The sequence below is a fragment of the Zootoca vivipara genome, chromosome Z, assembly GCF_963506605.1.
Source record: "Zootoca vivipara chromosome Z, rZooViv1.1, whole genome shotgun sequence".
NCBI lineage: Eukaryota > Metazoa > Chordata > Lepidosauria > Squamata > Lacertidae > Zootoca > Zootoca vivipara.
In genome coordinates this window covers 24,602,271-24,811,909 of record NC_083294.1, presented here as the reverse complement: position 1 = coordinate 24,811,909, position 209,639 = coordinate 24,602,271, and the positions used below count along the sequence as shown (strand labels likewise).

Here is a 209,639-nt window from a genome sequence, read left to right as displayed (position 1 = left end):
TCTTTCAGCGCTCAGAATCATGGCAAGTGAACATATCAACTGTTCAAAGATTATTCTAGACTAAGATGTCAATGATTCAAAGGCGGTTTGCAGACAGCCTGTTTCTTCAGTGTTCACCTTTATCTTTATGCAGGGTAAGATTAGATATTTCTGGTAGTTTAATGAACATTCATTCTTATTTGTTTACAAATGATACTGCATCAAAGCAATCAAACCCACACTTCCCAGTGAATTTTCCCATCACTTTCCGTATCGCAAAAAAGCCTGAACTTTTCGGGAATCAGGTTTGTTACACAAGGTATCCCAATCAACTACAATTGAATTGATAGCATGTGATTGAATCTTGCCTGAAAGTAATGATAGACTGGAATTTTCCAAAGGCAGGCACTGACAATCCAAAGGCTGATTCACTGCCCTCCTCCTCTATCTTCCTGTGCCCCCACCCCAATGCTTCTATGCTTTTTAGTTTGTTATTTTAGCAAGTCCATTTATTCATTTCAACATTCATTCATTCATTCATTCCTTAGATTTTTATAATGATTATTCAGGGATAACGGAGAGAGGGGTTTTTGATGGCACCAATGCCAACCAATCTGTACTGTACATAGCTTGCTCCTGCTGCAAACTCAAACTTTTTTTTTTGCCTGAGCTCAAGCTTGAGAAGTGAAATAATTTCTTCTGAGCAAAATGCAGCAAATTAACTTTCAAAGCACCCCTGCCACCCAGTTACTGTATGCTTTCCATGTCTCATAAATTGCACAGAAATCACCATAGAGATCACAATCAATCACACTGAGATGGGAAACTTTGTGTAGCTCATAGCCCAGCACGACTCAAGCTGGTTGCTCTAAGAAACAGCTTTTTCTACTTAAGGTGATGTTGCTTAGCTGTACGGTTGTAATTTGTTAACAGAATTAGACCCAAAGTGCCTGGTTCATTTCCAGCTGGCAGTTCCTCCCTCAAATGATAAACTACTTTAATACAACAGGTAGGCCTTTGAAACAAGAGTTGTTTATAACGATGTATGACAAAGAGTTCCAAGAAACTAGGGTCTCAAGCTGTGTGCACATTACCATTTACTCTGACTCTAATGTGCTCCCACCACAGGTGTGTGGAGACAATTGCACATGACGTTAGCAACCATCCATATGTATCCTTTGGTTTCTTGGCAAATACTGGTTAGATGTGTTTTTCCACAGGCCAGCTGTCAAGTGATTTGAAAGTGTTGACTGTGGTTCAGCTGAGGTGGTGTGCATTTGAGACAGTTGTTGCACATGTGCAAACAACAGCTTCATTAAGGGCTTTTCTTTTTTTTTAAAAAAAAAAATATTTTTATTAATTTTCCAATTAAAACCAATTATATCACATTTCAATATTTCAAATTATACACATATATATATCAATCAAACCGAATGTTATGCCAAATCATCTAAATAATTTATTTTTGGGTTCCCATGCTTCAAGAAATTGGGAATTCCTCGCAACTGTCCACTGCCGTCTTATTTCTAAAGTTCAAATCGTCCTCCAAGCTCATAATATTCCAAATCTTCCCCTTACAGTCACCTAGATGTTTTCCACTTTCATCCGATTGTTCCTTCATTAAGGGCTTTTCGCCACAGAGCTTTCCCCGCAGAAACCCGGTCTTTAGAGCTGAAGTGCAACAAACGGCAATTTGGGTTTTCTGCAGATTCAGTGGTAAAAAGCAGGTTTTCACAGAGAACGCTCCAGAGCAGAGAGAGAGAGAGCGCTCGGACACAGAGCTCTAAAATGTGGACCATGCCTGGAAATTGCAGAGGAAAGATAAATGCAGATAAGCCCTGAATAGGAGTTTAGGGGGTTGCAGGCACAAGGGAGTCAAACTGGTGATATGCATTGACTGATGACATCCTCACCTCCTCTCTGGTGTGTACAGCAAAGTGTATATGAGACTTGAATCATGAAGGGGGTGGGGAAACAACATCCCTGTGTTTTAAGCCTCTAATGCATACAGACATGCCCACTTGAACTGATCATAGCTTTTATTACACCATGTGGTGGTTTTCATAAAATGCCAAGGATCAGCTTTCACGATTGCTTGCTTCTTAATTAAATTTCTGGCACTCAGAGAACAAAGGAAGGCTGGGGGTGGGGTGGGGTGGGAACTGCAGTTTCTAAGTGATCAGAAAACATGGGAGGATGCATAGTGTTTCAGTGCATGAAATAAATGCAAAGAATTATTTAAATCGGAAACAACTTGTCATGCAATTAGCAAAGTGTTAGGATGCACATACTGAATTCAGACCCCAAAGTTTTGCCTTTATATAAGCCTGTGTACAGTAATTTATAGACTTGTGGACTCCCATTTCCTTGGGTTCCCCAGGGGTGGCTGCTTTTCTGACCAAATAAAGTCACCTCAAACATCACAATGGGTGTGTATATTGAAGGAATTCACTACCTGCCCACTCCTGACATCACATGACAACAGGTACGGAGGAGGTGCAAACACTGCCGCAAAGCCATGATTGGGAGCCTCTGGGCAAGATCCAATGAAGCAGCTCCACCAACACAGGGACTTTTGACTGTGCAATGGAACTTGCCCCCTCTTTCTTCTGCCTGCACAACCCATGCCCTCCTAAATTTGTTCTAGGTTTCCCCCCACAGCCCTCTGGAGCAAATCTGAGGAGAGCATGGGGGCAAAAGGAGGAGAGGGAGAGGAAGTTATACGATGCAAGTACAAAGATTTTCATTAGTTGCATACCACAATTAAAAAAACACCTCTGTATAGTCCTTGGCAAGGGAGGCACATAGCAAGCCTTGCCGGGATCTGCTGCATTATAGAGTTCCTGGTCAAAAGCTAAACCCTGCCAAAAGCCAGGCTGCCCACTAGGCAGGGCCAGCCTGGGACATTTTGCCACTGAGATAATGGGTGGCCCAAGCTCACCCAATGGACTCTAAGGCTCAGTCCTGGCATGGTACTCTAACCCAGGAATAGCCAATATGTTGCCCTTCAGGTGAATTCTACACCACAAATTCCATCAATCCTGACCATGCTGGCTGATTGGAGTTGGAGTACAGCAACATACCATGCGGGTTACCACTGTCCTAACCACTACACCACATGGAAGGTCTTCTTACTCAGGCAACTGAGAATGCAACCATGGGGATTGTACTCCTGGATCTGCATTCATTTTGAAATTGGCTATTTTATTTAAGCAGAGGGACCTGACAGAGGGGGGAATTGAAGGAAAAACAGGGTCATGCCTGAGGATTTGAATCAATGCCACCTCCAAGTATGTAGAACTTTCCAGGGTCATTGTTGGCCTGTAAATACTCATCTCAAATCCTGTTGGCCTGTAATTGTTGGCCTGTAAATACTCATCTCAAATCATCTCTCACATTGTCTTTTACTTATCTTATCGAGGTGAAGATAATGCATTATTTATTCTTTTATGAGGTGTTGTCCTAGTCAAGCCTTAAAGTCCCTATGAGTATCTTCTATATTTGTGACCAACCAGATGGCAAGATATCTACCGTAAATGCTGTAATATCTTTTAGACCTGCTATGACTCCTTAGCTTGTCAACTTTAATACAATGATCAGTTCTACTCAGGTCATGATTTCTGCTGCTTAATGGTTAGTTGAATGTAATCTACATTTGACATACTGAGCAATTGATTGATTGATTGAAGTATGCAGAAATGTAATATATCCTGGTTTTCCTCCCCCCGCCCCTGTATGCAAAAATCCTTCTGCCCCAGCCCAGAAGAGGTAACTGCTAAATCTCCCAGTGCCTTAGATAGCAAAATCCATAATGAGATCATGTAATGAGATTTAACTATTGCCACTTAATCTTTAGATCTCTAATTCATGTAAGAGTGATCTGCTGAACTCTGTCTTATCAATTCTATAATCATGGTTAAATGCTGACACATAAATTTACAGGGCATGGCATGGCACTGAACAAACCTTCCTGGATATAGTTCAGATGGTACTTTTTACCTTTGTGTAAATGTTTTAAAATGTGTAGTGTTTTAAAATGATAATTTCTTATGTACTGTTTAAGTGTTCTCGTGATCATATGTAGAAACAACAACAACAAGTGGCTTACGATCTAAAGAAAGGCAAATTCCTAATGGGCCGAAAGTTCTTAAGGACTAGGTTCTTGAATTTAAAGTAAAATGTTTGTTTGTGTTCCCAAATGGCCACAGAAGACCTAAACAGCTTTGGGTGTGGGGTAGGTGGGTGTGTTTACTCTTTCTTCCTTACAGCTTTCATTGGACCAAACTGCAGTTATAATTACCCTGTACGATCTTGCGTGCTAGCTGCTGGAGGGGTAGGCCCAGCTCGAGCGAGCGAGCGGAGAGGGCACCTCCAGGGCCGTCCCTAGGCCTGGGCTGGGTGGCGCAAGGCGCCAGGGTGCCTGGCCATCAGGGGCACGGAAGGGGCGCAGAACTCAGCCTGGGGTCGCCTCCACTGAACAGCTGAGAGGCACGGCGGCCCCAGGCTTGCGCTCCCTGCACGTCTCCGGAGAGTGATCTGAAGCCGCTCAACAGCTGAGAGGCGCGGGGGAGGCAGCCCCAGGCTCGTGCTCCCCGTGCACCTCCGGAGCTTCGCACGGGGAGCGGGAGCCTGGGGCCGCCTCCGCTGAACAGCTGAGAGGCGCGGCGAGATGGCCCCAGCCTCACGCTCCCTGCCCGCCTCCGGAGCTTCACACAGGAAGTGGGAGCCTGGGGCCGCCTCCACTGTGCCTCTCAGCTGTTGAGCGGCTACAGCGGAGGCGGCCCCAGGCTTGCGCTCCCCGCGTGCCTCCGGATAGCGGCCTGAAGCCACTCAACAGCTGAGAGGTGCAGTGGAGGCAGCCCCAGGCAGCACCGGCGGGCGGCAGCGGGGGGGTGGACAGAATAGCCACGCCCCCTCCATTTTGGCGCCCTAGGCAGCTGCCTAGTTCGCCTTAATGGACGTGCCAGCCCTAAGTAGGGCTAAACTGCTTTATTAAAGGTTATAGACAAAGTCCAAAACTCTGCCACGCAGCTCATAAACTCAGAGCTGTTCATCTTTGCTTCCAGCCAGAACGAAAGCTAAAAGTGAAAGGGAAGAATAGAATACAAAAACATCACATGGTAAAGAAATATAACATACACTTCTTTTCCCAGACTGTGTGTGTGAAAACCAACAGACACATTACATGATGCTTCTTGCTGGAGCAGCAGAGGACATATACAAATCCTAACAGGAGGTAGACGATATATTGATTTCAAAAACAAACAAGCAGCAAATCTACAAGCACATAAAACATCTCTAAGGAGATAAAAACATCAGAATTAAAATTTGAAAACAGGTATTAAAAATATTAAAAGTAAAATCAATTTAATTTTAAAACTAATCTAATTTAATTTAACCAACACTAATGTTTCAAGCATGAGCTGAAATATGGCTTATAAAGAGCCTTATAGATGCCTCAGATAGATGGACCAGTGGTCAATCTCAGCATTGCCTACCTAATACTGGATAAAGGTTTCCAAACAAAATGGTAACACAGTCCTTTGCCTACAGGATTACAATCTACATTTTTATTTACCAGCCATTTTTAATGGTTATGTTTAATCTGCATTAAAGTTCTAGTCTGCAGTCCTATGCCCATTTACTTGGGAGTGAATTGAATGGTGAATTGAATGGTGAGGTATAGAGGCTGTGCTGTTGAAGGTTTATTGCTCGTTTTGCTAATTTGTTGTGGACATTGGTTTTGTTGTTTTATTTGTATCTGGTATGAATATTTTTTAGTATTTTTACCTATCTCGCAGTTCAACGTGCAGCACAGCCTTCTCAAATAAATTCAGCCATAAAAGTGGCCAGCAGAGTGGTTTGTGTCTTACTCAGCCCAGCGCCATTGAACTGCATGCTATTCCTATCTTGAGTGGGCAGTGCGTGGTTTAGTCACTCAATTATTATTAATTCTTCACCGGGCATAGTTGCCAGTCTCAGCCTCTGCTTTGCTCTCCGTGCCTCTTGATTCTCCGGAGCTGATCTCTTAGCAAATTGGTGGGGTTATATATATATATATATATATATATATATAGAGAGAGAGAGAGAGAGAGAGAGAGAGAGAGAGAGAGAGGGAGGGAGAGAGAGAGAGAGATCTTCTTTGTTGGGAGAGGTTGTCTGGGTTTATTTTTAAGGGCGCTTCACTTCTAAACAATGTGGTAATGGCAAAACCAACAATATCCTGCAGGCTCCTCTCTTCTGGACAGTACAGTAAGCTGCTGATGCCAATGATGAGTCAGACTGTTTGGTGCTGATGCTGCTGCCATTTCATCAGTTCTGTGATCTCGCCTGCATCTCTCCCCTTCGCTGCCCCTCCATCTTTGAAGCGCTGGGTATCTTTTTTTTCCGGGGGGGGGGGGCAGAACGCAAAGGAAGGTGGATGTTCTCTACTCTCTTGGAGGCAAACCAAATCCACCTGGTGCTAACCAGATGTCCTTGAGAAGCAACCCTCCTTCCTCCTGACATATTTCCGACGGAAAGCTTCAAGGTAACTGTCCTTCGCTCCCCTCTGCCTCGTAAAGAAGGCCCGGACGAGCTTGGAGCATCCGGCCTGCCTTAGGTGGAGGATGGAGCATCGTTTCAGGACAATATTCCTAAAAGCCTCCCTGCTGCAGCTCAAGGACCAGTTGCCTGGCGGATTACTGGGGGGGTGCTGAGACAGCAGCCGGGAGGTCGTCTTGATGACATCCTTTTGTGGGGGTTTGGGGTAAAAACAAAAAACCAAGAACTAAACAAGAACAGCAACCCACCACCACAGAAACCAAGGGCTTGAGAAAGAGGGGAGGAGGGGCGCGCGCGCGTGTTTTCTGTCATTGCAAACGGCAAGACCCCTTCCTTGGCAAAAACGAGAGGGGCGGCTCTTCGGCTGAGCGGTGTGACGGGCTGACGTTCAGAAAGGATGCGTTGTTACTGTCTTGCTTAAAAAGAAATGTGCTGCTTTGGGTCGAGGGAAGGGGAGAGAAGGCGCTAAAGTGAGGAGTCTCAGACCCCCTGACCTTTCCGTCCACTTTCAGCGGGAACATTTGTGAAGAGTGTGTGTGTGTGTGTGTGTGTGTGTGTAAGTGTGACACAGGTAACACCAGCCTAGTAGTCTACTCCACGTTCTGGAGGGTGCGACGCGTAGGACCTGCCCCACTTCCTCCTCCTCCAGAGAAGATCAACTGCGACAAGGACCGCGTCGCTTCCCCCTTTTTCTTCCCTGCTCGCTCGCTCTCCCAGGAGACGAGAAGAAGCCGCAAAAGGGGACGGAAGAGGAACGCCGCCCAGTGGCCGGTGCGTGCGCGCCGGCGCGCTCCTCAACTAGTCCTTGCTCTCCAACGCGGCGCCCCATCCGCCTTGCGGGCCGCCGGGAGCGCAGCCTCGAGTTGCTAGCGGTGGCGGGAGACCCTCTTCGGTCGGGTATGGAAGGCTTGCATTAGGCTCGCTCCTGCTTCCCTGCGCCAGGCTTGTGTTGTGCTCCTCGAAGGAAGACGCTGCGCCTCCGGCATCCGCGTGGTTGGTCTCTCCGGGGGCGAAGACGCAGCGGCGGCGGCACCGACACCACCACCACCAAGCGCCGGCTCCGGAGCTACCCAGTCTGGGGAAGGTGGAGCATGGAGGCCATTTGGCTCTACCAGTTCCGCCTGATCGTCATCGGGGACTCCACCGTGGGCAAATCCTGCCTCATCCGCCGCTTCACCGAAGGGCGCTTCGCCCAAGTCTCCGACCCCACCGTGGGCGTGGATTTCTTCTCCCGCCTGGTGGAGATCGAGCCAGGCAAAAGAATCAAGCTGCAGATCTGGGACACCGCCGGACAGGAGAGATTCAGGTGAGGAGGAGCCACTTTTGAGGATGGGGCTTGGGAGCCGGGGGGGGGGCATGTCGTGTGCGGACGGAGGGCGAGTGGCAGGTCGGCGCGGCGGAGGCTTCAACTGCGCCCCGAGTTCTTTCCCTTTTACCCGCCGCCACCGCCACCATCATAAAACATCTTTGCTCTTCTGCAAAACAGCCTTGATTGTGAAGTATGGTGGAAGACTCGGACGGTTGGGTGGCGATTCGATTTTGCTTTGTCGTTGAAGATGGAGGAGTCAGAGTAGGAGGGAAGAAGAGACCTTGGGGTGGGGTCCGGGTTCCAAGTGGGATCTCACAGCAGGTCACACACACAACAACACCCAGCTTCCTCCCCTCCCTCACCCCTATCCTCCTAACAGCTGTTCATTGAATTCTGAAGGGAGCCAGAAGCACAACAAAGGCTGCTGAGGAGTGCCCCTCCTCTCAAAGAAACATAAGAAGCAGCCTTCTACCGAGCCAGAATATTGGTCCATTTGGCTCCATGTTGTCCACACTGACTGGCAGTGGTTCTCCATGGTTTCAGGCAGGGGTCTCTCCCAGCTCTACCTGCAGAGCTTGGGGTCTTCTGGTAGCTCTGCTGCTGAGCTCCAGCCCTTCCCTTCCCTTCCCTCTCCATCCTCCGCGTCTGGGCTGATACTGCAGAGGTTTTGTACTAGATTTCTTCAAGAAAACTTTCCCACAGTGCAGATTTGTAGGCCACAAGCAACCATCTTGGACAGGAAGAAAGAGACACTGGCCTTAACAGTTTCTCAGGATCTGGCCTCCCTGTCCCACCTGCCTAAGTAAGGGTCTCCTAATATAAAGAGAGAGGAAAACCAGGCCACTGTGGATCTCATATGCAGGCTTTCCACATGCGTCAAGGAGCTTTGATGCAGTGGTGCCTTCAAACAGAAGATTTCCTTCTCTGTGTGCCTTCCCAAGTGGTACAGCCCCATCTCTTGAGAGTACTGTACCACATGCCTCTAAAAACATCTAGGTCCATTCTTAATAGACACCAGGTTTGGGGAACATCTGGCTTTCCAGCTGCCACTGGACTACAGCTCCCGCCAGCCAGTGGATGGGGGTGATGGGACTTGTAGTTCAGCAAGTCCTGGAGGGCCAAAGGTTTCCCCACACCTGATATGCACATACATGAGCTACTCATTGAACAAGGCCTTGAAGGTGTAACGACTTCAGAAATTGTGTCACCTGGAGGACTTTGTGGATTGTGGTCACTTTCCTCCCCACAACACCCTTGCTAAACTACTTGAGTATCAGAGCTATGTCAAGAGCAGGCAGCCAAACACCGAACTGGCTTGAGGGAGCAACATGTGATTTGCAGACTAAATGTTGCCCAGTCAGCAGATACCCCTCCTGTCCTTTTTCCTGCCCCATGATTGAAAAATGTGTTTATGAGGGACAAAGCAACCCTCTCTCACTAAAATAGCACTTCTCCACCCATTTCTGACCCTACATGAAGGAAGGAAGGAAACTCTGCACCATCTCGTTTTTCCATGCCCCCTCCCCAATAAACCTGGGTATGGATGTATAATTGCTTTTGTATACGTGGTGTCTCCATTCCCTTAGGTGAAAGCAAGCTACTGTATTTTTCTGTGATAATAACATGCCCCTGTGTATAAGGCACCCTTTATTTTGGGGGACACAAAATTAAGAAAATGGGGGGAGATTGTCCTTGTGTATAAGACTACCCCCCCCTTTTAAACATTTTTAGTAAAAACAAACAAACCCAAAAAACACCTAGTCTTATACACGGAAAAGTTCAGTAATTCTTTATTACATTTGTTTCCCACATTTCCTCCAAGGAGTTCTAAGCCAGTTCTGTCCTCTCATCCATTTAATCCACCCAGCAACCCAACAAGGTAGGCTAGCCTGAGAAAATGATTAGCCCAAAGTTACGCAATGAGTTTCATGGCTGTGTGGGGATTTGAACAGCACATTGGCCTCCAGGGTCGGGTTTTTAGTGCCTACAAAACTAATAAACCTTCAGTTTAATATATCTTGTGACTTTGTAACACTGCTGCATTCAGACATTGTGATAAGCTATTTATTATGCTGGGAACGAGTCTCTCACAGGCTTGCGTGCTTCCCCTCCATTCCTGGCATGGCCTTGAGGAGGAATTTAGGAATTTTGCTTGCTCTCTACACATGAGCTACATTTGGACAAGGATGAAGCCAATCTCCAGTTGCTACATGAGAAAGAATGGTTTTGTTTGACCAGAGATTCAGCTGCAGGATGCTTAATTAGACTGTTTCCATTTAGAATCACCAAGGGTTCAATTCCTTTTTAAAAAAATTAAAAAAACAAGTCCCATTCTTCCAATTCACTTTAGTTATGGAAACAGATGGAAATTCAAGAAAATGAGTTCAGAAATATATTTTTATTTTGTTTGGTTCATTCATCATTCATTTCTGTTGGGATCATGGGAGCCAACTCCTAGGGTCCAAGGTCCCTTCACACACACCCCAATGAAATATTTAAGGGTGCTGGCGCTTCCCAAAGATGGTGGGCATTGCCATTCAAATGGTGTGTGTGTGCCGTGTCATGTGATCAATTAAGTGGGGTGGCACTTACCTGCCCTCCATATTTTATTCAAGTTGGCCCCCCTGGTTAGGATGAAATATAGAAAACAGCCTGGGGGGGGAATAGTACAGGTCAGAGAAAGGTTATAGAGAAGGATGGGGACAGAGAGCGGGGAAACGGAAAGATATATATATTAGCAAATCTGATGCTTAAGGTGGGTGAGGTGAAGGGGTGCCAGAATGCCTGAAAATTGCATGACATTAGGATGAAAAACGCAGAAGTAAGAAGCAGCAGAAGACCAACTAGGTCTCCCATTGAAATAAATGAGGGGGGGGAATAGAAAAGCAGAAAAGTAGTGCAATTGAACTGAATGCTGAAAAACATAAAGGATAAAGAATAAAAATGTTGTTTCCCTGCTCCCCCAGAAACCACATGACATGTTTTGACCATTTCAGCTGTGCTGCTGGTCTTAAAGATGTTCTCTTGAGTCACCTTCCTCTTGGACCCTGATTTCCAGTCTTGGGCTGTCCCATTATTATTTGATTTAAATCTCGTGGTTTCCAGTTGCAGTGCATAGCTCTCTAGTGTACTTAGTCTGGATCATATCAAAGGCCTATCCAGTCCAGCTTCCTGGTTCCTATGGCAGCCAACCAGATGCATCTGGGAAGCCTCCAAGCACAGACTGAAGGCAAGCACCCAGTATCCCCAGTAGACAACACTAAGTGCCATAGTGCTGGGAACCTGGAAGTTGTAAAGAGCCATCTTGGCTATACTTATCGTTCATCGACTTATCTAACCCACTTAATGCAGAGGTTTTCAACATTTTTCAGTCCAAAGCTCCCTTGACCAGCTACATTCTTTCTGTGGCACCCCTGTGGGGCTCAGGAGCCTGGTTATGTCACCCCTTGCCCACAGAGCTGGCAGCTTCTCACCCTTTTTGGAACACCCTCCCTTGTGGAGTGTTCTCTCAGCCTCTCTCCTCTCCCATCTCCTTGGGAGTCCCCCGGGAAGCTGCTGTTGCCCCTCCCTGCCCCAAAGAGAGGTGCCTCCTCACACTGTCCCACAGGGGCTTGGGACATGTCTGTCCATTCCCAACAGCAAGGTTTGGTGGACTGGCTGGCTGGGCTCCCTCACCCACTTGCTTGCTTACTCTGAGGCTACCTCAGATCCTGGCAACCAGCACCCCCGGGCCAGCCTCAGAGGCACCATTCACCTGGGGAGCTTGTAGCCAAGGCTGCTGCAACCAACAGCTGTGCAAGCCTTTGGGCTGTACAAGCAGAGACACGAAAGGGTATTATTATTATTATTATTATTATTATTATTATTATTATTATTATTATACCACTCTATACCCATAGGTCTCAGGGTGGTTAACAGAACAAAATCAACATAAAATGCATAATATATACAGTATAATCAAAATAAAATCAACAACCCAATAACACCCCTCCCCCCAAAAAGAGCCACATGTTAAAAGGGCATAGGATGTCAATCAGATCAACCAAAGGCCTAGTTAAAAGGGAATGTTTTTGCCTGGCACCTAAAGGTGTATAATGAAGGTGAACTTCCCTGGGGAGAGCATTCCACAGATGGGGAGCAACTGCAGAAAAGGCCTGTTCTCATGTTGCCACCCTCCGGACCTCTCAAGGATGATCTCAGGGTCCAGGTAGGTTAATATAAAAAGAGAGAGTCCTTGAGGTATTGAGGTCCTGAGCCACTTAAGGCTTTATAGGTCAAACCCAACACTTTTAATTGGGCCCATGAAACTAATGGGTAGCCAGGGCAGCCGGACCAGGATCGGCGTAATATGTTCAAACTGTCCTGCTCCGGTGAGCAACCTGGCTGCTGAATTCTGCACTAGCTGAAGATTCTGATTCATCTTCAGCTGCAGCCCTACACATAACACATAGCAGTAATCTAACCATGAGGTTATCAGAGCATGGACAACAGTAGTTAGGATATCTCTGTCCAGATAGGGGTGTAGCTGAGCCACCAGCTGAAGCTGGTGGAAAGCACTCTGGGCCACTGAGGCCACTTGAGCCTTGAGCGACAGCAAAGGATCCAGGAGGACCCCCCCCCCAAGCTACAAACCTGCTCCTTCAGAGGAAGTGTAACCCCATCAAGAGCAGGCGACTTCCCACCCATCTGATCTAGGGAACCACCCATAAACAGTGCCTCAGTCTTCTCTGGATTGAGCTTCAGTTTGTTGGCTCTCATCCAGTCCATTTTTGAGGCAAGACACTGGTCCAGCACTTCCACTGCATCACCAGCAGTTGTAAAGGAGAAATAGAGCTGAGTGTCATCAGCATACTGCTGACAATGTACTCCGAACCTCCAGATAACCTCACCCAGCAGTTTCATGTAGAATTTATACAACGCTGGGGATACGGTAGGACTGAGCCCTGCGGAACCCCACATTGAAGGTTCCACTGGGCTTAAAAGGAACACCCTCCGGGAACGACCACCCAAGTAGGACTGGAACCACCCCAAAGTGGTGCCACCCACCCCTAGTTTGGACAATTGCTCCAGAAGGATACTATGGTCAATGGTATCAAAAGCCACTGAGAGGTCAAGAAGAATTAACAAGGACATGTTTCCCTTGTCTCTCTCAACAGAGGTCATCATACAGGTGACCAAGGCAGTTTCTGTGCCAAAACTGGGCCTAAACTCCGATTGAAATGGATCCAGAAAATCAGCTTCTTCCAAAAGCACCTGGATCTAGTCTGTGATCACTCGCTCTAGAACCTACCCAGGAAAGGGAGGTTAGCAACTGACTGGTAGTTAGTTAGGCATCAGAGGGAAGGAAAGAAGGTCTGAGGCCAGTTTTGCCTGGGGGACCCCTGACCATCATTCAAGGCACCCCACGGCACACTGGTTGAAAACCATTGCCTTGCTTAAAGCCATCACTCCATCATGTGGCAGCAGGTTTCACAAACTACTTGTGTACTAAATGAAAAAAATAAGAACATAAGGAGCATTCTGCTCCAGCCCCTCCCCCCCCCCAGTGCACTCCGAGCACTGTTGGAACTACAGCTCCCATCATCACTCAGCATTGGCCATGATGGCTGGGGCTATTGGGAGCTGAAGTGCAGCAACATCCAGAGAGCTCTAGATAATTGAAGGCTCATGAAAAGCAATGTTTCCCTGACCAGAATACAATTTCTGCATGCAAAAGGGCACCTTTGGATGTCTCCTTAGATTCATAGAGATGTGTGGAACCTAGGAGTCTATTGAGTGTTCTATATACACCCTTCACTTGCCAATTCCTAAAACCTAGCCAACCTCTGTACACCACATGCAGTGAGGGGGGTGGAGGGGTATGCATTGTCAAGAGTTTTGCTTTACAAATACCTCCAAATGACTCTGGTCTCTCCATATATTTTGAGGATGACTTGAACTAGCAGACTCTTGGCCCATCAGTTTAGTGGAAGCAGAACCAAGACTTTGTTGCCCTGTTTAGGCCTATGGCAGAATCTAGTGACAAAGGTATGTGCATCTCATGCAGAAGGTCCCAGGTTCAATCTCTAGGTAGGGCTGGAGAAAGACTCTTGCTTGAAACCTTCAAGAGACACTGCTACTCAGTGTGAACTACCGGTATACTGAGGCAGGTGGACTGGTGGTCAGCCATGATATAATGCAGCAGCTTCTGGAGCACCAGGCTTCCCATCTCCACTCACTGGGTCACCTTGAGTCTGTCACGGTCTCCTAGCCTAACTTACCTCACAAGGTTGTTAATGAGGATAAAGAAGAGGGCAAGATTCATTTTTTTTCTGCTCCTTAGAGGGTGGGTGGAATGTAAATGCAGTTAACACCATTGCACCCCCAACACAAGTAAATAAAAGCAAGAAGATCCCTCACATGTAGAAATCTAGTATGTCAGGGAAAAGGGAAATATTATATGGGGTGGGCACTGAGTAATTAGACCTTTCGCTAGTTAAACAATCTCTGGCATTTTAAACCATAACAGGGACAGCTTCATACCTGCAACTTGGAGTGTCATAGCCCAGACAGAATTACCATGTGATTCTGCAAACACATATAAATTGCATCTGTACAGCCATTCCTTCTCTTCCCTCCAGCCCAATACACACATTGTATGTTACAGCCCACATGTTACCCAAGCAAATGGTCCAATTTCTGTAGTGAGGGTATACTCCCCAATTGTACACCCTATTTGGGGCGTTGCTGGTTTGAAATTGATCACCAATTACTGGTCCTCTTTCTCTTCACCTGTTCAGCTGAGATTTCATAAATGAGGAATGCTACTTAGGAAAATCTGGGGTATTTTTTACTTTGCAAAATAGTAGATGTGGCCTGCACAGGGGAGGCTTGGGACAGATGAAAAGTAAAACAAAAAAAGTGGTTATAGAGGGAATGAAACAGTCACATTTTCCAATGTCTTATGGAAACAGTGACATTGGAATGGAATCCAGCCACTTTCTAGAATAAAATTTCTAGACTGTCCATTGAATGATAAAAGTACTAGCCACCGCAAACCCAGTGTTGCTCTTGATTTTTTATTTTTTATTTTTACAAAAAATCAGTACAGTTCTGAAAGGTTCAGTAAGCCTTCTTGATTCTATATTGTATTCAAACATAGACGAAAACCTTAGTCTTAGCAACCACCATGTAACTTTTGGACATGATTTCTTAAGAGGTGTCCAGATTCATAATGCACAAACAACTTTCCAGATGGTGTAAGAGAAAAAGATGGTGGGGCAGAGAATCTTTGTGTTGTCTTGTACAAACCCCCTTTATTTTGCTGTGTAGCACAAAAGGGCAGTGTTCTGGGTGGATTTGCACCTAACTGGCTATTTCAGATGCACAAAACTAGCCTTTGCCACCAGCGTTTAACTCTTGAAAATGATTCTCATTTCCTTCCTTGGGCTGCTGCTCTCTTCCAGATCAATTACCAAAGCCTACTACAGGAACTCAGTTGGCGGTCTGCTCCTCTTTGACATTACAAACCGCAGGTCCTTCCAGAATGTTCACGAGTGGCTAGAGGAGACCAAAGCGCACGTCCAGCCTTACCAGATTGTGTTCGTTTTGGTGGGCCACAAATGCGACCTAGACACTCAGCGGCAAGTCACCCGGCACGAAGCTGAAAAACTGGCCCTTGCTTATGGCATGAAGTACATTGAAACCTCTGCCCGGGATGCCATTAATGTGGAGAAAGCTTTCACCGACCTGACTCGAGACATATATGAGCTTGTTAAGAGAGGCGAAATTACTATCCAGGAGGGCTGGGAAGGGGTGAAGAGTGGGTTTGTCCCAAACGTAGTCCACTCCTCGGAAGAGGTGGTGAAATCAGACAGGAGATGTCTGTGCTAATTGCTTAATGAAAGCAAGGAAAGATTATTGCTGAACTTTACTAACCAAAACATACCCTGCTATACAAACTTGTCGTGTGACAGAAGAGAATGTGACAGTAGTATGGCAAGTACCAATGCCTGGTGCTTTGAACCTCTGAAGAATAGAATCGTGAAGGGCTGTAACCCCCCGTTATGTAGGAATGAACCCAGATGCATGCTTATATTGTAGGAGATGGGGTAATGTTAAGAGCAGAAAAGATCCGATAGGGGTAGTAAATATCAGGGAAATTTACAAACCCTGTTTTAAATAAATCTGTCATTCAGTGCTTTGTGTTGAAGCCTATTAATATGAAACATATTCAGAGGAGGAGGAGAGACAGAAATCTTGGCTTATTATTCTATATTTTTAGGAAGATTAAAACATAACATGGTTGCCATTCTTTTTACGAGAACTTGATGGTTAACACAAAGAGGAAAGCATATTTTGCAGAAGGGGCAAATGCTTTCATGCCTATAATATTGCTGCAGTATAATCCAACTCTCTTTAAAAGGAAAGGGTTAGATCACTCTTGTTAAAATGCAGTGCAGTGAATAGAACTGTTAAAATGTGGTGCAATGAATAGAACACAGACTGGTGTTTTCCTGATCAAGTCAGACTTGGTGGTTCCAATTCCAGTAATTTGACAGACCAAACGTTTGTGCTACTTCTTCAGTTATTGAACTGGAAATGCTCCCCATTTCTGAATTGGCTGTAAAATCTGTTATCAGCAATGGTGAAATTCTCAGCCATATGCAATCATTAAATGGGAAATTATTTTATCCTAATTCAGGGGGGGATGCAGCCCTCCCACCAGTAGCAAGCTGCAGTGGGCAATTTTGGGTCATTTTAAATACAAACTTCTTGCAAATAAGGCTGGGGAGAAGCAGGACTCATCAAAATGGAGAGCACAGACTTTTCCCAAAGAGCAGGAAGTGGGGGTGTTCTTTGTTTTGTTTTGTGGGGTGAATTTTTTTTGGAAAACAAGTTCAAAAGGACTATCTGAAGCTGAAGAGGTGAACAGCAGGAGAGAGAGAACTAAGGAAGAGGGTGTGTGGGTAGGAAACCCACAGGAAAGCGGTCAGAAGCGCAAGAAGGAACGTTTTTTACTTTGAAAGTAGGACTGGATAAAATGCTGGCCTACAACGCTTCAAGTGGGCCTTTGTTTCAGGGTAAACTTCTTGAGTTCTGAATTAAGAAAGCAAGCAGTCCAAATGAATTAAGGTAAGCAATAACAGCCACCCTGAATACCTAGGAAGAAATTAATGTGTTGGCAAGATACACAGTGATATTCATATGTGCAAAGAAAGGATGCTTAATGTGTATAATGGTCTAGATAGATATTAAGATGGAACAAGCCTGGAAGCAGGAAGGGGGAGAGAGTGGGGGAGGAGAGAGAGAGAGAGAGAACATCTGGAGAGCACCAGGTTGGGGAAGAATGTGGTATAACAATTATTTTGAATGAAGTTAATCTATACCTTCACATGCATTTCCACACTTGATCATAGCTTTCAACTTTTCCCTTTTCTCGTGAGGAATCCTATTCGGAATAAGGGAATTTCCCTTAAAAAAAGGGGGAAAGTTGACAGCTATGCACTTTATACTTACAGAAGATCCTTTTAAGAGAACTGCCCACATCATTACTTTGTAAAGATGCAGGCAGAACTATATTAGGTGAGTTTGAACTGGAAACAGAATTTTAAGTTTGGCACAACAAAGGTCATATTAGGGGTAATGCTAATATTGGTGTCTTTATTTTCAATAATTAATTGGGTAACTAGCCTTGTAATAAACACCACTAATATCCACCTTGAGACAGGGAGAAAAAGTGGGCGAGGGGCAGTTTGAAAAAGCCCCCCCCCCAACAAAAATCAAGAGTGTGTGTATAGGTGTGTCTGTATACATGCACACATATTTTCAGAGGGGTGATGTTTTTCAAACTAGCCCTCATCTACTTTTATATACATTGGCCCATATAATATTTTGCTTCTCATCAAGTGGTAATAATAATTACACAAATAGTCACATGACATTCACTGCCAGCCAGGCTTTTGCACACTTGCAACAGCAATGGGATATGAACAGCATTTAATCTTGAGCCAAAAATATATAGCTAAAAACAACCCCCAATTAATCTAGTCCATCCTGACTTCCACTTTCATTGGAGTTAAGGAGAAATGTTTTGCCCAACCCATACAGATATTACAAAGCAAGAATGCAATAGGTGAGGGAAGGGAGCCCCAGACAATATCAAAGGAAAATTCTTATATTTTTCTGGGCTTGACATTAGGGTTGAACCCAGGTATCAAAAGAGTTTCGAAGTTAACACCCTAGCAAACTCTGGCTCAAATTCAGCTGCATTGGGATTAGAGAGACATACAGGCTCGGAGTGGGGGGCAAGATGGAAGAAAACTGGGGCTGTCACCCAATTAAAGTTGTTTTAGTCAATTTTATGAATTTTCATTGCATGGATTTCCAGAGATGCCTTGCTTAAATGCTGTTACTGCAAAAAAAGCAGTGTATCTTGTGACACCTTATAGAATGATTGAATGAAGGTATGTCACTTTTTAAAGTGTCACAGAACTCTGTGCTGTTTCAATTACAAGTTTCTAAAGTTTTCTAAAGAAAAAAGCATATTCTTTTTAGATTGGGGTGGCCCTCCGCATGCTGTTGGACTTCAAATCTCATTAGATCAGCCAGCATGGCCAATGATTATGGATGATGATCTAAACTTACAACTGACCCTTATAGTGAATGGGAGAAACTGAGCTCAGTGAATGTACCATAAATGCTTTAGACTAGAGCAGGGATGAGGGACCTATGGCCCTCCACATATTGGTCATGGATGATGGGAGTTGTGGTCCAACAACATCTGGAAGCCCAAAGATGCCAATATCCTTGTTTTAGATATAATGCACAGTAGTTTTAGAGAATGGACAGCAGGCATCATGGTTCTTCTGAAATGGTACTTTCCATCTATAAAAGAGCTTGCATTAGAAATTATTATAAGATTAAATGACTACGCAATTAATTAGGGGCTCCTTTTTAGTTGATCAAAAAGCTTTTATAATCAATTAATCTAAGCAGTTGACTTAACTGTTGCAGCCCTCTAGAAAAAACCAGTATCAGTTACCGGTAATACTGAAGTTATATCATAAACATTGTAACCAAGTCTAATTAAAAACTTCCAATTTTCTGTCCTACCATAACTGAATTGAATATATTCCATGTTTTATTTTAGATTGCTAAATTGACATGTTCATTTCATTCCAGGCATGTTCATTTTCAAACTTTTCATCTTAAAACACAAGTTTTCCTTTTCTGTATGATAATATTGTGGTCTTTCATACTATTTATAACCCAAATAAGATACTGTTACTGCTTCTTCTTGTTTAACCAAAGTCTTGGTGGTTCCTATTTTCAATTCTAAAAAAACCCAAATATACCTAACATCTTAAGAGTGCAGCACCTTGCAACTTTTATCGCTTACCTTGACTATATCTTTGTGATTATTTCTTTTAGTACAGCAAAACAATTTATACTTTTTAACTTCATAAATATGCTGCACAGAACTAATTCATATGATAGCTTTTAAAACCTTGGATGAATCAGGAAAGGGAAAAGATAGTACATCTTCAACCCAGCGCATAGTTAAAACTATGAAATTCGTTCTCACAAGACGTCGTAGTGGCCACTCTTTGGAAGGCTTCTAAAGGGGAGAAGACTATCAATGGCTACTAGCTATGGCTACTAGCTATGACAGTTGTGTTCTGCCCCAGCATACGAGTTGCTGGGAGTCAAAAGTGGGCTCAGTGCTGTTGCACACGAGTGCTGCTTGTGGAATTCCCATTGTGGCCCTTTTCTTGCTACTGAGAGAACAGGATGTTAGACTAGATGGGGCCATAGGCCTGATCCAACAGGGCTCTCCTTACATTCTTATGTAAATTCTACACAACATACTTAATGCAAATATATTGGCTCAAATCCAAAGAAAGTTAGCCATGATACTCAAGGACTGGTTTAAATTAACAAGGCATAAATTAGTCACAACGGCACTTGTCCTGTTGAGTTCAGAGCAGCACATTTAACTTCCTCTGGATTTGGGTCATTCGGACTCATTCCATTGAATCCATTATGATGACAACATGTTTATTTGAATTGGTACCAGCTTTCTGAAGTTGCAGAAAGAGGGCTCTCCTAACATCCCTTTAACCGGAGAAAAGTAAGAGCATAAGGGCTTCTGTATGCCAAGAATGACCTCTCCCCTTCACGTACTGATGGTACAAACCTAAGTGTGGCTACTAAGAAGCAAGGCCAATTGCATTCTTAGGGACTCTCTCCCTGGTGTGTTTAGGACTGCAACCTTAATGTATTAAAATTTAGGTTTCATAAGCAAATCAGCATTGGATACATTTCAGTTCTACTCAACCTTCAAAAAGCATTCAAATACTATTACCCTTCATGGCTTCAAACCTTTTAAGACATTTTGTATCTCTGTAAGGGACATGATAAAAAAATCTTACTCATCAATTAATCTTCTAATTAATCTTACTCTTTATTTATCCAAAGTCATTCTAGTGTAGTGAGAAAATATTTTTAACAGCAAATAAATACCCCAGGAAAAGCTATAGATTTACTTCTGCATTGTCATTAATTTACCAAGCATTGTTCTTTACCCCAGATTCAGGTATTCAGTTGGCTTTAAAAATGAATTCAGGATTAAACATTCTGCATAATAACCAATATTGCTCACAACGAACCCATTGAAATTAAGGGACCTGCTCTGAGTAGGACCAACATTTGCTACAATTCTCTATTTATAAAACATTTATATGCTGATTTTTGGCTCTAAACTTTTTTGGACTGCCCTCTTAACTGCAAAAATACAATTGAATCCAAAAGAAAGCAACTAGCATGAAGAATTCCAGCATCATTTTACGTCAGGATCCATAGACTAGCATACTGGCAAATTTCATTTCCCCTCAGTGCATTTACTGGTGTTTTTTTTACCAAAATAGATATAGTTCAACTGCTGCCTGCCTCAATAAATACATTTTAAATACATAGAGGGAATAAAGTTTGGTCATATTTGGACTCTTTGATTTATAATGTATACTGCATTAGAGTTACAAAAGAAAGTAAAATGTATAGGAAATTTGACTGAAGACCTTTAAACGTAAAATAATTCTGATCGAAACTCATGATGTAATCTCTTTCTAATGCCGTATATTTTTAGGCAACTTATATAAATGATCATCTGGGGAGGGGGACTTCCTCCTATACAAATAAAAGTGGGGTTTGACTTTGTAAAATGAAAAACCTCATCTTTTTCTTGACTTGTTTTAGCATTTTGACTACTGCAAGATACACTGGAGGGTAATACTTTTTTAAAAAAAAGGCATTTTCTTTCATTTTCATTCTCTGGCAAAGACACACAAAATAAAAACAAGCCTGTTGGTAAACTCACAATCTCAGTCTGCATGCTGGATTAAAAGGAAAAAAAAACTCTCAGTACCTCCAGATTAAAATTATACTGTACACTTTCCCTAGCTTTCTGTTATATGCACTGTAATGAAATGTGACAAAAAAAACCTGCTGTATTTAGCTGTGTGTGAATGAAAACTATGCTTGTATCTAGCAAAATGGTTAATGTGATTATGTGACATTCAAAACTTGTAAAGGAAAATCCGTGTTTTTATTCCCTCTGCTGTTCCCCACCCCACCCCATCAAACATCTGTATACAGCAACCATGGTGGTAAAAACCCAGTACGGAGTAGATTAATAATAAACATACACACTGTTTTAACAGAATCCACTGGTGTTTTTAAGGTGCAGATATGAACAAGGTCTGTCTCCCACTATCCTGGGCATTTTCAAACTTGTATTCTTGTACAAATCCACAATGAACAGTTTATTCTATAGAGCCAGGATGGGAAATAGTCCATTTGAATCATTGCCAAGGCAATGTATTGTGAACTACAGGGAAATCGCTAATTCCTGTATTGCACACAGCTGACATTTTAACTGAAATCAAGCAAATTATGACCTAGGAATTGCTGGTAGATTGGACTGCTGCTCTTCTGCATTGTCATTTGTGCAAGCTGCAGTTAAACTTTTGAAAATCCAGCCATGGAAAACATTTGCTGACAAATGTACATCCTGCCGGAAAAACATCCAGCATCCACATCCATGCATCCTTGCAGTGCCTGTTGCCACACTCTAGCTGCCCCCCTTCCATTAAAAAAAGGCTTCTTGCTTTTAACGCCCAACTGACACAGGAACACTAATGGGCCCTGTGGGAAATAAAGCTAGAGTAGGCAGTGGCAGGGTGGAGGCAGGATCTTCCTAGCTTTCCACAATGTCTCAGAGCAATGATGTATTGAGAGAACTGCAGGACAAATGGTGGTTAGACTCAGTAGGCCTGGTACAGCTCAGAGCAGAAACACAATTGGATAAAAGGAACCAGAAGGCACTTTGCACACAGACCCTTTAATCCTGGCCGTGGTCACAGCTGGTGAAGGTGAGGATTAAAGATAACGTTCTATAGCGTGGTGTTTCTAGGAACCAAAAAAGTGTCCATCTGCTCAGCAATGCTGCCAACTGGATGGTGGATGGTGGACGGACATTGGTCATGTTCCAGTCTTAGCCTGATATATCCCTGCAAGATCATGGATTTAAAACAGAGGCAGTCAACTATGATGCTCTTCAGATGTTGCTTGACTCAAACTTCCAGCAACCGCAGCTAGTAAGGGCATTGGCCAGGGAGTGATGGGAGTTGTAGTCCACCAAAAAGACAAGAGTTGTCACCTGATTATAGAATCTTGAGTCAATTAGTTATATTTGTATGTAGGAGAAAATAGTTCTTGAAGCAATAAACATATTTTCTGTTCTTATGGTTATGTACATGTATCCTCTTGAGAATACATTGCTTCCTATGAGAAGGATCAGGAAATGGCAACTAAAATGATCGAGGCATGGAAGTACGTAAATATGAGGAAATGTTCCAACAGTTGGAGCTGTTTGCTTTAGAAAAAAGGAGAGTAAATTGAGGGATGGAGAATGATGAATGTTTATAGAATTATTCAGGGCTAGAGGGAACATTGCTGTCGTGTAATAGTGGAAGATTCAAGACAGTGCATGGCTGGAAGTGTTGAGTTTGCACCCATGATGTGTAGTAATGGCCACTAACTTGTATGACTTTAAAAATTGTTCTAATAAAAATTCATGAAGGATATCTGGTTACTAGGCATGTAGGGGACCCCTGTGAGCATTGGATGCTGGACTAGGTAGGCCTTTGGCATGAGCCAGCAACTCTTCTCTTATGATGAAACTTCAGAAAGGATGTCACATCATTTGCCACAAGATCTTGTGCTGGGATGACCATGTGTGCATGACTGAATTTGTAAGCACCTAACGGTAAAGGGATGGTACGCAGGTGGTGCTGTGGGTTAAACCACAGAGCCTAGGGCTTGCCGATCAGAAGGTTGGCGGTTCGAATCCCTGCAACGGAGTGAGCTCCCGTTGCTCGGTCCGAGCTCCTGCCAACCTAGCAGTTCGAAAGCACATCAGGGGTCCCTTTAAGGGGTCCCTTTACGTGACCGACTCGGATTGTGGCACTCATCTCGCACTATTGGCCGAGGGAGCCGGCGTACAGCTTCCAGGTCATGTGGCCAGCATGACAAAGCCGCTTCTGGTGAACCAGAGCAGCGCACGGAAACGCCGTTTACCTTCCTGCTGGAGCGGTACCTATTTATCTACTTGCACTTTGACGTGCTTTCAAACTGCTAGGTTGGCAGGAGCTGGGACCAAGCAACGGGAGCTCACCCCGTCACAGGGATTTGAACCGCCAACCTTCTGATCGGCAAGCCCTAGGCTCTGTGGTTTAACCTACCTCTTCCTTTAAACTGCAGGGATTTGAGCCCCAGAATTATTGCAGTCCTGGGGCAATGCACTGGAAGTTTGGTGTTACAGCAACTTGCTGAAGCACAGTCTTAGAAAAGGAATTTCTTCTCTGGACTATTATCGCCTAAGAGGGTGCTTGCCACACACACACACAAATATATATACAGTACCAACTTTATTTTGTGGAGCTCAAGATAGGCTATGTGAGGGGATTTCCCATCCAGGAAGTGACCAGCTCTCAGACTGTCTTTACTCAGACCCATTCTGAAGCATTTTAACAGTGGGCTTTCAACTGGCTGAGGTGTATAGTGAGGTGGGATTGCTGCTACCATACAGCCGTTCTGGCTACAAATCATGCCTAGGATAGCAAAGGGCTCTCAGCTCTTTCAAAGACACCACAGCTCTTCTCAGTCCCTCATGCTGCATCATGGCTAGACACAATCAAGAGTTCTTGAGTTCACTGAGTAGCAGTGTTAGGCCACCGTGGAATACCCAGAAACTGCAGGTTTGGGGAAATAAAGGGAGACATTCACAGGCAGAGATCCATAGAATTACTTTAAGCCATCCCCAAGTTGTGCACATGCATAGGAAGCACACTTTTAAAACTCTCCTAAAACCATAGAATTGTATTTGGAAGGGGTTTCAGTGGTCATCTAGCCCAATCATTTGCAATGCAAAACTAAAAAAATCTGACAGATGTCCATCTGGCCTGTTTAAAAGCCTCCAATGAAAGTGTGCCACAAAACAAGAGGACAGTGACTGCTCAAGCAAGTCCAAACACCCTTTGGGTGTATAGAAGTGGCCTTGTAATTCTTTTGATTGTTCCCATTGCATTCAAGAGGCACCAATGCTCTGTGGCAACATGACTATTAAAGATGCTTGGATAGCCATTTCACCCTCCCATCTTTTAGAAGTGTGGGATGCATGCAAAACATGATTTTAGGGCTCCAAGATTAGCTGACCTCAATTGTGCAGCAGTAGAACCATTTCAGGATCCACTATCCTTCGTCATTATTTCTGCACTGTGTTCAGACAGTTCCATAAGCAGTTTTGGTGTTTGTTCATGCCTTTTTCCATTTATGTTGCCATGTACACTAGCATATATGGACACAATGATTAAAGCACAGTGCAACAAGGCAAGACTAAATGAAAAGTATGAATGTGCTAACTCATGAACTGTAGCAATTCTCTAGTTAAGATAGGTGAGCAACAAACACAAGAGAAACATGCTCATCCCTAAAGTTTTAAGATGCCAACCTACAACCCCCCTAACAGCTCAGGCTAGAATTGCCTTACATATCTAGGAGATCCAATGTCCATATGGAACTTTTAGCTGAAGCACTCTTAGCCTTACTCAGCATCTATAATAAACACTACAGCTTGAACACACATAATTTTATTCAAGCCATCAACTCAAATTCTCACAAGAGCACCATCTTGTCTCATAGTAAGGCAAAACCAACTTCTTGGAGGAGGGGGAAATCTATGGCTTGAAGAGATGAAACTATATACAAAAATTCTGTAATCGAAAAGGGAAAATGAGAAAGATGAGAAACATTTTCTTTCATAATCTATGTTAGTTGCATTATTTGGATGTTAAATTCTGAATTTTTATTCACCAGAAATATTGTTGTCTTCTGTTTCTGTTGCTTCTGAATCTAAATAAAATAATGTCCTTTTATTTTACCATAGTATCTTAGATTTGTCTTTTAAACGTGCATTTATTTTCTACAGGTTCAAAATTATGCTTTGGGATCTTAAGGTATAGCACATGGGTAGGCAAACTAAGGCCCGGATCCGACCCAATCGCCTTCTAAATCTGGCCCACAGACGGTCCAGGAATCAGCGTGTTTTTACATTAGTAGAATGTGTCCTTTTATTTAAAATGCATCTCTGGGTTATTTGTGGGACCTGCCTGGTGTTTTTACATGAGTAGAATGTGTGCTTGTATTTAAAATCCATCTCTGGGTTATTTGTAGAGCATAGGAATTAGTTCACCCCCCCCAATATAGTCCGGCCCCCCACAAGGTCTGAGGGACAGTGGACCGGCCCCCTGCTGAAAAAGTTTGCTGATCCCTGGTATAGCACTTTGGGATGGGTATAGCACCTCCAACACTGGGTAAACTTGAAAGCTCTCCATCATTTTAAGAACTAAAACAATCTCTATTTACCATTCCACCATCACCCGTCAATAATTACATTACCAAATATTTCAAAAGTTTTGGTGCCCATCTGCTAAAAGGAACAGGTGCTAGAGGTTTCTGCTATAAGTCTTTCAAGTTTCACTGTTATAACAACAACAAGTAGTAGTAGTAGTAGTAGTAGTAGTGTTAGGTTGGGTGGCTTCCCCAAAATATAGAAATACATATAATGAAATAAAAGTACAAAAGCTTTACAAGTGTTGTTCATTAGAAGAAATCAAAACACAGTTAACATTTGCTTTTCATTTTATTTGACCTTAAGATGTGCATCATGGTTTTTAAAAAAAGGAAGATGCCAAGGCAACACTTTAGCAAAGCTTCATATGAAGTAAAAAGGGAGTAACATTAAACCAACTGAAGCTGGGCTCAAATACACCATCCATGTTTAAATGCAGGTTCCACCAAGAATCTTTGCAAGCATCTGAATTAGAACAGATGGCAAATGCACTGATTGTTTATAGTAGGTCATTTGCTCCTGGATCCCTACAGTTTTACAGACTTGGGATGAGATATTTATGTGAATATAGAACTAAGTGAGATCACATACAGATTGCACTGTGTATTAAATTATTTGTTTCCTCAAGGGCTAAACATGAGTTCATGTGTGTGAAGTGTTTAGAGGATAGCTAAAGCAGATAGAAGCAGGATTACAATGGACTGTGTTCCCCATATTGCTACCATACCTTCCCCACACCAAATTTTGATGTACCTCAATACTCATATATACAAACAACCCTTTGCAAAACACAATTCCTATAATGCACTTCAGATTTTCAGTAAAGTTTTGTAACCAACATTTTCCTATGATAGATTATGTGGAAAGAGCCAAAATCCTTTATGGCTCATTTCCCAAAGCAGCAATAATGGAACATGCACAGAACCAAACAGGGCTTGCAAACCATTTTTTACAAAGATGTCTGCTAACTAAGATTCAAATTAAGAACACATTTAATATAAGAGAACTAATGAATACTATTAATAACTAAGCTTTGCTTTTGGAAGGGTCATCCTTGTTTCTTCGCTTTACATCCCAATTATAAACTCTAGCCATATCTGGAAACACAGTTAAGGAAATTATTGTGCTGTAAGGTGAAAGCAGATGCTCCTCTCCCTGGATTTTATCTGCTTCCCATAATTAGCACAAGCAGTTTGATTCCCGAATACTAGACACTGCTGTTCTCATAAACAATTTCTAATCTGTTAATCTGAAATATTTAAGTCGGTGCTCTGAAAATAGATCACAAGTAACACTGTGCAGGGCCAGCAGGAAAAAGCTCTACAGTTTCCTTAGCACAGTGGTTCCCAACAGGTGGTCCGGGGACCCCCAGGGGTCCGCGAGCTATGCCAGAGGGGTCCGCAAGATGCTATTAGAATAAAAAATATATTAAATATATTTCGTATGATAACATATTTTTTGTTTTGGCCGCTTCCTGCATGAGCAGAGTCTAGCGCAAAACTAGAATTAGATTTGCGCTAATAGTAGTTCTGCTGTATGCCGTTAGGTGGCGCTTTACAAACACTACTGTTTTGCAAAGAGGCAGCGTGCGCATTCTACTAACACTCACCTCCCCAAGATGCTTTGTCGGCTTCATTTGTGCGCTACTGCGCAGGTACCCTGTCTTCTCTATTCCCCTCCCTCCACCCTAGCGCACGCTGCCTCTTTGCAAAACAGTAGTGTTTGTAAACAAAGCGTTGTTTTTCGCGGAAGCTACAGTTTGCGTAGTTAAAAATGGACCGTTGGTTAAAAAGTGGTTCGTTAAAACGACAAAGGCCTACAGATGAAGAGGAAGAACTGTAAAAAACGTATAAATATAAAATATAAAAAGACCCTTAATTTGGCTCTCACTTTTTAATTTTAGGATTAGGAATTAATGGGGGTCCTTGTCACAATAGCGGCTCGATGAGGGGTCCTCAAGAAAATTTTGTTGGGAACCCCTGCCTTAGCATAAGCTTGATCATCAAAGTTTTTATTCCTGAATACCTGCAACAATACTAGCTTTCTCAAATTGCCAATAACGTGCCCTGCACACACTCTTGTGACACCTGGGTGGACAACAGGCAGCGTTTTCCATGATCAGAACTCCATTTTCAAACCATGGAAAATGACTGCAGCCAGCTCATTAACAGCACATCTTTACTTGCTTAAGAACCTGAGCACATGCTTGTGGAAAGAATAAGATGGCTCTCAACGACTAGTCTGTATTTACCTGCAGATAACCAGAACACTTAATCAACTTGTAATTTTGGAAAGGCTGGCAAATAACACTTGCCTATGTTTTTTTCAAGTGGTTAATTTTTTTATTACTCTCTGCTTCTCTGGTTTTTCTGACTTGATGCAGATGTGTGGTTAAAACTCTCTCTGCTGCATGGTAGACAAACAGCTTATCACAATTTGGATGAGAACTATCCTGTCCTAACTTAAAAGCTAGATAAACCTTTGGTTTTAACAACAGTGTGACAAGTTTAAGGGAGAACAAAGGCAGGAAAAGGTGCTAACAAATGTACTGAATAATCCAGTGCATTTTAGACTTCCAGAAATCATCTATAAATGAAAATCTTAAGAAAGTTTGTTCTTTTTTCAGGTTTTCTTTTCCGAAGAGCCTAAATCAGGCATCCCCAAACTTCGACCCTCCAGATGTTTTGGACTACAATTCCCATCTTCCCCGACCACTGGTCCTGTTAGCTAGGGATCATGGGAGTTGTAGGCCAAAACATCTGGAGGGCCACAGTTTGGGGATGCCTGGCCTAAATGAATTTGATTACTCAGGAGTATTGCTCACCTCTAGCTCCTTCTCTGCTCTTCCTCTGGAGCAGGAGCCTTGAGTCAACATTCAGCCCCCAAAGCCTCACCCCAAAATTTGATTCCCCCCCTCAAAACATTTTTTAGACAGTGCAAATCCTTTTTCTACTACTCTATGTCTTCCACTGTGGTGTCATGTTTTTGAGCCCTCCAAAGCCCCCTCCCAAATGTTTATATTTTTAAAAAAACTATTTAAAAAAGTTTAAGGAATGCTGACAGGTTCCTCACTATGATGCTAAACAATTTTCTTTTGTGACCCTCCAAGATCACCTGCTTTTGAAAAAAGTCAATTAAAAAATATTTTTTAAAGTATTTTCTTATTTATTAACCACTGCCATGGGTGGCTCCTGTGATCCTAAAAATCTTTTGTGACCCTAACCACCCTGCTTTGTCCTTTTAAAAAAAGTCCACCTTTACACTTTGGTCACCAGAGGGGTCAATGAGGCCCACAGCATGAAAAAAGTTTTGTAATGGAGGGAAGAGCCTTGAACCTCAACTGCCCTGGAGCCACTGCTCACAGTGACTGTTGTATATCAGTGATAACTGAGGATATTGTATCTTTTCACAGCAAGTGGTATCTAGACTGAACAAACTGGACAAATGCAATAAACACCTGCATCTGCTACTGGATTCACTATTCCTTGACCTGAATTGTTTCCACAAGCAGATTTGTTCAAAGAAAGTGGATGAAAACTAAGAAATAGAGGGCATATCATTGTGAAACAGGAATTCAATTCTCTTTTTAAAAGGATACTGACTTCTGTAGTAGTGAACTGATCCCTAAGAAAATCCAGATCTTCCTCCAGAGACTCAAGGTTTCTTGTGGCTGTGAAGAGATTCTTTTCTAGCAATGCTTGGGCTTCATCAATGTCATATTCCAGCATTACGTTGGCCTAAGAACAACATTTATGTTGAGAAACCTTCAATGGCTTTTGAAATTAAGTACTTTTAAAATGAATGACTGACTACAAATTTAATATTCAAGAGCCTAAGTTGGTTTTACCCTTTCTTATAGAGACCATTACCTTAAAACACATTGAAAACAGTAAGTTAAGCACAACCCGTGATACATTATAGTTAAAAGACTGATCTTGGACATTGAATTTGGAAGTTAAATATAGAAGCATTAGCCAAGATAGATAGATAGAAAGATAGATAGATAGATAGGCAGGCATAGATATGTAGATATAAATATTGCAGGTAGTACTGTTTGCAACGAGTTCAAAAACAGTATGTGAGCCATCTGCTGCATTTGTTGCCCATTTAAGAGGTGTGGAGAGACACTTTTGGATCTCCTGAAAAGCCTGGTGTCATTCAAAAACTTTGCTCACTCGCTGCTCACCTCCAACTGCAAATAATTTAAAACAACTTAAATAGTACTGGTCTGGCAAAAGATCATTGTGAGAACTCAATTTTACAAAAAGCAGATAAAATTAACCAATCAGAAACTGTTGCAATTTAAACATTTTTGTAAATATTCTGCTGCAGGAGTGCCAGACATTCCCTGCCAATTTCATCTGGGATTATGTGCCCCTTTGTTGGATGTTTCAGTTTTGGGGTAAAGCAACGTGTCTAGTAGACTCCATGTTTCTTATTTAATCCAGGCAAGCAATTAATCACTTGTTATTTTACTGTTAAGTACAGTTCAGAAAACCATTTAAATTATTGTTAAGGTCAGAAATGAGGAGCCTCTGGCCTGCAGATGTTGTTGGGACTCCCTTCAGACCCAGCCAATATGGTCAATGGTTAGAGATACTGGGAACACTGTAGTCCATTAGCATCTGGCATGTCACAGCTTTTCCAGACCCAGTTTGAGTTATCGAGAAAAACTCATGTGGAGCCTTAGGCTCACATGCTAACTTTAAACACATGCAACTTAAAGCACCACCTGTAGCAATGCACAATGACCGAATTCAGAGGCGCCTTCAATTCATGCAAGTATAAGCCAAAGCCTATACTGTATTTGGACAGCACAGTAAATGATGGCTAATATTGAACAGAAAATATGAAATGGATCATTAGAGCAAAGGAAGAGGGGAACCCAGTTCATTTCTATAGTCTGAAGGGTCAGCAGAACTGGGCCCATTGTTGCACCTTTCAAGATCTGGGCCGAAATGTATTCTTTTTTCAATGTTGTTAAGAGGCTTTTGTCCCTGCTGTTCCAAAGAAATCCAGAGATTGGAAATGGGTAATGATGACAATTGGGGGGGGGGGTCATATTGGGGGTGGGCACTGAGATCCAGCACCAAGGGCCTTCTGGCGGTTCCCTCATTGCGAGAAGTGAGGTTACAGGGAACCAGACAGAGGGCCTTCTCGGTTGTGGCACCCGCCCTGTGGAACAGGGCGCCCTCCCAGAAGATGTCAAGGCAATAAATAACTATTCTACTTTCAGAAGACAATTGAAGGCGGCCCTGTTTAGGGAAGTTTTTAATGTTTGATGCTGTACTGTTTTTAATATTCGGTTGGAAGCCGCCCAGAGTGGCTGGGGAAACTTATTATATTATTATTATTATTATTATTATTATTATTATTATATACCAAGCTGCGTGACCAAATAGCATCATGAAATGTTAACATAATATTCAGAACTCATGTTGCCTTTCAGCCATGTTTGTGGCTGAAAATAGATGCTTAGTAAGTGTGAACATGTTTTTACTTACCCCCAACCAAAGACAAACTTTATCTGTAGGAGGAACAGAAGCTTTACAGTAGAGGTTATCTGCCAATAAAAATCTGGTTTCCATCAGTTTTGTGGATTCCTACCGAAAGGAGAGATGACAAATGAACATGGCTAGAGCACTTGTGTTCAAATTAGTCATTATTAATAATTTTCTGCAGCCAAATAAAGATTGATTTGTGGTAACTATTGATGTAGCATTGTACACAAGATAAATACCCACCACACAGTAAAAGGTATTTACCTTTTTCTTCTGCATGTGTTTTAAGATTTCTAATGTCTGCTTAATTTCAGGAATTTGATTTTTTAACCTGTGAATAAAACAGATGTAAAATTTTATGTCTGCTACACTTACTAAACAATCTAATCTGCTTGATATATAATTGGGGTTTGGAGGGCAGAAACACTCAGTCCAGCATATGAGGTTGTTCTACAGCTATTTCCATATAAGGGACACTTTCCTTACTGGGAGTCAGCCTACATTTGAACTTACGCCTGAGTTGTGATGTTGGAAATATTGAATTAAAATCAATCAAGGGGCTCTTTAACGATGGATGTTGCAAGACAACTCTTCTAACTTTCAGCACCCGTAGAATTCCAGCTATAATCATGAAAAAGAAGGCTCATTTAGCCAGGAAATGAGTCTTCCCTTATCAGCATTTTGAAGACACATCACCTAAGCCACTGTTTGTACCTAAAAGAGTGATCAGGAGGAACAAGGTCACCTCAACTAAAGCTGACATTTGTCCTATTGCTGAAGAAGATCACAGTCTCCAGAGATTATGCAAGGAAAATTCAAGAGGTCTACTCAATCTACTGTAGTTCCGAATAAAAATTACCCTCCAGATTCAGCAGACTGGACAGTCCCAGAAAAAGAGGATTTGCTAAGTAATTTTATTAACCTACCAAATAAAGAGCAAAGTGGCATTCTCATCAAACTAGCTAAGTTTCATTCAAGGTTGACCCAAATACAACAGCATGGACAACAAAACATTGGTGAAACAACTGACAATCAAACCTTTTGCCCACAAACTGTTTCTCCAAAATGTATAGTTAAAAAGAGGACTACCAGAGAAACTTTTAAGTGTATAGATGCAGAGCTGCAAACTCAACCCCCCTTGGAATATGATATGGTGAGGGACAATTCTGATGGGGTGACTACAAATTCCTGGCTGAGCTATTGGAAATTAGCTCCAAATGAAATGGGTACTGGTAGTCCTCTCCCAAGAATCAAAAAGTATACTAACACCATTGAATGGGTTCCCACTGATAAGAGGAATGGAAGCATTTTAAGAGATGGAATTGGGTACCTGGACAAAGTGGAAGCAACAAGCACAGAGGTTTAAAGGAGCCGGGGCTAAAACTGATGTCATGGAACATAGCAGGCTGGCATTCAAAGCAGAATAATAGACAGCTGATGAACTATTTTGTGCAATTTGATATTATTCTCCTTCAAGAAACATGGCACAATGACTCTATAACGCTTAACGGAAACAAATGTCACTCATTGACAGCCACTCCCTCAATGAAAGGTGGTAGGGTCAGTGGGAGTCTAGCATGTTTCATCTCCACAAAGTTGAATGCAACTACAACAGCCATGACTCCATGTAACCCGTTTGCTGTCTTGGTTACAGTTTTGAAAGTATATTTAATGCTGATTAATGTCTACATACCGCCTTGTAAAAAAAAACAACCACTACTGTAAATACTATCTGGACAGATCTAGAGAATTACATAGAATCCACGGAAACCCTATATCCTACCGCAGTGTTTATCATTGCAGGGGATTTTAACCTACATATGGGAGTCAACAATGTAAATTTGTACACCAATTACATTCAGATTCTGGAACCAGATATTTACTTAGCCAGAGGTACCTCCCATCTGTTTAATTACATCATAGATGTAATTATTCAGAGCTCTGTTTAGCCCAAGCTGTAAGACAGAGGGACTTGTTAATATTGAACAGTATGACAGAGAGAGATCAGCCCAGAGAATATACCCACTTTACAAAGCATGGAGGCAGTGTGATATTGCGATCTCACGATTTGCATATAAGTTTGTCATGGAGTTAGAGCTGGGCAATAATATTGAAAGTGATCATTTACCTCTAACAATGGTACTAGTAGCCGCAGTATTTAACAATTCTTCCCCAAAAACTCAATTTATCTCTAATGCAAACTTAGGTGTGACTGCAGGCAATAGAATTAAGTGGACACCAGTACACTTAATACTTAATTCATTCCGGGGGTCCTTATGTACCCCAAAAAGTCCGCAACATGAGGCGCCACTTCTGCGCATGCGTGGCGAAACCCGTAAGCATACAATGTGATTGTACATGCAATAGCATATGGAAACTTGACCCTATTCTTTTGAATGAACACTTCTGTTGATTAATGTAAACATGTGATTGCTTTTTTTTCTATTCCAGTAATAATTATTGCCATCAAAACTAGTTCGGTGGTATGGCCAGGCTCATTGTCTAATTTTTCACCTGGATTTACTTTAACTCCTAGTCAAGCAAAATAATGTATGACAAAAAGCAACAGTGGGTGCAGATACCTAATTATTTAATACAATGGCCCCATCATTACTGTAAAAAACAGCTTATTTACGTCATGATATAAAGCAGAAAAATATTAACTGCAAACATGTCAAATACTCTAAATGTGCCTTTCAGACATTCCTCACAAGTTGGACCACAGTCCTAGCATTGCAAGTTGTTTTAGTATCCTACCAGTACATCAGCTTGTAGCAATTACTGTCTAGCTTCTTAAAGGGTAGTAGCTTATTAAATTTTAGCCAAAGAACAGTCTGCATGATGACATGGGGAGTAGCATTCTAACTTTGGAATAATCCTTATAAAGGACACCACAGAAAATACCTACCTTCTTTTCTTCTGGGCAAGGTTAAGCTCCATAAATTTATATTTCTGATACTGTTCATCCAATTTCTTGAGTACGGTGTCTGCTGTCTCATTTCCTGGCTGTTTCATATAGGAATCTACATCTTCCTTATAGTAGAAACACATTACACATCAGTAACTCCAAAACCTTCAATTCATGCAGCCATGTGAATAGTTGGTTGGCCAAAGCCTGGCCTGCTCTGACTTCTTCCAGGGCTGGCATTGGGGACAGGAATGGCCAAGCACCAGCCAAAGACCCTGCTCCAGTATGAGACCCACTACTGAGAGTCCCCTGACCCTCCTCACCATTTCTAACCACTTGCTTGCCTACCCTTTTTTGCTTTTAAATAACAGTAATTCTGCTTACTCTTCTACATTCAAAAGCATAAACAGCATAGTCAAGCAGTATAATATTTGAGAAACGAGCCCAAAGTTAGTTTCTCCTTTTAGTATCAATTCCATTCAATTCAATTCAGGTTGCCTGAAAAGAAGGAATAGCAGCCATGCAGCCAGCTCCTCTCCCCCCCCCCCCCAAAGCAGACATATCTAGCTGGCCACTCAAAGCAAACAAAGGCCTGTCTAGAAAGATGTTCAATCTGATCCAGCAGGACTCTTATTCTTCATAATGATTTAGATTAATAAGATAGGCAAACTTAAAGACTACAAGGGAGCAATAGCAAGGGAAGATTACTGCTTTCTGTGTAATAATTGGCTACTCAACTACTGGTAGCAAAATGTTATCATATGGCCTAATAAACCAGTCTCTGTTGCATCACAGTGGCACTCATAGAAGCATAAGGAACTGCCTTATACTGAGCCAGTCCATCAAGCTCAGAACTGACTACAGTACACTATTTCATTCCCTCTCCTAGTTTACAGCATAAAAGCCCCCCTTCCTGGTCACTTGGAAGCAATTCTTACTTGATCTGAGCCAGTTGGGCTCTTCTTATAGAAGACAAATCCATGGTACACAGATATTACCCATGACATTATAGCAGTTATAGTTCGCCCACAACAGAGACCTGGTTTCCCAACCAACCGTGAAGCTTGTTGGGACCAGGCAGTATCTCTCCAGCTAGCTTCCCTTGCAGTGTTGCTATAAGGATAATAGGGGTGAGGGGGGAAGAGCAATGGGCAGCGTCTTAGGCTCTCTGGGAGGAAAGGCGGGATGCAATAAGTAAGTTACAAGCCACGGAACCTCCGCATTAAAAGGCAATCACTCTTGAAATCCGAAGTGGGTGGGGCGCAAAAAGCAGAAGAGGCTGGATTTATTTCCCCAGAAGGGTGACACCTAACCTGCCTCTGAATACCAGCGGAGCCCTCGCATTCCTGCCTCGCTTGCTGGTAGTCTTTTCCCAAACTAAAACCAAGCTGCTGTCTTGGGCTGATCTGGCAGGGCTTCCTGCCCGTTCCTAATAATAATAATAATAATAATAATAATAATAATAATAATAATAATAATAGGCTACCTTAAAGCGCCAGTTACTGCAGGGAAGGCTGCCGCCGCCGCCACGTGAAGGGATCAGGGTCTCCTTACTAATAGGCAGTCTACCCCTAAATGCCCAGGTGCCGCAGAGCCTCCGCGCTCCTGCCCCGCGGGGAGGGCGCCGGGCGGAAAAGAGGGTCTTTGGGGCTCACAGCCTCCCCTACATCATTCTGGAGCAGCCCCCCACCCCACCCCGCTCCCTGTCAAAAGTGAAGCGCATGCGCAACAAGCACACCACGCAGGACACCCCCCCCACACACACGTTCACTTCATTCTTGCCCCCTCCGTGTGGGTCCCGATTTCCCACCCAACCCGCGCCCACATTCCTGTTTTGCTTACTACGAAGATGGCCTCGGGGATGCCCAGGTGCGCCCGTTTCCCGCCCGTTGGTCCGTCGCCGCAAACTGCCTCGCCGACGGTGACCGCCGCCATCTTCATGAAGGGAGAAAAAGCATTGGGAGGGGGAGGGGAACAGAGCCCGACGTGCTTTTTCTCTCTCGCGCATGCGGAGTGGCATCGAAGCTGAGCTAACCGTAGCCAGGACGTCGCTCGCTCGCGCACGGGGGAGGGGAGGGGCTCCGTATTGCTTGATAGGTCTTGATTGACTGCCCGAGAGTAAGAGAGGAGCGTGCCCCCGCCATTCTTGTTTTTGGTATGAAGGTTGTATTGTTGGGGCGGTGATAATGTGCAGCTACCCCCCTAAGAAAGCCCCTTTGTGATTTACCAGATTGGATTGGTAAATAGGATTGGATTGGTAAATAGGATTGGATATTACTATTACTACTACTACTACATCATAGAAGCAAGGCTGTGTACACACTGGGTCGTTAAAGCATATTGCTTCACCCCTCAAAGAATCCTGGGAACTGCAGTTACAGGATTGCCATGAAGAATGCCAGAATATTTGTTACTTTTATATCAGACGTTTCCTTCCAAGAGCTCACTCAGTATGATGTATGTATTGTTATAGAGTCCCAGAAGAGCTGGAAGGGACCACGAGGATCAAATAATCTCATCCCCTGCGCTGCCATTGCAGGAATCTTTCGCCGAAAGTGGAGTTTAAACCCCCGACGCCAAGACTAGGGGTCTCACGCTCTTCGGTTTTCCCACTCCACGTTTTATCCGCGCAATAACCCTGTGTGGTAGATTAGGTTGACTGTTAGAGGCGCAACACAGTGAGCCGGTGGGGATTTGAATCCTAGTTTCCACTAAATCAAATTAGCGGTGGCAAATGTCCCTTGATTATGGTAGGGAGGAAAGGGAGGCAGGGCAACAAGAGGTGGAGCCAGAGTCAAAGACAGGTAGAACCGATTGATTCTGGTTTTGCCCTATCCACCTCCCTGCTGAATTCTACAAGGGCAGCGCTGACTCTGAGACTGAAAAAGAGGAACGTAACAACTAGTTCCACCACCTCCTGGGTTGGTTGTAAGAAGGAAAGGAAACTGAGGTTGGCGGAGTAGTGCCCCTAACCCTTATGAACCAACTTCTAATATATCACACTGGTAGGTTTCATAGAAAAACTTCCTTATACCAAGTCAGACCATTGGTCCGTTTAGCTCAGTATTGTCCACACTGACTGGCAGCGGCTCTCCAAGTTTCCAGCTGGTGACATTGCCAGCCCTGCCTGGAGATGCCATGATTTGAACCTGAGAACCTAGTGCTCTACCACTGAGCCATGGCCCTTCCCCTTTACACATAGATGTAGAAGATATTTTTATACGGCTTTTCAGGTGAATCTCACATAGTAATATTAAACTATACTGTAAATGTAAAAATAGCAAATACAAGCTACAAGAGGGGGAGAATTTTGGAAAAAAAACACAGATCTCTATTGTTAGAAAGAAAAACACCTAGATGACTTAAACCATTGGAGGCCAAGCCCAATAACAAATTAAATATGGATATTAATTGGTTAAAATACCGTGATTTGCTGGTGGAAGAGGAAAATAAATTTAAGCTGAAATCCTATGAACATCTTAAAGATAAACTGAATGATTGGTTACAATACCATCAGATTAATGAGATATTCAGGACTGATAACAAAAACACTGGTTTTCAAGCTCAGAAATCCAAACTGGAAACCGAATTGATAGATGTAAAGATGAAAAATTTATCTAGAATGTATAATTTGTTACTGGAGTGGCATGCGAAAGACGAGCAAGTAAAATCTGTTATGATAGATTGGGCCAAGGATATGGGGCACACCATAATGTTGAATGACTGGGAGAAAATGTGGGGGGGGGGACCTTAAATTTACGGCATGTACTGTTTTGAAAGAAAATAAGATGAAAATGATGTATAGATTGGTATTTAACACCTGTTAAATTATCAAAGATGTATCGTACTTCTGATAAGTGTTGGAAATGTAAAGAAAAATAAGGGACCTTTTACCACATGTGGTGGACATGCCCCAAAGTAAAAGACTTCTGGGAAAAGATTTATAATGAATTTTTTAAAAAGTGTTGAAAAACACTTTTTTAAAAAAGCCAGAAGCCTTTTTACTTGGAATAGTAGGGGGAGAAATCCTCAAGAAAGGTATTACATTCTTTTTGTATGCCACAACAGCTGCCAGAATATTACTTGCCAAAAATTGGAAGACACAAGAGATACCCATGATAGATGAATGGCAAATGAAGATGATGGACTTTATGAAATGACTGGGAGACTACGCTACCAGAAGGAGGAGACTGTGGAAGATTGGGAAAAATTATATTATATTTGAAAAAGTATTGCAATATATAGAAATTATTTCCCTTAGTGAAGATAATATAGGCTATAAGCGTTAAAATTAAGATTCTGATGTTGAATTAGCAAATGTATAATATAATTTTTTTGGTTAATAGATAAAGGAGCAATTTAATTAATATTTGGTTAACAGACGATGGCGAATAAACTGCTAAAGATGTATTATAATGAAATTCAGAAGGAAGGGATTGTGGGAAGTCATATGATGATCATGAAAATAAGGTTTATATAAGAAATGTTTGTATGTGTTTTTGTTTTTATATTTGTATGTTTAGTTTGTATTGTTGTAGTTTGTATTTTTTGCTGTTTTTTATAAAATGAATAAATATTATAAAAAAGAAAAACAGATCTCTATTTTTAATAGATATGTCTAGTCAGAAGTAAGCTTGATTGAGTTCAATGGGACTTAGGTTCAGGTAATTGCATATGGAGTTTCAACCTAAGGCTTCTTATCCTTCATCCTCTACTGTGTGTTTAACTCAGGCATAGGCAAACTCAGCCCTCCAGAGATGTTTTGGGACTACAACTCCCATCATCCCTAGCTAACAGGACCAGTGGTCAGGGATGATGGGAATTGTAGTCCCAAAACATCTGGAGGGCCAAGTTTGCCTATGCCTGGTTTAACTCTTTATCATGTTCCCCCTTTTGTTACATCAAAGTTACTTAGTTATTTTTTATCATGTGTTATCATATGACATCCTGTGCCCTTTCAAAATATGGGTTGGGGGGTTATTGGGTTGTTGTTTTTATTTTGATTATGTATTTTGCGGTTTATATTTTGATTTTATTCTGTGAATTGCCCTGAGACTGCCAGGTATAGAACTGTATATAAATTCAATCAATATCAGTTGTCTCATTCTACATGATTTACTATATAAATGAAAGGAAAAATAGTATCAAACAATGTGATACACAGTTGTTAAGTGGTTTAGTGACATTACAGTGGTACCTCGGGTTAAGAACTGAATTTGTTCGAGGTCTGTTCTTAACCTGAGGCGTGCTTTCGCTAATGGGGCCTCTCACTGCCGCTGCGCTGCTGGCACGCGATTTTCGTACTTATCCTGGTGTAAAGTTCTTAACCTGGAGCAACCACTTCCTGGTTAGCAGAGTTTGTAACCAGAAGTGTCTGTAACCCGAGGTACCACTGTATTTTGCAAATTCCAGCAAGCAAACCTTAGCCTGAGATCATAAGCCACTGCTAACTCCAGGCTTAGATGGAGCATTGGTCTGAAGACTCCTCAGAGACTTAGAAAGGGGTCTCTAGCCAACCAAAGCCCTGTACCAGTGATTTCCAAACTTGAAAATTGCTGAGTATGTTGGTGGTCCACTTAAAAGTTTTTTCTGCCTGTTGCGGCAATTGTAACACATTTGTGTTAGATGTCATATGCTTTTTAATTTTAATTTTATTGCTTCTATTTTGATACGTTTGCTTCCTCTCACTTGGTTTCCTGGCTCCTAATCTTCTCCACTCCTTTTAAGTCTCTCCCTCCTGCTCTTCTGTATTCTTAATCCTCCCCACTCCTTTTAAATAATTTCCTCTTGCTTAAACTCCCAATCCTCTTCATTTCTTTCAAGTCCCTTCCCCTTGCCAGAGGATTGCTGGGTTTCCAGAATGAGCAGCTGCTGCACCCACTGTTCTTCACAGCCATGCTGTGGACCACCTGAGTGATGCTCATAGAGCAGATTGGGAACTCTTGCACTCAACTCTTATTGTTTATGATGTCCCATCTGAATACTCTGGGCTGTTGTGAGAATATGTCTCCCAGCCCCAGCTGCTCAGGACTGACAAGGGCCCTACTACTCTGATGTAAGCCTGCCAGAGCTCTCATGCACATGGAAATAGGGGACATGAGGTTATTTCGTTAATGGCCTCCCTCAAATCTAGAACCAGCCCTGCTAAGATCAGCCAGTTTGCACCACGGAGTCCACTTCCTCTTTTTAGCACCTCGATGCCCAGCAGTCTCCTCACCCAAGCTGGCATTGAGGACTCCCAAACTGTTGTTTCTGGGCAACTTCAACATCCATGCCAAGGTGATCTGCTCATTTGTGAATGCTCTCTATACAGAGTATCACCTTCATTTCATATCTTTAGATGCCAGGAACGTATATCTCAACTAGGTATTTTCTCTTCAACCATGGCTTTTCAAATGGTTTTTTTGGGGGGGGGGCTATTGGTTTGTTTTTCATGTATTATGTATTTTGAATTCAAATTTTGTATTTTTATGTTGCGAACCGCCTTGTGACCTTTGGATGAAAGGCAGTATACTGACTAAATAAATAAATAAGACAAGGAGGAAGCAGAAGATGGGGAGTGTATCATGCTCAAGAACATGTACTATAACCAGCTACCCACAGATACCGGTATGTGGTTTGCAAGTTTGCTACCTCTCTTCCCTCACACATCCATTTTTGTTCCATAGGAATTCCAAGTCTATATACATTTGATGTATACACAATTTGCTTACCATATCATTGATGCTAAAAAATACTAGTAACTTTTACTGCTAACTTCACAGCTTGGGCCCTGCTTTGGGTGCTCCACGAAACCAAGTGAAGTGGGAGATGGCATTTTCAGCAGTGACAGCACCCAGTTATGGACTAGCCTTCGCAGACAGATTTACTTGGCACCATCACTGTGGTCTTTTCAGATTCAGGTGAAGATCTTTCTGATAGCCTAAATTATCTAAAAGCCCTAGGTAATCTGGGGCTTTTAGATAACCCCCCCCCCACACACACACAGAGAGAGAGAGAGAGAGAGAGTTTTTTCTGGGGATATGTAGGGGTACGCATACCCCTAAACATTTTGTGAATCTTTGTACTTTTGTCCATTTAATGTATTTTTCCTGATTTGAACTATAAAATGGTGATTTTCTTGAGTCAAAATGAGAGTACCATTTCAATTATTATTATTTTTGGACATTTATTGTTATGTTGCCCAGAGAACTGTGTTGTTGGGCCACACACAAACACAATAAAAATAGTTTCTGTACTGTGAAACTGATTCCGGTAGGAATGTAATTATGAATGGGGCATAATTTGAGGCTTTTAATGGCAAAATAAATGAGCGATGAGATAGTTAAAACCCTAGGCCTTTGTTTATATCCATTTTTCTGCCTAATGCCCTCATTTCATTTATGGATATGTGGTCCGTGAATAGCTTTGTACATGGGAATAGCTTCCAGTAGACAAAAGCTAAACGTAGAAAGCACACACTAATATAGTACAAATTTCCAGTTGGTTCCAAGGCAAACAATGCAGGTATAAGCTCTAAATTTTACTTTAACATAAAATTAGAATTCACAACCAGAGTGTTATAGGCCAAGAAAATATGAAGTTGGGCAATGTGGTGGGGAAGGTGTGTTCACTCACCTGCTTGCATTGAGAGAGGTTGGACATGTACTTTGGTTTTTGATAGCTAGGTTCATTATATGTATGGAAAACTTGAAGTACAACTTCCTAGCTTTCATGTCATTCTGTAACAGCCTGTAAATATGCACATATACCTGAAACAACCATGTAGTGCATCCTTTTATACTGCCTATGCCATTTCTGCTGTAACAAATTTTGGATTGAGTCAGGGACGTGTCCTATTGTGATCTGAAAGGAACCAGTCACTGGTGGAGCTATATAAATAATAATTAAAAGGGTAAGGCAGCTCTTAAATTGAAGAAAAAATGTAAGTAATTTACCAGAATCACCAACCATAAACATTGACACAACAACTTAATTCTAAAAGTGACAGTACAACAATAGATTTGATAGGTTCAACTGAAAGATCACACAGACTTTCAGCCCATTCACTACTTGGTAGCTTCTTAGCTGGTCCTACTCAAAAGGATTAAATCTACTGATTTTGGGGAACATTTTATTCTATTGGTTTGACATGGCTATCTGAACCATTAATGAAAAAGTGTATCCCTTTCGGAAAAGCCCTTTGGTTCATTAGCCATAGCTGATCATGCTTAAACACCCAATGCCAATGGCATCAAATAAAACAATAAATGCTTTTAAATGTTGCTGGTTGACCCGCACCATTGGCTGAAATGAAACACTGCTTTTAAAAAAGATATTAAAACACACACCCAAGACACTTTGTGCCAGTTTATTTTCCAAAACCTGTTTCATTAACAAAATGGAGGACTCTCAACCACCTCCAGTTTTACATACTGTCAAGGATCATTAAAACGTTAACATAGCAAGCCCTGTGCTTCAGCAAAGTAAGTGTTGGGGACGGGGAGAAGAGGCAGAATTTTATTTACTTTTTTGATGGCTAGATGCACCATGTTCTCACAGTGCAACTTTGTAAAGGGAAAGCAGATCTTAATCAATCTAAGTAAGAACAAGCAGAGCCGGGCAAAATACATTTTTTGAGTAGTTTAAATAAAAAACACAATACACTCCATTAAGCTATATTTCAAATATGAAATAAACTGAGAAACGTTTGAAATACAAAATATGAGAACATTTGCAGAAACCCTGTTTTCAAAATAAATTGCAAAACGCATTTATTCAGTAATATCTTACCAATGCTTGTACAACCTGCTATTTTTAATTGTACTTGTGTTTTTAATTGTTTTACAGATAAGTAAATATGCTATTTGTTATATCAGTTGAGGGGAAATTATTGAATCCGCTTTGATAAACTGAAGTCTAGCATCATTTTGGTGTTTAGTGGCCTTCATCACAACAAAACTATTGGTTGATTAATCACAGCGGTACATTAAAAGAAATTTCCTGCAGGTACTTGTATTTTATTACCTAAACAAAATTTGGCCTACTATGTATTCATGCAGCATTCAAACATTTTGCTGTTTGTCATTCAATTAATGTAGCAGGTATTACTATAATGTTCTCAAAACAAAACAAAAATTCACAAAACGACTTCCTCTTTTTCTAAAATAAGAAGTCAACTCTGTAGCTGCATTCAACATTATTTTTCTGAATATAGTCTGTCACTATCACAGCCAGGCAGCAGGAACCACAGCTTCACATCTAGCCTTTAAGCTGTGGTTCCTGCTGCCTAGCCGTGATAGAGACAGATGCAGCAAAGAGGCCACTGAATTGAGGGTTCGGCTCATAATGCAATATAATGCTCACCAATACCATTTCCCAGAGAATAAGGTGTAGTAGACTTTTAAAAACTGACTCATAGTTAATATCATTGTTAACACCACAGTGACAATCAAATGCTTTGTCTCAGAAAGTTTATCCTGTTGTTTCCACCAATAGCTGGTAAATGGCACTAGTGTGTCACAAACTCCCCATGTTTGCTGAGATTCTCCTTGCCTGCACTAGCACTATTGATGTAAGCCAGGCATCCCCAAACTGCGGCCCTCCAGATGTTTTGGCCTACAACTCCCATGATCCCCAGCTAACAGGACCAGTGGTCAGGGATGATGGGAATTGTAGTCCAAAACATCTGGAGGGCCGGAGTTTGGGGATGCCTGATGTAAGACTCAGTTAGCAGCTCCTTCCCTTCAACTGACCTCTTGGGGCCATGTTAGACAATGCAAGAAATGAGTAACCCAATTTCATGTGTCTTAAAACAACAAACATAGGCTGATCCCAGACTGAGGCAGTTCTCATAGACTAAGGCAGTAATCAAGTTATTACTAACTTGTCCCATTAATTACAATGGGAGCTATGTGCTACTAACTATCTGGATCCAACGCTGCATGTCGTTTAGTGAGCACACAGGACCTAAAATCTGCTTGATAACCCAACTAAACTTCCAACCTTCTCCAACAATGAGGTTTTCCTTGCTCGTTCTACCTACAGAGTAGAAAAAGATCAAAAACCACAGAAACCCCCCCCAATACATTTTCTATATCAGATACAATATGCAATTTAAATCATATTTGAAATACAAATATATGGATTATCAATACTGCCCTGCTGTGACAAAAATTATACAAGAATTTTAAAGTCATCCTGCAAACAGGAAGCACCTGTCAAATTAATATATATATATATAAAGGCACATACCTATTGCATTGGGATGGGGCAAAGAAGAGAATATTGGGGGAAATGAGTTGAAATTATCAATTAGAAAACCAAACCCAGAACAACATACACATTTAACACTCCCCCCCTGCTTCCAAAATTCCAAGAAAATTCCAGCCAACTATTTTATAAAGGAATACAATTGCATCAAATTATTTACCAAACTGGTAGGGGAGGGGGAGAAGAAGAAAGACTGCATTGGTTATTACAATATTTTAAAATAAATGCTATCATCAGAAAGCTGGGGGTATGAGGTACAGAATACATACTAAAGCAGTACATGGGACAGCCAAGAAGTCAAATTACAAATTCAAAAGCAACATTTCTAAGTAATTTCTAGAAACTGTAGCGATAGCATGTACAGTTCCCCATTACTCAAAAATATAATCTTTAAAATGGAAATAAGTGACTGGTATACAGCACATGTCAATATTATTCTCAAAATGCAGGCTACTTAAAAAGAAAAGAAGTTTTCCCTTTTATGTACAAATAAAAGCACTGATCCACAGTGCATTCTACTCTAAAATTGTAGTCCACCCTTACCACACATCAATAAATCCCAAACAGATCCAGGTACACCCTGTATTTAATTTTAAAGTCAAAGACAACATTTTACAAAAAAACCCAAAAAGTATACTTGCGTTCTTTTTAAGCTCTACACATTCTTATCAGAGACTGAAAATGTCTTTATTACATTTTTTAAAAATGAATGTATATCTAGGAAAAGGAGCAACAGCTTTAGAAGAGACATTTTCAAGTATGACAATATTACCCATTAATATCACATTTCTATTCTTATGGCCAACTAAATGTGACCATAGCAGCCATGTTTATTTATTCCTGGGTCTCATATAAAGTGGGGTAAGGTGGAGGCTGGCTTTAACTGCAACAGGTTTGCAACCAACAATAAAGGGGACAGACTCTTTCCAGTCCATGGCATTAACTACATGTGGCTCATTGCCCATTATTTACTCCCAGCTCATTTCATTTCCAGTGTAGAAGCAGAGCTGGAGGAACACATGTGGGCAATGGACTAGGGGAGGGAAGGGGCTCAGATTTCCATGCCTGTCCATGCATTCTAATATTAAGCTCAGACGCCACCTTCCATTCTATATGAAAATGAGGCAGAGATGTGAACAAAAAAAGCACAGCCACTATCATTACGTCTAATCTGGCCTTTAGAGAGAGCACTCTCTGTACAAGGGCACCTATCACCCTTCAGAATCTCACACACTCTCCTAGAAGCCACATGATGAAACTGTCATCGCTCTCATCGTTTTAAGAATGTACGAAATCATAATATTATAATCGAACTGTCCATGCTTCCCAAAGTTTTCAAGATAGAATTCTTGCCATTTTAATAAGCTATACAGTATGCCTTTTTTTAAAGCAAAAATGAATCTCCAATGAGGGAAATGCAGAAAATGGAGTTGACACAGAAATCCGTGTGTGTGTGTGTGTGTGTGTGTGTGTGTGTGTGTGTGTTTCTTTCTCCTCAGCTTCATGCATTTTCTCTCTCTGAATACCTGTGGGAATTACAACCCTGACCTACCAGTCCAATTATCAAACTATAAAAGTATCAAACACAACTAAAGCCAGGACACACCAATCTTAAGATTTAAGCTGTGACCCTAAATACAATGGAAACAATGGAACAAAAACAAAAACAGATGAAATAAATCAGCCTTGGTATTGTAGCTTTTAAAATGGCAGCCTTGTAGCATTGCCTTAAGGATAATCTTGACAAGACCACCACCACATTGCTTCACCTGCAAATATTTCAGGACCACAAACACATATTTGCAGTCAACCTGTTAATGACCAAAACACTATGGCAACCTTCCACAGCTTGGCGCCCTCCAGATGTTTTGGACTACAACTACCATCAGCCGCAGTCAGCATGGGAAGGTTGCCCTAAAATAATGAATAGAAATGATACCAATATGTTCATAAGGAAGGAGTTGTTCTCTAAAGTCAGTATCTTTGAGAAGGCAGTAGGTTGGTCAGCATCTTTCTCTCACAATAAATTTACACAACGATGTCATATGCAGTGCAATGCTGTCCTGAGTTTAGCTGAGTTGCTATTTTTATAGTTAGCTTTAACCTGCTAATATATCTAATAGGGAAGCAGCAAATGTCAAGTATGTATGATGGACATCTTATTGGCTTTTAAAAACCTTTAAAAACATATAATCTAACATTAATCAGACAGTTCAATTATAAACACCACTAATACCACTGTAAACAACCTTTCACCAACTGGAAGTTGAAAGTAGTACAGCTACCTGTACTTTTAGCATTTCTGGCAAGACGAATAAAAGTGTAATTCTGGCCACAGCAACCCCAAATGCAGTTTCAATAATGTTAACAATGACCACCATCTAACTGCTAGGGTCAGCTATTAAAAAGGTGCCTTGCAATCTTTCAGCAAGGAAATGAGTGATAAACCCACCTCCACAGAGATACGAGAGTTCCAATTCTCCAGATTTGGCACAGAAAGTGGTGCTAGCAGTTGTGACCAAACTGTTATTTTGGTTTTCCATAAGGACAGACAATTCCCTAAAGACAAAGTGTGGCTGCAGGAATAGCCCACTAGCCTAGGTACGCCCCAGGTGCCACCCTGACATGGGGTGACAAAATGGCGAGCGGCACTCATCACCACGGGGCCTGCAGCACGCACAAGCCACGTGTCTCGGCGCCTGCAGGTTCTGCGCTGTCCGCCTTCCTCCCCCTCCCAAGCTGTAGGGCGGCTGAGGCCCCAGTGCACGCCCCGCCCCTATGAGCGGTTTGCCCCACCCCTATGGGAAGTTCACCCCTCCCCAGGTGCCTGAAAGGCTTCCTCCGCTGCTGGACTAGCCATGGCTGTATTCTGCTCTTTCCCCAATTTATTTTGATCTCACACCTTGCCACTGTTCTCAATTGCAGCAACCTAAATATGAAGCAAAGACAGCACTCTAATGATACTCAAGAACCACCCTACCAATTGCACATTAAAGACCTGATAAACGAGGGAGATTTTTATATATAAGTTAAAGAACTACAGACTAAGTATTACCTACAAAGGTTCAATGCTAATATTGACAGCCAAAATACAGCTACTGACATTTATTTACTTTTTTGGACAATACAGTGGTACCTCTACTTACGAATTTAATGCGTTCCGAACACACATTCGTAAGTCGAAAAAAATTGTAAGTCAAATCCCATAGGAATGCATTGGGAGAAAAAAATTGTAAGTAGAAGCAAGCCTATCTAAAAATTCATAAGTAGAAAAAATCCTATCTAAACTGCATCCAAGATGGCGGACGGAGCTCCATTCGTAAGTAGAGTTATTTGTAAGTAGAGGTATCACTGCCATTGGTTTATTGAACTACCGGTAATACATAATCACTTATTGTCTAGAAAGCTCATTTATTATAAAATCAAAGTCCTTGGTTATAGGATAAAAGCACAACCTCCAAGTTTAGGCTTATTGGAGACAGAATGAAAAACTGAATTTGACAAAAATTACACCAGTATAGTGGGCAACAATTCTTAAAAAGAATTCCTCAAATAATCACTACAGGTTAAGAGTAATGCCATTACTAGGGTTTACAGGTTACCTTCATGTATGAGCATGGGGAAATCCCACACATTTGTTGTAGGGAAAATGTTAAATTAGGTTGTGCAACACTGCTTACAAAGATTGCAAGCATGAGAAGATGCACATACAAATTTGAGTTCAGGTCACTGAACTGGCAAGTTAGATACGAAAAGAAAAATTACAGAATCCGGTCTTCCTTAATGAATTAAATTGCATATGAATAGAAGCAAGAATGTGTAAAGTATTAGGGGCTTATGCTACCTTGGGACTATTGTGATTATTATTATGCTTTGAATCTGATTTTAACGGATACATCAATGATTACTGTATAATGTTGTAGAAAGTACATAAAACAACATACGGTACATAAACCCATTCATTTGGAGAGTTGAAGCTGCCCTCTCTCTGGGGAGGTGGGTATTGCATGAAGTTCCTTGCTGTAAGACTGCGGCCAGTAAATGCAATAAATTAAACACAGTTAAACTGAATTATTAGAAAATAATATCTGGGGGATAAAAAAGGTTGCTGCCTATTTTACAGCCCCAAACTTTACATGGGTCACAGCCTCTGAGATTTTAGCTAGTTATTATAAAATATGTGTAATTTAAATACATGTACTGGTCCAAACTGGATTAAAAGACAGAAAATTGGTTAGAAGCATGATTTATAATCCTAAATGAGGATCATTTGAATTAACTCACTAGAATATCAACTAAAACAAGGCCTTTAAGTAAGCTGCTCCAGCTTGTATAGGGCTACAATAAATATTGGTTTTGGACAAACCAGGAGAGTACATTAAAGCCCAAAGCCCTTGAAAATTCACTTTCGACATTTAATTACTGTACATGCATCCAGTTTATGTCTTTGCCAGTACATGTCCAAGATATGGTCTAAAACATTTTTTTCCACCTTGCAACATTTAATCCATACAAAGTTAGTGGTTACAAATTGCAAACACACATATAAAAAATGATTCTTTTTTTAAAAAATCATGTTTAGTTTGACAAAACAAGTATATCTTTCTTGAAGCAAGCATATATATATATATTTACATTATTGGCACAATATTAACAAACACAAAAGACACTTACAGGGAAAAGACTGGTTTTCTAGAATTTGACACAGCCTGAGCCACAAAAGTACTTTTTGTTTCTGCAAATCCCTTCCCACGGAACAAGGGCCAATAACTTGGCAAAAACACTTGGAAGATCAAGCTCAAGTGCTGCAAAATATTTTAAATGAAAAAAGGGGCAAGCTTAATGAAAGAAAGCCACATTGACATTTAAGAGAGAACCTTTTTGCTGTTATTGCTACCGCAATGAGCTCAAGACAAGAAAATTATCACAGCCGTGATAGAAAGGAAAGAACCAGTTTTCACTCTTTCTTCAATTAAAATGTTCTTTTAAAAATAAATAATAATAATAATATTTTTTTGCTTGCCATCTCCCCTCATAGGTACGCCCTGGACTCCATCTGACAAATTAAAAAATAATGTTTAAGGTAATCCTTTCATTATTTTGGGGCATTGTGTTTGAAAATCATGGACCATCTTACATTCTCCTACACTGCAATAATATCTTAATTATCTTGAAGGATAATGGTTTGAACTTTTCAATACAAAAGAAATTTGAGCTAAATGTCTTAAAGCATTTTGAATGTGTTACAAAGAAGAAAAGATTATGCAGCACTAGATTTTTTTTGTACTTCAGGGTTTACAAATATTTACACTCCCTCCCCCCCCCAAAAAAGTTTGTTTTATGTAGTGACTGGCCCTTTAAATGTTTTTATTTTGCTCCTTTACCCACAACATGGGTCGTAAGTATAGAGGGATAGAGGAGCTCAGGAACACAATTTTCCAGTTCTTAAAGTGCAGCACTGTAAATGATGAATGACTAAGAAAATGCTGGTGCCCTACGTCTTAAATTAAGAGGCAAAAAGCTTCCCAGACTCACAGCAGCTGGCCACCTGCAGACTTTCTTCTGGGACATGAAGGCAACTCTAGCTAAAGTCTGAAATGATGCTGCTATCTGTACATAATAGCTGCACTTCCTTATGCAGCCTCTTGCCATCCATGCCAGGACTGCACACACTCTACTTTGTAACATACTATTTTCTTCAGAATAGGTCAGGTGCCCAAGTCTCTGCCAAAGCATAGCTCTATCACTTGGCAAGGCAACACTCTGCTGAAATGCCAATTGACTATAGTTTTCTGTTAATGGCCTACATTTAGTTAAAAGTTGATTCACAGCATTTAAAACTCACAGTACAAAATTTGTGAATTAGAAGAAGCTAGTCTAGCATGAGAAAAAGCAGTCAATATTGGCATTTCTGATAATGCAAGATTCTTCTCAGAGTCTTATTGTATCAGGTACTGCTTAAGAGTATCTGAAAGGTTTATTGCTCAACTTCATTAAGTGGTGCCATGGTAACAACGTTCGCAGAATTCTGGGAGAAAATAAATAGAATAATTATACCCTCCACTAGCTTACTAGAGGCAAGCTGTTACATGGAAATGCTGCAAAGTTTCCAAGTAAGCTCTTATTTAAAAAGGGAAAGTCAGGATTCTCCTTACATACTTTGCTGACCTTCAGATTCAGAATATTTCAGCTTTCCACTGAAAACAGTCTTATGCTATCCAAAACCAAACATGATTTCATACCATAGTGACTGTTATAACAATAATCTCTAAAGCACAGCAATTCAAAGTAACTGATATTGTATGGGAAGCAGGTTATGTGCCCTAGTGAGGACCGCAGTTCAAAAGTTTTGTCTTCTTTCTACCAATATTTGGTTGTCAAAGTGTCTTGCTGCTTTGGCGGGTCTACATAAATTGTATCTGCAACATATATAAAGAAAACCAAGCTGAATTAAAGTCATTAAGGCAACATATTTATTCATAAAAATACTTGTAAACTAAAACAAAATTCTGGCACACAACAATTCTTTTGTACATACACACACTAAACGCCATGTAAAAATTTAAAATCACAGATCACCTTCCATCTGCTTAATAATATCCCTGGAATATCTCTAAAAAGTTGTGCTGATCAATCAGAGGCTTGGGTGAAGCCCTGCTTCTTAAAGTTGAACTACAAGGTATCAAGTCTTAACTTTTGAACATTCATCACAAAAAAAGTTCCACTACTCTACTAACTACAATAAAATACATCTTAGCTGCAAATTCTGCAAACGTTTTTTTTTTGGGGGGGGGGTCTGTTTTCAACTAAAAACAAAATAAGAAGATACAAAAGATACAAAGAACTGGTTTGTTTCCTGCTAGCAACATCCAGGCACAATCAGTTGCTGACAGACCCATTGCTGAAGGGCCCATGACTGCTTTTTAAAAAGAACATTTTAAATAAATGTGTATTTGATTCATTCTGTAACTCTTTGAGTGGAGCTGATCAAGCTCTATTTGAAAGTCTTAGCCTGCTTAACTTTTAATAGGAGGGGATCTCAGTGCTGTGAGGCAAGTACTTTAGGATCTGAGATGGTAAAAGAACATACTACTATCCTTTCAAGCTCACGGATAGTTGAATAATAGTTGAATAATAATAATAATAATAATTTATTATTTATACCCTGTCCCAGTCACTCTGGGCGGCTTCCAACAGAATATTAAATACAATAATCTATTAAATATTAAAAGCTTCCCTAAACAGGGCTGCCTTCAGTCTGGTAGTTGTTTTTCTCTTTGACACCTGGTGGGAGGGTGTTCCACAGGGCGGGCGCCACTACCAAGAAAGCCCTCTGCCTGGTTCCCTGTAACTTGGCTTCTCGCAACGAGGGAACCGCCAGAAGGCCCTCGGTACTGGACCTCAGTGACTGGGCGGAACGATAGGGGTGGAGACGTTCCTTCAGGTATACTGGACCGAGGCCGTTAAGGGCTTTAAAGGTCAGCACCAACACTTTGAATTGTGCTCAGAAACGTACTGGGAGCCAATGTAGGTCTTTCAAGACCGGTGTTATGTGGTCTCGGCGGCCACTCCCAGTCACCAGTCTAGCTGCCACATTCTGGATTAGTTGTAGTTTCCAGGTCACCTTCAAAGGTAGCCCCACATAGAGCGAAATGCAGTAGTCCAAGCGAGAGATAACTACTAGACAGTCCGCGGGTAGGTAGGGTCTCAGCCTGCATACCAGATGGAGCTGAGAGACAGCTGCCCTGGACACAGAATTGACCTGCGCCTCCATGGACAGCTGTGAGTTCAAAATAACTCCCAGGCTGTGCACCTGGTCCTTCAGGGGCACAATTACCCCATTCAGGACCAGGGAGTCCTCCACACCTGCCCGCCTCCTGTCTCCCACAAACAGTACTTCTGTCTTGTTAGGATTCAACCTCAATCTGTTAGCTGCCATCCATTCTCCAACTGCCTCCAGGCACTCACACAGGACCTTCACTGTCTTCACTGGTTCTGATTTGAAAGAGAGGTAGAGCTGGGTATCATCCGCATACTGATGAACGCCCAGCCCAAACCCCCTGATGATCTCTCCCAGCAGCTGCATGTACATGTTAAAAAGCATGGGGGAGAGGACAGAACCCTGAGGCACCCAACAAGTGAGAGCCCAGGGGTCTGAACACTCACCCCCCACCACCACTTTCTGAACACGGCCCAGGAGGAAGGAGTGGAACCACTGTATGACAGTGTCCCCGGCTCCCAGCCCCTCTAGACGGTCCAGAAGGATGTTATGGTCGATGGTGTCAAAAGCCGCTGAGAGATCCAACAGAACTAGGAAACAGCTCTCACCTTTGTCCCTAGCCTACCGGAGATCATCGACCAGTGCAACCAAGGCAGTTTGAGTCCCATGATGAGGCCTGAATCCCAACCGGAAGGGATCCAAATGGTCCACTTCTTCCAGGCGTGCCTGGAGTTGTTCAGCAACCACTCGCTCAATCACTTTGCCCAAGAATGGAAGTTTTGAGACTGGGTGATAGTTGGCCATATTGGCTGCATCTAAAGATGGTTTTTAAAGAAGCGGTTTAATAACTGCCTCTTTCAGCGGGTCTGGGAAGGCTCTCTCACAGAGAGAAGCATTCACCAACCCGTGAAGCCCATCGCTCAGCACTTCCCGGCTAGCTTTTATAAGCCAGGATGGGCGAGGTTCAAGGAGGCAAATGGTTGGTTTCACTCGTCCAAGTAGCCTGTCCACATCCTTGGAGGTAACAGTGATGGTGATGATGTTTTGAGCAGATTTGACCAATCAGGGGAGGTATATAAATATTTTAAAGTGGCAAGTGTGGATACCAGTCTACAGGAATCATGAAGAATTTCATCTTTATGCTAAGGAATACACTAACCTGTGTTCCAGAGATAGGTGCAAAAGGATTTGTTGGCCTTAGGCTGGTTTGGGTATATATCATAGGCTGGGGTGCCATAATAGGAGTAGCTCCAATCTGAGCAGGTACCTAAATGTCAGACAGAAACAGGATAAAGTCATTTATTGATCCTCTGAGCTTGAACATGGTTGCTCTATGTGTGTGTGTGTGTGTGTGTGTGTGTGTGTGTGTGTGTGTATATATATATATATATATATATATATATATACATACATACACACACATATATATATATATCTGAACAAATTCTAGTTCCCTTTCAGCAACTTAACACCAAAGCTCTCAAGGCTAGGGGGTGCAGAAGCTGCTTATGCATGAACACAGTACTCTTACTGCTGAAGCGGCCAGTTTCTGCACTCTTCAGAAAGTGGTTTCATGTAGTCTTCAACAGTCAGACCACTAATCCATCTAGCCCAGTGACATCTATTCTTACAGGAAGCTTCCAATGACTCTGGCAGAGAAGATAATTTTCCCTGCCTGAAATCTGAGGGAGATGGAGGACTGAATTTGCTTGCAAAGCTGGTGCTCTACCAAGGAACTGAAATGCCTCTGAAGTGTGTTGACCAGATAATTCCACCCACCTGTAATGGCCAGCTTCTATAATAAATTGCCATAGAGCAACATGAGCATAAGTATGAATGCAGGAATTCAGAGACAGCCAAAGCATTTCTTTGGAATTTGTACATACATGGTGGGGGTGGATTCAGCTACAACTTGAATACACTTTCAATCAGTGTTTACAAAGTTTACATATCATTCTAAATAATAAACACCACCAAACGAATGGAATTAGTTACTTAAAATAGGACTAAAACTCTGTTTTAGACTCAGATTTCCATACCTAAGCTATTGTGGACATGATTCTCAAAAACATAGTGGAAACAGAATATTTGTGTCTGTTTCAAGAAAGGGATGACGAGGCTAAGATAACTTCCTGGGTGAGGGGCAAATAAGTGAAAAGATCTTGCTCTAAGGGGATGCTAAAATTGTATCCATTAAAAGATGCAAAGACCACACTGGCAGATCTTAAAACTTGGTGTGGGGATAATATAAAAGACATTTCTTAGGACATCCAGGTAAAACAGTGGGGGAAACTTCATATTATACTTTGATTAAAATGTTGGTAAGTACTGGGAAGCAAGATAAAAAAATACTTCAATGACTTCCTTTGTGCACGCAGAAGCTTTTCAGACTACATTATAATGCAACAGAATAATCAAAGAATTAGTATTTATTTGAGATTTCAGGCTCATTAGACTGCTGCAAATCATGATGAATGACATTCAAAATAGAACATCTTCTCAATGTATTATATAAAGAGTGAATATTCTTACCATTCCATACACAGGCACTTGAGGTGTATTCAGTGGGTAGGTTACAGGAGCAGGTACCTTTGACAGTGGTGGGGGAGAAAAGATTGCATATAAAATTTGGCTACAAATTACACTGCTAACACTGAAGAAACTGTATAAAATGCATCTTATTTTGCAGGATAGGCACTTGCATATTCAAGATAAGATACTCCATTCTAGCATAGCAAAAGGAGGAAGGATAGAAAATTATTGGGAGTGACAGGATACCAAAACTAGAATGACTTTTGCTAGAAACAAGACAAGCTAGTTATGAAGTTAGTTATGCTCAGTCTTGCACACCATATAACTGTACATTCAAAAAGAATTAAAGCAATGTGGCTGAATGAAATGATGGGGCAGCTATATTATTTGACTGCTCTTTTGTACAGAGAAAGTTCTCTTTCCATATAAGGAAGGAATAGCTAAGGAGAATATTTTCATTAATTTGATTCATGCTTTTCAGCTCAAATTTGAAGCAACCAGGAAGCATAATAGATATCTAAGAAAGAGCTACCATTTATACACATAAGTGCAATTCACACCAAAACAGTAAAGCTGCAATCTGCAGTAGGAAATAAGACTTCATGTCAATATGTTACAACCAGCCATACCAGTTTAAGACTAAAAAAGGGAGACTGAACCTCTTCATTAAAGGCAATCCTTAAAAAAAAATGTTTTTAGAGCCTGCCTAAAGGCATCATGGAGTAGTGTTTCTGCCCTCAAGTTATTCTAAAAAAGGCCTAGGTATAAGTAAAACACTGGGAGTCTTGAAAATAAGCTTACAAGAATCATTAGCTTCTGACTCCTAAGAGGGGAAAGAGGAAAGGACCGAACCTATTTTGTCCCAGTATGTGGTTTAATACAAGCCTGCACCTCCCCCGCTTTTTCCTCCTTTCAAACATTTCTTCACAACAACATATGACTTACATATATCCCCTACAACAGAATTAAAAAATCACATTTTGATCGTGGTTTACAGTTCTGATGAGGAGAGCGTGTGCAAACCATAATGTGCCCGGTCAGATGTAATGGCGGACTATGGTTTGCCTGACCAAAGAAATAAGTGGATTAAGGATGCAAGGGGAAGAGGATGCATGTGAACCTGAGCCTCACTCACGTAATGCCAACTATTAAGTGGTTCCACCTTAATTAAACTTTTACAAAATGCATCAAATATAAATATAATGCTTTAAAAGTATGTAATATATGACGTACAATGTATTAAAAAAATGTAAAAAACACATAACTTTAAAAAGCTGGGTGTTTTTTTGTTTCTGTTTTTTTTTTACATTGACACCTCTGGCCCTGTCTATTTTGCCCCACTCCTGTCCACCATATTTCAAGATTTTTCCTAAAAATCCATAACATAGGATTTGTAGTTTTCACTGTCACTGCATAGTAAGTTGATGCTTTCCATGAGATATACATCACAATTCCAAGATCTATTTCTTGGAGGGGAGTCTCAAAACCAGTTTATGATGGCTGTGAAGTGCTCAGAGAAAAACAAGGCAACAATTCCACTAGGGTAGCATCAGCCTAGTGTGGAATTAAGTAGTTCTTTGGATTCTGGCCAATATTTTTATCATAAAATACTTTTAAAAATACAGAGAATCACATCTAGAAGGTACTAAAGAATACATGTTATACAAGATGCATTGTAACCTCCAATTTATTTTATGTCCAAATCTTCTCCCTTGGGATTCTAAAATTTAATGTCAAAGCCTTATTGGTAAATTCCTCTCAAAATTTTGACAATAATGCTTTGTGAAATACAGGGGAAAGGCAAACACACAAACAATTTAAAGTCTGAAAATACTGGAAGTATTACCATCTGTGGAGCAGGAGGAATAGGGACAGTATTCCATGTAGTTGAGGTGCTTGTTTTCGCTTGCCAATTGGTTCCACCAGTAAGTTTCTTCTCTGTAGGCTGATTCCACTGCATATCAGATCTAAAAAACGAATTGAAAGCTGAGCAGTTACATATGGAGAACAGCTGAAATGATACTGCAATATACGGAACTGTTCTGTTAATCACTAATTTCTTTTAGCTGCCACTATAATCATACTTCATGGCCCCTGGATCATAGCATTTGGTATATGTAACTTTTTAAACACCACATCTACTTTTTATCAAATTCATAACTGCACAATAAATTACTTCCTCCATTTGTTTCAAGGTGTGCTTACTTCAGAAAGAGCCTGGCGAGTATGAGAGCCAAATTTCCATAAAACTTCGTGAGTTACACTGGTGCTACGGTTACTGCTAAGGTAGCAGATAACTCAGCTGGCTTTATACATCGGAAACTGCTATCACAAAGCAGTTCCCAGAGGTTTAGGCAAATTTTAAATCATACCAACCAGCCCACCACCTGGTCAAAACAATATTTTTATTAGCAATGTTAAAAATTCACCTGCACAAGGAACCTCCCATACCTTCTGCCTTATTGATTGGAGCCCTACACCCAAGGTGTGAAGCAGGCCTCAGAGCACATGGTGGCAAGTTTGATGTCACTGCACTTACAGGCAAATTCTATTTGTGATTTGTTTTATAGTCAATTAAATTATACTTTTAACATCGTTTACTCTGGGACTTCTTCTTTACCAGCTTCAGTTATTGATTATAGCAAGATATATATGTTAATTTTTGAATGCTTAGAATTCAAAGCTGGGATTAAAACATTTGGAATATATTTCCTCTAGTCAGAAGAGACTGGCAGGATGGTGAAAGTTTTACAAACCTTTCTTTTCCAATACTTGAACAATAGTGCTATTCATGAAATTGCGTCATATATTTTTGGAGTGGGATTTGTGCCCCAACCCTGGCCCGGAAATGACTGCCAGAATAGCCAGATGCTACATAGGGAGATTGGGTTTGTTTTTAATATTTGCTTAATTTTGTATTTTTAGCTGGATGTTAAAACTGGATGTTTTCATAAATTATATGGAAAAAATAGGTTCCCAAGATTTTGCTTGGCTTAGTGTAGATTAAAATCCCACTGGCAATTAGAATGCTCTCCACAGACTTATCAACTGAATACATAATAAATTATTAGGAACCGTTTAAGGGAGGCAGGAAGTCAAGTTACAAATAAGGGAGACGACTTGTATATACAAAGATGTATAACTGAAAATGTTCGAGTTTTTCTTCTTGTGTTCTTCTCTGTTTTTCTTTTTATTCTTTTTCTATTTTTCTGTATGTACGGTATATGTATTTGTAATATGTAACCAAAATGATACACACACACACAAACACACAAAACCTGGATGTTTTACTATCTATATCATGCACTACCTTGAACCTCTGGGCTTGTACGAAGGCAGGCTATAAATCTTCTTAATAACTCAAAACAATCTTAAATAGTTATTGCTGAATGTCTCCTTTTGAAGGTTAAGGTCTGTTCTGTTAGGCAATATTTGTTCTCACAGAATGATTGTATTGGCACAACACTGAATATTAGAAAATTCTGTGATAGCTCAGCAATGCAAACACAAGTCAAGGACATTTTTATCAATATATAATTAGAAATTGTGAAATTTAGAGCGGAGGACAAGTACAAGTAGATTCAGAGCTGATGAAGCGGCTGGGCCAAAGCCGAAAGGACGCTCAGTTGTGGATATGCCTGGAAGCGAAAGGAAAGTCCGATGCTGTAAAGAAAAATATTGCATAGGAACCTGGAATGTAAGAACCATGAATAGAGGTAAGCTGGATGTGGTCAAAAATGAGATGACAAGAATAAATATCGACATCCTGGGCATCAGTGAACTAAAATGGAAGGGAATGGGTGAATTCAGTTCGGGTGACTATCATATCTACTACTGTGGGCAAGAATCCTGTAGAAGAAATGGAGTGGCCCTCATAGTCAACAAAAGAGTGGCAAAAGCTGTAATGGGATGCAATCTCAAAAATGACAGAATGATCTCGATACGAATCCAAGGCAGACCTTTTAACATCACAGTAATCCAAGTTTATGCACCAACTACCGGTGCTGAAGAAAGTGAAATTGACCAATTCTATGAAGACCTACAAGACCTTCTAGAAATGACACCAAAGAAGGATGTTCTTCTCATTACAGGGGATTGGAATGCTAAAGTAGGGAATCAAGAGATAAAAGGAACAACTGGCAAGTTTGGCCTTGGAGTTCAAAATGAAGCAGGGCAAAGGCTAATAGAGTTCTGTCAAGAGAACAAGCTGGTCATCACAAACACTCTCTTCCAACAACACAAGAGACGACTCTACACATGGATATCACCAAATGGGCAGCATCGAAATCAGATTGATTATATTCTCTGCAGCCAAAGATGGAGAAGCTCTATACAATCAGCAAAAACAAGACCTGGAGCTGACTGTAACTCAGATCATCAGCTTCTTATAGCAAAATTCCAGCTTAAACTGAAGAAAGTAGGAAAAACCACTGGGCCAGTAAGATACAATCTGAATCAAATCCCTTATGAATACACAGTGGAAGTGAGGAACAGGTTTAAGGATTTAGATTTGGTGGACAGAGTGCCTGAAGAACTATGGATGGAGGCTCGTAACATTATACAGGAGGCAGCAACGAAAACCATCCCAAGGAAAAGGAAATGCAAGAAGGCAAAATGGCTGTCCAACGAGGCCTTACGAATAGCGGAGGAGAGGAGGCAAGCAAAATGCAAGGGAGATAGGGAAAGATACAGGAAACTGAATGCAGATTTCCAAAAAACAGCAAGGAGAGATAAGAGGGTCTTCTTAAATGAGCAATGCAAAGAAATAGAGGAAAACAATAGAATGGGGAAAACCAGAGATCTGTTCAAGAAAATTGGAGATATGAAAGGAACATTTCGTACAAAGATTACCATAATCAAGGACAAAAGTGGTAAGGACCTAACAGAAGCAGAAGACATCAAGAAGAGGTGGCAAGAATACACAGAGGAATTATACCAGAAAGATATGGAGGTCTCGTACACCCCAGGTAGTGTGTTTGCTGACCTTGAGCCAGACATCTTGGAGAGTGAAGTCAAATGGGCCTTAGAAAGCACTGCTAATAACAAAGCCAGTGGAAGTGATGATATTCCAGCTGAACTATTTAAAATTTTAAAAGATGATGCTGTTAAGGTGCTACACCCAATATGCCAGCAAGTTTGGAAAACTCAGCAATGGCCAGAGGATTGGAGAAGATCAGTCTACGTCCCAATTCCAAAGAAGGGCAGTGCCAAAGAATGCTCCAACTACCGCACAATTGCGCTCATTTCACACGCTAGCAAGGTCATGCTTAAAATTCTACAAGGCAGGCTTAGGCAGTATGTGGACCGAGAACTCCCAGAAGTGCAAGCTGGATTTCGAAAGGGCAGAGGAACCAGAGACCAAATAGCAAACATGCGCTGGATTATGGAGAAAGCTAGAGAGTTCCAGAAAAACGTCTACTTCTGCTTCATTGACTATGCAAAAGCCTTTGACTGTGTCGACCACAGCAAACTATGGCAAGTTCTTAAAGAAATGGGAGTGCCTGATCACCTCATCTGTCTCCTGAGAAATCTCTATGTGGGACAAGAAGCTACAGTTAGAACTGGATATGGAACAACTGATTGGTTCAAAATTGGGAAAGGAGTACGACAAGGTTGTATATTGTCTCCCTGCTTATTTAACTTATATGCAGAATTCATCATGCGAAAGGCTGGACTAGATGAATCCCGAGCAGGAATTAAGATTGCCGGAAGAAATATCAACAACCTCAGATATGCAGATGACACAACCTTGATGGCAGAAAGTGAGGAGGAATTAAAGAACCTTTTAATGAGGGTGAAAGAGGAGAGCGCAAAATATGGTCTGAAGCTCAACATCAAAAAAACCAAGATCATGGCCACTGGTCCCATCACCTCCTGGCAAATAGAAGGGGAAGAAATGGAGGCAGTGAGAGATTTTACTTTCTTGGGCTCCTTGATCACTGCAGATGGTGACAGCAGTCACGAAATTAAAAGACGCCTGCTTCTTGGGAGAAAAGCAATGACAAACCTAGACAGCATCTTAAAAAGCAGAGACATCACCTTGCCGACGAAGGTCCGTATAGTTAAAGCTATGGTTTTCCCAGTAGTGATGTATGGAAGTGAGAGCTGGACCATAAAGAAGGCTGATCGCCGAAGAATTGATGCTTTTGAATTATGGTGCTGGAGGAGACTCTTGAGAGTCCCATGGACTGCTAGAAGATCAAACCTATCAATTCTTAAGGAAATCAGCCCTGAGTGCTCCCTGGAAGGACAGATCGTGAAGCTGAGGCTCCAATACTTTGGCCACCTCATGAGAAGAGAAGAATCCTTGGAAAAGACCCTGATGTTGGGAAAGATTGAGGGCACTAGGAGAAGGGGACGACAGAGGACAAGATGGTTGGACAGTGTTCTCGAAGCTACGAACATGAGTTTGACCAAGCTACGGGAGGCAGTGCAAGACAGGAGTGCCTGGCGTGCTATGGTCCATGGGGTCACGAAGAGTCGGACACGACTAAACGACTAAACAACAACAACAACAATTAGAAATTGTGAAATTTAGAAATATATGTCTCACTTTTTTGATGGTGTTCCTCCAAAGCCAAGATCTGTAATAAAATACCCAAAAACATTTAATTAAGATTTAGAATTCCTTTCATAATAAACAAAGGGAAACCTTTTCTAAAAAATGAAAGTGTTAAACTTACTTCCAACCAGATTAGCAAGTGAAGAATCAAGGTCATTGGCCAAAATCTTCCCACTGTGCTGACCAATTAAAGCTACTCTCTGATTTTGAGCTTGTACTGTTGGTTGCAATACATCATCTGTAAATTAAAGACTGGGTACAAAGGAGATAATCTTTTTTAAAAAGAGTATTATTGGTTTGCAGCTAACATTTCAACTGGTAACAGAAGGCAATAAAAGGGTACCACCACCCAGAAATCTCCTTCTCCCAATAAAATGCCACCACCCTTTTCGCCTAGTTAAATTAGTTGTATATGCAATAATCTGCTTACATCCACAGATGTAGGAATAAGAGCTACATGTATACTGTGATACTCACTGAAATGTCAGAATGTATATTTTGATGAAGCTGGGATGTGCATACCCACCTAAGCAGACTATTTACCGAGCAATGGAAACTGAATTCTAGCCAGCATTAGCTTTTATGTACAGTTTCCATTTCAAAAGAGCTTAAGGATTAGACAAGATATAGGTTAAACTCCACATTATTCCTGGGGAAAAAATGATTCTAGACAAAATTCTAATACGCTGCTGGAATGTAAGATTTACACTTCAAAGATTTAAAAAGGAATTCTTAAACCCTGGATTTTCAAGCAGTCTTGAAAGTGTACAAAATATTTTAATGCACACAAAGATAACTGCAGTTTCTCCTATGTTTATAGTGGTTTGACAATTGCACTTTCTTAGAGATGTAAAATTAGAAAGCACAAACCCAAACCCCCACACAACCATCAGTGCAGGAAATGGACTTGCCTAAGCAGCACCAAAAAGAGGAAATTTACAAAAAAGGGGGGGTGGGTATAGATGGGGAGGTCACAATGTTTATTTTATCAGAATAATCAGTTAAAAGAAATTAGATAGCAATGTTTCGATTCTAGCCTTACAGCAACCTAATCAGTCACTATGCTTCCTGGGTGATCTTAAGCCACTCATCATCTCTCAGACTAACCAACCTCAAAGGGGGGAGTGCCATGTACATTGGCCTGAGTTCCCCAGAAGAGGGGAATGATAAAGATTAATAAAAGTTTTTTAATCCAAGGATCATGTTCTTAGAATTAGGCAAATATAACAGCTAAGAACTGCAGGCATGTTAAAACATTACAATGTAATGGTCCTTACCACAAGGCAGCCCTGTTTAGGGAAGCTTTTAATGTTTGATTTCTGTATTTTAATGTTTAGTTGGAAGCCGCCCAGAGTGGCTGGGGGAACCCGGCCAGATGGGCGGGGTATAAATTATTATTATTATTATTATTATTATTATTATTATTATTAGACTGGCTGTTTGCCTTTCCCTGGCAATGTTTGTCTTGAAAGTGGTGGTTCTTATAGAGAAGTATTCAGTGTTGGAAGCAGTTGCTGGGGAGCAAGAATGGGCAGTGTGTTCTTGCACTCTGGTCAGCCACTGTGAGAACAGGATGGTAGACCAGCGTTTCTCAACCGCTGTTCCGCGGCACACTAGTGTGCCGCAAGACGGTGGCTGGTGTGCCGCGACGTGTGGCGACGAGAAGGGCGATTTGCATTGTCACGTGCCTGGCGGCCGCCAATATTCAACACTGACCCGCCGGAAAGGAAGCCGGCCGGGTCACGACGCGGGGCAAGCGCAGCTCTCAACAGCCACCACCACGGGAGGGTGGTTTTAGACAAACTTAAAGAAGCTGGCTGGATGAGCTCAACCTGAAACTTGCTGAGCAAAGGATTCTGCTGGCAGAGAAATCAGCGGCTTGTGAAGCCTTATTACAGGAGATTGCAACCAACACAGCAATTGGCAAGTGTTTCTTACAGTCATAATTATATAGTCAATATAGGGCGGCACAGAGTTAATTTTTTAAAACTTTTTTAATGGTGGTGTGCCTCGTGATTTTTTTCATGGAACAAGTGTGCCTTGGCCCAAAAAAGGTTGAGAAACACTGTGGTAGACTATTACTATTACCCATCCTTTACCCTCAAGGCAGATTTCAACAATTAAAGCAAAATGTTAAAAACAAGCAACTTAAAATCACAGAAATAAGTTGGGAACTAAATATATATTTAACTCAGGTGTCAAAAGTCAGGGTAAAGAGATGTATGTCTTCAACATATCATGAAGATACCAGACACATCTCTATGGGGAGCAAGTTCCACAATTTAGGGTCTGTCACAGAGAATTCACTCTCCCAGGCACTCCACCCCAAGCTTCTGGGGGCAGTGGAATAGAATCAGCAGGGCCCCTCTGCCAATCTTAACACCTGACAGGGCTGTAGAGAAGAATGCAGTCTTTCAATTATTCAGGGCCTGAGTGTTTTAGGGCTTTACTCATTAATTGTGAGCACCTGGGAACAAACTAGCAACCAGTGCAGCCGTTTTAAAACAGGAGTTATGTGAGATCTAAACAGAATCTGGCTGCTGCATTTGGGACCAGTTGAAGTTTTAGAGTTGCCTTCAAGGCCAGCCCCACATAGACCACATCACAGTAATTGAATCTGGAAGTTACAAGAGCATAAAGTGCAGTGGCCAAGTCATTTCTGTCTAAACAGGGCCATTGCTGGCAGAACACCCAGAGCTGGAAAAAGGGGTTCTGGCCACAGAAGTCACCTGAGCTTCCAGTGACAGTGTTGAATCTAGGAGCAGGCCCAAGCTGTGGATGTGCTACTTCCGAGGAAGTGCAACCCCATCCTGAATGCCTGCCTGGGTTTTCTGATCTGGGTCTCTAAATAGGTCTCTGATCTGATTAAACAGGGCTCATCTTATGTTCCAGTATGCTTTAAGACAGGCATCCCCAGACTGTGGCCCTCCAGATGTTTTCGCCTACAACTCCCATGACCCCTAGCTAACAGGACTAGTGGTCGGGGAAGATGGGAATTGTAGTCCAAAACATCTGGAGGGCCGAAGTTTGGGGATGCCTGCTTAAAGACAATGCATTCCTATAGTCGCAGGAGTTGAGTTTTGTCCTCTGCAATCTAACATAGCTCTACATCCATTTCAATTGAGGGTTCTGATCTGGGCATGTATTCTTTTACAATCAAATTCATTCCCTCCCTTGCACTTGAACACAATACTGAGTGCCCAGAAAACTCTGGAAGCACGTGCATTTGAAGAAGGTAAGAGAAGCATTTTTGGCCTGTACAACAATCAGACTAATCTCTGCACGAACGCCTTTACAGGTGCTCATTGAGGAGCAGTTTCCTGCTCACAACCTATAAATTCCCAGGTGGCCTTTCTATGTAAAATCATTGCTATGAGTAAGAAGCTGCCTTTCAGAGAACCCTAAAGCCCTGGATTCTACTTCCTGGGTTACGCTTAAGGGCAGAGACCAGGGGCAGCACAAACTTATTCATGTTTACAGAGAACAGAATCCTGTGCTATTCAATGGGGCTCACTCCCAGGTTAAGCATGCATGGGATTGCAGCCTTAAACTTACAATCACTTTATAAACTTACCCATTGAAATCCATGATCCGGAACGCCACATTGAAATATACCAGAAAAAGAAAAGGACAATCACAATGGGTATTAGAGTAGCGGAAACAGAACTAAGCACTTGTAGTTTGGGGCAGGTAACTTTTTTCTAAAAGACAATTTAATCAGAAACATTCTAAGGAGCTTAGAATTTTTAAATTTAAATTATTTAAGTCCATCAGTTTAAAAAGACAGGCACCCTCCAGTGAATAAAACCATTTGACACACTATTTAAGCAAAATTAAAGTATGACTTCATCTCAAAGATTAGGCAGCATGGTGAGTCAGCAAGTGACTAACTAGCAAGTAGAAAAGAGCAAAGACTATTCTCCCCTCCTCTTGTGGCTGAGCTTTAATGTCTAATACAACAGTGGGCATTCCTGCTGCCCTCCAATTGTTTTTGGATTCCAATGCCCATCAATCCCAGCCAGAATGGCCAATGGTCAGGGACAATGGAAGATGTAGATCAGCAATATCTTGAGGGCCACAGGTCTCCCCAGCCTAATGGAAATGCCAACAACATTTAGCAGCCCAGGACTCTGAGGAAAAGCTATTCATGCATGTTCAAGGAAAGGAAACATACAGATAAAAGTTATGGCTGAGCAGTAAATGACAAGGAGGAAATTTGCCAGGCAGGTTTATTCATTTGCTCCCCACTCCTTAGCTACTAGCTGTCCATACATGTGAAGTATTGGTGCTCTGCCTTCCATGCATTCTGGAAAGCAGTGTTTTACAGACTGACATTATATAAAATAATTATCTGATAAAAAGGCAAATATTGAATCCAATGACCTATATAACTAGACAAATAAAGATAGCTGCTGGCTTTATAAAATGCAGAAATTTGAAACACATTAAATAGCTTTACCTGTTGCAGTTCTAAATTCTTGTACTGCTGATTTGCCACCAAATACAGCATCAAAATCCACACTGACTGTTGAAGAGGCAGTATTCTGTGGCACCGAATTAAGGGAATATCCTACAAATGATAATAAAAAATATTGGTACTGTTGTCATTAAATAGTTCTGCTATTCTAAGAGGCTGATGTTATGTAACCATTTATAAGAAAAGTACAGGGTAGTATAGAGAAAGAAAGGAACAAAGCAGACACCAGATTTAAGAAGGGGCATCTAGTGAATTATAGAACTTTGGAAACCCAATCTCATACATACATACATACATACATATATATATATATATATATACACACATACACACACACACACACACACACACACATACTTTTTTTAAAAAAATAAAAAAGTTATGGTCATGAACATGTCAAAAGTAACACATGCAATTTTGCATATTTAAAGTGCACAATTTTGATTCTTAATTAAAATTGTCACAGTTATATGACTAATAATTAGCAGTTGTAATGTAGTTTTGAGTTGAAACTAAGAAAATTAAGGTAGAAACTAAGAATTAATACAATTAGAAATATTAGAATCATTATAATAATGTATATTTGGGGGGGGGAATAGAGGATGTTTTACCACTAAACAGTTCCACTGTTTGTTTGGATGTAAAGGTGGATGTCACAAAAGGGGTGGTACTTTTTACAGCTTCTTCAACTGGCTTCATATCAAAGAGGTCCAGGTGGGGTGGAGACCCAACACAACCATTTGTGGATGAGAAAGTTCCTTTCAGATACAGCATTAGGTTGAAAGAAAGGGAAAGAAGTAAAACTAGAACACAAGTAGTACTCAAGAGAGAAGACACACTGAACAACATGGGGTGTTCACAGAAGCAGGATGGTAAGTACTTAACACGGTTTTGTGTAAGGCTGTTTCTCATTGGTCTGCTCACCCAAATGAATGAAATTCATACCAGTTTTGTCTTTCATACAAAAGGGCACAATCATTTGGGAGCAGGAAACATATATTACACCAGAATACACTTCCAGGTCTTTAAACCAAGCAGTTGCTATTTCTACTTGAGCCTCACTGACTTGCTCACAAAATAGTTATGTCCTCAACATATAGAAAATTCGGTTATGGCACAGATACAGTCCAAACTGGTTGTTGAGAAGCTACTTCCCACCCTCAACTATAGGCACAGTAAGATCATGTCACAGACTTGTGCTCACAGATATCCTCTCTTGTGCATCATACACCTCTGAGCCAGAGGTTTGGGGAAGGAAAATGTAGTGCCAGAAAACCCTACAGGTCACTCTGCTTATGAGAAAAGTTAACAAGTGGACAGCTTAACCACCTGCCCCCAGAAGCAAGGAACATGTTGGCCAGAAAGGCAACTCCATGAAGACCAAACTTCCTACCTCAAGTTGACAGCAGCTAAGGTTTTGGATGTAGAACTCAGAAATGCAAAGTGGAACGGTTACAAATACCCACAGACCACAAACGTTCTGTTATGTTCTCTGCTCCTATTACATGTTTCATTTACTATGGAAAACTGGTTCACAATGACCTAACAGTTCAGAACACACACCAGGAGATACAGAGAAGATGTTACACCAGGCCCATGTGGCAGTGGGGGGGGGGAACAGCCGGGTGCACCTGCCCTAGGCCTCGGGGGGCTCTGCCAGGGAATAACTGCTTTTTTTTGTTTGACTTTAAAACTTTATTCTAACAACGCTCCTATCCTTGGCTTTAGACAAGCTCTGCATGGGCCTGTGTTACACCCTATGTAATGTACCCTCAGCAGACAAAATTTGCAGATGCTTATGTATCTAATAAAACTGGAAAGAAAACAAAGATAAACTGACACATTCCTTGAAAGAAAAAAACAGCAATAATTTTGGAGTACAATAATAGCTGCTGTTATCATTACATGTTTCTATTCCACAGCTATTAATAAAGGTAACTAGTTTACATGGCAACATAAGATTAGCTGTGCATTCAGGAATGTATGACAATCTGAAAGGGTAAAGACAATTAATTCCAAGGACTGTAAATGTTTTGTTTAACCACAGCAGTAAACTTACCTCCCCAGGCATTGCCTGCTGATGTTGCTATGGCTGGAGTACTCTGTACCGTTGGAACAAATGCAGGTTGGAGATCAAAGAGATCAGTAGAAAGGTTGGGCATGCTGAAAGTTCCAAGAAGGTTGTCAGCTATAAATGACATACTTAAGCAAGAAATGCTTGCATATACATCCACTGACATGAGAGAAATAACTTGAAATTTTACTTTACAACACAAATTTGATTTGATGAGATCCTCCAAGAATCTTACTCTCCAAGATAGATTTTGTTTACAACAGTAAAACAAGTATTAAACCCACTGCCACCCCAACAATACTGTCAATGCCAGGCTTGTGCTGCAGAAGATTCTGTAGGCTTGTTTGGACTCCTCTTTATAGGCCTTCCAATAAATGGTGAAGGAAGGCCTTCAGCATCTGGCCTGGTTTTATTTGACTATTTTAATCTTCAATTGGTTTTAATGTTTGTTCTCCTGCTGCTGGTTTGTAACACTTTAAGGTGGAAATTTTATGTGGCTTTTATATTGGTTTTATTTATTGTTCTTGTGGCTGTTGATTGTCAACTGCTTGGAACTGCAGGATAAGCATGATATGACTGCTAAATTGGAAAAAGTCTACAATCCAGTTATTGACTGGGTGGGGTCATTATTAATGCACGGAGGAATGCCATATTAATTTAAGGCTAGAGGTTTGGACAGCACTATGTTCAACCTTTGATTCCTGATCTCATACATTCATTTCTCATTGCAAAGTCAGATTTGAGCAACTTCTTGTACATTTTTTTCTTGCTGGCTTCACTTCTATGTTATATATCTAAAAATGACTGTATAAATCTTGACGTTCAGTATTCAATCCTAATGTTTCTTGACGTTCAGTATTCAATCCTAATGTTTCAATTAATTGCTTACAAAGATTATTGTAAAAGGGAAGGAGAAAGGTTACAATTCCTTTTTTAACAAAGGAACTTAGTCAAGTTTCTCTTCAGTAAAACAATGAATGAGAGTCTAAAACCTTTATGCAAAAGTGCCTGTTCTCTTCAATTCCCACAAAGCATTCTGAGTTTCCACTTGGGAATGTGTTCCAGTAACATAATATGAATAATTAAAGTTCTGACTCTAGATTATTTGTACCCGATATTGAAATATTCCTCACCTATTGGTGGTTGGAGCAGGTGTTGCAAATAGGTCAACAGGTGCAGAGTTGGTGTTTACACTCTTCCCTGATAAAGTGCTTGGAGAGGCAGATGTAGAAGTTGAATTTGACACCACAGAAATCTCTCTCAATCGCTGTTCCTAAAAGAGTTGTGCAAGATAATTCAAATTTTACATTATGTGAGTTTTTCAGAATGCAAGTACACCAACAATGAAACTTAACTATCTTGCGAAGTTAATCCACGTCACCATTCTACAGAGTGTTATGATGTAATCCAACCATACTCCACTGTCATGAAAATCAGTGAGACTGTCCTGTTCATGAGTTAAGGCCATGATCCAGCCAAAGCTAATCACTTTTAAATCACATTGATTTCATGAAGAATTTGGTTGGCTCTTTCCACATCAAGCTCAGTGAGACATGGAAGTGCTCAGCTTTGGCTTGATCTGTGAATCCAAGATTTACAGATTTTTAAAAATAGGTCACAGATTTGATGCTGTGATCAAGATGAAGCTAAGGCTGCAGCATATGGCCATTCCAAAAACACTCAAAGCACTCTTTCACACACACACACACACACACACACACACACACACACACACACACACACCCCTACCTCACTTTAACAAGACACAGAGCCAAGTTACTTTTTACAAGGGTTTGTGAAGTGCAGCTGCCAAACTAGCTTACACATTTTCTGACTCTGCATGTCCAACAAAACCAGAAGCAGTACCTTCAGTGCTTGAAGTCTAGCTTGCTCCTCCTCCAATGCCTGCTGTTTCTCTCTTTCGTCCATTTTAGTGAAGGACATTCCTGTGTTGGCAAGTGTAGAAACGGCACTGGATAGGGTGCTTGCTCTGAAAATTTAAAGGAAAAGGACCACATATTTAACATCTTTGAACTTGAAGGAAGCTTCAAGCATCACCTAGATAGTTCACGAGGAAGGGGGAAACAGGACAGAATTCAGAACACTACAACATTAGTCTTCTCCAAATTAACCTGGCAAAGAATGATAAAAGGGCATAACATCTGGGATCCTATGGGAAGAAATCTCACTTAACTGAGAGGGACTTAAATCCAAGTAAATGAGTGGGAAACATGATATCTCAAAGTATCCATGTTTACCATGCTTTTTTATGCACTTGAACTGGATTACAAAATACAACAAATTACAATAAAATAAGCACAACATATTACAATTGTTACAAATGGCAGAAAAATTATTAGATAATCCACTGAGCCCATCAGCATTCTCAAGTGGTCCATGGTCGTTTGGGTACCGCTGTTTAGAGTATACTTCGCAATGAAAAATGATCTAGTTTGTCTGATAATCCAAAGTAAATCCAAATAAAGATTTTTAGAGTGCTTGCAAGAGATAAGACAGATCTCAAAGGGAGGGGAATTCCACATGTGTGAGACAGCTACCAAGATGGCCATATGCATGTAGACAGTACTAAGTCATTTAGGTGGAGAACTGAGGAATTCACTAGGTTCTTTTTGTGTGTTTTTTCAGGGAGTGTGGGAAAAATGAATTATTTTTCCCATTTCACCCCATAATTCCATCCACCCATTCTTAAAGGCAGGTGATAGCAGGAGATGCTTTGGGATAGTTCTACAATTCAATAAATCTTCTGTGCAACTTAACAGCCTGCTTTGCATTATTGCTTTGGTGTTATCACCCACTTTTGCCCTTACTATTTGAGAAGAAACAATTCTGCTACATTACATTGAAGTCATAAAAAACAAGACTATAAAAGAGATGAGAACATACTATACTTCAACACTCCAATATACCAATAATCAATGCTCTGGTTGCAGTCCGCCTGCCTATTTACCTGCTAGCAGCTGAAACCTCCTTTGTCTTCTTCCCTTCCAGTGAAGCCAGATGCTGCTCCAAAGCTTCAAGCAGACTGCTGGGAGCCTAAAGTGAAAATTCTTATCAAATGTATGCAGGAATGCAAACTACTACTTCTTCTTTACATTTTTCCACTCCAAATACAAAAGAAATTACTTTTATGTATGGTACATACATAGAGAGGAAGGACAATGGCCTCAAAGCCTCCACATCTACTTTCCACCATAATCTCATAACTGAGCGAAATGAACAGTGGCTGCCTTACATCAGGTCAGACAACTTGCCAATAAGACCCAACACTGCTGATTCTGACTGGCAACAGCTTGCCAGGACCAAAGGCAGAAATCTTTCCCATTATCTCCTATACGGTCCTTTTTATTTTGAGCTTCCAGGGTACTTCTGCAGGCAAAACATTGCTCTCTCTGTGAGCATGGAACCCTCTCCTGGTTGTTGTTTTTTAAAATTTAGGCAGGAGGCTTGTTATAACATTTCTGTCACCATCTTCCAGATGAGTTGTTTTCAGGAACTATTCCAGAGAACTGTAGGAACACCTCAGCAATACCAGTTCTCGAGGTGAAATCTGTTAGCCCTGACAATTCCACAGTAAAGTTTTCAGTTTATTATAAGATAAGATAAGATAAGATAAGATATCTTTATTGTCATTGTCCCCTTGCGGGAACAACGAAATTACTCGGTTGCTACATCCACTCAGATAAAGCATTCCGCATAATCCAAAATTACAAAAAGCTAATTAAAAACAGTAAATATACTACAAAATAACAAGTAAAATAAGATGACTTCAAAGTCTGGGCTTTCCATTTAAGGCCAAAATTGCTCTAGAGAAGAAACTGTTCCTGAGACGGCTCGTTCTTGCCTGCATTGTTCTATATCTCCGTCCCGATGGCAGGAGCTGAAAGAAATGGTGACCAGGGTGCGTTGGATCTCTTGATATATCTAGTGCTTTTCTATGGCACCTGGGGGTGTAAATTTGTTCTAAGGTGGTGAGTGAGCAGCCAATAATGCTCTCTGCTGTTTTAATTATGTTGGTATGCTGGAGTCTACACCGGAGTGAAACGTTCCTTACATTTACTTGTAATAAAGATTCACCAGCACACAGCTCATTAACTTCTACAGTAGACAAAATGATCAGAAACAAGAGCACATGATGTGCACAACTGAAGAATGCTGAATTCATTTTAAAACGGCTCAGCTCCATAAGCTCCATAAGCTGTCATTTTGTTTTACTGGATGCTCACACACAGGTAAATGGAGTGGATTGCTTTTCTCCAAAACATGACTGATATTTACAGAAAAAAAATTGGCTGTTCTGCAAGGGCTCAAACTAAGCCTCCCAAAGTCAAAGAAAACAACTATTATGCCAAGGTAATAGTTCTAAAGAGCAAACTTGCAAAAGTTGTTCCAAAGGATTAGACAATGTATTAATGAAGATTCCTGTATTGTGCACCACTTTAGCTTTGATTCACAAGGGGTGTCATGTTAACTGCTTGAAAGAGAGTCGGTAAATCAATTCAACATCTCCTGGATGCATACTAAGGCTGGATGCACACTAAGGTGGTTGCACTTCATTCCCACTGAAATAAATTAGTGAAGTTTGCCCAAAGAGTGGGGTGTATCTGCATTGATTTCACGGTGTCTGCTCTTAACATTGGATATCACCCATTGTTTTTCTTTGTCCATGTTTGCATTAAAAACAAAAAAACAAAGCCCTCTCCACGCTTCTATAGCCTGCATTATTCAGCAGGGCTCCACACAAACACAATAGTCCTAGTTTTGCTCCCAGTTTGTCAGATTAAGATTCAACTACAGAAGTCTGAAGCCATTACTTCAGTGGGGTATTAATGGTGTGACGCCCCCAAAATGTGGGACACACACACACACACACACACAACATTTTAAAGAAGGGACCCACTTCAGGGGCATGCCGTCAAAAGGAGTACCTTGCCTTTACTAGGCACCCTAGTCATTAGAACAGTCAAGAAGTCAGAAGGGCTGACAAGGCAATTGACACATTGTGGGGGCTGTCCCATTGGATTGGGAAGACAGAAACAGACAGGAGTTAAGCAACTGTAAAGGCAACAATAAAAATAAGGGGACAGATGGGTGACATGCGCAAGTAGGTACAAAAGGCAATGCCTATTTGGGACAAGAAAAGAAACAGAAGCACATGGCATGGCGCCAGCAAATGGAAAGATCCATGAACATTAAGAGGGATCTATGGAACCATTTGGTGCAATGTTGTAACATCGGCAGCATGTGAACTATCAGATCCTGAGCTGGCTAGCAAGAATTTTTCACTTTGTGGAGCTGTCCTACATGAATTAATTCTGTACACACACACCCCGTTATGTGAACACGTGGCGCTATTTTACATTGAATCAGACCGTTGTTTTGTGTAGTCCAGTGTTATAGCTCTCTAAACTCTTTAAGTTAAATTCTTGCCTAGCTTTCTTAACTGTATCCTATAACTAGAGATCCTGGAGATTGAATCTTGGGCCATTTTCAGATAAAGTTTGCTCTGCCACTGAGCTATAGGCCTCATCAAGTCTTTGTAGCTGTGGCTGCAACTTCTGAATAATATGCCTGGTGTATGAGCACCAGCAAACCTCATAGAAGAAACTATATAGTTTCCATAACCAGGAGTTCATACCGGTACCTATGTCAGCACCAAAGGACAACTTTAGAGGCCTCCATTTTCTACTTTTTATTTGAGCGGCCAACTCCCTCCCTGGCTGTCCATTACATTTTTAAAAAATCTCTGAAACACACAGGAACATAGGAAGCTGCTTTATACTAAGTCAGACTATTTGACTATGTTGCCCAGTATTGTCTACTCTGATGAGCACAAATCTCTCCAGAGAGATTTTACTCTCTGCCTTAAAAAAAAACAAAAGGATCTTGAGCCAAGCACAAGCTGAAAAGCTGAGAAAAGCTGTTTAGCAAGTGAAGTAACAATACTGCCCCACTTGCTCAATTTGTGGAAATTGCTGATTAAAACAAAGCACCAGGTTTAGGTATCCTACCCCAAGTGTTTTAAGGGTGGTGGTGGTGTTTTTAAATAAACCCTCAAAATTTCTAGTAATAATATTCTCCAAAACAGCACAGGAAAAACAAAAGCATTACCATACTTTTTACTGAGCACATTACCTATATGAAGCAAAACAGGTTACAGGAAAAATGGCATGTATTTCCATATATAATATATATGGAAGAAAATGAATTCTCAGAATGTATAGAATGGAACACTAACTATTAAAATCACAAAAGGACACAGGACTTGGGGGTTAAATTAATATGAAATGTACACTGACCTGAGTAAGATCTGGAATGTCACCCTGATCAATTCCAACTTGCTGGGTTCACAAAAAAGGGAAAAAAATGTACATTACTACATGCAGTGGCAATGAAAAGAAAGAACTGTGGATCTGAATGTCTACATAAAAGCTAAGGGAACAGGGAGGACATGGAGAGCTTTCTGAACTGGTACAACTCTAAATGCGACTTCTAAACTAAATTTCATATGGAGATCCTGAAAGGTATTTCTTAAGATTTTATGTATTTCAGTTACCATAAATAGTAATAAATAGCTTGTCAGAACTTTGGAGAAAATATATTCAATAGATAGATTTTTAAAAACCACAACCTTTGTTCAACGGGCATTTCTTAGTTGATAAAAATAGAAACAGCTTTCAAAATATACCCTTAAATGTACATAGTTTAAGTGATGTTTACATTCAGCAACATATATAACTTGCATGAAATTGTGATCATAAGCACTTATTACTGTACCAGTCCAGAGAGCTAAATGAAATACTACTAATGCTACTGGATTTATTTACCTCTGCCACTTTGAGGAATTCTGACAATTTGGTCATTCTGGCTAAGAATTTTTTGTAAATATCCAGACCTTCTTTGCACTGGTTCTTCTTCATATCAAAATACTTTTCTGAAGCATGAAATTCAAAGAAAAAATTGGGTGTAAATAAAAGAAGAGTAACATAATATTATTAATAATAAAGTGGTATGTTAGACTTAAAAAGGCTAGGTTTGATGCTTTACTATTTGAAGATGTCACTAATTGATTTCAACTTTATTTAACAGCAGTTTTAGCCAAGACCATAAAATGAATACACCAATAACAGTTAAGTTTATTCTACAAGTGCCCTTCACAAGAACTTCACTGACAGAAGCAGGGATTGTAAAGCCCGAAGAACTGAAGGTCAGCTGAAAAGATATATCTGCAGCTGTAGATGAATACACTGATCAAAATCTATTGCTAGTCTGAGTCTCGGAAGAGGCCTACAATCTTCTGGTTTACTGCACACACATTAAATTTGTTTAGGAACCTATTTAGTAAGCCAATCATATTCAAACACTGACAAACAAGCTTCCATATCTTCCAAACAATCAAAACATCAATCAAAGCCTTAACTGCTCTGAAAATAATAAAAACATATCTAAAGTACTTTCTGAGCATAAGCATGCACTCTTGCTGTCATCACACCCAATAACTTTTACATATTACCATGGCCATCATTGGAGCATAAAATGAGAGCACACACACACACAAAAGCTTTAAGTGCTTTGCCAAGTTACTCCAGCCACCACTACCCTTTAAAATCAGATAAACACAACAAAAGAAAAGACAATAGAGACCAGCTATTGAATTCTGCAGGGTGAAATGAGTCTTCCCTAGACATTGGCTTAGCACTGAAGTGTTAAGCTATGCCTATGAACACTTCAGCTGCCTAGTAGTTTAAAAATAAAATAAATTTCTGGCCCACTAGAATTATGTGTACTGTTATGTGAAGGAGTGCAATAGAAGAGATAATAGGCAGGACTATTAAGGTGTTGGTCATCCGTTAGCTACCGGTATGTGCACGTGTTTAAGAGAAACTATTTGAACATGGTGTAAGTATAAAAGTAGTGAATGGGCTGGCCTGCATGTCTTGGTAAGCCACAGCAAGAAATTAACCATGGATTGTTGCAAATGAGCAACATTGCTCAATTGCTCACACTTCACTCTGCCCTGCCTGGAGCCAGGAGAAATAAACAAGGAGATTTGGCTTACTATGATGTGTGAATCAGCAAAATTTAGGATTAATATGTGCAAGTTCAATGAGGGGGGAAGGGAAGAGAGAGAGAAACACATGGGAAAGAACACAAGGGAGTGAAGGGAGAAATTAACATGGAAGGTATTACAAACAAAACCACATCTGCATATTTATACAGGTCTCCACTGGTAAATGTTTAAACAATTGTTGTGTGTTGTTTCACATACCTAACAAGTTAATGATCCCCTCATTATAGGCTGCAAAAAGTCTAATGGAATCCTTAAAGAGGAGCATGAAAGCAGCATTTATTACACCATTCGTTAGTTCATTTGGGTTTGCCTGCGTAGAAAGCAAAGAGATTTTATAAGTCAAATCACCAGAAAGTGAATTCACAACACATTTTTCACCCTCCATAAAGTTTATCATGGATTGTAGTAATAAATAAGCTACAGTGCTTACATCAAAATCGAGAAGTGCATCTAGTTGATTCTGAATAATTGGGAGTGTTTTCAGAAGTTTTTCAGTATTCATTGTTCTCATCACACCATCAATCCTTCAAAATAAAACAGAAAATAAAGCAGACAGATACAATCATAGAACACACTATTATGGCACCCGATGTCAGCACTACAGATTATATCAAACAAAGGACTCTACTGCTGCCCACTGAAATCAATGGGACTTTTGAGTAACATACATAGAACAGTATTTTTCAAAGTTCTGCATCAAATCATTCCATATAAAATACTTTAAGGAATATTCTGACCTCCCAAAAGGTTCAAACTGATACCTAAAGGTTTATGTAAGCTGTTGCAACAGCAACAATGCCACTGACCATTTTATGTACTGTCAGATTCAATACTCCAAAAGTTGAATTTTTCCACCACTGCATATTTCAAATTTCACATCAGAACATGATTTTTTGCACAAATTTCCAAACTCTGTTTTGACAATTTTGTTTTCTCAAACACTTTGACGCCCATCCAGTCACTAGAAGAGCATAAAAATAAATGGAATTCTTACCCTCTTTTCATTTTGGTGAAATCAACTGCTACAAGTCTGTAAGAAAGTGCTTTTTCATTCAAGTATCTGCTGTATCGTCTGATGAAGGTAGACATATCATAGCCTGGAAATGAAATGCTATTCCATTAGACTTTTCATTATTTTAGTACTCTTATCACTTTTTACTCAGTGTGAATTACGCTCCAAAAGTTTTTTCACACACATTTGAAACCACAGTCATACCTTGGGTTAAGTATGCTTCAGTTTGAGTACTTTCAGTTTAAGTACTCTGCAGACCCAGAAGTGTTTACTTCTGGGTTCCGCCACGCGCACATGAGCAGAAGCAATCTGTGCGCTTTGCGCATGCACAGAAGCGCTCTATTAGCGCTTCGCACATGCACGCTATCGCCACTAGGATTAAGTACTTTTCGGGGTGCGAATGGTACCCTGGAACCAATTAAGTACTTAACCCAAGGTACCACTGTAGTAGTATAGTGATCATGCTCCCAGCACTGATAAGTTGGTATAGTTTCTCTGAATACTGCCTCATGAAATTAATAAAAACCAACACATTTTGAACCAGTGAAACTCTCTAACAGCCTTCATTGAAAAATAAGTTTATGTGTGGTTAACACAAGTTTATGTGGTTCACACAAGATTTTATAAAAGTTTTGTATTTCACCAATAAACTAATATTTTAACAATCTGCACTATCAGAAAGCCATTTTACCAGGGTTGATAAAAATTAATTTTTAAATTTAGATTCTTTGTTTCTGAGGTAGACTATGATTGAAATTGAAACAACAACAAAAACTGGTTTAAAAGGAAATCTAAATTATATACATGTTGAAGTCTGCAGTTAATGAACATCTATCAAAAAGAAACATAATTCATGTAAAAGAACCAGGGGGAAGGTTATCTAGCATCGGGGGGGGGGGGACACCATTATTTTCCTTTGGTTCTCTCTTCCAAAGACACATAAATCGCATACTGTTCTGATTCAGTTTAGAGGCTTCAAAAGTCATGGGTATGGTGCCAGAAGTGAGTGCCAGGGCCAAGATGCAAAGGATCTACTAAGCTTGCATCAAGTCCCACTACATTCAAAATAGGCAATTCTGGCCACATGTTGGTTTGAAAACCAAGTTGAGATCATAACCCATGGTTTATGAAGCCTCAAACAACTGTCTACTCTAGACCAGGTTGCTATATCCCAGTGGGTGTTCTGCCCCTGGGACAAACAAGAGCTGCCATGATCCAGGAGTGGGCAATTCTATGTATCATAAGGATGACAGAATCCCCCATAAATAACCTTGAAGTCAAACAACAAACAACACAAGTTCTGCAGTGTGTTTATTTCTCATGTTTTGAATATTTAGAACTCTACTAAGCAGCCAAAAATATGGTAGATTTACATTTTAACTAATGGAGAAACAACAGTGATACCTGCATGCAACACTAAGCCATGACTATTTCAGCTATGACCATCCATGTGTGCATGGTTTCCATCTCCCAACAGCCCCAAGCAATATGGCCAATAGTCAGGGGTAATTGGATGTGCAGTCCAACAACACCTGGAGAGCCAGAGGTGTTTAACTAATTGTGGTCTGTCTGAATATCCAACCCATCCTGAGAACTAATGATGTTTTGCTTGTTTCTGACAAGCTAGGGTTTGAATGCCAATGTGTGCTAACTGTAGTTTCTTGTTGTTTCAAAACCTGGCATCCCGACTAACTACTAGTTTGTTTTAGTGCTGAATTCTGGCCACTTACTTGGCAACAGAGGTGCAAGGCAAGGGTGGCTGTAAAAGGAAACTGCTCCCAAGACTAAGCAACTCTCAGCTGCCACTTTCCAAAACCTACCCTCTATTCACACACTTTGCATGGCAGGAGGTTTCCTCCCTGTCCTGTTCCTTCCCAACAAGTTTCCCCTTTCATGCCTGCCTATTTTGCTTTGAAGTAACTTCATATTTCAATTTCACACCTTTCTCCTTGAGCACATGTTATAAACACAGCTTAGAATTGGCAGCTAACACACATCAATGGTGAATGTCTCCTTTTGCCTCCTTCCTTCCCTAAAAGTTTGGAAATTCATGGAGACAAGAGAGAAAGGTGTTTGAGGATAAATTCCCTAGAGCAGTTCATTGTGCCATGGGATAAGTATTCACATGTCCCTTATCTAATAAGGCACATTTCCTGGAGCTTAATAAAATAATAATAAGGGAGAGGGGTTGCAGGGTTAAGAAAAGGTGAATGCACTGTGGAAGGGAGGGAAACTTCGTGGTGCACTGAGAGCAATCCAAGAACTGAGAGGAGAGTTCCTCTGTCCTGCTGCTGATGTTGGTTAGTGATATCGTAAGGCTGTAACACTTTATAGCACCATCGAGTCATGTAGGATATCAAGCTGTGTTGGCTGCAATACAAATCGTGGCTAATGCAACAAATCATGGTTTAGTGCAAACAAGGCCAATATTTTACCCAGTAAAATATTGCTTTCTGGAAAATCCTGGATGCTTACAAAACTGATCCTATCCATGTTTACTTGGAAGTAAGTCCAACCTTGCTCCAACAAGACTTACAGATAAATAAATATACTTGGATAATAGCCTCAACCTTCAGATAAGTTATCTTACTTAGTAACCATGAAGATGTACAGAGAGCCAATCAGAAATATGCATCTTATCCCTAAGCAGATATAATTCTGAGGTGAATGTCAGGTTTATGATGAAACTTTATGCAATTGTAGCTAGTATAAATGCTCATATTAATTTATTTGTTTCCCAATACAAAACATATCACAAATATTCTATGGCTACACTCCTAGATACTTACTCTGTTGTGAAGTTAACTAAAGTCAGTGGGACTTCCATACTTACAAATCCTGGACTGAACTACTGGTCTACTAGAGCCAATGAATGAAACTGCAGAATACAGCTGGATGCAAACGTAAATAAATAAAATAGCATGCCTCTCCAACACAATTTGGATACATTAACGGGTTCATTTAAGATGAGTGAATTTCTAACATTCCTTTGCCCATAGAAGTTACTGTGCAAATTGCAACCTGCCTCAGAATAGAAAAGTAAAAAATTCTTACCCTGCATGGCACTTTTATCCAGATAGTTGTTGAGATTAAACAGGGTATTTCGAGATGCCAAGTATTGGATAAAACGCTGTTTGAGAAAGAATTAAGATTCCAGATTACTTCATTTATTTCCCCCCCCCAATAGACATAACCGTGTTAAAGAAACTAGTTTCTAAGCAGCTGTATAAGGAATATCTAAAAGCGGGAGGGAAATCTAATACTAAGACAAGCAAATTAGATCTACTATCAAGCCTGATTTTTTCAATCACTGCTCAGGAGAGCCAGAATTGGAACAGAGTTATGCAACAAGGGCCAATGTGTAACACAATTGACAGCCACCATGTTGTGCAAACTCTGATGTGAAGAAAGGATAACGGCAGCAGAACTTGTTACACATTACACCTTTGCATAAAATTCATTTATGTGTGGCCCACATCACAGCAGGGTTATGAAAAGATACAAACACGGTTCTGAGGCTATTCTTTAGTGACACACATGCAAACTCTCCACCTACATGGAATAAGGAAATGAAGGTAGTATAAACTACAGACAAATACATTCTCCTCCTCCCCCATTGCCAACACCTTCAACGCTCATCACATTTACAGCAAGATGACATGACTAAGGAACTATTCACTCATTCACTCATTGTCCCTTGGGATTGTTCCAGCCGTGAGATAGAGAATGCACCCTGCTCCCTCTTACCACTGACAGGAGTTATCAACCATACTTGGGAGGTCTGTGCTTATTTGATTGCTGCATCTGCCCAATCCCATGAGACTGAATCCACTAGAAAGCAAGTTATACCCTGTAATTTCAAGGAAATTCGGTTTTTCAAATTGAAGTGGGATCTACTCATGCACTTCTTATTTTATTGCGAGAAGAAATTTAGGGGAGTTGATTGGAGCAAATGAGACCAAGGCCAGCTCCTGATTCCACCATGAATAGAATTTCAAGGGCTAAGTAATGAATGAAAAAGCTCCAAGCTTATTCTCCAAAAACAGTTCCTATACAATTCTGTGAAGAGTGAGATGGTTGTAGAAAAGCTTATTGTTCAAATTCACCCCAATGTGTGTAGGTATATATGTGGTTAAAATAAGATGTGTATTAAATTCATTTCTGATTCAGACTTCTGTAGGAATATTTCTAATCTAGCCAAATGCAACCTGACACATAGTTTCCACAACTGCTAGATACAGAACAGAGTTCCTGCACCTTTGAGTATATGTATAAATTTCTCCCACAGAAATGAAAAGCTATACCAATATTGACAATTCATTCATTTAATACACTCACTAATTTACCAATTTGAGTATTTTAAAGGCGGGGGGGAGGGGTATTGCTAAGCTCAGGCTTTTATTACTTTCTTACTTACAGATGAGGGGACAGGATAGACAATTCCAATTTGTATTTTTTAATTGTTCTCTCTCACCATCATTTCAGAGATCACCAGCACTTTACATCTGAATGTTTTCCTACCATTAAACACATTTTTCTATGGCAAATTGACTACTGTCTTACCTCATTTCCATACATCATGAGGTGGTGTGTTGTAATTAGAGCTTTGAACACTACTACCCAGCTACTGTTTGCTGTCCTCTCAAAAAGTGTGTCTGCCAGCTGTGGAATATTCACATTCATCTCATTTGTGCACTGAATAAGATCTAAAATATAAGAAAACAAGATAATTTACTTAAAACAAATATGGAGAAATGTGACAAAAACAGCAGGGCAAATGTTTTTATTTAGTGCCTGAAGTATTTTGCAGGTGTTATACGTAAGTGGGAAATATGCTTATGAAGCCTCTCATTAGGAATCTGGCCTGCAAGCAATCTGGTTGCCAGTCCATTCTTTCCTCATTCCCTAACCTCACCTTCTTCAGGTTTCAGCCACCTATGGACTCCAGGGGTACAGGGGGAGAGAGACAAACAGCCTTAAACAAATCCCAAATGCTGCTTTCCTTTGCATATCTTTCAGTATTAAGTTGCTCTCTTTTCTCTTTTTCATTAATTCCCTGAACTGGTAAAGACAATACTTCAAGCTTTCCAAAACCAGTCTCTAAATTAAGCTCTGTGCCTTTCCGACACCCATCCTTTGGTTAAAAATAGTCTCACAGAGCCACAGCATGCAAGCAGGTGCTGAAAAGAGTGTGCTGCCAACTCAAGAAATAAAAATAAAGTTTATTATCTTGAAATAAATAAGTGCTTTCTTTCCAAGAGGAGGAATAAGAGATGTGAGCATTGACTACAGGCTATTATTATTATTATTATTATTAAAATTTAATTAATTAATTAATTATATCATTCATTAGAGGATCACAGAGTATTTTAGGAAAAAGGTAAATGACCCCTGGACAGTTAAGTCCTGTCAAAGGTGACTATGGGGTACTGTGCTCATTTTGCTTCAGGCCGAGGAAGCTGGTGTTTGTCCACAGACAGCTTTCTGGGTCATGTGACCAGCACGAGTAAACTGAAGCCAGAGCGCACAGAAACGCTGTTTCCCTTCCCTCCGCAGCGGTACCTATTTATCTACAGTGGTTCCTCGGGTTACAAACACTTCGGGTTACAAACACCTCGGGTTACATACTCCACTAACCCGGAAGTAGTACCTTGGATTGAGAACTTTCCTCCAGGATGAGAACAGAAATCATGTGCTGGCGGCGCGGCGGGCTGCATTAACTAAAGTGGTACCTCAGGTTAAGAATGGTTTCATGTTAAGAACGGACTTCCAGAACGAATTAAGTTAGTAACCAGAGGTACCAATGTACTTGCACTAGTGTGCTTTTCAAACTGCTAGGTTGGCAGAAGCTGGGACAGAGCAACGGGAGCACACCCCATCGTGTGGATTCGAACCACTGACCTTCTGATCAGCGAGCCCAAGAGCCTCAGTGATTTAGACCACAGCACCACCCGCTCCCATTCTACAGGGTAGTTTACAATATAAAAATACAAAAATACACAACATTGCAACAAACAAAAATAGTAACTCCCCACATTACAGTGATACCTCAGTTTTCGAACGTTTCTATTGACGAACGTTTTGGTTTTCAAACACTGTAAACCCAAAAGTAAATGCTTTGGTTTTTGAACAAACCTCGGAAGTTGAACATGCCACACGGCTTCCGTATTGAGGCTTCTGTTTTGAGTTTTCGGTTTTTGAACATTTCAGAACTCGAACAGTCTTCAAAAACCCAGGTACCACTGTATTATTATTATTATTATTATTTATTACATTTCTATTAGAAGAAGCCATCTAAACCAAAGCAGGAATCTAAGACCAACACATTTGGCAAAGAGCCAATGCAAAAGAGGTTTGCCCCTTCCAACATTTCAAAGCGAGGATAAAAGCTTTATAGTTTCTCTGGAGACCTTACAACACACAGCGGGCAGGGGGAGGGCCAGATATGGGAAGCATTTGCACAGGCTGGAAAGAATTGGACAGTGAAATGGCACTACCCCGATGCTCTGGCAATAAGCAAAGCTAAACTGTCTATATTCACTGAGATTATTTTCACTTTACAAAGAAACATTTATGCTTAGAAATGTGAAGGCCTGGGAAAAACTGGAGCCCCCCCCCATTTTGGGGGGGCCTTCACATCTCCATTTATGATGCAATTAATCATTTACTCTGGAGTAATCCAAACTTCCTTCAGTAGAGTACCTTACAGCAAAACAGGAGACATCTGGTTTAAGTCCTCCAATAGAAAACAAAATGGGGGAAAGAGTCTCTGCAAGCACCGGGTGACCAACTGGGAAAAACCATAGAAAATGAGTTAAGGGCAATTCCCAGGGCCAGGCTATACTGGTGCTACACTACAGGGATCCCCACCCTGCAAATATCAACCAATGAAGCAAAGGAGGGAACTTGTAGCAGGGTGGCAATAATGGTAAATAGCTATTACTGTATATCTAGCCTGCTTTTCTACTCAGAGCATCTAGCAGCACAAGTAAAACTGTAATCATGAAATACAAATAATCAAAACAAGCTATTTACTAAAAGCAATGAGAGATAGCAATTTGCCTATCACAATTAAAAAACATGCATTCTTTATAGAAACAGTAGGGTATGCATTACTTGGCTCTCTGTAAAATTTACACACACACACACACACACACACACACACACACACACACACGGCCCCAAACTGGACAAAGTAAATGCCACAACTTAAATTCACAGGAAGCTGCCTGAATTTCCCCAATTCCTATCTGCTCATTCAAATTATCCAGGTTTTTATTATTATTTCCAGATATATGGTATTAATTGCCTAGTTACATATTAGCCTTCAAATGATCTCCTGCCTAAGCTTTAGAGTTACGAAATGTGAGTAAACGTCCAAGGGTAGGTGGAAGAAAACTTCTTACAACTACAGTATTCTTACTCTTTTACAGTAGTTTTTTAAAAGCCTCAAGTCCCCAAAAGTGGTCATCCTAGCCACAGCCCACACAAAGTACTGAACTATCTTCAGAACTTGCAAGGCAACTATGGCCTTAGAAGGGCAAAGGGCAATTCCCCAAGGACTGCTACAGCTTGCCACATTATCAGGCTCTCCTTTTGCCTGCCTTCTTTTAACTCATGCATTCCAAACAGCAGGGATCAATTTATAAATGTGAGCATGTGCCAAAAAATCCTGCAATGCTCCCCCGCCCAGTGTTCTTCACATTTTTTTGAACTCAGGCCCCTTTTAAAAACCTATTTTACCCTTCTGGGGCCTCTAACCCAGCACAAATACCAGTAGTCTGTGAATCTGCAGTGATCTTTGTGTGCAGTGGTATGTAGTTACTACCACTACTAAAGGTAAAGGATAAAGGTTAATATCTACAGACAGAAAAACTTATCCCAATGCCAGCACTAAAACAGAAAATGAGCAGGACATCTCTGGTCTCCTTTCCAAAAAGCAGCAATTCTATCCGAACCCCGTTCTCAAATCACAGAGAAGATGGGAGAGGGAGGGTGCAGGTACTATCACCCTCAGGAACACAGTGCGGATAAACAAGGGTCCTCTGCCAGGTCAGCATACAAGTTTCCTTTCTGCATATTTGCAAAATATTGTGGAAAATTGGAGTGCATACATTATTGCAGTGCACTCTATGCGTGGCTACCCTTGAGATTGATCCAGAGGCTGCCGCTAGTACAGAATTCAGAGGCTAGGTTGCTTGTGGGAGCAAAATATCACCAACACATTCTGCAAATTGTCTGCAGGATTTACACTGACTGGCAATCTGCTGCTGGGCCAAGTTCAAGGTTTTAGTATGAATATATAAGACCCTATACCATTCTGGACCACTTTACTTTAGAGACCACCTCATCCCTTATATACCCAGTAGGCAATTGTATTCTGAAGAAGAGTTTTTCCTCTGAGTCCCTAAAATATCAGATGCCTGTTCACAGCAACTGGGCTTTCAGTGTGGATGTTCCTGTTTTGTGGAACAACATTCCTACTGAGATATGACTATTTCCATAAATAACTGAAGATGCTGTGCATTAGCTTTCCACCACTGTGTGGCATGTGCTGCTGTCTAGAAGAACTGAGCTTTTAATGAAGTGATACACAAGATCAATTAACTGCTGCTCATCTTGACAATTAGAAGAAAAGCATTAGACCTGGAAGACTAAGAATCAACCTCAGGGAATAATATCTAATTTACTCCACCAATACCTTGTTTCTCACAACTACTGGATCTCTGTTGTCAGGGAAATGCTTTCTGCCACACCCATTATTCCAATTGTGCACACGTAATGATTCACATCTGAGGTCTGTTTGTACTGCTACAATTGCATTTAGTACCAGGTGTAAACCCAATTGCTATATTCTACATATTCTTTTCAAAAATGTAGTAGGATTATTATTGTTAGTAGCCTTGAACAATATTGGAGGGAAAGGAGAGAAATGAATGTAAATAATATAAAGATTAAAAATAAATAAATAGCCAGCTCCTGGCTGCTGAGGGGGATGAAAAAGGCATCTATTGCTTGTCATTTCCTAGAATTCTGAGCCCTTTACCAGGTGCCCCCACAAAGGGGGAAGAGCTGCCCCATAGCTTGAGAACTAAGTATTTATTTAAAATGGACACCTCAAATTGGAGGACAAAGCTATACAACCTTAACTGCAAATACTTTTTCAATTTATGAAAACCAAAGAGCTGGTCTGTAAGAAAAATACTTCCAAATCCAGAGTTGGGCAAATGACTGGAACCAACCCAAAATGTAACAAAAATTTTCAGGAAACTTGTTACATTAAGCAGTGGGCAGGGTGGGGTGGGGACAAGGAGAAATAGCTTAAATGTTATGAAGATTTACAGTTCAATATTCCTTCAACTTTCCCCTTGGATTATGGAACCAACCATCCACTATATGAATACGTATGTGAAAGATCCAATTATTTAAAGGTATCTATGGATTTCCTAGTAAATCACACTGATTTGTACACAAGCTTCTTGAATTTTTCAAGAGATATAAACAGCGCAAGTTGCAGTTCAGAAGAAAATATAGTTTTTCTATTGTAATAATGAGCAGAACAATTCAATGTTTGCCTCAGATTCTAATCATCATATTTTTTCCCTAGGATCACAAGGATCATATCCAGCCTCATGCAAGTTGCGTCAAAACATTATTCCCCAAGAAATGTCTATTGCCAACAGTTTTAAAAACACTGAAAGGGAGCCCCAAGTTTTATTAGAAAGCAGACTATTGCTGCTTGTGAGGAGTATGCCTTAATCTCTAGTTTGGTTTTCCTGCGTGCTTCCCACACACAAACCTTCTGCAACCACATAATCTCTAGTCTTGGGAAGGCTCACAATAAAAAGAATCCACATTTTGGACTAAAATGAAAGCAACCTTCTTTACTACAGTACTAGCTAAGGCAAGACGCAATAGTGAATGTTTAGTGAAGAATGAGATCTGTGGATGTGTTTGCTGGATGATTCTCAATAAAAATTAACAAATATATTTCCACATTTCATTACTCTGACAAGCTACTCTGAGGAATGCGAATGTACGGAAGGGTAGGTTATAAATCTCTTGAACAAACAAATGCATACATAGACCTATTGCTGGACAGTGACATTAATATAATTGCAATATGGTGTATATATAAATCTGTATCAGAAGTTAAATGTAAGCATCCCTTCCACTAATAGATCACATAAGCCACTTTTTGGGCCAGTTCAGATAAAGATTTTCTCTTCCTGGCTGTTTCCAAACACCCTTGGGTATAAAATGCAATATGAGATGTGCATCAATCTATTCAGCAAGCAATTTAAATGATTGTGGCAGTACCTTATGGCGCCCCCACCACTGCTTGCTTATTCAGATGTTGTGTTTCTCCCTATGCACAATGGAATAGCCAAGAGCAATTATGTGGAGAAAAGCACCAAGGAAGATGCATGTATGAAGCAAGTGAAGACCCATTATCCAGCTGGGGAAAACCTGTCAGATCAAAAGTATATTAAATTGTTTCCAAAAAGTGCAGATAGTGGGCACCTGTCACATCTCAACAGGAATGCTATTCCACAGTGGGCTTCTGAGATCTTTGGAACTTGCATCAGAAACTCTCCCACAGACTGCAACAATCTACTGGATGTATAAAGGGTAAGGCAGTCTCTTATAACTTGGTCCTAAGCTTCATAGAGATTTATATGTCAGTAATAACACTTTGGGGATGCGGGTGGCGCTGTGGTCTAAATCATTGAGCCTCTTGGGCTCGGCAGAAGGTTGGCAGTTCGAATCCCCGTGACGGGGTGAGTAAGAAATGCCTTGGGACTCGGGTGGCACTGTGGGTTAAACCACAGAGCCTAGGGCTTGCCGATCAGAAGGTCGGCGGTTCAAATCCCCGTGATGGGGTGAGCTCCCGTTATTTGGTCCCAGCTCCTGCCAACCTAGCAGTTCGAAAGCACGCCAAAAAGTGCAAGTAGATAAATAAGTACCGCTTCGGCAGGAAAGTAAACGGTGTTTCTGTGTGCTGCTCTGGTTTCAGCAGAAGCGGCTTAGTCATGCTGGCCGCGTGACCCGGAAAAACTGTCTGCGGACAAACGCCAGCTCCCTTGGCCTGTAAAGCGAGATGAGCACCGCAACCCCAGAGTCGTCTGTGACTGGACTTAACTGTCAGGGGTCCTTTACCTTTTTAATAACACTTTGAATTTTGCCCAGTAGCAAACTGGCAGTCAATGCAAATCCTGAAAGCAAGGTGTTATAAGCCAACAGAAATAAAGATTATGAAGTATTAAAACCACAATGGGCATCTGTAACTTTCAAATGCATCATTTCCCCATCAGTGCTGCTTAACTACATATTGTTGTTGGCATCCATCTGTCTCAAGAGACAATGAAGGAGTGCGCCCTTGGGGGTGAAACCAAACTACTGGAAGTTTGACCAATATGAGAGAGTTTTGTTGCAGCTGGGGCAGATTAAGGCATCCAGTTGTGCTACTACAGATGTACCATGGCATTTCTTCTCACTGTGCTCTTCTCAGTGGTCATTCTTCCTCTGGTAACTGCTGTGGATACACGACCTGACTGTCTGTCTCTAGGCACTGTGGTTGTCTGCAAGGGTTTTCCACATGGCAGGGTTAATGTTGCCAGCCTTCAGGTTCGCAGGCATCTTTGTAAACCAGAATTGGTCTGCCAACAGGCCTAGTGCCTTAAGCCAGGCTCCCCATGGAGCATGCCATTGGGGGTCCTGTTATCTTCCATTCTGTGGACATGACCAAGCCAGTGTAGATGTCACTGAGACATAAATGTGAGCATGCTGGGAGCATGGGCTTGGGAAATCTCATCAGTGTTTGAGACTGTCCTGCCATGTGATGCCCAAAATCTTCCTGACGCAGCTCATGTGGAAGGTGCTGAGCCATCGCTCCTGGCAGGTACAAGTTGCCCATGTCTCACTATCACAAAGCAATGTGCTCATCTTGGTACTGGATGTTAGCATCACATTCTCCTATATTCTTTTGGAGAGGCAAGCCATTGCCGTAGCTATTTTGCCAATACCGCATCAGCATCAATGGATGCTGATGCATCCATCAATGGTCCAGCTCAGCATCAATGGATAGGTTGATGGTTATGGTGGAACCCAGGTAAACAAAATTGTCTACCACCTCAACTACATATAAAGTATTGGTATAAACTGTGTAGATGGATGATTTTCTCAGACCTTCAGATCTACTTGAGACCACATAGACTGAAGCTAGTGCACATGAATACAACGCAGGGTTTTAGTGAATGAAGTGAAGGAAAAATTGTGTTTCAATATCAAACATTATTATGAAATCTCATGAAAATTCAATAGTAACAAAATCCAAGATAACAATTCACTACAAATATGAACATCTGGCTTAATGAAGATTAATTTACTGATTCTGAGAATTCTGAAACAATGGCCAAGTCGAGTTGTATATTGGTCTTTTATAACAAAACTTCAGAATTTCAGTGACACACAACTTCCATGGAGAGAAAGCATTATGATACTGAATACTGCCTTTTCTTCTCCTGACAGGTTCCTACTCTTCTCTTTGCATATGTGCAGACCATGTGCACAGAAAGCAGCACAGGAATTGTTTACCAACATTTACACCCAACGGCAACTGTGGGGGCAACGTTCAACTCTTCCTTGAGGCTTCCCTCTTTCACTTGCAGTCATTTAAAAAGCTCTGCTCTTGCTGCTTCGCAGAAATGACCAGGAGAAAAAGGATGGAAATAGCAGCCCTGTCCCATTTCTGTGGATCAAGATGACTACATTGAAGCTAAGTGGCCTTGATCCTCAGAAATGGAACAGGGCTGCTCTTTCCATCCTCTTTGAAGAGGAATAAGCCTTTACATTACACTAGAAAGAAATGGGCACTAGGATAAGGGGACGACAGAGGACGAGATGATTGGACAGTGTTCTCGAAGCTACGAACATGAGTTTGACCAAACTGCGGGAGGCAGTGCAAGACAGGAGTGCCTGGCGTGCTATGGTCCATGGGGTCACGAAGAGTTGGACATGACTAAACGACTAAACAACAACAACAGAAAGAAATGGAGACTATAGGTGATGGCTCAGAGGATGAGGTACAAAAAACCCAGATCCATCCCCACAAATGCCAGCAAATGATTATCTGAAAAGCTGCTGGTTCATATGCTTGTTTTGGAAATTTTATTCATCTGAGTTCTATTATAATTATTATTACTACTACTACAACATCATCATCATCACTGTGCATGGGGTTTTAAGAGTAACTTAACCAAAGTTAACGTGGGTGGCGCTGTGGGTTAAACCACTGAGCCTAGGGCTTGCCTATCAGAAGGTTGGCTTCTCAAATCCCCGTGACGGGGTGAGCTCCCGTTGCTTGATCCCTGCTTCTGCCAACCTAGCATTTCGAAAGCACATCAAAGTGCAAATAGATAAATAGGTACCGCTCCGGCGGGAAGGTAAACAGTGTTTCCGTGCACTGCTCTGGTTCGCCAGAAGCTGCTTAGTCATGCTGGCCACATGACCCAGAAGCTGTACGCCGGCTCCCTTGGCCAGTAAAGCGAGTTGAGCGCCGCAACCCCAGAGTCATCCGCAACTGGACCTAATGGTCAGGGGTCCCTTTACCTTTTAACCAAAGTACAGGTCCCTGCCTTGAAGATCTTAAGGTCTATAAATTTCCAGAGTTTGGAGACCAACACAGAGGAGAAAAGGGAAAGGTGCAGGTAACAAGAAGCAAACATGAGGATTTGTGGTTACAGAGGCCCTCAGTCTATTTAACATTTACATGAAACCACTGGAAGCTAACCCAATTTGGTTTCTATTGTTTTGCACTCATGAGCTCTGCATAATTATTCTCCAGCTTTATTACTATAAGGAGTACTGTACTTCTTCTAGCCTACATCTTCCTTACAAAAGAACTTTGTATTACAGTATCTGCTAGAGATCATCATAAACTTACAACTGTTTTCTGTATTTCCAAAAAAAGGAGCTCCTTAGGGTGTTTCTTGTCACAGCATGCCTCTGAGACTAACAAGTTCTGATTTCCTCCATTACCATACAAGGATCCAATTCAGAACTCTGTTGTGCCATGCAGTGCTGTAGGCTACTGTATTCTAAATCCCTGGCATTCTTTACCCTGGCAAACCCCAGGCATATCTTGTGTTCAGACTGCATGGTTCAGCTGCTGTGCAGCAGCCAAAGAGGTGTTATTGTAACTAATCCTCAGAACAGTACCTACTAAGCAGCTACAACTCCCCTGAGCCCGATCCACAATGGCTGGGAAGTGCTGCAGCTGTGCCAACTAGCTGCAGAAGTCTGATGGGTGTTCTACAGCTGCCTGCCTGTGTCATTCCCAACCCGTGGTATGCCTGGGATTTGATCATCCCCACCCCACCCCCACCCCCGTTTCCCTCTCAGAAACCCCTAAATTGGAGCAAACATCAATCTCTATCAGTTTTTCTGTGGATTGACATTTGTTCCGATTCAGTGGTAAACAGTGGGTTTTCCAGGGGAAATGGTTAGGATAAATGAAATACTGCTTGGACCCATGCCTAGAAAACACAGGGCAAGTGGAAATCCTCTCAGACCTGTGTTTCTAGGCACAGGACAAGTGGAATTGTGAACAGCCCCAAAGTCTATGGTTATGGGCAGCTGAGCAATGAAATATTGAATGTGTTAACTTAAGAAAGCAAGAGACAGGAAGTCACCCTCTTGAGCCCTGAACAGTTTATAGTATCCTGGAAATAAGCATTAGGAGGAGGGGAGAGAAAGAATATTTATGCCATAAATTTGAAGAAAACCACAAACTGTTATCCCTAAGCAACACTCCACCTCATCCCCACCTCCCTGCAGTAATAAAACTGGTTCAGGACTGACAGCTAGTCCCAGTTCTGGACCCTTAGTGTATATATACTAGTGGTTTCCATAGCTAAGTATTATGGAGCCCCTGTTTTTCAAAAGCCAAGCCCCCTACTTCTGAAAATTCTAACCACCAGTTGGGAATCACTGGTATACAAAATAATGGGAAAGAAAAGAGGTGTTTTCTATGAGCCCCAAGCAGCAATCCAAGGTTCCTGTTCCATGCTGGGTGGAGCCTAGAATTTAGGTTGATTTTTTATTCATAAATTTTCACAAATAAAATACAATTGATCAAACAATTGATCAAACATTCACTTTAAAAGTTGAATTCCTTCCACTGCCACTTCCATGGTTTTCTCACGATTATCTTTTGCTGCTGCATACTATAACTAATCTATACCTTCTTTTCTCAGCTTTATTCTCAAAGTAACTTTTAGTGATGATTTACTCCAAACCTGCTAGTGTGCTAACATATTTACAATAATTTTCCAAAATTTAGGTTCTGAGGCAACATTGCAATATTTTGTTGTGGGTCACCATTTATAGCTTCCTTTAGGAGTTTGGATTTGATATCCCGCTTTATCACTGCCATAAGGAGTCTCAAAGCGGCTAACATTCTCCTTTCCCTTCCTCCCCCACAACAAACAATCTTTGAGGTGAGTGAGGCTGAAAGTCTTCAGAGAAGTGTGACTAGCCCAAGGTCACCCAGCAGCAGCAGCATGTGAAGGAGCGGGAGACGGGAACCCGGTTCCCCAGATTAGCAGATTATGAGTCTACCGCTCTTAACCACTACACCACACCAATTCAGTAGAAAAACTGGAGCTCTCCTCGTAGAATTATCATGAAAGGATACACTAAAATGGCAGTACAAGTCAATGCATAGAAACCTGCCTCCTCAAAAGATAACAAAAAAGAAGTGGAACAGAAAGGGGGCTCTCAAGTTTCTCCAATATCCGTACAGTGGCTTTCTCTGGACAATGAAGATGAAAACACATAAATAGGCTGAAGATTCAGCTGTAAAGTGTATAAATGTGAATGTACATAAACTGCCTTAGCTTTAATATCTGTGCAGCACTTAGAACATGTTATGCACTTTATAAGTGCTAAATATACTATTATATCTTTGCAGTGTATAATTTCTTGCAGACATTTGCCTGGTAGGGTCCCTCAGATCACCCAATTTTAAGTTAATTCTGCATCTCTTCACATTGAAATGTGTATTATATGGGCACAGGTTTTGAAACTACATCTGCATCCCTCGACTGATTCCTTCAAAACACTCAAGGCAGCGTGCATCCTATTATTTAATTCTTATAACAACCTTAGGCTGAGACAAAGTGGCCTCATTTGCCTGCCACTTTAAGTCACAATTAAGGTTAACTATGATTTGTGCTGGTAAACAGGGCTAAATCACTGCTGTTTTGCTTCTTCTCTGCCATGCCAGCAAGATCTAAGCTATGATTTGTTTTAGAGTTACAAACAAACCTGACTCCAAACAAATCACAAACAATAACCAAGGTTTGTTAGCCCCATGCATCAGCACTTTCACCTTTAAACCATAGTTAAGATTAAGTGTGCGAACCAACTCAGTGACTGGGCCCAAACTTCTAAAATTGCCTTTAATTCAGGTTCAATGTTCTGTCCACTGCATTGGCAAACAATACCTTGGTGTCCATTACTATCTCTCTACTACATCTGGAAAGTACCATCACTGCCAGTGCTCTTTGCTCAGCAAGATACAAATACCAGATTGTATCAGAATGAATTATTCTCTCAAGTGTGTCCAGCAGTTGAAAAATAAATAAATCACAGTGCCAGGATAACCCACTCACAATCAGAAACCAGATTGCTATCAGATACCATGTTTGGACAGAGAGGGCTGACTGAGAGAAAGATTACAGTATAGTTATCCTAAAGCAGGGATAGGGATGCTGTTGGCCTACATTATCCCTGACTATTGGTCATGCTAGCTAGGACTTATGTAGGATGGATTCCAACAATATCTGGAGGGCCATAGGCTTCCCATCCACGTTTCAAAGTTTTCAAAACCAAACAAACCTCCATTGAACTATGAAGGGATAAACAGTTGGGAAACAAAGTATACCAAGCTGCCACAAAGAGAGGATACATGAATAAACAAACAAAAGCATCTTTTATGTTATTTGATATGCAGGTGATCTGTTCTGATGTACAAATTTTGTAACCAGAGGGTATGATTGTCAATGGATCATCTCTCCTATGTAGATTACAGTAACTTACAAAAACAATCCTTTGAAAACATGAAGTGCAGGAATCTTGGCATGTTTGAAGTATCAATTATGATGCATGGTGTGAAAGTTTCATGATATGCCAAATGGCAGTCTAAGCTGGAGAGCATTCACAGTTTGTGAAAGACCACATCAGGTTGCTGATGGGACCCAAATTTTCACTTATTGCCTAAGATGCAGTTCTAGTTTCATTTTTACTGCAATTGGTATACTTCTTCTTTGAAAGTGTTAAAGAGATGACCATACATTCTTGTAAGTGCTATGTGAAGAAAGAAGACAAGAGGAAAGCTTTGAGTAAGTGCATACCAGTTATCTACCTTACATATCTTTTCTTACCCACATCCACCCCGTACTAACAATCCTAAAAAACAGATTATTCTGCTTCTATAAAGAAAACCAGCACAGCAGTGCTTGATAAACTCTTCAATACAAACACCCCAATGGCTCCCAGCTTCAGATAATTCCAAACCACCAACTTTTCCTTACACAGTCAGCATTAAATAAAAGCCATTTTTCAAACAAAGGAAACTACAGTAGTAGAATAAGCAGAACATATTTTTCCACAACCTAAAAAAAAATTAAAAGAATGCTTGATGTACAAGTCATAACCTAAGCACTTCACAGCTCTTCTTGAACTTCATGATAATGGCATGTTGTATAAATAATTATTAGCACTTAATTTTTCCAGTGGAGTGAGATTTGCATTATAGACTTATTTTAACAAATGGGCAAAAAGTACACACACACACACACACACACACACACACACACACACAGAGCTTTCAAAATAACTTCTTCAATAACATAGTGCCAACACCTCTTAATTTCCTGATGCGTCTCCACCCCCATTGACCTGAAGGAGCGTCTCCACCCCCATTGTTCTGCCCGGACACTGAGGTCCAGTACCGAGGGCCTTCTGGTGGTTCCCTCATTGCGAGAAGCCAAGTTGCAGGGAACCAGGCAGAAGGCCTTCTCGGTGGTGGCGCCCGCCCTGTGGAACGCCCTCCCATCAGATGTCAAAGAGAAAAGCAGCTACCAGATTTTTAGAAGACATCTGAAGGCAGCCCTGTTTAGGAAGGTTTTTAATGTTTAATGGATTATTTTATTTTATTTTATTTCTGTTGGAAGCCGCCCAGAGTGGCTGGGGAAACCCAGCCAGATGGGCGGGGTATAAATAATAAATTATTATTATTATTATTATTATTATTATTATTATTATTATTATTATTATGCAAAATAGTACAAAAAGCAGTTACATATAAAAATAAAATATTACATTAATACAATGTTACTACTGGAATATATATAAATCAATATCAATTATTCCTCAATTATTGATTTCAACTTTGCATCTGAACTTCAACCTTTCACAGGAAACAGAATCCACAATAAAGTATTATTCTGATTTTATAGACAGTGTATTGGAGCTATGGTTACCGAAGATTCGATCCCCAAACTAATCTTAAATACACAAGCATCAATAAGTAAGTTTAGTCCTTAAAGTGTCAAAACACTCTTTGTTGTTTGCTGCAACAGCTGCACATATTAACCTTCTGGGATCAAGAACTTCGGATGTTACAATTAATTTATACTTCCTTTCATTCTGAAAACTATCATTCTTCAAAAGCACATATGAAGGTTACATTATGACCTAGGCCTAGGGTGACTTCACAACTGCAGAAGATAGAGAAATGATCCACAGAATGTTGTGTTATACGTACAGGATTCTAAGAGTAATCTCATGCTAGCATATCAATGATGACAACAGGGACTACATAATTATTCAGACTTCAGAATATTATTGCTTTTGAAAGATTCAGCATTTGAGCACAAATAGTCCCAATAATCTTTTGGGATAGAATGGGATTAAACACACAATGGGCTAGTAGCCAGAAATGCTGCTGCAGAAGGTGGAGGACACCAAGGATACCTGATGGGGGCTATCACAAGTCAAGTTAAACATTAAAATAAACGCTTAAATTCTTATCAGTAACCACAGTGCCTTTGCAATCACTGGGCAGAACACTGTAAGCAACTAATGCTTCTTATTGAACTAAGTAAAATAGTGCCTGTCTCTTATGTATCGCTTTGTAAAGGGAGTCTAGATACTGGCTTTTTAAATAAAATTCGAAAATACAGGAAGGGCTCAAAAGGGGGTAGCTTTTGCCCTGCAAAACAGAGTTTATATATTTGCAGAAACAGGATCGAAGAGTACATCATAAACAAATCAGTATTCACAAAGAAATATTTAATCACAGAGTAAGACGTGGGAATTGCACATTGTTACTGTACCACATAGTAGCTGGAGCCCCTGGTAAATCAGAGGGAGTTGTCCCTGAAAGTAATAGGAAACACACTCACACCAAGCAACAGTCGGATTCAATATATGTTTTGCAATACGCAGCAGAGTAACTACATTTCATGTCAACACAGTTTCTCCACATCAAAGGGTAACAAGTAGATTTCTAGGTAGACAGTGTTTTATGCATACTGTTGAATATACGGTATTATGAAACATACGGCACTAATGAAACAGCATTACTGAACATGTATAAAACACTTTAGAGTGTTCAAAGTACTTCAGATACATTATCTCAGAAATCCTTGCAACACCCACATAAAATAGCCTGGTATTAGTCCCATACTGCAGATCAAGATTGAGGCCAAGAGATAGTGACTTTTCCCAGCAAACTTATGACTGAGGTGAGACAAACTGGGCAATTTCTCAACTAGCTTGCTATTCTAACTTCAGGATGAAAACTTTCATCTTCCAGGACGGCAGTTTTTAACCATACATGTAAAACAACGCTGCTAAACTCCAAGTAAGCAGAACACAATATCTTATCTGGTCAAAGTGTTAACAGAAGACTTCAGACCTTTGAGGCATCAGGTTAAGAATGTTCTTTATTTGGAGGCAGATTCCATTGTGATGAGAGTCACTTGACAATATTCATTCACTGACCTCTTAGGGAACAGATATTTTAATTTCAATTACCTCACATCACCTGAAATTCTCTCTTCTACACAACTGTAAGAAACCCTGCTGTCCTCCTCTGCACCTGCTCTTCCGAGAAAAAAAAATATCAAAGCACTAGAAGCTGACTTATACCACAGAATTTCTACTCTAGCAATGATCTTCTAGGGTCGAAGACGGGGATCTTTCTCATCACTTGATAACTGATTCCACCCAGCACCACCTTTCTATTTTAGCAAGAAATGCCAGTGATTGAACCTAGGACCTTCTATGAGCAAATAAGCACTACTACTGAACTTTGGATCTCTCCCCAAGCCCAAGTCACGAACACATATACAAGACCTGGGTACAGGTTGAAATTAAAAGGTGAGTTTTCAGTCTAGTAAGAGGCTCTGAAAAAGCAAGTCTTTAATCTGCAAAAGAAAGGGACTGTCAACATTTCACTCCAAGTCCCCACCCCCACTAAATTTTGACAACTGTTGCAATACTGGCAGAATCTCATTCCTACTGCAAATGTCCCATAAACGACCAACTACCAAAGTAATCACAACCAGAAAGTCTGGTGCTGTAATATCAAAAGTGATGGAGAAGCTGAGATAACAAAGGCCACATAACCCCAAGAATACAACAATCTAGCTCAACAATCAAGGAGTCAATGTGTCACTGGAAATGATCGCCATCATTATCAAGTCCTGGGATTAAGAGAGAGGAGGAAATAAAACTAAGGGAAAAACAAAACTTTCCTGCTTTAATATCCTTCCCCCACACCCTGCCAAGAATCTATCTTGTCCAATATCAACCACAAAACAACCCTATTCTGCCCAGCTGGTAATGTCTCTTTCAAGCCTCCTAAATGAATTTCTCCTGTCTGTCTTGACAACCCTGAACTAGTACTAGTAGTTTAACACACACACCCCTGCCAATTTGAGAGTTATGTTTTAACACCAAAAGTTAAACATACATTGCACTCAGCAAGCCATGTGTGTTTGAATAGCCCAATCCTAAAACCCTACCTCATCAAAAATAAAGTTAAACGGGACTTCCTTCCAGGTATGCAAGCACCAAACTGCAACCTTAACCTCCAGAAACAAACCCTATCAAACCTAGTCTGTTAGTTGTGCTGCAACCTCTCCCCCCGCGCGCTTTGCTTGCTTTCCTTGCCAGTAGTGGCATTGCGCTCAGCCCCTTCAAAACTGAACCTATACTCACCAAGTCTGACGGTTTCGCTCTGACCCGCAAACGGGGCAAGGTTAAAAGTCAGTCAGCCCCACTCCTCGTGTGCTTTTTGCATTGAAATCCTAAAGCACACGCACATATACTGTATACACACACCCAACTAGCAGAGAGCATTTCCCCTTTGAACGCGTAGCGGGGCTTGACATCTGGACAGCCATGCTCAGGGCTGCGCTGTCAAGCCCCGCGGCGGCGGCGACCCTTCCCTCCTCGGCAGGTCATTCCCGCGGGAGCTGGAAAGGCCGGCAGGGAAAGCCCCATCCGAGGGGTTCCCCAGCTGGGGCTAGCCGCCACCATCACCACCCGCCCGCCCACCCAGGCTCAGTCAAGCCCTTCGCCTGGCGGGCCCGGCGACGGCGACGCTACTCACAGTCGAGGTGCTTCTTTTTGGGGCCCATGACTTCGTGGGTCGTGGCCTTGCAGACGGCTTTGGCGACGGCCGAGCCGGTGACACTGTGCTGCGCCGCCGTGATCCGGTCCGTGATCGACTGGCCCGACATGTCGACGACGACGAGGAGGAGGAGGAGGAGGAGGAGGAGGAGGAGGAGGAGGAGGAGGAAGGTGGTAGTCGCGGGGCCTTGAGGCTCTTTTTTTCCAGCTCGGCTTTGGCCCCCAAAATGAAGCGGCGGCGGCGGCGGCGGCAGGGCGAGGAATTCCCTGGCGCCCAAATCCCCTCAGCAGCGGCGGCGGCAGCCCAGAGAGTAGAAGGAGGAGGGCCGAGAGGGCAACGGGGCGGCAGGGAGGAGGAGGAGGGCCGGCCACCGCCCCACCAAGGAGAAGCCCAGCCCAGTGCACCGGCCTTGTTGGAGCCTCCTCCTGCTGCTGCCGCTGAGGGGTTCAACCGAGGCCAGGCGGACGAAGGCTCCCTCCTTCCCTCAGAGGACTCCGGCTCGCTCTGGCGGGCGGCTCTGCCTCTGCCTCAGACAAATCCTCTCCTTCTCGCCCGTCCGTCCGTCCGTCTGCCTGCCTGCTTGTCCGCCCTCTCAGCTGGGACCCCCGTCCCCTTTCTACCTCCTCCTCCTACACCACGCCTCCCTCCCTCCTCCTCCTCCTCGCCGATCTCTTTCCCCCTTTCGCGTTCCCACTCCCAGACAAAATGGCGGCGGAGCTGCGGCGGCGTCAGGTGACGGCCACCATGGCTCGCCTGTCGCGCTCCCCTCCACGCCTCAGCCCTCTCGCTGGCCCTGGGGAGATTCCGCCCAACAGAATGCCTGCCTGCGGGCGGGCGTGCTGGTGGTGCACGCACACGCTCCTTCTCTTAAAAGCACAAGCACGTACATTCGCAAGTGCACACACGCACCAGGCTCACTTCACCATCCATGCCTCACCCTGTCATACACACTCGTCCCATCCTTCAGTGTCGCTCCATCTCTCTCACACACACCTGCACACATTCGGTCCATTTTTCCCTCCCTCACTCCAGCCCTCTTTTTCTGTCTTTCTCAAACACATTAGCTCCATCACTCTCACATATTCACTCCAACTCTCACCCAAACTCATTTCTCTCACACACATAATAACACATATAGCACACATTCCCTAGACTGGATTGATGACAGGTCGCCTGCTCTTGATGGGATTACATTCCCTCTGAAGGAGGAGGTATGTCGATTGGGGTTTCTTCTAGATCCTTTGTTGAGACTCAGGTGGCCTCAGCAGCTTTGGCTGGTGGCCCAGTTGTACACCTATCTGGACTTCTGTCACCTATGCTCTGGACTCTGGTAACCTCCAGGTTAATTACTGCAATGTGTTGTAGGTGGGGCTGCCTCGCTCTGAAGATAGTTCAGAAACTTCAGCTGGTGCAGAATTTGGTGACCTGGTTGTTGACTGGGGCAAGAGTTTGAGCATATTACACCGATCTTGGCCCGATTACACTGGCTGCCAATTACCGGTAGTTTCCGGACCCAATTCAAAGTGCTGGCTTCAACCTATAAAGCCTTAAACGGCTCAGGATCACAATACCTCAAGGACCGCCTGATCCCATATGAACCAACCTGGATCCTGCCATGTGAGACCCATCACTGTGTGCTTCCTCCATGAGAGGTCTGGAGGGTGACAACATGAGAATGGGCCTTTTCTGCAGTGGCTGCCTGTTTGTGGAATGCTCTCCCCAGGTAGGCTGTCCTGGTCCCTTTGTTATACACTTCTTTTTTACCAGGCAAAAAGGTTTCTCTTCAACCAGGTGTTTGGCTGATTAACATTCTAATGTGTTAGGGCAGAGTTATTGGTCTCTTTGTTTTATTATGCATTTTGTCTTCTCATTTTGCATTTTATGCTGTGAACTTCCCTGTGATAGCTGAAGTGCAGTCTACAAATTTAATAAACAATCATCATTCTACATATTGATCTCTCTTAGTACGGTACACACACCTCATCACTATCTCCAACACACACACACTTGCTTCCCTCTCACACACATGCTCCCTGCTCACTCTGTTTCACACACAAAAACATTCTATCCATCTCTCACTGTCCGCCCACCTCTCTCTTGCACACAAACGCAAACAGTTCCATCTCTCTCACATGCATGCCCTCCGTATCTCACTCATGCTCACATACATACTGTTTCTCCCACACACACATAGACATGTGCACACACCGTCTCTCTAACAGACATACAGTCATTACATCTCTGTCTCATACCCTCGTTTTATCCATCTCTCCATCTCACACACATACATACATGTAGCCTTGATGGGTCAGATCAAAGATCCTGTGCCTAGTGTACTTCAGCATCCTGTTTCCCACAGTGGCAAGCCAGATGTCTCTGAGAAGCTCACAAGCACATCATCATAATCACTGATATATTGCTTCCCCTCTCATTGGGACTCATGAGGGCAATAGCAACACTTTCCTGCTATTTTCCCCCCTCTCCCCAACCAAGCAACTGCTTTTCATAATATGGAGGATTTGACTGAACAAACATTAAGCTAACCTGTAGTTTCCTGGGTCTCTTCAGAAAGTGTAAAAAAAAAATGTCATTACACGGACCACTTTCCAGTTCTTGGGTAAAGAAGCCATTCTTGGGGATCCAGTGGCTTGATTTCATTTAATTTGCCCATATGTCCTAGAGTTAATACCATTACTGTTTTTGTCTTCATTTCTCTCACTCCTTTCTTTAGAAAGTTTAGCCACAAAGATCTAACCTACGTCTTCTGTAGTATATATAGATGCAAATAATTTATTCAGCCTCTCTGAAATCTCCTTTTCCTCCCTTATGCAGCCTCCCTTTCCTCCAAAGGTCCAACCACTACCCTAGCCTGTTTCCTGCTTATAATCTATTTTAATAAGTTGTTGATTATGATGATTTTAAATTGTTTTTTTTGGGGGGGGGGGCAACATGCCTTTTTGCCTCCAATAGATTAACTATGTGTGTGAACCATGCTGGCAGCTTCTCGGCCTTGGTGGTACCTTTGCTGAACTAGGGTATATTCCAACTCAGCTTCTGGCAAGAGTGTCCCTTCAGATGGCAGTAATGCAGCAGCACTGGAGAAGCATTGCAAACAACTAATAAAGCAGAGCGATGTTTGGATGGTCCAGTACAAATCCACTATTAATATGTTATTATTGCATCAATGGCATGTTGCAGAATACACCTACAGAAATCCTCCCACTGTTCTGGAGGGCTCCTTGACCCTTTTCCATGTACAAAGCGACACCACCTTCAGTATGCCCTTCTCCAAAACAGTGCCCCCAGAAGCTGAAAATGTGTTGTTGTAGTTGTTAGGTAAAGGGACCCCTGACCTTTAGGTCCAGTCGCGGATGACTCTGAGGTTGTGGTGCTCATCTCGCTTTACTGGCCAAGGGAGCCAGCGTACAGCTTCCAGGTCATGTGGCCAGCATGACTAAGCCACTTCGGGTGAACCAGAGCAGCACACGGAAACGCCGTTTACCTTCCTGCCAGAGTGGTACCTATTTATCTACTTGCACTGCGTGCTTTTGAACTGCTAGGTTGGCAGGAGCAGGGACCGAACAACGGGAGCTCACGCCTTTGTGGGGATTCGAACCACCGACCTTCTGATCGGCAAGCCCTAGGCTCTGTGCTTTAACCAACAGTGCCACCCGCGTCCCTTGTTGTTGTTTAAATAAGACTAAATCCCACGTGGGTTGAAAAGTCACTGGGGAAGGGGGAGGATGTGTTGAAGTCACTGGGGAAGGGGGAGGATGTGTTGAATCATGAAATCAGGTTGTGAATCTGCAGGTGTCCTTCTCAATCGCTGTAAAATTCTGTACCCTGTTTGAGGTCTCATAAGTAACTGGGCAGGAGGTTTAATTCACTGTGTTACTAACTGTATTACTAGCAGATAAAATATTGGAGGAAGAGTATTGAGAGGCACAAAAGAAGCATTAAAGTGCCAAATTATGCAATGCTCCTATAGGAGTTCATCTGCATGACATTCATTCAGAGCAACCATTTGCACACTTCAGTTCCCTTTTTGACAGGAAATTTTGCAATTTTCACAAAACATAGCCTTGAAATTGAGACTGTTGACAAAGACAGGTTTTGCTCCCATTTAACCATGTTTGTTGTAATTACTAGCTAATGTAAATGTAGGCAAGCTGATTTCAGAATTCTTTTCAACTAGAGGAGTGGCATAAATTTAGCAACTACACTTCTCTGAGACTGTTAAAATCATAGTGCATAGCACATACCCTATAACCACAGTACATACTCCTTCACATCATTATGAAAATGAAAATTTGTATGTTAAAACATGAAAAATTGAAAGCCCTGGTGGTTTCCATTGTTACTACTCTAATTAATGAAATGTTGTAAATAAATCATGGGACTGAAACTGCCTTGGTTGATGATCTCCGGCGGGCTAGGGACAAAGATGAGAGCTGTTTCCTAGTTCTGCTGGATCTCTCAGTGGCTTTTGATACCATCGACCATAACACCCTTCTGGACAGTCTGGAGGGGTTGGGAGCTAGGGGCACTGTTATGCAGTGGTTCTGGTCCTGAGGGCCGGCCCTAAGGCAAGGCTGGGTGGCACAATGCGCCAGGGCGCTGGGCTGCTGGGGGCGCTGGGTTGCTGCGCCCGCCAGACAGCCCGACCGCCCTCCCACTCGCCTTACTCCTTGCCTCCCGCCCGCCCGCCGCGGGTTCGAGTCCCGGCCTCAGCCTGGCGGGTCGGGTCGGGTCGGGGGCATGAGCAGAGGCCTCCGCGCAGGAGGAGGTGGTGCCAGCGCCCCGGAGGACAACCAGGCAGCCCGTCCCACCCGCTGTGGCGCCCCTGAGCCCGGCCCGCCCTCAGCGCCCGGCCTGCCCATGCCATCTCCCTCCTCTGCGTCCGTGGTGAGTTGGGGGGGTGGCAGCGGGGGGACCTTTGTGCCATGGCGCTCGATGTGGTTAAGACGGGCCTGCTGCTCCTTCCTCCTGGGCCATGTTCAGAACGTGGTGGTGGGGGATGAGTGTTCAGACCCCTGGGCTCTCACTTGTGGGTTCTGTCCTCTCCCCCACTTTTTAACATGTACATGCAGCCGCTGGGAGAGATCATCAGGGGGTTTGGGCTGGGTGTTCATCAGTATGCGGATGATACCCAGCTCTACCTCTCTTTCAAATCAGAACCAGTGAAGGCGGTGAAGGTCTTGTGTGAGTGCCTGGAGGCGGTTGGAGGATGGATGGCGGCTAACAGATTGAGGTTGAATCCTGACAAGACAGAAGTACTGTTTGTGGGGGACAGGAGGCGGGCAGGTGTGGAGGACTCCCTGGTCCTGAATGGGGTAACTGTGCCCCTGAAGGACCAGGTGCGCAGCCTGGGGGTCATTTTGGACTCACAGCTGTCCATGGAGGTGTAGGCCAATTCTGTGTCCAGGGCAGCTGTCTATCAGCTTCATGTGGTACACAGGCTGAGACCCTACCCGCTTGGACTACTGCAATGCGCTCTACGTGGGGCTAACTTTGAAGGCGATCAGGAAACTACAACCAATCCAGAATGCGGCAGCTAGACTGGTGACTGGGAGCGGCCGCCGAGACCACATAACACCGGTCTTGAAAGATCTACATTGGCTCCCAGTACGTTTCCGAGCACAATTCAAAGTGTTGGTGCTGACCTTTAAAGCCCTAAATGGCCTCGGACCAGTATACCTGAAGGAGCGTCTCCACCCCCATCATTCTGCCCGGACACTGAGGTCCAGTACCAAGGGCCTTCTGGCAGTTCCCTCGTTGCGAGAAGCCAAGTTGCAGGGAACCAGGCAGAGGGCCTTCTCGGTAGTGGAATGCCCTCACATCAGATGTCAAAGAGAAAAGCAGCTACCAGATTTTTAGAAGACATTTGAAGGCAGCCCTGTTTAGGGAGGCTTTTAATGTTTAATTGATTATTTTATTTTTCTGTTGGAAGCCGCCCAGAGTGGGAGTTCCAAAGTATAAGTGCTTGCACACTAAACAATCACCCACATTGCTAGTGGGCAAGTGTGGCTACACACACCCCATATCTGGTTTTGCCTACATCTGTTTTCAAATGAACAAATTGGGGTAATGCAGAATCAATCTGCAATAAGCTATTTTCTGAATGAAACTAGTGTTTGAATAAGTGCTTTCCAGGGGTAAAAAATATTCTGTAGCTCTAGACTGTGTGCTGACTGTGTAGAAAAAACAAGTAGACAGTCTCCATTGATTCTGTGATATGTCATGTACAGAGCCACAGTTGTAGCCAGACTGTCAAGCACTTTGCCAGGATACTCCATCCTGTTTTCTCTCCTCCCCCCCCCCAAGTAAGTCAGCATTATATAACCACTGAGCATATTCAGGGTGTCTCCAAACTGCATACCCAAACTTTAGGTTTATGCAATTAAAATGGATTAAAGCACCAGAAATCCACTTTAAAAAAGAACTGGACTTTTTGCAGTTCAGAAAGTGGCATAAAAATGCAATGGAAAATGTGGAATTAACAAATGCCTAACAGGAAAACATATAACTGCCCCACAGACAAATTGGAATGAGTGCAGAACAAATCCTCAGTGTCTTATAGATACCCCTTTAACAAACCAGTACCAATGCTCAATAAATAATGGATATCATCCACATTCCATGTAAGCTTTGTACAAGCTAATCAGGATGAATGCTCAATAAATAGGTCATCTGGAGGATCCCTCAGTCCTTATTGGGTAGTTTTGGAAATGATTTCGGCAGGGGGGTTGCTTTGAACTTCCATGAACACATCTGGTGCCATTTGAGCGAGATAAGGTTCTGTTCTTGGATAATGAGTTTGGTTTTAGTAAAACAAACAAACAAACAAATTGCAGGGGGGGGGGGCTGAAATCAGATGGATAGCCTCTTCCAAGGCCAACAGGGAGTGAGTAAGAGGCTGTGGCAAGGCTGGTCTGGGCCAAAGTGGAGAGGAAACATTCACATAAGAAAAGGGAATAAAAAGCTGCAGCATCCAGGCTCAGCTGAGGAGTTTGCATGTGGTGACAGCTTTGTCCTGACCCATCTGATGTGGCCTTGTGACCCACTTGTGGTTCCTGAACTATTATCTAATGCACTCTGGACATGGTCAAAAGTGGCCACATTGGTGGCAATCTTAAAGTTTAGAAGAAAGTGATTGTCAGAGGCAGGTGAAGAAGAGTCCTGCTTAACCAAGGGGCATGCCCACAATAATTTAGTTTGCTAATGTGATATCAGTCGGTCACGGCTGGACCTAATGGTCAGGGGTCCCTTTACCTTTACCCAATGTGATATCACACCTTTAGGTCTTCTGGCACTGCCCTGCCATTCTTCACTATGAGGATAGCTTTGATATGAAGATAACCAGTTCTGTAGTTCACTATGGAAAGAAAAAAAACACTTGAATGCACGCAATACATTCAGTAGCTAAATAAATAAATGCTGAGTTGCCCTGAGAGAAGAAACAGCTGCAATCAAGCGTGATGGTGGTCTTGTGATAGGGACATCTGTCCATTAGCACCTGGACTGTGACCAACAACAGGCCATCAAACAATTACAAATCAGATGGAAATTATATTTGGTGGCAACAAAACTGGATCTTAGCAGTCTGTCTAGAAATGATAAGCTCTCCAGTGCATGACTGGTCTAGAAATAAGCTGCTGTCACACATTATCAGGTTCTATTGTAGACATAATAGCCTGGATAGCAACTCATAAAATTATATCCTTCCTGCAACTCATTGGGAATGCAAAGAATGTAACTTGCAAATGGCATATTTTTCATCCCCCTTCCCCCCCTTTTATCATGCTTCTCTTAGCCTACCTTTCCTTAAGTCAGAGATAGCCAATATAGTGCTCTGCAGATGTGGTTGGACCACTGGCCATATTGTCTGGGGCTAATAGGAGCTGGATTCCAATGACATCTGGAGAGCACCACATTGACTTTGTTTGCCCTAAGTATAGAACCATTACATCTAAGTTCCCTTTACAACAGAAGCAATACCCTATTGGGGTATTAATGCTTTGAGCCCCTCCATTCAGTTCAGCAATGTTAAGGTCCTGAATGAATCCTTTAAAGTGTATCTCATTGCTTAGTATCTTACAATTCAGCTTTCAGATGTGGAGGAATCTGATGTTGTTCACAACTCAAGATTCACTTTGCACAAAGTCCATCACTGCGTCTCAAAGTCAAACCTGATGCTGTTAAATAATGAAAAAGATAACATTTTGTGCAGCGTGAGCTTATGCATATTTAGCCAGAAGCACGTGGCACGCTATTTGATGCAGCTTATTCCTAGGTGCTGTGCTTTCAGCTCCACCATTGTGTATCATTGTGAGGTTGCTCTTGTGGGACGCCAAGACTTTATCATAGAGTCAAAGAATCATAGAATTGTAGAGCTGGAATGCCAGTACAGCTAAGAAGCATTCTTCTGAACGAGAAGCCACTCCCAACTGTTATCTCCTTTAAACACTCAAACTCTACCATGGGTGTTCTAGCAAGTTTTAACCTCCACCCTTTACTGACACTGAGTTCATCAAACAGAGGCATCCCTTTTGTTTGCTTCAAGCTTTGGGAACCTAGGAAGATGCACAGAAAATTGCTTCATATTGAGTCAAACCTTTGGTCCATCTAGCGGAGTATTTTCTACTTTTTCAGGCAATAGCTCTCCAGATTTTCACACAGGGGCCTCTCACAGCTCTGCCTAGAGATGCCAGGAACTTCTGCATGCAAAGCAGATGCTTTACCAATATACTGCCCTTCAGATGTTTTCAACTACAACCCCCATCAGCTCCAGCTTCCACTTCCTGCTTGCAGCACATCTGATTCTGCCGACTTCGCCACTGTCTGCTGTGCCACTCTGTTGGACTCCTGGGCTCTGCCCCTTCCCCTCTCTCACATATGCTCAGGAGCAGAGAAGGCTGGTGCCCTTTGGAACTGGAAGGGCAAAAGGCAGGGAGACCAACAATATATAAAGCCAGAACAAATTGCTGGTGGAGCAGAGACAGCTTATCCTAGTTTTGTTCCCATCCTTCTGCAGTTCAACAAAGGCAGCACTGCAACTAAGGAGGAAGACCCTGACAGCCAGTGCCACCCCCTGGGATGCAAGTAAACAAGGAGGTAGGCAGGTGCAGGGCTGGCTAAGGTTGGTGGGGTATTCTCAATTATCCTGATGGACCAGCCTCCACTTCTCAGGAGTATCCTCATTTGTGATACACATGGCAAGATTAGCTGGTTCAGACCCATCTAGTCCTTAATCCTGTTCTTAGAGTGGCCAACCAGATGCCCGTGGGAAGCCCGCAAGCAGAACCTGAGCGCAACAGTACGCTGCTCACTCCAGTGGCATGTGGTTATTGGACTAAGGGGAATAGGCTAGTCCCCTAAATTTTCTCCTGGTGCCTCCTTCCCAAAGCCCAGAAATCTTCTGCCCAGCTTAGGGAGGTAGGTGTGAGGCTCTGATGGGTCCAAGATCCGTCCTGCCATCTTCCGAAAGTCCACCCGGCTTTTGGAAGGAAGCAGGAGGACTCCAGCATCCTGTCAGAGCCCTGGCACCTCCTTTGCAAAGCCTGGGAAGCTTCTGGCCAGCTTAGGGAGGGAGGTGTGATGCTCACGTGCACAATGTCAGGACATCACAATGTCACATGCATGACATCGGGGCTTCTGGCCCTAACTGTTCCCCTATTAAAATTTTTGCCGCATGCCACTGGCTTACTCATGATTTCCAGCAACTAGTCTTCAGAGGCATGTTGCCTCTCCTACTGGAGGCAATTTATACAGTAGGTCCTGACTAGTAGCAACTGATAACCCTACCCACAAATTTATCTAAGCCACCTTTAAAGTTGTCGAAGCTGGGGGCCATCAGTATATCTTGTAGTAGTAATTGCAGAGGTGGGGGGCGCTTCACTGCAGGGAAACCAGTGCAATTCACTGCCCAGTCGCTTTGACTCTGTTTCCAAAGATGCGCAATTGGTGACAGCTGTAAAGACACACACACACACACACACACACACACACACACACACACGTATTGAGATGACAATGGAGGCTTTGAAAAGGTTTCCAAAGTCACATTGCATCTGGAATGGGTTGCTTGGCAGAGGATCATTACAGTGAAAACAGGATCTTTCTCCTTGTTGGGCTCATTAGGCTCCTTAGCATTAAAACAAACAAATAAAGAACACAGCCACGAATGCTGGAGATAATCCAACGGACATGTTACACACAAAAAATACATAAAAATGCACTGCTTGAAACACAGATCTTTACAGCAGGGAGCATGTAATTAAACTGTAGATTTAGAAGCAAAAGCATCATTGCGAATATAAATGTACTGCTCATATGATGGATGGATGCCAGCCTATTTCCATTTAGAGATCTACACAGAAGCTAGTAGAGTCTGGCTCCCATTTATTTTCTTTTTAAAAAATCTCATTGGTAGTGACAGCTCTGAAGAAAAAAGTCTGCGCTTATATCATCTGTTACAGACTCAAAATCATTATGGAATGCTGGGAAGCAGCCTCATTTGATTTGAAAATAAACAAAATATTTATTTATTCAATGCATTTATATCTCACCTTTTTCTCATAGCTCAAAGTGCTGTACTGTACATGGTTCTCCCTTTTCTCGTTTAATCCCCATAACAACCCTGTGAGGTAGGTTAGGCTGAGAGGCAGTGACTGCCCCAGGGTAACCCAGCGTGCTTCATGGCCAAGTTGCGATTCGAACCTTGGTCTCCCAGGTCCTAAGTTTGACACCCTAACCCAGGGGTCGGCAAGGTTTACCTCACCTGGGACAGTTCAATCCAGCGGAGATCCCTCCATGGGCCGGATCGTGCCCTCACCCGCGATTTCCAGCGTCTGCGTCTGCACAGACACGATTTCCTATGTCTGTGCAGATGCGATTTCCGGCGCCATGGAAGTGAGTCCCCCACACCGCACTGCACTGTTTAGTGCAGCAGGTGGGGACTTGCCAAGCGGGCGGCTCAGTTCGGGGGTGGCTTGTGGGCCAGTTAAACGACCCCTGTGGGCTGCTTGTGGCCCATGGGCCTTAGGTTGCCGACGCCTGCAACCTAACCACTACACTACTACTACTACTAACCACTACTGCACTGGTTCTTGATAGATATAGATTCTGAAATCTACACTCATTCTTTTTTTTTAACTGTATTATAAAGAAAACCAAATTTCAATATATAAAGAATTCTGTGGACTTATACAGTGCGACTTGTGTCATTAGGTCTGAAAAGCTCTCTTAGGCTTTCTTTCTTTTTTTTTGAAAAAAAACTTTATTGAATAAAACAAATAAAAAGACATCTGCGCAAAAATACATCTACTCAATTTGCACATACATATCCATATAATAAAAAGGTACAGATTGTTCTTCTTTCTTCCTTCCTTCCTTCCTTCCTTCCTTCCTTCCTTCCTTCCTTCCTTCCTTCCTTTCCTTTCCTTTCCTTTCCTTTCCTTTCCTTTCCTTTCCTTTCCTTTCCTTTCCTTTCTCTTCTTTCTCTTTTCTTCTTTCCATTTACTTTCTCTTACTAATATTTTCCTATTATTCTCTTTCAACTTCTCTTAATATCAACTTTTGCCACGCGATCTGTATCTGCACTCATTCTTACCTGCCCTTTGACATAAGGTCCCAAGGTGGGTTGCAACTATATAAAAATACAATATTAAAACCAGTTTTTAAAAATTACAACCAGAAGTTTAGGGTGGGTCTAAATGATGATATTATGATGATATTTTATTCTCTTGTTCACTATGTTGTTTTAAATGTGCATTTTATATTTGACTTCACTTAGCAATGTTTTCTTTTGTAATGTTTAAGATTGTTTGTTTGTTTACTTTGTGTTAAATATGTATTCTGCAGTTGACCTCCTTTGTAATGTTTTATTTTGAAATCCTTAAGATAATATTTTAGTTTCCTGTTAATTATGTTGCTTTGACTGTATACTTTATATTTGACTTCCTTCAGAAATGTTTGATTCTGGATTGCTTTTTAATGATGTTTAATATGCTGTAAACCGCTTTGAGGTTTTTCTTAAAAGTCTAAAGCGATATAGAAATGAACAACAACAACAACAACAACAACAACAACAACTGTACTGTAGTTTATCCTTCATAGAGCTATAATTCCCAGCAAGTTTAGCAGGAGTCTTTGGGGAAAGTTTCCAAGAGTCATTGGACGAAATAATGTGCTTTAACTTTAAATGTATGATGTGTATGCAGATCTCAGGTGTCAAAGGCCAAGGTAAATACAGTAGGTATAATACTTCCTTCCTTGGGCTTATTGCCTTTTCCAAATTCACAAAACTGAAACTTGTGTTAATGTTGCTCTCAGCTGGAGATATTTCATTCAATCTGGTCCAACCACCCCAGATTCTTCTGATTATGCTCTATGATATCCCTCAGGAAGGGACATTTGTTATTCCTTTCCTTCTGAGTCCAAAGCATTACAGGCCCAATAGTAAAAAGCAGTTCAAAGTGACTCTTGTTGAAGGTTACAGTACAGCATGGGCAGAAGGTAGATTGGAAAGGGTTTCTCCCAGTTGTTTTAGGAATGGCAGCAAATACCATTTTGAGCTCTTTGGAGGTTGCTGAAGATCTTTTTAGCTAAACGTCAGCTACCAAAAATGACTGAAGTTCAGAGTAGTTCTTTTTGTCCCCTGTGAGCAGTTCATGTCATTTGCAGGTGGGATTCCTCATCCTTTTGCTGTACATAATTAGCACCCACAAAGCAAACTGCATTTCTTTCCTCAAAAGCAAGTGTGAAATATCCTCCTATCCACTCTACATTTTACATTGCAATGCTACACTTAAAACACTTTCTCTCTCTCTCCAGCTTCTGCAGACGCGGCATATGGAAAAAGAAAACAGGAAATAAATCGTCAGTTTATATGGACAGGCAGCAGCACTAAGAAAGAAAGAAATGAAAATCACATTGCTGTAAGGCAGCCTTTGACACCTGGTGCCTTTCAGATGTTTCGGACTAGTACTCCTTTTAGCCCCAGAGGTTAGTGAAAGTTGCTGTAAAGCCTTCTTTTAAAATCAATGCATATTCTGGCCTCTTTTAATTTTGTGTCATGCTCCCCTCATTCACATGCAGGCAGCTGGGTCTTTTTCTTACACCCAAGTTGAAAGGTGCTGGGAATTGTAGCTCTGTGAGGGATAGACTACAGTTCCCAGGATTCTCTGGGGGTGACAGGTGCTTTAACTGTATGATGTAAATGTGACCAGCTTTTGAACTCAGAATAGAGGGTTTTTGGTACTCATTAATATCTGCATTTGCTGCTATCAAAGCTCAGAGAAGCAGGGTAGCAGCAAAATATGTCTCAGCTTGGGACAAAAAAGCAAAGCAAAACTGCTTCATGCAAACAATGTTTCAGGACAGGAGCCAATACATCAGCCAAACCAAGATGTTTTCAGCTGACTTCTGCTCCAGTTACAGATTTAGTAATACAATTGCTCCACCACTTCCTGATCTGATATTCACTTCCTTTTTCCTGCTACATAAAAAAAAAGCAGCTTAACTATTTGGCATGTCCGTGAGAGTTAAACTTGGAGAGCATAGCAAAATGCTTCTGAAAGGGCAAGCACATAAATTCCTTAGACTAGATTTATATGACTTATGGCATAAGCACATACAGTACATTTCTAGCCCAAAGAAAGTTCCACTGAGTTCAATAAGGCTGCCACATAGACTCATAGAATTGTATACTGTAGTTGAAAGAGGGTCATCTAGTCCAAGCCCCATAGCTGCTAAGTCTTCCCTTTTCTCGCGAGGAAGCCTATTCAGCATAAGGGAAAATACCTTAAAAAAAGGGATAACTTGGCAGCTATGCCAAGCCCCTGCAATGCAGGAATCCTGCCCTCAGCCAATCCCTTGGTGGGCACAAACCACCAGCCTTCTGGTTAACAGTCACATGCACAGACTCATTGCACCACAGGAGGTATAGGACTGAAGCCCTGAGCTTCCACAGCTGCCACTCAACACGAACCACCATTGGCAGGAACAGCAGCGGGTATCTTCTGTGCTTATGATACTCCTTCATTCTCTTGTTAATTATGTTGTTTTAAATGTGCATTTTATATTTGACTCCCTTTATTAAATGTTTTCTTTTTAAATGTGTTATTTTTGTTTACTGTGCTAAATGCACATTCTATAATGAACCTCCTTCATAATAAAAAAAATTCCTTCAGTAGCACCTTAAAGACCAACTAAGTTTTTATTTTGGTATGAGCTTTCGTGTGCATGCACACTTCGTCAGATACTTCATAGGAATTTTTTTAATTTGCTTCGACTCAGACCAACACGGCTACCTACCTGTAACTCCTTCATAAATGTTTTATTTTGAAATCTTTAGGATAATATTTTAGCTTTCTACTAATTATGTTGCTTTGAATGCATGGTTTATGTTGGACTTTCTTCAGTAATGTTTTATTCTGGATTATTTGTTTTTTTAACATGTTGTAAACCACTTTGAGATTTTTTCTTAAAAATACAAAGTGGAATAGAAACAAAATGAATACTACTAATAACAATGTTATTGTCTGTGGATGGTCCCATGGTAATGTAAATGAAGGCGCTCACAACCTGAGCATGGTAAATAGGGGAAAAATGATGCTATTATGTTCAGTTTACCTGTTCTGGGATTTGATTTGTTAATCTGGCATTGTGGGCAGAGAGACCAGAGGAGCTGTAAAGTCATTTGTTATTGTCTCCTGGCTTAGACCAGCCTGATTTTGTTAGAAACAGCTCCACTGTATATTTGCTCACAGCAGTAGCATCTTTAGGAATGAAGTCAAACAGGCTTTGTTTTGTAATGTACAGGGAAATTAAATTCTTAAAATGTCCTGTTTTCCCTGCCCACGCAACAAAACAGAGCACAAAGCCAGTTGACCTGAAGATTAGAGATGGGCCAATCTGTCAATTTCAGTTTCTCTGTTTTTAATTTTTCCAGTCTGAAGTTCTCCACATTTCCACACCAGCCCCTGTAGCATTTCCTCACTTCCCTTTATCAACACTTTCTCCTCTTATCTTCAGATAGATCATTGATTTTCTGTACCTTGTGACAATTTTGTTAGATTTATTTCCTCAGCTTTGCTGAAAGACCAGCTCTATCAGGAGCCTCCTTCACCCGAACTGTTTCTATGCTAGCTAGAAAGCTATAAGAAGTACCATTTGAGAACAGGTGCCTGAGTTTGCTTCCACCCATTTCCCTCCCTGTCCCCTTGTGTGTCATTTTTTAAAAAAGGGACTGTCTTGTTTAAATTGATTGTATGTCAGTCACTATGACAGCCTTCATAGCTGAAGAGCAGGGTAGGCATCATTCATGCCAATCTTCTTTGCAACCTTCTGATTGTAGCATATGTACCACAAAAGCCATCAGAATATATACTAATAATGATGGAATATTTATAACTGAGTTAGCACTTCATTTTGTGGATGTGTGTGTGTTACTGTATATGCACAAACATCATGGCTACATATCAGGGATCCTGAGAAACAAAAAAGAGGAATTGGCATGCTAGCAGGAACTACAAGGTTTGCAGAAATAGAAACAATTACTTGGGAGTGGGGATTTAAGGGGGCATGGAAATCTCCCAAGCAGCCCAACGAGGACTATGCATGCTTTCGCACCTACAAAATGCTAAATGTCTGCTTCGGATTGGAAATTAGTGGTGGGGAAATGTAATGGAGTGTCCTGGAAAATGGTTATGACTAGACGGCTGGCACACTGTACTGGAGCTCTCCACACTGCACCATTCCATTACAGGTCCCACTTGTAAGGCTAAATATCTATATAAGGTTTTCAGTTAGAAAATGTTACAGTGAATACTTATTGAATTTTTTTGTCTGTGGCTCATTGATCAAAATGTATGGTATTGGTTCCAAAAAGCGCTCTCTCTCTCTTTTGGGTGCATATGCATCAACCCACAGGGAGGAAAATGTAACAGAGTCCACTGAAAGAAGACATGGTTGGTTGGCTGGAACTCTGGACAGGAGCACCCCACACTGCAATATTTATTCACATGCCCCACTTGTAAGAACACAAGAGCAACCCTGCTGGACCAGACCAAGGCTCCACCTTGTCCAGCAGTTTCCAGCAGTGGTTTGATAGATGCCTCTACAGACGAGACATAAAGGCAACAGCCTTCTCCCACCAATTTTCCCCCCAGTAAACCCATCAAACTTAGCACCAGTCCAGGTGGTGACCCTGGTGATCAGCTGCCTCCACCTCATTGGTTTCTGTTCTGCCTTTGTAGAACTTGTCAGGATGCAAGAACATTAAGAAGAGCCTACTGGATTGGGCCAGTGGCCTATCTACTCCAGCATCCTGTTCTCACACTAGCTGACCAGATGCCTGTGGGGAGCCTGCAAACAGGACACAAGCACAACAGCACTCTCCTCACCTGCAATTCCCAGCAATTGGTATGAAGAGGCATGCTGCCTCTGGAATTGGAGGTAAAACATAACCATTGTAGTCAGAAGCAAGGAGGACGAAGAAGAAACTGGAATTAGTTGGTTCTGTTTGTCATTGGCTCTGGCTCCAGCTACAGTTGGACTCACTGCTTTCCACCCTGCCAGTCCCAATGAGCACCATCCACCACCAAGTGACATGCTACATCTGAACTAGGTGGTCTATATAAAAAGAAATGGAACATACAACTCTTGCTGGTATAAATGATCCATCTAGTCCAGGTATGAAAAAGCTTTTGCACTCCAGGTTATTTTTGAGACTTCAGTTCCCATCAGCCCCAGAGACGATGGCCAACTGTCAGGTCCAGTGGGAGTTGAATCCAACAAAATATGGAGGGACACAGTTTTCCTTCCCTGATCTAGTCGGTCAATGCAATAGAAAGGCCAAAGCTCAGTAGGGGAGCAGTTGCTTAGCATGCAAAAGGTCCCAGGTTCAACCCCCAGAATTTCCATGTAGGTTTGGGCATGTTCTGTCTGAAATCCTGGAGAGTTGCTGCCAAATCAGTGTCAATAATACTGAACTAGATAGACTCCGTATAAGGCAGCTTCCTATGTCCCTACAACTGCAGCTCTGCAACATACTCTACCTAATGGTACAGAAAAATCCAGTTGATCAACTGGATGTTATGTTGATCAACATTCCAACTGTAACACTCATGTTATGTAATAATTTCATGGCTTGAAATGACAAAACTTGTCAACCACCTATGTCATGTAGGGCTGTGTGACTGCTCTGGACAAATCCCAAACTGAAGCAGGCCTGAAACATGTCAAGGCATCTCTCAAGCCAGTCGCAACAAAAATCCCTAAAACAGACAGCTTGTCCTCAAAATGTTGCAAATCGGTGCCATGCAAGGGGAGTTCATTAATATCCAATCACAGTGCTGGAGAGTGGTGAACTGTTAGAGGTGTCTCTCGGAGACATTTACTGTTTTGCAAGTTCTCTGAAAGTCAGCACAAATCTGGAGGGTTTTATTCAGCTTGTATTTTGCTAGCCAGCACTCTTTCTTGCATACCTGCTTGTTTTACAATGCTTTCCCAATCACAATCTTATTCTAAAAAAATGAAAACCATGTTTATTGTCTGTATCTTTAGTGTTTGTTACTTAGGCAGTGTCATTTCCCTTATGCCATTCCCCAAAATGACACTAGTTTTTTAGTTAGGTTTGCATTACAGATGTGTGATTTTCTGCATTTGTAGGTGTCAGTCTTCTGAATACACCATACACCTACAGTGAAAAAGCAGCACACTTCCACAGGGCAGCTGTGGTGCCACCAGAGGCAGAGGGGCCAGAGATGTTGGCAGCAACCACTGGTAGCAGGTGCAAGCCTAGTCCCACAGCCATGCAATCATTTGAGTATGGAGTAGGCACTGGTAGCAGCAGTCTGGCAGGGGCTTCCCCTTTGGTAACAGAAGGGAGTGAGTCCAGCCCATTGGTAGACATCAGCATCTCTAAAGGTGTCTGTGTCTGAGGTTCTCAGGTGGATTGAGGAGGATTTCTTCCATTTGGAATGCTGAGGGTGGTGAGCAGCAACAGATATACTTTCCAGTGCCATCAGGAAATGCTTACTGGTGCCCTCACTGTTCCTGTGGTGGTGTTGATACCTTCAGGCTGAAGGCAATCTGTGGTACTATTCTGACGTGGGGCTGGATCCCACCACTGCTCTCTGCCATTGCTGCAGATGGGCAATGAACAGGGGGAAAGTAACGTTCAAATCCAAATTTATTAACCAAGGCAACCACATACCAGGTGTCTTCAAGCTCCATGCACTTATATGCAAAAACAACAAAGTTATGACCATTTTACTTTTGAAATACTTTATTGGGGAGGGAGGACAAACTTTAACAGTGGCTAGCACATAAACCCCTGGATCTACCTATCTGAAACCCCCTCTGGAGGAGCTACCATGTATTCAAACGTCATGCATCTATGGGGAGGATTGTGGTCATTTTGGCTTCCCAATGCATGCCCCTCTGAGGATTGAAGATTCAGATCTCCAAATTTTGATTTGGATGTTGGGTGTGAATTGATCCAAACTGAATTGTGTCTTGAACTGAAACAGGGACAGGGAGCTTGCACAGTGCTAACATCAGAGATGGGGAATCTGAGACCCTCCAGATGTTGCTGGACCTCCAGCTCCCATCCACTTCAACCAGCATGAATGCTAGGAGTTCTGGTCCATGACTATCTAGAGCATGCATGTCAAACCATCCACTTCAACCAGCATGAGTTCTGGTCCATGACTATCTAGAGCATGCATGTCAAACCTGCGGCCCTCCAGATGTTTTGGCTTACAACTCCCATGATCCCTAGCTAGCAGGACCAGTGGTTGGGGAAGATGGGAATTGTAGTCCAAAACATCTGGAGGGCCGCAGGTTTGACATGCCTGATCTAGAGGGTGACAACATGTTGCCCCTACCAACATCCAAGCAACTCATTGAAATGAACCTGTTGGCAAGACCTAATTATTGGCAATTACCCTTTTCTTTACTGGCAGAGTGTCTGTACAAGCAGCAGTGTTGTAGCTAGCCCCAAGAGATATCCAACCAGCACAGCTTTCTTATGTATGCAGGAACAGTGATAACTGAAAGCTTCATTGGTTCAATTTCAGCCTTTTAATGAAAGAAGAAGTAGCTTTGCTGCTTCCATTGATTTCTTTCAGAAAGGTTCAGTTAAGTGAGAGGATGCACAGGAGGGCTTGTGCTACGTTGGAAGCAACTCCTTGCAGCACAGGTCATAACAGAAGGAAAAGGAAACCCCCAAATGCACTGTGAGCTCATCAGATGGAAAGGTGGCCACGAAAGTAGGGCAAGATTAACTGTGGTGGGTGCAAGTTTTCCATGATGAGCACAAGAGGGGAACAATTATTTCCATTGTCAACAGTGCAAAGTTCTATTTACATTCTTCAATAAATGAATGACAGTTAAACATATTATACTAAGGGAAATCCTCAACTCCCACTCCCCCTACCCCTGAAAAAAAGTTTGTTTTTAAATTGTTTCCAATGTTTAGCCCTTATTCTCAAACACCTGTCAGTACCAGACACTACAGTAGATGCAGCATCTGTTAAATAGGCAGGAATATATACATTTATATACATATATCTAAAACAGAAATAAGTAATTGCAGTGTTTCATGTGACATTGCAAGGCTTTTGTTCCCATTAAGTGTTTACAGAGGACCAAATTCAGGTGTTAAAATGGTACCACAGGTCCTTACTGGAAGGAGGGATTGAGAAGATGACAGTGACTGTGTGATTTGGACATAGTACAACTCGATCCTCTCTCACTGATGTGCTCCTTCCACCCCCAAAAGATGTAGCTTCTGAAGAAAGCGGCTGACCATCACTCTATCTCACACTGCCGGAGACTTCTGCTTTGCACTGCCACTACTGAATCATCCAAACTTCCTGGATTTTAATGTGCAAATTCAAGCTAGTCAACACTTCTCTCTTTAAACTTTGGATTGCCTTTCATCTGTCCATTCCTGCTTAGTGTTCTGGAGAGCTTGAGTTCTCTGCTCATCTACTTGGACATAATCCACTCTTTGTTCTTCAGAGAGGAAAGGTTTCTGCCAAGGTGAAGGAAATGAAACAAACAAACAAACAAACATGAGGACATGTGAAAAACATGTACAGAGCTACAGTTGGGCTTCTGTCAATTCCCCTCCTCCTCTCCAACCTTAGCTGGCATTTCTTTTTTCACCTTGAAGCCGGGGGTGACATCATTATGCTACTGGTTTCAGACATAATTCCTCATCTGCTACCCTGTCACACAGCCCAGAACAGGCCTGGCAAACGCAGGAAAGTGCAGTACAGTGATATGTTCACCTTGAGATGAAGGGAAAATGGTTTTCCTCCAAGTTAAAGCTCTTGATCAGGCAAGACTGGAGTGGGTTTCGAACCCATAGAATTGCCTCTGATGCAAGGGTGGGGAATGTTTTTCAGCTCAAGGGGAGCATACCCTTTGGGTGACTTTCTGGGGACCACATGCCAGTGGCAAGCAGGGTCAGAGGCAAAAGCTGGTAGAGCAAGGGATGTGAATTTTATGTTCATATTCGCACCCCTCTTCAACTTCCATGGAGGCAAGCAAGAGGCACTATCCGAGTTCGTGGAAACATTCCAGCCAGGCAAAAACATTGCATGAAGCATAGCCAGTGAGGAGTATGTTCCGGGGAGAGTTCCAAGGGCTAGGAACAAAGGCCTGGAGGGCCACACTCAACTCCTGGGCCCAAGATTCCCCACCCTTGATTTAAAGAACTACTAACAATATTCTGCTCACTTGTGAAGAAAAGGAAGCAGGTATTGGATATTACACACCACCATTTAATTTTTATTACTGATGACAGGGAGCTGCAGTAGAAGTTGCTGTGAGCAAGGCCTACCTTTTGTACAGGAGACGGAGAAGCGGAATTAAAATCCAGTGCTAAATAATCAAGGCTGAAGTTCTTTGGCCATTGGAATGCTCCATTGCATGGAGATGTTGCTTGCTCCTGTTGAGAATGAACCATGACCATAAGAAAATGAAGAAATAGGTATGTTCAAAACAAATTTAAAAGTGTGTGTGTGTGTGTGTGTGTGTGTGTGTGTGTGTCTGTCTGTCTGTCTGTCTGTCTGTCTGTCTCTCTGTGTAAGTGTTGCCTATATAGACTCTCTTCCTTTCCCTTTTGTTCTACAGCAGGGGCAGGAAGCCTCCAGCCCACAAAACATATTGGCTCATCAGGTTTTCCAATTTCGTTTACTAGGGCTGATGGGCAGGCTTGATCGCTGCAGAAAGTAGATTACCCACTAACTGATGGGTGAGGGGGGATTCAAGCTTGCTCAGTTTGGCTGTCCATGGCAAATTCCTTAAGGGGTTGATTGCTGAAGCAAGGACTGAGCCCTCAACCCATCAGCTGATGCACAAATTGTTCAATCCTGCTTAGTCACTACCTCCCACCACCCCCAATGGCCAACTTTGACAGGTGGGTGGTTCCATCCACTTGTCACAGGTGTCTTGTGCAGGTGGGAATGAAAGAACTGGCCCATTGGGCGAAAAAGGTTATCCACCCCTGCACTACAACCTTGATCATGCTTTAGCAAGAGAGGCAGCTGCCATATTTTTTCAACATCTCTATGGCCCCCAATCCTTCTCGTCCCCTGCTCTCACCAGGCCATTTAATGCAGCCTCTGTTGTTCAAGGGAAACAGACGGCAGTCTTGGTCAACCTGGTGCTCCCCAGAAGTTTTGGATTATGGGGTTCTGCTAGGAGGTATGCCCCCTGCAAACATCTGGAGGGTGCCAGGCTGGGGAAGGCTAACCTTGTGCAATGCAAAAAACAACGAAATGTTAGGAACATAGGAAGCTGCCTTATACAGAGTCAGATCACTGGCCCTTGTAGTTCAGGGTTTCCTACATTAAGGGTAGCCAATGTGCTGTCCTCCAGATACTGTCAGGATGCAACTCCCATCAGCCACAGCCAGCATGGTCAATTGTCAGGGATAATGGGAGTTGTAGTCCAGCAACATCTGGAGGGCATTACATTAGCTACCCATTTTGCCCTCAATGGCAGTGGCTTTACAGGGTTTCTGGTACAGTCTTTCCCAACCCTGCTTGGAGATGCTAAGGACTGAATGTAAAGCTGCATGTAAAGCTGTTACTTTTATTACTGTGCTACAATCCTTCCTTGTAGTGTTTGGGCTCAGAACATACCATATACAGAGACAGACCACTGATCTATCTAGTTTAGTATTGTCTGCACCACTCTTCCCCGACCTGGTCCGCTAGTCAGACTACAGCTCCCACCATACTTTACGATTAGCCATGCAGGAGCCGTAGTCCAAATAATCTGGGTGGCACCAGGTTGGGGAAAGGTTATCTACACTTACTGGCAATGACTTTCCAGGGTTTCAGGTAGCATCTCTTTTCCAGCCCTAGCTGGGAATACAGGAATAAGACATGGGGTTTTTTTGTACATAAAATGCTACCTCAACCATCAAGCTATAATCTTTCCCCAATATATCTCCCTGGAGTTTTGTGCGCTCTTAAGGGGTTCCATAAAGGCTCTTGTCTGAAAATGGTAGAGAAAAAAATTGAGGTTCTCTCTCTGCCTCCAGCAAATCACCATGTGTATGTTTGAGATTGCTTGGAGATGTGCCACCAACACTTGTGGGAACAACAGAGATCTGTAGGAATGGGAAAAAGGCTTCCCTTATCAATGCGTCAATTGGCCCTTGTGTGCCTGCACTAAATTTCAGTAGGGCAAAGGGGAGCCCCTGCCACATGTTTGGCTGAAAAATTTGACTTCTCTGAGCCTTTCCGCTCACATGATTTGTCAAAGGAGAGTTGCATGAAAATGATTACCATTTGAATGTAACTTTCTTCTTCCTCTCCGGAAACTGAACTGGCAAATACTCTCGCTGAATTAATGCAGTCTCTTTCTGGAGAGATAAAGCTTGTTCGATTGCTAGTGCAGGAGGAGGGGGAGGGTGGGGGAAACGCAAAACACAAACAAAAGAGAAGTCAAAGAAGAGTTTTCACAGATGCTCTGAAACCAAGCCAAAACCTGACGTTGCCCAGTGTGAGGAATAAGCCCGCCCAAAACCCAGTAACACTACAGAGGTTAAGTTAGCTAACAAAGGAGGTTACAATCTCATCAGTGTCCTCTTGGGAAATTAGTCATTTCTGCAATCGAATCTGACAGTAAAAATGGCTGCCATGGCATTAGGGGGAAGCTGCAGCTATCAAAGAATGGTCAAGGAAGGAGCATAAAAAGAGGCAAATGTCCATCACATCACAGGCCTAAGCACTTGTCTTGCTGTAAGGCTAGCAACACTTTTGCAGGCAGGAACAAATTAATGAGCTACTGCAACTATATGCAGAGGAACTGCAACCACCATGAATCATCTGCAAAAAAAGATATGTTAATTGAACATGGGAATGTCTGCTACTCAATCCTCTTACAAAGTAAAAAAAAAATGCTGCCAAATCCATTGCCAGATATGTTTGTGTAATGTTTTTCAAACCAACCACAAGTTCTCAATACATCATCTTAAGAGGAAAGCTGGCCAGCTAGATATTTCCAGTGTTCAATGAACTTTATCCTTTTCTTCACTGTCCATCTTTTTACCAACTTCAGGGGCAAGCACCCCCTGGTTTTATCAGGTAAATGCAAATGGAAGCATCTTACAAAGCTAGTTCAGGGCTCTAGCACAGATCTTCAACTCTGCAAATGTAGTGCTTTCTTACGTATCTTTAGGCATCTAACAAAAACATTCCTCTTCTCCTATGCCTTTCATTAAACAAGCTATGGCCTTTTAAACTGGGTGGGTGTGGTATTATTGTTAATATTATGGTGTATATTTTTGTGCTTTTATATTGCAAACTGCCCTCTCATCCTCAGACAGAAATAACAGTATAGAAACAACAACAACGCTTTCCTAGTTTGGACTACAACATTCACACACAACCAGTAGCCTGAGCCCCTCTGAAATTTCTAAGATGTGTGATGCTGCTGAACTACAGCTCCCATCATCCCTAACAATTGACCACGGTGGCTGGAGGTGATGGACTTTGTATTACAAAAACACCTGAAGGGCACCACACTGGTTACCCCTCCTCTAAGAGGAAAGGCTAATAGAACTGTGGTAGACCAGTAGTAGGTACTGAGGAGCAGTGGATATGATGTTACAATATCAGTATGATGTGACACCATCCACAACTAGCTACTGTGGTCAAGAAAGAAGGGGTGAAGAGAGATGGTGCATACTCACAAGCAGAACTGGAGCCATCTCAGGGTAAACTAGACCAGCCCTCCAGACATTCTGGACTACAACTCCCATCAGCACTTGCATGAACAGCCAATGGTCAGAGATGATGAGAACTGTAGCCCAACATTTCTGGATGGTAACAGGTTGGAGAAGGCTGAACATCCCAAAAGGAGATGGTAAAAAGTCTATGGGGGACTTGATTTTTTAATTGAAAAGCAGGTGCCATGAAGAATCAGTTGGAGCACAGGTATAGCAGAGGGGAGGGGATTCTTAACGCTTTCCCCTCCCACGTTCTGTTCGTCTATAATTATGTTCCTGATATTGCTTCTTTCCCCTGTATTTTGCCCCATGGTATGAAAGCAGAACATTTCTCAGAAAGCTAATGTCCGAGAAATTTAGGCTGAGTTAATACTGATATAAATATATATTCCTGTGTTTTACACACACACACACACACACACACACACACACTTTATGTGTATGTATGTATGTACATACATGTATGTATGTATGTACGTACGTGGGTGGCGCTGTGGGTTAAACCACAGAACCTAGGGCTTGCTGCTCAGAAGGTCGGTGGTTCGAATTCCTGCGGCAGGTTGAGCTCCCCTTGTTCGATCCCAGCTCCTGCCAACCCAGCAGTTCGAAAGCACGTCAAAGTGCAAGTAGATAAATAGGTACTGCTACAGCAGGAAGGTAAACAGTGTTTCCGTGTGCTGCTCTGGTTCGCCAGAAGCGGCTTTGTCATGCTGGTCACATGACCTGGAAGCTGTACGCCAGCTCCGTTGGCCAATAACGCGAGATGAGCACCGCAACCCCAGAGTTGGTCATGACTGGACCTAATGGTCAGGGGTCCCTTTACATATGTATGTATGTATGTATGTATGTATGTATGTATGTATGTATGTAATGTATGTATGTATGTAAGGTTGGGGAGAAGAAGTGGAAGGAACAGGTAACAAGCTCACTGCTTCTTCCAACAATATTGAAATATACTGAATTAACTCTATAGCTGCAAACAAAATTCTCAAATGGCTGCTGAAACAAGCAAGGCCTCTTTTACTATATAGGCCTCTCCCATTGTGGGCAGAGCTAACCACCCTGGCTGAGATAAACCTTCGCTTAAATACTCAGTTAAGAGTTATCTGTTGCTGAAGCAACATTCACAATGGATGCCGGTTACTGCTGTTGCATTCAGGTCCTGCTTGTGGGCTTCCCATAACATCCTGTAAGAACAGAATGTTGAACTCTGGCCTGACCTCTTTGCACGCTCTAATACAATTTGCTCTAGCTCAGGGGTCCCCAGACTATGGCCCGTGGGCCGGATGCGGCCCAATTGGCCTCCCAATCCGGCCCGCGACGACCCCCACCGCCCGCTGCCGCTCTTGCGGCGCGCTGCGGCGCACTTCCAGATCTGAAAAAAATCGCTGAAAATCATTTCTGTGCATGCGTATGGGCCTCTCCCGACCCAGAAGAGGTCATTTCCGGTGCACTTCCGGGTCGGGGAGGTGCACTTCTGGGTCGGGGGAGGCCCATACGCATGCGCACAAACAATTTCCGGTGATTTTTCCGGCCTGCAAGCGCGCCACCGCGCCAGTAAATGGGTATGCGCATGCGCACTGGAGCACACTCCCCCACCCTCCGGCCCACTGCGCGCGCACTCCCCCGCCCTCCGGCGGGTACGTCTGGGGACCCCTGCTCTAGCTGGAGTTTCACATGGAGCCATACATCCCAATCTTGCATTGTCTCAACTAACCCTACTTGCAGGAACCTGACCTCTTTTTCCATTATCCCCCTACTTTAGCAAGAATGCTCTTTCTGTTGGAGTCATCACTTGGAGCAGAACAGATGTGAAGATAGAATAACTACATATCCACCTAATCTGGTTTACTAAAGAAACTCCACGGGGTGCCAGGAGAAAGGCAGGAACCCCTCAAGGCAGGGATAGGCCAATGTAGTAATCACCAGATATTAAGAATATAGGAAACTACCTTATACCAAATTTGACTGTTGGTCCATCTAGTTCAGGCATCCCCAAACTTCGGCCCTCCAGATGTTTTGGACTAATATTCCCATCTTCCCCGACCATTGGTCCTGTTAGCTAGGGATCATGGGAGTTGTAGGCCAAAACATCTGGAGGGCCGCAGTTTGGGGATGCCTGATCTAGTTCAATACTGTCTACACCACGGGTGTCAAACACAAGGCCCGGGGGCCTAATCCGGCCCGCCAGACCTCGTCATGTGGCCCGCGTAGCCGCCGCCGACACTAGCCACTGACAGTAGTTCTGGAGCCTGCGATTGGCCAAGGGTCAAAACCGGGGGCGGGGCTGCAGGCGGAGGCCGGGGCGCTGGAGCCGCGCTGACGGCCTTGGCCAGGGAATTTCAATTTCGAATGAGGCTGAGGGAGGCGGTGGCACAGCGGCCAGACGGGGAAGTGAGATGCAGGAGGAGGAGGAGGAAGCCCGCCGAGGAGGTAGGAAAGCCCTACAGGCGCCGCCGGCAAAGTTGTTGCCGGGACGAAGCAGCGCTGGATTTTTTTTTTGGCAGGCTTTGCTGTTGTCTCCGAGAGCGAGTGAGGCGGCACTGGGGAGCCGCCGCCCGCCGCTTCCCTTCCTCTCCTCAGCTGCATCCGGGAGGTGGGCAAGCGAGCGGGCGAAAGGGACGCGGAGTGAGCCTGAGGGGAAAGTAGGCGAAGCGCAACAGCCGCTCTCTTGATGGAGCCGGGTTTCTCTTCCCTCTTCCCCCGTTTTCTCCTCATAGACACTCGGGAGGGTGCCTGGCTTTTGCTCTGTCCCCCACCCCCGAGCCGCCCTTTGGCTTCTCAGTTCCGGCGGAGCTGCTCCCCAGGGGGCGGCCGGGAGGGAGGCGGCGGCGGCACGGGTTCCTGCTCTTCCCGCTCTGCCGCCGCCTCCTCTCAGCCCCTCGTGATGTAGGGCTCCAGATGGAGTCGCCTCGCGGTTTGAGTAGGTGGGAGGGGGATTTTTTTTTTGGGGGGGGGAGGTTTTCAAGCCTCCTCTGCCTGCAGTCCCGGTAGGGAGAGGCGGCGGCGAAGACGACAACAGCGCGGGTGGGGGGAAGAGCAGCTCTGAGGCGAAGATGCACGTCCGCTGGGGCTGCCGCCGCCTTCCTCCTCGGGAAATCCGCTGCCCTCCCTCAGCGCGAGGGGAAGGGACTCTGGCGCTGAGGAGGGAGGATGCAAAAGCAAAGCAGGGAGTTGGCGCTGCACCGCATGTTCCTGCCCCTCTCCAAAGCATGGGGTGGGTTGCAGCGTGTGGCATCCTGCCTAGCGGGGTTTGGGTGTGCGCAGGGCGGGAGAGGGAAGCCCTCTTTCCATCTGCAGGTTTTTAATCCCAGCAGTGGCTTTCTCCCTCCTGCCGAAGGTTTAGTTGAGCCCCCCCCCCCCGGAAGCCATCAACCCCCACCTTTTGTTCAAATTTCCCTCGTTTACATCCCCTCCCACACACGCGCCACGATGCAGGAATGTGATCCGCGTGGGGGCGGGAATGAGCTTACATTATTACAAAAAACAGTAATAATTGAATGCAGTGACAATAATTTATGATAATAAAGAGTGGACACATAGTCCTACAGACACAACCGGCCCTTTGAGGGTGACCAAACTGCTGATGCGGCCCCCGATGAATTTGAGTTTGACACCCCTGGTCTACACTGACGGACAGGATTCTGTCCTAGTCCTACCTGGAGCTTCCAGGTTTTGAAACAGAGACCTTCTGCATGCAAAGTAGATGCTCTAAAACTGAGCTATGGCCCTCTCCCAATTTTGTTGTATTCAAACTCCCTTTAGTCTAAGTCAGCATGGCCAAAGGTCCAGGGTGAAGGGAGCTGCAGTGCAACATTATCTGGAGGGCACTGTGTTGGTTATAGCTGCTCCCAAGATCACCATGAGCTTGCAGAGACATGTGCTGTCTTAAAGCAAGAAAGATGCAAATCTCTGTGTTTAATTGAAGCCAATTTAATTTTGGGAGGGGAAAAAACATTTTCTTGTCTTCTTAAAAGGCAGGGATGAGATCCACAGAATTTAAAGGCAGGGATGAGAACCACAGAATTTGTATTGAAAGTTTGTTTAGAAACTTTGCTTACAGACTCCCTGTGGAATGAGACAATATATAAATAATTTTCCTGTAAGGAATGCTAATGTTTAAAAGAAACATCATTAAAACTAAACAAGGTTAGATCAACACTACATGTAAAACACAATTTATTTGCCCATAACTCACAGAAACAGTGCAACTGAATAAGTGTATCAAATGATGTTTGCTTTGGGCTGATGTTTGTTCAACATTCACAGCTATACTGCACTTGATCTTAGAAATGTCATCTTCAAGCAATAGTCAAGTCAGCTTCCTATTTATTTTTTATTTTGCTATCCTTAGCATAAAATGCAAAAAGTGCAAATTTTCAGAGCAAGAAGGATTGATTTTTCTAAAAACTGAAATTATAAAATAGATTTTAAGAATCTATATAGATTTTAAATATCAAGTTCCTCTAAGCCTTAAACAAACCTGATTTAAAATGTTATCTGAATGTAATACAAACATATTAAAATTTACACACATAATCATGGTCCTTCATCAAACATAGTCTGCTTTTCTATGCAAAAAATGCTCTATTCAAAAAACATTCTATGAACCAAGAGCAAAAATAGGTAGTTTCTGACTTGAGGTTGATCATTATAATGACACAATAGGCCATATATTTAATATGTTGCTGTGTACATCATGAATATTTGGTGTCTGTCCACTAAACAGCATGCAAATTACTTTCCATGTCACAGGGAAACACCTTTCTTCCCAACTCTATCATCCTTTCTTTCTAGAAAGTTTATCTTCAAGTGAATTATCTTATACCTGTGCCTTACACAGGTTTAGAAACAGAAATGATTGTTTGAGTTGCTGCCCTAAGCAGATGTGTGCAACAGGCACACAGACTAGGGACTCAGCTGCATTGGTAAAGAAGCAGTGCTTTAGATGCCTTCTCAGTAGTGGCACCCGCCCTGTGGAATGTTCTTCCATCAAATGTCAAGGAAATGAGCAGCTATCCTATTTTTAAAGGACATCTGAAGGCAGCCCTGTTTAGGGAAGCTTTTAATATTTAATGCTGTACCATTTTAATACTTGATTGGGAGCTGCCCAGAGTGGCTGGGGAGACTCAGCCAGATGGGTGGGATACAAATAATAAATTGTTGTTGTTGTTGTTGTTGTTGTTGTTGTTGTTGTTGTTGTTGTTGTTGTTATGCATTCTAACACTGTGACACCAGATGGCGCTGTGGAGTTCCATTTTTGCCAACCCAATTTCTCATACAAAATTTGCAACTCGTTTAACTGAAATGCTTCTTTGATGCGTCTAGATCTAGCCTAGGTGGAATTTATGCTGCAGGATTGTATACTTACTCTATTTAGTTGCAAATAATACATGCTGTGTTTGTTATATTATGGATGTTTGTGGAGGCAGTATGTTAGAAATATAAAAGTCATATAAACATTGGCAGTTTAAACTTGCTCTCCTTATCTGCAAGTAAAACCATAGCTTAAGTGAATTATATTAACGCTGTTTGGGTATAAATCAGGTGTGGTGATGTCCTTTCTGGCCTCAAGGCCAAAACTTAATGAATGTCAGATATGATGTGGCAGAAGAAAAAATGTTTTCTTTTCTTTTTTAGTACATTATTCTGAAATAGTAGCTGAATAATAACAATGTCGTATGGCAGTATGCAACAAAAAAACAGAAAACCGAAGGGAGCAACTATGCCACCAGAAAAAAGTGTGAAAAACCCTATATGCCCTTTGACTTGGTATTATAACATTATAATTAAAAAACGTATTCTGTGTGTACTTATTTTGACACTTACCTCTGCTTTGTGATGTGTGTATTAGGCATGAGTGTATGTGTGAGGCCTGGTTGGCGAAAGAGCAGTAAGTTGTTCATTCATGAACCATACAGCTCAGCAAGATACTAGGTAAACGCCCCACACACTAAGATCCAGGGGTACGATTTTAATAGTTCCCCCAACCATCTGCCAAGACCAATCACCTAAAACAGTTTGTTGGGTCAGGTTTCACACCCACTTACTAAGGCACAGTCCACGTCCTGGTTAAGGCAGCATGTTCTCGGATGGTGGAAAGGTTTCGCAGGTCCAGCGGAGGTGGTCGGACTGAAGATTTAAAGAGAGAGAAGACTTCTTACTGCCACAGAGCTGGCCAAGAATAGGGACAGATCTGGCTGTAAACTCTGCTGTCTGGGTAGCTGGCTACTTAACAGCAGGCACCCCCAAACTGCGGCCCTCCGGATGTTTTGGCCTACAACTCCCATGATCCCTAGCTAACAGGACCAGTGGTTGGGGAAGATGGGAATTGTAGTCCAAAACATCTGGAGGGCCGAAGTTTGGGGATGCCTGCTTAACAGGATGGAAGCAGTTCCAAGAAAGGAAGTTTATGACACCAGGTGGTTCATACTGTGGACTCACGTAGCAGAGCTTCCTTAATTTCTTTAGAGAGCCACAGTGGTGTAGTGGATAGATGGTTGGACCAGGACCTTGGAGGCCAGGGTTCAAATCCCCACTTGCCAGTAAGCTCACTGGGTGATCAATCACTGCCACTAAGACTAACCTACCCCACAGGGTTGTTGTAGGGATTAAGGAGGGCGAGAACTATTTTCTCCTTCAAAGAAAAGGTGGGATATAAGGTGGGATATAAATGCAATAAAATAAATATTCTTGCTACTCCAAGGTAGCTCACAGGCTGCAGGAGTTACTGGTCTGATCTTTCCTGGGTAACAGCGCCAACTGTTTAATGGTAAGGGAAGGTACTGCAATCTCAGGTCTGGTGATTTGAGGTGACCAATGGGGACCTGGTTGGCTCTAGGCTTGGTTCCTTAGTCTGAGCATCTTGTTCCACAAAGTAGCAATGAAGCCCCTCCATCTCTTCCCATCTGCAACCTCACCAACAGCCCACCCACAACCACATCTCCTGCCTCTGGGCCTTTTCCTCAACCATCTCATCTACCTCTGCATATTTTTTTAAAACATTGTTCTGGCCTGCACTCCCGCAGGCCAGATTTTGTACAGTTCCAATACTAGTTTAGTTCCTCTGGAAAGCCAGACCAACCTCCTGGCTTTCCAACTCCGCTACTAAGACTGCAGTCCCAAAGACACATACTTCTTGAGTGACTTCTGAGAATAGAAATGTGGGTGCGGTTTGGCTGAAAAAGCTTCACAAACCCAATGGAAAGGCCCGGCAGGCCTAATTCGGCCTGTGGGCCAGAGGTTGCCCACCACTGGCTTACTTGATGGCAGAATTGGAAGCAAGAGTGCCAGTGAAGGCCCTGTGGAAAACTAAAATGGGAGCTTGCAGACCTAGCCACTGTATTCAGGACATGCCCCTAGGCTGAATTTGTCCTGGACTAGAAATCTCTTAGCTCCTCTTGTTCATTGTCCCCGATAACCATTTGCTGGACCCATCAAATCAACTCCCGAAATTCCCAAGAAAAACACATAGAGGTGCTCGAAAAACAGCTTGTGGAAAGACAAGCTTACATTTTTGGCGAGGCTTGAGATCCCGGTTCACTGGAGGTGGTTCCAGGTCTGTAGGGAGCTCGGGCAGAGGGCTGGAGATTTTTTCTATGCTGGCTGCAGAGCGGATGAACGTAGCTGAGCCTGGACTCATGGGAATGTAGCCATCAGGTGTGCAGTCAGATCCTGGGACGGGTGGGGAGATGCTGGGATGCATTGGCACGTAACTGTCCTCGGAACTATTTGATGTGCAGGAGTAGAGAGGGCTAAAACGACTTGGCTTCAGAAATAAGCACAGGGAAAGGGAAAGTTGGTTAACAGAAGGTGCCAAATCAGAAATCAGGTGCCAAACATTGGACCTATCCATGCACTCTCCCCTTAGCCCAGGATTCTATCAGGTTCAGTCTCCTGACTAACTTGGAATCCTGCATCAGGAGTGAGGAGCCCGGGAGCTAAATACAACCTTCCAGGCCTCTCTTGAATGGCCATCATGAAAAGACCCCATTTCCTGTGTGCATACCCCATTTAGCTCTGAGCTAAATTCCACCCTAATAATTTTTCAAGCCTGAAAAATGGCATACTGGAAATTTGGATTTCTTGGACTAACCAGAAGGAAGAAGACTCACTAATAACTGTATTAGTATTATTATTGAGATGTCTTTTGTTGTTTTGTATACAATTTAAAAGATTTTAAAAATTGTCCAGTAGCACCTTAGAGACCAACTAAGTTTGTTCTGGGTATATGTTTTCATGTGGATGCACACTTCTTATACCCAGAACAAACTTAGTTGGTCTCTAAGGTGTGCTACTGGACAATTTTTTTAATTATTTTGACTACATCAGACCAACACAACTACCTACCTGAATCTTGTATATAATTTGTTTTTGTGGTTTTTAGCTGCCTTACTAATGTACCATATTTATGCAAATCTAATGCGCCGTCACAGCTAATGTGAACCTCAGTTTTCAAAACCTTGAAACAAGAAAAGTATTTGCTGGCACCATCAAATTTAATGCGGACCCTAATTTTCAGAAAGTAATTTGGCCAAAAAAAAAGGGTGTGTATTACATTCGACTAAATATGGTACATTGTTTAAATATATTTAATTTATTATGTTACTTTGGAACAACATACAGAGGAGGCTGCCTTATTGGTCCATCTTGCTTGGTATCCTCTACACTGACTGGCAGAAGCTCTCCAAGGTTTCAGACGAGGATCTCTCTCAACTCCACCTGCAGATGTCGGGGATTGAACCTGCATGCAAAGCAGATGCTTAACCACTGAGCTACATCCCTTCCGTTCATACTTAAAATGTGGAATTATTGTGATCATTATTACAGTAAACTTAGTATTAATACTGTTTCATTCTGAATGTGGAATTGGCATTGCATATCTTACATCGATTCCTTTTTGTTGGTATTTGCAAACTGCCCAGAGACCTCTTTTGAAATGTGGAATGGAATATGAATTAACACATAAATATTATGGACAGTTGGGGCTTCCAACAAAATGTTGCAACATGTAGTGCTCTACACCTAGTCCTTCTTTCAGGACACTCCATTCCGGTTCTCTCATTGTGTGAGTCCAATTCAGTTCGGGGCTGTGTCAATCAATCAATCAATCAATCAATCACCACCATATGTTTTTGTCAAACTACAACTCCCGTAATCCTAACCGTTTAGCTAATGGCCAGGCATGATGGGACTTGTAGTCCAACCACATCTGGGGTCCGAAGGCTGAAGAACTTTGGTTTAGCTTTTACCATGTCAATATATCTGTATGCAATGGAGCAATTCCTTCTCTCTCTCTCTCTCTCTCTCTCTCTCTCTCTCTCTCTCTCTCATATTATCTTTGATTTGAATTTGCAACATTCTGACTGCACCATCTTTGGCAGAAACAGACAGTGGAAGGAGGACGGAGCCCTTGATATATCCTCAGCGTTATTTCATATTTTTCAATTGTAAACCACCCTCTGGTCCTTGGATTAATTAATTAAATTCTTAGTGGAAGAGCACTTGCTTTGCATGCAAAAGGCAGCAGGTTCAGTCTCCAGACATCACTGAGAAGGTCCTCTGCATGAAACCCTGGAGAGCCACTGCCACTATACTCAGAAATAAGGCCAATTTGGTCCAATGGGGCTTACTCTCAGGTAAGTGGGCACAGAGTTGCAGGCTAAACCAGTGTTTCCCAAACTTGGGTCTCCAGCTTTTGGACTACAACTCCCATCATCCATAGCTAGCAAGACCAGTGGTCAAGGGCTGCCATAATTCTGGAATTTCCTGGACATAGCCAAGATTTGTCCGTCAAAAATAGTGTTCGGGTGAAATTTACAAAAAGCAGCTGAAATGTCCGGGAAATCACAGGAGTATGGCAGCCCAAATAGGAAGTGTTGGTTAGGGAGGAAGAACTTTATTCTTTTTTTGGAGCTCAACTTTTGTGTCTGGTTGTTCACTTTTTGAAATATGGCAACCCTAGAATTGTAGTCCAAAACCAGTTGGGAGACCCAAGTTTGGGAAACCTTGGCCTAAACATATGAAGAAATGCTGTTATTTTGTTACATTGTATTGGGTAACCATTTATTATATATTGATCAGATGGCATAGGTTGGTTAATTTCTTGTTAACGTTCACTTCTAAAACTGTGTGTGTGTGTGTGTGTGTGTGTGTGTGTGTGTGTCTAAGACAGTACTGCACTTACCAAATTCAAGCTAAGCCTTTTATCCCTGCGTCTTAAGGAATTTCCTTCCAAGTCAGCTGCAAATCAAAAAGAAAAAAGAAAAAAGAAAACCCATAGCAATTTAATTACATAGCAATTTAATTATTGGTTCAACAAAAGGTAGGTCTCGGATGATACAATCATAGCATGCTCTGTGCAGTTTGAAGGTCCTGCTATTCACCTGCTCGCTATGTGAAAATGTACTTAACCAAACATAAAGAATTGTGCCGAAACCTCACTATACACACCACAGATTCAGATATCCAAACATCCAGAGTTTCTCCACTTCATTACCTGTTTGTGCTAAGCTGGTTGGTGATAGCCTTTTCCAGGCAGAAACCATGCAGGGAGGGAGAGAGCGAGATCAGACAAATCCAGGAGGAGCAGGAGATTGAACAAATCCATTGACTTCCACTCTCTCCTATTGTTCTGTCTTTTGCAAAGTCAGACTGAAAGCATCTCTGGGCAGAGATCCCCTTTTTTGGGCTTGGCTTACTCTGGAGGGGAGTGTGTCTCCCAGCCCCCTCTGTGTGATGAAAGGTGATATGGAAGGGTTTGTGAGGCTGTATGGGCAGGCCCTGCTCCATGCCACTGTCTCTAGTGCCCAGACTACGTCAGAAGGAGTTCCACTTGTATAGAACTCTCTGAGTCTGAAGCATGGGAAGCAATTTTTTTTATAATTTGGCAGAATATTTGGATTAATCGATATGTATTTGTATAATTTGGAATAATTAATGTGATATGATTGGATTGTTAAAGTGAAAAACTTAATAAAAAATTATTTATTTTAAAAAAAAGAAAGGAGTTCCACTTGCATACTAGTGAGAGCATGGAGGGTTCTCTATTGTGAGGTGGGACATTGATGCCACACACAATATGTGCCCTGGACATTGGTGGATGTATAGAAATTAACAGCAGTAACTGGGGCCAGATGGGGGCAAGGTTGGGCATTTGCCAGGGCCTCCTAGAGCAAAATGGGGCCCCACTACCCACACAGTGTTGCCCATTCTACTTTGCACAAAGTATCCAATAAGATCATCCAAAGAGAATTCTCGAATTGTATGTCCAGCTCTTCCAGGTTAGGGTGGCCAAAATCCTGGAGCCAACACAGGTCAGAGCTGCGATGTAGTCAACTAATGAGTTAAACTGTAAGTCAATTAATAAGTAAACTAACAGACAAAGATTATGATTGTGGTTTTCCCATCTGGAAAAGCTCTTTAAGAATATGCTCTGTGTGTGCACATGTCTGTGTGTTTATGTGTAAAGTAGCACACACCCTTTTAGCAAGTCTGCTTCCCCAGCAACTCAAGGCTGTTAGTGAGAATAACACTTCCAGTGATGGGTGTTTCTCTCAAAAGCTTCCAAGAACTTCACAGGACACTGATAAAATGAGCTGGTAAAAACATTCTTCAGAATTATCTGAAGGTGTGCAGAGTGCCTCTCTTCAAGGCAGAAAGACGAGATACACAGAGTTGTTAATAAATTAAAACAAAATAGGTTCCATCCAATGCAATGTGCATATTAAAAAGAACAGGAGTAGTAGCAGCGGTTTGTGGCTGCCAGTTTGTTTCTGGGTCCAATTCAAGATCCTAACACCAGTATTAAAAGCCCTAAATAACTAAGGCCCCAAACATCTGAGAGACCCCCTCTTTCTCCTACAGGTCCTTGCAGGATGTTGAGGATCAGCCCAGGGGGCCCTCTGGGTAGTTCTGCCATTCTCAGAAGTTCAGGGTGGCAGCAGTCTGGGAGAGCAAATTGTCTGTGACAGCCCCTAATTTGTGACATTCCCTCCTTAAATAGGTATTTCTGGCATCTTCAGTATATAGCTTTTGGTGAATGCAGAAGACACACATCTTTACCCTGGCCTTTGACACCAGAAAAGAATGTTTTCAAGACCCACCCTATTCCTGTGACTATTCCTGTGACTGCCATTTTAACAGCTTTTAACACTGATTTTTAAATTGTTATAACCCTCACTTGAATCTACTGGTGAAGGACAGGTAAGGAGGAGGAGGAGGAGGAGGAAGAGGAGGAGGACTTCACTTACTCTTCCTTTCAAAATGTGAATGGACATACTAATTAAAATGTTCCTATAGTCAATTGTCCTGTCCAGCTTTCACCTTCCTGATATTTTCCAGATGTTTCAGATTACAGCTCATAGCAACCAGCACAGCCTCCTCATTACGCCAGTTTCAACTTAGTTCTCAGTCTTCTTTACTTAAGCACAGGGAGTGTGTTCATTCAACAGAATGTTCATTTCCTCACTTATTTAAAATAAAACACTTACACAACCCCAGTTTTCAAAAAGTTTAAAAACTGTTCTGGGGTGGCCCTGTGACAGACATCATAAGGAGCAAACCAATCAATATGGCTTATGGTCAGTTACAGCTGCAAGCTTATTTCATTTACCTGAGACACTTGATACCCCCAACCACTTCAATCAAATTCCAAGGTTAGCTTACAAAATGTAAATGCAGTTTGAAAAGGTACAAACAATGTAAAACAACAACCAGAATAAGAATAGTAACATCACCAAGAGCAGCATAAAATACACACAACCCTCCCTTTAAAACCAGCAAAGATGAAAGACATCAAAACAATATCAGCACCAGAAAAATTAAGAAGTCTTCCTTCACTAAGCACTATATCAGCAGTAGGTCCTAACTCACCAGTTGAAGACCAGTGCTATGGATAGGGATTGGGGTGGGGAGGATTTAGTTCAATTTGCATTTAAAGCCGAATTTATCAAATTCACAGTTTCCAAAGCAATAGGAGAACCAAAACTAATCCATCCTTCAAAATCTAAACTTCTCCCATGTTTGCGATGTGATGCAGTTCTCCAACCAAACAATGTTAAGGGCAACTGTGTGTAAAAATGATAGTATTCATGAAAATAACACAAAAATGCATTAGGATAAGAGAAATTGATTCCAAAAATGTGCACACCAGTCAAAATTGCAGAGAAAAATGCATTTTTTAGGATAAATATGTACCTAAACGCTGAAGAATTTTCAGGATAATTTTTTTTAACAACAGCAACAACAACAAAATTCACGAGTTGCTACAGAAATGTAGAGAACTGAATTTAAGATGGGAAAAACAAGAAACCTAGAGAACTGAAACTGACAAATCCTTCCATTTCCAGCTATGGAGTAAGGGTAGAACAAACTCTGAAATTATACAAACCAAGGACAGTCAAATGAGCTCAGGAAGGCCAACTCTTAACAGACAAGACCATTCACATCCTTACCTCTCCAACTTCTCATGCTATCCAATCCAGACAAGGAGATTCTCCTTGGCACCAATGCCCCTTGAGCACAGGAGATTCCAATGTGTCCATTCTGAAGGGCCCCACTGGATGGCTCTTCAACCCGTTTGTCTGTGAAGTGGGTTGGCTTAGGAGGCCTTGGTGGTGGTGTATTGCCCAGAACATCAAGTTCAGTAATGCCATAGGAAAGAGCACTTGGGCTTTTATCAACCAATAAAGTTGGTGTCAAGGGAGGTCCTGAAAGTGGTGAGGAAGAGGAGAAATCACTGGAAGGGGGACCGCTTGAATCTGCATTCTTGAGAAGAGCCCCATGACCCATTGCCTGGGGAATTTCTTGCAGCAAGATGCCAGAAGGCTGTAGATAAAGTGAGGGCTGAGATGCCACAAAGTCAACAAAGACATCGTCTGATGAAGTTTGCTCTAGGGATCGATCAGAATTGGACCAGCTGTGGCACCTGAAAGGGAAAAAAGAAAAGAAAACTAGTATAGGTGTTACTTATGTGGCAGGACATCAATGAAAAGCAAAGCCACTTCCTGACTGGTTGGAAGTAAGAATGCAATCAACTGGATGTAGGTTGGGTGACGTTAAACTGAGATTGGTGAGGCAGTGCCCTATTTTCCCTACCATGGGATACATGGGATAGGAAGTTGCCTTACCTACGTAGCTCAGTACCGCCTCATTATATAGTTTCCATCGTTTGCTGCAGACATACTTTTATATTTGTGTGATGTTTGTGAGACTGCTTGTCTTGTTGGATGTACATTTGGTTTGGTTTCATTGTTTTACTGGATTTTACAGGATACTAATATGAATACTAATACTATTTCTATTATTTACATGTCACCCATCTGCATGGGTTGCCCCAGCCACTCTGGGCAGATTCCAGAAAACTATAAAAACACAATAAAACATCACACATTTAAAACTTCTCTATATAGTGCTGCCTTCAGATGGCTTCTAAAAGTCATACACTTATTTATCTCAGTAGGTGCCACTACTGAGAAGGCCCTCTGCCTGGTTCCCTGTGACCTCATTTCTCGCAGTGAGGGAACCGCCAGAAGGCCCTCGGAGCTGGACCTCAGTGTCCGGGCTGAACAAAGGGGGTGGAGACGCTCTTTCAGGTTGTAATCCACCCAGGGACCTTGTGGTGCAGTGCAAATAAGAAATCTCTTAACTAAGCAAATCAGTGAATATGAGAAAGGGCGGAAATGTGCTTTTGCTTTCCTTCTTCCTGAATTTTGTGCAGGGATGATGAGGGTTTTTTTAAAAACAAAAACTGTAAGGAGGACACATGCTTCCCATGATATTTAGTGTAAAATGGGGCTTGAGCAGCCCGATTTAATCTTCTTGTGCTCATCTTCATTCTACTCTTCCCTCTTTTTTCCAACCAATACCTCAAATTATGATTAGATTATTTTGATTAGTGTGCATGTTTTTTGTGTTTTTTAAAATATTCTATTTCAGTTCACATTCACAGCATACATTGAAAGAACTGATACCACTTTAACAATTCTGGATTCCATCAAAGATGCATGGAAACTGACATATGTTAAGGGTGCTGAGAGTTCTTAGGAGACCCCTATTCACCTCACAGAGCAAAAATTCTCAAGAGTGCCCTGGGAAGAGGGATTTGATTTTTAAACCACATATTGCGGTTTTGCTCCAAAGAGAATAGCATCTCTCTGGAATGAATGGGAAAAACTGCTTTGGAACTTCATCAAGCAATCTGAAATTTATGGTTCTGACATGCCTTTGAATATATATGCTAATTGTGGTTCTTGTCTGATGAATTATTATGGAATTCAGTGTTGATGTTGATAACAAAAAATTAAGTTGCATAGTTGACCTTGTTGGTTCTGCCCCACCCCCACCCCAAATGTCCTTGCAATCTAGATGAACATGAGGGATGCACATTCTTATCTTGCCAAAATGTCCAAAAACTGCTTTAAACATCCCGTTCCCACTGCTGGATAGCTCTGATTCTGCTTAGTTTGAGTCGGTTGGTGGAATATGAGGTCAATTGTGAGAACAACAACCCTTTTTCATGTCCAGAATTTGCTGAAAAGCATGGTATGAACATTTTAAATATGGTGATTTAATACTTGCCTGGTGGGGAGTGCTTTTCATCCCACAAGTTTTTTTTTAATTTTCCTCTAAACAGTATCAGAGATAAAAACAAAATACTTAGTTTTGTTTTAGCCTTTGTGGTAAAACTGAGGCTTCAACTCTCATTGATTTACTTAACTCTCAGTACCATTGAAATAATTGGGATTCCAGAGTGCTTAGTTTTGCTTTGTGTCCTAAATTACACACACACCCCATTTTATTCATTTCTACCTTGCCTTTCCAGGAAAGCTTTCAGGACAATCCATTGAAGAGAACATTTTGTTGACTACAATATAGAGGAGTAATTTTATTTGTAGGGGCAATTATGTTGTTCTCTTGTGGATGCATTTGTGGTACTCATGTTATTGTTACAGCCACTGTTGAAAACAAAGTAGATATTGACTTTAAGAGGCACTCTGGAGGGTTCCCCCCCCCCAAATATTCAGCATCTGATTGCCGTTTTAAGCACAAAGAAGAAATTTGGGAATTATAGGTCAGGTTGACTTTTAAGGCTTTCTGCATTTTTCTTTCAGTGGAAACATGGGCAGCTCTCTCCCCCCAAAGCAAGAACAGAATGTGATGGGGGAGCCCCACACAAAGACAGGTCTGGGAGGGTAGGACTGTTATTTCTTTTGGGAAAATTTACAACTGGGATAAGGAACCTGTGCCTCCTAAGCTAGCTTAATGCCCTCAGGTGTACAGTCATACCTCGGTTTAAGTACGCCTCGGTTTTAGTATTTTCAGTTTAAGTACTCCGCAGACCTGTCTGGAACGGATTAATCCACTTTCCATTATTTTCAATGGGAAAGTTCGCTTCAGGTTAAGTATGCTTCAGGTTAAGTACGGACTTCCGGAACCAATTACACTCATACTTCGGGTTAAGTACGCTTCAGGTTGAGTACTCCGCGGACTCGTCTGGAACAGATTAATCCACTTTCCATTACTTTCAATGGGAAAGTTCGCTTCAGGTTAAGTACGCTTCAGGTTAAGTACTCCATGGACCGTCTGGAACAGATTAATCCACTTTCCATTACTTTCAATGGGAAAGTTTGCTTCAGGTTAAGTACAGACTTCCGGAACCAATTGTTTGTAGACCGAGGTACCACTGTAGAAGGCTCTGTCTTATTGCCATTGTGGAATTTTACTTCAACCACCAACCTAGGTGACAAGTAGGAGAAGAAATTGAGCATTACAGGCCCTTTTAGCTGGTTCCTTGGATTCTCACACCCCTCTCCACACCTCGAGTGCTTTTACTGGTTTGAATATGTCCTCTAACCGAGATGCCTTTTCCATGCCTGGATGGAGAGATGCATAGGTTGTATGCTGTGTGTGTGTGTGTGTGTGTGTGTGTGTGTGTGTTGTACAAAGTCACATCTATTGCTTGCTTCACTTCTGGCCACTCCCACTTTTGCCTCTGGACATGCCCACCACTGGCATACCCAAGTAGGGATTGGGCAAGACTGACTGCAAACTTTAAGAGCTGTTGCCAGCCATGTTGAGAGTACTGAGTTACCGGTATATGGTCCAATGGTCTGACTAGGTAGAAGACCATTTCCTAGAATTATAGAAGGGGAAGAGGTTATATAGGCTGTGTATACCCATGCATTTAAAGCACATTACTCCCCCCACCACAAAATCCTGGGACCTGTAGTTTGTAAAGGTGCTGGGAATTGTAGCCCTGTGAGGAGTAAACTACACTTCCCATGAATCTTTTCTAGGGAAGCAGAATGAGCTTGAAGTGCATGGTGTGTGCAGCCCTGGATTTCCTGCACCCTTACTAAAATGTAGGAAGAACTGCACATGCAATGGGTCTGGCCCATCGGCCTATGAAAAACATTCTGAAAAATACTTAGCAATGCAACCATGTGAAGAAATATTAACATCAACTTGACACAGCTGGCCCTACGATGCAAAGGGAGGCAGCTACCTAAGGCCTCAAATGCTGAGAGGCAGAGAGCAGGCAGAGCTATATGCCATAGCCTACCCTGTGCCTCCTAAGCTAGCTTTATGTCCTCAGGTGTGGAGGGCTCTGTGTCATTGCCATGGTTGAATCTTACTTCAGCCACCAACCTAGGTGGCATTTCCATCATACAATCAAAGCACTATGATAACAATCATGGCTTCCCTCAAATAATTTTGGGAGCTGTAGCTCTATGAGGGGAATAGGGATCTCAGCACTCTTAATGAACTACAGCTCCCAGAATTCTTTGGGGAGGCTGTGACTGTTTAAAGTGGCACCATAGAGCTTTAAATATAAGGTGTAGATATGACCACTATTTATGAGCTTACATACTTCTATGTGCTAAGTCCCCTTAGACCCAAACTTATTTTGGGAATAATCCTGTTTTGCGGCCACCCCCCCAATTGAAAGGCACTCAACCTTCCCCAACTCACTGGCTTCCAGATGTTGTAGACCACAACTCACAGCAGCCCCAGCCAGCACAGGGTTGCTAATGGGAGTTGCACTTGAGCAACATCTGGAAGGCCACAAGGTTGGGGAAGGTTGTATCAGAGTGAGTTATGGTGATACCTGACATGACTGAGTTTTCCGGTCTCACAGTTCGATAAGAACAGATAGTCAGGAAGGAAGACAGACTCTGACTCGCTTGCCGTCTCCTCTGCAGCAGAAGCATCCGCAGCAGCCTGGTCAGCCAAAAGGGAAGGGTCTGCAACCCTCAAGGCGTGGGCAGAGGCGGCTGGTGAAGGTTGCGGGGAAGTGGTGGTGTGGGAGAGGCTGTCTCCGGAATCTGTGACAAAGGAAAGAAAAGGTTATAAGTTGACGGTGCTTGTCAGGAAGTCAGTTTGGCCTTGATCCTGTAAGGGGCTTGATTCTTTCCAAGGAGTGCAGTGAAGGATTTGTGGCCTATACTGATTTCTTCATTGTTTACCTTCTGTCCGTTCAGGGTTGTTGGAACAAAGAGTAAATCTACAGTACTGAGGAAGATGAGGTCAGCACTGGAAAAAAGCCTATGTGCCGTGGCCAAATTGGACTGAAACAATCAGTACTGGTGTATACCTGGGTTTCTGTTGTTTTCTTCAGGGCCAACATTTAAAAGGAGGTTATAAATAATCTTGACTGCCTTAAAAGAAAACTTAATTTAAGGGACATGTTCACAACATGAATTAAACAGAATGTTTTCAATTGCTTTTTAAAACAGTTTTTTTTAACTGATAATGTTATTCTTTTCCTCTTTACGTAAATCATTTTGAGTTTTTAAAGGGTTTCTCTTTTATAATCAAGCTGTGTGTCTGTGTGTGCGTATCACACAGCTGTATTTATAATCAACCAATGGACTCATACAGTGCAGCATTTGGAAAGCCATGCAGAATTTCAACACATTTTGATGGAGTGGGGTGACAGAGAGAGATGGGCCTTGGATAATACTAGGTTTGGGGTGTTTGTTATTATCACTGAGAACTGTGTTTCCTGAAGGACTGTGTGAGTGTGTTAATGAAATGAACTTTGAGCTGATGGGAATTTTAATAATGCCAAAAAGATACTACAGCCAAAAAAAGGTCTTAAAGCATAACATGGCTATCCACTTGGGTAGCATCCCCCAAATATCAGAAGCCTACTTAAGGAAGAGCTTTCAATGTGGTTGCCTCTATTCTATGGAACAGCATCCCTTTTGAGATACAACAGACAGCCATTACCAGTATCTGCATTTTCCTAAAACAACTGGAGACATTTTAGATTTGACAGGCTTTTCCAGCTCGATGAAAATGCTGGGTGTATTTTGTATGGTATTTAAACTTACCTTCAGAGGTTTTTGGGGTATTTTTTTAGCACTGCTTCACAAACTATTTCTGCTTTCTTATTTTTCTGATTGACTGATTATTTAATTTCTAAATAATTTCAAGATGCATGTAAATTGCCTGGAGACATATATGTAAAAGGCAATTCATAAATAAAATAATATTTCACACTGTGCATTTTTTTTTGCTCTATGTAATATTCTAACAATTAAAAAAAAGTTTTAAAAAGGCTGCTTCCCCAACCTGTGCGGAGGGTGGTAAGGATATATTGAGACAGCCCTCTCCAAGCCCCTAATATGGCCATACCACCCCCACTGCTTTAACAGCAGTATGCAACCCAATCTTGACAACAACAACCCAATTGATATTTAAAGTCACATTTTTTCGCATTATGGATAGCCACCAAGTGTTTACATTAAAGAGAAGCTCAGCTTCCCTAACCCATAAACAGTATCTGGGAAAAGAGGCCAAGATATTATCTAACGCAACATTTCCAAGAAGCAAAATGTTTATACTGCGGGAAGACAAACTGTAGTCTACAAAATGTACAGCCAAACACTTCCCCCAGACAGGTGTTCTGCATGGTCCTTTTCAAACCACCTGAGAAACACAGAGGCGGCAAGACAAGCCAGCCCCTCCCAGCCTGTGTGCGGATAAGTGGAATTTGCAAGTTGAAAGAGGGATGGGGCAGGATGGAGGGGTACAGAAAACAAAAATGGGGAGCCAGACTGGACTGGTATCAACTCATGGGGAGGGACCAATACTCAGTGACAGAACACCTGCTTTGCATGCAGAAGATTCCAGCTTCAATCGCCAGCATCTCCAGGAAGGGCTGGGAAAGACTCCCTGACTGAAACGCTGGAGAGCTGCTGCCAGTCAGTGTAGACAATACTAAGCTAGATGGATCAATGGTCTGACTCACCATAAGGCAGCTTCCTATCTTCCATAAAAGGGGCAGGGGAACAAAATCTTTGTTCAAATTGCAAAATCAGATCGCCTTTCTCCCTAAGACCAGCAGATGGCAGCATTTTTGTTCAACAGCCAAGCAGTTCCATCAAGATTGATCTGTTCTTAGGATACCACTTTTGAGTATTTACTACCCGGCAAGGTGTCATTCTAAAGCCTTTGCAAGATCTACATCTATTTCTATATATGGCCACACACTCAAGTGCACGCTTATTGATTAAAGCAAAGGAAAACTCATGCATGCATTTACATTATCTCTACAGTGAAAGCCTACACATTTTAGAAAAGCCACTTAAATCTTACTGTTAAATGAGTCATGGACCAATTTGGAACACAAACAGCTTTTCAGATACAGAGTTCATCTGATGCATGGAAATGGGCAATGCTGCATCCAAAAAGGTTGCAAGATCAATATTCTATCTAAACTATCGGGGTTACTGCTAAAGGGAGATGGGTCTTGCGTCCTCTGGAAGTGACTCCTTGTCTGGCAACGACACTGCCATTCTTGCAGAATCAGCTTAACTAGAAAGTGTTGGAAGTCCTCGCTGCACTTTAAAGTGGCATTTGAACAAGTATGTAAAATAATTTGCAGACTATACTACCGTGTAATTAATGACCCACTGGATAAAATGGCCTCTATTTTGCAAAATCAATCTCCCTGCACATGTCCCAGGCCAAATCTGGCATAAAAGGTCAAATCATACCACCAGAAACTGGTTCACTTAGAGCCAGACTAGAAGAGCCTGGGTGCCCTCCTCCCCAAGCAGCCAGAGGCTAGGGAGCTGGCAACACTAAATGGTCCTGCACCAGGAAGCATAGGCGTAGCCAAGACTTTTGCTGGGGGGGGGGGCAGAACTGGTGTCATTGGTCAGTTAGAAGTATTTCTATTGTTTTACTTGGTCTGGGGGGGCACAGGTGGCCCCGGTGGCCCCCTTTGGCTACGCCCATGCCAGGAAGTGAAGTGCTGATCACTGTCCCCAAGGCTGCAACTGTTCACCATTTTAAACTTAATTATTTCCGCTCCAGGGTGAGAGTGACAGTAGGCTCAGCCAGACACCATATTTTGGGGGTGGGGGGGGATGGACCCAATAAGGATACCAGAGCAGCGAGGGGTCAGGCATTCTCTAAACTGGTAATGGCGTGGGGGAATTTATTTATTTTATTTCATGGAATTGATGCACTGCTTGATTTCAAAATGTATATATGGCGGTATATATGTTTATATATAAATAAATAGGCTCATCGTGCTTCCCAGCCGGCTGACAGAATAGCATCTTCAAAGGTTCTTATCTGATTACTGGGGGCAGAGAGGGTAAAGTGAAGGGGAAAGGGGGTTTAGGCTACCTTTCTGTGTGTGAGGGGGGAGGTCTGGTGTGGGGGGAGTGGATCTGCTGCTTTTCAGAGTGCAATGCTACCTGTCACTGCCCTCCCATGCTCCAACATGGAAACTAGTAAGTAAACCAAAATAGTAACAAAAAAATAAATAAATCATTAAATCTCCAGTGATCTTTCATTGAAACAAAACCCAAAGCACCACCCTTGGAAAATCACACTGCTCAGGGAAGCAGGGAGCACGATGCAATACGTCTTCTGAATGACATATCATTGCTGGGCGTTTTGTGCATTGTGAGCTGTTTTTGCGATTACTGGAGGGAGGGGGCAGCACATCAATTAAAAATCTCTCCAATCTGTGCGCGCTCTCTCTCTCCAGGCGCTGAACCGTTTGGGGAGTGCCGGAGGTAAGATGGATTTCATCCATCTGCTCCAACTGTCCTGGAGCCCTTGTTAATAGTGATAGGGTTTCTAATGGGCTGCGTGATCCTCAGTGACATTCAGATAAAACAGGCAAGGCTAGAATCCAAATCTCTGGAGAGAACTCAGACTCAGGCAAATGAAGCTGCCCACTGAAGGGAGGAAACAAGAATCCCTCAATTTGCATAATTTATTGTAAGCCATTTTGCATCTCCCAGGGAAACAAGTAGAAAACATCCTTTCCCAACCTGGCACCCCTTCAGGTGTTTTTGGACTACAACTCCCATCAGCTGTGATGGGAGGTGATGATGAGAGTTGTAGTCCAAAACACCTGGACAGTATTGTGCTGAGTTGTGTGTGTGTGTGTGTGTGTGTGTGTGTGTGTGTGTGTGACACAGTTATTTTACAATACTTGTATTCAGACCATTCCATTTTCTGCAAATGGTCTGAGCACAAGTGCATTTGCGGAAGCGAACACTGAAAATGGCTATGCATATCTGAGGACCAATGTATACAAAATCACATCAAACTGGAGCCTGGGATTAATACAATGAGTAGTAGTTATCTCCCCAAACCATTCCCAGCCGGCAAATTGTCTCTACCCACCTCCCCTCTTTCAACTCCCTTCAACAAACCCTTAACATTCCATAGACAAAGCCTGCCTTCCCCAATCTGGCATCCCCTCATTCAGGATGTTCTCCCTATCCCTGATCACTTGCACAGTCTGCTGTTGTTCTCGGAATAAACAAATAAATGATAATTAAAACTGGTGATATATGATTCTTCAAGTATATAATCAACAAGGGCTGCCCCCCAGCTTACATTGCTCACCAACCCCACCCACCCCTCAACCTTGCCAATTCCCCACCCTTTACACCTCACCCTCACAGCTCTTTCAAACTCCCCACCCCCTGGCAACTCCTCTGTGTCTCTCCATCCTTCCTTCATCCAGACAGCTGTTGTTTAAAAATGCCATTTTAAAAGCTGGCTCTCTACCCCTCCCCCACATCCCCTACCCTGTGATGTGGCACTCCAAATCCTCCAATGGTGGCTGTGTGATGATAGCCTTAAATTTTTATTCATATAGGAAGATAAAAACAGCACCCATATGATTGTGAACATAGATATTTAAACAGACAAAAAAGGTAGACAACCCATCAGAAGCAGGGAAGGAAAATCAGTGTTGGCTGTAAAGGGAGGGAGGCCGTCTGAAGAAAGGAGCAAGCCCATCTAGCAGGGATCAGCTAATGGGATGGAAGTCTGGTCTCTGCTTTATGTACATCTGGGGCAAGTGCTTTGAATGTATTCTGGAAGGGGTATTATATGCAAATGAGCACTCAAATTATGAGAGACATAGCTGCCAAGTTATCCCTTTTTTAAAGGGATTTTCCCTTATGCTGAATAGGCTTCCTCGCGAGAAAAGGGAAAACTTGGCAGCTATGATGAGAGAGTTGGGTTTGTTTGTTTGCTTGCTTGTTTTTAAAAGCTTCTGCTAGCACATGCTCCCAGTCTCTAAGGTCAACATTCTGGGTAAGGGGAAAGAAACTGGGAACTTCTGCATGTCAAGCAGATGCTCTACCATTGATCATCCATCCCTGAGGTGAGTTTACAGTGATTTCATTAGGAACCTCAAAGATTCTTACACCTGTCAGTAAATAAATTTCGACATGAACAGTTTAAGGCAGGGGTAGGTAACACACAGCCCTCCAGATGCTGTTGGACTTCCAACTTGCATCAGCCCCAGCCAGCATTGCTAATGGTCAGAAATAATGGGAGTTGTAGTCCCAAAAAGTATTGAGGCATCATGCTGGGTATCCAAGGCTTAAGGGGCTGCACTGCGTAATGACGTGCAAGCAAACCCACTTTTCAGATGAGTGGCAAAGGACTTCCTCTTTGAGAGCCTATGACTTGCTGGTGGAGGAAGTGCTAGATACTTTGGAGACAGAGGTGAGGCCAAGTCTTGCAGCAAGTTGAACTGTCAACATGGACATACCCAAGGAAGAAGTACCTTGTTCAGAAATCACAACCTTGAAACCATGGTCTGAGCAATGTGGGCTCACAAACACTTTCCGGTCTCTGCCTTCTTCACTTCCTTGCTTTTGATAACAAACTAGTTCTCTGGTGCCACACAAGATCACTAAATATTAAGACAACACCTTTTCCAATTATATTACAGGTTTTCTCCCTCCGAATACTTTAATGACCATGTTTGATTTTTGTGCTCTGGTTACTGGGTTTGTTTATGGATATTTGTTGTTTTCCAGTATCCAGTTTTGTATTTTGTTGACTTATAAGCTGCTTTGAGGGCCACAAAACAGCAGGAAAGCAGCACGCATATTAATTAAAGTAACAGAATCTGAAAGTTCCCCCTCCCAATAAATATTACCGTATACCCGAGGGAAAAGGATCAGGATCTTGTCAGCAGGTTGGATTCTGATCTCCCCGACCCTCTACAGGCCATTTTTAGGGGCTCTTGTTCATTCCTTGGCAGCCATGGGCTACAGCAAATGTTAGTCCTACTCAAGAGTAGTCCCACTGAAATTAATGAACATGGCTAGTTCACATGCAGCTAATCCACAGCACATGCACAATGTCTCTCAGAAACAGACAGCAAAAGTCACACAGAATAAAGGGGCAGAAAGTTGATCTCCAAGGCTCAGAACTGGCAAGCACTAATTCCTCTGAGTACTCTCTCCAGCCCATTAGCAAATGCTCTTTGCAGGGAGAGCAAGTGAGAACACAAAAGTGTCCCTTTGGGCTGTGCCGACATCTGAAGCCAGGCTCCAAGGACAGAAGCCGGTGGCCTTCTGCACATTTTCCTAAGAGCCTAGTAATAAAATTGAGGTCCATTAAAGGCACATGGCAGCATCTGCGGACCATAAATTATGTATGTCCATTTTCTATGGAGGGAGCAAAGAGATTCTATGTTTGTTCTCATTCTTCCCCCCTCCCCCTTCTCTTCCTCCAGCTCCATGCTCCCTAATCAAGGCAGCAGTCTGCTTTCACCATCAGAATAAAGCTTTATTTGATAAGCTGAAGCACTAATTGGAAAGAGAAAAATCATTGAAGCTTGCACATATGACTACAGAGCAAGATAGGAGAGAACATGAAGTATATACTGGAGACCCTTGAAGTACCTCTGTTTTTATGATGCATAGGAAGCCACCAGACTCATAAACCTCTGGCTCATCCTGCCTGGACTACTGTAATGAACTGTATGTGAGGCTGCCCTTTAATCCATCCAGAGACTGCAGCTAGAGTAAAATGTGGCTGCCAGGTTGGTAAGTGGGACAGCCCAATGGAACCATGTGTCACTCAGAGCACTGGCTGCCAATGAACTACCAGGCCCAATTCAAGGTATTAGCACTAGCACACGAGGTCCTGTATGGCTTGGGACCAAAGTACTTAAAGGAGCCCCCTTCCCCAGTATGAGCCAGTTATACCTGTAACCAGGGCTGGCCCTAAGGCAAGGCTGGGTGGCGCAATGCGCCAGGCCGCCAGGGGGCGCCGCGCTGCTGCGTCCGTCAGACAGCCTTTCCCTGCACGCCGGCTCCAGTTGCGGTGCCCTGCCAGCAGAGCCACCCTCGCCCGCCTATTTTGGGGCTGCGGGCGCCATTGTGGGGAAGCCAGCCTCGAGCCTCCCATCGGCGTGGCAGCCAGGGCTCCCTGGACGGCAGCGCCGTGCAGCCGTTTTGGCAGAGCAGGCAGAAGCAGAGGCAGAGGCAGAGCACAGCTGGCAGCGTCCCCGTCCATCAGGCCGCCCCCTCCAATGGCCTGCCGTGCCTGGCAGAGGGCGAGAAGCAGAAGGCACGGCATGGCAGTGTCCGGGGGGGGGGAAGAGGCACCTCTGGAAAATGGAGTCTCCGTCCCTCGGGAGGGAAATGTGAGGGTGGGGTGGGGGTGCCTGAGGGATCCCTGCACCACGGCGCCCGATAAGGTTAAGACGGCCCTGCCTGTAACCACAGTGGGAATGGCTGTAACTCTGTTTTGCATGTATAAAGTCCCTGGTTCAATTCTCAGCATCTACAGGTAGGGATAGGAGAATCCCCGCTGGAAATCCTGAACCACTGATTATCAATGTAGACAATACTGAGCCAGATAGACCATTGGTCCAAATTAGTATAAGGCAGTTTCATATGTTCCAGTGCTTCTTAAGGCACAGATGGGGATACTGTGATCCTCCCAAAAGGTTGTTAGACTTCAGCTCCCATCAGCTTAGCAAACACTGCCAATGGTCAAGCCTGATGGGAATTGTAGTCCTGCAAATATTCAGAGGATTCCCCATCTTTGCCCTGTGGCATGCCTGCTACTCAGCAATTCTTTTGCCTTGCAAATATACTGAGCTACAGCCATGCTGGCTGATAATATAAGCTGAGGATTCTAACAACCCATCCCTTCCATCAATAAATACATTGGGCTAAATACATCTGATGTTAAGCTGCGTCCTCAAAATCTAAAAGCAAATTAAAGTGGTATATAGATTTGGTATGTTCCAGTGATAACATCAGAAAACTGGCTTTTAGTTTTCCCCTTTTTTTCTTTTAAGGGACACTGAAACATTTCTTGTAATCAACAAGCCATCTGCAAGATGATTCATTCCTGGGCATACGGCATAAAAATGAAAGTGCACGCTGCAAATCTCTTGGAGAATAGTGACTGGAAAACCTGCCTCTTTAAAGGGAGTTTTTCCCCAAACTTGTGCCTTCCAGAGGTTTTGAAATGGGGCTGATGGGGTTTGTAGTTCAAAATATTTGGAGGACCCCAGGCTGTGAAAGCCTATTTCAAGATTTTGGTGCTTGCTTCTCTACAATTCAGAAAAAAAGCAGCTATGCTTTTTTCCTGAATTTTAAAAGTAGTTTTGGTCAGGGAAACTTTTACAAACATGTTCCAAAACACAAGATTCAAAAAAACTTGAGAGGTGGGGAGGAATACCCCCTTCATAGGTATGCAAAATGCTTCCACATGGTTAGAGACTTTCTCTAACCAAGCTGTGATCCATTTAAGATATTAACAGTGAATGAACCACTTTTGCATGAGTTTGATCCGTCTTTCCATTCCTACCTGTTCCATCTTCCAAATGTCCGAAGTTGCAGATTTGGGTGATGTGGTGCACCCAAACCTGCATTTCCTCCTCTGATTTGGCCACCAGATAGAAGGTGCGGTAAGTCGTTTTCACAATGAAGACAAAGTTGTTTTGGAATTCTTTCTTGATGAAGCTCGAGCCAGAGTGCTTCACCACCTCACATTCATTCAGGTCGATCACCCGGATGGGTTTCTTGGAATGGCTGTTTCGGTAATACTCCAGGACATCAGGGTTTCCACTCATTCTGCCCTGGCGCAACACGAACCAGCGCTTTCGCCAAGCCTAAGGGGAAAAAATAGTGACAAGGATTGTTGGTGGCAATGTGTGTCTGCCAAAATAATTTAAATGCGAAAACCTTCTGGAGTTTCCTCCCTATACAGAAGAGCATAATTTGCATCAGAAGATTCAGGCTACATCAGAAATTTATTTTTAGTTATAAATAAAAACAAAGAAGGAATGAAAGAAAAAAGGAACATATGAATAATAATGATAATACTCCTATCAACTCACAGTATGGTCCATCTTAAGTTAATATAAGACCTCCAGATGCCAAAATAGGTATCCACACAAAACTGATTATCTATAAGAAATATGTTCAAATCTAGATAGGATCATGAGGTTCTTGGATCATTGTGTGATGATATGCAGTGGGTGTTAATCATTCCAGCCTCAAAGGCTCTTAGTTAATATTATATTTGACCATGCTGGTTGTCCACATCTGTTATCTGCTCTGTCTGGCAGCAGCTCTCCATGGTCTCAGATATTTTGCTGCTGAAGACGAAAGACAAGGTGGCTGCCCCTCTCTTTAAAGCCAACTGTCCTGGCAGCTGAATCTTTCTTCAGCACTGGCAATGTGGCAATCTTTTCTTCTGTGAGGGGTCTTAAAATATGTTTTGGGGTGTGAGGAATTCAAATTTGCTATTATTTTTGTGACTTTTAGCTTGGTAAGTCTGTGTTTGATGAAGAAGCACATAACCTGCATTTGGAAAACCAAAGAGGGTTAATTTTACCTTCTGAAAATGTCAGGTGGTACAAAGTAATAAATAAACAAACAAATAAATCATATTAATAGATAACTGCAATTTGCAATTTTACACACATTTTACTTACCAAGCAAAACTAACTTATATTCATTTAACCAAAATATCTTTTAAATTCCGAAGTCATTTTACAACTTTTTAGCACCACACATGGGACAAATCTAAACTAGAGGTAACCAGGATGTGAACAGGGTTGCATGATAGCCTGTTCTGCACGGGGGCGGGGGGGGGGCGGGCAACAACTTACGCTGGCCACTTCCAGACTGCCGGCATTTTGCAGGTTCAATTGCATACCAACAAATTCAGATAGCATAATCAAATTGTTGTGCAACAAACCAGTCTCCTGCCTCACCTCCGCAAAAAACCAGCTTTTTGTAAGAAGGAAAAATGCAATGAAAATTGCTTGATATGACTTCATATAACTTCTCTCCAAAACAAATTGGAATGGATGCTAGGTAAACAGTGGGCACTGCAGACCCCCCCCCCCAAATCAAGAGAGAATGCTCAATAAACGGGTTGTCTAGAAACAACCCATTAGCCAAAGTTGCCATTCCTGATTGTTGACAAGAGATTCTCATTCACCCCAGGTGATCAAGAGATGGGGGCTTTATGCAAACCAGAATCAGTAGCAATTAAGCACCTCATCCATAGCATTGCCTAAAACAAACAAAATCAAAGCTCAAGAGAGGTAAGTACCAAGGTCTCTCTTCTTTCCACTGCCCCTCAGAAGTGTGTGCAAACTGTAAATATGCAGGTTCCTATCACATATAGCAGATGCTAACAGTTGAAAAGGCCTGTTTTGTTTTGTTTGATTTTATTTTTGGATTTCCAGGTTTACAAACAACTAAGAAAACAATTAAGATATAATCAATAAGTCCCCTTTGACTTCCCTCCTCCTCTTTTGTGGATCCTTATGCCAACTTTTTCTCCTGCATCTTGTCTGTTACTCCAATTTCATCAAATCTTTAAATAATCCATAATTCAGCTTTTAGGCACAAGTGTCATATTAGTCCTACTAATGATTTTATGTGTTTAAAGGGACTATGTTTTCTTTCAATCTCTGAGCTAACAAAGTCTGGGCAGCTGAATAGTCTCTTCAGGTCACTTGGGATTTCGGGAAATGGCCTGTTATGTGTCATGGTCCAGAGGCTAGTATGGGATCATCAAGCAAAGTGAACCATGATTTTCAGAGAGAAAGGAGAGAGATATCTTTTGTGGGCTGTGCCCAGCCCAAATGAGCACAATCTCTCTCATCAACCCAAAGTTCTCTGTGATGGGCCAAGCATTTGGAAAGGGTGCTTCAACTTCACCACGGGGTCCACCACAGGGGAGGGTGGACTATGGACAACTCAGAACAGAGCCAACTCCAGGTTTGATGAAGCTCTCAGCAAAAGATCCCTCTGCCCCCACACCCATAACAGTGGCCTTGGTCTGATGTTGGCTACCTTGCAGCAGGCAGCAGTGATGCAGCAAGCCACTTCTGGAACTACAGTGGTACCTCGGTTTATGAACACAATTGGTTCCGGAAGTCTGTTAATAAACTGAAGCGTTCATAAACTGAAGCGAACTTTCCCATTGAAAGTAATGGAAAGTGAATTAATCCATTCCAGATGAGTCCGCGGCGTTTGTAAACCAAAAATTGGTAAACCGAGGTGTTAATAAACTGAGGTTCCACTGTACAGTAGAATATACTGCAAGCTTTGTGATAACAACAACAACAACACAACTACTACTACTACTACTACTACTTATATGCAGCCGATCTGACTGAGTTGCCTCAGCCACGCTGGGCGACTTCAGGTAAATTATAAAACCACAGTAAAACAAGGGGGGGGGGGGGAGAAACAGCATAAATCTAAGTTAAGTTTAATTTTTGTAAACATATAGAAGACCATTTGTATTTGTTTATATGGTTCTGTTTATATTTTTGTTCATTCAAGAATGTGTACATTATCTATGTTATACTGTATACGAATTTCAATAAAGTATTTAAAAAGAAAAGAAAAAGAAAAGAAAAAGAAAAAGAAAAAGAAAAAGAAAAAGAAAAGAAAGTGCCGGTGAACTAGGCACCATCGCAGCTGTGAGGCAAAGCCTCTAATCCAACCACAAGCGGTTACCATTCCAGCATATTGAAGCCGATTGCAAAGGTGAGGACTGTTTAATTTGATCAATTCAGCAAAAAAACAGGAGTGTTAAAAGGAAGTCCACTCCCGTTCCTGGTGCTATGAGCACAAAATATATACAAGTGAAGTGTTGATGCCACTTTTGATATTCCTCCACATTAGAAAAAAAACAAAAACCATGAAATTAAAAAAGGAGAAATTATATACTCCAGTACAACTGTTTGCTTTCTGTGATTGCCAACTATCGTATCTGCTACAACAGCTAATTCCAATTTAGTGGTAAAGGGCAGGTAAAAATATGAAGAAATCTAAGTTACTGCAAAATTATTTTTTTCTTTTTAAATGATTCAGTTTAATAAGAACATTAAGGATAGCCCTGCTGGTTCCTCAAATTCATAGCCAGGTTCAGGGCCAACCAGATGTCTATGGGAAGCCTGCAAGCAAAACCTGAATACAACTGCAGTCTTGCAACTTGTGCTACCCAACAACTGGTCTTTAGAGGTTACTGCCTCTGACAGTGGAGCAGAACATAGCCATTGTGGCTAGTAGCTATGCATAGCTTATCCTCCATGAATTTGTCTACTTTTATTTTTAAAGCCAAACAAGTTGGTGGCTATCACTAGTGAATTCCAGCTTAACTATGTGTTATGAGAAGAAGCTCTATTGTCTGTTCTGAATCTTCCAACATTCAGCTTCACTGGATGGCCCAAAGTTCTCACATTATGAGAAAGGGAGAAAAACTAGTCACTGATAGCCTTACCCTTCATGAAAACTTGGTTAGCAACTGACCAGTGTTTTGAACAACAGAATGAAGCCACTATATGTAACCCTTCAGGAGTCCTTGACAAGTAAGAGATGTGAATAACAAAGAGGGATTGGGAGAGATTTGATTAATCTGATTGGCATCAGCACAATGGAATCCACTGGGCAAATGGAAAATTTCAAATTTTATCTTCTGTGCAAGTAGGGGGAGAGAACCTAGCCAGTTTTGCCCTAAATGTCTTCTTTCTTTCCAAAAAATAAGTGTGAATTATTGTCAAAGCAGCCCAAATAGGCATATCAATCCGAGCTTTCTTTAGCTGTCTGGGAGGAGAAGCATCACATCTATTTTTGGATTCCTGGAAATAAGCTCCTAATTGCTTAGAGGCTCAGATACACACTTTATGTTTATATGCTTTCTGATGCTTGCTTTTATTAGCATGAGAGAGAGTAGCCTTCAACAAAATGATTGCACCCTAGCTGAAGAGTCTCCATAAATCTATATTAATTTGCATCCATCCTTCACAAATGAAGAAATCCATTGCAAAAGCACCAGTGATTTTATTCCTGGTCCAATGCCCAGGGTGTAACCAGATATCTTGTTTTATGCTTATCATCCCCACATTTTTCATTTATGGGGCCATCTACCATTAGCCAAACAACAGAGTTCTGACTAAAACCACCAAATGCTCTCACAAACAGCTTGCAATCTCTGCATCCACTGAATAAGGATCAGTTGTGAGGATGGGGCTGCCAACCTTTTGGGGCCATTGGGCACATTTTGAATTTGGAAAAGGTGCAATGGGAGCACACCAGTCACAAAATGGATGCCACTGGAGGGCAAGGTGTAACACACAATGGCTATTAAAGCTAAAGGAGCAGAAAGGGAGATAGGTTCACAAGATGGTGCAGGCACCCTGGCCGCAAATCAACGGGGAAAGGAACCTACATTAGCCACTGGCACACTTTGAACATAAAGAGAAACTCCTTGCCCCTCTCCTCTGTTTATAATAGAATGAAGCATGGGTATCAATCCTGGTAACCAATGAAAAGTGAGCATGTTTATTCTGCTCTTTGTGCTGTGGAGAAGCAATCAGACAACACAACAAATCAGGATAAACAGCAACCCTGGGTTACCATGTTATCATAGAATTGTTGAGTTGGAAGGAACCCCAATGGGCATCTAGTCCAACCTCCTGCAATGCAGGAATCTCAAGATGAACAAACACAGCCACTGACTTTCACAAGGAATTCACTTAAGTTCTTGTGCATGTGGCATTTTGAATGGTCTTTAACACATTCATGCCTGGCCCTGGAAACACAGTCTAACCTCTGACAGCTTCAGCATCCAAGGGTGCCTATTTTAAAATGCCTAGAAAAGGCATGAGTAGTTTTTTCATTTTGTTTTTCTGAAAGGCTTATTCTTGACAGGAAGTGGGGCACTTGGGGTAGGGTGGGGGCTTCTTAACATTTCGATGGGCAGGGTATAAATAATAAATTTTTATTATTTGTTTGATGCTGTACTGTTTTTAATATTCGGTTGGAAGCTTCCCAGAGTGGCTGGGGAAACCCAGCCAGATCGGCGGGGTATAAATAATAAATTATTATTATTATTATTATTATTATTATTATTATTATTATTCAGACAAATGACTGGGGGGGAAACGAGTAACCAAACAAACAAACCAACAAACCCCTGTGTTGCAAAAGGTACATCAACAATATCAAAGGCAACATGACCATGTATAATGTACAATGTGAAAATCTTTATGGAATTTCTTCAAAACATCAAAAGTAATAAACTCTAATCTTTGGAAGTCTCTGAAAGTCTTTGAATGAAGTGCGATGCCAGACTTTATCCAGTGGAAAACAAGCTGTGAAGCTTTGTGTTGTAGCAAGTATGATGTCCAAGACTGAACCAAGTCATTTTGGATAATGACTACTGTTTCGTAGAATTCTTTATCAGCGCAGTAGAAGGATATAGAATTGCTTCATAAACCCATCTTTCTACTGCGCTGATGAAGAATTCTACGAAACATTAGTCATTATCCAGAATCACTGTTCAGTGTTGGACATCATATTTGCTACTACACAAAGCTTCACAGCTTGTTTTCCACCGGATAAAGTCTGGCATTGCGCTTCATTCAAAGACTTTCAAAGATTGCAGTTTATTACTTTTGATGTTTTGAAGAAATTCCATAAAGATTTTCACATTGTACATTATACATGGTCATCGTGTTGCCTTTGATACTGTTGGGGGGGGGGAAACGAGGCTGAAAATTGCATCATATTTAAAAGTAACAGATGTGCTGGCATATTAAAATAATAACAATTAGAAGTCGCTCACCTTACCCCACGTTTTAAGATTCTAGAGCACAAAACCTTTGGATTGAAGATGCCCGCAAGGAACAGGATTTTGCTAAAGGGCACAGAAAACCCCAGAGTTCAAGTTCTATAGCTGGGGTGGAAAACCTTGCCCACCAGGCCTCTCTACCTAGCCCTTGGGACTCTCCTTAGGTCATACCCTCCTAGAATATTTTTGCCTGGCAGAAAAGTGTCATTGCACTCAGATAATGACACTTGCATGCCAAAATGGAGGATACAAAGGGGTGTATGTAGAAACCACTCTACTGTATGAAGGCAAAACAGTCATTGCTCTGACCACTTGGTGTACATGTGTTTCCCAGGTGATCACCCATCCAGGTATTGACCAGATCAAGGCCTGCTGACCTTCATTCAAGGTGGCAGCCTCATGTGCCTCCAGACCACATCCTGGGATTATGAAGTTAGTCATGACTAACTAAAGTCCTGTTTTGATGAGTCTACTGTAGGCATCACTGCATGGCTGGATCCAACCCTCATGAATTTATTTTTCATAAGGTATAAAAATCTTCCCTTTCTCTGTCATTAAAAAGTATCACTGGGGGAAAACACCTCACTCTTTCACACTCAACTGACACCCATCCATTACTAGCGAAGAGCTTTGGCCTGAAACTGTCTTATTCTAGTTGCATGATGAATGTTTTATAGAAAAGCATACAGAGGCCGAAATTTTCAAAAACAGCAGGGAAGCTCCCATTTCTCCTTCTGCACACACAAAAGGAAAAGATAGCATTCATCTGTGGGTGGGGAGAAGAAGTGAAAATGCCACATGCTCAGAATAAAATCAGAGCCGAAAGAAATCTGTTTCCCCAAAACCACGCTCCCATCCCAAATTGCACACCCTAATCTATAGTGTCTATGTATATTTACGCTCCCAGGAACAGCTGCAAGTGGATGAGTCATTGCTGCTATTTAATAAACTTGCAAATTTGCTGTCAGGCGCATGGATTCCTTTGAGCATATCTAAGTCAAATAGGTTTGAAAGCTGTGGAGTTTTTGTTTTTTGAAAGGACTATTTGCAAGAAAGAGAAAAACAACACTTCAGGCTGCGACAGTTAAGGAAACGTGTGTGTGTTTGTGCGTGTGTGTACATATGCATAACCACACATATTCAAAACACTGATGGATTTGCTTAATGAACTTACTATGATTTTAAAATACTAGTGGGACTGGCAACAAGACATTGCAATGTCACATACTCCTCTTCGCTGTTCCAAGTAAGTCAGCTTTGCTTCCTCCATTCCATTCTCTTCCCATTCCCCACTTTGCCAGTCATTCTGCAACCCGGTGAGCATATGTAGTCCTCACTAGTCTAGGGATGGAGTTGTGATTGCTGCCTGCTGCCCAGCATCCCCTGCAGAACCTAACAGTGTGTCCCTTTATAAAAAGAAAAGAAAAGACCGCACCCCACTTTTACTCCACAACCATTTTGACACATCGCTGCCAGAGGGTTTAACCAAGGATTAGTGTGGCACTCAGCCCGGAAAGGGTTAGCCACTGCTGCAATAGGTCAATTCACAAGTAGCACCAATGCCTTGGAGCTAGGACAATGTGTGAAGAAAGGCCTTCCTTTCACTCTTCCTGATAGGCAAGGGATTCTGGGCAGACAACAGGAATGACTTTTACATATATCATGAAGTTCATTTAAGGAATTTGTTGCCATTCAGACAGATTCTTAGATAAGTTTATCAACAGCTTCTAGTCACTATGGTTGAATGCAACCTCTGGGATCAAAAGGAGTACGCTGCTGGGGACTAATGATAAGCTTTCTCATAGATCACACTGAGAAAATCATCTCTACACAGGGACGAGTGTTTCTGTGAAAGAGTGGCCCTTTGTTGATTTGTACAGCTCAACAATTTGTGTGCACAGATACATAGACTTAACACCCATTGAACGTAACATGTGAATATCGCTAATGGGGAAAGGCTATTGCCTTCATGCCCTACATGAAAACTTCTCAAAAGCACTGCATCTCCTGCCTATAAGCTACTGAGCCATATTCAAGGTTCCATTATTAACATGTAAAGCCCTGAACAACCAGGATATCTGATAGACCACCTTCCTCTGTACAGACCCAGTCTACCTTTACAATCATTAGAGGATTCCCTGTTCGGCATGCAGCAACTGACAGATTGTTACGTAAAACAATGTATGGCTTAGTGATTTATGGCTTTTTCATCCAAAGGTCCCCATAGTAGTGAACAGTGCTAGGTGCCAAATGGCTCCTTTAACCAGAGTAACAGTCGCCAAAACGCAATGTCTAGTTGCCATTTAAGGGCCAGACAGCTTGAAAGTTGTATTTTTCAATAAGACCTTTTGGTTCCTGAAATTCATTCTGATTGTGCAGATAAAATATTACAGATAGAATTCTACAGGATGTGTTGCTAGTGCGTGAAAACAGTCAAGATTGAAGGAGCCCCATGCCTGCACCTCCAGATGGTGGAGATGCCATCCTGCCACCTGGGCATCTTCATTTGGTTGCAAGTGGCTGGTAGCCAGGTGCAAAATGCACCTGGCAAATTTCAAACACTGAAGGAGAACAGCATATTCATACAGATAAAAGATGCAAGGAAAGTGTGATAGCTCAATCAAAATTAAATTAAATGGGAAATCAGTGACACTGGATACACATTGAGTTGCACAAATGGTTTCAACATAGATGTAGATCCTTAGCACTCCATCTCTCACATGGAAGACAAGGTAACTCACATATCCCACCTTCGGATTCCCAGCTTCTCCATTCTCTGACCTAAGAGCAAGCCCATCCACAGACAATTGCATAAGGTGAGTGCCCCTGCCCCATCTCCACCACTAGAGCTGGCAGAAAACAACAATCAACAGCAGCCTCCAGCAATGGCAAAGTTCTTGCTGTTCATGGGCAGGGCTAGCTGGCCAAACCTTCTGGTTCCAACAGACTGCTGTTCTCCAGGTGCAGCAGAAAACAGCTAGGAAGTCTAAGAGTGGTACCCACCACCCACCTAGGTACAACGCGGATGTAGGCCTTTTCCACCCTGGCACCAACCCTCTGGTATACCCTCCCCCTGCACTGTCTGAGAAGCGTCAGCCTATTTTAGGTGTCTTTTTGCTTGTTTATTCAGGCATTTCCTGGCTGTTAATTTTTAGACTGCGCTGCTTAGTATTTTGTTTCAGTGTTTTGATTCTGGCTGTCTACTGTGATAGTGACAATTATGTATTTCATCTTATTTGTATTTTAGTTTTGTGGATTTCATGGATTTTACTGTGTAAACCACTCAGAGGTTTTTTTTGTCTTTATATGGAGCAGTTAATCTATCGGTTAGATAAATAGATATGGTTTATTATTGGGGGAAATAGGATGCTGGAATGATCAAATAACAAAAGGCGTATTTTTTGACTTATACAGAAAATAGCATGAGAACAAGGTATTTCTTAAATCAGAAAGCCTTGTGCCTGGGACCTTAATGTGGCCCGTCAGGTCTGACTGGCCCTCAGCAACTTCCACAGGTCGTACCCCTTATTGCTCCTGTTTTATAACCTCCTTGAGTATTTTGGTCTAGCTGGAATGTCCGTGAACTTTGACATTAACTCTGGATGGATGTGTGTAGAAACTAGCCTATTATACAAAGGAAACATTTACACCTGTTGCTCTGCCCACTTTTGCTTTGGCCCCATGCACCACTGGAAGATTTGCTTGATCCCGGAAACCCCTGTGTGGTCTTAAAAGAGTTCCCTACCCTTTTAAAATCATCATCTTTATCCATCTTTATCCAGATCACAATTCCCACCCTGTTTATCTCCCGGTGTTTGTAACAAATGTTCCCCTAAAGAAATATGGTCTCCCCCATTGATCAAGAACTGATAAATTTATTTCAGTTATACAGCCTAGAAAAAATGTGGTCTAACTTTCTGATGTACATGAGAAAAGAAATATTGAAGCACAATTGTGAAGCAGGATAGTTTAGCTTCTGTGGAAAGGGGATTAACAATGTCAGGATCCAAATAACTGCATCCAGAGTCTTCTGTGCATCTTGTGGGGTCATGGATCCACCTTACCTCAGGCATGTAGTAGCTAAAGGACAGACTGCTATGAACCCACTGGGAGTCCTGGCTCAGCAGAGCCCCCCTATCCCTGTTTGCAATATGGGGGCAATAATAACTAAATTACATAGGAACACACACATAAAGGGTCACTCTATTGTTCCATCTTAATCACTACTGCCAATACCGATAAGTCCCACGTTCAATCATCAGTATCTCCATGTAGGCCTGGCAATGTCCCCTTCCTGAAACCCTGGAAGGCTGCTGCAACTTTAGAGTTTGAAGGGACCACAAGGGTCATCTAGTCCACGCCCTGCAATGCAGGAAACTTTTGCCCAATGTGGGTCCCCTGAAGGAGGCATATGGAGCACAACGCAACCTTTCTGGACCCAAGTTAAGGCCTTCCTGCTTGCCAATTGTATTTTAGATGATACTTGGGTTGGTATTTTGCTCCTCTTTTGTTGTCTCCCCCCCCCCCTTTTAGTCTGGATGTTGTGAAGCTTATCTGTTGTTTTCTATATCATGTTTATATGTTGTGTGAACAGTATTCACACCTTCGCACACCATTTCCTTGGAATAATTTTTGTTGAAGAGCAGCCAAGGAACACTTGTGAATGAGTGAGTAAATAAATAAATAAATAAATAAAATGATTACAACAAAATAATCTGATTTGAAGCCCTTTGAACAGTGAGAAGAACTAAATAAACCACTATCATCAGGAATGGCTTTGAAACTTTATCAGCATTGTTCACTTCTTATTCCCAGGGTGCTAACTCACATGGCTCCATCCTCCTATTCAAATTCCTGTTAGCAGGTGTTTTGAGCCACAGCCCCTGACCTCATTGGCTTAAACAATGTCTGGGAGCAGCTAGCTAAGCATATAAATTTGGAACAACCTAGCAAAGGGAGCCCTACAAGCTATAAAGGTAAAGGGTAAAGGGACCCCTGACCGTTAGATCCAGTCGCGAACGACTCTGGGGTTGTGGCACTCATCTTGCTTTACTGGCCGAGGGAGCCAGCGTACAGCTTCCGGGTCATGTGGCCAGCATGACTAAGCTGCTTCTGGTGAACCAGAGCAGTGCACGGAAACACCGTTTACCTTCCCGCTGGAGTGGTACCTATTTATCTACTTGCACTTGACGTGCTTTCGAACTGCTAGGTTGGCAGGAGCAGGGACCAGGCAACGGGAGCTCATCCCATCGCGGGGATTCAAACTGCCGACCTTCTGATCGGTAAGCCTTAGGCTCTGTGGTTTAGACCACAGCGCCACCCACGTCCACAAGCTATAGGGAGCCCCAATTGACAAAGCCTCGAGTTAAACATGCAAGTGAGTTCAGCAGTGGGTTGAGACCAGGGCACATAATTCTGCCCCTCCTCGCTGCAGTACTTAGGTAATTTGGAGCCACTGCTCTAAGAAAGAGGAAGGAATCCTGTGGCCCTCCAGATGTTGCTGGACTACAGCTCTGATAATCCTTGACCACTGGCCATGTTATCTGGAGATCATGGGAATAGGAAACTAATAACATAAGGAGGGCACAGGCTCGACACCTCTGCTCTAAGAGGTATGTTGGTTCTAGACCAACCAGTTTAGAATGAGCTTTAAGGATTAGAATGAGCACTTTTAATTTATTGGGGCCAGATGTTTACCAACAACCAACACAATTAACTGCTGAATTAGTTGTGAATGTCTGCCCATACACATTGAAGGACAGATTGCTGCCCACTTGCACAGCAGGCTTCTGCTTCTACAAACATGACTTCCTCTCCCTCTCTTTGGTAACCACCAATGTTCCCTCCAAATCTGCTCCAGAGGGTTGGGAGTAATATTCATGTGAAAAAAATACCAGAGCTTAATTGTTCCACAGAAATGCTTCTGTTTTGCAAGTTCTCTAGAAACAATAAATGGATTGCAATTGCAAATGCAGTATTAGGCAAAGATGCCGGTTTCACAGTTTTTAGTTTTACCAGATCCAAGTAAAATAACACGCTATATCAGATCATGCTCGGGCATCAGGTTATTTCCCAAGAAAATTACCCTATGAAAAGTTCCCAGTTCAAAATCTTCCACATTACTGGGCTTAACTACAGTATCAAACTGCCTGAACATATATCTCATCCCAGGTGTGCCAAGTACAAATGCACATAGCCAACACCAAAATAACTGCAATTTCAGTTAATTTTTTGAAAAGTATTGAGAAGGTTTATTAAACTAATAGCTTTTGTGGAAAGATTCCAAACAGAACCCCCACACATACTTTTGCAAAAACAAAACAGTTTATGTCAACTAATCCTTTTTCTTGCAGTTTATGTGTGATCATAAACACAGGTGTTGGTTGCATTAATACTAAGAGGTTAAGAAGCAATGCAGGTGGCATATCCCTTTGGCTAACTGCTTTTACTTCATTCTTGCTATCTCTTGCTACATTCTATGCAAACAGGGTACGTTTTCTTTTTTTTAATTATTATTAATTAAATTTGTATGCCACTCTATACCTGCAGGTCTCTTCTTTCTCTCTTTGCTGTTTTCTCTACTTAAATGAGCATACTGTCAGGGGAAAGCAGCCAACAGTTATACAGCCCATCTTTAACTGTCTAATCTCACATGAGGGTAAAGCACAGATCTAAAAGGAACATAAACAGGAAATTGGGCAAAGAGGCTGTCTGCAAGAGTCACCCCCCCAAAAAAATACTGTTCTTAAAAAAGAATAACGGTAGAACTGTTATCTCAATGAAGCTCAAGGAACTTCTCCTCAAATACCAAGTGGGTTTTCCATGCCATCTTCTTCCTCCCGCTAAATTCTGCTCTATGGGTGTTAATTAGAGAATGTGTGGCTGGCACAAGTTAAGTCACCTTTTTGCCACCTATGGAGTGGCTGCTTATAAACAAATCCATCTGAACATTTCTGTGTTGACAGGAATAGGGAACTTACAACCCTTCAAGTCTGACAGACTCCAACTCCCATCAGCCCCATCAGAAAATCCAGTTTGGTCAGGGAAAACTGTGAGTTGGGAGTCCAATACTACATACAAGACTCAAGGTTCTTGTATGAATTTACAAAGCCCTGAACAACTTAGGTTCATAGTACCATTTCAGCTCAATCACCAAGATCATCTGCAGGGGCTTCCACTGGTCATTTCCTGAGTTGGTGAAGCTCATTTGACAACAATGAGAAACTTTAGTGCCATTGGCCCAGTCCTGTGGAATACCCTGCCAACAGTGATTCAGCAAGCACCTTCTGTGCAAACTTTTGAATGCCTGTTGAAAGCTTTTCTATTTCACCAGGCCTATGCAGGCAATCAAGAATACATCCTTCCTCAATGGTTAATTGTTGTCTGTTTTTAACTTTTTAATATGGTATTATTGTACAATTGTATGTTTTATTGCTGTAAACAGCTTTGATAATAGTCTACTTTTCAGAGGCCAGTCCTCCAATTTTAATGGTTGCAAGAGGATATTTAAAGCAGTTTTGTATTTGATGGACCAAGCAGTTTAAAGACCAAGAACAACAAGGACGGACAGCAGGTGGGGCCTTAAATTTGCCCATCAACAGTTTGCACCTGGACAGCAGACTGAATGAGCACAAAAGTTAGTTCCCCCCACTGTAGTGAGATACAGTATATTACATTTCTACTTAAATTATAGTAACAATGTATATGTAAAAATGCAAATTCAGAAACAAACATACAAATTTTATGCAACCTTTTGGGGAGGGGGAATATTCATGCATTTCTACTTTTTTGAACAATGTAAAAGAGACCACCCACTTTATTACTGTGTTTGAGTTGGAAATAACTGGATGGTCTTTTTTATAATGCCTGAATGATTCTGTCACTTTGATTAGTTTTGTCATCAATTAGCGATGCTGGATCTCTTTCTCTCTCTCTGTCTCACTCTCACTTTCAATAAACTGTGAAGTACATTCTGACTTGTCTCTAAAGGGATCACCCTTCTATTGTTTCATCTGCATTTATACCTCCTGCACTGGTGGGTGTGCCTCTGAGATACAGGTGTATTATTATTACCTGGACACTAATAACTATTATTTCAGGGCAAAGCAGCCCTTGTAGATCCATACATGTAATGCCAACAAATGCTTTAAATCAAGTAATGCTAAAACAAATAGGTCAATAACAGAGCAGCCAGAACACATTAAAAAAACAAAAATATATCTGGGCCACATTGTGTAAGTTGTTTATTGTGCTGTATATTGTGCTCATTATGAGTTACAATCTAAATTACTTAGGGTGATATGATATCCATCACTGGCCATACTCAGAGTATACCCCTGATATCAAGGAACTTAAGCTGCTTACACCCAGTGATTTCAATGAGTCTACTCTGAGTTGGATGCAACCCTAAATAGATGAAAACAGAATTCAACAGATATACAGTGGTACCTTAGGTCATGAACTTAATTCGTTCCGGAGGTCCGTTCTTAACCCGAAACCGTTCTTAACCTGAGGCATGATTTTGCTAACTGGGCCTCCCACTGCTGCCGCGTGATTTCCATTCTCATCCTGGGGCAAAGTCCTCAACCCGAGGTACAGTACTATTTCTGGGTTAGCGGAGTTTGTAACCTGAAGCGTTGGTAGCCCGAGGTACCACTGTACATACACTGTCCAACTCCCTACATACAATGTGATTGTCCACCTGTGACAGCATTTTAATTTCCCCCCAATATGGGAATCTCTCTCCCTACCCGTTGCACTCCCCAACACCATGTGTGTGTGTGTGTGTGTGTGTGTGTGTGTGCGCACACACACACACACACACACACATGCTCAGACAAAATGTGTGTGTGAAATATCTTCCTTTTTTGTGAAAAATATAAGCCACGTGTGGAATTCTATAGACGTGAGTGTTCTTTGTTTCACTGGGGTGCTCCGCAAAATCTTGCTGTTCTGCATGAGAAGCAGCACATCAGCTTTCAGTTTCTTTGGGCTGCTTCATTGGGACCCCTGACCATTGGGTCCAGTCATGACCGACTCTGGGGTTGTGGCGCTCATCTCGCTCTATTGGCCAAGGGAGCTGGCGTACAGCTTCCAGGTCATGTGGCCAGCATGACAAAGCTGCTTCTGGTGAACCAGAGCAGCGCACGGAAACGCCGTTTACCTTCCTGCTGTAGTGGTGCCTATTTATCTACTTGCACTTTGATGTGCTTTCGAACCGCTAGGCTGGCAGGAGCTGGGACTGAGCAACAGGAGCTCACCCCGTCACGGGGATTCAAACCGCCGACTTTCTGATCGGCAAGCCCTAGGTCGGTTTAAGCCACAGCGCCACCTGCATCCCTGGCTTCTTCATTAAGTGGTACCTATTGTTGAAGAACCTCTGCCACTTAGGGTCCAGCACCAGCAAAATATGAACTGATATGCAAGTGAGAATTTCATTATTGAGCTGCAGAGTGAGATAAAATAGCATGCAGTTGGACTGGATATTTATTTGAATGAACTGCACCCTCAAAATCTGTTGGTGGATAATATACAAAGAGCTGGCTTACTTCAGCAGTTTATCTTCACCGGACAAGAATGATCTGAGACGCAGAAAAGCATAGAATAATTTTTTGTGGGAGCTGATGGCAGTAACTATTTCCAATTGCCCTTTCCCACACTGAATCATCCACCAAATAAATGACCACCGCTGCCCTTGTGAACGCGTCTGGTTGCTGGACCAGCCCAGGCACAAGACAATATGGTGCCAGCTTCCCCTACTCCATGGAGAAAACTTAAGCTGACTTGGGCCACATTAATACCATGCATTTAAAGCACTTTGATTCCACTTTAAACAGCCACAGCTTCCCCCAAATAATTATGTGAACTGTAGTTCATTAAGGGAGGAAAGGGTTGCTAGAAGACACCTCATAGAGCTAGAGCTCCCAGAATTTTTTGAGGGAAGCCAGGGCATGATTATTTGAAGTGGTATCACAGAGCTTTGAATGTATGGTGGGCACAAGCAAGATTCCACAATGGTAATGAGACAAACCCCTGTACACCTGAGGGCATTAAGCTAGCTTAGGAGGCACAGGTTCCTCCTGTCCTACCCTCCCAAACCTGTCTTGGTGTGGGGCTCCCCCATCACATTCTGTTCTTGTTTTGGGGAGAGAGCTGCCCATATTTCCACTGAAACAGAAATGCTGGATGCCTTAAAAGTCAACCTGACCTATAATTCTCAAATTTCTTCCTAGTGTTTAAAAAGTCAATCAGATTCTGAACATTATGAAACCAAACTCTCCAAAGTGCCTCTTCAAGTCAAGATCTACTTTGTTTTCAATGGTAGCTGCAACAATAGCATGAATACCACAAATGCATCCACAAGAGAACATAACTGAGCTACAAATAAAATTACTCCTCTATATCGCAGTCAACAAAATGTTCTCCTCAATGGCTTGTCTTAAAAGCTATCCTAGAAAGGCAAGGTAGAAATAAATAAAATAAAATAAAATAAAAATAATGTATGGGACAAAGCAAAATTAAGCACTCTGGAATCCCATTTAGTTTCAGTGGTAGTGAGAGTTAAGTAAATCAGTGGGAACTGATGCCTCAGTTTTAGCACACAGGTGAATATTTTGTTGTCTTGTTATGGCTATCTCTGACATTGTTTAGAGGAAAGTACAAATTAAACAAAAACTTATAGGAAGAAAAACAAATCCTTCCACTCTCTACCACCAGGCAAGTATAAAATCACCATATTAAAAATGATCATACCATACTTATCAGTAAAGTCTGGACATAAAAAAGGGTTGTTATTCTCACAACTGACCTCTATTTTTTCCCTCTAACCTAAGCAGAATGCAGCGCTATCCAGTAGGGGGAAGATGTTTAAAGCATTTTGGCAAGATAAGAATGTGCTTCCCACATGCCTATCTGGATTTCAATGACATTCTTTTGGGGGGAGGGTGACACAGTCAACTTTTATCATCATCAACAGTGAATTCCATAATTATTCATTAAACAAGAACCTCAATGAGCATAAGCCTAGCTATGTCTCCAATGGCATGTCAACCTATTTTTCTATTTGCTTGATAATGTCCCAAAACAGTTTTGTCATTCATTCTAGAGAGGTCATGCTAGTCTCTTTAGATATGCTAGTCTCTTTGGGCCAAAACCATCAGATAGTCTTGTGGCAACTTGAAAGGTTAACAGATTTACAGAACAATTGTGTACATGACTACTCAGAAATAAGTCCCATTGAATTGCTGGTTGGAGCTGGCTGCAGGTGCAGTTGAAAACATCTGGAGCATATCAGATTGGCAAAGACTGGTATCAAAGATAAACTGAGCAACTGACGGTGTGATCATCTTTCTTGTTTTGTCATGCTGATTCTCTGATGTATCCTACAAGGCAAAAAATCTTCAGATGCAGAGCTGGCCAAAACCACTCAGATGTGTACCGTTTGTTGAGCAGACACTTATGTTATAAATTTTCCTGGAAATAATGACAGAGAATGTCAACGCAACATGGGTCATGCTGGTGAGTGGTGCCAGCATTATAAGAGAAAATCGATTGTTTGTATACGTATTTACTTTAGTTGATTAGTAGATAGCCTAATGCAGACACTCTAAATTCACTGAGGATAAGACTATCAACTATGAGCAACAATGATTATGAGGAATCCCAGAGCACAAGAGTCTGCAGGAATGTTTCTGTGTGGGCAGCACAGTAAAACACTGAGAGGAGGGGACCAGGGTAGCTTCTCTCTCACACACACAAAATGAAATAAATAGTGCCTGTGCATTTTGCCTCATATCTCAGGTACTACAAATGCTAGAAATTTACTCTTTAAAAAAGGAAAGGAAAGGAAAGCTGGTGAATCGGAGTTTTATGGCTCACTGAGTGAGTGAGGATTTCCTACCTATGGTCATCATGGATGGCGATTTCTTAGAGGCAATAGGTCACTGAATGCCATTTTCTGAGAAGCAAAGATGGAAGAGGTCCTGATTGCTTGCGGTCTTTCCAGAGATATCTGAATGGAAAACAGGACTATTAACTGACTGGCCCCTTTTATGTTCTGAAACCCTTTCGTAGCTCAGTACTGTGGGCAACTGTCTGGGCCACACACACACACACAAAAAAAAAAACTTTGAAACCCCTTGAAATAAGCCAATTCTGAAACCTAGTGTGAATTGCGTTTTTGCTGCACACGGAAGCTGGAACTCAAGGCATGTTGATGCAAGAGAAAACTGGTGGGAGGGGGCACAGGGAGAGGGAGGGCAGAGAGTTGCTTACCACATACTCTCCCTGTTGAGTTCTGTGTAACTGCCCATGTTGCTATTGCTGGCAAAGCAACTGCCTGCTGTTTTCTGACCTTTTGCTCTTCTAGAGATAGAAATGGGAATTGTCTGAGACGTGGAATAACTTCCTGCAATTGTGTTAGCAAGGGCTGGTCTGACTTGATAGATAGCTGTGTCTGTTAGGCCTGCTTTTGAGAGGAGAAACTACTTGTTGGGTGACTAATTGGAAAGAAACATTAGGTGGCCCGCAAGAGGGCAAAATGTATGAAAAAGAAGCCTGCTGATAAAAGCTGTGCAAGGAAGGGGTGGTCTCCACTACAGCCCACTTCTCTAATTAACCCAATATATTTGGGGGGGGGACCTTGGCTGTGTGTACACAGTCTGACACTGAAGTTCTGAATTTAGAGACTGTAAATCATTTTTCTTGGACTATTTTTTGGCTGTTTCCTAGCAGACCTAAAAGAGATTGTTCTTTTAAAAACATAGGGTAAAAGAGAATACAAGAGAACAAATCATGAGAATGATTTCTTCCCAGGAGCACCATCACTGTCATTTTAAAAACAACTCGACTGGACAGTGGATACAGACACCACTTTAGTACATGATGGGTGTTTTGTAAGTGCTATAGTTTGAGTGCCCATGCTACATTCTCTGAGGAGATAGGGCCTATGTGCCCGGGTGTGTGTGTGTGTGTGTGTGTGTGTGTGTGTGTGATCCAGACAGAGAGTTTAGGAGAGGGTGAGAGTTTGGGATTGATCCCTGCAGAGAGAGGGGGGAATTGTTTTGGAGGTGATCTTGAGAAAGATTTTGATTCTGAGAAAGAGGACAAGGCAGCAATTTTATTTAAGGCTGCTCCCGACGGCAGCCATTTTGTGGTGGTGCCCACATCACTTTTTCGGAATTCCAAATGTACCCACAGACCCCAGAAGGTTGGGAGTCCCTGTTACAGCCCCTGTATGGCTATGTGGTGGGGCATATTTTATCCCAACCATGCTAACGCCACAATTTCCAGTTCCTCGTGAGACATGGTAAAAGTCACTGTTCTATGCAACTGAATGCCCATGATAACATCTTTCCCAGTAATTGTAGATACATTGTGGTGAGTGTGAAAGTGCCCTTCTCATGGTAGATGGTCCTCTAAGTTGCTTCACTATCTTCAATACTTCAGAAGAACAATCACTATGCGCTAATTATTGACAGGAAGAATTTTAGTAGAAAACAAAATTACAAAAAGTTGAACACGAGGAGTGTGCAGGACACAAAAAGAAGCAGAGGTGCTTCCTATTGCTTACATGTATTTAATTTTCACCACTTTAAGTATTTTGCATATCCAATCTAGCTAAGCAGGTTATTTTCAAAAGCATTTGTTATCATGACATATTAGAATTCTATGAATGAACCAAAAGGACTGTTCTGTATTATCCTTTCTTACCTCTCCCCAAAGTCACTTTTACTTAAACACAGTCACACACTGTTGCTTGAGGTTTATCTGCCATAGGGCACTTCTGCACCCTTTCAGCGTGTGCACCTCTATAAATGAAATGGAACCACGTTTTGCCATTGGTTTCCAGTGCAAAGCAGGGCCAGTAAAGGGTGTAGCCTGGGGTAGGTTCAGGTGTCCCCTGGGCCTCATTTGCCCCAAATAATTCTGTACAGCGTTCTGTAAATGTCAGAACCACCAGCGGGGCTTCCCCACAGAGCTCAAGGCCCTGGGTGCTAGATAATGGGTGACTGTACATTATGATTGATCCCATGAAGGTTAAATAATGATTCACAACCCTGTGTAGTCTCAGCTCACAGCTCAAAAAGATTTTTCAGGAGGTTTTTAACCCTGAACTTGACATGTGTCAGAAACATGCAGAAGTCCTCGCAAGACGGAACACCACACCCAAACAGCCAACTGTGATTTCACCACAACACCACCACATCAATGCAGCAGTCCCATTTTCAGTGCCACCCATAAAACAGAGGATTCCTTCACTGAATAATGCAGGGTGCTATGCTAGTGTTCTTTGTAACGTCAGAGGTAAACAGCAACATCAACGCAACCAGCACAGCAGCCGTCCTCAGAGAGGAACAAGAAGAACAGACTTTATAAACAAGTAATAGCAAATCAAGTGCTGGTTATGTATAACTAAATCAACAGAAAAAGGAAGTAAACAAAGAGGTATTTTGAGTAAAGAGCACAACTCAAGAGAGTATTTGGATCATTAACCTTTAAAGCAGTTAGTGACATTTAACAGAGCCTGCTAGCGCAGGTTTCAGTTCTTTAAAAAGAACATTGCAGATTATGCAGCTAAATGCCCACCTACAACTCTAGATCGAAGCTGCTCCATTTCGACAAATGAAATTCTCCTTCAGGATCAAGGTGACTTTTTAACTAAAGTGTTTGGGCAGGCTTATTTATTTATTTATTTGAGCCATACTACAAATTCACAAAAACCTGATTCAGATTAACTCATATTGATGACAACTCACAGTCACTGAAGAGGCCATGTAACTTAGGCCCTTCTAGTTCAGTATGGTTTACATACATCTTCTCCAACCTGGGGTCCCCCAATTATGTTATAGTACAACTCCCATCATCCTTGACAATTGGCTATACTGATGGAAACTGTAGTTTGGCCTAGAGAAAAATCAAACAAATGGGCAGTAATGAAGGGGTGTGTGGAGAAGTGGGCCCAATCAGATGCGAGCATCGTATTTTTTATGTTTGCCAACAATTAATCCTCTATTTGCTAGCTGCCTCTTATTTAGTGATCTCTCAAGGATAGAAGGATGTATCTTGTTATTCTGTGGATTTATTGTCATTTTTTAAAAAACTGCCTTATAAGATACCAGGGGCCAAGGGTAATGCAGACCCCTCCGACTTTGCTTCATTTGGGGGGTTGTTTGTGATTTATATGACCAAACCAATCACATAGTTGGCACATTCCTACTAAATATGATTTTATTTAGCAACATTTGTGATTACTTGATATGTTTTGTACACCATGGAATATATTTTATGCTATTCATTCTTTTAAAACCTTTTAAAGTTATGTTTTAGCAGTGTAGTACTTCTATAACAACTAAAATAAATAAATAAACACCAATATTTTATTCCCCCACAAAAATTGTTTAGAAATACAGTACTAGTAATCAGGAACCATGAAGAAACAGCTCAGCAACAAAATATCATCACATTTCTCTTTACTTTTCTCTCTCTTTTGTTTCAGAGTCAAAAGACCTTTTTTCAGTCCCCCTTTGTGAATCAAGATTTGCAAATTACAATGCTGCTGCCCACAAGACCATACATTAACCCTGATCTTCATAATTTGTATTTGTGACCTTGCCTGCTATTATTTTTTTCAAACTGAAAGGTACTTTGGGAGGGGTTTCATTGTATTATTCACCATTATATAAGAAACCAAGTTACTCCAAACAGTGGTGAACGATTCTGATTTAGTTGGCCTTTGATGACACCAGTGTGATGATGACTAAGCTTCTCTGCAATTGCTATCTACCAGCAATTTATGGACAACCCGACCTTTTGCAATTATGTGTCGCAAGTCTAGCTGCAACCAGCGTGAAACACACAATGTCTTTTGGTCTCACATGTGTGCTATCCTCTTCAAAACAGAAAGCAATAATCGTTTTGGAGTTCTCACAATCATTTGTCCTATCATGGACAATTCTCACAGCATTCTAATCTAGACCCTCTCTACCTGCAGACATTCCACAACAAAAGATGCATACAACTCCCCTGGATTAAAACCTCAGATTTCTGAGCAACAATTTGCTTCTTAAAAGACAAGCTTTTCTAATCCTCATAAAAAAATAATCATCTGACCAAGGCCAGCATGCTTTCCAAATAGGCAGCTGAGACAGACTGAAATCTGTCATCCACTTTCAGACGGCGGCTTGGTAGGGGAGGCTCATTTCACTGAACGATTGGCAAAAAAGGATCTTTGAGGTAACGTCAAATTGTATGTATGTTAATCACAGGTCCACAGTGACCTCCTAGCTCCTTCATAAGCTGTTGCCATTTGAAATTGGTCCAGAAGGCCACTTATAGTTGACTCACTGCTAAACCATTCTGGAAACTGTAGTTCTGTGAGGGGTGGTCTCTTAAAAACTCTTATCGCCCTCAACAAACTATGGTTCCTAGAACTCTTTGGGCAAATCATGACTGTTTCAAGTCACATAATTGTGCTTTAATTGTATAGTGCATATGGCCCCCTGGCTTTTCTGCAAAGTTACCAGCCATACATTTAGCAATTGTAGACACATTGAAGCGTAAAGTGACTTAGGAGGTAAAAATCTGGAGAAAGCAGGATAGCATATTTTCAGAGCAGGTCAGGTGCTTGCTTATCTTTATACCTCCAGCTCTGGTAGAGTCTACTTTCTCCTACTCACCTCAGCTTACCTGATCCTCCTACTGGTGCCATGTGAGTCCTTGTCTTACCATACCTGTGCCTTTGTCTCCTCCAAGACACAGATATCTCCCAGTACCTAACAAGGAGGTTAGGTAACTGACATCTAAAGATTAAAGATACACTCTGGAGCCTTATCAATGCCATCTTTCCACTGCTATCACAGCCACCATGGTTATGACTCATGTCTAGAGTCGCCAGCTATTAACACTTTGCTCTATCTAGCTATTTCTGGAATTGAGGGGCCCAAATGAGAAAGGCAGCATATTTCTGCCAGTGTAACTATAGAAATCACATCAACAAACAACAGCAAGCTGGTCTTGAGGGTCAAGGAAATAACAAGCTTGAAATAGCTAGTTGTTTAAAAAAAGAAAAGAAAATACCCCTCGTTGCATTAATGATATGAGGAAGAGAAAAATCCCACAATAATACCAGGTACAAGGAACACGGCTGTACTATTGAAAACATGCAATATAGTGTGGTCAATGTATCTGGTCAATAATCAACATTCCCCTGCCCTTCCCCCCCTCAAGCCTCAGATTCCATAACCAGGAATATTTTTCCTTTTATCCTGCTCATCTTGGACCAAACTGGAGTTAATAATATGCAAGAGGCACTAATGTTTGTAACCTGCTTTAAAAAACAAAAAAAGACTAATATGCTCTGTATGTGCTATTATTCTAACCCAAGGCTAAATCCTTGCATTAACAAGAAACATAGTGCTACTTCATATATAAGCCCTTACTTATATAGTATTAATTGTTAGGATTATTCTGTGTACTTAGGGATTATCTGAGTAAGTGGTTTATAACATTTCTTAATGTTACAAAATGAATTAAAACAAAACACTGTGGTAAGAGGCAAAAATGTCCCATTTTCAAAATTTGCATTAATCACATCATTTTCAAATATGGAAATGGCAGCTTTCAATGTTCTATCTATTGTGGAAGTGTTGTAACAATTTTCATAGCCTGGACACTGAGCGAGACCTAAGCATTACTGTACATGTTTTACACATACCGGTATAGTCAATTATTTAGACTACAGATGGGAAATCTTTTGCCCTCCAGATCTTCCTGGACTACAACTCCCATGGTCTTTGGCCAATGACCACGCTGGCCGGGGCTGATAGACACTGGGGTTCAACAACATCTGGCAGACCAAAGGTTCCTCACCCCATGTTTAGAGCCTTTCAGTATCATATGCGATATAGAAATAAAAAAAAGAAATATTTATTTCTGCTTACTCACACAAGGACTCTTGCCAAGAGAACATTTATCCACACATTCATACACAAAAACAACATTCAGCTACTTTGAAAAATCCCTCCTGTTGCTTTCTGATAAATTTGCTAACCCGGCATAAATAAGGAACAGAATAGAACAGAAAAGAAAACTAAGAGTTAAAACAACCCTCTTATCAATTACAGAGCATAAGTATCTGGAATAAACCCTCAATAAGCTGTTTCTTTTTTAAAGCAAAAAAAGATACATAGGTCTGTGGAGAGTTTTGGTATGTACTGTAATAGCTTCCTGCTAAGAAACTTGCTATTCTGAAGCTTACTGCAGAATATTTTAAAGTATATTTATCTAGGTTTTGTGAGTGTTCTTTTTAGTTTTTCACAGGATTGTGCAATACAATATATATCAGTTCTTAGCTCCTCCCTAAATTTGCCACTGTTATATCTGATAGGCTTTATTTGAGGGAGGCAGAAATTCAATAGGAAAAGCTTTCTTTCACACTTCCACATCTGCGAAAGACCTTTGCCTCTTGAATTTGTCTTACACGCAAAGGATTGAAGGGAAAGAATTTGAAATTCTTTGAACTCTGCTCAAAGTGACTCCAGCTGAGATGTGATAGGCCCGTTGTCTTGGACCCTCCCAACAGCCCTTGCCTCAGGATGCAGGCACGTCAACAAGCACTTCTTGGAACCGTTAGTACAGACTTCCATGGAAGTGCTTTTGCTGTAACAATTGATAAAATGATGCTGAAAGGGGGGCGGGCTGTTGTTGCTTCCTTGGAACTCCTCCTTCAAAAACCAATACTTCCAAATACTTTACTCTTAAAATTGCTGTCTCACTCAGATTCATTTCTGATAAGCTCCCTCTGAACTTTGCTTCTTTCTCTACATCTGCATAGACTGCATTACGTTGCTACAGAAACTCTTAAGAGAGTTCCTTTCTGGACACAATGATGACTGTAATCAGAAAATGGAATATATATATATATATATATATATATATATATATATATATATATAGATGACATCATAGCCTATTTGTTTAAACAAACCAAGCACAAAGCATTACTGGATTTTGTACTTATCAGAACTGAACATTGGAGAAGGGTTTCAACTCAAACATAGGTCATAGGAAGATCTCTCCAGCCACAGCTGGGAAAGATTCCTGTCTTAGACTCTGGACAGCCACTGCCAGGAAGTGCTGACAATACTGGGCTAGAGGGCCAATGGTATGGCTTGGTATGGAGCAGTTTCTTAATGTTCCTAGAAATATAAAGAAGCAGCAGCAAAAGAGAGGGCAACCACATACTCTCAAGATGGATGTTGAAGCTAATATGACTGTGGACATCACTTTGGCTGTGAACAGTTATTTCTGTTATTGAACTTTCCATCCAAGAATATTTGTTTCTGGATACTATCAAAGGGGGTGGAGGGAGAGAAACAATGGATGATATCCAACATTAGTCATGCTCAGAATATACCCAATGGGTCTGTTCTACGTATGACTCAGCTGGATATCACCCAATGCTCCAGTAATTATTTTGTTGGGTTTCACACACAGCATCCTACACAGGATATGAATTCAAATAAGAACAATGAAGTCCATATATATATATATATATATATATATATATACACACACACACACACACACACACACACACACACACACAGTGTCATACCTCGGGTTAAGTACGCTTCAGGTTGAGTACTTTCAAGTTAAGTACTCCGCGGACCCGTCTGGAACGGATTAATCCACTTTCCATTACTTTCAATGGGAAAGTTCAATGGGAAAGTACGGACTTCCTGAACCAATTAAGTACTTAACCTGAAGTACCACTGTACAGTACATTGATTATTGCCTTCATTTTATGGATCAATGGTCTCATTAGACAGTAAAATTTGTGTTAAATTGCTGTTTTAGGGGGTGTTTTTCATCGCCTGGAACGGATTAATCAACTTTCCATTACTTTCAATGGGAAAGTTCGCTTCAGGTTAAGTACGCTTCAGGTTAAGTACGGACTTCCAGAACCAATTAAGTACTTGACCTGAGGTACCACTGTGTGTGTGTGCGCGCACACACACACACGGCTTTCTTGTTGTACAATTTTATTTTTGCTTTTGCAAAGTGAATGGCAATAGAGCAGGTCTTTTTTTTAAAAAAAAAAATACAAACCCACAATAAGATACTTGTTGTGTGCAACTAACCACAACCATCAAAAGGAAATGGGCTGCAGTTTTCAACACCTGTGGTTGGAAAACAATATGACCAGCTGGCGATAGGAGAAAAGGGTTTTAAAGGAAACAGATTTGGGGAGACTAACCTGAAGTTGTTTTATAGGTTATATGTTTTAATGCTTATAGGTTTCTCTTAAAGCAGAGATTCCCCCTAAAAAATCTCCCCATGGGCCACTTGAAAATTGCTGGGGGTCTTGACAGACCACTTAATGATTTTTTGTTCCTGTTGTAGCAATTGTGATGTGATGTGCTTTTTGCTGCATGATTTTTAAATGTATTTTGTTGTTTCTTTAATTTCTTATGGAATTCAAATTGCAACACAATACAAACAACACAAAAAATAAGGGAATCAACACAAAAACAGTTAAAATCAACATGAATACTTAATAATGGATGTGCAGTTTCCTGTCTTCAGCCACAGATCCAAAGACACACCAAGGGCCATGAATGAAGCTTGTGGTCTAACTTGGATGGTTCTGAAGATTAACTTGGGGGAAAGACAGCAGACTCAGCTATACAGCTGCAAATAAAATGTTTTAAGTGTGTCTTAAGTACAGTGGTACCTCGGTTTATGAACACAATTGGTTCCAGAAGTCTGTTCATAAACCGAAGTGTTCATAAACCGAAGCAAACTTTCCCATTAAAAATAATGGAAAGTGGATTAATCCGTTCTAGACGATGAAAAACACCCCCTAAAGCTTCAATTTAACATGAATTTCACTGTCTGCCAAGAGGTTTCCGAGGCGTATGGAGGCATCGGAGCGCTTCTGTGGCTGCGTCCCAGTCGCGGACGCTCCGATGCCTCCGTGGAGGCCTCCATACGCCTCGAAAACCTCGGGTTACTTACTTCCGGGTTTCGATGGTTCGTAATCCGAAAGTTCGTAACCCGAGGTGTTCGTAAACCAAGGTACCACTGTACAATATACAATGTGACACTCGATAGTGATGGTGAGCATTATGGAAAATTCAATGCATTTTAGAAAACACTTTTAATAAAAGCATTTTCAAAGTGGTTTTTATATGTGGCTACATTTCACCTGTTATAAGAAAGCGAAACAACTCATTTACTGTAATTATATTTTTAGTAAATTTGAATGTAAGTATCTTAAATGACTCTAGCTCCTCCATCTGAGAGAACAGTAAGCAAAGCTTGAGATGTTTTTGGAGCCTCCCATAGTGTATAGTAATTGTTACCTACTATTATTTAGCCCTGGTCCAGGAACAGGGATCCATGCACAGAAACAATGATTTGCACAATGATTTTTCCAAGCAGCCTGCAATTGAGGGAAGGCCCCTTGTATCCTGAATCACCGAGGGATGGGTCTCAGCTGTAGTGCACCTGCAATATGCACAGGATCCCTGATCAATGACAGCAGCTCTCTGACAGCTGAACTACTCCCTCGCTGAGTGGATGATCAATATTGTCAGAGACGACAGAGCTGATCTGTACAGTGGCACGGAACAGAATATGAGACTTTTATGTCCCGGATATGGAAAAAAATCTATCTTAAATATATTGATTGAGAGCATTCCCAGGGCTGGTGTAAGGGGAGGCATTGTTGGGCAGCTGTTGAGGTCCCATGGGGGGGGGAACTGCAACCCCCAGAGCCCCCAGGTTCTCCTCTGCACCATTACTACAAGCTCACCAGTCCTCTCTGAGCATTCAAGAGCTAATACAGATTGGACAAGTGAATAGACTGCAGTGACAGGTGAGCCCATGCAGGGAAATGCCTAAGCATCTCCCAAGCCTAAGGGACCCCCAAAACTGCATCAGCCACTGAGATCCTCCCCCACCCCTGCTTTGTAACCAGCTTGCTCTTTAAATTGAGAATCACAGCTGAGCTGGGCAGAAACAAGCTCTTGTTAGGGACATAAGAGGAGCCCTGTAGAATCAGGCCAAAGGCTCATTTGGTCCAGAATCTTGATTTCCACAAGGCTGACCCAGATGCCTCTGGGAATCCTGCAAGCAGGCCTGAGTACAACAGCAACTGTCCCCACTTCTGACTCCTCCTAGCAACTCCTCCTTGCCTTCAACAGTGGAGGAAGAGCAAACTTATAGCGGATAGTAGCCGTCAAAAGCCTGGTCCTCAATGGATTGCAATTGTCTTTTACAGCTGGTGGCCATCCAGTGGCAGCTAATTCCACACACTTGTACTACATGAAGAAATACTTGGTTTTGTCTGGACTGAACCTTCCAATATTCAGCTTTATTATAAGTCCAGAAGTTCTAGTGTTATGAGAAAAAGGGAGAGAGAGAGAAAATATCTCTAACCTTTCTCCACACAATGCACTACGTTCCTGCATTCCTTGCGATTTTACTTTGAGAACGTTCTACAAAGCTTCACACTGGTATAATCACTACCGCAGTCTTCTGCTTTGAATTTTACCACATAAAAGGTTTTCACTTTGATCATCATCCAGTTTTGGTGACAATATACGTCAGGGTATATTAAAAGACTGTGGTGTGTGTGGCTCTGCTGTTTCTTTCAAAAATAGGAAGTTAGGCAGGGAAAGCTACTTGTGAGTCGTTAATTTCAAAGTCTGAGGCACTCACATCTTTCAAAATGGGGATTTGACCGTTTTTTGTCCCTCACTTTTTAGCCAGCTAATAGACTGACATGATAGACAACTCAAGAACACAAAATACTTGGAAATGTTTCCACCCGTTCTATCTGATTTACTAGAAAATAAAAAGCCACAAGATAGAGATTATTATTCACTTGACTGCTTTCAGAGTGTCTGGCCTTACTGATACTTTGATCCAAGTGCTTCCCTCCCCGGGGGGTGGGGGTTGCAGGAGATTATATGTACATATATACACATATAAATTTGTACAGCGGAAGGTAAAGTATTTACACCATCACATAGGCCACATATGCACTGTACACATAAATAACTACTTAAACTACAGTTTAAGAGCCAGGTCAGCTCCCCAAGAATCTTAGGAACTGTTGAAAGTGTGACGAGTTATTGGAAGACCCCTATTCCCCTCACGGGACGTGGGTGGCGCTGTAGGTTAAACCACAGAGCCTAGGGCTTGCTGATCAGAAGGTCGGCGGTTCGAATCCCTGCGACGGGGGGAGCTCCCGTTGCTCGGTCCAAGCTCCTGCCAACCTAGCAGTTCGAAAGCATGTCAAAATGCAAATGCAAGTAGATAAATAGGTACCGCTACAGCAGGAAGGTAAACAGCATTTCCATGTGCTGCTCTGGTTCGCCAGAAGCGGCTCTGTCATGCTGGCCACATGACCTGGAAGCTGTACTCCGGATCCCTTGGCCAATAACGCGAGATGAGCACCACAACCCCAGAGTCGGTCACGACTGGACCTAATGGTCAGGGGTCCCTTTACCTTTACCTCTTCTCCTCACAAAACTGCAATGCCACAGAATTGATTTTTAACCATTTGGGTGACTGTGGCTCTGTGTATTGGGGAGGGGGTCTCCTAACAACTCCGAGCACCCTTAACTAACTACACCCCTCTTTAGAGAAAGCCATGACACTTTAAAGTGGCATAATGCTTTAAATGTATTGTGTGGATATATGCCAGGAAGATTTTTTTTCTCTCCAAATATGCTTTGTCAGACCTTCTCTTCTTCACTTACAACAAGGAGGAGAGATGGGAAGTAGTGCCCAGTCCATAACTCATCCTACTCTGAAAACGTTACCATAAAAGCAGGTAAATGACCTTTTAACTTCAAGGTTCTCCACAGCTACTCAACAAATACAAGCAGTAGTTCTCCAGGGTTTCAGACAAGAAATTTTACTAGCGCGCGCGCACACACACACACAAACACACACACAGAGTAGATGCGGCAGATTGAACCTGGGGACCTTCTGCTTGCAAAGAGGGTGCCCTGCCTCTGAGCTACGGTCTTTTTTCCTTCTCAAATCCTAGGGAACTAATGCAGAGAACAAATCCAACACAGAAATAATCAGGCAACCTGTACGTATTAACAGCATTCTGCCACCATCTAAACAAAGAAACCATATTGATTTCCCAGTAATATCCCAGTAATAGCCAAAACAAAGAAATGAACTAGTAAATATCAAAAGTGGGTGTATAATGCACATGTCAATAGACCTGCATTATACATGAAGTGCTTTCTATTTTCGAAATAATTTTACTTTTCTCTAAAAGTAAATCCTTGTTACAATTTAAATCCTTGTAACAATAACAATAAGCATACTGCAGGACCAAAGGATAGCTCCAGCAATATTATTCAACATTAGTTTATTATCCATGAATGAAATAGTAACTTTATAAGAAAGCATGTTTAAAACTACAGTTGCTAAATATGCTACTCCTAAAATCTAGGGTTTCATGATCAGACCTGAGGAAAAAGAGGACGGGAATGTCTTAATTTTATCCAAGATTTTTCTAGTTCAGTCTTCAGGTTTCTATATTCTATATGTCAGGCATGAGGAACATCATAAAGCCCAAGGGTCAGATTTAGAAATGGTCAACCTTCCATAGGAAAGTAGTCAGGGCCAATAAAAACCCCAAAGACTGCATAAGTAGAAAAAACGGGGTAAACCTATGGTGGGCAAAACAGCTTAACAATGATTCAGCATTCTGGCTGACTGTTGCAGGACAAAAACCATGAGAGGAATACTGGAATGGTAACTTGTAAGAGGGCATAGATGGCTGGCATCCTAAACAACAGCAATCCACTTGTCATGACAAAGGTCCAAATGCCCAAATGAGAATTTAATGTTTTAATCCAAGCATCTACACTTGTTTTGAGGGGAGGGTAAACAGCATGAATAGAAACCAAAACTACTTACTTTGGAGACTTCTGTTTTGATCTTTGAACAAGCATCTCTAAAAAAAATAAAATGTGTAATGTGCTTTACAATCCTCATCTCACCTTTCCTCATCTCACCTTTCCTCCTCTTGCAAATGCCGTTTTTATTGACACCATTCTACAGAAAGGCATCAAGGGTATGGCTGAGGTAAGATCTGAACTCACAGCCGAAGACCCAGTTTATATGCATAGCTACTGCATAAGGGAAACAGATGGGAATAAACAGCGCCATCACAATGTGGGGTTCAGGAAGTTTCTGTGAGTTAGATAGGGTAGCCATGGGTCCTGCTTTACACGTGAAGAGGTCCTCTTGTGTGAAAGCCTGTGAGTCTAAAGGTAAAAGAACTGTAACAAGGGAGAGCAAGAGTCTTGAATCTGGCAATGAACAGTATCTGAATAGCAAATGGAATAGGCAAACAGATCCCCTTGTCATAATCTTTCCTATTCTGGTATTGTATTTCAGCTCAAACTGCAGCAACTATTTCTAAATTTGCATATGTTCATACAAATTTTATGCAAAATTGTACTCTTTCTTTTAGGTGGTGGGGGCACATTTTCTCTTATTTTGGAAATACACAGGTGGTGGCCATCCTGGAGCTGATCCAGACTAAACTGGTTTCAGGTGGGTCCTGCTGATATCATTGAAACAAGCTTGTCATGACTTAAGTCATGAAATCAATGGGACTTAAATCATGACTAACTTGTCCCATCGTACCCCAATTCAACTAACTTAGATCAAGCCCGGTATTTAGTCATTATTCCCATTTGTGTGACAAGTTTCCAGAAAACCCAGCAAGGATGCTGAAAGGTACCATCAAGCTGTATGCACAGTTGTTTGTTGTTTTAATTCACCTATTGCTCTATTCTCAAGTTTTGATTCCTGAAAAGGAAAGGGATGGGGTGGGGGAGAATGGAACCAGAGCATTGTGATGACACAACAGTTCTCCTTTGAAAAGTTAAGCAACTGGGCTTGAATAACTCCATCATTAACCGGCAGGTCAGTGAACATACTTTGGAAGAAATTCCCTAAATTTCATCTCTGGTATTTGCTGATTAATTAGTGGAGGGCTCAATCATATGTTCTCAGAAGCTGAAAGTACAATGCCTCGATCAGCATTCTTACCCTCTGGGCACAAAAAACAAAACACCTTCCCCATCCAAGATACACCAGTTCACTTGCTGCTTTTCAAAGCAGCATTTTTATTTTAAAATAATCTCGTATTATTTTCCACTATTATACTAATGCAGCCTAAGCTGTATCACCCATGCACAACAGGAAGGTATCAGTAGGCCTGAGGAAGCCCCAGATGATTTGTACAAATCCCCTCCAAGTAGAACTGACAGTGTCTTCTCAGCTTTCAGGGTCAATGGATGGTTTTGGGCAGGATTTGACACCCCACTTCCAAAAATACCCATTTTAGGAAAAACCTCACTGAGATCTTGTGATGAAGGGCAGCCAGCCAGCCAGCCAGCCAGCCAGCCAGCCAGCAAGTAAGTAAGTAAGTAAGTAAATAGTTACAATACTACTGGTAGTGCTTCTGTCCCAGTTTCCGACATTCTTTTTACACTGCATTACCTGATTGCTTTACTGTCATGTTGCGCTAAATGACATACATGCCAGTGGCTGTGGTGTGATACAACAGCAGACATAATCGGACATGTACCATCCCCTCCCACCCTCTATGAGCATGTGCGTGTCTCTTCCCCCAGGATTCACCAATGAAAACTGCAGGGCGGGGGATTATATGCAAGGATACTGCCCCAAATTTTGCCCCACAATATTCCGGGATAATAGGTTTGCAAACAGATTTCTTTTTTGGAAACAATTAACACAGAAACCAGTGTTAGGTTTCCTTTAGATTCCGCTAGGTTTTTTTTTTCAGAAGTGGTTTTTTACGTCATCTGAAAGGTCACATAAAATAAAATAAAAATATCAGGAGAGTAAACGTCAGGAAAGCAGAAGAGAGTGCTTTCTGAATGCAGCCCTGGCCTAGCCACATTCAGAAGCTGATACAGAAGCCATGCAACTCAGGATGCTGTCTTGGCGCAGTCCTGCCACCTTTGGTGCTCTGAGGTGAGTAAACAAAAAGCAGGATGCCATTAGTTCATATTCCTCATATCTAGCAAAGTGCACCTTATCTGGTTGTCTCATTCATCTTGGAGATTTAGGATGCAACTGAATCCAAAAAGGGGGTGGGGGATTCATAACCAGAAGCAAAGAAAACCACAAGTCCCTGATGGTTCACTTTTATCTATTTACAGCTCAGAATTCATAATAAATGAATTTCAAAGAAGTTGGAGGTGGAAGTGGCCAATTATTTGGAGGGGGGTGTTGTGTGGAATGTGTGGTGTGATAACCTAGTTCTCTCAAAGAAGGAAGAGAAATAGCAGCTGCTCCCTTAAGTGCCTTTGTAAGTCAAGAGTAAAATTAATCCCCTTGCAAAGCAAGACAAATTTGTCCTGGATCCTCTTTCAGTTCAAAATGGTGAAGAGTGTGTGTTGGTTTTGCTAAACTCAAATAAAAACTGTTCTGAGTCATGCCATTTAAAGGAAATACAAAAGATTTATACATTGCTTGGTGGTTTTTAATGTAAAGCAGTTTATAAATTCTTAAATACAGTAGATAAATAAAAGCTATCACTTACAACCCTGCTGCAGGTTTTAAACCATTAATTTCCATGGAAACAATGCACAGTCCACTACACCAGGGAAGTGGAACCTGTGGCCCTCCAGGTGTTGTTGGACTCCTGACCAATGCTCAAGGACAATGGGAGTTGCTGACCAACATCTAGAGGGCCACATGTCCTCCATCTCCATGTCTCACTATAGCTTTAAACTGATTTAATCATCATCACCTGTCTTCTAGAGATCCTTGGGAATAGTCAACTCCACCACCACCTGGATGAGAGGCAGCTCTAAGTCCTGGAAAGAACTATCAAAGGACCCTAGAGATATCCCAAGTTCTTAGGAGCTTTTCTGATGATGAAGCGGGGTTATTTATCAGATTTCTCAGCAGATTTTGTGACTGTGGGAAAAAGAGGTTGCAACCCCATGAACTGTCGATTAGCATTTACCATTGCTGTCATCCTGGTAACAGATCTTCAGAATTGTAAACTCCTCCATCTGTAAACTCTAGAATTTGCAACAGTTTTTTTTTTCAAATGCCCAAACAGCTGTCTTATGAGCAGTGTAGAGTCCACAGTTTACACTAATTGTGATTCTAGACTGGGTTTGTTTATAACCTCATCTAATCCAGAGGAGTTTATGTAAGACATGAGCAATGAAATATGGGTCATTCACACAATTTATATTGTTTGCCACATATAGAGTTTACTTTAGGAATCGCAAGATATGAAAGGCAATTTCCTTACAGCAGAAATTCTCAAGGCGCTTTTTATAAGCAAAGGACTGTACATTTTTCCTTATTAACAATCTTGTGTGGTCAGTTATTTCCACCCTATTTCTACAGATGGGAAGCTGGAGTTGCAGCCATGTCGGGATTTGAACCCAGTTTCATCAGAACTAAACAACAGAGCATTTCCAAGGCTTCCTGAGAGGGGATGAGGCTAGAGGAGATTCCTCACTCCACACTTAATCCTAACCTTAGCTGTGTAATCATATAACAAATGCTAATCTGCTTTTTACAAATCACTTTACAAGAAGATCTGAAGTTCCCAAGCAGAAGGTGCCTAATAGTAGGTGGACCACAAGAACTATTTAAAGTGGCATTGCACTCTTCCATCAGTTTCATTTTGGCAGCCCATCAACAGTTTTCCTTTTAATATTTGATAGCATTATTAGACTGGTTATTAATACGCCAACATGCTCTCCCTTTGTTTCAGCTTCTATGTATAGTGGCTGTAACAATTATAGTCCTGAGGTGTCAGATATACAAGGCCAGTGGCCATTTCCCCCCCTTGAACAGGGACCACTAATCTGGTATTCCTGAAAGCAGAAAACATATTGTCAAAGATTAAACAGGGGCTTCAGGTCTGTTGCAGCACCACCCAAATTAATTGTCCAAGGGAAATGACTTTGCTGAACATTTTTGCACTCAAGATGCCAAGAACAGCAACGTTCTTTACACAAATATTTTTCCCATTAAAAAAAGAAAGAAATGTCATCTCAGATGAATAAACACTACAGAACCATCTTGAGATGTAAAATAACTAAAGGTTGCATCTGGGTCACTCAACCCAACTAACTCTCCAACTAGACTGGGCCAGCACGTATCCAAAAGGAGAGCATAATCCACAGTTCCTCTCATCCAAAGGGCTGAACGAGACATTATGTTGGAAAACGTATGGTTCCAACCCTGCAGATACAGAGATGATATGCAAGTGCGGGTATGTTTTCCCTTCTTGATGCTAATTTCCCCCTGCAAGTGACCCAACACCCATTTTCTGGGTAAACGATATTTAAAATAATTTTGATTTAAACCACTTTCTTTTGCTTTTAACTGCCGGGGTTTCATTTGAAAGGAAGAAATTGTGGAAACGAGAAGGGTTAAGCACATTTACACACACCCCTTCTACCCCAGCACAAGCATTACAAAGAAAGTGTGGTTCTCCCATAACATCTAAGCTTCACCATTAGGATGGAGGATATCTCACCAACCCTGTAAAACTTGATCCAGCCACCCCTTATCTCTGCTGCCCACCACTGCTGCTCAGCTGATGGTCCTTTGTTGTTGTTGTTCCTCATTCAAAAGGAGGCTTGTATGCACACTTAGCCCCTGTGCAAACAGTAAGGCAGCCTTGTGAATAAGTACATAGGAGTTACTGGACTGGAAAGAAATATTACTAGCAGAGGAAGGAGAGCACCATCCTTCTTCCAGCAGTCCAGCGTATTACTGTACTACGGTATGCCGGATCTCGAGGAGGAGGGGGCTTCCCTCCTCTGTCAGCCAGTAGAGGCTGCTGTGTTAGGGCACTTGGGGGCAGGGCACCACTGCCCCACCAACCGCAGTCTACCCTGAACCTTCCTACCTGGCCTGCCTTCTTATTTACAACCAGTCCAGGCAGGTAACCTTGCTTATCAGCTTCCTCCTCAGTCTCAGTGGTGCCCCTTGCATAACTCAGCAGAGAAGAGAATGGGGACAAACTAGAATTAGTTTGCTCTGCATCTCACTAGAACCAGAACCACCTACTGTTTGGGCTCCCTGCCAGTCCCAATAGGCACCAGCCACCAATCTTCGTCAACCCTCTTAATTTCTAAGCTGGGTGTAGAGGAGGGGCAGAGCCCCCCTAATCCCTCTTTCACCAGACCATCTACTCTCCTGCATGGAATTCCTTATTGCCAATGACTACCAAGTAAGAGCTTAAACACGGGGAGCTGCTGTAATACCTTTAACTACGGTAAGCAAGAAATCTGATAAGGGAATCAATAAAACTGACAAAGCTTTTCCCAAACAGCTTATTAGTTTCATTGGAGAACAGAGGCAGACTAGTGAATGAAATGGCAGCGTAGAGACAGTCAAGCTGGTGCCTGAATGTTGCTGTACTACAGCTCCTGCTGGCTGGGGCTGAGGGGAGTTTCGAGTTGTTAATGTGTACCTAGAAGGCCTCATGAAAGGGATTCAAGTGCAGGGTAGCATTTGAGGTAATTTGGGGAAAGGCCTGGTAGCTCAGTGGTACAGCATCTGCTTTCCATACAGAAGGTCCCAGGTTCAATCACCTGCATTTCCAGACAGGGCCAGGAGAGATTCCGACTGAAATCCAATCAGTGTAGACAATGCTGAGTGAGATGGACCAATGGCCGGCCCATATGTGAAGTAGCTTCTATAGTCCCTTTGTATGTTCCTAATTAGGATGAGAAAACTTCTTCTATACTGAAAGGGGAGACATGACTTTTAAAGCAAATAAAGAGTTAAATTGTGGATGTGGTGATATACATGAACTGAGACAGCAGACCATTTCTCAAGGTGATTTCAGGCCTGATTTCCCTAAATGCTCATGGTGCTCCAGCCTCCTCATGAAGAGCACAAGCTGGTGCAGGTTTTGAGGGTGTTTTCCTGACCTCCTGGTTTACTTTTAGGACTAGATGTTCTCTAGCGGCCAGTTAGAAATGAGAACCGATTAGCACATTACAGCAGAAGCACAGAAAGCAGAAGAGGATCAAGTGACCTGAACTTCTGCTTTTGCAACTGCTGCTGTAACCTATAAAGCGGACTCCAGTGGATTCAAATATGCATATTGGCACATAGAACAGTGCTCCTATACCCCTCTCAGTACCACCTCAGAATCATGTGGGGACAGCTTGTCTAAAAGTTCCCTGGTGTCATTCCCCCCCAAATGCATACAAAAGTTTGACCTGCTAGTTTTCTATGAGCGTGGGAATTTTAACATGTTCGGTTAATGGGAGTACTTTCAAACTGGCAACCTCCCATTTGCATTCTGGGATGAGAGAGTTGCATGGACAACAGCAGCATTTCAGATCGCAGGTCTTCCTGTACGGAGAAGCAGATTCATTCAACCATCTTTTACAAAGAAAAGTCTGCCCTGCCACCAATTCATTATTGTTGTTGTCTCCCAGTGAATGCTGTTATATCTGAAGGTGTGACAGGAGCCTGTCATCAAGACAGTACAGGGAGCTGCCAGCTACTCTGTTGTATGTTTACAAGCACAAGTCCCCAGAATTAGAGAAACTCCATGAGAGATACACAATGGACAAGTAAAAAATATGTTGCTTGTGCGGAGTGCAAACAAGAAGCATTGACTGTTTAAAAGTTTCATTTATTTTCTTTCGCTAGGGATCCCTGTTTAATGAAACAGACAAGGTAGTAGACAAATGTTGTCCAGTTTCATGAGTGCCATGCCAATTTGTTTTATAACTGATATATTGTTGTGTCGCCGTGTGCTTAATGTGTATACATGCCTTTTTGAAAGGGGGGGGGGAGTATTATACCTAAGACTGGAAAGTCCTGAATGGAGTAGATAAGACTTCACTCACCCCAGCACTGAAAAGTTAGTATGGGCCAATTCCTTCAGTCAAGTAAAAGATAGATTCATGCCTGGAACATCCTTTTAAGCATAGACAATTTTGCATGACATAAAGTATTTTACAAGATTTCACAAACTCTCAAAAGAGCTCCATGAATGAAGTGAAAAGATCACAACTTTCACAATAAAACCTCTTCGTAGACTTCCATTCTGTACTTGGGAATTGCTATAAAACTGTATGATTTATGAATGGCATATATTGCTGGGAAGGGAAAATATTTTCGGGTGAGGGCCTAATACTAACCCTTCATATAGCTGCGATTTGGTACATGTGTGTCCAGTTAATAAATTATGCTACTCTTGTGTACCAAGTACCAAATAAATATGTCCTACACATAAATTATATGTACTGTATGATAGCTGCCCTGGGAGGAATGGTGGGTTACAAATCCATTGAAAGAAATAACAACAACATACATGTAAAGAATCTGATAGTATTATTGCAGCGAGGAATTGATCAGTAATACCCCACATTGAAACCAAAATTCATAGATTTCTCTCAGGTGTTTCTATTTTTCTAATGGCTAGAGTTTAGCTCCCTTAAGTTCAGTTCTAAGAAAAGCAAGGGAAAGAACTGTTTCAACATCAACGTAAATAACATTAACAGGCTTATCTATATACCGCATTTTTCCATCTATAAGACGCCCCCATGTATAAGATGCTCCCTAATTTGGGGGACTCAGATTTAAGAAAATGGGGGGAGATGTATCTGTGTGTAAGATGCCTCCTAGTTATTTTTAGGGGGGGGGAAACCTAGTCTTGTACACGAAAAAATACGGATCTCCAACATATTAAAAGTCTCACCTCTTAACAGGGATGTGTGCTCCTGTTCAGCCACCATGCCTTCCTCTGGGTCTCTATATAGCTGTAGGGCAGCAGTGCGAAATTTGAAGCCCTCCAGATGTCGTTGGACTACAACAACCACCAGCCCTGTCAGGCTGAAGGGAATTGGAGTCAAACAACATCCACACTACTGTTGGTAGTGGCTCAATTCATTCTCCCCTGCATATACCTCTCCAATTTCCTGGTTTTCTTTTTCAACCAGCGCTCAACATCTCATAGCTCCTGAAAACTATGTACTGGTACATATTACTTGTTTGGGGGCTTTCTTTGCCCCCCCCCCTTTATTTATTTTCTTTTGTAGTGTATTCATGCATACCTTGAGATTCACTGACATACTGTTTCTCAACAGCCCCATTTTGGCTCTAATCCTGTCTGCACAGAAACACTGAGCGAGTTCACTATTAGGAGGAGTGACATTACTTTACCTAAGTGTTCAAAGCCCTTCACATTCATTATCAGCAAAACCTGCAATACCATTAACATATTAATAGCACAGAAGTGAACCAGCTTGTACCGAGCTCAACTGTCTTACCAGTAATTTTACATCCAAGAGATATGTGTGAATCATCATTTTAGTCATCACCACGACACACATCAGCACTGGGACACTCCAGCTATACTGGCATGCTGGACTAGGATCTGTTTTCTCAAGAGTTACACATGAGCAATCCTGTGTGTGCATCCTTCATTTTCCAAGCTAGCTGACTTTGTGCAAAGATTCTTAGAAACAAACTGCTACAACCATCAGCCTGTTTGGATGTGCAGCGACTGAAAGTAAGAACATAAGTAGAGGTCTGCTGGATCAGGCCAATGGCCTTTCTAGCCCAGCATGCTGATCTCATAGTGGCCAAACAGATGCCTGTGGGAAATGCACAAGCAGGACCTGGGCACAAGATCACTCTCCCCTCCTCTGGTTTGCAGCAACTAGTATTCAGAAGCATTGGTGCCTTCAGTCTTGGAGGTAGTACATAGCCAACATGGCTGGTAGTTGTTGACAACCTTAACGTCAGAGAAATAAAAAATGTTCTAGCACCACAATTCTTGTTTTCACATAGATGTTGTATCCAACTTATTCTGAGTAGGCCCACTTGAAATTAACGGGCATGACTAACCTAGCCCCATTAATTTCAGTGGGTCTACTCCAAGTTGTACTTAGTTGGATATAACAGTGGATGTGGACCTAAATTCTGCTTCTGTTTGTAACTTGCAGACTAGAAGTACAGTGGTACCTCAGGTTACAAACACCTCGGGTTACAAACACTTTGGGTTAAAGGTAAAGGGACCCCTGACCATTAGGTCCAGTCGTGACCGATTCTGGGGTTGCGCGCTCATCTCGCATTATTGGCCGAGGGAGCCGGCGTACAGCTTCCAGGTCATGTGGCCAGCATGACAAAGCCGCTTCTGGCGAACCAGAGCAGCACACAGAAACGCTGTTTACCTTCCCACTGTAGCGGTCCCTATTAATCTACTTGCACTTTGACGTGCTTTCGAACTGCTAGGCTGGCAGGAGCTGGGACCGAACAACAGGAGCTCACCCCGTCGCAGGGATTCGAACCGCCAACCTTCTGATCAGCAAGCCCTAGGCTCTGTGGTTTAACCCACAGCGCCACTTGGGTTACAGACTCCACTAACCTGGAAGTTGTACCTCGGGTTAAGAACTTTACCTCAGGATGAGAACAGAAATCATGTGGGGGCGGGGCAGCGGGAGGCCCCATTAGCTAAAGTGGTACATCAGGTTAAGAACAGTTTCAGGTTAAGAACGGACCTCCGGAACGAATTAAGTTCGTAACCAGAGGTACCACTGTACTGTATGACGCAGAGAGTTCACTTTGACTACAGAATAATAATTTAGCAATCCTATCTCAGAAACATTTCTGCTTTCATGGAAGCCACTGAGAATGTCCTCCAATGACTGTTGTTAGAAAGTAGCCACAAGTGCATATACATCAGCACATAGAACATGTTGTTGTTTAGTCATTTAGTCGTGTCCGACTCTTCGTGATCCCATGGACCACAGCACGCCAGGCACTCCTGTCTTCCACTGCCTCCCGCTGTTTGGTTAGATTCATGTTGGTGGCTTCAAGAACACTGTCCCTTTTCACATTCTAAAGTGAGCTGGGAAAAATGCTGCTCAAGTCAAATATATCCCACAAGTATAAGCTCAAAGTCATAGGTATGAGATGAAATATATGCAGGAATAGGTATCAAAATAGCCAACCAATCACTTATTGAGGACAAGCAAGGTGTAGTGGTTTGTGTGCTGGACTAGGACCTGAGAGGCCACATCCCCACTCGGGCATGAAACTCACTGGGTGACCTTTGACCAGTCACCCCTCTCCACCTAACCTACCTCACAGGGCTGTTGCAGGGATTAAACGAGAAGGGGGAGAACCATGTATGCCACCTTGAGGTCCTTGGTGAAAAATGTGAGATACAAATGCAAAATAAATAAATACGCAATTCCTAGACTAGCTTCTGTTTGCCCTAGAGAAATCTAACTAAAGACCACTGGAAAATAGTATCACCAAGGAGCCTTGAATTTAGGTAGCTTGCCTGGTCACCATAAGCGACAAGGAATTTCATACAGGTGAACAAGCAGGCTGTCAGAAGAGGGATTGCACCATCCTTCCTGTGGCTCCTGTTTTGGCTGCAGAGTAAGAGGTTCCCCCAGTTCCATGACTGAAGGAGAAATGCAGAACACTGGCAGATGAAGGATGGATTGTTCTGTCACTCCTCCACTAGCCTGTATGATAGAAGGTATATTTTAATAAAAACTGGTCTGCTAAGAGGCTAGTACTGTGTGTTTCCACGCTGGCTGAGGATCAATCAGATTCCCCTATTGAAATACCACTAGCCTCTTAACCAGTAGGGGCTGGTGCCCATAGGGAATGGTAGGGGAGAAGGCAGAGAGGTCAATAGTAGATGGTGCAGAACCAATGACAGGCAGAGTCAATTAAGTGTTGGTGCTGAGCTTTAAGGCCTCAGCCCTGTAGTCTCCACCCCCATCATTCTGCCTGGACACTGAGGTCCAGCTCTGAGAGCCTTCTGGCAGTTCTCTCACTGCAAGTAGTGAGAATACAGGGAACCAGGCAAAGGGCCTTCTCAGTAGTGGTGCCCACCCTGTGGAATGCCTTCCTGTCAGATGTCAAGGAAATAAACAACTTTGACTTTTAGAAGACATGTGAAAGCAGCCCTGTATAAGGAAATTTTTTAATGTTTTATGTTTTATGGTGTTGGGAGCTACCCAGAGTGACTGGGGTAACCCTGTCAGATGGGCAGCATATAAATAAATAAAAATGTTGTTGTTGTTAGTTTTGTCCCCATCCTTCTCCCTGAATGAATTTCTACAGGGGACAACACTGAGACAAATGCAACCTTGTGGATTGATTATAAGTAGGAAGGGAGGCAAATGGGAGTAACTGAGGGTAGATTTAGGCTGACAGGGTAGCACCCCAATCCTCTCTAATGAACCAACCTTCACTGTTACCAAAAGGTTGGCAACATTAGTGGTGCATAAATGCAATGGAATTCACTGCTGCTTCTCAAGGCAATTCTGGATATTGGTGGATATTGGTGCTACTACAGTTCCTGTCTTGCCTTTTGAACACCTGAAATGTTCCCAAGGCGCAGCCAAACTTTCAAAGCTTAGACCCACCTGCAAAAACAGTTATGTATAAAGTGTTTGTCTGAAGAGAAGGCAAGATCCCCTTTGCCACTGCCCTAAATTTTTAGGTATTTGCAACCCACCTACCCCAACACTGGAATCAACTCCCACCCGGAAACCAATGTCCCCACTGTGGAAGGACGTGTGGATCCAGAATTGGCCTCCACAGTCACTTAATGGAATCATTGTTAAAACCATGTTTATGGAAGACAATCTTACTCGGCTACGAGTAATCGCCGAAGAAGAAGAAGCAGCTCTACAGATGTTTCGGGCAACTCCCATCAGCTTGATGAATCAGTTCAACATGCTCCTACAGTCTGTTTAGGGACACATGAATTGAATACACAAAGGCTGATATTGTGTGATAAGGCAACAGACCTGCAGTGCTTTTGATGCAGCTTGTGCGGTGTGGTGCAGAAGATAGATCTGGATGTGCAGGCAGTAAGGCCCATATTCCTAAGGGTGCTTTAAATGTATGGTGTACAGTAGCTGCAACCAGTGGAACCTAACTGCAAACTTACATTGGCGTGTAAGTGACCCAGACTGTTCCGCTCTCAAGAGCTACTAACAATGGCAGCTAGGAGATTTATATGTATTATAGGTACGTTTATCTCTATATCTGTATGCTGCTGTATAAGAGCTGTCTGTGCTTTTCATATTCCAAAACAGGCCCACAGATGTCAATGTCAGCAATGAAATAAAATCCAAAGATACTACAAATTTGCTATTTATATGCCAGCACCCTGGAGACTGGCTGCAATGGTTATTTAAAGTTATTGGGGGGGCAATTTAGCAGAGTAAAAGCAAGAAAAAGAATAGAGCCCAATGGATGTGGGGGGAAAGAATGCTTAGAAAGAAAGAAACCTTTTAAGAGTCCACCCATGCAATGATTTTTGCTTTCATTTTCCAGGTTTGGGGAGAGGGAGAGCTGATGCCTTTGAAGGGCGAGGAGGACCAGCAGTTTAGGAAAACATAAGGAATTAGAGAAGAAGTGATGCCAGCCTTCAAGAACTGCATGCAGAGGTGGCATATCTCCCTCCTCGGGAGGCGTGGGGCGCTTAAGTGCATTCATTCCCGATCAGTCAACAAACCGGACAGCAACAAAGGGGACGCACAGGATCAGGAAATGTGTTTTGCTGGTTGCATTCCGGAGTCACTTTTGCCTCCAGTCCCAAGTCTGCTAAGCACTCGCGCCGGGCACTTGCAGGGCACTGTACAAACGAAGAAGGAAAAGAAGCTGCGCGGGTGTGAGGGATCTCTCCGCCCAGCAGATTTATAGCGTCAATGAAGACAGACCGGACTAACCGGGAGGAGGAGGAAGGCGGCAGGGCTGAGACGAAGGGAAAGCGAGACCGGCTGGGCTGGGTAGTTAAGGGAGAGGAGTCTAAGCGGCCGATGCTGCGAGGTGAATCCACGGACCACCAGAACGGTTGCAGCGGTTTTAGGCAGGCCAACACACAAACATTTGAAAAATGATGGTGTTATTTAACTGTTATGGCGTTCTTGCAAATCCTGAGCTGAGAGCTTACAATGGGCTTTTAAGAACAACGCACACTTTCAGAGGGGCCCCCCGCGAGAGCAAGATTCTGGGTTCCTTGCAACACACGGAGTTGGTCCTGAGCCCCGGAACCTTCTGAACTTTCTAGCCGAAGCAGGCAACTCCTTCATCCTTCTCTCCGCCGCCTCCACCCTGCCCTTGTAAAACCAAGTACGAAAGACGCTAAGGGTTCATGCAAATGAATTTGGTCCAGCTGCGATCAGGATCTGATCACACACACACACACACACACACACACACACACACACACACACGAAGCAGCTGCAAGATTGCCGCATCTTTACTCCACTTCTAGGGATGCAACTATGTGTGCGTGTCCCCCAATAGGAGAGCAAGAAGTTATTTGCAAGTCACCCAAAGTCAAACAAGATGCATCTGAATGTCGGTTGCAAAACAGGCACACACATTAACTGAAACAGAAAATGTGGTTTGTTAGGTTTTTGGGGTTTGAAAACAAACTACAGGTTGCATAACAACCACCCATCACCCAAGCACTAAAGGGGGTGGGGGCCGACGGTTGTATTTGTATCACACACACAGAAACACACAAAGGTCTACGAATAGCACCATCAGCCCATGCAATGCAATGCCGATGGGAGCCTAAACGAGAGCCGGGCTTCGCCGATGCGCATTTCGGCGTTGTCCCTTGAAGGCTGCAATCCTAACCCTAACTCACCTTGGCAGCAAGCCCCGCTCAATTCAAGCAGGGCTTGCTTCCTAGCAGACACAGCTTTAGGATCGCGCTGCCCTCCCCCTGCAGTCGTAGGAACGTACATCCCGCACCAGCTCGCCGCAGTTGGAAAGCGAGCAGGCAGGAGTTGCGCGGTAAAGGAACGTTGAGCCCACCCGAGCTTTCCGCTGGTAAAGCAAGAGAGAAAACCTTGCAAGCGAAGGAACAGCGGGGGACGCGCGGGCGGGCGTGCAGAGATAGGACTTATTTTCCTTATTATTACAGTATTATTATTATTACTCACGTATCTCTTGAGTTTCTTCTCAGGGGGCGATTTGATGAGCCAGCCCGTGCACACGACGTGCCCTGCGCTCATCTTCTTCGCCCCCCGCCGTCCCGCCGGGGGGAGCCCAGGAGGCTTGGTGCGATGCGCGGAGCGACGAGGGTGGTGGTAGTGGAGGCGGCGGCGGGAGGCTGCAGAGGAATGCCGAGAAAGCTGGTTCAGCCGGGCAAGTTGTGTGTGAGAGAGAGAGAGAGCGGGAGGGAGCGAGAGAGCGTGTATATGTGGAGGTGGAGGAGTTGGGGGCGACGAGATCAACGCAGTCGGCTTCCTTCCACCGGGTCCTCCCCGACGCAAACGCTTGCTCAGCCCAAGGAGGAAGTCATGACATTGATCAGTGACACACACACACACACAGGCGGCTCCCGACACAATGAGAGCCCGTCGAGGAGGCACGTGATGCCGGGGCCGGGCTGAGCCCCATCAACAAAAACAAGCACGTGCAAAAAAAGGATGGGGGAACCAAGAGGCCGCTACAAACCACCACCCCGCCTTCGCTCCCTCTCTCTGGCTCTCCGCCGCAATGCACTGCCTGGCTTTTCCGTGCAAACTGACAAGTCCAGCCAGTGGAGCCGCTTTGCAGGCTCTTAATTTTCTTTCTTTATCGCTCCCTCTCTCTCACTCCAGAGAAGGGTCTGCCTGCCTGGTTTCCCCAAGCTTCTGCTTTTCTCGGATAAATTTGGAGCGCAGGTGCGGGCAGCAGCGTGGAAAGGGTCTACTATGTGCCCCTCCTCCCCACCACCCACTTCTGTTTCTGGAACCCCGGGGCCCGCCAAGCGCGCCCGGCTGCAAAAGAAGATAGTGCTTCACATACGAAAGAATCCGAAGCCAGGGGATTTGCCTTTCGAACACCAGAGCAGAAGGGGGCTTAGCCTACTGTCCTTCCACTACACGGGAAAATAAAATAAATCAGTTTTCAAAAAATACAGTATACCAATTTATCCCCAAAGAAACCAAATTATCCCAACCACGGCTTTTCTTCATTGTAATATAATTTAGGGTTGAGTGGGTGGGCTAGAATTTTGTGTTAAACTGTTGAGAGTGAGAAATCCTTGCGGGCTCACTGCAAATCATTTCATAAAATCATAAAATTCTAGAGTTTGAGGGACCCTTAAGAGTTATCTAGTCCAATGCAGGAATCGCAACTAACGCATCTTTAGCAGATGGCCATCCAACCTCTGCATAAAAATCTCCAAGCAAGGAGAGTGTACTCGTTGTTTAACAATATTTCTGTGCCACTTTATCCGTCCCCACTGCCAACTAAAAGAACAAATTCTTAAGCCTTTTACATAAAATATGCACCAAATGCTAATTTATTTTACACATTTAATAAAATAAATACATAAAATACCAATAGAATCAATAGAATTAAAAAATGTGGAGGCATAATGGGTTGCATCCAACGCTAGTCCTACTCAGAGTAGACCCATTGAAATTAACAGATAGCTGCAAACAGACTATGTCTGTAATGCACATTGGAAGCACTCCCATCCCTCCCTAAAAATTCTAGGCACTGTAATTTGTTAATAGTTACTGGGATCAGTACTACCTACGAGGGGTAATCTACATGAGGGCAGAAGGCAGTTGTAGGCCCATTAATTTCAGCAGGTCTGCGGTGAGTAGGAGGAGCATTAGATAAAATGACCAAAATACAGATAAAATCCCCCTTTGTAAACCTATGTAAATATGCAACCTGAAATCTTTACTCTTTGGCTTTTTAAGTACTGTACTGTAGTAATAAAAATATAATAGCAATTTACAGTATACCCATGCCTTCCCCAGTCTGGTGCCCTCCAGATGTTTTAGACTACAACTCCCACCAGCCTCTGCATCATACAGATGTGCTGGCTGGGGCTGCTGGTAGTTGTAGTCAAAAATATATTGCCAGCACCTGTGATTTTGTCCCATTGAATTAGAGGCAACTTACTTCTAAGGAAACATGTCTAGAATTCCACACTATTCCAAGATGAACAGGTATATTCTGGCGTGACCTTTCATGGACTAGAATCCAACACTTTCTCAGATGCATGAAGTATTGTTTTAGGTTGGCAGGTGCATATTACATGGTTGTACTGTACTCTGAGGGATGTGGGTGGGTTGTAAGCCTAGAAGTCAGATGGAAAAGCAAAGCTAAAAGTATCAACGAGGGTTTCCCAAACTGTTGTTGGACTATAACTTTTTTCATCCCTAACTAGCAGGACCAGGGGTCAGGGATGATGGGAAGTGTAGTCCAAAAACAGCTGGAGACCCAAGTTTGAGAAACACTGGTATCACTGTTTTCAAGCTTAAAATGCATGGAAAATGGTCACAATGGCCATCATTCACAACACAGGGTTCACAAACAGTCAGACATTACTAAGGAAGTAGAGGTGAACTTCCTCTGGAACATGTTTACATGGGAGTAAGCCCCTTCAAAATCTTATTGAGTTGTGATGCCTAGCTTTGGAGTCTGATTCATCAGGGCCAATGGGGCACAGCCCCATCCACTTTGATCTTCCCTCAGCTAACCCCCAGCTGCCCACTTTCCTACCTAAAATCAGTCCAAGGGTGGCACTGGCTATCAGCTTCCTTCTCCTTGGTGCCAGTGTTGACCTTGTAGAACTCAACAGAGATAAGAAGGAACAATGCTAAAATAGTTGGCTCTTCCCATTGTTGGCTCCTGCTGCACCTCCTGTTAGGCTCCCTGCCTTCCACCATACCAGTCGCAATGAGGACCAGTCACCAATGTCGGTTAGCATTGGACTGTGGGTGTCTCTTTATCTGTTAGAGTAAAGCAAATTGTTCAGTTGCGCACACACAGAAAGAGGCTGATGGGGCCCTAAAGGCTAGCCAATTTATTGCAGAATCAGCTTGTGTGAATTAGAACTCACTCCTTTATATGCATGAACTGCCACTCTCAATTGCCAAGTGCATACAGTATTTAGAAAACTTTACAGTGGCCTTCAAAGGCCCCGACTTGAAATGTGACAGGTATCGTCTGTAACATATCTATGTAAATCTGCCTAAAGAAATCCTTTTGCTGAAGATTATAAAATGTAGCACACTGGTAAGACCAAGATTCACTTAGTCCCATTATGTCTGCAAACAGGAAAAGCATGAGCCACCAAAACCTGACCCTCAAAATGCCATCTGTCTCCTGCCTGCTCCTGGCACAGGGTACTGGAAATGGCCAACATTGTGTTGTACTCCACCCCAATCTCCAAGCAGTATGATTTCCCAAGGCTTCCAGGAGTTTACCCAGGGTTTGGTTTCCTTGGAATGAGGTTTTGGATTTCTGACACAGATTGGCCACAGGTCACATGTGAGCGAGATTGTAAGTCCTAAAGGCAATATCCCATAACCTCTGTTTCACAGTTTTGAGGACAGTATCATACCCCAGGTGGGTAAGAAAATATGGTGAAATACCTATTGAAGAGGACTTACACCATAGTTTTTGACCAAGAGCTGATGTACTCCTCATTTATCGAATGATAGATGTTTTATTTACAAATATATATACAACCTAAGCCAAAGATGGAGGGACTCACAGCATTAACACCCCATAAGGTATTGCTTCTCCCACAGTCACAGCCTTGGATTCAAGCAGACATCAAACATGGCTCTCACTCGCAGGCTTGTGCCAGTAGCCTGCTTCTAGCCCAGCTTACACACAAACACACTCTCTCTCACACACACACTACACTTGCCCCGGCTGTTGTCCTTCTCACTACTAGCCAGGAAGTACTCTCCAGGAGACAAGGGAAAATTATATAACATAGAGTCACTCTGCTAGTTGAACGTCTATGGTCTTAGTATCGGCCTATCAGCAATACAGCTCTGCAGTGTTGACCCCTTCTCACACTAATTAGCAATAATATGCATTTGTTAGGTTTGGCTGCTGATCTCCCACAACAACGACCTGACATTGGCTCTTAGAAAAAGCCTGTGCAGGGATGTTAATACTGGGGAAGACTGATTCTTCTGCAAATAAGTTTTTCTGAGTCAGAGGACAGCTGTCTAACATCCACAGGCCAGAGGTATCATTGCACCATGGGCTTGTCTTGTGAAAGTGGTTCCGAGGCTAGTCCTTGGGTAGAATTCTTCTTCTGACCAAGTCCTTGGCCTCATCCCCTTACAAAGGGAAATTCACCTCCACAGTCATGACAGTGGCCAACCCAATCACTGCTGCCGCCACTTGCAGCAGCTGCAGAAACCCAACGCAAACCAAACAGTTGCTGGTGGGGCAGCCAAAATCTAGTGTGCAAATGTCCCCTGTTTGTGCGCAGAGATATTGTGGAGGCTATCCAAACAGCCACTGCTAATCCACAATATGTCTGCACACAAACAGGGTGGTGAATTTCAAGGGGCCATTTGCACACTAGAGTTAGTATGTTCTGTGTATCAGTGGCTCTGGCTCCACCTACTGTTAATCTCCCTGCAGCCCCATGGACACCAGCCACTACAGTACTCTAACTATCTAGGCAGGTTACTGCATCCGCCTTGAAAGGAATGAGTAGAAAGGGGTTTCATGTTCCAGTTAAGTCTTGCATGAGTATCAGAGTCTTGCTGAGCTCTGCTATGTCCCTGTATCTTTGGTTAACCTTTCATCTTAATGTCTGGATCACTCCTCAGTCCTGCCACCTGGATAAACCACAGGTCTTGATTTGCTCTCTTCACCCCTAATATCCAACTTGCATCTTCTTGACCCTGCTTCCTCAGCTGTCCTGTGGCTCTGACACTCAGGTACTGATTACTAGCTCATGTTGGACCTCTGCCCATGGCCCAGCCCTGACAGTAGGGAGTGTGATCCTTTAACTCATTAGTGTTTGACAGCCCTGCCTTAAAATGGCACATCCCTTGCCCCTGGCTTTTTAAAGCAGGTTGACCTATGTGTCATGGGCTTGCTAGGTTGTGAGCAGTACAGCATGATCAGAAGCCTAAGAGGTTGGTTTGGGCAGGCTCAGAACCAGGGGAATCCAGGGCAGGCAAGCAGACAAACAGGCAGGACTGGCCAGGATAAGAGACGCGAGGAAGCGGGGCAAGGTGATGAGAAGTAGAAACAAAGGAAGAAAACACAAAAATTGTTCTGAGAAACAGGGGCAGCCGGATGGTTTGGGGAAAGGAGCCATAGCTCAGTGGTAGAGCACCTGTTTTGCCAGTTGAAGGTCCTGGGTTCCATCTCTGACATCTGCAGGTAGAGCTGGGAAGGTCCCCTGTCTGAAGCACTGAAGAGCATCTATCAGTCAGTGCAGACAATAATGAGCAAGATGGAGCAATGGATTGACTCTGTATAAGACAGCTTCCTATGTTTCAGATATAAGCTACTGACCAGCCTAGCAGCAGCCTCTTACTGGGGCTGCTGGGGGAACTGGAACTAACAAGTGCAGGGAAACTCAAGAGTGTTTGCATTTCAGAGTTTGAAAGAGAGGCTAAGGAAGGATGCCTGATATCCTGGATGACTGGCCCTCTTCCAGGCATTTGACTGGAACGGGGGTGTCCATGGCTGAGGTGTACACATGCAGTAAAAGTACATTTTCATGGCCAGCCCTACCATTAATCAGGGTGAGGCATCTGCCTCAGGTGGCAGGTGCCAGGGAGTAGTAGTATTCCCCCCATCTACCATTCCCCTTGAATCCCCTAATCCAGTGGTTCTCAAACATTTTTCTCTGGGCCACACTCTCAAAATAAAAGCTTGCTCTCGCCACACCGATTTTTCTTTTTCTCTTTGGAAGGTTTGCTTGGGCCATATAATAGTGTCGAATTAGACGAGTCTTCTCCAGTACTCTGTTCGAAATTCTGGATCACAACTAGGATTGTCCTCATGATCTGCTGATGTTCTTTTTCTCATTTTGAAAAGCTATCTATCTATATTCCGAAAATAAAAACATATTTTGAAACTGTACTATACTATACTACACTGAAATGTTTAAATGTTTATTTGATTGTCCTTGAATCTTCCTCCCACATGTGCCATTCTCTCCTGCCACATCAGTGTGGCACACCACACCCTCGAGGAACCACTGCCCTAAGCTGTTCTGCTCTGCATATTCTAAACCACCATGCTGCTTTCAGGAATGGTGAGGGATTCTGTCTCACCACCAGTATTGAAATAAAACTGTGTATGCATCATAAACTTAAAGCACATTCAAAGTACACATGCATACCCCCCAAAAAAGAATCCTGGGAACTGTAGTTTACCCTCCCCACAGAGCCACAATTCCCAATAACATGAACAAACTATAGTTTCCATGCTTATTTGTGGAGCAGAAATGTGTTTTCAATGTATGGTGCGTAGGCAGCCTTATAATGGGTGATGCTATCTGAATCTTCCCTCTTGGCAGGAAAAAATGCCTCAGGCCACCCATGTATGTTCAAACAATGTTGAATGCCAATCAGCAAAAGTAAACAAATAAAAAAATTGACTATTTTTGTCATCAACAGGTTTTTTTGTTTTTGTTTTTGTGGGTGATGCGACTTGAATAAAAGCAAAGTAAAGAAAAAGGGAGCAAAGGAAAAATATATATAATCCCTTGATAGAGGCCGAGGAAGCTGCGAAAGATGACAAGGCATGGGAAAGCAGGGATTTCATGCTCCTGCAGTGACCACGTGCCACATTTATTCAGCAAAATGCTAACATGCCTCTGCAATATTCTCACAGCAAGGAAAACAACAGTGTGCTATATTTGGGAAGGGGGAGGAGAGGGAAGAACAGCACACACGATACATGTTCCAGCTGTCTCTGACACCCACAACTCCATTTCCTCCTACAGACTAAATATTCTTCAGCTTACCAGTGGGGTGGGGGTGGGGGAATGAAAATGAAGGAGAATTTTGGCAGGCCCTTTTGTCTCTTCACTGCTAAGTGAACTGCTTGCCTCCACATATTTTCTTTTCTTTTAAGATCTAATGGAGAAAGTGACTGACTTCCAGAAATACAAGGCAGTTCTATGAAACACCCCCCTACCTTGCAGCATTCTAGGAATCAAAAAGAACAGGCATGTCATGTTTTAAAATCTCTGCCACTCAGCTAGGCTGACAATACAGGGTGTATTCCCAGTGCAATTGAGTAAGCAGGCATCTTTAATCACCCAGCCATTCTCTAGCGGTAGCAGAGGAACCATGCTGTGTTTGTGTATTTCGGAAAGGTGAAGGCCCTGCGAAGAGTGAGTTAGCATTGGAAAGTCTACTTTGGTCACACGCTTGTCATCAGGACCTGAGTGGTACTCATTGCAAGGACAAAGGGCAGATGAATGAAAATATAATTACAGCATCCTTGCTGAGTCAGATGAATGTTGCATTCTAAGCAAGTGTCTTTTCCCCGAGAGCAGCTAGGAATGAATTGCAACAACACAGTATTACAGAACAGCCTAGAATACTAATATAGGATTTGACAGGTGGAGTTTGGAGTGAGTCTGAATGAGCTCTCACACCTGTGCCATACAACACACTTAGCACACATTTAACGCACATGGCTTTCCTCCAAAGAATCCTGGGAACTGTAGTTTACAACTTAATCCTTACAAACCACAGTTACCAGGATTCTGGGGGCGGGGGTGGAGCCAATGCTTTAAATATATGGTGTGGATGTGACCTTTGACCCACAATTGGTGAGAGCATAGAAACTAATTTGGTAAAATCTTGCCCAGTCATGTCCTGTGTTAAGTGATGGTTATTGGCTCAGTTGCTACCTTTATGACTAGGCAAGAAAAGTGGGGCATCCTTTGTCCTTCACCTGTGGACAAACATAGTCTGGCTGACTCCAGGTGCTGGGAGAATGGACCTTTGCAAAACTAAAATAAAGATGGCCAAGGACAGGTGATCTGTTGCCACAGAAAGTATAGAGCTAGAGTTCTTATGGAAGGAAGATGTCTTCCTCTGCCCCCACTGAAGGTGATGTCATCAAAGTGTCTCTGTGTGCAAGAGAACAAAAGATAGTCAGTTTTGTAACTGGGCATGAAAGAGACCCAGAGTCCTGACTTGTTATCTCTGAGTGGAAGAAACCTATTGAAGTGTTGGAGAAACCCACTGGATGATCTAGGTCTGCTGAAGTGTTAAATGCTGTGAGCCGTCCATCTCATGCTCTTTCTAATTATCTTAATTCCAAGGAAATCAAACCCAAGAGACATGCTGAAACCTCAACACATCTCACCACTCGGCGACTTGGGTATTGCAGAGCTGGAGAAGCTGCAGAAAAGGCAACAAAATTACCAAGGGCCTAGAACAATGACCCTGTGAGGAATGGTTACAATGCTTGGGACATTTTAGTTCAGAATCCTACAAGGCCATCCAGTGAAGCTACATGTTGGAAGCTTCGGGATGGAAAAAGAGAAGTACTTCTTCATAGAGCATAATTATTCTGTGGAATTTGCTCCCACAAGAAGTGATGATGGCCTGCAATGTGTATGTCTTTAAAGGAGGTACAGACAAATCAATGAAGAATAAGGTTGTCATGGGCAACTAGCCATGATGGCTGTCTACTGCTTCCAATGCTGGAGGTGGATTGCCACTAAATACCAATCACTGGGATTCCCAAGTGGGGAGAACACTGTTGCATTAAGGTCATGTTTGTATGTTTCCTATGGATATCTGATTATCTAGTGGGGGGACAGGATGATGGACTAGAGCAGGCATCCCCAAACTGCGGCCCTCCAGATGTTTTGGCCTACAACTCCCATGATCCCTAGCTAACAGGACCAGTGGTTGGGGAAGATGGGAATTGTAGTCCAAAACATCTGGAGGGCCGAAGTTTGGGGGTGCCTGGACTAGAGGGCTCCACTTTGCTCTGATCCAACATGGCTCTTATTAGGTTAACTCTGCATATCTTGTTTCCCATTCAGAGTCTAAACCTGGGAAACTTGTAGCCCCCCATACATTGTTGGACTCCAATGTCCTTTCAGTCCCAGCCAACATGGGCAATGGTCAGGGCAAGGGAAATGGGAGTTGTAACCACAGGCTTCTCATTCCTGTTCTAAACAATGGCTTATCTGGAAGCGGGAATAATGCCTCCAGGTGCATACCCTCCAACAACCAGTTGATCCAAATCATGACGCATGTGGGGGCTGTACTTTAATTATTGTGCCATATCCTTCTGCATGGTTGGAGCAAAGGGGAATGCTTGTGAAGGGGAAATAAAGGAAGAGGGAAGAAAAGATAACGCTATGCGCTCTTGCACACACACTGGCCACTGGCAAACAACATAGAGCAAAAGATGTGGGGGCGTGGGAAGGTGTGGGAACCCATCCTGTGTGCTTCAGCAGTCCAAGGACATCCAATGTCACAGGATGGCGGCTGGCTGGCCGAGAGGAAGCCTCCCTTTACTGTAGTGTTTCTCCTCCCTCCTCTTCTTCCTCCAACTCTTGGCCCCATGGAATGATATCCAGCCTTGGTTTTTTTTTCCTTGTCACGGTTGTTGCTGAGACAGGAAGTGGTGAATGTTTTCACTCTGAGTGGCTGAGAAAAGAGGGGTGCAGGCGGCTCTTGTTTACAGGTAAAGGGGACCCAAGAAGCCTCTTTGACTCTTCCCCTCTCACCACTGCAAAGGAATACCTCACACAGCCAATTCAAGAGGTGGGCCAGAAGATGCAGTACTTCAGCTGTTCCCCCAGAGGCTCTCAACTGTTGTTCTCCATAAGAGATCACAGTTATGTGCGCTTCAGTCCTGTCAAGCTCTCCTTAAACTAGATTGCTGCTCTCAGTTGCCCTGGAGGCCTGGAAGAGGCTGTTCTGTTGTCAGAAGGATTACACACACACACACACACACACACACACACACACACACACACACAGTATGACAATACTTCAGATATTTGAAGATGGCTATAATCTCTCCCTTTCATATTCTCTTCTAAGAGAAGAAGTTTCTCATATGATTTGAGTAATCTGACTGAGCCCTCTGGAGCTATCTGCAACACTGGCAACTTGGGGATTTATTTGGACTTGGAATGACCAACCTACAGTGCACAAGGATTGTGAGGAAGGAGGCAAAGATAGCATTGGGTCCTGTGGGGAGAATGAGACCATCAGCTTTGTGGGAAGGAAGAAGGGAGGGAGAGAGGGCAGTGCCCTGAGTCCGGTGGAGACATCTTGGTAAAATTGGTCAGAGGGGGAGGAGGGTTGGGATGGTAACATAAAACTGGGGAAACTGGATCTTTGGGAGGGGCCCAGCACATGTGAGGGGGGCCAATCCAGATCCAGGGGAGATGCTGAGTTGTAGGGTATATCAGGGTAGAAGCCCACCTCTGTGCCACTGGACACCCCGAGTGCCATATCATAGCAGACTGACACAACTCCACACAGCAAAGAGCCTCCCTTTACCACTCCCGGAGGTGCATAGGAACTGATCAGACAATGAGCTGGCCCTGTTGACTCCACCTGTTTCCAAGAACATGGAGCTGACTGCACCAGCATGAACAGACTCAGCACACCCAGGTGATTCAGAGGAGTGCCTGTCTGCTTGGCCAACCTTGTGGCTTGGGACACTAATCTTGCGGATAACTGTGCCTGCCCTACTTTTCAAGAGGAGAACTTTGGAAAGTGTCAAGTGTTGGGACAATGTCTTAGCTCAGTGGTTCTCAAAGGGCTTGTGCCTAGTACAACTGCTGGTACACCTGTTAACTTGAATGGTTTATCACCTGGCAAACCTGGCAAGGAGGTGTATGAGTGCCCCCTTTCCCTCTTGGCAAGGAGCTGTATCAAAGCCAGGAGAGACCATGGACAAGAAACACAAGGAGTTTGCATTTTGTTACCTTTTGCGAGCTCCTAGCCACTCCTAGCCAGAGTGGAGAGGTGTGATTTTTGTGCCCACATGGGCCTGCACCCTTGGCGGGGGCCAACCTAGCCAACCCATAGGCACCCCCCTGCGTGGCTTATGCATCACATTGACCTTTGGCAAAAACCAAGTTGGGTGTTTGAGTACTCCATCCACCAATGAGGGTCAGAACCAGGAGGCGAAACAACATTAGGGCCTGTTCTGTTTGGACTATCTCCTCCTCAGCGGTCAGGAGCTGGGGTCAGGGGCAAGTCAGCAATAAAAACATGGTATCAGTGAAGTTAACTCTTTATTCATAGAAACCAAAACAGTGCAAGCCTATTGATCACAGCCACTCTTCACATGCAATGGAAGTTCCTAACTCACCAAGGGTTTGAAAGCCATCAGCTACCCTCACCAGATTTAGCCACCAGATTTAGCCAGCCAGTAGAAGCCATTCCCAGGGTGTGGCTGCTGTTGCATGCTGACAGCTTCTAGGAGTCACAGGTGAGAGCAGAGTGCAGGGTGGAGACCAAAGGTGGACAAACTACTGCAGAAGGAACACCATGTGTTCCACCCCAAATGTACTACCCCTACCGGGTCACGAAGAGTCGGACACGACTAAACAACTAAACAACAACAACCCTAACACCCCACACACCCCTGACTTAAGACCAAAGCATCAAAAACTTCCAGGACCTCAAACTAAGAGACACCAGCCACTATGGATTCCAGATCATCTCAACAGTGCAAGAGAACTGGCTGGCACCGAAGACCATCCTGCAACATGTGCAGGACCATCCAGAAAGATAGATCAGAAAGAAGCAGGTGGTGTCCTGTCACTGCTATTGCACCAGCCAGCCACAGGAAGAACGCAAGTTAACATGCTGGTTGCAGCTTAAAGGTGGTTGATATCCATAGCTGGAAGCTTGGCAAGAAAGGAAAGAGCTGGGGTGGGGTGGGAGAGATTGGTAGGGGTTACTACCTTCTGTGGGTGATAAGAGTTACCTTTAAGAAAGGACTCTGACAGGGTATATAGATAGTGAAAGCTGGGGAGAATCGTACGTTGAAAATGTTGTCTATAAGAATAAAATAAAATTATTATAAATTAGTTTGGAGGTGGTATTTAATATCAGTCAGATTAAATCAAATAAACAAGAAATATTCGGTGTTATATTGGAGGGGATGCCAGGAAACCGGGAATTATGTTCACGTGGTGGGGATGTAAATATGTACAATTTTTTCTGGCTAAGGGTGTTTAAGGAGATAACAGAAATCACTGGGTAAAAGTTGACCAAAAGTCCAGAGGTAGCACTATTTATGATGGGGTGGAAGGTTCACAGACTATGAAGAACTTGCTCAGAAATTTATTGACAGCTCCACAAATTATTATAGCTAGGAAGTGGAAGGGGCAAGCAGAATATAAAATGGAAGAATGGTATAAAGAAGTGTGGGATATAGCTTCGTTCACGAACAACTTGGAACTCGAATGCCACAAACCCGGAAGTAGGTGAATGGAGAATGCCTGTTGAGTTAATGTGTCTCTATGTGTGAATGGGAGGTTTTTTTAATGTGTTTGCGGAAAATTGTGTGTTCAGGGGTGAGGCGTATGTGGCCCTCCAGATGTGGCATGACTGGGAACAATACACTCAGGAGGGAGAGAGTGGAAACTGGCCTGCAGGCACATGGTGAATGAGTGAACCAGCGAATACTCAGGATTGGAAGCCAGTGGAAGTGGGCTGGCTGAATAATAATAATAATAATAATAATAATTTATTTATTTATACCCCACCCATCTGGTTGGGTTTCCCCAGCCACTCTGGGTGGCTCCCAACCAAATATTAAAAACACATGTACAGCATTAAACATTAAAAACTTCCCTAAACATGGCTGCCTTCAGAGGTCAGGGGTGGCATTGCCAGGCAGAAGCCAGTGGAGGAGCCTGGGTTACACTGCCAAATGGTAGCTATCCCCATCACACTGCCACCTGTGTTTTCCTTTCAGGGATGACTGGAGCTGGCAAGGTTTTTCCTGAGACCACGCATAAAAGTAATGAAGAGGGGCATCAGCAAGCCAGTTTTATTTCTAAATAAATGTATTTCTGAATACACCTGCAAATATCCCAGTTTTATGGTGTGCATGCCCTTGGTACCAGCTGTTGCCACTGGCTACGGACTCCCTGAGATGTCACAAGTTGACAAGGCAGCTGAGGGGAAAGAGGCAGAAAGAAGAGACAGCTGAGGTGAAGTTGGAGCAGGCAGGGTCCACTGGAGAAAATCTGGGTCAATTCCCTCCTGTCCACTTGAGTTGCTGATATTTTGCTCTCTCTCCTACACTGCTGACAAAAAAAGTAAAATAAAACCATGACTGGTTTTGTCACTCAGAATCCACCACCACCGATCAGCTTGTAAAGGTCTTCAGGGATTAAAAAAATTCTCCTTTCACTGAATTAGGCTTGCTTGGTCTGGCAAGGTGATTCCTTTAGGAATCAGGATCAACTGCTGTCATGTTTTAGCAGAAAGAGCCACAGCACAATTTAAAGACTCAGTGTGTGAGCTATGATGAGCCACAAAGACATGGGTTTGAATCTCACTTCTCTGAAATTCAGTAGGGTCATGGTAAGGAGGGGAGATGTTCTTTCCTCAGCAATCCTCCCTCTGGTCCCCATTATTTACACCATTTTCTAATCCTGCCGAGGTTCTTTCAACTGACAGTGTTGAACATTATACCCCTGGCCTTCTTCATAGAATGTAGGACCCTGCCTTATACCCAATAGGCCCCCAATCCATTAGTATGGTGCTCACAAAGTTCTACTGAGTTGCCTATCAAACTCTCCCATTCTTTACCCCACACCACGGTGGAGTGGGATTCAAAGTCTAAACTTGAGGAAGCTGTCCCAGCCTGTGTACACAACATACATACATTTAAAGCAAATTTAAAGCCCACAGCTTTTCCCAAAGCATCCTGGGAACCATAGTTTGTTAGGAGCACTGGCAACTGATAGAAACCATGATTCTTTGAGAAATGTAATGCTCTTTAAAGTTAATGGTGCATACACAACCCCAATTCCTTTCTTGTTAGCTGTCCACGTTGTCAGCTGAAGTCCCCCACCTCTTCTGTGCTGACTACAGGAAAGATGGCCTCTCAATGGGCACCAGTTCTGGGCATAGAGAATGTGAGAGGAAAAGTCAGAGGCCCAGGGGGGATTCACATGTGTGCCGGTGCGGTGAAGGGAGGCAGTGGTGGGCAGCAGGAATGGAGTAGTCATGAGAGACAGAAACCACAGAGCCAGGGGAGATGGTGGCAGGGACTAGCCATGAGAGGAAACATGGTGCAATGGTATCACCCCCAAATCGCAAATGTTAAGAGTTGCATGCCTCAATTCTCTCTGTATGTGATGCTTGAAAAGAACACCACAGGCATTTTCTCGTAGCATTTGACTGGAATGTAACTATTAAGCACTCATTCCACTCACAAACCCATTTCAAAAAGGCTCCTTATGTTTGCATGATAGTAAATGAAAAGCAAAGGAAGGCATTGAAGAAAGGAAAGGGGTGTGGGGAGAAGAGCAGTCATA

General features: G+C 42.6%; 4 protein-coding genes across 6 annotated transcripts; 1 reads left to right on the top strand and 3 right to left on the bottom strand.

Moving 5' to 3' along the window:
* The first annotated feature begins 4,778 nt into the window (after positions 1 to 4,778).
* Positions 4,779 to 23,211, top strand: RAB39B (RAB39B, member RAS oncogene family). Its single transcript, XM_035101965.2, has 2 exons — positions 4,779 to 7,828; positions 15,277 to 23,211. The coding sequence occupies exons 1-2, from the start codon at positions 7,614 to 7,616 to the stop codon at positions 15,701 to 15,703; spliced, it is 642 nt and encodes a 213-aa protein (XP_034957856.1). The 5' UTR covers positions 4,779 to 7,613; the 3' UTR covers positions 15,704 to 23,211.
* Positions 23,212 to 26,053: 2,842 nt separating this feature from the next.
* On the bottom strand, positions 26,054 to 36,185 carry VBP1 (VHL binding protein 1). Its single transcript, XM_035101962.2, has 6 exons — positions 36,033 to 36,185; positions 34,191 to 34,315; positions 31,547 to 31,613; positions 31,286 to 31,384; positions 29,380 to 29,518; positions 26,054 to 26,878 (listed from the first exon to the last, which is right to left on the bottom strand). Exons 1-6 carry the CDS (start codon positions 36,129 to 36,131, stop codon positions 26,808 to 26,810), a joined length of 600 nt encoding a protein of 199 aa, XP_034957853.1. The 5' UTR covers positions 36,132 to 36,185; the 3' UTR covers positions 26,054 to 26,807.
* Positions 36,186 to 42,525: 6,340 nt separating this feature from the next.
* On the bottom strand, positions 42,526 to 99,304 carry LOC118078199 (phosphatidylinositol-binding clathrin assembly protein). 2 transcript variants are annotated; one of them, XM_035101946.2, is made up of 20 exons: positions 98,596 to 99,304; positions 81,471 to 81,613; positions 79,962 to 80,037; positions 76,890 to 76,992; positions 76,326 to 76,419; positions 76,094 to 76,205; positions 74,652 to 74,758; positions 74,124 to 74,165; positions 70,775 to 70,860; positions 69,673 to 69,796; positions 68,940 to 69,079; positions 67,792 to 67,895; positions 66,344 to 66,490; positions 65,715 to 65,825; positions 61,377 to 61,493; positions 61,247 to 61,277; positions 56,540 to 56,660; positions 54,694 to 54,750; positions 53,321 to 53,428; positions 42,526 to 50,860 (listed from the first exon to the last, which is right to left on the bottom strand). In XM_035101946.2, exons 1-20 carry the CDS (start codon positions 98,723 to 98,725, stop codon positions 50,846 to 50,848), a joined length of 1,968 nt encoding a protein of 655 aa, XP_034957837.1. In that variant the 5' UTR covers positions 98,726 to 99,304; the 3' UTR covers positions 42,526 to 50,845. The 2 variants fall into 2 exon arrangements, with proteins under 2 accessions (XP_034957837.1, XP_034957838.1); XM_035101947.2 differs by lacking the exon at positions 66,344 to 66,490.
* A 15,573-nt stretch (positions 99,305 to 114,877) lies between these two features.
* Positions 114,878 to 195,693, bottom strand: GAB3 (GRB2 associated binding protein 3). 2 transcript variants are annotated; one of them, XM_035101950.2, is made up of 11 exons: positions 195,301 to 195,693; positions 149,990 to 150,293; positions 140,985 to 141,201; positions 136,330 to 136,802; positions 133,062 to 133,117; positions 131,499 to 131,618; positions 130,388 to 130,643; positions 128,926 to 129,007; positions 121,431 to 121,533; positions 119,474 to 119,581; positions 114,878 to 118,660 (listed from the first exon to the last, which is right to left on the bottom strand). In XM_035101950.2, the coding sequence occupies exons 1-11, from the start codon at positions 195,370 to 195,372 to the stop codon at positions 118,544 to 118,546; spliced, it is 1,908 nt and encodes a 635-aa protein (XP_034957841.1). In that variant the 5' UTR covers positions 195,373 to 195,693; the 3' UTR covers positions 114,878 to 118,543. The 2 variants fall into 2 exon arrangements, with proteins under 2 accessions (XP_034957841.1, XP_034957843.1); XM_035101952.2 differs by lacking the exon at positions 131,499 to 131,618.
* Between the last annotated feature and the right edge of the window lie 13,946 nt (positions 195,694 to 209,639).

Bases quoted from the DNA above. Each gene is read 5' to 3' on its own strand.
- LOC118078199 (XM_035101946.2), bottom strand. From the start codon at position 98,725: ATGTCGGGCCAGTCGATCACGGACCGGATCACGGCGGCGCAGCACAGT. The intron at 56,661-61,246 runs GTGAGACATATA...TTCGTTTTTTAG, and splicing joins GGAGGAACACCATCAAAAAA to ATCTGATATGCAGTGGAATC. The intron at 53,429-54,693 runs GTAAGAATATTC...TCTGACATTTAG, and splicing joins AAGTGCCTGTGTATGGAATG to GTACCTGCTCAGATTGGAGC.
- GAB3 (XM_035101950.2), bottom strand. From the start codon at position 195,372: ATGAGCGCAGGGCACGTCGTGTGCACGGGCTGGCTCATCAAATCGCCC. The intron at 131,619-133,061 runs GTAAGTGCAGTA...CTTTGCATGCAG, and splicing joins AAAGGCTTAGCTTGAATTTG to GTTCAATCCCCGACATCTGC. The intron at 121,534-128,925 runs GTAAGTGGGTGT...CTCCTGCACTAG, and splicing joins AGGACGTGGACTGTGCCTTA to CAATCGAACAAGCTTTATCT.
- VBP1 (XM_035101962.2), bottom strand. From the start codon at position 36,131: ATGAAGATGGCGGCGGTCACCGTCGGCGAGGCAGTTTGCGGCGACGGA. The intron at 31,614-34,190 runs GTAGGTATTTTC...TTTTATTCACAG, and splicing joins CTTGCCCAGAAGAAAAGAAG to GTTAAAAAATCAAATTCCTG. The intron at 26,879-29,379 runs GTATCCTTTTAA...CTGTGTTTCCAG, and splicing joins GTTCACTACTACAGAAGTCA to ATATGGCTAGAGTTTATAAT.
- RAB39B (XM_035101965.2), top strand. From the start codon at position 7,614: ATGGAGGCCATTTGGCTCTACCAGTTCCGCCTGATCGTCATCGGGGAC. The intron at 7,829-15,276 runs GTGAGGAGGAGC...GCTCTCTTCCAG, and splicing joins GCCGGACAGGAGAGATTCAG to ATCAATTACCAAAGCCTACT.